Source organism: Xenopus laevis, chromosome 8L (genome assembly GCF_017654675.1).
Source record: "Xenopus laevis strain J_2021 chromosome 8L, Xenopus_laevis_v10.1, whole genome shotgun sequence".
Lineage (NCBI taxonomy): Eukaryota > Metazoa > Chordata > Amphibia > Anura > Pipidae > Xenopus > Xenopus laevis.
Window position 1 is genome coordinate 3,261,360 of NC_054385.1, and position 288,358 is coordinate 3,549,717.

The 288,358-nt window shown below is 42.2% G+C and overlaps 11 protein-coding genes and 1 non-coding gene across 18 annotated transcripts; 7 read left to right on the plus strand and 5 right to left on the minus strand.

Annotated features, from left to right (window-relative positions):
• Nucleotides 1-278: 278 nt before the first annotated feature.
• Nucleotides 279-26,993, minus strand: slc2a6.L (solute carrier family 2 (facilitated glucose transporter), member 6 L homeolog). 2 transcript variants are annotated; one of them, XM_041572075.1, is made up of 12 exons: nt 26,853-26,993; nt 21,447-21,623; nt 18,738-18,922; nt 17,861-18,020; nt 17,458-17,664; nt 17,273-17,372; nt 16,985-17,196; nt 16,753-16,905; nt 15,032-15,140; nt 8,669-8,842; nt 6,334-6,479; nt 1,811-2,447 (listed from the first exon to the last, which is right to left on the minus strand). In XM_041572075.1, the coding sequence occupies exons 3-12, from the start codon at nt 18,833-18,835 to the stop codon at nt 2,292-2,294; spliced, it is 1,515 nt and encodes a 504-aa protein (XP_041428009.1). In that variant the 5' UTR covers nt 18,836-18,922; nt 21,447-21,623; nt 26,853-26,993; the 3' UTR covers nt 1,811-2,291.
• Nucleotides 24,447-30,422, plus strand: LOC108698173. Of its 2 annotated transcripts, XM_018229464.2 has the most exons (3): nt 24,586-24,770; nt 24,974-25,059; nt 29,000-30,422. In XM_018229464.2, exons 2-3 carry the CDS (start codon nt 25,032-25,034, stop codon nt 29,800-29,802), a joined length of 831 nt encoding a protein of 276 aa, XP_018084953.1. In that variant the 5' UTR covers nt 24,586-24,770; nt 24,974-25,031; the 3' UTR covers nt 29,803-30,422. The 2 variants fall into 2 exon arrangements, 1 of the variants encoding a protein (XP_018084953.1); XR_001932574.2 differs by lacking the exon at nt 24,974-25,059 and having other exon boundaries at nt 24,447-24,770.
• A 30,447-nt stretch (nt 30,423-60,869) lies between these two features.
• mymk.L (myomaker, myoblast fusion factor L homeolog) lies at nt 60,870-74,229 on the minus strand. The gene is made up of 6 exons (XM_041572321.1): nt 73,897-74,229; nt 68,491-68,912; nt 66,910-67,024; nt 66,505-66,653; nt 65,507-65,623; nt 60,870-62,509 (listed from the first exon to the last, which is right to left on the minus strand). Exons 2-6 carry the CDS (start codon nt 68,623-68,625, stop codon nt 62,363-62,365), a joined length of 663 nt encoding a protein of 220 aa, XP_041428255.1. The 5' UTR covers nt 68,626-68,912; nt 73,897-74,229; the 3' UTR covers nt 60,870-62,362.
• Nucleotides 74,230-88,367: 14,138 nt separating this feature from the next.
• adamtsl2.L (ADAMTS like 2 L homeolog) lies at nt 88,368-124,334 on the plus strand. Its single transcript, XM_041572315.1, has 19 exons — nt 88,368-89,058; nt 94,907-95,029; nt 95,428-95,570; nt 95,687-95,762; nt 96,021-96,123; nt 96,379-96,524; nt 96,637-96,760; nt 97,098-97,178; nt 103,845-104,020; nt 104,525-104,852; nt 105,604-105,985; nt 111,158-111,264; nt 115,254-115,380; nt 115,772-115,985; nt 118,484-118,639; nt 120,932-121,102; nt 121,683-121,859; nt 122,367-122,511; nt 122,818-124,334. Exons 2-19 carry the CDS (start codon nt 94,919-94,921, stop codon nt 122,934-122,936), a joined length of 2,886 nt encoding a protein of 961 aa, XP_041428249.1. The 5' UTR covers nt 88,368-89,058; nt 94,907-94,918; the 3' UTR covers nt 122,937-124,334.
• Nucleotides 124,335-127,856: 3,522 nt separating this feature from the next.
• Nucleotides 127,857-153,475, minus strand: fam163b.L (family with sequence similarity 163 member B L homeolog). The gene is made up of 3 exons (XM_018229467.2): nt 153,265-153,475; nt 130,885-131,000; nt 127,857-130,486 (listed from the first exon to the last, which is right to left on the minus strand). Exons 2-3 carry the CDS (start codon nt 130,975-130,977, stop codon nt 130,103-130,105), a joined length of 477 nt encoding a protein of 158 aa, XP_018084956.1. The 5' UTR covers nt 130,978-131,000; nt 153,265-153,475; the 3' UTR covers nt 127,857-130,102.
• Nucleotides 153,476-164,488: 11,013 nt separating this feature from the next.
• Nucleotides 164,489-177,622, plus strand: dbh.L (dopamine beta-hydroxylase (dopamine beta-monooxygenase) L homeolog). Its single transcript, XM_018229468.2, has 12 exons — nt 164,489-164,824; nt 165,422-165,568; nt 165,777-166,037; nt 168,926-169,102; nt 169,447-169,549; nt 172,193-172,359; nt 174,030-174,173; nt 174,647-174,685; nt 175,049-175,108; nt 175,315-175,442; nt 176,206-176,365; nt 177,482-177,622. The coding sequence occupies exons 1-12, from the start codon at nt 164,489-164,491 to the stop codon at nt 177,620-177,622; spliced, it is 1,863 nt and encodes a 620-aa protein (XP_018084957.2).
• A 2,640-nt stretch (nt 177,623-180,262) lies between these two features.
• Nucleotides 180,263-215,805, minus strand: sardh.L (sarcosine dehydrogenase L homeolog). 2 transcript variants are annotated; one of them, XM_018229460.2, is made up of 21 exons: nt 215,634-215,805; nt 214,019-214,340; nt 210,175-210,353; nt 208,949-209,128; nt 208,726-208,849; nt 208,539-208,639; nt 207,719-207,823; nt 207,243-207,372; nt 205,462-205,548; nt 205,187-205,277; nt 203,328-203,469; nt 201,348-201,431; nt 201,153-201,266; nt 199,314-199,452; nt 198,391-198,504; nt 193,736-193,883; nt 191,579-191,672; nt 185,297-185,459; nt 184,404-184,572; nt 184,005-184,140; nt 180,263-180,769 (listed from the first exon to the last, which is right to left on the minus strand). In XM_018229460.2, exons 1-21 carry the CDS (start codon nt 215,661-215,663, stop codon nt 180,644-180,646), a joined length of 2,778 nt encoding a protein of 925 aa, XP_018084949.1. In that variant the 5' UTR covers nt 215,664-215,805; the 3' UTR covers nt 180,263-180,643. The 2 variants fall into 2 exon arrangements, with proteins under 2 accessions (XP_018084949.1, XP_018084950.1); XM_018229461.2 differs by having other exon boundaries at nt 215,575-215,797.
• An 8,332-nt stretch (nt 215,806-224,137) lies between these two features.
• Nucleotides 224,138-228,733, plus strand: rexo4.L (uncharacterized protein MGC131088). The gene is given in 9 exon segments (NM_001096465.1): nt 224,138-224,249; nt 225,216-225,478; nt 225,906-226,219; nt 226,478-226,630; nt 226,712-226,905; nt 227,003-227,091; nt 227,404-227,478; nt 227,558-227,632; nt 227,729-228,733. Coding segments are annotated over 8 exon segments (1,254 nt in total). The 5' UTR covers nt 224,138-224,249; nt 225,216-225,259; the 3' UTR covers nt 227,864-228,733.
• Nucleotides 228,734-230,879: 2,146 nt separating this feature from the next.
• On the minus strand, nt 230,880-244,190 carry stkld1.L (serine/threonine kinase-like domain containing 1 L homeolog). 2 transcript variants are annotated; one of them, XM_018229130.2, is made up of 19 exons: nt 243,999-244,190; nt 243,279-243,365; nt 241,675-241,719; nt 241,514-241,588; nt 241,312-241,416; nt 240,653-240,723; nt 237,997-238,112; nt 237,599-237,711; nt 236,254-236,414; nt 235,896-236,026; nt 234,777-234,860; nt 234,049-234,165; nt 233,808-233,948; nt 233,339-233,467; nt 232,623-232,751; nt 232,113-232,241; nt 231,496-231,636; nt 231,155-231,237; nt 230,880-231,066 (listed from the first exon to the last, which is right to left on the minus strand). In XM_018229130.2, exons 1-19 carry the CDS (start codon nt 244,011-244,013, stop codon nt 231,019-231,021), a joined length of 1,920 nt encoding a protein of 639 aa, XP_018084619.1. In that variant the 5' UTR covers nt 244,014-244,190; the 3' UTR covers nt 230,880-231,018.
• A 79-nt stretch (nt 244,191-244,269) lies between these two features.
• Nucleotides 244,270-255,209, plus strand: surf4.2.L (surfeit 4, gene 1, gene 2 L homeolog). Its single transcript, NM_001091188.1, is given in 6 exon segments — nt 244,270-244,399; nt 250,433-250,619; nt 251,140-251,216; nt 251,315-251,358; nt 252,669-252,855; nt 253,967-255,209. Coding segments are annotated over 6 exon segments (810 nt in total). The 5' UTR covers nt 244,270-244,351; the 3' UTR covers nt 254,234-255,209.
• On the plus strand, nt 252,397-252,529 carry LOC121397465. Its single transcript, XR_005963690.1, has one exon. It is a non-coding gene; the product is annotated as a small nucleolar RNA SNORA17 (small nucleolar RNA).
• A 7,223-nt stretch (nt 255,210-262,432) lies between the features above and the next one.
• On the plus strand, nt 262,433-283,863 carry LOC108698172 (beta-1,4-galactosyltransferase galt-1). Of its 3 annotated transcripts, XM_041572319.1 has the most exons (3): nt 262,433-262,934; nt 272,283-273,617; nt 282,775-283,863. In XM_041572319.1, the coding sequence occupies exons 2-3, from the start codon at nt 272,347-272,349 to the stop codon at nt 282,794-282,796; spliced, it is 1,293 nt and encodes a 430-aa protein (XP_041428253.1). In that variant the 5' UTR covers nt 262,433-262,934; nt 272,283-272,346; the 3' UTR covers nt 282,797-283,863. The 3 variants fall into 3 exon arrangements, with proteins under 3 accessions (XP_041428253.1, XP_018084952.1, XP_041428252.1); XM_018229463.2 differs by lacking the exon at nt 282,775-283,863 and having other exon boundaries at nt 262,434-262,934; nt 272,283-274,147; XM_041572318.1 differs by lacking the exons at nt 262,433-262,934; nt 282,775-283,863 and adding an exon at nt 265,956-267,255 and having other exon boundaries at nt 272,283-274,147.
• Nucleotides 283,864-288,358: the final 4,495 nt, after the last annotated feature.

Below are 288,358 nucleotides of genomic sequence, written 5' to 3' on the forward strand. Positions count from 1 at the left end.
GGTTCCAAATTCCCCTAGCAACCATGCACTGATTTGAATAAGAGACTGGAATATGAATAGGAGAGACCTGAATAGAAAGATGATTATATTAACATGTAAACAATGTGTAGCCTTACAGAGAATTTGTATTTTAGATAGGGTCAGCGACCCCCCCATTTGAAAGCTGGAAAGAGTCAGAAGAAAAAGGAATTAAAGAATTAAAAAAAACAAAAAACAATAAAAAATAAATAATGAAGACCAATTGAAAATATGCTTAGAATTAGTAATTCTGCAACATATTAAAAGTTAACTTGAAGGTGAAGCTCCCCTTTAATGACCGTCCTTAATCCAGTTGTGATGAACAAGCCGCTCCATTAGGGATGATACAAAGTTTACAAGTTTTAACGTATTCGGGGAAGGAACAAACATGGATTCAGATCACTAAACAAATCAGAATTGTCTGTACGGAGCCCATTTAGCATTCACCATAAACACAGTTCTGCACAGGACTACAACCTTTCCATATCCGTTATCCACAAAGCTTCGAATTATGGAAAGTCCATCTCACATTGACTCTATTTTATCCAAGTAATTCAGATTTTGACAAATGATTTCCTTTTTCTGTGTAATAATAAAATAGTCGCTTGTACTTGATCCCAACTAAGATATAATTAATCCTTATTGGAAGCAAAACCAGCCTATTGGCTTTATTTAATGTTTATATGATTTTCTAGTAGACTTAAGGTATGAAGATCCAAATTACGGAAAGATCCCTTATCCGGAAACCCCAGGTCCTGAGCATTCTGGATAACAGGTCCCACACCTATATATATATATATGTATATATAATATATATATATATATATATATATATATATATAGAGTGAATAAAGTACCCGCTCTTGTAAAATATAAGGATATTATAAGTTATCGAGGAGTTTCATGACCATATAAAAACACGACAAAAATAAATATAGGGACTGCACACTCAAATTTAAAAAGGCAAAATTTTATTACATTTACAAAAATACACTTACATTTTCAGCTATGGCCCAATATTGGCCCATGGCCCAGCATTGGCCCTACGCGTTTCGACCACTAACGTGGTCTTCATCAGGGGCAAAATTCATAGATTATTGCAAAAAGAGATAAAAGGCAGGAAAAATCTAATTTGTCATATAAAAACACGAGGCCGAAGGTCGTGGAACTCCGAGGTAACTTCTAATATCCTCATATTTTGCCACTGGGGATATTTTATTTATTATAATACACAAGTCTCAGTGAGTCATGTGACAGAAATGACATCAGAACTCACCGTTTATAACTGATGACATCAGAACTTTATAAGGATATAATTTACAGGATATTCATGGCTTTTGTGTATTATATATACACACACACAGGTATGGGATCCATTATCCGGAAACCCGTTATCCAGAAAGCTCTGAATTACAGACAGGCCGTCTCACGTAGACTCCATTTTATCTAAATAATAAAAATCTTTAAAAATAATTTCCTTTTTCTCTGTAATAATAAAACAGTAGCTTGTACTTGATCCCAACTAAGATATAATTAATCCTTATTGGAAGCAAAACCAGTCTATTGGCTTTATTTCATGTTTATATGATTTTCTAGTAAGGTATGAAGATCCAAATTACGGAAAGATCCCTTATCCAGAAACCCCCCAGGTCCTGAGCATTCTGGATAACCGGTCCCATACCTGTAATAATAAAACAGTCGCTTGTACTTGATCCCAACTAAGATATTAATAATCGTTATTGGAGGCAAAACCAGCCTATTGGGTTTATTTCGTTTATATGATTTTCTAGTAAGGTATGAAGATCCAAATTACGGAAAGATCCCTTATCCAGAAACCCCCAGGCCCTGAGCATTCTGGATAACAGGTCCCATACCTGTAGACTGTTCACACTGTGGAAGAAGGCGGAGCCCCTCTCTTTGGGATAGTGATACACATATTATATTCAGGTGAGACTTGGCACTGGGAATCTGTAGCCTTTTCCCCCTTTGGACACTAGTGGAAGTGAAATTCGGGTGCCAAGCAATAAAATATAAGCCCCTTTTTGTGTATTAGATCCATGCCCCCAGGGTTCACCGGCTGAGTCCTCATGAGTAGGGGGGACAATAGAAACCAGTTGTGCCGTAAAGCATGGACAGACTGTTGTACTGAAACAAAAGAGTGTGGGGATGTAAAGCAAAGAAGTGTGTAGTCAGTACAGTGTGTGGATTGGGGCATTAGTAGTGTCGCTCCAAGCCGTCAGTCAGGATGTAAAGTTGTCACAAACCCCCCAAAATTACTTTATGAATGAGCGCCGGCCTGTCCGGAAGTAGGACTCGATTTGCTCCAAGGTGCGTCCTTTGGTCTCGGGGACAAAGAAGTAGGTGAACATTAATGAGGCTGCACAGACGGCGGTGAAGAAGTAGAAGGGCGTCTGTAGGGACAGGGTGTTCTGGGGCGAGAGAATAAGAGAAAACAGGGAGAGTTTATTCTCTAGTTCTGGATTGTAATCAAGTCATCGCTGGCTCATCAATGGGATCATAAAGGAAACCTGCACAGTAGTGTCGTGCCACTCAAAACTTCTTCCCCTGTCCCAACCCTTTGGCTGAAATTATTATTAATTGTCAGCCCTCGGGTGATGTCATAAATGGGCAGCTTGGGTTTGGGTAATGTTTCCCCCGGGCACCTCTACTCTGCAGCCCCATGTGCAAAGGACCACACTAATGGCGTCTTTATCCAACACCAGTTTCTAACCTGCCCCATAGATATCAGGACAGTTCTGAATCAGGTATCAATTGGGCAGGACTTCAGGAAAAGACAAGAGGGAAGAGAGCAGCCCAGAATTAGAGCTGTCTACTCACATATATACTATACTATATATACTATACTGGGGGAGACAGCAGATTGCTTCATGCATGGAGCACACAAAGCAATACACATGTATGGAGCACACAAAGCAATACACATGTATGGAGCACACAAAGCAATACACATGTATGGAGCACACAAAGCAATACACATGTATGGAGCACACAAAGCAATACACATGTATGGAGCACACAAAGCAATACACATGTATGGAGCACACAAAGCAATACACATGTATGGAGCACACAAAGCAATACACATGTATGGAGCACACAAAGCAATACACATGTATGGAGCACATGAAGCAATACACATGTATGGAGCACACAAAGCAATACACATGTATGGAGCACACAAAGCATTACACCTATATGGAACACATGAATCAATACACATGAAGCAATACACATGTATGGAGCACACAAAGCAATACACATGTATGGAGCACACAAAGCAATTCACATGTATGGAGCACACAAAGCAATACACATGTATGGAGCACACAAAGCAATACACATGTATGGAGCACATGAAGCAATACACATGTATGGAGCACACAAAGCAATACACATGTATGGAGCACACAAAGCAATACACATGTATGGAGCACACAAAGCAATACACATGTATGGAGCACACAAAGCAATACACATGTATGGAGCACATGAAGCAATACACATGTATGGAGCACACAAAGCAATACACATGTATGGAGCACACAAAGCAATACACATATATGGAGCACACAAAGCAATACACATGTATGGAGCACACAAAGCAATACACATGTATGGAGCACATGAAGCAATACACATGTATGGAGCACACAAATCAATACACATGTATGGAGCACACAAATCAATACACATGTATGGAGCACACAAAGCAATACACATGTATGGAGCACATGAAGCAATACACATGTATGGAGCACACAAAGCAATTCACATGTATGGAATACACAAAGCAATACACATGTATGGAGCACACAAAGCAATACACATGTATGGAGCACACAAAGCAATACACATGTATGGAGCACACAAAGCATTACACCTATATGGAACACATGAATCAATACACATGAAGCAATACACATGTATGGAGCACACAAAGCAATACACATGTATGGAGCACACAAAGCAATTCACATGTATGGAGCACACAAAGCAATACACATGTATGGAGCACACAAAGCAATACACATGTATGGAGCACATGAAGCAATACACATGTATGGAGCACACAAAGCAATACACATGTATGGAGCACACAAAGCAATACACATGTATGGAGCACACAAAGCAATACACATGTATGGAGCACACAAAGCAATACACATGTATGGAGCACATGAAGCAATACACATGTATGGAGCACACAGAGCAATACACATGTATGGAGCACACAAAGCAATACACATATATGGAGCACACAAAGCAATACACATGTATGGAGCACACAAAGCAATACACATGTATGGAGCACATGAAGCAATACACATGTATGGAGCACACAAATCAATACACATGTATGGAGCACACAAATCAATACACATGTATGGAGCACACAAAGCAATACACATGTATGGAGCACATGAAGCAATACACATGTATGGAGCACACAAAGCAATTCACATGTATGGAATACACAAAGCAATACACATGTATGGAGCACACAAAGCAATACACCTATATGGAACACATGAATCAATACACATGAAGCAATACACATATATTGAGCACACAAAGCAATACACATGTATGGAACACACAAAGCAATACACATGTATGGAATACACAAAGCAATACACATGTATGGAACACACAAAGCAATACACATGTATGGAGCACACAAAGCAGTACACATGTATGGAGCACACAAAAGCAATACACATGTATGGAGCACACAAAGCAATACACACGTATGGAGCACACAAAGCAATACACATGTATGGAGCACACAAAAGCAATACACATGTATGGAGCACACAAAGCAATACACATGTATGGAATACACAAAGCAATACACATGTATGGAGCACACAAAAGCAATACACACGTATGGAGCACACAAAGCAATACACCTATATGGAACACATGAATCAATACACATGAAGCAATACACATGTATTGAGCAAACAAAGCAATACACATGTATGGAGCACACAAAGCAATACACATGTATGGAGCACATGAAGCAATACACATGTATGGAACACACAAAGCAATACACATGTATGGAGCACACAAAGCAATACACATGTATGGAGCACATGAAGCAATACACATGTATGGAGCACACAAAAGCAATACACATGTATGGAGCACACAAAGCAATACACATGTCTGGAGCACACAAAGCAATACACATGTATGGAGCACACAAAGCAATACACCTATATGGAACACATGAATCAATACACATGAAGCAATACACATGTATTGAGCACACAAAGCAATACACATGTATGGAACACACAAAATCAATACACATGTATGGAACACACAAAGCAATACACATGTATGGAGCACACAAAATCAATACACATGTATGGAACACACAAAGCAATACACATGTATGGAACACACAAAATCAATACACATGTATGGAACACACAAAATCAATACACATGTATGGAACACACAAAGCAATACACATGTATGGAGCACACAAAGCAATACACATGTATGGAACACATGAATCAATACACACAAAGCAATACACATGTATGGAGCACATCTCAGGTACCTTTTTAACTTTTATTGGGCATATACAGGCGGGGCCCACCAGGTATTTCCCCAGTCTGACCCTAGGGGCTTAATACTGACAGGCAGTGCCTAAAATCAGTATAAAACAGTTCTGTGCTACAAATACTCCTTCCAGTATCCAGTCTAAAGTACTTTTATTTATTTGCCTAAAGCCTGCAGTCCAAACGAGTACAGGTATGGGACCTGTTATACGGAAACCCCTTATCCAGAAAGCTCAGAAATACGCAAAGGCCGTCTCCCATAGACTCTATTTTATATTAATCCAAATAATCCAAATTTTTAAAACTGATTTCCTTCTTCTGTGTAATAATAAAACAGTCGCTTGTACTTGATCCCAACTAAGATATAATTAATCCTTATTGGAAGCAAAAGCAGCCAATTGGCTTTATTTCATGTTTATATGATTTTCTAGTAGACTTAAGGTATTACAGAAAGATCCATTATCTGAAAAACCCCAGGTCCCGAGCATTGTGGATAACAGGTCCCCATACCTGTACTGCATATACAGTAGGGATGCACTGAATCCACTATTTTGAACTCTGAATACTGTGTGAAAGATTCGGATTTGGTGCATCGCTAATATACAGAGAGTGAGAGGTATTTTCAGCCATGTGGCTAAACTCCAATGCAAAGGAGCCGGTCCCAATAAAGGCCCCCGATGTTGCATGTGAATGAGAAAGAATTGCAAGCTCCACTTACCACTACTGGGATAAAGGCTTCCGTGAGGATAAAGCCAGCGATCCAACTGACCACAACGCACAGGCCGGACGCCACTCCTCGGGATTTGAGGGGTAAAATCTCTGACATGAGCAGCCAGGTGATAGGTCCCCAACCAAAGGCATAACCTACAGAACAGACAGTGTAAGTGCAGTGATTATAATGAGTCACCTGTGCAGTAACCCACGGCAACGCAGCTCTCCTGATTGGTTGCCATGGGTTACTACCCAGGTGCAGATATGCCCGGTGTTAATAAGCAAACCCTACTGTATGTCTCAAACCCTCATGTGTAATAAAAGGCACTAAGATTGCTCAGGAGCCGGAACCCATTGTGACCAATAAGAGTTTTGCTTTTTCTTTTGTTGGTGGCAGTTTATGTTGTACAGGTATGGGATCCGTTATCCAGAAACCCGTTATCTATAAAGTTCAGAATTACAGAAAGGCCGTACTCCCATAGACTCCATTTTATTCAAATAATCCAAATCTTTAAAAATGATTTCCTTTTTCTGTGTAATAATAAAACAGTATCTTGTACTTGATCCCAACTAAGATATAATTAATCCTTATTGGAAGCAGAACCAGCCTATTGGGTTTATTTATTGTTTATTTGATTTTCTAGTAGACTTAAGGTATGAAGATCCTATTTATGGAAAGATCCATTATCTGTAAAACCCCAGGTCCCGAGCATTCTGGATAACAGGTCCCATACCTGTAATAATAAAACAGTCGCTTGTCCTTGATCCCAACTAAGATATAATTAATCCTTATTGGAAGCAAAACCAGCCTATTGCCTTTATATCATGTTTATATGATTTTTTAGTAGAATTAAGGGATGAAGATCCAAGATCCGTTTTTGCGGAAAACTCAGGGGCCGTGCATTCTGGATATCAGGTCCCATACCTTTAATAATAAAACAGTCTCTGGTACTTGATCCCAACTGAGATATAATTAATCCTTATTGGAGGCAAAACCAGCCTATTGGCTTTATTTAATGTTTATATGATTTTCTTGTAGAATTAAGGTATGAAGATCCAAGATCCGTTTTCAGGAAAACCCAGGGGCCGTGCATTCTGGATATCAGGTCCCATACCTTTAATATTAAAACAGTAGCTTGTACTTGATCCCAACTAAAATATAATTAATCCTTATTGGAGGCAAAACCAGCCAATGGATTTATTTACTGTTTATATGATTTTCTTGTAGACTTAAGGTATAAAGATCCAAATTACTGAAAGATCCCTTATCCGGAAAACCCCAGGTCCTGAGCATTCTGGATAAGAGGTCCCATACCTGTAATAATAAAACAGTCGCTTGTACTTGATCCCAACTAAGATAAAGGTTTACAACATAGTATGGGATTGGATAAGAATAGTATGAAAGTAGCTAAGTAAAGGAAACTCCACTATTGAGAGTACTTACATAATATCTCTCAGATAAAGAAGGGAACAAATAGTTTGTGGACAGTATAAATACATATAAATATATATATATAAATATATCTATACATGTACAACTTTTTGAGATCTCTAGGGGGCGACATTTCTGATACTCAATAGTAAGAAAGTGATATTTGCTTTAAATATTGGCATTGCCTCTTTTAATTATCTCCTGTATAGTAGGAATGCTAGGGGTCTTCCAAAGGGTTGCTGTAAGAATCTCATTAGCCTGTGTCTGGCTCCATTTGTCTCTGAGGACAGCATATGATTGATTAGAGTGTCAGCTTCAGGCCAAAGAGGCTGCAATGCTGGGCATTCCCATGTAGTAGAGACCCAATGGGGGGTGATCTGGGAAGAGCTTTATATAACCTCTCTGGGGTATAATACCAGAACATAACAATCTTATAAATACAGGTATAGGATCCATTATCCGGAAACCCGTCACCCAGAAAGCTCCGGCCGTCTCCCATAAACTCCATTATTATAATCAAATAATCAAGTTTTTAAAACGGATTTCCTTTTTCTCGGTTGTAACAAAACTGTACCTTGTTCTTGATCCCAACTAATAAATAATAAATCCTAATTGGGTGCAAAACAATCCTGTATGGAGATCTTAATTACGGGAAGATCCCTTATCAGAAAAACCCCAGGTCCTGAGCATTCTGGATAACAGATCCCACACCTGTGCTTTCTTTTTTGCCCGGCACAGGTCTTGTTTAGCCAAATATTCAAAGGCCGAGTCCAGTTTAGCAACGGCAGCTTAGGGTTTTAGAAAACACCGGAGCGGAAAATTCTACCTGCTGATCAGTTGCTATGGGTTTCTGCTCCTGGGAGACAAACGTTATACCATTTATTATATAACCCACTAAGCGTCTCATTACCTATGATATACAGCATGATGCAGATGAGGGGAATCAGTTGGATATAGTTGACTGGCTCCGAGGGCTCGGCAGAACTGCTTATACTCATCGTCCGATTGGTCGAATTATGATTTATATCAACGGTGAAATGTACGTACAGCCCCATGGATAGGGAGGAGACAAACATCAAGGTACCTGCAAGAGAGAATCATGGTCGCTAGTACAGGTATGGGATCCCTTATCTGGAAACCCATTATCCAGAAAGATCCGAATTACGGAAAGGCTGTCTCCCATATTATCCAAGTAATTCAACATTTTTAAAACTGATTTCCTTGTGTAATAATAAAACAGTTGCTTGTACTTGATCCCAACTAAGATATAATTAATCCTTATTGGAAGCAAAACCAGCCTATTGGCTTTATTTCATGTTTACATGATTTTCTAGTAGACTTAAGGGATGAAGATCCAATTTATGGAAAGATCCTTTATCCAGAAAGCCCCAGGTCCCAAACATCCTGGATAACAGGTCCTATACTGTAATAATAAAACAGTCCCTTGTACTTGATCCCAACTAAGATATAATTAATCCTTATTGGAGGCAAAACCAGCCTTTTGGGGTTTTTTATGTTTAAATGATTTTCTAGTAGACTTAAGGTATGAATATCCAAACTACGGAAATATCCGTTATCCAGAAACCCCATTCTGGATAACAGGTCCCATACTGTAATAATAAAACAGTGGCTTGTACTTGATCCCAACTGAGATATAATTAATCCTTACTGGAGGCAAAACCAGCCTATTGGCTTTATTTCATGTTTATATGATTTTCTAGTAGACTTAAGGTATGAAGATCCAAATTACGGAAAGATCCATTATCTGGAAAACGCCAGGTCCCGAGCATTCTGGATAACAGGTCCCATATCTGTACAACATCCCGAATACACAATATCACATCAAGAGCTGCTATGCTGTGTTGGCTTTTAAATATGCAGAGATCGAGTGTTATAATAAAACCCTCATTCCATTACGTCCTACAGGCAGCACATAGAGGGTTAATCTCCCGTGTCTCCTGGTAGGACAGGTAATAACAATTAATACAGCCTTTAAAACCCCCACATAGCCCCTCCCCATCATGTTTTTTCCTGTCCTACCTGGGATAGGTAGAGAAGAGGATGAAGAACCAGGTCCCTAGGGACTTGTAGGCCGTGCCAAAGCTACCTGAGGGTGAGCGGAGGGGGATATACATCCTATGGCAGAGTGAGTTCCTTTTAAATGGCTGACTGTTCAGCAGCTTAGGGACAAGGATTGCAGGCAAAACGCGCATATTCAAGAGCGCATTGGAAGAGGTACGCGTTGCAGCTGAAGGAGCGGCGTTCTCTTCCGGGTTGTGACGCGCTATGACGTCATTTCCGGTTTCGCGCACCAGGAAGCAGGATGGCGCGGACGCCGAGGGGGGTGTTTTTCTGCGCACACAAGGTGAGCAAAGAGTATATATGACCCCTAAAAGCAGGAAAGAATGGTCTGTGTCCATGTACCAAGTACTTTCCGCATGCTACCAGGCTGGATGAGCTCAGATCATTTTAAAAAGATGTCTAAATCACCATCCAAACGTCTGCAAAAGTTAAAACACAGACTTTGTGCGGCATGTGAACAGCCGTTACCGGATGAACACTTACAGAGGCTTTGTTTGACCTGCATGAAGAATACACTGGAAGAAGATCAAGTGAAACAGTCTGAACAGTTTATTGACTGGTTTAAAGGGATGATGTCGCAGACGTTTGAAGAAATGAAGCGTTCTGTTGGGCCTTCTACATCAGATAATAATGATGACCTTATTATATTGGATCAAATATCTGGAGATTCTGAGTCTGGCGAATTATCATCTTCTTCTTCTGACTCAGCTGTTTTGGCGAAAAAGGAGAAAAAAGAAGGAATTTTTCTTTTTCCAGCCGATAAAACACAAAAATTGATTAGAGCCGTTAATAAAGTTATGGAAGATCAGAATAAAAATAAAGAGCAAGATACTGCTAAAGATTCATTACTTTTTTTCTCAAAACAAAGGGCAGATACGTTTCCTGTGAATCCAGTTGTGAAGGAGTTGATGGAAACAGAATGGAAAGATCCAACTAAGAGACCGGAATTATCTAGAAGGTTTAAACAGATGTTTTTGTTACACAAACAGGATATATTATCCTGGGAAGAACCTCCTAAAGTAGATATTTCCATATCTAGGTTGTCTAAAAGAACAACAATACCAGTAGAAGACACAGCAGGGCTGAAAGAGCCAATGGATAGAAGAGCGGATACAGCGCTCAGAAGATCACATGTGGCAGCAGCAGCAATTGCTAAACCTGCAATAGCATCAGTGTCGGTGTCAAGAACTCTGAAATGCTGGATTAATAACCTAGAAGAAGATATTGATTCTGGTGTATCTAGAGATGATATTTTGGATGCTTTCAAATATATTAAATTGGCGACTGATTTTCTTTGTGATACTGCAGTAGAAACAGTTAAACTGTCAGCAAGACTCATGGCGTTGTCAGCTGTAGGTCGCAGGGCTTTGTGGGTAAAAGCCTGGAAAGCAGACGTGACTTCAAAGAATAGTTTATGTTCTCTTCCTTTTGAAGCAGGGAGGCTATTTGGAACCAAATTGGATTCATTGATTGAAAGTCTGCAAGGTGAAAAAGCGAAGACCTTACCACAGGATAGACCGAGGGGTCTTAAAAGACCATTTTTTCATCGAAGATCCAGAAGTGCTTCACCCAAAGCTAAGCAGGCCAGGTATTCAACGAGGAATAGGGATTTCTTCAGAAGACCAAGACAGTTTCGAGGAAATGAGTATGACCGAAACAACAGAAAGGATCCCAATGCAAAAAGTGGCAAGAACAAGAAACTGGGGTTCTGACGCCAGGCCTTGTTGCGAAGAAGTGGGAGGCAGACTATCTTTCTTTTACGATCAGTGGGAAAGATCAACAACAGACAAATGGGTTCTGAATTCAATACGAAGTGGATATCGAATAAAATTTTGCCATCATCCAGTAGGAAGGTTCGTACAATCTTTTCAAAAAGAAGAGAATTTTCAAAAAGCCATAGAGGAATTTATAAAGTTGAAAGTATTGGAAGATGTCCCAATACAAGATTGGAAACAAGGGATTTATTCAAAAATGTTCCTGGTTCCAAAACAAGGAGGAAAGATGAGACTAGTCATAGATCTCAGATATCTAAACATATATATTCAAAAAGAATCGTTCAGAATGGAATCAATCAAATCGATACACAGCATCCTCAACAAGGGAGATCTGATGGCTACAATAGATTTGAAGGATGCTTATCTGCATGTACCAATTCATCGCAGAAGCAGAGAGTTCCTCAGGGTAGCAGTGAAGATCAGAGGAAAGATAAGACATCTGCAGTTCAGAGCTCTACCGTTTGGTTTAACCTCAGCACCAAGGGTTTTTACCAAAATAATTGTGGTTATAGCAGCAGCTCTTCGGAAGAGAGGGATATTTATTGTACCGTATCTAGACGACTGGCTGCTCAAAGCATCAAATCTAGAGGAAATAAAAGATCATCTAGAACAAACACTGATTTTTCTGAAAGCACATGGATGGGTTATAAACAGAGAAAAATCAAATCTACAACCCTCCACTTGTGTCAAGTTCCTGGGGTTTGTCGTAGACTCGGTCAGACTGAAGATAAGTCTTCCACAAGAGAAGATATACAATATGATACAGGAAATTCAGGAATTACGGCAAACCAGAATGGTGTCAATTCGTCAAGCAATGAGTATTCTCGGACATATGACATCAGCAATAGAGGCGGTTCCGTGGGCGAAAGCACGAATGAGATACTTTCAGTCCAAGATATTGAATGCATGGAATCGGAAGAATTCGGGTCTAGACAGAATGATGAAAGTGTCAATCGGTCTGAAGAAATCTTTGAAATGGTGGACACAAGTTCACAACCTCAACGAAGGCTTGTCCTTTCATCTTCCCCCTCCAGTGGTGGTAACCACGGATGCCTCTCTTCGAGGATGGGGGGCTCATGTGAAGAACTTTTCAGCTCAAGGCCTGTGGTCCTCACAGGAGAAAAAAGAATCTTCAAATTACAGGGAACTGAAAGCTGTGTGGAAAGCCTTGAAAGAGTTCAAGAAGGAAATCCACAAGAACAATGTCCTGGTGCAGTCGGACAACATTGCTGTAGTCTCTTACATCAATCACCAAGGTGGTACCAGATCGGTGAGATTGATCAGACTGTGTGCGAAAATGATGCAATGGGCCCAATTAGAATTGATACACATATCGGCATTACACATCAGAGGAGTGAACAACAAATGGGCAGACAGACTCAGCCGTCAAACAATTGTTCCGGGCGAGTGGTCACTGGATCAAGGGGTATTCTGTCAAATAATTCAGAGATGGGGTTATCCTCAAATAGATTTGATGGCAACCAGACAGAATACCAAATGCAAGAAATTTTGCTCGATTTACCGCCAAGACAGACCAACGCATTTCGATGCATTCTCCATAAATTGGAGTCATCACTTGGCTTACATATTTCCTCCAGTCCCTATGATACAGAGGGTAATAAAGAAAGTGAAGGAGGATCGAGCGAAGGTAATAGCCATATTACCAGGGTGGCCCAGGAGAGCGTGGTTTCCGCAGCTGTTGTATCTATCGCAAGGGAATTATTGGATACTACCCTTGAAGACAGATCTGATTTCACAGAAGGGAATATACTTCCCGGAGATAAAGAAGCTCAGACTAACGGCTTGGCTTTTGAACGCACAACATTGCTAGAGCAAGGGCTGTCAAAAGAGGTGGTGGAGACTATGTTGTCAGCAAGGAAAAAATCTACAACAAACTCCTATGAAAGAATATGGAAAAAGTACAATATCTGGTGTGCTGACAAAGAATTAGTTTCATCACAGACAACAATACCTCACATTCTTCAGTTTTTACAAGATGGTTTTGACAAAGGTTTGCAGCCTAGTACATTGAAGGTACAAGTATCCGCATTGTCAGCGTTCTTAAGTAACAGACTTTCAGCTAATCCTTTAGTGATGAGATTTTTGAAAGCCGTTTCCAGAATAAGACCGCGCTCTAAGTCGCACGTGCCTTCCTGGGATCTAAATCTTGTACTTAATAAAATTTGTACAATGCCCTTCGAACCATTAGATGGAGTCGAAATTAAGATGTTAACTCTTAAGACGGTTTTCTTAACAGCAATTACGTCGGCAAGAAGAGTTGGCGAGATACAGGCACTAGGAGCATCAGAGCCATATATTCAATTCTGTCAAGACAAAGTATGTTTGAGGACATTACCGTATTTTGTACCTAAAGTGCCTACATCTTGGTGTACTAATGCAGGAATAAATCTTCCTACGTTTTGTGCAGAACCAACAAACGAGATGGAAGAAAATTTACACAAGTTAGACTTGAAAAGATGTTTGTTAGTCTACTTGGACAGAACGAAACTCTTCAGGGAGTCAGATCACTTGTTTATCCTGTTTTCCGAAAGAACAAGGGAAAAAAAGCATCTAAGTCAACAATTGCAAGATGGATAAAAGAAGCAATCCTGTTATGCTATGAATTAGATGGAAAAAGTCCACCTGAAGTTTTAAAGGCCCATTCAACAAGAGGAATGGCAACATCGTGGGCAGAACGAGCTTATGCTTCACCGCAGGAAATCTGTAAAGCAGCCACATGGTCTAATCTTCATACTTTTGCAAAGCACTACAAATTAGACATCTTGTCACAACAGGATACAGCCTTTGGTAGCAAAGTACTCCAGGCGGTGCAGTCAAAAACGTTATAGAATCCCCCCCCAAAATTCAGGGAAGCTAGAAAATTCCCTCTATGTGCTGCCTGTAGGACGTAATGGAATGAGAAAATTGGTATACTTACCACTGAAATTTTCCTTTCCATTAGTCCGTAAGGCAGCACAAATATACCCTACCCAAATAAATATATACAGAAGCATCAAATGTGTGTGTGTTTATTGGAAATAAGGAGCTAGATAAATAACATGATGGGGAGGGGCTATGTGGGGGTTTTAAAGGCTGTATTAATTGTTATTACCTGTCCTACCAGGAGACACGGGAGATTAACCCTCTATGTGCTGCCTTACGGACTAATGGAAAGGAAAATTTCAGTGGTAAGTATACCAATTTTCTCATTATCTGTAAACCTGAAAAACAGGAGGAAGGCGGAGCTAACGTGCAAGACTTAAAAAAAAATAATAATAATAATGACCCATTAAAAGAAAAGACAGCTAATGTTTTTGGAATCCCTATGAATGTAGCCGATGCTGAATATAGGGGTATCTAGACGAATGTTACTTCCAGTTGTTAAAGGTACAGCACATGTCAGAACGGACACTTACTTGATGTATAGAGCAGGATTTTCCTTCCAGCTTTGTCCATAACTGAGGCTGAAATGATGACGGATAACAATCGCACGACACCCACTAGGGCTGCGTCATAGCCACCTCTCTAATGGGAAGGGGGAAAAATTGGTTTTCGGGGCAAAAAAAGAGTCCACATTGTAACAATTCAAGTACAGAGTAAACATAACATCATTTTAAAATTCAATTATTTGTCTGAAATTGAGTTTATGGGAGATGGCCATCCCTGGATAATGGGTTTCCGGATAACAGAACCTGTAACGGTATGGGACCTGTTATCCAGAATGCTCGGGACCTTGGGTTTCCCGGATAAAGGATCTTTCTGTAATTTGGATCTTCATACCTTAAGTCTACTAGAAAATCATATAAACATTAAATAAAGCCAATAGGCTGGTTTTGCCTCCAATAAGAATTAATTATATCTTAGTTGGGATCAAGTACAAGCGACTGTTATTATTACACAGAAAAAGGAAATCAGTTTTAAAAATTTGGATTATAAGATTATAATGGAGTCTATGGGGAGACGGCCTTTCCATAATTTGGAACTTTCTGGATAATGGATCCTGTACTATAAAGAAAGCGCGTTCATAAAAGAATCCCATAGGCCGAGAACCAGGGTCATATTAGAATTTGGGCAAAAGAGATGTATATAATCGAACAAACTGTGTTTAGCAGCTCTGCTTTTTTATTCATAAATGATTGTGGTTTTTGAGTTATTTCGTTTTTTTTTGCTCCAGTTTTTCAATTTCAGTAATCTGGTTGCTAGGGTCCAAATTCCCTTAGCAACCCTGCACTGATTTGAAAAAGAGACTGGAATATGAGTAGGAGAGGCCTGAATAGAAAGAGTAATATAATTAATAATACATTTGTAGCCTTACAGAGCATCTGTTTTTCGATGGGGTCAGTGACCCCCATTTGAAATCTGGAAAGAGTCAGAAGAAGAAGGCAAATCATTCAAAAAAGAAAAAATGAAGACCCATTAAAAAGTTGCTCAGAACTGGACGTTCTATAACACTTATGATGAGCCACCCCTTTAAGGATTCAGACTCAGCTCAAAAATCAGAGCAAAAGATTTTGTGCTCTCAAATTGGGAAAACCAGAATTGCACCATCATTGTCAAAGGGGAAGCAACAAGAGTTTCTGTGAATCAGAAGGGAGGTCACCAGATGACGGTATCTGCAGCACTGGCATGGTTACTAGGGGAACTTAGACCCTAGCAACCAGACTGCTGAAATTGCACACTGGAGAGCTGCTGAATGAAAAGCTAAATAAGTCAAAAACCACAAACCATAAAAAATGAAGACCAATTGCAAATTGTCTCAGAATATCCCTCTCTACATCATACGAACAGTTCGTTAAAAGGCGAACAACCCCCCTTTAGCGGTCACCAATTCACATATTTGGAAACAATGTGCAGTGAAAAGAAACACTCACTGGAGTATGTTGTTTATCCTGGTGCATCGCCCTGAACCCAAATCTTGGGGTGAGAGATAACCTCCATCCAAAAATACAGGTGAGCACATGATCAAACCTCCTCTGCTGAGGCCTATGTTTTTGGATAGAGTTTATCTGTGGCACTATGTCTTTACATATCCTGGTAGCTAGGTGGAACCCCACTAGAGATACTCAAGGTAGACCTTTTAGGGATGGTGCTTAAAGCTTGGGTCAGAGACATGAACGTAGAACATCGTTCCACTTACTAGTATGACTTTAGTCCTGTTAAAGATGGTCTCTAGGTAAATCAAGATGGGGCTGACCCCGGACAGCTGCTGGAGAAATCTCATGAACACAGCAATAAGGATAGGCTTGTAGTAATACGGCTGGGAGAGTTCCGTCCATGAGAGAGTGGAGCTCTAGGCAAGAGAAACAACTTAGTCACTTAGTCCCACTCTATATTTGTCATAACCATAGATCACACAGAGCTCACTCTACCTTCTTTAAAATGTTGCTTTTAATCCTTTCGTATTCTCCCTGATAGTCCGTGTTGGCCCCCCGAAGCCAAGCCAGAGCCTTGAGAGCCTTTTCATCCTTGCCCTTGGCTATGAGGAAGCGCGGGGAGTCGGGCATGAAGCACAGGAGGAGAAGCATGGTGACCACGGGGACCTCTCCAATAGCCGCAAGCCAGCGCCATGGCAGGAGAAGCCCTACAGCAAAAGGGAATGAATAACAGGGAGATCCAGGGCAGCACAATTGTATTCGATTGTTAAGTATTATAATTACCTAAAGCATAAAGCACAAGCGAGCCACAAACTGCCATGATCTGAGGACAAGCCCCCAAACCTCCTCTAACTCCAGAATGGGAAATTTCTGAAATGTATACCTGGAGATCATAGAGCTCATGGTTAGGAAACAAAAATATACATATTAGTGCAGAGTGTTCAGAAAGAGATGACCCCATGACTCACCGGTATAGAAGAGGATGTCATACCCCCTGCAAAACCTGTAAGGATCCGTCCTAGCAGTAGCATGGAGATGTGCTGAGCACTGCCCATGAGGAGGAAACCCAACGATGAGGGAACAGCTGAGAACATTATGCTCAGTTTACGTCCAAGACGGTCATTGAGAAACATGGAGCTTATGCCCCCCGCGCAGGCACCCAGGGCAAACACTGCCTGAAAGGGAACGTGTAGAGAGTGAATTTGGGGGGCATGGACTGGAAAAAGCAGTTGGCAGAATAGTTGTCCCATGTCAGAAACCATCGCTATTAAGCCATTTCACATCAGCAAGGTTGCAATTAGAATATCATATCCTATAAATCGAACATCATATTCCAACATCTAGACAAATGTAGACATGTTAATGATTTACCCCAAACCATGATATCTCTTCCGCATTAATGTGCAATCCCTGGTCATCTTTCTCCAGTGCCGGAATCACGGGAGAAGTGTAAACCAAGGCGTAACCAAACGTGAAGTTGCCCAGGACAGCGGAAAAGGCAGCCAGGAACATCTTCTTGTTCTTTAGTGTTCTGCAGGAGAGGAGGACATGGGGGTTATTAAGAACCAGCCACATATTCTTATCTCTGTGGTCTTCCTGACTTCAGCAGTTTTCTCTTAGTGACAGAACTTAGGGACTGATCAGAGGACAAGGACTAAGCCAAGTCCTTTCTTCTAAAGCCAAGTCCTTTCTTCTAAAGCCAAGTCCTTTCTTCTAAAGTCAAGTCCTTTCTTCTAAAGTCAAGTCCTTTCTTCTATAGTCAAGTCCTTTCTTCTAAAGTCAAGTCCTTTCTTCTAAAGCCAAGTCCTTTCGTCTAAAGTCAAGTCCTTTCTTCTAAAGTCAAGTCCTTTCTTCTAAAGTCAAGTCCTTTCTACGTTTATGAAGATTCTCATTCATCCATGTCATGGTATATCTGTAGTAATAAGTCAAATCAACTGGACTTGCTGTGTTTTCCTTGAAGGCGTTTCACCAGTCATCCAACTTTGTCAATTCAGAATCGAGCCATTCGGATGACTGGTGAAACGTCTTCAAGGAAAACACAGCTGATTTGACTTATTACTATAGATAAGTCCTTTCTACCAAAGCCACCATAAAAGACATGTTTTGTAGATGTAAATTTACTCTACAGCCCAAATAAATGATGTTTCTTCAAGCATTAAAGCATTCCTCAGTATAAACGTTGGTCCCAGTGATATCTCGGCACTGACCTTTAACTGCAGCACACATTCGGTGGTTCCCCAAAACTCACCTGACATACTTCTTCTCTTCCTCCCGCAGGGCTTTCCCCACTGTCTGATAGTGAGTTTTAGGGGCGTCACTGAGAAGTGGTTTCTGTGAGTTGTCCATTAGGTGCAGAGGAGACTTACTATTTGACCCTTGCCTGATGCTATCCAAGTCTCAGCGTCCCTAAACAAGACTCCCTTAAGCCGGCATCTATAGAGAGAGAGAGAGAGAGGCTGCTGTCAGTGTTGTACTGTCTAAGTGGGAGGTTTATGACTTCCCCAACCATCGACCTTGTTCTGCTTCCAGCTGTAATTTCCCACAATGAGGGAAGTGTGACTATTGTCATTTATACTCACAAGTATTAGGCAACAGGAAGCACCTCCAGGGGATTGCACCATACTGACAACCCTCTGTGGCTGAAGAGAAAAATCCCTGAATATCTATATCTTTATATATACATACAGTACATAAGGAAGGTGCACAACTTACAGCAGCTCATGGCCTGTCCAGTATGCAAACTCCCACGCACTGTTCTCCAAACGGGAGCATGTTCATTGAAACCCATCTGCCTCCAGTGAGCATGCTACCCCCTAGGAGGGTGGCCATACACGGACAGATTAAAGCTGCCATCGGTCCTTTAGATCCCATGTAGGGGGCGTTGCGATGGGTTTCCCTGATCAATATCACACCAAGATATCGATATATAATTTTTCTTTGCATTTCTAGGCCGCATTGGCTAGTTGATGTGGTCCTCGTCCTGACGGCACCTAGTCTCATTGTAATCCGATTGGATCAACCCGATATTGCCCTGCCTTTGGTGGGCATATCAGGTTAAGATCCACTTGTTTGGTGACCTCAACGAATGAGCAGATCTTACAGTTATGGCCACCTTAAGAGGCAAGGGGGCAGCAGATATGGGGAGTGTTAGATGCAGTTCGGACAGGGGTCCTTTGTGGGTGGTTCTGTACTCCCTGAGACCTTTCTCTTGAGCCAAACATCATGATTCATGATAAAAAGTGGGGTGTTCATTGGTTGAAGGTTAAAAATGTCATTAAGCAGGCACAGCACAGAAGATGATTGTGGGTTGTGTCAGGGTAGGATTAATTGCTGCCCAGCTCCCTGTACCAACTTGTAGAACCAGGGCAGAATTCTGGGAGCCACCCCCCCCGTCTCCTCAGTTCCAGCCTCCATGTATATAGGTATAGGATCTGCTTGGGACCAGGGGTTTCCTGGGGGTCTTTCTATATTTTGTATCACCTTAACGCAGTGGTCCCCAACCAGTAGCTCATGAGTAACATGTTGCTCTCCAACTGCTTGGATGTTGCTCTCAGTGTCCTCAAAGCAGGAGCTTATTTTTGAATTCCAAGCTTGGAGGCAAGTTTTGGTTGTATAAAAACCAGGGGTACTGCCAAACAGAACCTCCTGCAAGCTGCCAGACCACATAGGGGCTACCAAATAGCCAATCACAGCCCTTATTTGGCACCCCAAGGAACATTTTGGATGCTTTTGTTGCTCTCCAATCTTAGTTGAACGTGGCTCATGGGTAAAAAAGGTTGGGGACCCCTGCCCTAACATAACAACACTACTAAGACTCATTGAACATATGATGCATTCTACCCTGGGTTTCTCATTGGCTTTCATTGTCAGAGAATATGTCCCATTGACCATAAGCCTAAAAAATAAACTGTTTTGACATAAAAATGATAATTTAAAATGTATAAAATTTGTAAAAAAAACTGAAGTTAGTGCTTCCGTGAGCTCTGTATGTAAGTTGGTAAAGATATTGTAAAGTGATAGTGTAAAGTGTAGAATAATGCAAATGTGAAGTGTCTGTTACGTATGCATGTGGGGTCTTGAAGCAGGTTTAAAATGATCGTTTTTTGGGAAACTGTACTGTAGGGGGTTGGCCACAAGAGAGCAGCAGCGTACTGTGAAAGCGTTTGGCCACTGCATATACACAGATAATACATGTCTTGGGACTGGAAAAACATAGCTGTGCTTCAGTCGCTGTGGAACTACGATATATGATCATGGGAAGATTAGAAAAGAGAGTGATATGATTAAACTTAATTTCAAACCAATATACGAGCAAAGGTTGGACATCTCCATAGACAGGAAAAAGATGATTCAGCCAGAAACCTCCTTCGATATTGTTCTTGAATCATTACAATCCAATCAGTGTGGCTGAGAAGGGAGCAGAGTTCCCTCTTTACTGACCCTGCTGAATGTGAATGTGAAATTAGGGACCTTAGATTGTAAGCTCCACTGGGGCAGGGACTGATGGGCATGATCTTTTTAAAGCACTGCGGAATAGGTTGCTTCTATATAAATAAAGGATAATATTAAGTACTAACTGTTTGCCTTAGGGCTGGTGTATAAACCTGTTAATGCTTCTCCTTTACTGCTTTAAAATGAACTGTCAGTATGATGTAGAGAGGGATATTCTGAGACAATTTGCAATTGGTTTTCATTTTTTTATTACTTGTGTGTTATTTTTAGATATTTAGCTTTTTATTCAGCAGCTCTCCAGTTTGCAGTTTCAGCAATCGGGTTGCTAGGGTCCAAATTCCCCTAGCAACCATGCATGGATTAGAATAAGAAAAAAACTATAAAAAAAGAAAAAAGCCAATGGAAAAGTTGCTTAGAACTGGCCATTCTATAATGAGGAGGTGCTGATTGATATCGGTTACTAGTCTAAAGCAATAAAACACCAAATACTTAAAGCTGTATATACCTTGGCACGTATCAATAAACGTTATCGTCTCTTTTATTTCATCCATGTTTCTCAAGTTTTCCTTTAGAGTTCAAAGTCCTCGCGTTGTCCTTGACAGCTTGACGAATGGCCCACCACGAGGGAGATGTAGAAAGAAGAAGTCGGGCTGTTCAACTGTGTGGCCAATTCATAATATTCCTGGAAAGAAAGCCGAGGTCATGAACTGGATCCTTAGCACAATAACAAGTTAGGGGTATTAGTGGGCAAAAAGACCAGCAGTTTTATGGCCTCCGAGGTTTATTTTCCCTTTATTAATGATAGTACAGGTATGGGACCTGTTATCCAGAATGCTCGGGATCTGGGGTTTTCCAGATAACAGATCTTTTTGTAATTTGAATTTTCATACTTTAAGTCTACTAGAAAATCATATAAACATTAAATAAACCCAATAGGCTGGTTCTGCTTCCAATAAGGATTAATTATATCTTAGTTGGGATCAAGTACAAGCTACTGTTTTATTATTACTGGTATGGGACCTGTTATCCAGAATGGGGTTTTTTGGATAATGGATCTTTCTGTAATTTGGATCTTCACACCTTAAGTCTACTAGAAAATCATATAAACATGAAATAAAAAGCCAATAGGCTGGTTTTGCTTCCAATAAGGATTAATTATATCTTAGTTGGGATAAAGTACAAGCGACTGTTTTATTATTACAGGTATGGGACCTGTTATCCAGAATGCTCAGGACCTGAGATTTTCCAGATAACAGATCTTTCTGTAATTTGTATCTTCATACCTTAAATCTACTAGAAAATCATGTAAACATTAAATAAAGCCAATAGACTGGTTTTGCTTCCAATAAGGATTAATTATATCTTAGTTGGGATCAAGTACGAGCGACTGTTTTATTATTACACAGAAGAAAAAAAAACACTTTCCAAAATTTGGATTAACTGGACAATGGGAGATGGCCATTCCGTAATTCGGAGCTTTCTGGATAATGGGTTTCCGGATAACAGATCCCATACCTGTAATAGTTAGATAGAATCGTAGGCATGGGTGATATCCATACAGTGCAATTGCAATTGTTTGATGAAGCTGTTGGATATAGGGGGCTAATCTCCGCTGCTACTGAGTAACTTCATTGTATATGAGGCCAAGTAGAACATATATTTCTAAAGTTGGCCATAGAGTTCACCAAACGAGCAGATCCGGGACTTATTTATCCTCCCACATGCTGGGCCAAATCATGGTTGATCCAGTTGTTTCACTTTCAATTGTCTTGTGCTGGATCCATATATATATATATATGTGTCCAATTGCCTAATACACCTCCCATCATCCCTGCTGATGTCACTGGGATTCTGGGAGTTGTAGTTTATGAGTATATGCACACAGAAATCCACTGTTTTTTTTCACTAAAATCCAGGTGTTGCTGGTCTTTTTGGATGCTGTATGATACCTTAACGTGCACCTGGATAGTAAACCACCCTACTGACTATATATATATATATATGTCCAATTGTCTATATACATCTCCCATCATCATCTCCCGGCTGATGTTGGTGGGATTCTGGGAGATGAAGTTTACGGAAGGGACCACATATAGAACGTATCATTTACAACGACGAAGATCCCGTGAAATAAGAGCCGTAACAAAGGGGAAGTACAATTGTTGTTACACAATGGAATTATTGAGCAAGAATAATTGGAATCTGTAGTCTCAAAAAAGCTGCGACCTCCTTCCCTTTCTTCACTTCCCCTTATGGGTGGTACAGCCCGGTCTAATGGCACAAAGTCATTAAGTTTGCTGTGATATAAAATGACAGTGAATAAGCTGACAGTGGCATACTCATGCTATCAAGTGTTAAAGCTTGCTGGGACCAACATGTAGTAGTAGCTCAGTAGTAGTTTTATGGCAGTGGAGTAAAACTTCCGTGTAGGAGGCCAAACTCAAGGTATTGGCTCATTCTCATGGAATTACAGTCGTTGTTTTGCTCTGTTATGTCTGACCAAGGCACAATGACAACAACCAAATGGTCACCAGGTAGGTCATTCCAATGGTCGCCTGAATTAGATCAGAAAAAAATAACAGCTAATTGGGGGTCGTTGACTTGTTTTGCCAATATTTATTAAAGGTGTATATGAATCAGGGGCCCCTATACCTCCTGGGCCCCCCTCCTGCTTCCTCTATAGTTACACCCCTATACCTCCTGGGCCCCCCTCCTGCTTCCTCTATAGTTACACCCCTATACCTCCTGGGCCCCCCTCCTGCTTCCTCTATAGTTACACCCCTGATCCAGCAGTAAATCCATGAAATGACTGAGGATTAAGGGAAGACAGAAGTGATTATTTGGTTGGAAAGCACAAGGAAAAAGGGCGGATTGTGCCGATTATAATGCCACAGAGGGTGGAGGAGGCCAGGCCTAGTATTTTATAATTGGGATTTAAAACAGAACGCCCCATAGAAGAATTCTGGGAGTTGCAGTTCAACATTAACTGGAGGTGTACAGGCTGGGAGCCCCATACTGAGCTTGTAGAAGCCATAATTAGACCAAATTCCAATTACAGCAGATATCAGCATGGATCAGAAACTACACAACATTAACGGGGTTCACTTTTAGTATGTTATAGAATAGCCCATTCTAAGCAACTTTTCAGTTAGTCTTCATTATATATCGTTTTTTTCATTATTTGCCTTCTTCTTCTGACTCTTTCCAGCTTTCAAATTGGGGTCACTGACCCCACCTAAAAAACAAGTGCTCTGTAAGGCTACACGTGTGTTGTTATTGCTACTTTTTATTACTCCACTTTGTATTCAGACCCTTTCCTATTTGTAGTCCAGCCTCTTATTCTAATCAGTGTTTGGTTTCTAGGGTAATGTGTGACCTAGCAACCATATTGCTGAAATTACAATCTGGAGAGCTGCTGAATAAAAAGCTAAATAAGTAAAAAACCATAAATAATAAAAAATGAAGACTAATTGCAACATGTCTCATAATATCACTCTCTACATCATACTAACAGTTGCCTCTAGGAGAAGGGGTAACTTATTTATTAATGTCAGCAGCACCCTGTAAACACAGACACCCCCACCTCCCTGACTATTAAAGTGACAGTAGGTGTGTTACCTGTATGAGCTCACCTGTGGGCGTGTCACTAGCAACAGACTTGTGTTAGAGTTAGAGTTGCCGATACAGCAGCAGCAACTTCACTTTGCCCCCCTCTCTCCAAAACATTTACTGCTTTGTAAAGTGTTTAATCAATCCCTGCTTTTTGGCACCAGATCTCAGCGAGGACTCCTGGATGCGGAGGTTACCATCTAAAGTGCAACTGTCACCAGTAAGTGTCATCTGCAGACAAAAGGGGTCACAGACCCTTGAAGTTTTCAACTGTGAGTGGGTCTGTGTAATATATATATATATATATGTATATGTGTGTGTTTTATTCCATCATTAGGTGTTTTGGTAAAGCAATGTGATTGGCTACTGTTATTTAAGTACAATACGTGAGCAGTCTCTTGACTATGATATCTCTCTCTCTAGACATTTATACTGTAATTATAAGAGATGTCGGGGGGATAGCAGAACTGGTTTGGCAGATATGCGTGATTGCTATTCCCTGAGAGCAGGTAAGTTGGAGCCAGGTGTTCTGTACGTACATGAAGGAACTTGTGCAGAGCCAGGAGGAAGAAAACTGGGCTGGATTAGGCTAAGTAGTCGCTGTTGGCTCAGTGCAATGAATAGGCAGACATAGCATGACTATAGGGGGCTATACATGGGCTATACATGGGCTATACATGGGCACATCACTTATGTGGAGTGGTCACCAAACCAGCAGATCTTGGCCCACCTTGAGCGGGTGATTTTGGGCTGATCCGATCGTGTGCAACTTTAATCGGCCTGTGAATGACCACCTTAAGAGAGCGATAGCCTGTAACGTTATATTCATGGGTGCTGAAGGGTGTCGATACCTGTCCTTAGGACCCTCCTGCACAGATAGACCATGTGGGAATATCCAGGTTCTCCCATTGTAACTGAGCCCGTTTATATCCTACGTAGCCAGGAGTATCACAGTTTGCTATGTCACATCTAGTTGTAGCAATAGTATCTATATATATATATGTATATATATATATATATATATATATATATATATATATATATATATATATATATATATATATATATATATATATATATATATATATATATATATATATATATATATATAGCCTATGGGAAGCTGCTAGCCCTATTGCGGTTACTTGGTGACTAATAGACAACAGTGTGGCAATAAGGGCCTCTAGGCACTGAAATATACAAATATACAGGCTGCAAGGCTTGGCCCAACCTTCCTCTACTGCTGTGGAATGGTAGAGATTTCAGCAGAGTGAATCATTCTGGGTATCTCTCTGCATAACTTGTTATTATGAAGCAGAGCTGAGACAGTTTGCAGTTGGTCTTAGTATTGTGTTATTTTATTATTAGTATACAGCTATCTAGCAATTTCAGCAGCTATGTAGTATCTAGGATCAAATATACCCTAGCAACCAGGCAGCGGATGACCTGAATAGATAGCTAAGCAATAAAACTGTTACTTTTTTTGCTTTTGCCGGGGTCATTGACCCCCCTAAGACCAAAACAGTCTGTCTCACTGGAAGATCAGCCAGATATTATTTGGCACCACCACCAGGGGAAGGACAAATTGCTCTACTTTGACCACAAATCAATTGGAACTTGACATTTGAGCTTGCGCTTTAATTTGGGAAAACAACGTCGGTGTGGGTGGACTGAATCAATCAATTGAAGGGGCCACAGACATTGAGAGGAAGATCAGTCATAGGAAGAGTTTGTGGCAGGGCAGTTAATGGAATCCAGTGTTGAAAGATAAATGCCCCACCCTGTGGGTCTGTCTCAACCATTGTTCTTCGGGGGGGCCGTGAAAGGTGAACTTGTAGGAGACAGGTTATTATCGGGCAGGACAAACCTGTTCTGTTTCTTTTACAGCCAGTGACTCTAAGTTACACTTGAATTTTAAGTTGCAAACTGCAGCAGAGACTGCTCACCCCAGCCTGTGAATGTGAATTAGATTGTAAGCTCCACTGGGACAGGGACTGATTTCTGTAAAGCACTGTGGAATATATGATACTATGATGATTCTGATGCCCCGCCATGCCCTGTGCATGCATTGCTAAAGGTGGGTTGGGGCAGTCAGTGAACCCATAGGTGCAGGCAGGAGAGTGGGAATGGGGTACTAAGTAGTCTGGGCCCTCCTGTTGTTCTAGTGTCAGCACCAGTTATAAAAGTAACCACAACTGGACAGAATGGGGAGTCTGGGGGTCCACCAGGCTTCTGCATTAGACCCTCTCCAGGCCCCCCGACCCAACAACAGCTCCTCTCCCCAACCCCACACATTATGTACCTTCTCTCCTTGTGGCCGCAATCTGCTTATGGTCCATCTGTGTTAAAGTAACAGCCATCTCCCATTGAGTTCCTCCACCGGTTTTAGTTTTTCTTGGCCCAGAATGATTCCATAGGATGCTTGTTGTTTTTCCTGAGTTCTGAGTGGAATGTAGAAGCCTTCTGGAGTCCTTGATTTTGTCCCGCAGGCCCGGCCAACCCTGGAATTATGTTAGAGAATCAGTACCAATGCAAGAACTCTCTGATGCTTCCATACAAATACATGAAGAGATGTTATGATCTTACGCAAATCTGAGTTGCATCTCTCCTACAACTGTAATGAGTATCAGACTTGGGTATCTGGGGCACCTCAAGGAGCCATCACCTCAAGGGTTTACTGCCCCAGATGAGGATGCCCTCCAGCCCATCCAACAACCCAGTGTCGGACTGGCCCACCGGACCAGGAAAAGTCCCGGTTGGACAAGGTGTCAGTGGGCCCATATGCTGCTAGATATTTGGCCTATTTCATGCCCATTCCCAAATTCTATGAGAACAAAGAGGCTAAATAGATGGAATAATAGATAATAGTATGTAAAAGAAAGAGACTAGGAGAATAGAGGTTGAGTGAGGAGAGGAAGAATAATAGTACTAAGAGTGGGCCCCTGGTCTAAGATTAATTGGTGGGCCCCTAGTCAAAAGTTTTTGGGTGGGCCCCTGGTGTCCCAGTCCGACACTGCAACAACCTACCTCCTCTTGGTGCTACTGGTCCTCAACTTGGCATGTGCCCTAAACAGCCGGGGCCCACAGAGATTTTTCCCAGTGTACCGATGGCCCAGTTTGACCCTATGTAATTAGTACCCTTTGTTTATATAGTGTCTATACGTTTCCTTATTCCAATCATTTACTGCCCCAGTAAATGCCCCATTTACTGAATCTAAGGTCACTATCACGTTCACACTCACTTGGGTCTGACTCACTTGGGGAGCTAATTAACATAAACTTATATTTTTTGGCACATCATAGGAAACCAAGGTACCTGAAGGGAAACCCATATCCATTCAAATAACTTGACTTAAACATTTTCAGTGACTTTAAAGTATAATAGAAATAGAATTAATTTTTTTCATTATGCAAGGTTAGATTTCTTTCACATTCTTGGGGTTCCAAGTTTAGATAGAGTCGGGGTGTATTTGCCATGTAACACTCTAGTCTAAATAAAGTACATTTCAGATAATATCTATTTAGAAACTGGAACCTGAAGAGCAGGTTGTTCATCATTCTCCAGTGAGCAGGTAATCACCGACCAATGGTTTAACTCAGATCTTGCAGGACTAAAAAAACAGAGCTTTTCCTTCCCACTCAAATTTAGGGTGACTGGCAGTCTGGGGCTGCTCAACAAACTAAATATACTGGACTCTTTGCCTATAAGAGATAGGGTCAATGCACTGCTTGTAAGGTTCTGGGTGCAGAGCCCCCAGGGAGTGTCACAGTGAAATTTCATGGGGTCACAGATTTCTTGGCTGCCAGTCAGGATTATTTGAATACTCACAGTGTCAATGATTGACTTGTACCAATTACATTCTTCTTTTTGTTACACTTAAAAAGCATTGCTAAATCATGGCCACTTCCAGTCCATATCTAAGGAAATGTAAAGAATTGTTGTTTCCATTTCTTGGCTACACGGAAGGAAGCTCATTGGCTACAGGAGCATGTATATGATTGTGGGGTAACAGTCACCCTGCTATAGTTCCACAACAAGGTTATAGTTATACAGAAAAAAATGTTTCTACAATACTGTGTTTATAAACAGAAAAATCTTATCTATGACTGGAATCCCTAAATATTTTCCAATCAACAGAAAAGTAACTCGCAGCTGTCAGTCATGTGAATTTGGTCAGTAAGATTCTGCATTGTTGAGGGGAGATACATAACTGGTTCCTTATTTAAGAGAATTGGTTATGAGAGGATACGTTTTCACACCTTCTTAGTCTTGAGCTACATAAACAACTCGCGGCTTGAGAACTCGATCTTGTTTGCGGATGTTACTTTCTCTTCAATTTTAGACTGGCGTAGTATACAGTTGTTATCCATTGTTGCAACTGCTGTGCAGAAATTAACATATGGCTGTGAACGACCAGGTTTAATCCTTATATGATTTCTGTTCTTCAGGGTTGGAGGAGCTAATGGCACACAGTAGGCAAAGTATCTGTATCCCAGCACCAGATCCTTATAAAGTTCCAGCAGATGAAGACCAACCAGGAAACCCTCAGATGATGTTGGCAGAGCAATCTGATTTCCTTCCTTCCGTTAGCTTGGCTGGGGTTCTTCTAATTGTCTTCCTGCTTCTTATCCCAGTTCTCTTCCCATCTGTCCATCCCTTAGGAAGCCATTCAATACCCCTTAATGGGACCTTTGTGCAGCTTCACCCTCTGCTTACTAGCCAACCACTCTCAACCCGTTGGACGTTACAGAAGATTTTTAGAGGATTTAGGGTAGAGGGTGTAACAGTGATTGCAATAGCACAGGAGGATGCTGTTCAGACACTTGTTTGTTTCTCCAGCTATTTAATATCCCTCCTATCACATAAAAACACTACTGAACATGTTACCAAAAGGGTCCGACACACCAACTCTGAATTACAGGCTATGAACGGTACAAGGACTCCAGACGGCTTCTACGTTTCAGTCATAAGTCAGAAAAAACAACAAACACCCCATGGAATCATTCTGGGCCCAAGAAGTCCTAAAACTGGTGGAGGACCTCAATGGAAGATAACTCTTACCTTAACACAGATGGACAATAAGCAGATAATGCATGAGGAAACCTCACTGTTAGCAAGGGAGCTTCTACAAATTCTACAAACAAAAGGGCAGGTTCCACAGGCTTTTGAGAGATCGGAATTATGGGGAAAGCCGCTCCCTGTCCTATGGATTACAGCAAACCCTTATCTAGAGAGTGGCTATGTGTGCTGAAGGATTGAATATTATATTTTACATCTACAACTTTGAAATGCAACTTGCTGTCATGGAAGTGAAACTCAAAATCTTAACTTCACTATATGGGTCTACTTCTGTTTGAAGGACACCCCAAGTACTCATCCATGGGAACAGAGGTAACACCAGCAAGCACTCACTGAAGCCTTTAGGTAAAAATGGAAACCAGTGGATAATATGAAATGCCGTCCATGGCCTCATTTTCTGACACTCAGAAGAACAAAGAAAACAATATCCTTATATGTGAACTAATTGTATATGATGATGAAATATAGCACTGTTACAGAAAATATTGGCATCCCCAGTCATAAATATTGGCCCCAGTTGTATTATATTACAATATTTTCTTTCTTATAAGCACTAGAGTATTTTTACATTTTGTTTGTTGACTCAACTGTCCCTCTACTATATGATTTAAAATGACATTTATTTCTGTTTATGTATTACTCGTTGTTAAAGGCAAGAAAACCCCAAAGCACTGAATTCCTGGTTGAAAGATTTTAGGCAAAGCTTTGTTCAACCTCCTTGGTGCTGAGAAGAAATGCCTTATCCAGTTTGATGTGTCTTTTGTATGTTTATAAATAAAATACCAGCTATTATTTTCTGGCACAAAATGCCTCATTCCTCTCAAGCTGGAAGTGTACTTCTCATGACATCCAGGCTGGGACCACAAGGAGATTAAGCTGCTTGCAGTTGCCCAGCCTGATTCTGAGGATGAGATGGGTAAAAACACAAGCTAGGGTCCATGCAAAAGGCTGCCACAACCTGGTTCTTCTAGTGGGTGTCAGGAGTGGGTGTCCCATCCAAGTGTAGACCAGATTTGTAGAAGGGTACATATACATATTGACCATGGTTGACAGATGGTGGATAGATGGAAGCTGGATGAGAGGCCATATTTGTCCTCTTTTGGAGGCGCCAGACAACGAGGAGAGAATCTTCTCAAGTGAGGAGGCTCAGGATAAATTCTTTTAAGCAAACTTGTTGGGCTTGCTAAATTCGGGACAAGGTCCTTGACTGGTTCTACCACTGACCGTACTCTTCTCCTGCATGTGTCAACTCAAAGATTGAAAAGAAAGATAATAGTTAAGTTAATAAGAAAGATAATAGTTAAGTTAATAATAAGAACCACAGGAGTCCAGTGTACCAATGTGAGACGCCTTCTTCCTTATCTGCCACCCAGGGCCCCCCTGAGGGAAGAAGTCCGGCTCTACACTTCAGATCAGTTCAGTTTGATGGCATGATAGTTCCTACCAGCGACACCTACTTCAGCAGGTTGATGGAGCTGTAGAGTGTTGAAAGAAACATCCCCATATCATGACCAGTTGGGTTAACAATCTCAGCTCATGGATCTCTTTTGGTTATCCTAAGAGACTTCCATGAGTCATTCTAATAGTTATATTAGTTATTTAGAATTTTCAGCCACTAGAGGGTGTTAGCGCTACATTTAAATGCAGGGGGAGGCTAAAAAATGCTCTGGCCCATCATGTTGTGTCTCAACTGATAAATGTGCAAGAGGCACAAGGTCAAATGTTCTTACAAAACCACTGCCTTATTATTTATACCTTAAGGGGCTAACGAGAGCATAAAAACTTTATTTACATTCCCAAGACTGATACCTGACTTTATTTACCAACTGTCTACACTATTCTTAATCACCCTGGTCCAATCTGGCACATGCTTATTCCAACAGCGAGGAGGAACCCAACCTTATGTTTCTCTCACCCTTGGTACATCTTTATAATGGGGCTTTATGTGGCATGAGGCTATAACCCGGTTACCATTCAACCCAGGGGTCCCCAAGCACCGGGCCATGGACCAATTCCGGGCAGCGGGCCCCCTCTGGTTGCAGCTTCAAAGACACCAGCCCCAATTACCTGCGAGAGCAGCTCCCCAGTGAGCACCATCTCATGTATGAAGCACCAACACTATGGCAACCGAGTGTGCAAATCCCAGGAAGCTTTATACAAATTGCCAAAATGACCAAAATACGTTTTTTCAGCTACAAGTTCACAAGCTAAGCAAAAATTAGCAAAAAACAAATGTTTTTGTATGTATACACGTGGAAAATTGTCTTGCTGGAAACCGGTCCCTGGGGCAAAAAAGGTTGGGAAGCTCTGATACAACCCCAGTTCTCCATGCAGGAACTGATGAGGTTTATCTTGGAATAAGATGGAGAAACTTGCACTGTATCTACTATCCAAAAAGTTGGGTCACTCAATATCTCAAGTGTAAAATAAAACGTAAAGATCTTCAAGAGAATGGGCTTGTGCTGAGCTAAAGAAATATTTATCTTCTGGTGGTATTTTATCATAATTTTCATCACTGACCCGAAGCATCAACCTGTGGATGTTTTTAGAATTTTGTGTAGGTTTGGTTTGTTAATACAATTGATCCCAAAAAGCTCAGTGGAAATACAAAGTATGTAAGGAGGGTAACTGTTCGTTGGACACACACTTTCCCCACATAGGAACATGAACTTCAAACGAGCAGATAACCAGATGCTTTATTACATCAACCGTCTTCACCATAAGCACATGCATCCAACATTACACAGGAACATACATTCACACGTGCATAATATTCACACAGGTTTGTTCAAGTTTAACCCTTTGTCCAGAGGATTGATACTTGGGATGGCTGGGTCAGGTACTCACACTTGTCTCCAGTCACCGGGAATCCCTGTTCCCCACCTGTCTCAGTAATCTCAGTGCCCCTTTACTATTCTGACCAGGGTTTTCTACTGGCAGACCATTGACCAGAAGCCCATCAAACCCTACTACTGGCCTAAATCCTTTCCTCTAGGGTCCCTATCCTGTGGAAAATCCACCAGGGCACTATCCCCACTACCCTCCTTGTTGAGGCATTAGACGGCCCATGCTCACTATCCTAGCTCAGACATCTAGTGCTTGCTATACTCCCTCTTACCTACTATTAGCCTATTACGCACAGATCCTATCATACGAATCGAGGATTCGTACAATTTTCGGATCGTGTGTGGAGAGTGCCGACATCTTTCATCCGGTGGAGATCGCTAGTTTGATTGATCGGACAGGTTTGATTTTGACCCGACCAATCCCGCCGGAGCCCAATGCACATCGTAATCGGAACGTTTGGCCATACGGCCAACGTTCAGATTAACCCCGATATAGCCATGCTCGTTAATGGCATATCGGGGAAAGATCCGCTCGTTTGGCGATGTCGCCAAACGAGTGGATCTTTGCGTCTATGGCCACCTTAAGGCCATAAAACCAGGGTGTGGTCTGCTTTTTATCCCTCCAGAACAGTCATCCCCAACCAGCGGCTCGCAAGCAACATATTGCTCACCAACCCCTTGGATGTTGCTCCCAGTGGCCTCAAAGCAGGTGCTTATTTCTGAAATCCTGGTTTGGAGGCAAGTTTTGGTTGAATAACCATGGCCAAAGAGAGCTGTAGGCAGCCAGTCCACATATGCAACTGAATAGCCAACCATATCCTTTATTGACACCACTAGGGACTTCTTTCATGCTTGTGTTGCTCCCCAACTCTTTTTACATCTGTTGCTCAAAGGAAAAAAAAAATAGTTATGGACTCCTGCTCTAGAATCACCATCTCGCGCTAGTGACGGGGAAGTAAATTGCATCCACACTTCTACTATCTTCTTGCACCACCTAGCGGCCGATTAATCAAGTTACACTGAACACCCCATATTGCAAACATAAATGAACCCACTTTTACATGCCACACAGTTTCAAACAGAAATGTGCACACAGTCATTTTCACTCACCATAACATACATCACCCACTCTACCCCCTTACAGGTAAAGCCCTGCATGACAGGCAACAACGCTTATGAAATTGTCCTTCTTTGGCTTGTTACTGGCTGGATATAATATTACCAGTCTAAACACGGAATGAAGATTAGTTTAGATGGGTCCCTCCTGTGGCTTTAGAAAGAGGAGGCAGTGAAAAGAAGAGGTGGTGGCAGGAGGGGGTACTGCAGTGCCCCAGGGGCCATTCTGAATCTGCGTCATTACTTCATGATGGGTTGTTTATTTAAAATTAAAAAAGAAAAAAAAAACACTCATCTGTTCTTTCTCTCTCATCCCCCTGCCTTTTCTCTGGCTCCATCTCTAGCTCTTGTTTTCTTTCAGAGCGGCTCTCCTCCGAATTTCACCTGCTCCCTTTCCTGTTGCCATCGGGGTGTCTCGCACACACACACACACATATCCACTGTCTAATTCGCTTTCACCTCCTTTGCTCTGTTTTCTTTTCTCAATCTCTTTTCCTTCCACGTAGAGAGAGAGCAGGTGAGCCGGAATATTTTCTTTGCATAGATGAGCAACAGAATTACAAATATCCATTCATAATGCTAGAAAAAATCATGAAAATTCAGCCTTCTGGTTAATACTTTTAAGAGTCAACTCAGTTAACTCATTGCTCACAAAAGAGTTATGAATTGGCGTTCTGTTCTAATCTCTGTCTTGGTGTTATACAGTATCCGTAATGCTTTCCTAAATATATGAATTGATAGACTGCAAGCTTCAAGAACCAGTGACAAATCTGCCTTTGACCTTAATTATAATAAAGCATTGCCAAATTTTCCAATGTCTGATCAGAATTTCAACTGAGAATAACCTGTGTGTGGATTTGGGATACACAGAATCCAGGATTCAGCAGAATTAGGATCTTGCTAAACCAAAATTGAACTGAAAAAGCCTGTGCGAACCGAATCCAAACCCTACAAAATGCAAAAGATTTTCTATTTTCGCATCAATTTTGACCCACATTTGGCCAGATCCATTAAGGAGGATTTGGGACTTGGCCGAATCCAGATGAATAATTGACATCTAATTGGCTGCAGCAAGTCAAGGTCCCCATACTAAGTCAACTGTTGTATCAGACTGTGCTATAGAACCATGAGACCCGAGTCCCAGTGGGTGCTTGGTGGGTGCGGAAGTAAAACACCTAAACTGATATGATTTTGTGGGGGACGCTTACTACACACAGGGCAGGGTATAAAGTGCCATAAAGAGGAGCAATCTCCCATGTTTTTTGCACTATGAAGTATTCTCCCTATGAATAAAGCACTACCTGCATTTGGCAGCACTGTATTCATGATGGGAGGATAAGGAGCATCACTAGGTGCAGACTGTAGACACAAGAACTTTTTAAATAAGCACTAAGTGGGCACCCTTTGCATCCAGGGTCTAGGTAAGTAACCACTTATATCTTGAAAACATGCTTGGCGCTCAACTCAAAAGAGGTTCCAGTCAAAGCATGTACATAGTAATAAATAAATCAATAATAATGGCATTAGAACAGTCAGGAATCGACCAATGAGCAATGAAAGCATACATTGGGTACCCAAACCAAGAATTTAATTCCACATGGTTAGACTTCTCTTTAGCAATAAAACATCCATGCGGTTAGGCCAGCTTGTAGCTAATTACAGAAATAGAATTCTTACACCTCAAAATGTTAACAGAGCCACTTTACAATTCAAATATATCGAGCAAGACTGTAGAACTGGAGGCCCGTGGGCTAAATGTGGATCTCCAAGATGTCTTTATGGCCCCCAGCCTGCTCAAGATCTTCACAGACCTCTTAGTATGACTCCAGCTCTAAAACATGTGCATGAATGGCCCGTGGCCCACCCAAACAACATACTTGGAAGAAATTTCCAAGAGAGGGTCATTGAACTAGAGCATGGGGGTTCCCGTCTTTGTGGGAATTATTCTCAAAATATCTGTCATTAATATGGCTAGAAACATTGAGCTATTGGACAACTCTGCAACAAAGGTCCTTGTCCTAGACTTTAAAACAAGAAGAAGTAGAAGAAGAGTCTCAACACGGTCAGATGGATTATAACCTTGTTACCCATAATAACTTGGAGATGATGACGATGTTGTGCATTTATTTATCAAGGTCTCCAACAAAGTGAATGGCAAAGGACACTACTGGTTAAATATTTGATATAAAAATCTATATCTAGTCTGCTAGCTGTGCCTGCTCTCTGCTTGAGGAAAAGAACTGGCCATGGCCTGGAATTTGAGACTTCTGGACGCAGGACTGGCACGGTGGACTGAGGCATTTCCTATTAGCCAGATCTGGAGTGATCTCGGGTTTGGAGGTGACTGAGAAAGAATGAGCTACACCCAGACCAGTCACCTGCTGCCTCATAGCTCACAGCCCAGCTGTTTAAATGATTTGGAAGTCAAAAAGCTCTCAGGGATGGCAGAAAGACTTAACTTGTTTTTTCTTTTTTCGCAGGAAAGGTACTGGAAAGCCAGGTCCGCTGATATTCCAGAGAAATCCTCTGTCTCCCCCGGCACCTTCATTGCGGCTTTATGAAAACATATCGCTTCCTTGATTTAATATGGGCCAATTATGGCCTTGTGCTGTTAACATCATCATCATCGGTACTTCCAAGAAAGGCCTTAGTAAAATAAACGAACATACCCAGCATACTGGAGCGAAAGCCAGACAGCTGAACGGATAGCAACATAACTCTTCTGTGACATTAAAAATGTGACCATTGAGTGCTGTGTGTGTGCATGGGAGGGGGGTAACAGAAGCAGAAGAAGAGGGGGGCTACTCAACTCACCGTGTCTACCTTTCGTCTTGGGATGGAAAATGTTTAAGGCCACAGTAATAAATGTCCTTTCTGCATATTTCAGAGCTGGTTACACAACTGGAAAGGAGATTACAGCCCCTCAGACTGTGCCTTTTCCAGGGCTGTCTGCCCCTCCTAATAAGAAACAGATTAGAGAGAGCATGGCACCTACACAGAACAAATACCAAACCCAAACTCAAAACAAGAGGTGCAGCTGACACTCTGGCCTGGACTTACGCGTAACTTTTCTGAATGTTGAGGTCACAGAAAACGGGCAACACAACGACGCCGAGCCATGTAAGCTGTTAATAGCAGCACAAATCCTAAAGCCATCGTAATGAGCGCCAGTTCTTACGGCATGAACATTTCTATTCAACACAACGCGAGCGGATAAACTGCCACACGGCTGAACTATTCATGCATTGTTTTGCACTAAAAGTGTCCGTTTACATAAGTTAGCAGGGGGTGCCTGTACATGTATGAAAAATCCTTGGAAGACATGAATTTTTATTTTTTAGTTGTTTTAAAAAAGGATAACTATTCAGTACTGTATGTACTGCTCACCTTCCCCTCTGTCTGGGCAGGGTCCATCTGTGGTTCCTCATTCTGTATGTGCCCCTCACCGTCCCCTCTGTCTGGGCAGGGTCCATCTGTGGTTCCTCATTCTGTATGTACCTCATTCTGTATGTGCCCCTCACCTTCCCCTCTGTCTGGACAGGCTCCATCTGTGGTTCCTCATTCTGTATGTGCCCCTCACCTTCCCCTCTGTCTGGGCAGGCTCCATCTGTGGTTCCTCATTCTGTATGTGCCCCTCACCTTCCCCTCTGTCTGGACAGGCTCCATCTGTGGTTCCTCATTCTGTATGTGCCCCTCACCTTCCCCTCTGTCTGGACAGGCTCCATCTGTGGTTCCTCATTCTGTATGTGCCCCTCACCTTCCCCTCTGTCTGGGCAGGCTCCATCTGTGGTTCCTCATTCTGTATGTGCCCCTCACCTTCCCCTCTGTCTGGACAGGCTCCATCTGTGGTTCCTCATTCTGTATGTGCCCCTCACCTTCCCCTCTGTCTGGGCAGGCTCCATCTGTGGTTCCTCATTCTGTATGTTTCCCTCACCTTCCCCTCTGTCTGGGCAGGCTCCATCTGTGGTTCCTCATTCTGTATGTGCCCCTCACCTTCCCCTCTGTCTGGGCAGGGTCCATCTGTGGTTCCTCATTCTGTATGTGCCCCTCACCTTCCCCTCTGTCTGGGTAGGCTCCATCTCTGGTTCCTCATTCTGTATGTGCCCCTCACCTTCCCCTCTGTCTGGGCAGGCTCCATCTCTGGTTCCACATTCTGTATGTGCCCCTCACCTTCCCCTCTGTCTGGGCAGGCTCCATCTCTGGTTCCACATTCTGTATGTGCCCCTCACCTTCCCCTCTGTCTGGGCAGGCTCCATCTCTGGTTCCTCATTCTGTATGTGCTCCTCATCTTCCTCTCTGTCTGGGCAGGCTCCATCTGTGGTTCCTCATTCTGTATGTTCCCCTCACCTTCCCCTCTGTCTGGGCAGGCTCCATCTGTGGTTCCTCATTCTGTATGTGCCCCTCACCTTCCCCTCTGTCTGGGCAGGGTCCATCTGTGGTTCCTCGTTCTGTATGTGCCCCTCACCTTCCCCTCTGTCTGGGTAGGCTCCATCTCTGGTTCCTCATTCTGTATGTGCCCCTCACCTTCCCCTCTGTCTGGGCATGCTCCATCTCTGGTTCCACATTCTGTATGTGCCCCTCATCTTCCCCTCTGTCTGGGCAGGCTCCATCTGTGGTTCCTCATTCTGTATGTGCCCCTCACCTTCCCCTCTGTCTGGGCAGGCTCCATCTGTGGTTCCGCATTCGCTATGTGCTTTGTGGTATCTCATTCTTGGCTTCTGTCTGGGTAGGGTATATATTCAAGAAAATTTTACCTGCTGAGTCGGGGAATTTCAAAACGAATGGTTACCTGCTGTTTTGCTTATACCATTGGAATCAATGCAAGAATACAAAGTAATAACAGGAAAGCTTTCATTGTCTGTTTCATTCTCCTCCGCCACATCAGAGTTATTGCAGCTGTGGCTGTTTTCCATTTTGGATTCACACATTTATCTTTTCTGCATTTGTTGTTCTAGATTAATGTGTGAAACTCTCCATGTTCGTGGACAAATGAAATCCTTATCTCTGGAAAAGTGTCTCAGCATAAGTGTCGGGATGTATATATGATAGCAACACAAATACTCTGGGACTCAATATAATTTTAAACTATTAAATAAAAGGCCCGCGATAAATTTGGGTGCATTCTAGTTTAGATAATATGGGTACATAATGTAGGACTGTTAGGGCAGAGACACACGTGGAGATTTGGGGAGATTTAGCTGCCCAGCACAAATCGCCTCTTGTTCGGGCAATTAATCTTCCCGCCAGTTAGAATCGAAATTGCTGGTGGGATGGCACTCGGAGTGCTTCGTTTTCCTAAGTTGCCTGAAGTTTCCTTTGAGGCGACTTCGGAAAACGAACCACTCTGCGTGCCATCACGCTGGTGATTTAGATTGTAGCTGGCGGGAAGGCAGTTCGGGGAGATTAGTCACCGGAAGAGGCGATTTGTCACCGGGGCATCTAATCTCCTTGAATCTCCGCGGGTGTCTTTGCCTTTAAAGGAGAAGGAAAGCTTAAATACCCCAGGCTGATGTGTTAGCAAAAAGCTAGAATCAAAATCGCCGGTGGGTTGGTACTCGGAGCTCTTCGTTTTCCGAAATTGCCCGAAGTTTCCTTGTGAGGCGACTTTTGAAAACGAAGCACTCTGAGTGCCATCCCGTTGGCAATTTATATTGTAGCCGGTGGGAAGGCAGTTTGGGAAGATTAGTCGCCCGAAGAAGAGGCGATTTGTTGTCGGGATGACAACATCTCCATGTGTGTCTTTGCCCTTAAAGGAGAAGGAAAGCTTTAATACCCCAGGCTGATGTGTTAGTAAAACTCTACCCCAGCCCAGAGAATCAGATTACAGAGTAATCCTCAACACACTATTTCACACTATATCTTACATTGTGACTTATTACGTCTGACACTATGGGCTCCTTATGAATCTGAATAACCTCCAGACGAGGAAATTGTGGTTTTTCCCCTACTGTTCAGTATTCAGTACAGTTAATTTCACAACAAAAATCCAAAGTCTCTTGGGGCCAGGGGGGGGGGGTCTCTTTTCCAGACCCCTGGAACAGCGAAGTTGTTAAAGGATTAGCGTATCGATCTGGAGCCTCGCGCTCTTGCAACAAAACAGCTGAGTGAGCCAGAAAGAGCCATAGAGTATAATTAATTTTTACGTAGAGGAAAAAAAAAAGAAAACAGCTCAGGGGATTAACGCAGTGATACAGTCTGTCTGGCACTGAGAGTGGGGAAAGCTGGAGGCAGGGGTTGGTTTTACTCATCGAATGAACTCGGAAAATCTCAACATTATCAGTATTTGGCTAGGTCAGCAGGTTGAAGATGCTGTTTAACCCCTTCCACACTGCAGCCGCAGGGGATTTCTGAGATGCTTAACTCATACTACCCCATTACCAACACAAATGTGCTGGGCTTTGCCTAACCTAACCCCTGTATTGTTAACAAATCCCCTAATCTCTTCTCATCCACCATCTGACGGCAATGGGGGCCAAGGACCCTACAAGGAGGAATCAAGCTTCCATTCCTCCTCCTTCTCCCCCTTTATGTCTGCATTGCTCCTTCTCCCCCTTTTGTCTCCATGTCTCTCCACGTCAGGCTGGATTAGGTCTGACTCCAAAAAAAGGAAAACAGAAGAATCGTGGTGGGCAACGTTCTAGAAAGAGAACCCACAAGAATGGAAATGAATCATGGGGCTAAATGACAGTTCTCCATTTGGTTAAAGGGAACGTAAACCTAAAAGAAAACATTTTGCCTAACAAAAAGAATTCTTCTTCCATGGGGCGAAAATGAATTATTGGTTTGGTATCCCCTTTAACAAAGAGGGCATGGTCAGCTATATGTTGCTTTAAAACTGGAAACTACGGCTTCTGACAATTAGTGGTAATGTAAAGGCATGAAAGGGCAGAGGCTTCATATGAAGTAGGCGGAGTCTGGATCACATCTGGGTGTGGCTATAATGAGGAAACTTGTATAATGGCACTGACCATATACATATTTACAGTCCCTTGAAAGCAATGGTGCACTGAATTTTTATGAACCGGATTTGTTCGGGATTTGGCATTGTTTAGCAGCATTTGGTGAAATCCAATTCCCTGGCTGAATCCGTGCCATTAAAATCACCTGGCTTTCCTGATGGTTTCTTTTTTCTTTTTTTTAAAAAAAAAATGTGATTTAGGTCATCTGAATATGTAAATTAGAGTCTGAAAACAGTTTGGGTTACGGCTGAATCTTTTGTTGGGGACTCATTATTAGGCCTAATAAAATATGAACGTTAAAAACTAAAAAACGAATCGGAACTTTTGCGGTTGTGTGAATTTACAGATCTGGATAACTGAATTTACAGATCTTTTCCAACAGATGATGGTTTTTATGTGAACTAGGGTTTCAGTTGTCTTCTGGCATTACTATTTTACACCTTACTTTACACCCTATATAGCTTTGTAAGACCTGCCAGTAAAGATGGGGGAATAAATGCCAGCTAGCAAAAATGTGTAGAATAGAATGTGTATCATGTACTGGTGTCCACTGTCCAATAAGGACCTAATGGTCATTTCCATCCATAAAGCAAAAGGATGTTTTGAGTTAAACTGCTACTCTTGCGAGTCTCATGTATGCGATGCACCGAAAGTCAAGGTTTGAACATTTTTGAGACAAGTAGTTGATACTACAAATAGTAAATGAGATCTACCCCTTGTTGTACACCGCCAAAATTATATTGGTCATGTCAAGGCCTCTTTCATTTTGCAGAGTCGTCGTAGGAGGTGGAAGAGGTTAGTTATCCATTGGGATTTGAAAATGATCCAAAAAGGAGCAAACTGTTGGCCTCCATGGGTCCAGCTGGAGTTTAAAAGGCAGAAGCACCAAATAAAATGCTTATATGAATTATATGAATGTTTGTTTTGTAATATTGCGCTAAAGATCAGTGGATTCTCACACTGGCAGTGCAGGGGTTATTTCTATACATTCAACCTCCCAACCCCCTTTAAAAAGCAAGTTTTGGGAGGTCGCTGCGTGTCTGGGGCTGTGAAGAAACTTCTTGCTAACTGTGCCTCCCCATATAAGGGAATCCTAAGTCTTGTCTGTCTTTTTATGGAACTTCTGTATTCTTGTCTCCCCTAGCAGCCCAAGAGACAAGAACCCAGATTAACTGTCTCTACGCTGCCCCTCCGTCTCCTTTGGTGAGGGGGGGGGGACATCTGCAGACACCAAAAACATAGACCACTTGCCCTTGCCAATATCTTCTGTTTATTATGACAGCAGGTGCCAGGCTCTATAGAAAGGCAAATGCCAGCGCACAAAAAAAAGGCTTTATTCTTTCTTCTGCAAAATTTGCGTTGCCAAGGTTCTGAAACAAAACATTAACGTGAAAGTGTTATATATGATCAGGGCAGCATTTTAATGACGTGTTTGTCTTCATACGCTCAACGCAAGATTTCTCGAGGTAGGAAATGAAAGAGCAGACCTGTGCCGCTATACGTGTTTATGTTTCGAACAGCGACGGTTGCCCCGTTTAAAAATCCATTGAAAGAGTAGGTGTCTGAAAGTTAACGTTTGGTAGGACGTAGCCATTGTAGTCATGTGTTCTGCGACTCTTGGGACTGGACCAGTGGTGTAACTAGAAGTTACTGGCCCTCACAGCAAATTTAATTTAGGTCATCAAAATATTGATAAGTTGGCCTATTCTACCAAGGTATATTGATATTGCTCATTAAGTAGGTCCTCACTGGCCCCCTGCGACCACAGGGTCTGCTTCCTTGTAGTTATGCCCCCTGCAGGGGTGCTGCGCCAATGAGGCGAGTTGAGAACTAGTCTGCAGGCGGAAACGCCCCTCTAGTTACCAGGGGCAGCAAAACTGCCGCTCCTGTAACTTGAAGAGACAAATTTCCAGTTTTCAAACTGGAGATTTGTCTCTTCAAGCACAGAAAGCACAGTTATACTCTCTCCCTCCTCCGTCTTTGTGGACCCCAACCTCCTCCCGCACAAAAAGGTGATGGCACGGGGAGGGGAGGCAGCAGCAACAGCAACTGCCCTGGCCCCCTGGACTGGACTTTAAACTGAAGAAGAGTTGCCAAGCTTGGTCAAGGAGGCTTGGTGCCACAATCAACAGAAGCACAATGGTATATGTGCCATAACTGACCCCAGTAGTTTTAGCACAGACCACTCTGTGTGGTGTCTTATAGACCATAAAACAAAAGCTGGCCATACACGGAAAGATTTAAACTGCCCCTTCAGATTGAGGTGCCGAATCGTTGGGCCAACAAGCGAATCAGGCCTAGCACATAAGAGACCAAATCAAGCAAAGATTTGATCATTAGTGAACTCACCAAAAAAGCAGATCTTTATTTGTATGATTGGGTATTAAGGTATTCCATTTCACTAACCCCAACGTTGCAAGGAAATTTAAGGTTTATCCCATTATTCAGACGTTTAAAACAATGATTGTGCAATGAAGGTGGCAGTTTTAACTGGAGGTGGTAGATCCTGTAGTCTGGGCATCCCCAGCATATAGCAATGAAAATAAACCATGGCAATATAAACCAATGAACTGCTTTGTTTGATTAAAATGCACTTAAAATGCAGATGCGCTTTATGAAGCCATCTGTCTTCACGCACGAGCAAGAGTTTATGGGTTGAACTTGACACGGTAAGACTTTTTTTTTTCAACCTAATTTACTATAAGTGATATAACAGCACGTTCCTCCTGCAATTCAACTGTTTATGAATTCTGCAGCATGGTCTTTACAGGAATAACAAGATCCTCCAGTCCATCATATAGCTTCCACCATAGGCTGCCATATGTTTCATCAATGCCTTCTTAGGCTTGCTCTCTTTGACGAGGAATGGTCTTAAGTTGACTGCTTAATAATCATGACTGGTATGACGAGACTTATCAGACTGCTTGGGCCCCTCTTATTGAGGCCCAACCACTAGACAACTGGTTTTAACTTCTTGTAGTCCCAATGTTCATAGTTTTTGCTGTTCGTGATGAATGCAACAGGTTGCTGCTGGGTGGGGGAAAATAATGACAGGACTGTTGGTAGTTTATGGACCGGATCATTATTTACATCAATGTGATTGGCCCTATGCACAATCTGAGGAGGGCCAATTCAGTCTTGTCCAAACAAAGGATCATCAAATCAATCACTTGATTGGAATGAGGTCCAAGGAGAATGTGCCCAATGTGGTCCTTAAGCAAAAGAAATCATCACACAACTATGAAATGTGTTGTTTCATTTCAACACTTCAGTTGTGTTTTCTGTGACAGTGAAATTTACTGACCTTGATGTCAACTGTTCAGGCACCTTCTGTAGACAGGGATGGAAAAGCCATTAGCTCCATTGACCAGAAACACATTGTGGAAGCTCAGCTACTACAGCGCCTCTTGGTAAGTAGGGAGATCAATGATCGTGTCTTCAAAGGTTCGAGCCGCAGCTGCATGAAGAGGGACAGTGCCCACTGAGCTCATTATTATAATATTTACAGTCAACAAGAGGTGCATTCGTTAAAGCAATTAACATAGGTCATTGACACTGACCTGAGCAGCAGGGAGGTCCCAAGGATCTTCTTAAAGAAGTTATTTCCTTTACACTTGTTGCCCTTTCTCTGTATAGTTTTCCGACGATGAGCAATGGGTTTCAAAATCTTCACCATTGGCCACGTCAAGAGCATCTATTATTGAGGCACTGTTTACTGTTATTTCAGAGGAGTATGGCCGATGGATACCCTTTAACAAGCATGTGGATATATTTTTTGATTATAGAGATTGGCGTGGCAGTTTCTTTGCAATCCACCACTGTCTTTTTTCACTGGCATGGAGGTTAAAGCCATTTGCAAGCCGAGGCATGAGTCCCCCTGTAGACCTTAAAAAAAAGGTTTAATAGCGCTTCTTGTTCTTTTATAGTTAACATGTGAGTCTATGTCTGGCAGTCACCTCCTTCCCCCTGTTACAGTAACTACTGAACGGGGTACTCAGGCCTCTCGCTGTATGAGGTGTTAAGACACGCGGCATGCCGGTTGCAATAATTACTTCCAAATTAATCTTTTTTTCTTTGTTCTTCTTGTGCTTTGCTTCACAACTTGTTAACCCCCAGAAAGGCAGCTTCCCGTCTCTGGGAACAAGTTTTTTTTATTTGGCTTATTTTATAAACGAGTCCTTTAGAGCTTGATAAAGAGTCAGCTACAAAGCAACGGGGCAATAACTACAACGAGATATGGCTTTCGTCTTAAAGTTGTCCATAAACAAACCAATACAATGGTTCAAAAATACATTTTCACTACCTAGAAGCTGTTGGGTGATCCCAACAAATCATTATGGACCATGGGTATCGGTCGGTTAGTCGATCGGCCTGGTTTGTACCATTTCAGGCAGTGCAATGTAGTCATGGCCAGAAATCCATTAGTTTCTCCCTTATGTATGTTCCAGAATGCATATGTCTACGGTTTTTACTTTGGGGGATGATCCCCAAGAAGTTTTGTTGCATTGGGTCCTATTATGTCCAAGCGCATGCAACGAAATCGACACTTCTACTTATATCAGTGATCCCCAACCAGTAGCTCGTGAGCAACATGTTGCTCTCCAAACACTTGTTGCTCACAGTGACCTCAAAGCAGATACTTATTTTTGAATTCCAGGCTTGGAGACAAGTTTTGGTTGTATAAAAACCAGGTGCACTGCCAAACAGAGCCTCAATGTAGGTTGAAAATCCACATAGGGGCTACCAAATGGCCAATCACAGCACTTATTTGGCACCCAAAGAACATTTTTCATGCTAGTGTTGCTCCCCAACTCCTTTTACTTCTGAATGTTGCTCATGGGTTCAAAAGGTTGGGGATCCCTGACTTATATGATATACGGTCAAACAGCATTTTTGGGGAAACAATGTTTTCCCTTTAATGGTGAACATGGCGCCTTGAGGGAAAATAAATGAAAGCCTTGTTGTTTAAGCCTGGGAATTTTATGCCTGGTGTGCATCATGTTTCACTAGACAAGCATATATTTAAACAGGGTCTCCTATGGCAGTAACCTATTCTAATATATCAAGTTGTATAACTGGCTATAATAAAATTGATCTGCCAAGCGAGATATATAAAACTGTGCCAATCTGCTTCGCTGGCTTGCGGTTTCTTCTCCCTGTTGTTTACTATAAAAAAACTGGCACACAGACCTTGAGTCTACCCTGAGGGATACTGTAGAGAAGATTAAGTGCAAACAGAGATGGGGCAAGGACATAAAGCTGTCACCCTGAATTCAAGCCCTTCCCATCCAGGGTATCTGATTGTCCCTATGGTTTATGGCAACAATCGTGCACTCATTCCGAGACAGAGCAGGCCTGGGTTTGGCAATTTAACTATCCAAATCCAATTAGTGTCTGAAAGACACTCAGAGTGTGTTTTATTTCACAGTGGATTAGCTCAGACAGGGCCTGTGTGCAACGCTTGGAAGACTTCATACCAGCTATTGTTTCATGGGAGGAATTGCCAAGTTCTGATAGGGTAATCAATCACTTTGTTATATTAGGTCAGACCTGCCAATTAGGCTCTCCCCCCCCAATTAGACAGACTTAAACCGTTTACAGTTCACAGGGAGAATTGTTGTTTTCTAAACTGCGTTTTTTGTAATTGGAGTCAAAAATGAGAACCCCCCCCATTATGCAGAAAGCCGACACTAAAAAAATTCTCCTCCAAGAGGAAACGCTGGTTCTTAGAATTGTCCAATTGCGTTGCCACTAAATAACAATCAGATATTTTGTTTTAAAACAGAACTTTGTGGGAGGTTGAATGAAGACAAGATCTGTGAGCTAATGGTATGATGAAGATAGATTGCATTACCAAGTGAAATCAATATAGAAGAGTAGGATGAATTCATGGGAAGTAAGAACTTGGGATGACTGGGTCTACCCAACACATTGGAAGTCTTGGACTGGCAAGTGTCATCATTGGCATTTCATTATGATTATTATAAATCTAAAGTTAGGGTAGGAAGTGAGTACAGACCGATATTATCACTAATCGAAGATTATTCTTCCCAGAATTTGCCTCTCTGTCTCTTTTCTATAACATCTGCTTATAGTTCTATACTTGATCTCTTTAGAGAATGTTGGTAACTTTTTTAGCCATCTATGAGGACTTTCCAACAGCCTGTCTGATCGATATTCAACCAGAAATCCTGTGACTGTGAGTCCCCATTATGATCCGAATACTGGAGGCCCAAATCAATTTAAAAATCACTTGTTTGGCGACCTCAATAAAACCAGAGGATTTTGTGTATGCCCGCATTAGAGTCTGCGGAAGTCATTCTGCCAAGGTGCTTTGCGCAGCCTTTTTGGGCTACACCTTCTGGACCTCCATCTCTTTCTGGTCCCCCACTTAAGAATTAGTAGGCAACCAACACAACATATTATATAAAAGTGCTCTCCCGGCCAATGCTTCTTGCAGACCAGCTTAATTTGTTGCAGGACTCACTTTTGTTCTTGTTTCTCCACCTTGAGTATCTAGCGTGTTTTATGGCACAACACTAGTTTGGACATATGTCTTATCTTTGACCAGAGAGCGCTGTAATTCCTACATTCCTATGGCTAGTGGTACTTACAGGCCCTATACACTAACACTTGTAAGTAAGACTTTTATTAAACATGCACAAATGTCCCTTGAAGTTTATGCTCTACAGGTCTGTTTTATGAGGCTACAACATTTAAGGTGGCCATAGATGTTACAATTATGATCTTTCCTGGATAAGATCTCTTTGCTTCAATACACACGTGTAGAGCTGAATGGTCAGATATACTAATAGAAACAATATAATTCTACCTGTATCTGATGATTCAGCACTAAAAATGGCCTATGTTCAGGTGCCTTCAAAGATCAAAATTTTCCAGCCAAATCGAGGAGCCGACAAGTCTTCTGCCGATACCCAAGCCTTCTGCCGATACCCAAGCTTTCTGCCGATACCCAAGCCATCTGCCGATACCCAAGCCTTCTGCTGATACCCAAGCCTTCTGCCGATACCCAAGCTTTCTGCCGATACCCAAGCCACCTGCCGATACCCAAGCCTTCTGCTGATACCCAAGCCTTCTTCCGATATCCAAGCCTTCTGCTGATACCCAAGCCTTCTGCCGATACCCAAGCCTTCTGCCGATACCCAAGCCTTCTGCCGATACCCAAGTCTTCTGCCGATACCCAAGCCTTCTGCTGATACCCAAGTCTTCTGCCTATATCCAAGCCTTCTGCCGATATCCAAGCCTTCTGCCGATATCCAAGCATTCTGATGATACCCAAGTCTTCTGCCGATATCCAAGCCTTCTGCCGATACCCAAGCCTTCTGCCGATACCCAAGCATTCTGCCGATACCCAAGCCTTCTGCCGATGCCCAAGTCTTCTGCCGATGCACCAAGCCTTCTGCCGATGCCCAAGCCTTCTGCCGATACCCAAGTCTTCTGCCGATACCCAAGTCTTCTGCCGGTGCCCAAGCCTTCTGCTGATGCCCAAGCCTTCTGCCGATGCCCAAGTCTTCTGCCGATACCCAAGTCATCCAAGTCTTCTGCCGATATCCAAGTCTTTTGCCGATGTTGGTAGGCTTGTCTCCACCATACACGCACCGAATATTGTACGAAAATTAGTTTCATACGCTATTATCGGTGCATCTATGGCCACCTTAAACCAATAGCTCTTTGTAATTGTGGTCAGCAAGCACAGACCTTGGTTTGTAGAAGATGCCAACAATGAGAAAAGACATCCTTGACACTGCATTTTACCAGCCAGAGCTCTCTCTTGGGAAATGTGTATAACAATGGACAAGGCCTGGGACAAAACAAAATTTAAGGGCCCAAACCAGGGCTGAAACCAATTTAGGATTGACCGAAGGGCCATACGAGGGGCAACGTTGACATAAGGCGGTCTTCTTGTTACGTGGCCATATTGGAGACGCTGAACAGCAGGTTGCACACATTCCTCACGACCCCAATTATTTAAGTTTTTACCTCGAGGCTAGCGAAAGACAGGCTAGATCATTTGCTACTAACAGTAATTACGAATCCCGTAGGGTTGTCACGCATTGAGATAATTTGGCAGGGGAGAGTAAGCTTTGATCTCCGCTAATTAATACGGTACAAACACGCTCCTGCCAGGGTAGATTACTCAAAACTCCTTACTGTTTGCTTGGACCTTCTCACAAACTTCCGCACTACAAAATGACTTATATCTAGGACACCGCACTCTAATTGCTGGGGAATTGCATATGCCAGGGAAACCGTAAAAAATTTAGTGTGCGGCAAAAAGCTTCATTTAACTGGTTGTCTTCTGACTACTAAAAAGACACAGATGACTGGTTTTCCTATAGTACACAGGTAACTAAACAGATAGTGGGCTAACTAATATGATCATATTCTTTCTATATCATTGACCCAATGTAAAGACAACAAAGGCCTGGACCCAAAGTATGTAAACCTTTGCTACAGACCAATCGTAGTAAGATGTAGAGAGGGATATTTTGAGACAATTTACTGTTGGTCTTCATTTTTTATTATTTGTGGTTTTTGAGGTATTTGGCTTTTTATTCAGCAGCTCTCCAGTTTGCAATTCCAGCTGTCTGGTTGCTAGGGTCCAAATTCCCCCAGCAACCATGCATTTATGTGAATAAGAGACTGGAATATGAATAGGAGAGACCTGAATAGAAAGATGAGGATTAAAAAGTAGCAATAACAATACATTTGTAGCCTTACAGAGCATTTGTTTTTTAGATGGGGTCAGTGACCCCCCATTTGAAAGCTGGAAAGAGTCAGAAGTAGAAGGCAAATAATGCAAAAAAAACTATAAGTTGAAAAGTTGCTTAGAATTAGCCATTCTATAACATTCTAAAAGTTAAATGAAAGGTAAACTGCCGCTTTAATGCCCAGATTGAAAATATATACAGCGATTTATATTTGATGTATAATTTGGTAAAATTATAAAACATCTTTAACGCGGAGGCCTACAAATTTAAAACGTCACCTAGTGAATATTTCGGAGCAAGTTTCCAATATACAGGTATGGAATGCGTTATCTGGAACCCATTACCCAGAAAGCTCCGAATTACAGAAAGGCCGTCTCCCATAAATCCTATTGTAATAAAAAAAATACAAATTTTATCCGGACACCTGTTTTCCAGAAAGCTCCGATTATGGAAAGGCTCCATTGTAATCAAAAAAAATCAAATTTTAACAAATTATTTCCTTTTTCTTGGTAATACAGGTATGGGATCTGTTATTCAGAAACCCGTTATCCAGAAAGCTCCGAATTACAGAAAGGCCGTCTCCAATAGACTCCATTTTACCCAAATAAGGCAAATATTTAAAAACAATTTCCTTTTTCTGTGTAATAATAAAACAGTCGCTTGTACTTGATCCCAACTAAGATATAATTAATCCTTATTGGAAGCAAAACCAGCCTATTGGGTTTATTTAATGTTTCCATGATTTTCTAGTAGATTTAAGGTATGAAGATCCAAATTACAGAAAGATCCGTTATCCGGAAAACCTCAGGTCCTGAGCATTCTGGATAACAGGTCCCATACCTGTAATAATAAAACAGTCGCTTGTATTTGATCCCAACTAAGATATAATTAATCCTTATTGGAAGCAAAACCAGCCTATTGGCTTTATTTCATGTTTATATGATTTTCTAGTAGACTTACGGTATGAAGATCCAAGTTAAGGAAAGATCCATTATCGGGAAAACTCCAGGTCCCGAGCATTCTGGATAACAGGACCCATACCTGTAATAATAAAACAGTCGCTTGTACTTGATCCCAACTCAGATATTATTAATCCTTATTGGAAGCAGAACCAGCCTATTGGCTTTATTTCATGGGGCAAAGCGAGTAGCCTTGCGTCTGCAGCAGGACACACGTAAATCCAATCCAATCATAATCACGACCAAGAATAATAAAGATCACTCGGTTTCAGTATCACTGCCATGTGTGATCTAGATATATATTGTAATTCTTGATGAAAGACGGGTGATCAGTGGGGATTTACAAAAAAACGAAAGTTGTGAGTTTTTCTTCAACACATAACCAAGGATATTTAAAAATTCAAATAATTTATTTAGGACATACAGGTGATGGCCGAACGCGTTTCGTGCCTGTTGGGGCACTTACTCATAGGCTGTGAGTAGATTTCTTCTTTTTTTTATTATATTTCTAATATTGGACACTTAACTATAGAGGTGCATTTATGGGCAAACAGCACCAAATTTGTGTTTTACAACGCAATTATTATTGGGCTCAAGTCTCAGTGAAGACTCACCTACAAATGCATTTGGGAATAAAATGACAACACGGCCCTTTCATGCTTCATGTTAGTCCATTTAGTCATTTCCTAATTCTCAGCAGCGGTCAGGGGGTTAAATGTCTGGGCACAACAGACGCACGTATGGCCGGCCTGTGTCACATGCAGTTCTGGTTGCATTCCTGACACCCAGCGGCCCATCTGTAATACACATTTCCACTCTCAATTCAAAAGGAAAGATCTGTTGGAAGAGTCTGGGCTGCAGGATACATACTACGGGCAGATTAACAGTAATGAATCACTGCTACGTCTGATTAAAGATTGCACTTCTCTCTGAATCCAGGCTGAATCCAGGCTCACTTACTTCTCTTAAAGAGTCACCGTCACAAACTGTGTGTTTGCCCCTTATTTCCCAGAAGAACGGTCTAGTTGGCGACTCTCTAAAATTGTTACCACTTGATACTTGTATAACTGTCATCTCTAAAGCTGGCCAGATGTATGGAGATCCGCTCGTTTAGAGATCTCTCCTCGATACGCCCAGGGGCGCGCCGCCAATGAGGCCAGCTGAGCCGCTCGCCTCAGGCAGCAGCGCCTGAAAGGATTCCAGGGGTGGCAAAAAGCCGCTCCTGCACCTTTAAGAGCCGAATTTCCGGTTTTTGAACCGGAAATTCGGCTGTACTATTGCAAGAGAGCACAATTGCGCTCTCCGCAATAGTGTTTCTGCCTCCCCTCCCGACACGTAAATTGGTGAGGGGGGGCGGCATTGCAGGCGGCTCCTAAGTCTGAATCGGCGCTGGATACGCCCGTCTTAAGGTGGCCGATATTGGGCTGATCGATAGGGCCCAACGATCAGATCACAACAAGGAGAATACGGGTGGTCAGTTTGAGGACCACATCAATGAACAGATGCAGTCCTCAATCCGACGGGATTTTTAAACCCGACCTGATTAAAAAGAAAGCATTTCTGGTGTTCTATGGAAACGTCGTTTGTGCCAGTGACCCTTTAAGGGCAGAGACACACGGTCAGATTCGAGAAGATTAGTCGCCTGGCGACAAATCTCCTCCTCTTTGGGCAACTAATCTCCCCGAACTGCCTTCCCGCCGGCTAGAATAAAAAACGCAGACGGGATGGCAATCGGATCGCTTTGTTTTCCGAAGCCGCCAAAGTTTCCTCGTGAGGCAACTTCGGGCGACTTCAGAAAACAAAGCTCTCCAAGTACCACCCCTCTGGCGATTTTCATTCTAGCCGGCGAAAAGACAGAGGAAGGCGGTTCGGGGAGAATATGGGTGGTCAGATCATGGACCTCAATCCGATGGGATTTTTAAACCAGACCCCATCGAAAAAAAGCATTTCCGGTGTTTTATGGAAATGTAGTTTGTGACAGTGACTCTTTAAGGACAGAGACACACTGTCAGATTCGGGGAGATTAGTTGCCCGGCGACAAATCTCCTCTTCTTTGGGGAGATTTATCTCCCTGAACTGCCTTCCCTGCTGGCTAGAATGAAAATCACTGGCGGGCTGGCAATCGGAGTGCTTCGTTTTCCTAAGTTGCCCAAAGTTTCCTCCTGAGGCAGCTTCGGAAAACAAAGCGCTCCGAGTACCATCCCTCAGTCGATTTTCATTCTAGCCGGCGGAAAGACAGGGGAAGGCAGTTCGAGGAAAATACCGGTGGTCAGATTGAGGACCACATCAATTCCTCAATCCGACGGGATTTTTAAACCTGACCCGATCGTAAAAAAAAAGCATTTCCGGTGTTCTATAACGTTCTATAAATGTCGTTTGTAACGGTGACCCTTTGACACGCGGTCAGATTCGGGGGACAATAGTCGCCCAGCGACAAATCTCATCTTCTTCGGGACGACTAATCTCCCCGAAATGCCTTCCAGGCGGCTTCGTTTTCCGAAGTCGCCTGAAGTTTCCTCCTGAGGCAACTTCGGAAAACAAAGTGCTCCGAGTACCATCCCGCCGGCGGGAAGACAGGGGAAGGCAGTTCGAGGAGATTAGTCGCCCTGAAGAAGAGAAGATTTGTCGTTGGGGCGACTAATCTCCCCGAATGAAATCTTTAATCAGACGTAGCATTGATTGATTGGGGGAGCCTGAGGGACCCATTCACTGCCCAATAAGCTGCAGTTGGCAGTTGATATCTGCTCATGTATGGGGGCCCAGCAGATTTGAATTGGCAGCAACTAATGAACTGAATTGTGACAAAATTAGCACGAGTGGAGGGTGATTTTTGTGTTACAGTCTAATTTCCCCACCACAAACACACTGAGACTATTGTACCTGCCACTATGACTTTCCACTGTGGGAGAAAACCCACCCAAAAAAAGGGGGACACTTAACCCAAGAAATGTTCCCGTCTCACCGGCCCTTTCAGAAAACGTGTGCTCCCCATAACGTGCCATGTAGCTTTATAGCATCTGTTCTTGCTTCCTAAAATAAGAAAAATGACACATTTCATATATAAAAAAAAAATTAAAAATGTAATTTCTTGGCCACAGAGGTTCCTAAGAGCGTGTCATAGTCTTGTGGCAAGGGCTTGTGTTGTATTAAAAAGGATTTAACAGCTCATTTGCAGCATGTAAAAAAGAAGGCCTCTCCCTTGACAGAACCAAGGTTATAACATTTTAATAGTACGGTTTGTTTGCAACGAGGGGCAGCTAACCTGCAATTCTGCTTTACTTCATTGTTGGACACGGCGGGCGGGAATTAAAGGAGTTTTCGTATGATGGAGACAATTTGCAATTGGTTTTCATTTGTGGTTTTGGACTTATTTACTGTAGCTTTGCATCCAGTTTGCTATATCAGCCGTCTGGTTGCTAGGGTACAAATTCCCCTAGCAACCAGGCATCGGGTTGACTAAGAGACTGGAATATGAATAGGAGAGGCCTGAATAGAAAGATGAGTAGCAATGGCAATAAATATGAAGCTTTACCGAGCATGTGGCCGCCCACTTTAAAGCTGCAAAGAGCAGGGCAAATAAGTAAAAAAAACTATAAAATATGAATAACGAAGACCAAAAGTTCTAAGGTACTAAAAGTGATCTTAAAGGTGAACTACCCCTTTTAATATAAGACCTTGTCCATAATTGCATTTCATACGCGATATAATACACAAGAGCCATGAATATCCTGTAAATTGTATCCTTATGAACGGTGACTAGTGATGTCATCAGTTATAAACGGTGAGTAGTGATGTCATCAGTTATAAACGGTGACTAGTGATGTCATCAGTTATAAACGGTGACTAGTGATGTCATCAGTTATAAACGGTGACTAGTGATGTCATCAGTTATAAACGGTGACTAGTGATGTCATCAGTTATAAACGGTGACTAGTGATGTCATCAGTTATAAACGGTGACTAGTGATGTCATCAGTTATAACGGTGAATAGCGATGTCATTTTTGTCACATGAGTCACATGTGTATTCCTTGTTGGAAAATATGAGGATATTAGAAGTAACTTCGGAGTTCCATGACCTGTATAAAAACACTTTCATGCCCCATAGGTGCTTTGTCATGGGTCCGACAATAGAAAGCTGCCCGATATCGATGAGCAGGTCGACTAAAATCACACCTGACCCTAACCCGGAAGGCTCCTCCTCTATATATACCTGCGCCCGTCCTGCTGTGATGTCACAGGAGGGGGCAGGGCCTGCGGAGGCAGAAGTGGGGCAGTAGAAGGCTGCGGCCATTGGGGCTCATTTATCAACACAGGGCAAATTTGCCCATGGGCAGTTACCTATAGCAACCAATTGGTGATTAGCTTTTTCAAGCCAGCTGCAAGCAGAACAAATGCAACAATTTGATTGGTTGCCATGGGTTACTGCCCATGGGAAATTAGCCCAGTGTTGATAAATGACCCCCATTGTATGGGACATTGTATTGGCCTGAAGCTGTCCGGTCTCCAAGTCCCACGGGCTTCGGGCTGGCATGCACATCACTAGTGCCCGTACCATGTCTGTTTAATAGCCCTGGGCTAGTTGGTAAGTAAGTGGTGAGTGTGTTTGGGGTTTAACCCCTTGCTGCCGGTGCTTCTGGGACGAAGGGGTTAATAATAATAATAGAAGTGATGGAGCAGGGAGCAGGCTGGGAGCTGTGCAGTGCGTTTAACAGGGGCAATAAAGGTTTCCAGTTTCAGATTGAGTTACAGAAGAAGAGAATAACAGAGAGGCAGGAAATTTCAGTAGCAGACGTGACAAAGGTCAGCCCTCCAGACTTTCACTTAGACAAAAACACCGACTTTATTGAAAACATCCAAATTTCTGGCAACGCTTCAGCCGTCCCTGCGGGCACTCGTCGGCGCTGGAGGAGGGGCAGAGAGTGGGGGGCACTTACAGCAGACTCAATTGTCTGCTCTGCTAAAGAAACGTTTTCTCCTTGACGTCCTATCCCCTCTCCTGACAGGTAATACCCCCGATACTAAATCATTCGCCCCTTTATAGATCAGCACGGCTAGAGGGGATATGGGGAGACAGTTCTGAGCAAGACACAAAGAGTGCTTTCTAACTGTTTAAACTAGGGATGCACCGAATCCACTTTTTGGGATTCGGCCGAATTCCCGAATCCTTCGTGAAATACAGAACCGAATCCTAATTAGGGGCGGGAAAGAAAAAGGTGGAAAATATGTTTTTTACTTCCTTGTTTTGTGACGAAAAGTCACGTGATTTCCCTTCCCACACCTAATTAGCATATGCAAATTAGCATTTGGTTCGAACATGCACATGGATTCGGCCGAATCCTGCTGAAAAAGGCAGAATCCTGGTCGAATCCCAAACCCAATCCTGGATTCATGCATCCCTAATTTGCAATTTCAGCCATCTGGTTGCTAGGGTCCAAATTTCCCTAGCAACCATGCACTGATTTGAATAAGAGACTGGAATATGAAAAGGAGAGGCCTGAATAGAAAAACAATACAGTTATAGCTTTATAGAGCATTTGTTTTTAGATGGGGTCAGCGACCCCTATTTGAAAGCTGAGAAGAATCCAAAGAAAAAGGCAAATAACTAAAAAAAAATATAAAAAAAATAATCATAATGAAGACCAATTGAAAAGTTGCTTATAATTGTCCATTCTATAACAAACTAAAAGTTAATTTAAAGGTGAACCACCCCTAAAGTTATGGCATACTATTGTTTTATAGGTTCCTACAAACATTCAGAGCCACTGGTGTTACAAGGGCCTTTTTTTCGGGAGTCTTTCCCAGCATGCTACAGTGTTTCACCTGAACTGGAGGGAACAGGGGTTTTAAAGGGATGCTTCACCGTTAAGTTAACATTATGGGGGTTATTTCTTAAACTCTGAATGCCAAAAAAACTGAAAAATTCATGTTTTTTTTTAATATAAAATCTGAATTTTTAGTGGGAAAAAAAACCCCACAAATTTTTCAGGATTTATTATATCCGGAAAAATTCCCGAATCCAAAAATCCGCCATCTCAAAAACTGCCTGGGTTGTATACACAGTCTGTCAATGGGAGAAGTCCCGAAGATATCTTCATCTGCCCTGGGTTCAGATTTTTCAGGCAAAAATGTTTTTTTTTTTCATGTTTTTTTTCCTGCACAGGAAATTTTCAGGAAAATGTATTGATGAATAAGTGGAAAAGTCGTTTTCTTGAAAATGAATAAATTTGGACTTTGACAAATGGGCCTCCCTGTATGTTATACAATGTTTAACTGGACTTCATTTTTTATTCTTATAGTTTTTGAATGATTTGCCTTCTTCTTCTGACTCCTTCCATTCCAGCTATACAATGGGAGGGGTCACTGACCCCATCTAAAAAAAACAAAGCTCTTAAGGCTACTCGTTTATTGTTATTGCTACTTTTTATTCTCATCTTTCTATTCATGCCCTGTCCTTTTCATGTTCCAGTTTCCAATTCAAATCGGTGTATGGTTGCTAGGGGAATTAGGACCCTAGCAACCTGATGGCTGAAATTGCAAACTGGAGAGCTGCTGAATAAAAAGTAATAAAAGGAAATAACTCAAAAACACAAATAATAAAAAATGAAAACCAATCGCAAAGTATAGAGGTATTGTCAGGAGGAGCTATGGCTATTGCTACATTCAGTGGCAGAACTAGAGTGCTCTCCGACCCCCATCCTCCCGCCCACTTCCCATCCCGTCTCCGCCCACTCCCCCACTGACTCCGCCCACTAAGTGCCGACTTGAGTTCCCCTTCCCAGAGGGGGTCAAGGCTTAAAATACCCAAACATGCGTCAATTATCACCGATGATTGTGGGTAATAAACTGAATAAATCACTGAAAGAAATCACTCGTCTTTCTAACTGAATTATTACCAATTTTGCTCATTTTCTTTTGTCTCTCTCATTCCCAGAGCAGTGGAAAGTTCTCAGAGCGGGTGTGCTGACGGCAGCCAAAGGAAACAAGATAGAATTACCTTCTACGTTTCACGAAAGCCTTGATAAATCACCTCGTTTTCTCTCTCTTTCACCTGCAAATAAAAAAAAATATAAATTTATATACAAAACTGTTAGAACAATGATAATGTGGAGATTTCTAACTTGGGGCACCCAAGGACATAGAAACTATTCCATTCGTACCAACTGTATTACTCTATTATTATCTTTTATTTATACATCATTCCCCTCAGCCCCTGTCCCAGTGGAGCTTACAATCTAAAGTCACTATTCACACTTTGTTCAATGTCATCTGGAGTCTATTAACCTGCCTGTATGATTCTGGAGCCTGGAAGAAATTGAAGTGCCCAAGGGAAACCTCTGCAGACATGAAAACTCCTTGCAGAAAGGGCCCCGAAGAGACTGGCCCCAGTGGGGTGATACAGAGACATTAGAGGGTAATACTGAGGGACTGTGGGTGTAATCCAGAGACATTAGAGAGTAATACTGAGTGTTACCCAATGGGCGAGAGACACTGGGGAGGGAGGTGACTTCACATTACACGTGGGTGGGAGAGGCATTAAGGATTAACAACTCAGCCTGGAGTCCTGTATTGTTTCTAAAACGTCCTGACTTTCTCTTTTATCTCTGAACAGCCACAAATAGATACCAACTTTCTGACATGTAATGAAATAAAGAGGCCAGAACACTCAGCAGCTGCACTTTGATACATTTGTTACAATTTAACATAAGCAAAGATACAATTGTAACTATATAAAATAAGCAGGTCTCTTGGGAAACGCACAGTTTAAAGGGCAATTCACCTTCATTAGCAAAACTGTAACACATATAAAACACGGCACTAAAACTCCCAGAAATGTGTTCAGACTTTTTATTACCTGCCAAATTTTGTAACATGGATATGGTAATTAGGGGGTGTGGCCATATACCAGTGCCAGGCAGGGGAAGAGATTGGATTATACCAATACGAGGCAGCGGAAGAGATTGGATTATACCAGCGCCAGGCAGGGGAAGAGATTGGATTATACCAATGCGAGGCAGGGGAAGAGATTGGATTATACCAGTGCCAGGCAGGGGAAGAGATTAGATTATACCAGTGCCAGGCAGAGAAAGAGATTGGATTATACCAATGCGAGGCAGGGGAAGAGATTGGATTATACCAGTGCCAGGTAGGGGAAGAGATTGGATTACACCAGTGCCAGGTAGGGGAAGAGATTGGATTACACCAGTGCCAGGCAGGGGAAGAGATTGGATTATACCAGTGCCAGGCAGGGGAAGAGATTGGATTATACCAGCGTCAGGCAGGGAAAGACATTGGATTATACCAGTGCCAGGCAGGGGAAGAGATTGGATTATACCAGTGCCTGGCAGGGGAAGAGATTGGATTATACCATCGCCAGGCAGGGAAAGACATTGGATTATACCAGCGCCAGGCAGGGGAAGAGATTGGGTTATACCAGCACCAGGCAGGGGAAGAGATTGGATTTTCCCAGCGCCAGGCAAGGAAAAAGATTGGATTATATCAGTGCCAGGCAGGGGAAGAGATTGGATTATACCAGTGCCAGGCAGGGGAAGAGATTGGATTATACCAATGCGAGGCAAGGGAAGAGATTGGATTATACCAGTGCCAGGCAGGGGAAAAGATTGGATTATACCAGCGCCAGGCAGGGGAAGAGATTGGGTTATACCAGCGCCAGGCAGGGGAAGAAATTGGATTATACCAGCACCAAGCAGGGGAAGAGATTGGATTATACCAGTGTCAGGCAGGGGAAGAGATTGGATTATACCAGCGCCAGGCAGGGGAAGAGATTGGATTATACCAATGCGAGGCAAGGGAAGAGATTGGATTATACCAGTGCCAGGCAGGGGAAGAGATTGGATTATACCAGTGCCAGGCAGGGGAAGAGATTGGATTATACCAGCGCCAGGCAGGGGAAGAAATTGGATTATACCAGTGCCAGGCGGGGAAGAGATTGGATTATACCAGTGCCAGGCAGGGGAAAAGATTGGATTATACTAGTGCCAGGCAGGGGAAGAGATTGGATTATACCAGTGCCAGGCAGGGGAAGAGATTGGATTATACGAACGCCAGGCAGGGGAAGAGATTGGATTATACCAGCGCCAGGCAGGGGAAACCCACCCAAACCATAGTTAAACCCAGAGGTTCCCACAGTTATCAGGCCAGCCTACACATCATTACAAGTAAAAGACACCAGCTTGCTGAAAGTCTCTGACCCAAAGCTGAAGGTACCCAAATGTGCGTATACGTTGATCAAATATTTGTGGGAACCTGATGACGTCAAATGATAATGACAATGAGGGATTCATCAGTCTCACTTTAGGAAATGTGGGGATTTTGACCCAGTAGCAGGGTCGGACTGGCCCGGCGGGATACCGGGAAAAAACCTGGTGGGTCAGACCCCTCTCACGATCTCCTGGCTCCTTTCGCGCATGTGCGGCATCATAATAGGGGGTCCGGAGAGGGGCCCTGGACAATAGTCCTGGTGTACCCTGGGCCACCACAGTCCGACCCTGCCCAGTAGGCTGAAACATGGACATACTGCCTGAGCACCAAGACTGACGGCAGCAGCCATAGCCAAAAACAGTGTTGATACCTCTTGGACGTTCCTACTGTATATTTTACTCAACACTGTTAAAAGTAACTTGTGTAAAATCTAGGGATGCACCTAATCCACTATTTTAGGATTTGACTGAATCCGAAGCCTAATTTGCATATGTAATGAGCTGCTTTTTGACTTCCTTGTTTGTGTGATGTAAAGTTATGTGATTTTTCGGGTTTGGTTCGGCCAGTCTAATCCTGGATTCAGTGCATCCCTAACCTTGAGGTTCAAGACGAGTTTGTAGAAATCCATTTCAGAAACTGCAAGTGAGTTCCTGGTTTTTTATTTAAATAAAGCTTGCCAAGTTTTTGCGATTGATTTTTTTGTTTTTGTTTTTTTTTTAGCCCAAACCTCAAGGCTTATTGCAAATTCCAAAAAGAGAATATGACACATTTGCTCGTTTATTAAAATCGCGTAGTGCAAAATATGGATATTAAATTATACAAACCGTGTTAATAAACATTCACATCTAGGCAAAGCACTGGGTTTATCAAAATTGAATCTGGGATCAGCGAGTTTACAGTTAAACCATGCATTATACATCTTTCTCTTTGTAGTCCGGTGCCTGAGGGGCAAAGAACAAAATAACAGTAAACAAAATATACAAAATATACAGAAGGGAAGATGGATGGAAACAGGTGCCATGGGATCTGGTATGGGGGAGTTAAAGGGGTGCTTCACCTTTAGTAGTAGGTTATAGAATGGCTAATTCTAAGCAACTTTTCAATTGGTCTTCATAATTCATTTTTTTATTGTTTTTGAATTATTTGCCTTCTTCTTCTGACTCTTTCCAGCTTTCAAATGGGGGTCACTGACCCCATCTAAAATACAAATGCTCTGTAAGGCCACAATTTTACTTTTATTGCTTATTTTTATTACTCATCTTTCTATTCAGTCTCTTATTTAAATAAAACAATGGTTGCTAGGGGAATTTCGACCGTAGCAACCGGATTGCTGAAATTACAAATTGGAGAGCTGCTGAATAAAAAGCTAAATAAGTAAAAAAACACAAATAAAAAAGAACATCTCTCTCTACATCATACTAACAGTTCATTTAAAGGTGAACAACCCCTTTGAGTACAACATTGTAAAATATATGCATTTTGACATTAGTTATAGGAAGTCAAAGGAAAATTTTGTGGAATTTTGTTGGATTTGACTGAATGATCTCAGAACTGATTGGAATTCTGTAAACTTTTAGGGGCCCGTTTATTAAACCTCGATCTGGGGAGTTGGAAGAAACTGCAACTGCCTGGTTTGTTGTACGGCAGTTACTCAACTGTTTCGCCATTGTGTTATCCGCGTAAGAGGTGATTTTGTACAACCTCATGTGCCATTAATATTGTCACTCCTGAAAATCTAAAAACTCTCTCACTTTTTTTTGTACCCGGTGCTGATGGAACACATTAAAACCAAGTTGGCGAGAGGGACGATTCTCATCTCTCTGTTCAATTCCCTCGGATTGGTGTGTGTCGTATTTATCAAAGAGTGAAACTACATATAATTTTACTTTCACCATTTGATAAATGTGTCCTTTAAATTCCATATGGTGACCTATGAAGAACTCTATTTTAACAGTTGATAAATATGCCCCTTAGGGGCCCATTTATTAAACCTCAATTATTTCTGGTCGAGCTTTTTAGGGGAAACCACAAAACAAAAAAAACCTTGAATTTTTCTAGATCATATCCCCCAGGGGTAGGCAGAAGAGGTACCTGCCTAGGGCACAACAATAAGGGCTACCTCTTAAATTTTCTTCTGCCTAGTCCGAGCCCGGTTTGCTCCCCTCTTGCCTCCCTCCTCTGTCACTTTCCTGCCCCTTCCTACCTCCCTCCCCTCTGATGCTTTGCGCTACCTCCTCCCCTGACCTTCCTCCCTCCCATTTGTTGCCTTCCCCCTCCGTAATGGCAAGCGCCAATTGGGTTGCCAAGGGCGCCCGGTCGGCTTGACCCAGCCCTGATATCCCCAACCATACCCCAAAGTTGTAAAAATTTGAATCCATAAATACTCCATCTCAAACCTGTCAATATCATGTAGAAGTCAAAGGCAGATGTCCCTGAACTTGTTTCATGACATAGCGATCTGTGCTGGATAATCCGAAGAAGTCCGGGTTTTCGGACGATAATATGAAGAACTTGAGTTTTTGATGCCTCAATCGTACAAAACAAATTGATGCTCGATTATGTTCTGATGTTTTGTCGCTCAAACATTTTATGAGTAAAATAATTGATAAAGAGTTAAAAACGTGGAAGCGAGTATTAGTTTTAGAGTGAGGTAAACATGGATATTTTGTCAAGGGTTTTTGCTTCTGGGTTGTCCATCTTATGAAAAAGAACCCTGTGAAATACAGTACCTTTCGGTTTTTACCGAGGTGGGTCTGAAAATCTCATCTGCTTGCGTTATGTTGGATGAGGCCTCAATACATGTTCATTAAGAAGAAATCAATAAGTGACTTAGTTTGCTTTCTTGCTCTTTGACTTAGCATCCCGTTTATTCCCACCCATGTAGATCGAATCCTTTTCATTCAGATACAGCAGCAGAAGGTGGAGCAGTTCATTTTGGCAGGGTCACCCCCATTTCCCGCTTTCTTGTTGACTTTGGGGAGCAGCAGCACAAAGGACATTGACAAGGAGCAGTGATAAAAGCTGTGCACGTATGTGTAATCCCATTCCTAAAGGGAAAAAAAAGAAGAAGAGTAATCACATCGACTGAATTCTTATGCCTGGCCGACCCAAATCCGATTCCGAATTCGCATATGAAAATTAGGGACGGGAAGGGAAATCACGTGACTTTTCATTGCAAAACAAGGAAGTAAAAAAAAAAATGTTTCCACTTTTTCCTTTCCTATTAGGATTCTGAATCGGTACGGTCCGAATCTTTCACTAAGGATTCAGGGATTCACCTAAATTCCAATTAATGAATTTGCTGCATCTCTGTAAGCTTTTAATTTTGGGTTTATATCCTCCTTCGGAAATGTGGATGTGAATTTGTGGGGGGAAAAGTCTTAACCTAGGAGGACAAGATAGATTCTTAAAGGGCTAACTACTAACTTTTAGTATGTTATAGAATGGCAATTGGTCTTCATTTTTTCTTCTTTATAATTTTTTAATTATTTGCCTTTTTCTTCTGACTCTTTTCAGCTTTCAAATGAGGGTCACTGACCCCTTCTATGAAACAAATGTTCTGTAAGGCTACACATTTATTGTTATTGCTACTTTTTATTACTCATTACTCTGACTCTTTCCAGCTTTCAAATGGGGGTCACTGACCCCTTCTAAAAAAAAACAAATGCTCTGTAAGGCTACACATTTATTGTTATTGCTACTTGTTATTTCTCTTCTTTCTATTCAGTCCTCTCCTATTCATATTCCTGTCACTTATTTAAATCAGTGCATGGTTGCTAGGGGAATTTGAACCCTAGCAACCAGATGGCTGAAATAGAAAACTGGAGTAAAAAAAGCTAAATAACTCAAAAACCACAAATAATAAAAAATGAAAACCAAATGTAATCCCTCTTTACATCATACTAACAGTTCATTTAAAGGTGAACAACCCCTTTAAGCTAGATTTTATGGTCAACATGAACGTCATTGTGTGCTGTATTTTCTGTCTTACACCAAACAAATACCCCCATAAAAGTGGCATTTGTGGCTTAATAAATATGCCTGACCGGCAGTTGCAGACGTTCAGGCCAATTTTCCAGCATATAGACATTTTGTGGTTTGCTAAACGTGCCCCGAGGTGTGTGTGGAGAAACCATTTAGTAAGTCACCAGTAGAATATTTCATCTTACAACAATTACCGGGCTTCCCAAAACCTCAGAGCCGTGTAATTAATTCAACTACAACGGCTATAAAAATAACGATAATGATCCTAATGCCAAACTGTCTGTGAGTCTCAATTTATTGTGATACTTACTCGCAGAAGGCTGCAGTATCTCAGCATTTATTGTTCTAGAGTATCCCGTTTGTTTCTCGTAAAAATACCCACTTGCTCAATTTATTCGGGTAAAAAAAAAAGGGGGGGGGGGAGTTGATTCTAGAACACTCCAGCGTTGTCTGCAAAGCCGAAAATATCATTTTTTTCATAGGCGTTTATGATTTAACGTGTCTGCTGCATTATTCTACGTATTTGTATAATGTCCCAGAAAATTGGCCATGGAAACTACAATTACACAAACAAGGGGAAAGAAAATGACCTCATGTCTCATTTCCTGACTTTTCTAATAAAGGAAGCAGCATCCAGTCGGACCAAAAGCATCATTTTTGAACAGGGCGGTTGTTGCCATGGTTCCATTATGCCCAAAAAACTCAACGGGCTTGTCTCGTCCTCCGTAGGATGCCTCACATGGGCTAGACAGCAGTGAGAAGTAATCGCTCCCTCCCCATTCCTCAACGTTAGCCAAAACATAGAGTACAGTCATTATTTGAGTCAATGTTTGACATTCGCAGACCTAATAATTTTGCCCAATTAAGGGACAAACCTCTAATTTCCAGATGTTGTTTGTCACATGGATGTCAAACCTTACCCAACAGGTTGACAGTTGCACATGACTGCCGGGATGAGTATAACACACATAGACTGTGTTGTTTCAGTTGGCCTATGTTTGCAATGATGTCAAAATTGGGCATGATGATTAAGATGTAATGCTGACGGCCTGGGCAGCCCCCTAGTGTGTGATGAGTGCAATGCCAGCGACACGGTTACTGGTTACCTTGAATAAAGACGGCAGATGTACGTAGGATACGTGGGGGGGACGTCTAGTATAGCAGTGCAAGATGGAATCAAAAGGTGGTGTCAAAATGACAATATGGTTACTGTCAAAAACTATCAGTTTTGCTGGGGTTTGATCCTGCGACCTTTTGGCTGTTGGTTGTTCTCCCTAACCACCAGGCCAGGAGAAAAGCCGGAAAAGCCTTATTTCTTTTTCATCTGGGTCTCCAGCTTAGCTATTTCACCCAGCATCCTTATTGGTGGTTTGGGGCAACCAATCAGGGCTGACCCTGCCCTATAAGCCCAGCCCTTCACATGTCTGAGCATTGGCCTTAAGGTGGCCATAGACACAACGATAATCACCGGCAGAAGACTTGGATATTAGTCGGCTCATCAATTTTGATCAGTTGCCTTTGAAGGCACCCGAACATGGGCCATTGTTAGTGCTGAATCATCAGATACAGGTAGCATTCTATATGCCTGACCATTAAGCTTTACACGTGTATATTGAAATAAACGAGCTTTCCTGGAAACATATTTATGCTCTGGCTTCTGTGCCTCTAGTTCTGTCTATCCTGCTCCTGGTTCTAGCCCTGCCTACTCCAGTCCTCCTCGTCACCCCCCCCCATCCTGACCTGGTTCTGCACCTGCACCGTCTCATTCTGTCCCAGAGTCCTCGTCCTTGTCCTCCTACTCCAGTCTTTTTCGTTACACCTTGTCCTGACCTCATTCTACTCCTGCACTGTCTTTAATCATATCTACATCTAATCACAGATCCACACATTATCAGTCCCTGCTTGAAGGACCTCTTCCTCCTTAGTGCCCCCTACCTATCTCTCCTGACAATAACACTGTCGGCCAACCTGCAGCACATTGGTTGTTGCAGTACTATTCCTAGCTTAGGTCCAATAGAGGAGAACTTCCTACTGGGTTAAAATACCAAAAAAAAGAATACCTCGAAAAAGAATCGTAGCATCAAAGCCAGTGCTCCAAAGCAGAATCCTGGTCCGATCTGCTGAGTATAAACGCTTTTATCTGGATATAGTTTCTTTGTCTCTTTCATTTTGGTGAGCTGAAAAGAAAAAGAAAGCACCATCGTTGGATATCTTTAAATTCCTGTCTTTTATAGTACTGATAATCCTACTTATATGATGATGATTTAATTATGTTAGGGTTAGGGGTTTCTCTCAGTAGGACAGGGTTTTTAATATGTGCCACACAGTTGTGCCTCCTGCTAGACGTAAACCTTTGCCCTACATGGGTTCCAGGTTAAGTGAACGTGCATAGTTTTCTGCCGAGTCCTGTCTGGGGCCATAACGTGTTTTCTTCCTACACTTGCCATTCAGCTAACCCCAAGAATTCTGTATAAACCAGCTGGCATTTTGGATATAAAGACCAGATCGTAGCCTTGGTGACCACAATATTCTAAAATGTATTTTTCCAGGTCACAAGAAAAAAGTATAACATTAAGCGTTTAGAAAGACGCATTTAGTTACTTACCTGCAACATGAAGCGAAAGTTTCATCAGCCAGCTGGTCAGGAATTCGTGCAATCTGGTAGAGCCTCATGGATGGCAACTCTACGGGGCTCTACCAGATTCATCAAATTCATTTTGTGCTGGAAGAATGTCACATATCATCGTAATATTGGTCATGAATTGGCTTCTTTGTGAAGGAAAATGTGTTTAAGGCCAGAATTAAAGGGTACTGTTACATCTGGAACTCAGTATTATTTGAATTCTTAGTGCTCCCTAAACAAGAAGAATTCAAATCTCTCCTCAGGGCATATTTGTTTGGATACCATCACAGCAGCGCTGTATGTCAATGGGTAACACTGAAGGATTCCCCGCTGCTGTGGGAATATCCAGAAGACATTCTCTGTTCACAACAACCTGTGTCATAAAATCTATTATTTCTTCGTTACTAAATGTCATTTTCTGGTTTGGCAACCTACCCATTTGATGGTGATCATAAGCACGGCAGTCCCAATGGGGCCGGAGTAGACGCCGTAGCCCAAACGATCCTGGTAGATTCTAACTGCAATGGTGAGAACTCCGAACATCACGAGGGTGGACCTCTTGGGTTCATCAAAATCAGCCAGTGCTGCAGGGGGAAAGTCAATCCTTGTTACTGCCAAACAGAGCACAGTAGTACCTACCTTCTGAACTAATTGCCCATTAACTACTTTCACATGCCTGTACTATGTACTTCTGTGTTTTCTAGAACTCAATGCAGTCTGCACATTTCAAGTTGTAGACGTCCCTTAGGGAGACTTCTGTATCATAGTATTGTGCACCCAATAAAACCAGGGCCTTCGATCCAGACGTCGGGCTTCTTATAACCCCTGATTACCACTTACCTATTAAAGACACCCACATGGAGAGGGCTGTGCCATAAATACTGAAGTACTCCAGGATATCATATCTCATAAAGCACAGGAAAGACAAGCCAGGCCCTTCACAGGCATGGAAGATCTGTAATGAAAGAAAGGGCTGTTAGTGGAAAACCTGTCCAGTAATGAGAGAGTGCTGGGACATTTGTGTGCTTTAGGAATTCCCTTAAGAGTTGGGGGGTGTATAGTAACCCCACAGCTGACAAGCCACAGAGGCACGCTTACATAACATATATCAGATTAAAGAAACAGACCCCGCACAGCTGTTTTCCCCTCATTTGGCATTAACTCTTCTCAGTGGTGCAAGACTGATTGCAGATAAGATGACTAACATTGCCATGTATTGCTGTATAACTCTTGATAGATTTTTTTTTTTAAAAAAACCCTTTTTAAACAGTTTTTGTATAAATATAACCACAACACTGGAGACTATATTTTTCTAAACAACACTAAACCAAACAAGTGGCGCTTGAGATGGCTACAAACAGGCAGATGACAATGGGCAAATTCTCATCAAACTCACCCAATCAACATTTGGGTTTTGGCCGAATTGAGTTCTTCTCAAATTCTAAACTGATTCAATTGTGTTAAGGTACAGGTATGGGACCTGTTATTCAGAAGGGTTTTCCTTATCATTTGGATCTTCATACCTTAAGTCTACTAGAAAATCATGAAAACATTAAATAAAGCCAATACGCTGGTTTTGCCTCCAATAAGGATTAATTATATCTTAGTTGGGATCAAGTACAAGTGACTATTTTATTATTACAGAGAAAAAGGAAATCAGTTTTTGGATTATTTGGATAAAATGGAGTCTATGGAAGCTCCATTTAACCATTCCGATCTTTCCTGAATATGTCTTGTCAGATATACAGGCAGAAACAATATAATTCTACCTCTATCTGAAGATTCGGCAGTAAACGCTGCGCCTTCAAATAATTTTCTGTTGACGAGCTGACCAATATATTTTGCCTATATCGGTTGGCTGGTCTTGATTTTGTTCAATAATATCTGTGGGTGTATGGCCACGTTTAGTTGCTGCCGAAGCAGGGTGCTAGTCCAGAAGGCTTGATCTGGAACATTAATGGCAAGTTGGCTAAACCAGCCAATGATAATATGACTATGAAGATGTTCATTCATCCATGGTAGGATGTTATCATTGGCTGTATCTAGTATAAGCAATTCTAAAACTACTGGACTTGCTGAGTAATCATTGAAGACGTTTCGCTACTCATCTGAGCAGCTTCTTCAGTTCAACTGACTGGTGTGGGATTACTCAGCAAGCAGAGTTGTTTTAGAATTACTTATACTACTAGATACAACCAACATCCTACCTGGAATTTGGTCTCCATGGCTTCCCTTTCTGTGGTTGGATACAAGTATTATTGCTGTCAAAAGAAATCTCTACAAGGTCTGACCCATGAGGCCTTCTGGTAATAATATAGTGACTGTTTATATAAATAAACCCAACCAATGGATGTTAGACAGCACTGGCTGGGGCCATGAGACTAATAATATATATGTCAGTAATATATAGCTATTACTTACCGCAATGAAGAACATTGTGAAAAAATAGACCATGGCTTCCATGTGAAACTTCCTCTTGGCGGCTATGCTAATGGTTGGCAGAAATGCCATGCTGCTGATTGTTGGTAGCAAGAGCGTGGCCACTATAGAACCCATTTGGAGAGACAAGAAGAGAGGAAGGTTTAGCTGCTGCTGCTGAGTGTCCCGACTGCAGTTTGTTGACTGTGAGGCACAGCTGGGCCAAGTTAAATGGCCAACACAGGGATCTAAGCTATGTGATGAGGCAACAGGTGGTAGAGAAGGGCGCAGCTTGGTATAACAGCTGATTCTGTCCAATTAAATGGTCGGCCTCTGCCTCTGGTCCTCCTGTGTCACTGGAGTCCACGTTCCATTGTACAGCCATATATTAACTGTTGACATGACCGGGTTATACGATTTTTGGACTGGAGAAGAGATCAAAAGAGTGTGTGAGTGAAGAGTGCAAGCAGTAGCGCATACATAAATATAGAGAGAATAAGTGTTTATTGGGCAGTTCTTCTATAACAATAACTTCATGGTTAGGTGCTTGTGGTTTTTTTTTTGTTTTGAGACCCCGTACTGCTCAACACAGCCCAAGCTAAAACAAAATCCTTAACAAAAGAAACGGGTTGTCGTCAGATTTAAAATGGGCATGGAAAGATGATACTATGATATCACTACTGTTATATTTGATGAAAGAATCTTATATCTAACAACTAGGGAAACTATCCAACAATTTTGCATGCCTCTGCTATATACTGCTATGGGAATTGTTATCTAAAATGCGTGGGACCTGGGGTTTCCGGATAAGGGATCTTTCCATAATCTGGATCTCCATAACTTAATTCTACTAAAATCATTTGAATATTAAATAAAGCCAATAGGCTCTTTTTGCTTCCGATAAGGATTAATTATATCTTAGTTGGGATCAAGTGCAAGTTACTGTTTTATTATTACACAGAAAAAGGAAATCTTTTTTTTTATAAATTAGAAGTATATGCTTGTAATGAAGTCTATGGGAGATAGCCTTCCCTTAATTTGGAGCTTTTTAGTTAATGGGTTTCCGGATAACGGATCCCATGCCTGTAATCCTCTGTATGCTTTGTACCACTAGATGGTACTGTTGTGTTGAGGCCATGCTAAAGTCACTCTAAGCCAAGGTAAGTAAGATGGCCCATAGTCTAACTGCCTACTACACCAGTACTGCAGTCAGTCATTTATTATTGAAATAAAATCGATATATTTCAAGTAGCTTTCAGGTGCAATTAAGTACAATACAGGTGGATTTGTTCTCTTATTTCTATAGGGTTGGGGATAGTGTTACCACCCAGCCGATATTTCACCAGCCTAGCCAGCAATTGGCCAACTAGGGCCAGTGCTTTTATTAAAAAATGACCCACAATATATTTACTGGTAAATGTGTAAGGGTGGCAATCCTAACTATAAATCCCTCTCCTGCCTCCACACGGCCCATTTCCCAGCTCTATTCGCCCTTGCTCACCCAACTCTAGGGTTGCCAACAGTCCGGTTTTGACCTGGAGAGCCTGGTTTTCGGGAGGGCTGTCTGGGTCAAAACTGCCTGTCCGGTTTTCCAACTTTGGATTCCTTAAGACTAACGCTCCAATTGGCGAATCATCAAGTCATAGCTCTGCCCACGGAATCACCCGTGCAATGTCACCACCCCACCCACAATGTCACCTCTCCGCCCCCTTGAAGGCATTGTCCTGCCCCCTGTCTGGAGTTCCCAGCAGGGAAACATGGCAACCCAACCCACCCATTTCCATGCCCTGTTTTGCCATCGACCTGAATGACATCATCACCCGACCCCCACAACCTGAAGGCCGGTATTATCGGCACAGAAACGTGGCAACCCTAGTCAGGGAAGGTGGGAACCAGGGCTGGATTTTAGTAGTGGGCATCCCTAGGCCGCCGGCACCGCTCTAGTTAGAGCAGGAGCACTCGGGAGCTGAGTGTCCCCAGTGCTCCTTGGGAAGCAGCTGGCCAGCATGTCGCCCCTACCAACTTGCCGCCCTAGGCCCAGGCCTTTGTGGCCTTGCCACAAATCCAGGCTTGTGGCCGACATAGTTATAATTGAAGACACAGTGAGGGTAAATGGGTAGGGTCTCGGAAATAAGATCATCTACTGATTTATAGGCAAGTGAAGGTGGACAAGTTCCACTTAATAAGTTGAGTCTGATAAAGTAGACCACCCCATTTTAATATATATAGGTACAGAGTTGGACTGGTGCCTTCCCCTGAGCAGGCCCTTTAATGGAACATACTTCATACTTGCTGCATTATATTTGTAACTAGATGTTACTGGGCCCAACAGCAATTTATTTTATGGGGCAAAAAGAGGTTGTCCTATTTTACTACTACATGTTGAAATTGCTCATTAATTAGGTCCTCATGGGCCCCCCCCAGCAGCCACAGGGTATGCTTCTTCTGTAGTTACGCCCCTGTGTGGTTCCTCCCAAATAATTTACCCTTGAAATGCTCAGCTGTACCGTGTGGCATTTTAGGCACTATTACTAAGCACTGGCTGTTGTGACTCAATACGATAAGATGCGACTGCGGAAGTTTTTTCAGCTGCTCTGAGCTGAGGTTTTTTATTTCTGCATCTCTTGTGTGTGTGTGTGTCATTATATGAGGATAGTTGCCTGGGAGTTTATATCATATTAATCTATAAATCTGTTATTAGGCCTACACTCCTGTTGGCTAGAGAAATGGACCTTCTTCCGTTAGATATGGTTGAAAGTAGGGATACACCTAATTTGGGTTCGGCCGAACCTCTGAATCCTTCGCAAAAGAGTCAGCCGAATACCGAACTGAATCCTAATTTGCATATGTAAATTAGGGGAAATGGAAAACATTTCTTGTTTTGTGACCAAAAAGTCCCCACCTCAAATTTCCATATGCAAATTAGGATTCGGATTTGGTTCGCCCGGACAAAAGAATTCAGCTGAATCAGAATCCTGCTGAAAAGGGCTGAATCCCGAACCGAATCCTGGATTCGGGCATCCCTAGTTGAAAGAGAACGTGATTATATTATCCTTGAGCTTGAATGCCTGAGGGCCCAAAGGAAGGTAAATCCTATGTCATAAAACTAGCTGTATATAAATATAATGTGCATCTGTTATAGGTATCTCTATACTCCCCGAGTCCCGGGTCTGCTCTTCTATTTACTCTCAGTACCCCCAGTGGAACCTTTAAGCTTCCCAGACAGTAAGATTCACTGCGGGAACTCTATAGAAATTATTTAGCAAGTGAAAATACTATAAAAAAAAAACTGCTGAGATCTTTGCTTTCAGGACAGAGTGTCTATGTGTTGTTTTCTGTATTTGTGATTCTCTATTATAATATATATGTTTTTGTGTGTATAGATGTTTATACAAAAAAACCCCAGATGGGGCTCCAGTACTTGTGGGCAGTGGCGTAACTTCGGATGCCAGGGCCCCCCTGCAAAAAAATTTTCAGGGCCCCCTCTGCACAAGATAGTGGGAGATTTTCATGTATAATATCCCCAGACCTCATAGTAGGATGTTTTTGCCATATCATCACACACTCACTTTTCCAAATCACTTACTTTTGACCTCAATATTCTTCTGATTAAGACAATTAAGCCTTTCACTTTGTGTCTCCTTTTCTACCCCTTCAACCTTATTTCCCTTTTATCAGGTGCCCGCCTTTTTTTGTCCTTGTGTTAATGTAACCTTCTCCACACAGTCCCACACATTGGTTTTTAGCTTTGCATTTACCCGACTGCACTCATATTCTATCTTCTGCTGCCCTTCTCCTAACAAACTTGTCTTGTCACAATCTGTTTCAAAACGGAGGGGGGCATGTGACGGCTGGTGCATTTCTCTCACCCTGCTTCTGAGCTAATGGTAAAGCTTCACGTGACCCCAGGTCACACACAGGATTAGAGGCCAGGAGTTTGCACTGAGAGGCTGCTATTCAGCAATTGGAACCATTTTAGTGGGGCCCCCTAGACAGAGTTTTTCTGTCTGGCACAGGATTCTAGGGCTGGATGACAACTAGTGACTGCCTTTCCCTATGACCCATTATCATTACTCACCATATGTCACTAATTTATTTTTATTGAGTTTAACTGCATACACAGCACAGGAATTACATTTTACAGTATATGTAACTGGCAACTGAATTGTTTAAAGAACTACCTTTAAACCATCCTATTTGTATGGTAAACAGTACAAGGTTATACCTATGCTGCCATAGTTTATGGTATTTCTCTGTACAGGCTATAAACAACATTCCTGCTGAATTGTACAGGGAATACCTATGCTGCCATAGTTTTATGGGATCTCTCTGTACAGACTATGAGCAAACTTAGGGACTGTTCCTGCTGAATTGTGCTTAGTACAGGGAATACCTATGCTGTCATAGTTTTATGGGATCTCTTTGTACAGACTATGAGCAAACTTGGGGGCTGTTACTGCAGAATTTAGACCATGCCCACTATGGTAGAAATATTAAATATATTAGCAGAATAAACACAGTCAGAGCCTGCTCTCCCTTTGGGGGAAACAATACTATTTTCGAAACAATTTGCCCCCCAACAGTACCATGCTGTCCGCACCAGGAGGGAGCTCCCGATGCTGGCAGCCAGGCTTCATCACATGTTTGTGCTTAATAAGAGAGTCTCCAACTCACGCATGCGCATAATCAGCAATCTGGGACACTAAGCTTAATTTGCATGCTGCCCAAATTGTGCTGGTTGGGAGCATTTTTTTCTAACAATAGTATTATTTCCCCAGCCGTAGTCTGGACTCAATTAATGTGGGAAACAATTTACCCTCATAGGTTTCCTTTAAAAAGTAATATCTGTCCTACTGACATTTCCCTAGCACCAGTGCCAGTCATGTAATAATGAGGTTTATAGGAGGCTGCTTAAATATTGCCTATTGATTGCACTTCCCTTTACTGATTTGTCTATCAGCCTAACTACAGCCTACATGTAAGCCTGGCTGGAGGGCCAAACAAGCAGATCCTTAGACTACTTGACAGCATGTGTGGCAGGCCCGAATCTCTTCTACCCCAATAATCCCTCCCCTCAGAATCTCTGGGACCCAACGCTGCCATCCTCCTTCAGCCACCTATGTACTAAAACATAAACCTAAAGCCTGTCCTGGAAGAAACTCTTTCTCCCAGTAATGCATAAATACAAAACAACACAGCAATTAATTTCCATAGAATGATTTTGATAAATATAAAATAGTATATAGCCTATGGAGAACTGGTCAGTGCAAAGGAAAAGTCCGAGGTGTTAGCTAAACCAGTGCCATTGTGACAGTTATACATGGGATTAAGTAACACTGGCTGCCATTTGTTTCCCTCTGCTAGAAAAGGTTATTTTCATTTCACCCCGTACAGCTGCTTGACACTCACCTCCTAAAGTCAAAGGGCATTGTGCAATAGCAGGGACGCTTGCCTGAAGGTCTGGCGCGCACATTTAAAGCAACTGCTGCCAGATAATTAGCACCATGTGACAGGATTCCTCTTCAAGCCTGCCGCCCACACACAAAGGAACGCGTCAGAACAGAAGGTTTTGCAGCTTGTGATTGGTTGCCGGTTTGGGAGGCGTGAGTACATCCTGCTTTAGCTTAAAGAGGCATGCGCAGTGCTGTGCTACAATACCAAAGGGCGAGAGTGAAAAACGGGACAGTGCTAATGCTATCAGCTTTGGATTTTTTTACTGAGGAAGCAGGCCCCGCCGGGCCCCCTGTACCCCCGGGCCCCCCCGCGACTGCGGGGCCTGCTTCCTCGGTAGTTACGCCACTGCTTGTGGGTCCTGCCGGCCCAGATCCGCTTGTAATTGCTGGTGGTGGAGGGGGGGGGGTTGGGGGCCCAGAGGGGCAGTCCCAGTGGGCCCAAACCAGTGGCATTACTACAGTGTACTGGGCCCCCTTTCAAAATAATATTTGAAAGGCCCAGCGCATTGCGCTTCCCAACTAGGGTTGCCATCTCTCCGGTCTTAAAGCAGACAGCCTGGATTTTTGAAGGGCTGTCCAGGTCAAAACTGCCTGGCTGGTTTTCCAAATTAGGAAAACTATCAGAATTCCCTACGCCACGTCATAGCCCTGGCCCTGATGTCTCAACCTGCCCCATTGCTTCACGACCCCGCCCCTATTACATCACAGCCCCACCTCCCTGCCTGGAGTTAGATGAGCCAAAAGGTGGCAAACCTATTCCCAACCCGCCTGCCCATCTGCACTGCCCCGCCCACTCCCGGCCTCATGCCAGCCTTCAGCCTCATGTTTTATATGGTCATGGAACTCCTCAGTAACTTATAATATCCTTATATTTTACAAGAGGGTGTACTTTTATTCACTGTATAGTTACCACCATAAGCGTCTAGGGATGGGTCTCTTTATAAAAAGACCTGGAAGGCTTCACATTAGACATACTTTAAACAAACGGACTTAAAGGAGTGGTTCAACTTTACGTTAACTTTTAGTATGTTATAGAATGGTCAGTTGTTCAATTGATCTTCATTGTTTATTTTTTTTATAGTTTTTGAATTATTCGCTCTTTTCTTCTGACTATTTCCAGCTTTCAACTGGGGGGTCACTGACCCTATCTAAAAGAATAGCTCTGTAAAGCTACACATTTATTGTTATCGCTACTTTTTATTACTCATTTTTCTATTAAGTCCCTGTCCTATTCATATTCCTGTCTCAGTGAATGGTTGCTAGGGTAATCTGGACCCTAGCAACCAGACTGCTGGAATTGCAAACTGGAGAGCTGCTGAATAAAAAGCTAAATAAGTCCAAAACCACAAATAATAAAAAATGAAAACCTATTGCAAATCATCTTAGAATATCCCTCTCTACATCATACTAAACAGTCATTTAAATGTGACCAACCCCTTTAATATTACATGCCTGTTGCCTTGTGTATTCAGGACATTTCTCTTACATACAATAAGGATCACTGGCCGTCTCAGCCACAATATGGCGTTTTCTGCTTCACGGGCAGCAACGAGGAAAATCTTTCTGCTTCATTCTTTCCCGAGGGACGGTAGTTTTACGTTGTCATTTCTTCTGCCGGGCCGGCTGCCCGATCTGCTTTATGGCATTTCCAGAGGCTTTCGGCGTGGAGTGAGAATTCTCATGTCTATTGAGGGAACTGTGTGTAATTGACTTTTCATGAATATTTATGTTTTCCTATGGGAATGCCATGGTGCAAAAAGAAAATAGACGAGAATTCTATAGCTTGTCAAATTCTCTTGAATGGCCAAATCGAGCATGTTCATGGGATAGAATCATACCTAAATAATTTAATAATAATTTAATAATAATAAATGATGTATAAAATAATAATGTGTAAATAATTTAGTTGATGCCATTTTAAACGGGGTTTTTCACCTTTAACTGTTAGTGTGATGTAGAGAGTGATATTCTGAGACAAGCTGCAATCAAACTTGGGATCAAGTACAAGCAACTGTTTTATTATTACAGGTATGGGACCTGTTATCCAGAATGACCTGGGGTTTTACAGATAATGGATCTTTCCATAATTCATACCTTAAGTCTAAACATGAAATAAAGCCAATAGGCTGGTTTTGCTTCCAATGAGGATTAATTCAGGTAGGCACCATATATATCTCCCTAGGGTATATTGTCCAAGTGACTAATGTTGTGCAAATGATCTGTTTGCCTTTCCCCCCTGTCCCGAGCAGCTGGACGACAGAGCTCCACCTTCACTTCTCTCTCAGACCCACAGAAGACATAGAACAGCTGAACCGGGACACATGGGGACTTAGAATGTTGTGGCTGCAGCAGCTGTCCAGACATTTCCCAGACATAGAATGCAGCCCCAGGGAGACGCAGAGCACGCACACCATATTCCTGCCCTTAAGCGGTTAAATAAGGTCCGTGATGCAACGTTCTGACCCATTGAGAAGTAATGCTTGACTCTGCAGCCCCTGTACCAGCCACAATGTATAACTTTCCCCTCTCACCCTGCCTTTATTTATATAGCGCCAACATGTTATGCGTTGCTCATCACTCACACCAGCCCCTGCCCCAGTGGAGCTTACGATCTAAGGCCGTATGTGCTATGATTAATTTCATCGGGAATTGAACTTGAGACCCACAGTGCTGCAAGGCAGAAGTGCTAACCGCAGAATTCAAGCAGACATACCATTAGCCTGAATCTGAATGAGCTTTTATTCACTTGTGATCATTATGTGGGGGACCATGGAAAGGCTTCTTCCAGTTAACCCTCACACAGGGCCACAGGGGTGGGCAGAAGAGGCACATGTCTAGGGGGCAAGTACATACCTCTCCTATTGCCTACTTCTGGTCCGGATCATGGTTCCTCCACCGACACTCTCTGGGGCGCTCCTCCATGCGGGGGCAGAGTGGTGGCCGGGTTCCCTGTTGATCAAAAAGGCAATGGGACCAATAGGCAAGTGACTCTGAGTTTTACATTCGAAAAATATACATATTTATATTGTACAGATGCAGCCACTTTGGTTTGTCTGTTTGACACAGAATAACTAAACACAGATATCCCATTTATCTCATTTAACACAGAAAACTGTGTCACAACAACCCATCTAATTAAAGCATTCACCATTGTGAACAATGGAGCTTTGGTATGCTAATGAAAAGGTTAAATGCATTAAATGAGTTAAGATGACTTAAGATAACACAGTTTCTTCAATTACCCCTGAGTCATGACGCATTTAACTCACAAATCCAAGTGGCTTCATCTGTATTGTACAAAACTAGTGAAACTTGGTTCTTACCTAGTGATGATGTCAGTCTCTGGAGCTTATTCTTATATACAATGTTAGACTGGGCTCTCCTGCCATCTGAAGGGCCCCCCTTTCAACCTCAGGTCACCCTCCCACCTGTACACACGACTTGTACTGCCTTCGGACTGCTGTATTTGGGAGGCTGGAAACTGGCGGGGGAGTGTTGGCAGCATCTATAGGGATTTTTATTAAAGAAACACACTTACAATAAAGAAACAAAAACATAATACACTTCATGAACTAAGAAATCAAAAAAGCTAACAGCAAGTTAAATTAGCTTTGGAGCAGTTCCTTTGTGATACCCACCACCATCCCTCTGCATTACACCCATACGAGGACGGCCCACTATCAAAGTCCATCCCTTTGTCCATATTGAGCACCTCCCCACACCCTCACCAATCCCACCCAGAGGATAGACAATTTCAAAGGCATGTGTCTCTCCAATTTGGCTTCCATTCTCTTCCACCAAAACCCAAATATCCACAGCCCACATCCTTCCTAAGCCTATCCCCTACCCAAAAAAAGAAGAAGAACCCTGAAACAAAGCCCAGACCAAAAGGAAAGGCATCCGCCATAATGAAGACAGCAGTTTGAAATAAAAAGTAGGCAACCGACGAAAATGCCTGGAAACAAACAAAAAGGCAGTGTCATGTTCTTGAAATAATAATATGATAAACAGATATCCAAAATGAGCCTCACCATAGAAAGGAATTTTCCCATGGCTGCTTTGACCTGAAGGTTCTACCTCCACAATGCAGAGGTATACCAGGAGCAGCCATGGGAAAATTCCTTTCTATGGTGAGACTCTAAAGACCCGATGTACCATAGCTCTCCCATTATAGATTTTGCAATGCCCTCAGGAGTCACATCCAACCCAAAAGTCTAGTGCCATAGCCCGTGAGATAAATGGTACTTATATACTGTGATCACCAGGTAAACACACCATAGGCCAGTTTGGCATAGTCTAATATGTCAAGTAGTGGAGCACATAGAGCTTGGGAGACCTGAGAGCACACATTTTTTGCCATGGGACAATTGGCAGCATCTATAGGGAGCGAATCTGGACCATAAAGCCCAGGGCCCATCGGGTTTCTTCACGATATCCCACCGGTCCAGTCCGACCCTGCTCACATAAGTCAGAAATGGCAACACAAAGTAAGATTTTTCCCCAGTGGTTAAGTCTACACTAGCATGGGTAAAACATCTTCCAAAAATGACTTGCCATTGCATAACCTTAGGAATAGGGATGGGATTCGGCCTTTTTCAGCAGGATTTGCCCAAATCCAAAGTGCCTGGCCGAACCAAATCTGAATCCAAAAAAAGTAGTCAATTTTTTTTACATCGTTTATCACTTTTACATATGCAAATTAGGGTACTGATTAGGTTCAGTCGAGGTCATGTCGAAGTCAATGACAGATGTCCCTGAATTTGTTTCTTGAGATCGTGATCCGCGCTGGATAATACAAAAAGTTGTAAAAGATAAAAACCGAGTGTTTGGATCGTGAATCATTCTATACGATTTGATGCTCGATTTGGATTTATTGAATAAATGGGTTCAATTCGTGGTAAGGAGTACGGTCGACTTTGATTTCAGTAAAAAACTGAGATTAATTTAAGTTTTAATGTTATTGCTGTGGCAGGTTATTTTCTGGCGATTGATCTATGGGAGTTTTGTCTGTGTTGTGAAAATATTCGCCGTTATTGTCAAGGGAAAGTTTCACAACCCTTTGTTGCTAAAGGGTAATTCAATGGAGTCCAGGTTCACAAACCACACATGTGATTTACCCTTTGCAAAGTTCATAAATGTGACTAGGTCTGTAGTGTGGAGAAGCAGCGACGGGGCTTAATCTCTCGTCCTGACCATATAACCATGAAATCAATGTTTGGTATTCAGTTCATCGCAAGCATGTCTGCCTTCTAATCTTATTCTGCACATTTCGCTCCTCAAATTCGCAGGTGTCGACTCTCCCAGGAGGTGTTTGGACTTCTGCTCGGCTTGCGTATTTGTCTGCTGGCTCTCCTCCCGTTTAAAGCAGCAGCAGCTCATACAAGAGAGGTGAATGGAATGTGGATGTTTCCCATATGCAGAGGAATGTGCCGCGTGTGTAGGCCCATGGCCAATCCAGACACGAAAAACCTGTATCAGTTCATAGTTCATGCGGATGACGACAGCAACCGTTCTGCCAGACCCATTCGTTGTTTAGTCTGTTCTCGTTGCACCAAAATTGTCAACAATTCCAACATTTTTTTTCCCGTGTTCGATAACGTGGATCCCATCTCTTCTTGTAAACGGCGAAAATGATCGAAAGGAACGACAGCGAAAAAATCCATCTCTTCTTGAAAATGAACAGCGGGGCTGCTGGAGAGTTCAGGGACAAGATGTCACTTTAAGAAAGACTTTAAGGGTGGTGGGGTGGGAAGAAGAAGTTGTTTCCTTTAAAGGGATATTTTGCCTTGCGGAATTCACATAGGAGCTTGTAAATCATATTTCGCCTGAGCATGTTGATGCGGTGTTCCTTGATAGCCGCTGAGAGCAAAGGGAACATGGTATGGGCTGCTGACATGGAGGATATAACGCAGCCCTATAACATGTTTTAACATTACCCCTTAGTTGAACTCTTAAAAAAACCCAATCTTATTGATGGCTTAGGAGGAGCTCGCCTTGCAAGTATGATATTATTTTTTATGCACTGTAGTTGTTACTGACCGGGAAAAAAAACCTTTGCCCTAAAATATAACTTATACTATATCATATATATATATACAGTATATATATATATCTATATTTATATATATTTATTTATATATCGCTATGGTTCTAAAACTGCTTGCCCTTTCATGCTTTCCATTTTACCATGCACTTGATAGGCCATAAACTCCAGTGGGATTGGACCAGAGTGTATGTCATTCATTTGGGGTCCAGTAGAGTAGATGCAAGTAAAGTCATCCTTAAAGGAGAGCTAAACCCTAAAAATTAATGTTGTTTAAAACTCCATGTTTTATTTAGTGAACTTATTGCAACAGCCTTAAGTTTCAGCTTGTCAATAGCAGCAATGATCCAGGACTTCAAACTTGTCACAGGGGGTCACCATCTTGGAAAGTGTCTGTGACACTCACATGCTCAGTGGGCTCTGATTGGCTGTTGAGAAGCTAAGCTTAGGGCTCGTCACTAATTATCCAGCAGAAAATGAGCTTCCCTGGCTGTAATATAAGCTGATGCTACAGGTTTGCTGATTATTAAATTCTGATGCTAATTGCACTGGTTTCTGTGCTGCCATGTAGTAATTATCTGTATTAATTACTAATCAGCCTTTTATTGTGACATTTCTATTCTATGTGTACTGTATATTGTGAGTGGCTCCCTAAGCTCAGTAAGTGACAGCAGCACAGAGCATGTGCAGTGAATCAGCAGAAAAGAAGATGGGGAGCTACTGGGGCATCTTTGGAGACACAGATCTTTACTGCTAAAGGGCTTTGGTTGCCTGGGGCTGGTGCAGAAGCACAAAACATAATGTACAACATTTCTAGCCTACTTTTTTAGTTTAAGTTTCCTTGTCCTTTAAAGAAGAACTAAACCTGCCCTTGAGCTCTTGTGAAATTCACAATTAGGGACATTAATTATATGGTTAGGGCGGCAAACGAGAGGATCTTTTCCCAATACGGCCAAGTTGAGGCAGGCAATATCAGGTCTAGGGTCCATGATCAGATCTTAACGTTGGTAGGCGGTTGGAATGAGGGCCGCATCAACAAACCAATATGGTCCCCAATCTGGTGGAAATCAACATCTGGCTGATTTTTGGCCAGATATCAATCGTGAAGCCAGTCTGAAGTCCCCATACACTAGGCAATTTTTATAGGGCCGTGTATGACCACCTTTAGTCTTATTTTTGTGCACTTTGTTGATGACGGGCAATATTTTCATCGATGTGCTCTTGCCGTTTGTAGCCTACATAACCCTTCCCATTTTATATATAACCTCATGGGCGCACCTGAGAAACTGTCTTTATTAATTCTCACACCCAAAATAAATCAGCATCCTTATACTCTGTGGACAAAAAACAAGTGGAGCCTAAGATGCCTTCAATAATAACGAAGCTTCTGACATTTCTTCATAAGACAAAGAGTAGCTGGAAGTGGCTGTGCAAAATGGTCATAAAAAGATTCTTATTCTTTACAAAAACATTGTTAAAATCCACAAGGAATACGCAGCTGCATCCTGCTGACAGACTTCCTAAATTGTTATTCATTTGGTCATTTTTAATATGAATATTTTTTTTTTTAGTTGAGAAAATATTCCTACAATAATAATAATAATAATAATAATATGTCAGGCATTTTACATCAAGTTTTGAAGATGTCTCCAGTGTCGTTTGATTCCTTCACAGCAAATGCTAAATCTTTTTAACCTCAATGATTCTCTATAGGGAAGGATTTTTGGAATTTAACCAGGACAGGTAGCAGAAGACTTCCATGTGACGTGTCATTTGTATGTAAACGTCACAGAAAAACGTTGGTTTTACGTCACCTTATTTGGTCATTGTCAAGCAAATTTGAAGTAGGGATGCACCAAATCCAGGATTGGGTTTTGAACGTGGCCGAATCTCAACACTTTTTTGCAGGATTCAGATTTTACCAACTCTAAGAGGCCCATTTATGAATGGTCTGATTTTAGTGTTTTTAGAGGTTTTTGAAACCCCGACTAAACTCACAAACTCTAAAACCGCAATTGTCATTGAATTTATCAAAAGTTCTGATTTAAACGAAAAAAAGAGCTAAACAAGCTGAAAAAAAACCCCATGAATACTTCAAAAACCTCTATTTCGGACAATAGCAAAAATAAATTCTGATTTAAAAATTGGCCAATAGGATCAGCGCACCTCCCATTGACTTCTACAGCACCTCAACTACTATTATTTGGCGAAGTTTGGCATTAAAGGCTTTCGTGATTTTTTCACTTAATAAATCTCAAATTTCTAGAGCTTTTTAGAAATATAGGAAAACCACACATTTTTCGTAATTCGTGGAAGAAATCTCAATTCGATTATTAATAAATGATCCCCTAAAGCAGGGATCCCCAACCTTTTGAACCCGTGAGCAACATTCAGAAGTAAAAGGAGTTGGGGTGCCATATAAGGGCTCTGATTGGCCATTTAGTAGCCCTTATGTGGATTGTCAACCTACATTGAGGCTTTGTTTGACAGTACACCTGTTTTTTATACAACCAAAACTTGCCTCCAAGTCTGGAATTCAAAAATAAGCCCCTGCTTTGAGGCCACTGAGAGCAACATCCAAGGGGTTGGAGAGCAACATGTTGCTCACGAGCTACTGGTTGGGGACCACTGCCCTAAAGGGATGAACCAAACCATAACTGAACCCTCAACATCTTGAAAGCTCCCATCGACCAAATGTGACAACATTTTCTACACAGAATTTTTCTCAAATTTCCAATTGTGCAAATTAGGGGTTGGAATTCAGTCAACCCTTTTGTGGAAGATTTGGTATTGGTAGGAATCCAAAAATGATGGACTTGGTACATCTCTGATTTAAAGACCATTTGGCCATGAGTGGAGCTCCTTTAAGAACACATAGATATACTGTATGTGGGAACGACAGGCGAGATGTTGAATGGACTCATAGAAGGAGTTTCTTGAGGGAAGCAGAAACAGTTACACTGATAAAGATGTCAGATTACGAAACCATATTTTGGGTGGGTTCTGTTTCTTACACCTAGAAAAGACAACATTACAACATTTTGCTTTTTGGCTTTTGACAGGATTTATTTCAAGCGAGAGAAACTAAGTAGTAAAGGGAGCCAGGTGTTCTTAAATCTCAAGGAATGGCTGGTTTCAGTTCCAAAGTGAGATGATATCGATGTGCAGCCAGTTCACTGACATGAGTCCCATTAACGATTAATACTGTTTATTAGCAATTCCAGACACAGGATTAGGAAGGCCTCAGCAGACTTTCAGTTTAACAATGAGGCTATCGCCTTCCAAGTTAGGATTTTAGCTCCAGTCTTGAATTCAGTCTCTCCCTGTACACCTGGTGTACTCTGTATATTATAAAGCTTGCAGGATCCACAGTGCAACCATATAACTACAGACCTAGACAGATCACTTCTGAGTAAACCCTCCTTGTGCATTGCTCCAATTCTAATATTTCACCCCTCACTAGCCTTACAGAACAAATGCCTGACCTTTTAGCATTCATACCAATTTGATACTGACCCATCAGGAGACCTAAAATCTGCCACACAGCTAAGTCTTTATAGAACTAACTACCTTCTATAATTTACCCTTCAAGAACTGAAACCTACCAGTTCCCACCCTCAAATCAATACTGCCTAGCGTCATAGAACTGCTTCTTGGATTCAGTAAAGAAGATAACTTTGCACCATACCTCTTTATACAGTAGCTAAACCCTACCTTTACCCATTCTCATAGGACTGATGTCTCCTCAGAATGCACATGGAATGGAAATGTGCCTCTTTCCACCCTTAGACAACTGCTTCTCAGCAACCACACAGCCCTTGACCTTCTCCACAATACCGTTACAGAACTAATCCCTTCCAACCTGATCCCTTCCAACCTAAACAACTGATATGTCCTCAGTAGTTATGTGCAGGTCAACAAAAAGTCAACCACCACCCAACCCTAACCCGCACCAACCCTAACCTGCAAAACGTTGTCTTTGTAGAACCCACATCCAACCCATACTTACGTCTTCTCGCTCTCTATGTGCCTCTGGTTACAGCACAGGGAATCTTTGGGAGCAGCGGAGGAATGTACTTCCAGTCCAGTTTGACTCGCACCCAACCATAACCCTAGATTTCAACCCAAATCCACCCAACCTGTGGTCAACCCATGGGTCCATTCAGAACTGAAATGTTCTTCTTCTACAATTAGAAGACTTATGCAGCACTGACTCTCCTTCATGTACAATAACAGGACTAAAACCTGCCCCTTGCTAACAGTATAGAATATTAGAACTGCTCTCTCCACTGGATTTATATAAAACCCAAACAAACCCTTACACACCCTCAGAGAACTGCTTTTCAGGATCAGACAAAGACCCCCTTTGGATGGACGGACAAGGAGTCCACTGGATCAAAGGCAGATGGGACCTTAATAACATTTGTTTGCCATTAAATCAATTGAGTACAGTCAGTCTGCATTGCGTGTGGCCAACTTCAGCCTTTAATGGCGGTTATCAGTTATCATGAAATCTAAGGACCTTGATAGAAAGGTTGAACAGTTCAGAACATCTGATACTGATTTAGCGATTTTCCTACTTACACATTCTATCACAGTAAATATCAGGTACAAAAGAGAGAAAATATGTTCTATTTTGGCGTGCCTTGTGTTTTTTCAAGAAGCAATTCCGCTAACATCTGGATAGAATTTGCCCAACAGCCATAAGCTCTGGTAGCTCAAAAGTGACAAATCCTTCTTGATAGAAAATTTGAAATAAATGTAAGAACCGGTCTGCTCTCAGCTTGACAGATGATTCGAAGGATTATGCCTTTTTTTTTCATGGCACAAATGTGCTGGATTCTTACAGGGAGTGCAGTGGACGACTTTGGCACAGGCCGCGTGGGGTGTGGAGGAAGTTTCCGGTGCCCATTTTAAATATTTCCTGGGAATAAATTTCAGAGCAGGCCATGCACAAGCAGTGCTTTAATGACAAAAATAGGCTTTGCTTATTGATAATACTCATTCCATGTATAATAAACCAAGGACAAAACCACAGGCAGTCTTTAGCTGCATAAGACATTACTTGTATGACTCAGAGGTCTCCTCCTGTGTATGAGTTGTGTATAGACTGTGTGCTTTTATTTGCAGGCTAAGACCAGGTCCAGGGACACTGGGATCCTTTATCCAGAGACCCATTATCCTGAAAGCTCCAAATTAAGGAAAGGCTGTCTCTCATTTTATCCAAATTAATCCAAATTCTTAAAAATGATTTCCCTTTTCTCTATAAAAATAAAACAGTAGCTTGTACTTGATCCCAACTAAGATATAATTAATCCTTATTGGAAGCAAAACCAGCCTATTGGATTTATTTAATGTTTACATGATTTTCTATTAGACTTAGGGGCCAATTCACTAACTTCGAGTGAAGGATTCGAAGTAAAAAAACTTCGAATTTCGAAATGTTTTTTGGACTACTTCGACCATCGAATGGGCTACTACGACATTTGGCTACGACTTCGAATCGAAGGACTGTCTCTTTAAGAAAAAACTTCGACCCCCTAGTTCGCCATCTAAAAGCTACCGAACTCAATGTTAGCCTATGGGGAAGGTCCCCATAGGCTTTCCTAAGTTTTTTTGATCGAAGGATAATCCTTCGATCGTTGGATTAAAATCCTTCGAAATCGTTCGATTCGAAGGATTTATTCGTTCGATCGAAGGAATAGTCCTTCGATCATTCGATCGCACTATTTGCGCTAAAATCCTTTGACTTCGATATTCGAAGTCGAAGGATTTTAATTCCCAGTTGAATATCGAGGGTTAATTAACCCTCGATATTCGACCCTTTGTGAATCGGCCCCTTAAGGTATGAAGATCCAAATTACGGAAAGATCCATTATCTGGAAAACCCCAGGTTCTGAGTATTCTGAATAATTATGTCTCAAACCTGTAGTATATGAGCATTCCTTTAAATTGTTGCATTTCTTTCAATTTTTTTTGCAATTTTTTCGTTTTTGTTTTTTTACAAATTAGAGAAATATGTTCGAATGACTTCATTAGGGGGGTTATTTACTAAAACTTGTTTTTATTATTAAAACAAAGTTGACCAAACTCTATAACATCCATAAAATGAACTCATTCATCAACAATTCGTCTTGGAAAAAGTCAGGGAGAAAAAACATTGCAACAAATGGTGATGTATTATCAAGGTTCAAGTCATTTTTAAAAAGTTTTTTTTAACAGTCAAATTTGTGAATGGAACAATGTTCTTTGTGAGATTTTTTCCATCACTTAGTGCAATCAAGTTTTTTTTTTTTTAAATCTTCTTCCGACTCAGGGAAAAAAATTACAATGACTAAATAACGTGTGAATTAAATCACAATTTGAGTTAAAAAAAAAAAACTCCAATTCAAAAAAGGAATATACCTGCTGCCATCCTGCCCTTCAACAGATGCATCCCTTGGAGGCCTATTTATCAACAATTCTCATAATTTCAGAGGTTTTTGAAACCACAACTAAACTCGGTTTCTCTAAAACCACAAATGTCATGAAATTAATAAAAAAAAATCCAAACTGAAATGGGATAAAGTTATGAAAACATTTTTGAGTTGTCGCACAATAACTATGAATTTTTTGTATTGTTGCACAAAAGTCAGCATCAAAAACACCCGAAAACCTCTAAAACCACAAATTAAAGAAAGATCTTCCAGTTGTAAAAGGGATACAGTATCTGTCTTGACTTCTACATGTTTTCGACAGGTTTTAGATGGAGTATTTTCGTATTCGGTATTTGTTGCAGTTTTGTTGCATAATAGACTTTTTTCCAGCAACTTTTTTTTTATTTTTGGTGCCAAAAAGCCATATTTGAAAAAGTCGCAGCTTAATAAACTAGCCCCATAGTGTCTTACCTGTCACATGGCCAAAAAAAGAAGTAGGCTTCATCCTTTCGCCCAGGACTCCATTGAATCAGTTCGTAGAACTAACCAGCGTCGATATCATTCCTAAAAATGAATGGGTAACTTTATAATTTTTATAATATAAATGATATAGTAGATAAACAGTACAATAAAACAAAACAAGAATGAAATATGAGATTAAAGATAAAAAATGTAGCGAATAGAAAAAGATAGGACTGATTATCGGGAGACCACAAACTCGTTGCTAAATAACCGGGAATACAAGTCCTTTGAAAGGTTTCTAAAATTTCTAATGTTGGTAAAGTGGCCCCATGTGATCTAGATAATGCTTGTGCAAAAGTCGCTACTTAATCACAAAGGGGCACATTTACTAAAGCTCAAATTAATAAGATTTTTTTTACTGAAAACGAATCCAGCCAAACTCCCATGCACAATTTTAATGCATTTATCAATCATTTCTTTTTCGAAAAAAAAAGGAGAGACAAAATGTCACGACAAAATTTGTATCGTACAACTGATGCCCTGAAAACTTGATTTTATTGAGTTTCGGCTGCGAAAACTCAACTTTTTTCCGGATTATCCAGAGCAGATCACGATGTCAAGGAACAACTTCAGGGACATTGACTTCTACATGACCTCGACAGATTTGAGATGGAGTATTTTCGGATTCGGGTTTTTAGCAGCTTTGGGGTTTGATAAAGCTCTAAAAATTCTAGTTTTTTTTTCCAACAAAAAATCGAGGTTTAATTAAACGGCCCCTTACAGTCTGCACTTTTGCTTGTTATTCTCTATTAATTGCACTAGGGAGTGATATGATGTACCGAGGTTTTAGAACTGAAAGTGGGTAGACGCACAGATAATATTGTATGAAACAAATTTTCGTATGATATTCGGTGCATGTATGGTGGGAAAAGAGCCGACCGATATCGGCAGAAGACTTGGATATCGGTTGGCTCATCGATCGGGCTGGACGGAAAATTTTGATCGGGTGTATTTGAACGGCCATTGTAAGTGCTGAATTGTCAGATACAGGTAGAATTGTATTGTTTCTATCTGTATATCTGACGATTCAGCTCTAAACGTGTGTATTTAAACGAGATCGTAATTGCTATGTCTGTAGCCACCTTAAATCTCAGCAGCCACGCAACTGTCACATTTTGGATTCCCACCTCAGCCGATGCACCACTCAGACCTTGAGGTTGCAAGTTGCCGCCATGGAATTACCATGTTTAACTGTGTTGTTACTTTGCATCGTTATGTGATACAATAACAAGTTTTTTGCTCTGATATATTGTGAGCTGTGACCCTATGTTTACTTTTTCAGCACTTTTTTTCAGCCTTCTACTATAGGATTGTGTTTGCCGGTCATTTTGCTGAGATGAAGTGCTCCTCACTCCCACAGTCTGCAAGTCAGGGAAGTAGTTAATGCTTTGTTTATTGTGACGTCACTGCAGACAGTAACCTAGATTTAAACAAAAAGATAAAGGCAGAGTGTTGTGGACAGAGAGATATGTACTTTAGGGACAGAGCAGGGAATACAGAATGGAATGGTGGGTACAGGAGGAAATGTAGAAAACATATAGGGGCTGAGGGAGGGTGGGTTTCAAGAGAGGAGGTAAAGGGGTTGTGGGAGGAGGGTTCGAAGCAGAACAGGGAAAAGGGAGGGGGTTCATAATACAAAGTAAATGAGTGCATAAGGGAAGGAGGAGAGAAGACAGGAGAGTGAGCTTGAACTGTGGCTCTAAGTGTGAATTCCTGACAGTCTGTCTGACAGTAGCTATAAAACCTGCTGGAGTGAGCGGAGGAGACCAGTGAATGGGGAAGGCAGCTCCTGTGCTAGGAGAAAAGGAAGGTAGACACACTGCCAGGGACTGACAGACACACAGATATAAGACAGATACAAGGGAGCAAGTCAGTAGTGGAGCTGCCAACCATTTAGACTTTAACCTGTCATTCAGCCTGTCCTGTGTGTGTGTGTGAGTCTGGTCTTGTCAGTCTCAGGTAACTCCAAGCTTGTACCTGTGGCCCTACCGTTCAGCCTGCTAGTAATTCAGAGTATTTCCCTGACACTCGTCACTAAGATAGTCATTAAAGCCTAACTGTCAGCCAAGTGGCGCCTCTTCTGTCCGGTGACCTGCTCTGGCCACTGAACCACTGGGAACATCAAGACCCGCACCAGGTAAGAGGCTCCTTTTTCTAAGCCAGGTGAGCTGGTGACAGTTCACCTGTTTCCCATTGTCCTCAATGACCGTTTGTTGGAGGATGGTGCAGGAAAAATCCCCTTTCTTTGCAAGTTGCGACCATTAGGTGTTAGAAAATGCTATATAAATGGCTCGGCTATCTGTTATAATAAATGATGTTGGGGTCCCACCAGGGAGATGTAAACTCATAAACTGCATTAATACATTAAATTATTCTGGGTGGTATAGCTGTCAGACCTACACTTCTCTCCTAAAATGTGATTTAAGAAATTAAGATTTTTTTTTAGTATTTTTTTTTATCCATACAATAGAAATGACATTTTTCGAACTGGATGCTTTATTTGTGTTTCCTTTACATGTACTGTATCCCCTGGAAAACAACATAGGATCCAAGTTGGTCAATGTGTGCCTATTAGTTAATACATTTTATAATGTTCTGTACAGCAGCAGCCTTGGTGTAATTGGGGAATGTTTGGGTCTCGGAGGATTTGTATTATTATAGTTATTTTACACCTGACACCAGAATAGATACGATTGTTTCCAATGACTGAAAAAACGATAATCACGTTTCACAATACTGGGGTCTTGGAATTGATTCCACCCAGGGCACAATTTCTGTGTTTGTCTCCCTTGTTGCTACGGGTGTTCTATAGGTGCATTTGTTTCTTCCAAAAGTCAAAATCAATACTGGTTAATCGATGAAACTGAAGCTAATGTGCATGTGTGGGTCTGATTGGTAGGTCATTAGATTGTAAGCTCCACTGGGGCAGGGATTTGTGATTGGATGTACACTCACCGTAAAGCCCTCCATAATATGTCTATGATATATAAAGGACATTAATGGGTATCAGTGCCAAATCATTTTGGGGATTACATCATTTATTTTATGCTCCAAAGCTTTCACTATGTGAGAAATAAAAGGAGTACATTATTGGGATATAAATGTGCAGATTTGTTCTGTTCTATTCATTGATGCACTCGCCCTGTCTGACTTTTATAGACTTAAGCCACACAGCTTGGCTTCTGATTTTCATGTGCCAAGTACTGGGCAAGTACTGGGATCAGTTGCCCTGTGCCCATAGAATACCACATGGATGCCGGAAGTCTAGTCGCTGTTTACAATAAAGAAACATGATTATTGGGGATGCACCAAATCCACTATTTTAGGATTCAGCCGAATCCTTTGTGAAAGATTCGGCCAAATACAGAACTGAATCCAAACCCCAATTTGCATATTTAAACTAGGGAAACCAAGGGGGAAAGAGAAAGTCACATGATTTTTTGGATTCGGTTCTGCCAGGCACTTGGATTCGGTTGAATCCTGCTGAAATCTTGGCCGAATCCCAAACCGAATCCTGGATTGGGTGCATCCCTATTCATTATGAGTCATACTTTTTCCTTTTCTTGTCTCCTTTTCCTGGTCTTCACTTCCTTTACTATGTCATTAGCAAGTGGCATCCCAAGCTGTCACATGCAGAAATCTGCCTTGCAGGTCTTGTGCCCCAACAGCCAACCTGTGATTGGAAGAAATACATTTTAAAAAATACTCTTTTTTAAAAGGATGCTGGGGATGGGGGGTTCTCAACTAGTCAGTTGAAAGAAGGTCCCATAACTTGCATGGTCTTCTAAGCCAAGCACTTTGGTGCCTTCATCCCATTAAGAACATCTAAAGCTCAGGTTACCACTACAAGGAACATGTTTCTTTTCATAAAAACGTAGCGTTCAGTCTAACAGCAAATTTCTGTCTATCCCCATTATTGGACTCTTTCAAACAGCTCTGCAATCAAGCACCAGACTTCTTGATAAGCATCTTTCAAACATGGAATGACTTGCTAGCTTCTTAAGACCGCAGGTACTGGTACGAATGAGCTAGAAATGTCAAACTATGATTAATTTCTTGTTCTTTGCTTGTGCAGTTTGAAGAGGAAATTCCATGCATTCAGTTTAATGCTGTATGGCTCATGCCTCAGGTAGGGGGTAAGGAACACATCAGTCAGCTGAGGTCAGGGTATTTCAAAAGTTCTACAGTATAAATAAGATTCTGAAGAAGCTATTTGCCTGGTGCCATTAGAAAACTTAAATACTCACATGTGTAAATCTTCTTTTTAAGCTTTTCACACATTTTGGGGGTGCACATGGCAAAGAGAACACCCCAAATGTGTTATTTATAGAGATAACATTCTGCAGGTTGTGATAACTTCAAGGTACGTGGAGCTGTGTATTGTCTAGGCTACCACCAAGCCCCAATCTGAAAGATAATACTAATAGCTTCTGGTGGTCACTTAGGCTGGTAGAACAGTATTGGGCTTGGGATTTAAGATATTCAGACTCTAGGGAGTCACCCAATTAAGGATTTGGTTTTGGATTCAGCCAAATCCCAGCACTTCTGACAAGGGATCCACTGAATCCACTTTTTCGAGATTCATCTGAATCTCGAAAACGATAGCTTTGCAAATCTCCACCAGGGATTCAGCAATGATGTCGGAAGGTGCGTCTGCAAAAGAAAAGTGGTACCACAATTTAACGGTAGAATGCAGAGGGTAGTTTTTAGTTGGAGAATAGTAAAAGAGAGAATTGTGTGCAATATTTATAGCCAAAAAAACTTCTGTTCTGCTTCTGTAGAAGGAACGGGAGTAAAAAGTGAATTGCCCCGGGCAGGTTGCTATGGTAACAGGATCAATAATAGTTCCACACCAAAACTAGCAGTAGGTGTGTGGCAAGGTGAAGCAGGAAATGAACTGCAACTCGGTCTGGTTCAGACAAGTTAGACTGCAAAGAACATAGGTTCATCCAGGAATACATCACTCTTATAATTCATGGATGAGTGAATCAGCAAATACATCAATATGCACATTTTGGCTAACATAAGTGCTCCGGGCTACATCCTTTTGGCCGATCAGCTGTAGACATTCCATCAAGCTTACCTATACTTCTATCTACCTTGATTTTAAGGTAATCTGTCTAATCTATTATCAGATTTATATAAGCGGCCTTTCCTCTGTCCCTAACGACACATGAGTATACTGATTGCCACTTTACTACCCCTATAATCATCGATACCAGCCCATGGCTTAGCATATACAGTTCTACTGACACCAAAAAGAGGGCATGCCCAGTAGCAGCCCATTTTTGACGATGACCTGACCCCTTAACCTGGATACCAACTCTATTATATTGCCTTCCCTGACTTTTGGCCTAGAAACGAGTTTTTTTATCTATAAAATCTAAATTTATATTGGAAAAAAACTTGAATTTTTCGAGATTTATTTACCCTGAGGATGCAAAAAGTCAGAATCCAAAAATACTCAATCGTCAACGTGTCGAGGTTCTGTAGAAGTCAATGGCAGAGTTTGCAATTTGAAGATATTATGGTCTGCACTGGATTTCATCCAATAATTCAAACATTTCAGGCTTTTCCACAGATTCCTCTGGTTTCATGAAAAATTTGGACTTTTAGGGCGTGAAACGCCACAAATTCTGGTTTTCGAGAGACAATCTGAAAAAGTCAAGATTTTCATGCAACAATCCTAAAAAGACACGTTTTTTAGTGATAAATAAGGGTAAATCCTGGACTCTAGTTTGGTCTGACTTTTTTTATTTAAAATATCGGAAAAATTCAGATTTGGATAAATAACCCTGACTGCCGATCACTGTCTACTGCTTGACGTCCATCAAGGATTCGAATGCTGTTAAATAACAGAGGGCTTTCCCCTAATCACTTAGCAAGCTCATTTGCATCTATAAGCTTCTAATTCTAGCATTAAATACCAATGTATGAATATAGAATTATTTCATTGCTTTTTCTGTGGCTTCTTGCCCTGGCTAATAACTCATATCTATATCATTCTTTCAGCAGGCAGAGGATTTTAGCCAACTCCTTTAAACTGGAACTTTTCTATCATTGCTCTCTATATTCTGCTCTTTTTTTGGAGAAGAAAAATCATGTCAGACATCAGCGCACTAAGCAGTGTTTCTTGGCTTGCCCCCAAATGTGTCTGGAAGACCTAATAAAAACCAAGTGTAGGAAGATACTGAGACACCTGTCCACAGAAAAGCAGGCCAAGAAGCTCTGGGCTGCAGTTTGTCAATGAATTAGTGTATTTTTTATTCTTTTTTAAAAAACAAATTCTACAATTCTTACAATCATAATGACCTGTTTAATTAGAACGACAGGAATAGGAGGAGCAAGGTTATTAAACTTTTTTTTAGGATTTATTTTAAAATAATTTCTTTTATCATTCAAAGGAAAAAAAACTTCTGTTTTATTTAACACGGTGACACTCAAAGATCCAATACCTTGTGTGTGGGTGGGTTCGATCCATGCAGAGATTCTCACAGACTCATGTTTTGTGCATTTGTTTTGAATGGCGGAGTTCGGAAGTGTCAGTCCCAAGGCACCGCCTTCTTGCTGAATGGAGTCTGTGTTAAGTTGGCCTTTACTGTACAACAGGATTGTAAGTTTCATTTCCCATGGCCGTGGGTGGTGATGAATGAATGAACCTCGAGGTTTTCACCTGAACTGAGTTAACTTATTATTCCACTGTAAGCGATTTTTCCATCTCTCGGGTCCTCTTCTATTTTTATGAATATGTCGGTGGCATTTATACACTTTGAGGTCCATTTAAACGCCGCTGCTCTGAAAAAATTAATTAAAAAAATATATAATCCAGGATCCAACCTTTTTCAGTCGGATCCAGCTGAATCCAAGTGCCTGGCCGAAGCGAATCCAATTCCAAAAAAATCACGTGACTTTTTGTCACACAAACAAGGAGGTCAAATTTTTTTTCTCACTACTCTACATTTGCATAATTTACATTTGCAAATTTGGGTTCGAATTTGGCCAAGATTTTGCCCTTTCAGCAATATTGCCGGGCCAAGCCAAGCTGCTGCGACGGCTGGTTGAGCGCTTCTGCGCAAGCACGAAAAGACGCTTCTGCGCGAAAAGACGCTTCTGCGCATGCGCGAAAAGACCATGCATACTCGCACAGATGGGAACAAGTGGGCTGTCGGCCGAGAAGGGACCGGACTAGGGGTAGGAGTAAGTACGTGCCTGGCGCCCCTCCACGTGCCTACTCTGCCTACCCCTAGTTCCGGCCCTGATTAGGCCGAATCCAAGTGCCTGGCCAAACCGAATCTGAATCACTTGACTTTTCGGCACACATACAAAAAAAAATGTTCTTGACTTCCCGCGATCTAGAAATCTGAGCATCTCAAGAGACAGATACCTGTTTATTCTGGCATCAACAGTTCCAAAATGTGTATTAATAACGCCACAATACAGCTGCAATATCATGTCAGCAACAAATGAAAGCAAAATGTCCCTCTTCCAAAGCCCAACCAGCTGCATGCCTTTTAAGCTGGCCTTAGATGCAAAGTTCTGATCGTACGAATCGAGGATTCGTACGATTTTCGGACCGTATGTGGAGTGTCCCGACATTTTTCGTCCGGCGGAGATCGGTCGTTTGGTCGATCGGACAGGTTAAAAGATTTCTGTCGGCTGTGGGTAATATCTCTGCATCTATTGCAGATCATACGATTTTCGATTTTTGGTCGGACATAACTTTCGTACGATTTTGCTGTCAGGGGCAGAACATCGGCTGATCAGTTCTTTTGTACTTTATTTGATCCGAATGGTTAGTTGCACGTCGGGAGATGGGGAAGTTGATTCATACGATCGGATCTTTGCGTCTGTGGCCAGCTTAACTCTGATAAGGAAACTTCTGTTATAAAGGGAAATTTACATATTTAAAAAAATAAATAAGTAAAACCCCTCCCAACAACCACACACAGTTTTAATGATTTTCCTTCTTTTTTTTTCTCCTTTAGACTCTTCCAGTCATGAGAATTACTAAGTGGAACTGGAAATCACTCCTTTTTATCCAAAAAAGCCTGGGTCCTGCATGGATATTTTTTATTTTAATTGGAAACATTGCTTTTACTGTAACACAGGTGAGCCCATTGACTAACTGTATATTGTATAATTAGTTGGGTATGTTCTACATAGATTTGGTCCTCAGAAATAGGTTGCTAATGGTTGGTGACATCTTCTTCAGAAAGAGGGGCAGTATTGATTTGGTCCTCAAAAATAGGTTGTCTCATCTTCTTAAGGTTCAGGGGCAATTTAGATTTGGTCCTCAAAATAGGTTGTATATGTTTGGTGTCATCTTCTTCAAGTACAGAAGAAATTTTGTTATGTTTTTTTTCTCTACTTGACTGGAGACAACATTGTTGACAGAAGACCAGAAATGGTGGCTTCATGTAAGAGCTAGTCATTAAATAGTCTGGGACTCAATGTTGTAGTTAAAAGTATAGTTTTTAATGTTCCCTACTTATGTATTGGTGTTTAGGACAACTCTCAGACTTCCAATAGCCTGGAAGAGGGGGCAGATATAACCACATTCTGGTGGGGCGAATGGACCAAATGGACTGCTTGTACACGGACCTGTGGTGGAGGAGTGAAGTCACAGGAAAGACACTGTCTCAGACAGAGGTACAATATGTCTGTCACCTACTAGGTAGAGGTTAATACCTAATATCTGAAATGGAAGTCAGTGGCTGCTTCCTTAGTAGATCAAAGCTGAAGGAGATAATCTTTACATTTTTTAGGAGGAAATCAGTAAGTAATCTTGCAAACAAAACCTGTACGGGAACATCTAAAAGATACCAACTTTGTAAAGTTCAGGTAAGGAGTAGATGATGCTACACGTGAAAAGCAAGTATCATTTAGAAAATGAGATTTACCCTTAATAATCATGATAGCAATACCATCTTCACTTGAGTCTTAAATTATTCCAATGTAAATCCTGGTTATTAAAAGATCTTTTGTCATCTCCTTGAATCATTCATCATTTGCTTTTAAAAGCATAATCTATTTTGTAACAAACTGGTTTGGCCTCTTCTGACTCCCAGAGTACTTATGGTATAAACATTCCAACTTTAGGAGTGCCCAACCAACGGGAGAAGTTTCCGAGAGGAGCAATGCACGTCGTTCAATTCCCATGTGTACAACGGAAAAACCTATCAGTGGAAACCACTGTATCCTGGTGAGTGTAATTGTTTGTGTATGCGAAGAGAGAAAGAAAGCAGAATGAATGGGGCTTTTGGTTGAAAGGTGCAGTTTTTCATCAAACGGTGGCTATTTTTTTTAATGCTTCTATGGTTTTTGTCTAGTATTCTGATCCTTAAACAGCTCTATAACTCATTCATCCATACTCAAAGGTGGAGCAAACACATTTCACTGGAAACAGCATATTTTGTATTTCATTTGATTGGCCTAATTGGAATAGTTTGACTTTTAGATGATTATGTGCACATCTCCAGCAAACCTTGTGATCTTCAGTGCACCACAACTGATGGACAGAGGCAACTGATGGTTCAAGCTAGGGATGGGACATCTTGCAAATACAGTGAATACCGAGGGGTTTGTGTGTCTGGAAAATGTGAGGTTTGTTGAAATTTTACAGTACAACATTTGCCAGTAGTTGTTGTAAATCTCACAGATGCAATATCTGCTCGTCTATCCATATAGTGCTCTCCATTCCTTTCTCTCTCCCCAGCCAATTGGATGCGATGGAGTCCTGTTCTCCACCCACACCCTGGATAAATGTGGGGTTTGCCAGGGAGACGGGAGCAGCTGCACTCACGTCACTGGGAATTACAGAAAAGGAGCTTCCCATCTTGGTAACTGGCTCAAGGTTATCAATGTGCATGTGTCTGTCCCTTAGCCTAATCCACTTCTCCACTTCACAGACAGAGCTACACAAACACACTAACATCTTTCCCCTTTAAGTCAGGTTCTCCTAATGGTTTGGAGATCTGAGAAGTCAGGGATCAAGCCCTACAAGTACCGCTGATAGATCTAACACATCTGTCCATATTTGTTCAAACAAGTGCACTGATTGATGCGAAATCCAAGAATAATTCATGAAAAATTATTTTCCAAATGTTTTTTTAATTTTTATTCCATTAACATTATGCCTTCTGATACCGTTTTCCTTTTCCATGTGATGTCTCTTAGGTTACTCCTTAGTAACGCACATTCCAGTTGGTGCAAGAGATATTCAAATAGTGGAGCGCAAGAAATCAGCAGATGTCTTGGGTAGGTACTTATGGTAAGAAAGTAGGCTTCATCTGTGATGGACTTTGTCTCACCAATTGCAAAAGAGCCCCAAAAAGCAGAACTCTTGATGAAAATTTGATATTGGAACAGAAAGTCATAATCAATATCATTCTGATCAGAGATTCCGAACTAAGATTCCACCAAGACTGGGTGTAAGGAAATCTGTTTTACCTGGGATTGGGGGTGCTGTAAATCGGCCGCGGGGACGCCCGCCACGCCGGCCGCGGGGACGCCCGCCTCGTGGTTCCACCATCTTGCCTCCTTAGGACGCGCGCGCCCGCGTCTCGTTTCCTTTATTGACGCGGACGCGCGCGCGTCGATCCTGACGCGTGTGTGCGCCGATTTTGGCGCGAAAACCTTGGCGTCCAAACAGGGTATAAATAGGCCACTTCCACTCCCAGCAAACTGCCCGTGATAGAACTTGTTTCTGGTGCTCTGTTCTGAAGCCTTGTGCTATTTTGTCTGTTTGAATCTGATTATCCGTGTTTGACCCAGCCTGTACCTTGACCATCCCGAATTCTGTATCCTGACCAGTGCCTGATATCCGACTACTCTTCTGCTTGTACCCTTCCTGCTTGATACCCGGTTTTGACCCTTGCCTGCCTGACGACCCTTGCTTTCTGCCTGCCACGACCCAGCCTGTCTGACGATCCTTCTGCCTTATCCTTGTCTGTTACCGTGATCCTCGGTCCCAAAGACTCTAGCTACCAGCCGTGCCCCATTGCCTGCCAGAACACTTGCTTGAACCTCTCGTAAGACCAGGTGGCACCCGATTAGGCTGAGGGCTCCTCCCGAAGCTCAAAGGTGGTCACACCACTGGTGAAGCTTAGCTCAGACCCAGGATTCGAGCACTTGTTCTGGTGTTGGGTGCCGGCCGTGACATTATCACGGGCCATGGAGGACGACGATCACACCGAAGCTGCTGCCGCTGCTCCACTTCCATCTTCTTCCGAGCTGTTGCTAACTACTCTGCTGCAACGCATGGAGGAGCAGGAGCAAAAGCAGAACTATTTGCTCCAGGGGTTTTATAACCTAACACGCCAGCTGGAACCCTCGCAGCAGCCAGCCAGTTCTGTTCCTACTCCTTCTGTGGGTTCCCTGTCCGATAGGGGTGCTGTATACAGACCTCAGGAACCCAAGATTGCATTTCCTGCCAAGTTTGGTGGGGACAGAACCCAGTTTTTTGTTTTTCAAGAGGCCTGTAAGCTGTACCTCAGCTTTTTCCCCCACTCATTTCCCTCTGACGAGGAAAAGGTCAGGTTCGTAATGACCCTATTAGTGGGTGACCCCCAAGTCTGGGCACTTAGATTGCCAGCCACTGACCCTGCCCGTTTCTCTTTAGATATTTTCTTCCGCTCTATGGCCATTCTTTACGATGACCCGGATCGCGCCTCTTCGGCCGATTCCGCTATTCGCAAACTACGCCAGGGTAAACGGGAGGTGGAGATTTACTGCACAGAGTTTCGTAGGTGGGCGGTGGAGACTGGCTGGAACGATGCAGCTCTAAGGAGCCAGTTTCGCATCGGTCTAGCCAAATCTGTCAAAGACAGCCTGGTCAATTACCCCCTATCTACCAGTCTGGATGACCTAATGTCTCTGGTTATCCAGGTAGATAGGAGACAGAGGGAAAATCGGGAGGAACAGGGTACTTCTTCTTTGTATAAGCATAATTTTAGTGCTAAGTTGTCAAACCCCTCTGTGTCTCAACCTCAGGAGGAGCCTATGCAGCTGGGCATCTTTCACCTTACTCCTGAGGAAAAGGCACGGAGGCGGTCTCTTGGGTTGTGTTTGTATTGTGGGGAGAAGGGTCACTTCCTCAATCAGTGTTCCAAGAGGCCGGGAAACGCCCTAGCCTAAATGGAGAAGGGGAGCTCCATTTGGGTGCAGGCGTTTCCTCTCCCCAATCTGCCTCCAAGGTCCTATTATCTGTTAAATTAACCTGGCCTACGGGCACTGTTAAATTGTCAGCCTTCATTGATTCTGGGGCGGAGGGTAATTTCTTGGACGCAGCATTCGCTGCTAAAAATAAAATTCCTTTGGTTGCCCTCAATCCTCCTTTGAGAATTCTGGCTGTCGATAAAAGACCCTTGGGATCAGGGGTGGTTTCCCAAAAGACCACAAATCTTTCTATGTGTGCTAATAATCTACACTGTGAGGAGATAGCTCTATACCTCATTGAGGGAGCTTCCTCTCCTCTTATTCTTGGTTTACCATGGCTCCAGAGGCATAACCCTCTGATAGACTGGGTTTCTAAGGGGGTGACTCAATGGGGTACAGGATGTAGTGGGGTTTGTTTTCCCTCCGTAGTAGCCACTACTTCTCTTGAGGGGTTACCCACAGCATATTCTGTTTTTTCTGATGTTTTCTCTAAAAAAGCAGCTGAGACCTTACCTCCGCATCGGCAGTATGACTGCCCTATTGATTTAGTTCCTGGGTCAATTCCTCCACGTGGTAGAACCTACCCTCTTTCATTGCCCGAAGCCCAGGCAATGAAAGAGTATATACAAGAAAATCTTGACAGGGGCTTCATTAGGCCCTCTTGTTCCCCTGCGGGGGCAGGGTTCTTTTTTGTGGGTAAGAAAGACGGAGGTTTACGCCCCTGTATTGATTATAGGGGGCTTAATAAAATCACTGTAAAAAACCGCTACCCCTTACCATTAATCTCCGAACTATTTGACCAGGTCAAGGATGCTAAGATCTACTCCAAGCTTGATTTGAGGGGTGCCTATAACCTCATTCGGATCAGGGAGGGGGATGAGTGGAAAACGGCTTTTAATACTAGGGATGGCCACTACGAGTACCTTGTTATGCCGTTTGGTCTATGTAACGCCCCAGCAGTGTTTCAGGAGTTTGTCAATGACATCTTTCGGGACCTGCTGGGGATATACGTAGTGGTCTACCTAGATGACATCCTCATCTTCTCTGCCAATCTGTCTGATCATCGTCTTCATGTTTGTGAGGTATTGCGTAGGCTTAGAGCTAATAACCTGTATGCCAAATTGGAGAAGTGTACTTTTGAGGTTGCTTCCGTACAGTTCTTGGGATTTAATATTTCTTCCAAGGGTCTCGAAATGGATCCAGACAAGGTAAGAGCTGTCCTGGAGTGGACCCAACCTTATTCTTTACGTGCAACCCAAAGGTTCCTAGGTTTTGCCAACTATTATAGGCAATTCATTAAAGATTTTTCACTTATTGTGGCTCCTATCACAAATCTTACTAAGAAAGGTGCTGACCCCAGTATGTGGCCTCCGGAAGCTATCCAAGCTTTCGAGTTCCTCAAAAGGGAGTTTAGTTCTGCCCCAATCCTCCGCCATCCTGATACAACACTACCTTTTATAGTCGAGGTAGATGCTTCTGAGGTGGGAGCAGGGGCAATTCTCTCTCAAAGGCACCCGATAACTAATAAGTTACACCCCTGTGCATTTTTCTCTAGAAAATTTCTTCCTGCAGAGGCAAATTATGACATAGGGAATAGAGAACTGTTAGCTGTCAAGTGGGCCTTTGAAGAATGGCGGCATCTACTAGAAGGGGCTAAACACCAGGTTACGGTCTACACTGACCATAAAAATCTGTTGTATATTGAGTCAGCAAAGCGTCTAAATCCCAGACAGGCAAGGTGGGCTTTATTCTTTTCTAGATTTAACTTTACCTTGACGTTTAGGCCTGGTACAAAGAACGTCAAGGCAGATGCTCTTTCCAGAAGCTTTGACTCAATATATTCTGAAACTGATGACTGTTGTACAATTATTCCGGGTGAAGTCATTGTGGCTACTTTGGAATCTGACCTCTCTTCTTTGTTATCCCCTGTTCAGACAGACGCTCCCTCTAACACTCCTGTTGGGAGATTTTTTGTTCCTGAAGACCTTAGAGAACAGGTTCTAAGAGAGGTTCATGATTCCAAGATGGCAGGACATCCTGGTGTAAGTAAAACTATTTCATTACTTACTCGAAGTGCTTGGTGGCCGACCTGTAAACAAGATGTTAAATCTTTTGTGGATTCTTGTCCTGTCTGCCAACGCTCCAAGACTTCTAGAAATTTGTCCCAAGGGTTACTGATTCCCCTCCCTATTCCTGAAAGACCATGGACCCATCTTTCTATGGATTTTATTGTGGAGTTGCCTGTGTCCCAGGGGAAGACAGTAATTTGGGTGGTGGTGGATAGATTCAGTAAGATGGGTCATTTTATTGCTCTTCCTCACCTCCCATCTGCCAAAACTTTGTCCGAACTTTTTATTCAACATATATTTAAGTTGCATGGTTTTCCCAGTAATATTGTTTCAGACAGAGGTGTTCAATTTATCTCTAAGTTCTGGCGCGCATTTTGCTCGTTAGTGGGGATCGATCTTTCTTTTTCAACCGCCTATCACCCACAAACCAATGGGCAAACCGAAAGAGTGAACCAGTCTTTAGAGCAATTTTTAAGATGTTTTGTGTCCGAAAATCAATCTTCCTGGGCAGAACTGTTACCCTGGGCAGAATTTGCCTACAATAACGCTACCCACTCCTCCACTGGGGAGTCTCCGTTTTTTATTGTTAATGGGTTACACCCAAAAGCCTTTTCCTTCTCTAATTCTGGTTCTTCTGTCCCTTCCGCTAATTCCTCTGTCGAACAATTTTCCATGATTTGGTCCCAGGTACATGATTCTTTGTCTACTGCTACTTCTGCTCAGAAAAGGGCTGCTGATAAAAGACGTATAGAAGCACCCCAGTATAAAGTGGGAGACTTGGTGTGGCTCTCTACCAAAAACATCAAGTTAAAGGTTCCTTCCCTTAAACTGGGTCCCCGTTTCATTGGTCCTTACCCCATCACTACTGTTATCAACCCTTCGTCTGTTCGCCTTAAGTTGCCTGTTATTTTCAAGATTTCTGATTCTTTTCATGTTTCTTTGCTTAAACCTGCCGCTAATACTCGCCTTACTTCTGTTCCCCCTCCAGTGCAAGTTGACGGTCAGCCTGAATTTGAGATCCAGGAGTTCCTTGATTCCCGAATGGTACGTAACAAACTCCAGTACCTCACTAGGTGGAAGGGATTCGGTCCTGAGGAGAACTCCTGGGTCTCAGTTGATGACATCAAGGCTGATCGTCTTAGGAAGCAGTTCCATTTAAAGTTTCCTGGGAAGCCTGGGGGTCCGGTGTCCCCCCCTAGAGAGGGGGGTAATGTAAGGAAATCTGTTTTACCTGGGATTGGGGGTGCTGTAAATCGGCCGCGGGGACGCCCGCCACGCCGGCCGCGGGGACGCCCGCCTCGTGGTTCCACCATCTTGCCTCCTTAGGACGCGCGCGCCCGCGTCTCGTTTCCTTTATTGACGCGGACGCGCGCGCGTCGATCCTGACGCGTGTGTGCGCCGATTTTGGCGCGAAAACCTTGGCGTCCAAACAGGGTATAAATAGGCCACTTCCACTCCCAGCAAACTGCCCGTGATAGAACTTGTTTCTGGTGCTCTGTTCTGAAGCCTTGTGCTATTTTGTCTGTTTGAATCTGATTATCCGTGTTTGACCCAGCCTGTACCTTGACCATCCCGAATTCTGTATCCTGACCAGTGCCTGATATCCGACTACTCTTCTGCTTGTACCCTTCCTGCTTGATACCCGGTTTTGACCCTTGCCTGCCTGACGACCCTTGCTTTCTGCCTGCCACGACCCAGCCTGTCTGACGATCCTTCTGCCTTATCCTTGTCTGTTACCGTGATCCTCGGTCCCAAAGACTCTAGCTACCAGCCGTGCCCCATTGCCTGCCAGAACACTTGCTTGAACCTCTCGTAAGACCAGGTGGCACCCGATTAGGCTGAGGGCTCCTCCCGAAGCTCAAAGGTGGTCACACCACTGGTGAAGCTTAGCTCAGACCCAGGATTCGAGCACTTGTTCTGGTGTTGGGTGCCGGCCGTGACACTGGGTTTGAGATTTGAGATGGATTGAAGTGGAGCACTGTCATTGAATCCCTCTTGGTCTCCATGAAGAAGGCAGTTAAATTCTACCTTTATCGTCATCTTCTGGGAAAAATGTAGAAGAATGCCAATTCAGCCAGAGATGTCAACAACTGCTTTAGCCTCTTGCTTTATATTAATAATGGAATAATGTAGTTACAGTTTCAAGCGCTTGTGAAAAATGAAACCCATCAGTCTGTGCTGGGCATAATGTGTTGGGAAGCTCAGGCCTCTTGGGAGCGCTGTGATGAAAAACCTGGGTATAATGTAATTATCAAGGAGGCACACCATGCATGTCTTTATTGTCCTCATGTCTTTCATTCCCCGTCCCCCATCTGTTTTGGGTTCCATATTCAAACAAATGGATATAATTCATATAATTCTGTGCTTCAGGCTTATGCTTATACTCACGCCTTTATTCCCCATTCAAAATCAGGTGTTTTGTAAAATCTTCAGATTCTTTCTATTGGCCTCAAACAGTGTCTTTTGCATTAGAACTAGATCTGTTTTTCCTCTAATACGCTTGTATTCTTGTTTTCACAATGACATCATGCAATTAAAAATTTCTGGATAAGCTTAATCACAGAGAATATATAGTAAAACATTTATGATCTATAATCTGCAATATAAAACTTCCCGGTATTTTATCTTTGTAGCAGAAAGAAATGTAATGGGTGGGTAATTGATTTCTATTTCTTTTTGTTCCTTTCTTATTTGAAAGCTGTTGCTGATGAATCGGGAAATTTCTTCTTCAACGGAAACTACAAAGTTGATAGCCCAAAAAACTTCATCATTGCAGGCACTGTGTTTAAGTATCGGCGGCCGATGGATGTGTACGAGACAGGGATTGAATACATAGTTGCTCAAGGGCCGACAAACCAAGGTCTCAACATCATGGTAAATATTAAAAAGACCATGTCCAGCAACCTGTCTTAGACCCAACACTCCTGCTGGGTTAAAGTGATTTATAATAACCATCTTTGGTTTTCAAACATGAAGTCTATCAGCAGATGGCTCAACATGACATGAAACCATAGATTACTGTTAGAGATAAAAATATATCTTCTTCTTATGTATGGTAGTCTGTAGTGGACTGACCTTCAAGCAGTTTGAAGGAGGCTCAAAGCTAAGCAGTTCCGCAACAAATTGGTAATTTTAGTTCCAAGCCAGATGAGAAGACATAAAATTGTTTGCTCAAGCTTGAAGGAGTGCCCTTCTGGTTAAATCTAACATAATCTCTTGGGTTCTAGTAAAAATCCGGACATGTAGAGTTCTTCTGAATGTCTATCACTTGTCTAGAACCACAATAATGAAGCATTTATTTAAAATTTAACTCACTGGAGGCTTAAATGCATAAGCATGGGTATTACATTGATCATCGGTATTGATATTATTTTGCAGGTATGGAATCAGAATGGAAAGAGCCCGTCGATTACTTTCCAGTATACTCTCCAGCAGAAGCCACATGCTAGGATTTCCCAACCAGTCTACTACACATTCTCAGACTCTGTCAGTGAGGAAAGCAAAGAGTTGGAAGATGGTTCTCCTCAGAATAGCAGTGTCTACAGCACCATGCCCAAGGGAAGATTGAGAAGCAGTGTTTTGGGGTTTCCTAGGCATGGATCAGCGGGGCAACAAAGCCCCATAAAGGGGCAAGAGACCAATGAAGTGTATGAGGGAGGTGAAATCATGGACTGCAAAAAAAAGGGCAAAGGCAAAACAACAAAAGGTATGACACAGAATGAAGAAAGAATAATAAGTTCACTCTTTACCTCATAAAATATTTAATTAAGTCATCATAATTCTAGGTGAGAAGATATAATTTATATAACACTGGACAGTTTCCAGCAACCCCCTGCTATCTTTGCAAGGGGTAGATTTTTGTAATGGGTTTTGTTTGTATGTTTTAAAGTTGATCATAATCCCTGAATAGACTTTTACTTTTAGTGCACCCTAAGGCAATGTTGGGGCTGACACCACCTCCAGTCCAGGTCTAAGTGACCTGGAACCTATAGGCTCAAATTCCTCTAAAGGCTGGGACTGGAGGTGGTAAATGTGATACTGAGTGGGTATTAGAGGGCACAAGGCCTAACCAACTTAGAAAGTCTGACATATTTACAGATACAGAAAATAGCACTGTTGAAGGCAAACCTTTGTGATGGTCTTGGAAGCAGGTCTGCAGATCGCTACTGTCAGAGGCTATGACCAAGCACATCACATTTTGCTTCACCCCAACTGTGTCTCAAGTACTATATGCACAAATGGGTTTTTGTAGCCTGGCTGGTCAAGGGTGCATTTACCAATCATTGGTGCACAAAAATAAAAAACACACACACATCTCTCTGCATTCAACACTGTTTCCAGTGTTGAGACACCTTCAGCTACTGTAGAGCTCAGCTGCGCACCAAAATGCCTTTTGCATGGCCAGTTCATATTCATACTGTGTAATTTGGTGTTTAATAACTTTTTTCTCTCATCAGATCTAAATGCAAATAGGACAACTCAACTGGCAGAGTCGGGGGATCAAGATTCCACTTACCATTTCAACTCCAAGGAAATTCTGTCTGGAAATGCCATTATGAACCCTCTGGCCAGCAAAGCATCGGACTCCAGAGAAAACTTTCCTAACATGACAAGGGGCTTCCTCTTCTCACAAGGGGATCCACTAAACTCCGTAGAACCTAATTTAGAAACATTATATATTGACTATGAGGACAATGACGACACGGCACCATTCGATCTTAACATGACCTTCCTGGAGTTGAGCATTAACAGGACAAACAACACTTCTGCTGAGACTCCACTAAGCACTTCCAACATTTCAACTGGCAACACGTCAACCAACAAGACACAGAAAGTGAGGTAAGAGTAGTATTATAACCTACTGCATTTAAACAATGAATAGAATGTGCGATTGTTCTTAAGCCTCAACTATGATATTTCCAAACATCCCTAATACATTCTCTGTTCCACAAGCAGTTTGTGCATAACGTTTTGAGGTGGCCTTGTTTTACAGCAGAAGTTTCATCAGTTGGTAGAAAACATGCTCCCCTTATGTCTCTAGGCCCCTGCTGCATAGGTCTGTGTGTGTAGTGTCCTTTGTATGCATGGTCGAAGTAGGAGCACGCATACATTTCTTAATGGAGAACAAACCAAGCATATAGGTATACACAGACTTAAGGAAGTTTGTCTTGGTTTCCCAGGTATTTAGAAAGTACATTTTCATTTTGGCAAATCTTATGATTTACTAAGTAACGAGACGAAGAGAAAACACCTTAAGGTGGCCAAAGAAGTTACATAGAGGTTTCAAGAAAGATCGTTTGTTTCAATACACACATAAGTAGAGTTGAATGGTCAGATATACAGGTAGAAACAATAGAATTCTACCTGTATCTGACGATTCAGCACTAACAATGGCCGATGTTTCGGTGCCTTCAACGGTGCCCAATCAAAATTTTCAAGCAGACCGATATCCAAGTTTTCTGCCAATATCAGTCGGCTCATCTCCCACCATACACACACCAAATATTTGTTTCGTACAGTATTATCGGAGTGTCTATGACCTTTACTTTGCTTAAACGTTAGCACAACCTGGGCCTAAGCTCCCATGCAGTGCATTTTCCTAACCTGTAGATCTCTTGTTGGCCATAACCTATGACATCTCTAGGAAAGAGAGGACCCAGTGAACTTGCACCTTACTGGCAAGTGAAGAAGAAGAGATTAAAGGACATATTGAAATCTGTAGATCATCTGAATTCGTATTAGCTAGGAATAACCGTTCATGAGAAAATTCACCAACGAGGAGAAAAACTGTAACTTCTAAAAAAAATTGGGGTCGGGACTGAAAGTTACATAATGCATCTTTTATAATACTGCAGATTCCTTCTGAATAATGACACTCTCCTAAAAAACAGCTAACCGGCAGGTCTGTTATTTTGCAAAACGATCCTCATTACAATTCTAACCACAGGGCAAAAATAAGACGGGTGGAGTCGCCTGAAAATTTTTAATCTGTCTCGGCCACGATGTCTTTCTTGGACGACGCAAAGCACCTAATAACACATACTGGAAGCAGGCAGGCAGAAAAGCAAGGGTTGTAATTTGGAAACAATAGGCGCTTACTGAATATTTCAATAGCGTTGAAACTTGTACATAACTACAACATAAACACTGTGTTGCTAGTGGAAGTATGAACGATGGAGAGGTTGAAGCTTCAGTTAAACCCATCCAGACTATAGAGGCAGACTGCACCCTGAAGAGGGAGGTCCACCCATCAAAAGACACTCACAACGTGATGTACAGTGGTACGTTCCTATAAAAGGATATATTAAGCTTAAAGGACCCTGAGCTAATGCATGCTATGAATCCTGCAGACAGCCCACTATGCATTATGGGGCATATATTTCAATATCTTCATTGTAACAGATCCATAGGCTTGCTGAGAACTTCATTCAGTAATCCCTGATATCTTTTTCCTATATAATAAGACCATTGTCAGATGTTTTAGGCCTGTTGAACTAAGGATGGATACATTCCTTAGCAGCTTCCCCGGAGTTTGGCATATGGCTAATTTAGAGAAGCAGTTTGCGTGTTAATATGTTGCTGCACTAAACCCAGGTGCACTAACTGTTAATCCCCACCACCCTCAGGATTACACTTTGCTATAAAGACCCATCTTGAGCACAGGCAGCCAGAACAACAGCCGAATCCAGGCCACACAGGCTTGCCAGAACTGATTTTTTTTTTAAAAAAAAATCTGGCTTTGACAACTCCATTAAAGCTCTGCTCCATTGGGCCAAACTGCTAGAATAGGTTTTGTTTAAAAAAAAAAAAAAAAAGTTGGAGCAGCTTTTTAAAAACAAGGATGGACGCCCACCCAAATCCAGACAGGGGAAAGATTATTATGAGCTGAAATAGATGCTTGATACAAATAGTTCATTTTTTTTATGCCCCATTTCTTTTACTGTGATGGAATGAAAACAAATATTCTGTGATTTCTGCAGCTGAAAATTTTAAACAGTTGGGCTAAATTCCCAGTTTATCAAATAAAATGGGCAAATCCTTGGTATGTTTTTTTTACTTTATAAAGGTAAGTAAATCAGAACTGTACACTGGGGTCTTGCTTTTTTTCTTTCCCCCCGTAAGGGCAATGGCACATTTTGTAGCCCGCCAGCAGTAATACTGTAAATTGCTGGTGGGGAGGCATATGCGACTCAAAGTAGGTTGAAACTGCCTCGCGAGGTATCTTTAGGCTACTTTTGAAACAAGACCATTATTCCAATTCAAACAGGGTAGTTATTTTCAGCAGCCTGTGTAATGGCAGATGAGGAGCACATTGGTGCATGGATGTGGTCCTCTCCTAACAGGTCTCCCTTGGCCTTCATTATGATCTGATCAGGGCCACACAACCGTATAATCATGATGTGGCCCAGTGCGAGCATTTGTAAACAAATTGGGTATTTTACAGCACAGGGGAGGTAGAACAGTGCAACTAATTATGTTGGGTTAGAGCAATGATCCACCAACCGGTGGCTTGTGAGCTACCGGTTGTTCTCCACTCCCATTGATGTTGCTCCCAGTGGCCTTCTAGTAAGTGCCCATTTTGACATTTTTGGCTTAAATTCAAGTTTTGGAATCATGAAGACACAGGTTTCCTCCAACATTGTCTCCTGCAGGCTAGCAGTTCCCATGCAGCTACCAATTAGCCTATTACAGCCCTTATTTGGCATCCCCAAAGAATTCTTTCTTGCTTGCGTGGCTCCCCAAGAGTTTTTACATTTGAGTGCAGCTCATGAGTAAAAAAGATTGGGGACCCCCGGGTTTGAGGGACCTTAAAGGCAGTGACATACAGGGAGATTTGTCGCCTATGGGTGACAAAACTCCCCATGTGCCATTGCCCTAAAGGTCCCTCTAACCCATTGATCCCCAACCAGTAGCTCGCGAGCAACATGTTGCTCTCCAACCCCTTGGATATTGCTCCCAGTGGCCTCAAAGCAGGTGCTTTTTTTTTTTTTTGAATTCCAGACTTGGAGGCAAGTTTTGGTTTCATTAAAAACCAAGTGCACTGCCAAACAGAGTCTCAATGTAGGTTGACAATCCACATAGGGGCTACTAAATGGCCAATCAAATCCCTTATTTGGCACCCCAGGAACATTGTTCATGCTAGTGTTGCTCCCCAACTAATTTTACTTCTGAATGTTGCTCATGGGTTCTAAAGGTTGGGGATCCCTGCTCTAACCCAACATAATTAATTGCACTCCCAAAATGCCATCCCTTTCGCCAACCTTAGAATCACCTTCCTTTGCATTTCACGTGATTAAGCCAAATTGCCACAATGTTGTTTGCTCGCGGCAATTCTTATGTTAGTAAAGGGGCATGGAATTTTTAAGAGATTTTGTAGCACTGTGCTTACCCTTTAACCTAACTCTTGCAATGTACTCCTTTAATTTATTTCCACTTGACAGAGTTATTAGGAGCATCCCATCCACGCCCGCGACTATGTTTAACAACCATAATGGTTTTCTAGGATCGCAGCTCACAGAAATGACTTTGTCCTTATAAAAATAGAGCTGCCTAATGGCAATTGCACTGCTCGGCCCTGTTTAACAGTTTTATATTACTGAAGGGTAACTATATGATGAGCCTTTTTCCTTCTCTGCAAAGCCTATTGGGACAGTTGGATAATGTGGGAACTCACTTTTATTTCTTCTTAATTTTAGTAGCAGCCTGACATGTTGCTAAAGCGAGGGAATGATTTCACCACTGGACCCCTGTCCAACTCCTGATCGTACTGAGCCTTGTTTAAACCGAACATTAAATATATTAATGCATCTAACATTCACACTGAAAAAAGTACTAACTAGCCAGGTTACAAGAGAGCTTCTGCTGCTTAGAAATAAGGGCAGGTCTGTTGCATTCCGCATAGATTTGGGCAGTTTAGTTAGGGGGGGGGGAGGTTGCATTTATCCAATGGTGCAAATGATTGAAGGATAAATCATACTGATGTGTTATCTCTGTCTCTGCTTATGGTTTAATTCAAGTTTAGTCTGGGTAGTGGATACTAACATTCATTTTTGGCCTGAATATCAGCGTATACAGTAATACTCATTTGCTGGGTGAACGTATTGCAGCCTCCATTAGAAGACATACTTAAGGGTAAATTAGCATTTAATAAGGGCCAACCTCTTTGCCATATTATCCTTGTCGGTTGTCCCTATTTAGATGGGATAGTTTTGGGCTAGGGCTTACCAAAAATCTTGCATACAGTTGCCTGTAGGACAGTCGTTCCAAAGCACAAACTACTTGTGAGCCGTTGCTGGCTGAGCACAGGAATGATCTTTCTTTCGTCAGTAAAGGAATATCATACAGTTGCAGGTTGTTGTGGCACCCTTAGCCCCAGCTCAACCAGTCTAACCCTGTATTTGGCCTCTGCATGCTTTTATTGTTGTAAACCTGCTTCTCCCCCCAATCAGAATGTGGGATATGTGTCTCTGAACATTACTCCATGGCCCTTTATATTCATTATAAGGCCTATAGAGCCTCGTGTGGAAAGAGACACTGTCCATTTGAAGAGCATCTCTATACTTCTATTCATCACATTGGAGTCGTGGGGCCCATTAGTGCCACCTCGGTCACGGGCTAACACTCCAGTGTATGTCTGGAGTCTAGAGACGCTCTGAAGCCTGTGTGATTGAGTCCTTGACAAGTAAATAACCCACTCAACAAAAATCTTGTTATATTCTGAACTGTTTCTACATTGGGTATTTTTATCCCATTCTCTCTATTTCTAGACAGTGGAAGCTCTGCTTCTAACCGGGCTGGGGATTCTACTTGGGGATCAGAACAGGTATGTTTTTAAAACCCAAAACAGCCAAAGTAGCCTTTCACATGAATCCATCAAGCACGCCACTCTGTGAATCGTATATATATATATTTGTGTGTATGTACATTTATGAAAACCCAATACCCCTCCAATATTGGCTGTTCAGAACCATCGGCCTCCACTGACATTGACATCTCTTTCTTTTTTAACAGCAGAAATAGACTGAAATTACTGCGCAAGGTGCAGGGGATGAGCGCCGCTGATATGTACCGCTGGAAACTGTCCTCTCATGAGCCGTGCAGCACCACGTGTACCACAGGTCTGTAAATGTTTTGGTATTTGTATGCTGCACCTTGCTTTTCAAGATATGTACCATCAGTAACAAATGGAGTCGCTGGCTGACACTTATTTGTCAAAGAAAGAAATGATGCTGGTGTCAAGCCAAATGGCTCAGGAAGGTTGGAGTAGGGACCAAGGAGGAAGCTGCTAGTAGAAAAGTCAGATTCACAGTGGGTCAAGAAGGGTCAAGAAAGTTTGTAGTCGATTTCCAGATCAGGGCAGGCAGATAGTAACAAGGTCAGATTTGGAGCAGGAGGTCAAGAACCAGTCAATTTAGTAATTTAGAACACCCAGTAACTCTTAGCAAGAAGGAGCTATAGTCAGGCCCTTTTATTTTTACACAGCGCAATGGCATCAGTGCCATCTTGAATACGTAGAGGAGCGCTCCGCAACAGAGCACTCCTGACAGCCGATACCATCTTTGGGGGAGTACCATTACCCTTATATAGAACATAGAGTTCTCCCATAAATAAGGCTACTGATATTGGTTAGAGACACAGTAAGATGTCGACATTGGCTGTTAATGTGTCACCAAGTTGCTGTTTGGGTCCAAAACAATCATTATCTGACTGGGGCCCATTTAGACGTTACTGGGATGAGGTTCTCCCATAACAAGGGCCCCATTTAATGAAGCAGGTATCAGCCAAATTGGGCAGCATCTGGCAAATATGCAGTGACCAAATGAGTTCCAAAAAGTATGGCCGGCCATCTCAAAGTCTTGGGATGGGCCTGAATCCCAGCAAAACCTGAATTTGCTGTATCCCTAGTATATTTAATATACTTGCCAACAGTTTTCAGAGTCAGTCTGTGTTTCTGGAGGAGAGTGAAATATAAAAATGTATTAATGACCAGCGGTGATTCACTTGAAGCAACAATAATTCTATCTCCCCAACCTAAATATAGTTTTTAAAAAAAAACATATATACATTAGGGAATTGGAAAGTGTTCAGCGATGAAGAGCAAAATCAATAAAGGGAATGAAAGGAATGAGTTATAAAGGTAGTCAGACTGCGCACACAGATCCATGTGTTGGGGGGGGTGGCGATCACCATACAGTGAATATTTCAAGGGCAGCAGCACACAGAACCTTTATTTTGGTTCAGTTGAAAGGATTCATTGTCATCATCCTGGGCAGTTAAAGGGAAGAAAACTTTTCCAGACTGGGTGCTGCCAAGGAATGAGTTTACATGGGATACAAAGCAGCGTTTGGATGAGGTGGGAAACTGATCAGGGTAGAGAAAGGCGTTTTCTGATGATAAAGGTTTGCTTTTCTCCTTCCTCAACAAACACTAGTTACATTGGGTCTCAGTAGATCAGAAGATGCAACCATGCAAGGTCCTGTGGTTATGCACTGATGACTCCTCCTTGAAGAGGAGAAACTATGGGAGATACACATAGTCTAGATTGGTTAGACATCCTTTTATTTTTTAGGAAGCACATCCTTAGATAAATGTAAGGTTTTCTTGAGGTTGTCTCTATGAAAACTTGATGATTTAATTTTGGTCAAAACTCACAAATTCGTATTTAAAACCACCAACTTGAATTTGAATTCGAATGTGAGATTTATCACTCCTCGATCCTGGAAACAGTTCTAATTCGACTATTCTCCACCTTAAACCTAACGAGTTCATGTAGAAGTCAATGGCAGAGGTCCCTTGAACTGTTAGTAGTAGTCATTTTTGCCAAGTTTTCGAGACTATTCGATTCAAGTTTAAAAAATTCACAGACGTGGTGTTATTTCTAGGGTTCCGATAGTTGCATTAAGAGGCGATACCGATACTTTACCAAGTAAATCGTGCACTAGGATACCAGGAAAACTCCCGGTGGGCTAAGGTGTCAGTGGGCCCTCTTGCTTCTAAACATTTGGCCTATTTCATGGTCATTTTCTATTTCTTTATGGGAAAAAATGTGTAATAATGGAAGAATATAGTAAGTAGATATAAAAGAGGTTGAGTGAGGAGGAATAATAGTTTGGAAAGTGGGCCGACAGTGGGCCACCACATTTTCTGGTGGGACCCTGGCATCCCAGTCCGACACTGACTAAGACTAGGGCCACAGGGGGTTGAAATCAGCCAATTTCGGCCCCTACTGAGGAAAGTCGTCTTTCATCTTTCCCATCCGGCTTCCGTGCAAACACACTCTTTTTGGTGCAGAAACGGGAGACTTTGCATTTCGCGCTGAAATCCACCATCAGAGAAAAAGACATTTGTTTTGAATTTCCTAGTTCCTCTCTTTTTCAATATAAAAAGGACAGATCTCTGCAGAAATGTAAGGGGCTTCCGGAATGCTGTTTAGGAATAGGGAGTGGAGCACTTACACATTCAAGCTATTTATCAGCTTAACATTGTACATTTTCATGGAAGCCTATGCGACTCCTCTGCAACACACAACCCAGCTGTGTTCACCTGTCCTGCGAGGCGCTCCCTATCCCTCCAGACTCCCCAGGATCCTCCTGCTCATTACGACTGGCAGACGATGTATAAATAAGCTATCTGACCCGCACACACAGCCTCTTGGCAACCGTGACAAGTGGCAAGATGGGCTCAATAATATTTACTCTGGCAAGAAGGGCACAGACTGTGCATTCAGACAAGGACCTTCTGTAAACCTAAAAGGCACCGCTTGTTACTGCAAATTCACTGCTTTCAAACCCCCCCATTAACCCTTTTCCTGCCAAACAGCAGCTCAAGGATGTATAATTGTAACTTGGCAAGGAGCTCTCTCCACTAGAACAAACATGACAATGGGAAAGCATTATGGAAACCAGTCGTAACATTGACCCGGGTACCGCTTGTGTTTTCCGCAAAAGGCACAGCATGTTCTGGTTCTAAAGTTACCACCACCTAACCTTCAAGAATCATTCAGGCTTTTCTAACTTCTAAATAAACTTAAAAAAGTCTCGAGGGAAAGGCACTACATACACACATACTCTTGACCCTCTGGGATTACCAGACTCTTATGTGATGCACAAAAGTCTGTCCTCAGCAGCATATTCACAAAAGCCAAAAAGAAAAATGGGTGCTGATGCCCCTGTGACTTTTTCCGAAAGGCGAAAGCTATCATTTCCATCCATTAGAGTGGAGCTATGCAGTAACTGCATCATTAACACTGCCCGTTCCATTGGGTCTACCCCTTATTTGACAGTTTGTTCTGTTTTTTCAGCCCTGAGTATGAGATATATATTGTAACAGTGTGAGGGGCTTCAGAAACGACATATCATTGCCTTGACCCAAATATGCCCCGTCAGTAATAAATCAGTCCATGTGATACACAATCCAGCTCTTCCCCAGGCAAGACGCAACATTGCCATGCATGGATGCAACGCTTCTACTTTCCAAAATGAATGACTGAAAGGACACGTTCCACCTTGTGGCATTCCTATTTACTAGTGATTATCATCCTTTATCTTCAATTATCTTCCCCATCTGCATGTCCCTACACCAGGAGTGCCCGTAATTTACTATGACGAGGTGATGTTGTCCCATTATGATCTACATCCATAAAATCATTGTTAGCATTCTGTTCCATGGAAAATATTACTTAAATAATGATTATGAGAAAATGTATCTTGCTACATTTAACGAGCAACTATTTCTTATGTGACGTGATAATTATCTGAATGAAAAGCATGAAATAAAAAGCTGTTGTTGACAGTATCTTGAGATTTACTGATCACCAGCTAAAGGTCTACTGGTAGATCCCGGTCTACCTTTTGGAACCCCTGCCCTACACCTTCCTCTCTGTGGCCTCTATTGTTCTGCAGAAACACAATGAGCTAGTATTGTGGCTAAATACACTGTGATTAGTCTACGTATATATCATTTTTATATATAACTTGGCTTACAGGCACTTGGTGTACTTACATGGGCTATACGTTGTTTGTTCTTTGCCTCCTACGACACGATGACCCTAGAAGAACAGTCCAAATGTGCCGGTGTCTTTAACCCTCTTCTTTGCCTCTCCCAACAGGAGTCATGTCAAGCTACGCCATGTGTGTGCGATACGACGGAGTGGAAGTGGACGAATCTCACTGTGACTCTGTGACCCGTCCTGAGCCAGTGCACGAGTTCTGTGCAGGACGGGAATGCCAGCCAAGGTAGGCTGGCCAGTAAACATTCTCACGCGTGCCGCCTTGCTTCAACAGTCGATCGCACAACTTCCAGCCAAAAGTGGCCAAAAATATCATGTTTTGCATTTTTAAGGCTTCTTGTGGGAATACTGTATACTGAGTCATTTCATGCTTGTAAGAGTATCCTGAATAAGAAACGCTGGTTTGTTTGCATGGCCAGTTCAGCTATGTACCTCCCATATAACTGCTTTCCTGTTGCAAGGCAACTAATATAGGGATAATGGGGTCACTGGTCTCTGCCCTGCTCTGATCACTGGCTAGTTACAACAACCCAGACTAGCAATGTAATAATGGATCTAAAAACCTCAGAAATTCTCTTCAACATGTTTCTAACTGGTACTGGCCTGGTTGGTTGTAGGTGGGAGACAAGCAGCTGGAGCGAGTGTTCTAGAACCTGCGGGGAAGGGTACCAGTTCCGTATAGTCAGATGCTGGAAAATGATCTCTCCGGGTTTCGATAGTTCCGTGTACAATGACTTATGCGAGGCTGCTGATATCACTAGGCCAGATGAGAAGAAAATATGCAGGAATCCGGCTTGTGGGCCCCAGTGGGAGATGTCAGAATGGACCGAGGTAAGCGACTCTGTTACAACTGGTGTAGTTACACCTAGTGTAGAGGTCCTCTTGATTATGGACAACTGTATGCACTGGAAACACAGGAGACACCAGAAAAGTGAAAAACCTCCCTTTTATAGGCATTGTAAAAATATATATTTTGTCTTGTGTCTCATACTAGCATTCTACTTATCCTGTTGAAATACATGGTCTTCCTTATCATCTCTTATAATACATGAGTGACACTCAGAATTCCCTGTATAACTCAGCCTGCAGCCTTGTGCCTTGATATGGTCACAGAACAACCCCTCAGTGACTTCTAATATCCTTATCATTTACAGTAGGGGGTACATTATCCCTTATAATACATGAGTGATACTCAGAGTTCCCTGTATAACTCAGCCTGCAGCCTTGTGCCTTTATATGGTCACAGAACAACCCCTCAGTGACTTCTAATATCCTTATCATTTACAGTAGGGGGTACATTATCCCTTATAATACATGAGTGATACTCAGAGTTCCCTGTATATCTCAACCTGTAGACTTGTGCCTTTATATGGTCACAGAACAACCCCTCAGTGACTTCTAATTCCTTATATTCAATTTCTGCACTATGCATTACATGGACCTATAACTCAGCCTGCAGCCTTGTGTCTTTATATGGTCACAGAACAACCACTCAGTGACTTCTAATATCCTTATCATTTACAGTAGGGGGTACATTATCCCTTATAATACATGAGTGATACTCAGAGTTCCCTGTATAACTCAGCCTGCAGCCTTGTGCCTTTATATGGTCACAGAACAACCCCTCAGTGACTTCTAATATCCTTATCATTTACAGTAGGGGGTACATTATCCCTTATAATACATGAGTGATACTCAGAGTTCCCTGTATAACTCAGCCTGCAGCCTTGTGCCTTGATATGGTCACAGAACAACCCCTCAGTGACTTCTAATATCCTTATCATTTACAGTAGGGGGTACATTATCCCTTATAATACATGAGTGATACTCAGAGTTCCCTGTATAACTCTGGCATTTAGGCTACATGTACATTAGGCGTCATTAAAGTAGTGCCTGAAACTGCCAGTGCAGTCTCCTATTAACTGCAATACGAAGCACCTGAAAGCGCCGGTGCTGGTCTAAAAATTCCTGGCAAAGCCCTATGTCCCTACAGTGTTACTGACAACTAAGTCATAGGAAGAGCAGAGCTATTAGTTTACTGCAAATGCTTTTGTCCCCACGTTATGAATTTCACAATTTCATGTGTTCTGTACGGTCTTTTCAGTTTCAGCTTTGGAAAGAGAGTGTACTGTACTGTATACCCTTTATTTGCAGCTATTCATTCCTAATGATGATGATTTGTGTGCACGGGCGATGCCTTTTTGCCCAGGTATACCTCCTGTTTGATGTGCGTAAGGTACAGCTGTTCGCCCCGCCGGCCTTTGATCCATTTTCCCAGCTAAGGGGCGCAACTGCCAACTGAGCTAATCTGATTTGCTTCTCCGTCTGATTCTTGGAGCCAGTTGGCAGAGTATTAAACGTCCCCATTCAGAACGATCTGAAAAGCACTAAAATTTCTGTGAAGTGTTAGAACAAAGCGCCGGTCACATGCCAGTTAGCCAGTGGCACCCTGAGCTGAGTCGGCAATTTATCCCTCATCCCAGGACTCTATATGGCAGGTTAAAAGTCTAACATTTACTTGAGCTCGAAGGGCAGAATCAGATGCTGATGGAAAAAGGAACTGAGTTAAATTGGATTGTAAAGTAAAAGGGCCAAACATGCACTGAGTCTATAGTAAAGGGTCTAGTTGCCTAGGGCAACCAATCATCTGGTGGCATGTACTGTCCAACATGGCTGGACTGTGCTACACTTGCTGTCCTACATGGCTCACTTTAGCACTAACAGTAATGCGGTAATGTTGAACATAATCATTTGTGACTACAAGACCTACGGGGTCAGGATTCCTGGCTCCGTTTTGTCTCCGCAGCCTTATAAATCCCACATATCTTAGAAAGCAACAAAGTGAGATGAGAGGTCTGCCAGGCCCTGGCCCACAAACCCGTATCAGCTCTCCGGGAAAGACATGCTGTTTGTGCCTTTATGCCGGTTTCTTTTCCACATCATTCTTTTTATGAGCACAACTATAAAATGTGTTTGTCTAGCGATTTTTTTTAAGGACATTTCATAGACTCGCAGCAGGAAAATAAATAAATAATATTTACTCACACCTTAAACCAGATGTCTTGGCAGAGGACACTGGGGTGTTGATCGGTGCTTCTTCTGCCCTTTGCTTGTCTGGATACAAGCTGTGCATCGGTGCAATGAGTGCAGGCTGGGGGTACAGCTGGGCCCTAATGCCACATTGCATCTCATTTCCTATAGTGGCCTCCTTAGTGGTGGGAAACTAACTGCCCCCATAGGATTTACAAAAATTGGCCTCCTTATTTCATCTGCATCTGCATACAGGCAGTAGAGTTTGATTCTAATGTATCACCTGTTTCTCCTGCCAGTGCACAGCCAAATGTGGGGAAAGGAGCACAGTTACAAGAGATGTTCGCTGCTCCGAAGACGAGAAGTTGTGCGATATAAACACCAAGCTCCCGTCGGAAAAGAACTGCACCGGCCCCCCGTGTGACCGCCAGTGGACTGTGTCTGACTGGGGACCTGTGAGTACTGATTAGTGGTGTAAAGCACCATCTCTCTCTTTTAAAGGATACTCTGGGCAACCTTAAATCTTTACAAAACAAAAAATATTGAGGGCAGCCAGTTCAGGGGAAATTTTTTAGTTGGTTGAAGATCTTGTATGATGGGGCAAAGAACTTTCCACTGATTAATGGGGGGCAAAGCAATGATTTAGAAGGTGGGTAAAGGAAGGATTAGTTGGCTGAAGCTTTTGTATGATGGGGCAAAGAGCTTCCCACTGATTAATGGGCGGCAATGCAATGATTTAGAAGGTGGGTGAGGGAAGGATTCAGGTGGTTGAAGTTTCTGTATGATGGGGCAAAGAGCTTCCCACTGATTTAGAAGGTGGGTGAGGGAAGGATTCAGGTGGTTGAAGTTTCTGTATGATGGGGCAAAGAACTTCCCATTGATTTAGAAGGTGGGTGAGGGAAGGATTCAATTGGTTGAAATTTCTGTATGATGGGGCAAAGAGCTTCCCACTGATTTAGAAGGTGGGTGAGGGAAGGATTCAGTTGGTTGAAGTTTCTGTATGATGGGGCAAAGAGCTTCCTACTGATTTAGAAGGTGGGTAAGGGAAGGATTCCGTTGGTTGAAGTTTCTGTATGATGGGGCAAAGAGCTTCCTACTGATTTAGAAGGTGGGTAAGGGAAGGATTCCGTTGGTTGAAGTTTCTGTATGATGGGGCAAAGAGGCTTCCCACTGATTTAGAAGGTGGGTGAGGGAAGGATTCAGTTGGTTGAAGTTTCTGTATGATGGGGCAAAGAGGCTTCCCACTGATTTAGAAGGTGGGTGAGGGAAGGATTCAGTTGGTTGAAGTTTCTGTATGATGGGGCAACGAGCTTCCTACTGATTTAGAAGGTGGGTAAGGGAAGGATTCCGTTGGTTGAAGTTTCTGTATGATGGGACAAAGAGGCTTCCCACTGATTTAGAAGGTGGTTAAGAGAAGGATTCAATTGGTTGAAGTTTCTGTATGAGGGGCAAAGAGCGTCCCAATAATTAATGGGTGGCAAAGCAATGATTTAGAAGGGGGGGGGTAAGGGAAGCATTTATAGTTACATAGTTACATAGTTAAATCGGGTTGAAAAAAGACAAAGTCCATCAAGTCCAACCCCTCGAAATGAAAACCCATTAACTGAATCAGCCATCACAACATCACCCGGCAGTGCATTCCACAACCTCACTGTCCTGACTGTGAAGAACCCCCTATGTTGCTTCAAATGAAAGTTCTTTTCTTCTAGTCTGAAGGGGTGGCCTCTGGTACGGTGATCCTCTTTATGGGTAAAAAGGTCCCCTGCAGTTGGTTGAATTTTTTGTATGATGGGGCAAAAAGCTTCCCACTGAGGCAAAGCAATATTTTTGAACACAGTTTTGTATGTGTTTGCTCTATATCCATTTTTAAGTATTTCAGATGGAGGACATCTGTAAGCCTGACAGTCACTCATTTGTTGCCTATATGGCTGATGGGATAGATGCCGGCACCAAAGGTTATTAGAGGCCTTTGGTTCTTTCATCAACCAAGTTGGAGGCTCTTTAGAGTTTGGATGGTGAACCCAGCTTTAACCTCAAGGTCCTTTTGCAGGTTAGGGCCTTGGCAAGGACAATACTTAATTAAATTGGGAATAGGAACTAGATACCGGAATGGCAAAATTCTAGTGTTGGAAATCAAGGAGGCTGACTTTTAGAAAAATTAATAATATCCTGAGAAAAAAACTGCTTTCCTCTGAATACAGCGTAGATTATCCAAATGTAACAATATTATACATTTCTGATCATTAATTTTAAAGAATATTGTCATCTTTTTCCCCTCCTGACTGCGCTGCTTCTCTGCCACTGGGGATATTTTATTTGCCGGCACTGTGTGCTTCCTCCAGAGAATCTATTTCTTCTGGTAAAATGATGTTGGTCCATTAAAAGATTTTAAAATCTACAAATAATCCAATTATGTTCAAGCACAAACTACTAAAGCTGTTCTAGGAGAACTAACAGGGAATTGCCAGGCAACCGTTTCCATGGTGACTGCCTATTTTAAGTGGTAATTGATGAGCACCAATAGAGGTAGAAAATAGATTTGGAAGGGGCACTTGCTTGTGTCATTGTGGTGGTTAGACCACAGAGCTTGGAATGGAGGGATGGAAAGAAACAGCCATGTCATTGTGATTAGTCACAGCCTGTTTCAGATTTGCCTCAGTAGAGATCCTTAGCTCAGTGTTAGGGGGAAAACGTGGTGCAGGCAAAGTTGCTTTAATGTCTACATCCTCTCTTCCATGTCGTTCCAGTGCAGCGGAAGTTGCGGCCAAGGAAAGATGATCAGACACGTGTATTGCAAGACAAGCGATGGAAGAGTTGTACCAGAATCCCAGTGCAAACCGGACACAAAGCCATTAGCCATTCACCCCTGTGGGGATAAAAACTGCCCTTCTCAGTGGGTCAGCCAGGACTGGGAAAGGGTAAGAGACATACATCATGCTATATATAGGAAGTATTAGTTACAGCTGAAAACAAAGGTGTGCCCAATGCAGCCAAATGTTGTGTTGGTCTTCTCCATTGATGTAGAATAACTCAAAACCATCTAGACTGTAGTATAGTCCCAGGGGTTATGTTTCCCTTTCCTGGTGAGATACGGACTGATGGTTCAGTTTTTACTCAATCGACAGTCAACTGGTCCAAGTGTAAATCCCAAACGATCCCTTTCCTGGTCAAATTTCCCCATCCAATCACTAACCTTTCCTGTGCAATAAAGCTTCTTGGCACTAACCAACAACCTTCCTTTTGCTTGAACTTCACTCTCTACATTTTGCTGAAATATTGGCAGATGGTTGTAAGTTTCTCGTTGTGTCGTAGGCTCATAACCATCAACCCTTTCTTCATGAAAATTCATGTCCTTCAGTCTTAACACAATTTTTGCCCTGGTCCCCTTTTCCCCTGTCAGTGTGAGTCCTGTAGAGTTAGTGTCCTACTACTAGCAGCATATCTGTACAGATGGTTACTTATTCACAAGCTATAATGGTCTTTTCCACCACCCACCAGTGCAATACAACGTGCGGCCGGGGAGCAAAACAACGTATTGTCCTCTGCCTAGAAGTGGCTAACGCCAAAGTGAAAACCCGCAGCCCCAGCGACTGTGATCTTACAAAGAAACCTGCAGAAGAAAACACCTGCTTCGAGAGGCCATGTTTCAAGTGGTACACTACCCCCTGGTCAGAGGTAGGGGGCGTCACATGCTTTAAATCACATGATTTTAGTTCAGAGCTTGCCATGAGGGATTAAGCAGACCTGCTGATTCTTGGCTGCCAAAGTTGCTTAGATTTGGGCTATACCTGCCAGAAACACCAGCAGCATCTGCACAGCGGGCACACAGTACCAACTGGAGGCCTTTAGCTGGCAAGAGCTAAACACTGCTTGTGTTGGGATACGGGTAATTAGCCGCTTGCTGCAATCCTATTTGGCTGCTGATGAATAAAAAATTCAAACATTGAAACTACATTGTTTGTCTCTTCCCTAAAAACACATTTTGTGTGTATTTGAAGAACTAAAACCCCCCCCAAAAATATTGCCCAGACTGTGCCTTAATCGTATGGCAGCTGCGCCAAACCAAACGTGCATGTATACGACTTCATTGCATCAGTACGCCCATGTAGAGGGCACCAGTTGCCATTGTAGACTGAGTTCTCATTGCCGACTTTAAAAATAACACTGGTTGCGTTCTCACAGTGTAGCAAGACTTGTGGAGTGGGGGTTCGGATGCGAGATGTCAAGTGCTACCAGGGGACAGACATCGTGCGTGGCTGTGATCCTCTTGTGAAGCCTGTGGGGAAACAAACTTGTGACTTGCAGCCGTGCCCCACGGACCCACCAGGTAAGTGTTATACTGGAGCCATTCACAGTAGTCCAATAATAACTACTGCAGTGATACTCATCCTTATGCCAAAAATATACATAGTTTTTAGCCTAATGATGGACCCTTAGTCTAACACAGGGGTCCCCAACCAGTGGCTCGTGAGCAACATTTTGCTCTCTGACCCTTTGGATGTTGCTCCCAGTAGCCTCATGAAATAGGCAGTAATTTTTCAAAACCGCCACTAGCTTGCAATTTGCCGGCATAATAATTTCTGTATTCTACGCGGGTCCACTTACTGATAAAAGCCTCTTCTCTTGCCCACAGATGACAGCTGTCAGGACCAGGTTGGGACTAACTGCGCTCTGGCAATCAAAGTGAATCTGTGCAGCCACTGGTACTACAGCAAAGCCTGCTGCCGCTCTTGCCGCTCTAGCCCCTCCTAGTGGGGTAGCACAGCCGTTATACAGGGGTAACTTCTATATAACTAGTGGCAGCAAGCCCTAGGGACAAGGGGACACATCAAGCTAAATGTGGGGATTAATGGAGGGGGGAAAAATATGACCATGAAAATTCTGGCATTATTATGTTCCATTCAGAGCGTACTTTTTGTACCTGCTCAAAATATCTGTATCTTGGCTCAATTTCTGCAGTAACGTTTGCAAATGTACGGTCTTACTGCACCTCATGCGATCTATTACTAAAAGGAACCCCACAAACACAGAAACTATCCCTCAAATATTCATTCTGCATTATAGTTAATATATTCTAGAGAATTCAGTCTTAGTATTCAGTATATTGTAGCCTTCCCACAGTTTGGGTCTGTCCCCTGACAATTCTGCTTGGAAATTACTGTATATTACCATTTTAGCTATTGGACCCTAAAAAAAAAATAAATGTTCCTAGCTTGGTTGTTGGACCTGAATCTATCTGCCAGAGCGAGGCTGAACCCCTGAACTGGCCGTCATTGGGCAGGATTCTGGGTACAGCACTTAACTTGATGCTACCTCTTTAAACATGTGCAGTTAGTCGGGACATGAGTTAATATTGGCTTAGCAAGTGGTTCAAGTACCGTGCAGATGTCTTTCCCCACTTGTGCTATCTAACCAAGAGTATTTGGGGATTTTGCTCTTCTCAATCATGGCCTAAGACGATGCTATTACATCAGACACAACGTGTACAGCGAACATGAGCAATATCCTTCTTATTATAGCCTGCTTGGCTAATATGCTACCCCTCAGGCCTTATGCGCCCCTCCTGGGTTAAACCAATTCATTCAGACTCCGAGGAACTAGACCAGCATCCCAGGTTAACATGAGGCCTTACTGGTAGCAGCGTTGGCCAGTCTGTAAACAACAAATTTGAACCAAATGTAATCGGTCGAGATCTTTCAAATAGATTTGTAGCCTCCAGCAAACAGTCCATACTGGAAATCCGCATTTCTCACCCTTGGCCTTTCTTGTGTTGTACAATTGCAGCCAACGGCAGCTCAACAGCAGAAGGCTGGCGACCCGACCAAGGGACTTGGACTTTCTCGGAAGAGTTTATTGTTTCGCTTTCCGCCTTTTAGAAAATCAACAAAATGCTGCTTTTTTTTTTCTTGGTAATCATGTATTTTTGATATTTAAGTTATCCTTTGTAATTTTATTATAGACCCAACGCCTTCCATCTCTGGAAAGAAGTCTATGACAAAAAAAAAAGTTAATTCTAATCTCTATGATCAAGGTGTATACTATGAGAGAGGTATATCCTTTGTACAGGGCAGCGACAAGAACACGTCATTGTACATACAGTACAGTAAGGGGCCGATTCACTAACTTCGAGTGAAGGATTCGAAGTAAAAAAACTTCGAATTTCGAAGTTTTTTTTAGGCTACTTCGACCATCGAATGGGCTACTTCGACCTTCGACTACGACTTCGAATCGAAGGATTCGTAGTACAAATCGTTTGACTATTCGACCATTCGATAGTCGAAGTACTGTCTCTTTAAAAAAAACTTCGACCCCCTAGTTCGCATCTAAAAGCTACCGAAGTCAATGTTAGCCTATGGGGAAGGTCCCCATAGGCTTGGCTGACTTTTTTTGATCGAAGGATATTCCTTCGATCGTTGGATTAAAATCCTTCGAATCGTCCGATTCGAAGGATTTTATCGTTCGATCGAAGGAATTATCCTTCGATCGTTCGATCGAACTATCTGCGCTAAATCCTCGAAACTCAAAGTCGTAGGATTTTAATTCCTAGTCGAATATCGAGGGTTAATTAACCCTCGATATTCGACCCTTAGTGAATCGGCCCCTTAGTCTTTGATAGTGGGAACAGTGAAGGAGCTTAATGTTCCTTACGGAATTAAAGCTATTCCAGCTCTAGCCATTCTAGAGGGGCCACGGTGATGAAAGCACTTAATCCAAGCGACGCCAAAGAAGTTTAATATAACAAAGCTTTTATTTAAAGTATAGCGTTTCCGCACAATGTATCTCAACGGGCACTTTTTCCTCCAATCACTTGAACTCTACATAATAACCAGGTATTTTTCAGTTTCATGTGTACGACCATTGTAATAAAATCTTACTATTTATATATCATCCTTGGTTTAATTGCCTTTATGCTAAATGTGGTGTGATCCTTTCTGTAAATAATGGTGTAGGACAGCTCAGTTGCCCAACCCCACCAAGAATGCAACATTTACCAGATTTCCAAATAGAACTTTATTTTCTATATGTATATATATTCATATTTCCCCCCCCTTGGTGAGTCCAGAAATCTTTAAAACAGATTAACAAATGTGCATTTTATTCATCATAGTGAGAATCAAAGACAAAAAAATAAATATTGAAAGCGAACGCAACCACTTTGTACGAGCAGATGGCGAAAGCCAGAAAGGTCCGTTTCTATGTTGTTGTTTTTTGAACTTTTTTTTTTTTTTTTAAGAAGATTTGCACAAATTCTAAACATCTCAAAAAAAAAGCAGAAACCCCCTCACAGAGCCAAGTCCCTGAGCAAACAATTGCAGTTGGACTGCACCCCCTGACGTGAGCTCAGCTATAGGTACAGTAGTTCCTATAAGAAGAAGATGCAAACGATTCATCAACTACTAGAGATTGCAAAGACGATTGTAGAGTAAAGTGAGACTTGCAACAACAATGCAAAAAATATATAGAATACCCTTAACTTGCTCAATGAGTGAATGTAAGAAATGCCTCTAACCTCATTCCAAAAGCTCAGCAGCAGCAGTTGCCAGGTATCCTGGAGGCCATGCGAGCAATTCCAAAGGAGCATGCGCCTCATAATCAGGTCATACATTTTTTTATTCTAAGCAACATGGTTTGGGGCCTTGTGTTTTCTGATTCTGATTGCCAGTCATGTCGGTCAGATGACACCTAAAAAAATGGGGGTTTGTATTGTTATTTGGTGCATCTGTAGACGGAGGAACCCTTCCCTGCAAAGGTAGGACACAAGCAAAATAAACCAGACCAGAAGAAATATTTACTAGTATCAATGTCTTACCTGCGATGCCTTAAATATATGAAGCCATGATTCAACTGTACAAAATATCCTTGTAAGTGGTGTTTAGTGATATCAGCCTGGGGCAATATAAAAAATAATGTACCCCCAGTTGTAAAATATGAAGATAGTAGAAGTCACCAAGGAGTTGTGTCTTTACATAACCAAGGAACTCATTGCCGGCTTCTAACATCCTTATATATTACTATATACATATATATATTTATATAAAATATTTTGTAGTGTTATGTAAGATATTTGCCTTTTGCACTGGAGCATTAAAAACTGCCTCTAAAATAGTCATTTGATGAATTCCTTCAGCACCCGATGATGTCGCAATGTAAAATGGAAGCCCTAAACAGCACCCCTTTGGCGTGAGATTTCTTTCATAAAACCTTTAATAAATGTGTATTCGTCACAGGTTTGTCATTAACTTTGCATCAGCAGCAAGTTACCGGCCAGCTTATTATTGCCTCTGTCTAATTGCAACATTATCTAGCCCTTACCTCTTATACCTCATATTTTATCTGTACAGTTCAACCACCCAGTCTCTCAAGGATAATGTCACACCTTTTAGGGGCACAATAAAAACGTGCTGGGTACAGGGTGGTACGCACAATGGGTCTGGATTGGTAGATTGCGTATGCACATTAAATATGGATGGCTGGGAAAAAGAGATCGGGCCAAATAAATTAGGTAAACAGGAAGAAAACGGTAACACAAAATTACATTTTTAACACAATATTTTTTCCCCTAAACTTTTGGTCCATTGGCATACATTTATTGTTATATACTGTCGATAACAATTACCCCAGAATAAATTTGGAGTTTACTTAAAATATTTTGCAACTGAATAGAAGGGATACAAAGCAACTGAATAAAAGGGATAAAAACGGCTATACGATTATATATGATAAATGAAAAGTCAAAAGTGGATATTTCCTTAGAAAAATATATATTTCTGGAAAGTTGCTAACTCCTGACCTATTTAGGCTGTCCAATTGCAGGTAGTACCCTTCAATGGAACTATCATTATTTTTAAAACTTCCCATAAATCGTCCATTAAACTGTTGTTTAGATTAGAAAATCTGTTTGTGAGTTGCTCAACCTACCATGCTGTGAGTCACTGACAGATTTCCTCTGCTCTTATTGGCTGATTCCAATATGTTGTCAATGCACTACTGACAAAAAGCATGGTTGGGTTGTTTTAGCAGGAAAAACGTAGCTACTGATTTCTCAAAAACAACTGAAAAAATACTTTTGAAAATGAAAATTTTTAACGTACGCTATATTCTGGTTGCATGTTGGTAGCGATGACAGTTCCCCTTTAATGTGTCTGGGTGGCTGTGCAGAGTTGAAGAGGCTAATTCAAGGCTAAATTTCATTTCTAACCAAAATAGGTTTTGATAAGAAAGTAATGTGACAGCTATCTGACCTATTTTTCTAAAATCTTTGAGCTGTCCACTAATTAAACACATTAATCATCATTTCATTTGTCTGTGACCAACTCCATATGCACCACTGCACTTTGTCATTCTGATCTAGATATATCTTCCAATTACTATGGGTTTCTTCCACAGCTTCCCACCAAGATGAAATGTTTTCCGACATTTGAAAATTAGGTTTTTATATAATAATGTCGAAACTGGAGTAATCTTTTACTTACTGGATAATTGTCTGTGTGTCATCTTCGGAGAATTTCAAGGAAGTTGCCATTGTGTTCCATTGTGTTATGAGGCATCTCAAACTGACTCTGCTTGACATTTCTGGGAATAATTTATAGTCATTACAAAACTCACACAATAAAGTGCACTGGAACGTTAACAATAAATCAGTCTGCATTGTTTGAAGGCCGTTTTTTTTTGAAGTACTTCGCAAGTCTGTAAATTAAATCTGTGCCAAAATGCCATGTCATAAACTACAAATTACACAAAATTTCTTTGTATGCAAGCTGAATTTTTCCACGAAATATCTCATCATTATCTGATTTATTGGCTTCATTGTCCCAAGGCTTTAAATAAACTCAGTCAATGTGGCAAAGTTCAACTCATAAATGTCTAGGGATGCACCGAATCCACTATTTTATGATTTGTCCGAATTACTGATCCGTTGTGAAAGGCCCGAATCTTAACCCTAATTTGCATATGTAAATTAGGGGCAAAAATGGGACATTTGGAAAAAAATTGACTTACTTGTTTGAGTGGAGAAAAGTCACATGATGTTTTAGATAAATGTTGCAAATATATTGTTCAATAACTTACACTTTTTAAGAGACCTAAAGGGCCAGATTCACTGTTATAAGAGAAAAAGAACTTTTCAAATAATTTAATATATGTTGGAGAAAATTTCTACTTGGACCAAATAGATTTTCATTGACTTTTTGAATCAAAACGGCACTTGAAAACCGCTTGAATGCTTTTGTACTTTTCAAGAGAAACTGTTGCAAAAGGAACGAAATCCTGAATTTGACCTTTGGGAAAATACTGTTACACAAATTTTGTAGAAACTATTTCGTTTATTAGTAGTGGATCTGCAGATTCTGCACATAGTTTGGAAACTTAAAATTTAGAATCTAACATCTCTGAATCCAACATTAGAAGAAGCAGTTTTTGGGGAGCTCCTTGGGGTCACTTGCCTCTTCTTTTATGCCCATAAGGATTACTGCAAGATATTGAAGACGTTGGTCATGGTAAATGGCTTGTACTTGTGTATGACTCTAATATGGTCTTCTGTACAAAGTGATAGTATTCATTCCCTCGTCTGATCATGATCCCTGAGAGAGACACCCCTACCTGGCAAACTTCGCCATAGATATTATTATGCAGTAGAGTCCTTGGTGCTCGAGAGTAAGAATATTGGAAGAACAATAGGTACAGCGATTAACTTGACTAGAGCTTTTCAATGTCATTGACAACATGGGCATGGTTGTCCATGCCCAGGTCATTACTCCCTGCTCTCTGCTACGCAATTAGAAAGAATGCAAGAGGAAGCATCAGGGGGGTAGGGCACAGGTTACCACCAACTGGACACGCAACCATCCATATTAAATAATATAAATGGGGATATCCAACAATATAAGCAACTAGTCACACAATCTTTTATTATGTCATTTTCCAGCGTACGAAAAACTGCCTTCATATAGAGCCCAACCCCACTTCTAAAAACCTTTAACTGTATTTAAAATCTAATTATGTCACTTCCTGAGCCAGCTGCCATTTACTTCCTCTGCTGCATAAAATCTCAATCATCTTCTCCCCCCCCAACCCCTTTCACTCGGTGATTCTCGTCTACATTCACGCATAAAATACGTTACTCTTGTATTAAAATACAATGGAAGAACTTCTCCAAAAAAAAAAAAGATTAAATTCAACCTTTAAAGCAATACTGACTCATTATTGCAGCACCCCCCCTGTGATTACAGATACAAAATTGCACAAAAGGGAAACCCCCTAGCATTCTGATATTTATATAGCTTTAAAAAAATCTCTCAAATTGTCACGTTTCAGTTGAAAGGTTCCTCAATATTTTCCTTCCCACCCTCAATGCAATTCTTTCTCTTTTTTTGCCGACTATTTGTGATTATAGATTTGAACAGTTTTCTGTACATATTGTATAAATACATTCATCAGTTTAAAACACATTTCACTTCATGAAAAAGCTCAGAGAACTATGAACGGAGTGGGGGAGTACAAGCACTGGCTGGAAAGCTTTTTGCTATAGGAGTCGTACTGTGCTTTTTTTTTTTGTTTTTCTTTCTTATTTGTTCTTTTTGCTTCATTGCACAAATGGAGGAATTATCCACCTCATTTTAGAAAGGCTTGGGAATTTAATTTTCCATCAATTTTTCCACAAGCCTAAGGGATGGATTTAAAAAGAAGATAATTGGTACCATTGGCTGCCCATAGAACAGTGTAGCTCAGATAATTGGTACCGTTAGGCTGCCCAAAGAACAAAGTAGCTTGGATCATGTCAGTCCAGTTGGCCTCGCACATTAGTGCTTATACTGTGGCTGTGGGAATAGACTTCTCTCTGGTACATTGGTACCGTTACGCTGCCCAAAGCACAGAGTTGCTGCTGGGATCATGTCAGTCCAGTTGGTGGTTCCATGGCCTCACACATCGGTGCTTATACTTCGACTGCGGGAAAAGGCTTCTCTCATGGCAGATAAGCGGTTGGGATTTAGAAGCTGCAAATTGCTCACATTAACCGGAAGTTCAATCTCCTCCTGGCTGATCGTCTTGTAAGCAATACGTTCCCCTCCATTGTGGATCTCCTCAGGGGGGTGCAGGAGGAAGGCTGGAGGTTCATAGTGGGTGCAACCCTGGCAGACGCTCCTGCAGTGTTGGTGCTTCTTGTTGTAAGGTGAGGAGTATACGGAAGGACCATTTGCCAGAGCTATATTCCGGTTGTTGTGCATAGGAGGGAAACGGGAATGGACTGCAAAGTCAGGTTCCTCCTCATCTTCTTCTGAATCTTCCTTCTTGCAGCAGTAATACTGTGGTAGCAAAACACAATGTTCAGTTCAGTCATTTTCTCACACCATAAAAGAAACACTTCCAATGGCTTTACCACCATAGATTTCAAGAGTACGGTTCGCTAATTACCTGGGTTAAGTACTTAAAGTATAAATGTCTAGCTACCACTGAATAAAGATAATGTCTACCCAATGAATGAAGCACAGGCTTACCTAGAAGACATTTGTAGAATAGCTATGTCCAATTTCTGCCATTTCTACTCCTTTCTCTCTGCCATGTTTGCCCTTTGTGATGTCAGAATGACAATAAATAGTATTCTTGGGCAAAAGGAATGACATGCAACAAACACTGAGGGAAGACTGAACAGAAAAAACGGCGTGTCAGCCTACTGTCCACTGATTTACAGGACTGCACGTACCTGGAGTCTACAGTAGCAGAGAACGGCTATAATACAGAGAAGGATTACAGTCGCTAATATTCCACCGGTGATGACCACAGTCCCGGCTGTCATTCGACCTTCTCTCCATTAACCACCTAAAACACAAAGAAAAGATTTATCAAATGGGAATGTCCAGCAGCTGATGTTGTGGGCCTTTTAATGGCTACTTACGCTAAAGCTATTGATCCAATGGGGGGGGGGGATGAGCTAAAATGCAATGGATTTGGAATGCATTAAGGGAAATCTATAGCGGCAACACAACTTTTTCTTGGTTGAAGGCACATTTCGAAGATATATATATGAATAAGGTGTTAGCACCTTGACAGAAGCCATTTACAATTAGTTTTTATGTGTTTTATGTGAAACACCACATACTGGGATTTTTCCTTGCTAATCTGGAAGAGTGTGGCCAAAACCAAAACACGACATGCACATCACTGGCTATAGCTGCTTGACCTTTAATAAGTACATAAATGTTCTTGTCCAGTCCTCCACCCCTAAATTCTCACACTGTATGTCAATCCTTGCCCCAACCAAGCTTGTTAAAAGGAGAACAAAATCCTTCCCACAAACTCAGGGCCCCTCCATTGCTCCCTTCCTATAACTCCACATGCTTCAGCTGGAGAATTTAGATAGATAAGGATCTGAAGCGGCATTAGAGATGACACCTGTTAAGCCCACTGCACAATTTTTATAATAGGTGCAAGATAACGGATGGTGAGTATAGGGAGTGATGAAGGGGTCCTAGAGAAAGGGATTCGTTTTTTTAATTTTTTAGCCCAACCAGTATATCCATCATGAATTCCCCAGACCCTCTTCCACTCAGATGGCAGCTTAAAAGCTGGAAAAGGGAGCCTGGAGTCTCTATTAGTTTAAGTTTTTAGGAGTAGTTTAAGTTCCCACCAGGGGCATAACTACAGAGGAAGCAGACCCTGCAGCTGCAGGGGGGCCCCATGAGGCCCTAATTTATGAGCAATTTCAACATATATTCGTAAAATACCCCTCTGGATATGTTGGGGCCCTAAAATTAATTTGCTGTTGGGCCCAGTATGATTTAGTTACACCACTGGTTCACATTACAGAAATACTAATTTAGCAGTTACTTACAGAATTGGCTTAATCAAATGGAAAGAAATAAGATCAAATGGTTCAACCACTAAGAATTACACTGCATCACATAAGGGCAAAGAACAAATCAAAACATATATATTTAACGCCAAGATAATTTGCTTTTAATATAAGCTATATTGTGCAGATGTGGAAGAGCAGATCGGAATTATGAAACTAAGAGTGATGAATAACGCTGGGCTTAGAGGTAGATGTTCCCCTTGATATTGTTTTCGCCAAAAAAAGCTTCAAATATTCTACCAGTTCAGCTGCCAATAGGACCAAACAAGGGCTGCCCTGCAACGTCTAGATCCTACGCTCGCGTCTTGTTGTATATCAAGAGATTTTGCATGGATAAACACAAATAAGCTGCTAAAATCCATACACTTCTGAACAAGGAATTCTGTAAGGTGAGTACTATTAAAAAATAACTTTTTTTAATTAAAGTCATGCGGGCAACAAGATTACTAATTTTTGGGTGGAGGGGTGTATAATGATAAAATTATACCAGAACCAGTAAAAAAAAGAAAAAATGCTGCTAATCCACCCCCTTGAAACTATTAATTGTTGAACATGGCTTGTAGGAATGCACGTAATCCTTTGTGTTTAGCTGAAACAAGTCCAACCCATGTCATGTGACTTTAGGGCTATGGACAACTGAATATATTTTTTATGAACACATGATGGAATTTCGTCATAACAATTTCAATAAACAACGTAGGTTTCAGATTCCTTTGGATATTCCTTAAAATCTTTGGTGGAGGATTCGGTATTCTTTATGGACTTGGTGCCCCACTTGCTTGTCGTTAAGGATGCAATGAATACAAGATTTGGCTAAGGGGCTTATTTATGGATATTTGGATTTCCTTTTTTTCTATTTTTCAAATTTTTCTCTAATAATTTGTGTTTTTTTTTAATTTGATTAAGATGTATTAAGTGTAAAAAATACTCTAAAGCAAACTGTTGTAGCCAAGGTCCTACAGAAGCCAGTGGGAGCTGTGCTGATCCTATTGGACCTTTTTTTTACCATTCAGGTTTTAGGATTTTTTGGAGGTTTTAGAGGTATTTGTACTTTTTTCCATATTGTTTAGCATTTTTTTCTAACTCTAATCATGGTTTCAGAAAGCTCTGATAACACTAAACTTTGACCTTCAATAAATGGGCCTCTAAATCTTAATTTTTTGCAGGATTTTGATTCAACCAAATCTTTAGCGCTCAGCCAAACTGAAACAAAATTAAAGTCAGTTTCAAGAACTGGAAAAGTCTGGACATGGAAAAGAGGTTAGTTTTGGAGTCCCCCTTGGGGACCTATAGAGTGAGAGAGAAACAATAAACCAGCACAAGAAATACCAGCAAATGTCACATGTCACACAGCCACCTCAACTGGCCCGACCAGTGACTGGGTAATATCCGATAAACCAGTAAGCCTAGGAAACCACCTTCATTGGCTTTTCACACCGCAGGAGTTGGCGGGGAGCTTACAATTCCAAACGACTGGGGGGGAAAGGAGATCAATTGGAAATGTTATGAGTTTTTGTAAATTAGGTCTTATTCACTTGGGTGCCGATAATTAAACCTCAGAGAGGCAAAGAAAGAAATGAAGGTAACAAATTATCTTTGTTGAGCTGATTTATTGATAATTAGTGTACAATGGGCCCAGTAGGTAATTAAAGCATAGCAGGCAGTCAAATCATGTGCATTGCCCTTGGCAGCAGCATAAGTCCTATGTAATGTTTATTGCTCTCCCGTAGGACATGGGGAGCGACAAGAGGGAACATTCTAGGGCCCAGTGCAGAAAAGGACAACGAGTAAGTAAAACTAGAGCATTACGTCTTAATTCAGGTGGCTAAAGCAGTTGAAAAATGGAATGTGTGACAATAACCACGACCCACAGAATGCCATTTTGGTAAATATGAGGCAATTACAGTGTAGCTGTATTTTCCGAAGTTTGCCTCCACTACTGAAATAATTCCATGCCCCTTAGGAATAAAATAAGATGAGTCTCTCTCTCCTGCCTGCCCTTAAATATATGATAAATCATGTCTGCTGGGGAAGGGAAGCGAAGGAGTCATATCAGCCTGTTGGGACCCTCCACTATGACCTGATAATGATACCACCGGATAGACAGATTCAGCCTGACAGCTGCCCTTCAGGGAACCCAGACAGACAATATACGTGCCATAATGGCTGTACTAGTGCACTCCACTGCTTCCTGGTGATACCAGAATTCTCAACCAGAATGTATAATATGTTTTTTGGGGGGCGAAGATGCTTCAGATTATCCACCCTGCTGCCAGATCACACCCATTTACTCAGGGAAATAACAGCTTCACAGGCCAAAACAATAAATATTTCAGCAATTCCACTATTTACTACTTGCAGCTGACTTGCTGATTTCGGTAACGGCGCCAGCAGACAGTGCATGTTAGTTCGCCAAAAACTATCGACTGCTGGGAACCTAAAAGCAACAGCTGAGAGATTCTGGTACATTATCAGTCTCCATTGTCTGCATAGTGTCTGTGCAATGGAGGGAAGGTCCTACCAGTCGTATACAAGGGAACGTGAAGAAAAGCTCGCTCAGTATTTGTGTAGGTAGGTTTTCTAGTCACTTAAGGTGTGTTCTTCCATAAGGCTAGTAAACCTTCAGGATTTCTATCCAACACAAACTATAGTTGCTAATTCTCCAGATGTTCACATTTTGTGATTGTCCAACAACTGCCAATGTATGGTGCTACAGAGAGAGAGAGAGGGAGGGAGCCATAGTTTGTACCCATCTCAATGTGTGGGAAACCACAACACAACCCTTTGGTATTACAGCACCAGCTCTGCACAACTGTCACGTACCAACAGAGTATTCTGTCGCAGTTACTCTTGCCTTCAAGTGACGGTTCATCCCAACACACCATGCAGCCATGGACCATATCCAATAGTGTAAACATGGCACTGCAGTGCGAATTAGATATTTTATAAAGAAAAGTACAATATAAACAGGAATATTAGAGTGAACAAACCCTGTGTCTGTCTACAGGCCACCCAAAGAATGCACTGGTATCCAAAAGCGGTCGCTGGTTCCCTCTTGTGTGAGACAAAGAGAATGCAGATGGGTTTTCTGCTTCAGATACAGAAGGCAATGAAGTCCATTTGTGTAGCTCTGAAAATCACAATCTCAAAATCATATCTCCTGCTTTTCTGCCTGAACTCATCAAGAAACCATAACGCAAGCAGGAGGAGCTGCTGTGCCCAACATGTTCTCCCTGTACAACTGAATGTGGCAAAGGAGCCTTGTGTGGTTCTACCAGCACCAAAGTGGAGACTGGCATGATGCCACTGATGATAAAGGACATACTAACCAAAAAAATCTGAGAGCAGAAGTCCGAGAGATGTACTTTTAGCTGCAAGAAGGCGAAACTAAGGAGGAAAGTCTTGCATTTGGAGCACAGAAAAACTTGTGCATGTCAGATGTGCTGCCATGGATCCTACTAAATTTTTAATCCATCCCAAAGGACCATAAACAGTTTAAAAGCTTTATTACATTCAAAGTGAGTCTTAAGTCTCACACTCTTCCCACACTCGTCTTTCAGTTACATCTTGTGACCTAAAGCAAAGTACATACACCCTCTCTCCATCTTTTAATATGCTTCATTAGGTGCACTACTTTCAGATGCAGCTACAGTAGAGGTATGTGCAATGCCCCTGACTTGATTTCCATTTCAGGAGAACATAACTGTGAAGTTCAGTTTTTCAATCAGAGGCTCTCAAACAGGGGGCCCAGACTGCATATATTTTACCAGTACCCTGGAACTATAGCAGGGTGACTGTTACCCCAATGTTTCTATATATCTGTAACCTTGTTATGAGCTAAGGGGGCCCAGTCTGAAGGCCAGTTAGGGGGAGATTTGGGGTGAGTGCTTATTTGTACCCTGGGTACCCCTGGAACTATAGCAGGGTGACTGTTACCCCAATGTTTCTATATATCTGTAACCTTGTTATGAGCTAAGGGGGCCCAGTCTGAAGGCCAGTTAGGGGGAGATTTGGGGTGAGTGCTTATTTGTACCCTGGGTACCCCTGGAACTATAGCACAGTGACTGTTACCCCAATGTTTCTATATATCTGTAACCTTGTTATGAGCTAAGGGAGCCCAGTCTGAAGGTCAGTTAGGGGGAGATTTGGGGTGAGTGTTTATTTGTACCCTGGGTACCCCTGGAACTATAGCAGGGTGACACCCCAATGTTTCTATATATCTGTAACCTTGTTATGAGCTAAGGGGGCCCAGTCTGAAGGTCAGTTAGGGGGAGATTTGGGGTGAGTGCTTATTTGTGCCCTGGGTACCCCTGGAACTATAGCAGGGTGACTGTACCCCAATGTTTCTATATATCTGTAACCTTGTTATGAGCTAAAGAGAGCCAGCCTGAAGGCCAGTTAGAGGGAGATTTGGGGTGAGTGCTTATTTGTACCCTGGGTACCCCTGGAACTATAGCAGGGTGACACCCCAATGTTTATATATATCTGCAACCTGGTTATCTACTAAGGGGGCCCAGCCTGAACCCCAGGTATACACTGGTGTGTTAAAATATATCATTTAGCTTAGCATAGTGAATTTTCCCTCTATAAACAATGAGATGTAACTGCATTCAGAACGCACATGTTAAGATTTTCCCAATCCACACAGCCGGAATCTCCTTTTCAGAAATCCTCCCTTTTCCCTGGAAGGCAGCTCTGCTGATGAACCAAGTAGCTGTTTTATAAAAAAAAAAAAAAATCACTGACCCACTTATAGACTGTTTCTAATGCAAGTCCATATGGCTGCTCTACAGGCATTATGTAATCATACAGGCCCTCAGGAGTCTCCACACCAAGGAATTGTGTGTGCGTGTTTTGTTTTTTTCTTTTAAAGACGTTCTAAAATCACAAAATAACAGCAATGGTTACTCCATGTCTCACACAGCAAACACTCTTATTTATTAGTCACAGTGCTGAGGATTCTAGTAGGGGAGGCTGGTACACCAACAAGCTAACCAAAACCAGAATGTCTCTACTAATCATACCTTCCAGTCCTGATTTAATAAACCGTTCCCGGCATTTTTCAAAGCGAGTACGTGAAAGAGCAGCTTGTAACTCCATCGTACTGCACTTTATGACCATATTAATTCATCACTCAAGTCACATTACATCGCTTGGTGAAAAAGGCCTGGGCAACTTTATTAAGCACCAATGAATTTGCAATAACCTTTAGGTTTAATATTAAAGGTTACATTTAGCTAAATAGGCAGAGCATGCCCCCAACATGCCGTCAGGAACCACTAATTTATAGTAGCTGGATTGTTATAGCAGTTCCGATTATTAAGAGTCACTTTATCTCTCTTGCTGACCGATCTCTCTGCATGGAAATTAAACTGATCTTATGGAGACAACGGTTTCTACAATGCATGGAACGTGGGAAGAATGTCACCGAGGGGCATCAAGAAGTGACTCATCGTGTGTGGGTTTATTGATACTCCTCGACCCAGCAGGAATGTTGTGGGTCATGGTTCTGATGAAAGCAGCTGCAAGCAGGCAGGGACACAGATCAGATGCTTGTGCACCAAACCTTCATGGAGGTAAACAAAATTACTGATGGTAAATCCATGTTCATTTTACTGTAGCTGCCATCCAAAAAGGCTTTTTGTGACCTCACCTTGCGCCAATGTCTTCAGCAGCATCTCCAGCTTTGGTATCAAGAAGATACAGTACAATCTGACATGTAGATAAAACTTGTTTGAGTTGGCACACAACAAGAAACAAGGAAAGAACAGTGAACCCCCTTAAGTTAGGACTTTCCATACTTAATACTAAATTACTAGGAAACGCATTGGTATACTTTAAGATCCTGTGATTAATGACACGTCTGTGCCCTTGGTTTATCCTGATCTGTTCCTGGCCTGAAACGCAAAGTTTACAGCTAATCAAATTGATTGTTTTTTCATTCTGAGTAATTAGTCTGTTGTGTTCTTCCACGCAAAACACCTGCCATCAGCATCCGCTCCTTTTCTGCTTAATTGCTCCTGTTCCTCAAAAAATGATATTCTCCTGATTCCTTCATACTCTGCTTGAATACTGAGATATTTCTTTTCATTTTTCTTATTTTTCCCCCATCCAATAGGAGAATTTGAAGGATAGGGCAGAAAAAAAGGCAAATATAGTGTATGAGCTCCTTGAGACTCCTTTTTTTAAGTGATCAGTTGCCCTGTTGAATTTCTAAAGCTACAGGTCTCTCGGTTTGCCCTAATCAATGAAGATCACTTCGAAGGACGGTAACAAAGAGACGGAACTTTCAATCTGATCATTTCATCCTAATATAATCAATCTGACAGCAAATGATGCAGTGTACTCTAGTGGAACAACCAAGCTCTTTGACCTGCTCAGACTCGACTTCATATTTCCGCTTCATAATGCCTCTGTGTTGGAAATCTCTTCTGAGTGACTGGAGCTGTGGCTGAGGAATAAAAATGAAAACGCTACACTGCCATATTGTCCACCTGACAGAGGTAGTGGATACTGCAGTTAGAAATCGGATATCCCATTCAATATGCTATATAGCACCAAACCCAGTATGAGAAATTTTAGCTGTGAGATTTTTGGTAAAATTGGATATTCAAAAATGATTAAAAAGCAGAACAGACCACAAGTGCCAAATTCACGGTGCAAGGGTGAATTTGGTGCAAGGGTGCTTACATGGGTGTCTTACTCTCTTAATTGCACTGAATGTCATCCATCACTTGGCTGTATCTAACTTCCCAGGTAGGGAATCCAAAAACCATAGGCTTAGCTATAGGTGGGACATTTTGAGTCAGAAAAACATTCAACACTAGATTATCCTGGGTTTTCTGTTGCCTAGAAGCCAACCATCTTCTGCTGCCCCTTCTTTCAATCCCTTCTCTTCCTCTATTTTCTTCCCCCAAATACCCTTGCCTTCTCACCCCTCCCTTCCTATGGAGATCCCTTTCTCCCTCTCCTCCCATCACCCTTCTCATTTCCCTTTCAATACTCCCTGTCTCCTTCCTAATATGTCCCCTTGACCCATCCATTTTATCCTTCCCTCTTTTTTTCCTCTTTCCTTCTCCTATTTCAATTTTAACTTTAAAAAGAAACAACACTCAATACTCAAGAAGTCGGCAACTGAGCAGAGCTCTCCAAAAAGACAAACTTTTCTCCATTTCTTCTCATTCTTTCTTATTTCTTTTGCTACTTGTTTCTGTCCCAAACCGTTTCATCCATTCTTTCCCTTCTCTCTCATCACCTCATGTTCAATTTACCTTAGTTTCTCACTGCCTTTTACATCTCCCTCCATCCCTTTCCCTTTCTCCTCAACTTTTTCCTCTTCTTGCTTTCTTCATTCTCTACCTCTACAAAAATATTCAGGCTAAAACCAGTCAAGAAATGACTCCAAATAAACCACAGATAAGAAGGGATAGAGGCATATCAAAGGTAATACTGTGTGGCAACAGTCAACTTGTTGCAACACTGCAGTAACTGAGGGGCCACTTCCACATGTGATCAAACTGATCCATGCACTTTCAAACATTTGACATATGGCAGATGTTTGTTATTCTGGCCAGACACTGAATTATAGGCTATAAACCCAAGACTAATTGAATTACTCACATAATACCTTTAATTCTTTGCCTCATGCAGACTAAATCAAATCTATAAGCATGAATGGAGCTAACGGCTGCACTGTTGTCCGTGTACATTGCAGCCTTCACTATGGCATTACAGGCAGGCTATACACTGTAGTAGCTAATGATTGTTAGTAGTCTGGGCAGGCAATGAAATTACTAGTAAGGCCTGAAAACTAATTCAATTGGGTATAGATGGCTCTCCAGTCACCTTCACGGAGCTCCTGATCTGTATCTGTGTCCCCTTCAACATTAGTCAGACAATGTACTCCATTATAAATCCATTGGACAAGAAAGTTGTCATAATGTACAGAATGGGTTTGCTGAGATGGGAAGAACCTGACTGCACAGATCCCTTCCCTGACCTCAACCCAACTTGACCTGTGGAATGAATTGGAACCCAGCTGTGGGCCAGGCCTGATACCCAACATCAAGGGCCAACTGCACTAATGCTCTTATGGCTGCATGGAACAATGTTCCAACATAACATCTAGTGGTAACTGATCTATATAGAACCCTAATATCAACCCAACTAAACTCCTGTGGGATGAACTGGAATGCCCACTGCGAGCTGCACATGATCCAAACGTACTACAACTCTTGTAGCTTAATGGAAGCAAAATCCTATCCAGTTTTCCAACATCTAGAGGGAACCTTCCCAGAAGGGTAGAGGCAGCAACTTTATATTAATCACCATGGCTTTGGAATGAGATGTTGACAGGCAGGTCTCCCCATACTTTTACCACATCTTCAATAAGGCCTGGAGATGACTGGGACTTATGGAACTAGTAGAGCAGAAGAGATATGAAGGCTTTTGTTTGGCAGAGAGAAAAAAAGCAATGGTTGAATGCTGGCTGCAGTGCTAGACTTGTGGAAAGTAGGAAATGCAAAAGCTACGAAGCACGTCAGGCAGCCAAGTCATTGTGGATTCTACATTCTATGGTAGTACAAGGGGAGATAGGTTAAACATGATTGAGCTTCTTAAATACATAACGTGCCCTCTCTGCCTGCTACAATTCACAACATGATGTGTAAGGAGCTCTAGGCTCTGTAAAATGAGATACAGAACATCACTGGGGGAGCAATGGACAACATTAAAATGAGGAGCAAAGGGAATGTAATTACCAAGGGATGGTAGATTTTTTTCACTCTGCACAGAAATAAGTTATTAGGCAACCTGCTGATGAGCCATAATTCCCCTTAAATACTCAGCATCAAAGGGCTCTGTGCTGGAATCTGAAAAGAGCAGACATAGATCAGGTTGTTTGTTGCAGACGAGAGGGATAGGATTTGCCGCTCTCTGTGTCTCTCGGCAGAGCTGGAACATGTTTACAATTTTTTTACGGATTTACTTTTAACATGAAGGGAAAAAAGGGAAAGTGTCTGCACAGCTCAACGGAACCTTTGCACATCAATTGCTCTGCACAAACTCTGAACTCAGGAAGCCAGTGATGGATCGAAAATGGGACTGGGACTGTCCATAATAACATTAATACACAATAATAAAACATTACCCATGGCATGACTCAATCACTCCTCAACTACACCCTGTTATGCCCCAAGCATGCCCATTAACAGGTTTTATGTACCTCAAGGTCACATCTGGCTTTCATGGCCAACCCTGCAGGTTGGTTATATGGCCATGGAACTTTTCAATGACCTGTCATATCCTTCGATTTTACATAGGGGTACATAATTCCCTTATTAATTCCTTCCTGTAGCTGCCGGCAGAGTAACTATCTCTTGCATTAACCTGGAAGCCTTTTCATTAAGAAATATCGTAGAGCTCTTTCGGCTGATTAAATACAGGGATTTGCTCTTTCTGAGAGGTGCTTCACTCAATCACCGGCTGTTTTGTTAGCTGCGCCAATCAGACACACACTGTGGCGTACCTTGCAGTCTATGGCATAAATCGGGTCAACTAGCTGAAAGTGACTCGACAATCAATGACTTGTAAACAAAGGATCTCAATTTGTAGAAGTCAAGAGTGTTCTTTAACATTTCCCTCTTTTTCTAAGCCTCTCCAATGATCACCATTCCTCATATCAACTCCCATTATATGCTATCTACCTGGTACCAATTTCTTCTATTTCTAATTGAAATTCTAGAACAATTAAGCCAGATACTAACAGTCAAACATGGAGACAACCCAAAAAGTGCCTCACACTAGCTGTTGGCTTGGACTTAAAGCTCAGGGGGCAAGAGAAGAGAGGCCAGAGGGCCAAAATAAACAACAATGAACCAAAAGAATGACCAGAAGCATAATCAAACAGGTCTATCTGCTTGCTGGTTCCTCACCCATCATCAAGCAGTAAGAGGGTGGGCAGTAAAGGTATAACTCATTCTGAACAACACCAAACACTAGATATCAGCAACATCATGCATCAAGGCCACCAAAGGTTCTTAACATGATTATCAACATGGCACTCTTGCAATGGCCACCTAGTTTTTGACCATATAGGCAATTGTGGGGCTGGAAATGCCTTCTGTGAGAAAGAGATATTTATCAATTTCAGCATACAGGTATGGGGTCCATGATGTAAACGTCCTGAGACCTGAGGTTCGTCCAGGATAATACAGTAGGTCTTTCCATAATATGACACATCATGACTTTGGCATCAACATGTATTTATGTTAGTTACCATTAAATACAAGGTCAACAAACCACAAGATACTTTAGACTAGGAATATAGGGAATGTGTTTGGTTAGGATGTTACAAGAATACAATCTGTGACAAGCTACATCAGCAAAAGGTGTTCATGTGTATCTGGGGAATAAAACCAGCAATCTTTCACTATCGCATCCAATTTCTATTTCTAATAGGCCCCTTAGCAGCAGGTCAACATATTGATTAAACAGAGCCTAGCGAATTGGCGGATTGCACATAACTCTTGTGTCTCTCCACACTTATTACACATTTCCTTCCTCTGCCGCATGAACAGCCTCTGTATTTTTATTGATCATTTTATCAAAGCTGAACATATACAGCAAAACTATTCTGGAATCCTAAACCTGCAGTATTTTTAGTCTCGGACTAAAAGTTATTCAAGTGCCCAAGCTTTAGGGAGTTATGGGAGCACTTACTCATGAGGTCAAGCAAATAACTAGTAATAAATGTTTAGAAGAAGTGATCTAGCCTAAAGGCTCTTCCAGCTATGCTTTGCTTTTCACAGTTTCTCTTCATGTTCTAGAATTAAACAGCTGCCCTTCTTCTGAAAAAGAAGTGGAACAGTTCCTGTGGAGCAATGGTCATGAAAGAAGATAAAGTTATATTTCTAAATTACAAATCTTCATTACACCAACCAGCTAAAACCAAATCCCACTAAGTGGTCCAACATTTGGTAAGTTCAACTATGCAATAAACACGCAGCTTGCAATTATCCTGTGTGCCTTGGGATTCTTTCTGCCCAACATTTGGTAAGGTCAGGCATGCAGATAAATAAAACTTTAGGTTAACAGTCATCTTGCTATAGTTCCAGGGGTACCCAGGGCACGAATAAACACTCACCCCAAATCTCCCCCTAACTGGCCTTCAGACTGGGCCCCCTTAGCTCATAACAAGGTTACAGATATATAGAAACATTGGGGTGTCACCCTGATATAGTTCCAGGGCTACCCAGGGTACAAATAAACACTCACCCAAAATCTCCCCCTAACTGACCTTCAGACTGGGCCCCCTTAGCTCATAACAAGGTTACAGATATATAGAAACATTGGGGTAACAGTCACCCTGCTATAGTTCCAGGGGTACCCAGGGTACAAATAAGCACTCACCCCAAATCTCCCCCTAACTGACCTTCACACTGGGCCCCCTTAGCTCATAACAAGGTTACAGATATATAGAAACATTGGGGTAACAGTCACCCTGCTATAGTTCCAGGGGTACCCAGGGCACAAATAAGCACTCACCCCAAATCTCCCCCTAACTGACCTTCAGACTGGGCCCCCTTAGCTCATAACAAGGTTACAGATATATAGAAACATTGGGGTGTCACCCTGCTATAGTTCCAGGGGTACCCAGGGTACAAATAAGCACTCACCCCAAATCTCCCCCTAACTGACCTTCAGACTGGGCCCCCTTAGCTCATAACAAGGTTACAGATATATAGAAACATTGGGGTAACAGTCACCCTGCTATAGTTCCAGGGGTACCCAGGGCACAAATAAACACTCACCCCAAATCTCCCCCTAATTGGCCTTCAGGCTGGCTACACATATATAGAAACATACCATAAAGGGCTTTCCACTGAAAAGAATCACTACTAGTTTTTACCTCCACAAATAGAAGTTCTGGGGACTGACGGGTCCAATGATCCAACACAGATCACACATCTGATTAGATTACAGACTGGAAGCCTGATCCGAGTACGGTGGAGCAGATGTGGATGGGATTTTTATGTAGCCCCATGCATATAATATAAGGAGCACTGAAAGGGAAACATTAAAGGTTTCACATTCTTGCTGTACATGGAGCGACCCACTGAGGACCTGACCATGTAGAGTGGCTTCTCTGCACACCGGATACAAGTGTTTGGAAGAGAAGCCTTGTTACCTTACCCCCACAGAAACCGACTTTCCACGTCAGCCTGAACAGGATAAGATGTAAACAGGTCACCCATGCTCCGGCTCTTGTACATCAAGAAGGATATAAGATCTGACATGTAGAAAGGGAAAAAATGTGCATGCATTTTCTATGAGCCGAGCGAGACAAAGGAGGGTGTGGGGGTGGGGGGGTTATACTTGTGAGCACAATAAGCTAACATGGCAAGAGAAGGCAAATATCCATCATGTTGGAATATGTCAGGGAAGTTACTATTATAACAAAGGTCTCTGTTTCTACAAAGAACATGAAAGTCTTTGCTCCTCCAGGTGTTGAGTAACGGCCTCCAGCCTCCGCCCAGCACTTACGGTTCTATATAGTCCTTTAACTACTTGCACAAGCCCACAAGGCACAGGAAACACTGAATCAGCTTATAGTAAATAAAGGATTTCATTTTCTAGTGGGTAACAAGCTGTCCTTGATGAGCTCACAACCATATTAACACATTGACCCTTGTTAAGATTGTAGGTGGGGTAGAGAAGCAGCGGAAGTTGTTTTTAATAGTGATGTTTGGGTTGGCCCATGGATTGGGCAGGGTTCGAGCTTTGCCTCCAATGGCGGTGGGTCACAGTCAGGTAGCCATATTTGCCACTAGTCCAGCCCCTGCCTGGCGTCACTACCCCTGTCCCACCCCACTATTGACAATGCAATGCTTATTTATATACTCCTGTTTGACCCGTACCCACTGGTTAAATCAGAGATGGGGCAAGCGCAGCTATAGAAGTCAGTTTGGTTAGCCGAGCTGTTGTTGGGTCTGGGAAAAATCTTGTACATCACTAGTTTCTAATTTATTCAGCCAAATCGAATTTGAAATCTTGAATTCATGGTGTTTATCCTTTAAGATGGTGAGAACTGAAAATTCAGACAAATTCCTTTTTTTTTTTAATTTCCCCTTACTTTCCAATCAAAACTGTAAGAATCCCCCCCCCCCATTCTCATTTACATTCGACCCGGAAATTAGATTTCTGCCACCGCTCAACAGAAATATTCCGTCTAAGGTCTGGGATTTATTTCCAAGCAGACGGGAAGAGTACATTTTTATTAGCACTTTCTGGAGGCTTCCCTGCACCATACAAATCAACCTGATTAACCAGCATTGGATACACCACTCATTCCAGAACCAGAGAAGGGCTAGTTATCTTGAATGGAACTTTTAGCATGAAGCGGACAACAGAATTCATTGACATCTCTCTGGCTTAAAGGACAAGGAAACCCATTTGTATATTATACTTCATCTACTGAGTCCCACCTGTTCTCACCAATACTGCCCTATACAGTATGCCTGTAACTGTATATGCCTGTAAAATGCAAAGTGGAGTTGGTAGCTCCTATCTCTTGACTTTTTCCAGCTCGATGGAAGTGATCATCAACCAGACCCATGCATGGATGAAGTTAGTCTCAGATCAGCTTCAACTGCGCTTGCTCCTGGCCGTCAGCTAGGAAAAGTGGCCAGAGATGGAGCCTTCAACCCCACTACACTACTCTGCGTATTAATACGTAGGTATGGGCAAACAGAGCAGAATTGGGGAGTGGGAGTAGTTTTCTTGTCCTTGATCATTGGTTGCTGGGGTCAGTGAACGTCCTCAACAACCAGATACGGTTCCAAACTGCAACCTGGAGAAAAGCAGAGTAGGAGGGGGTAATCATCCAAAAACATACAGTAAAACCCAACAGAAAATATGCTTTCAATAGGTCCATCTATACCATAGCAAAGGTCAATATAAAGGGGAACAGTCCCTGTCAATACGACCGGATTGGATCCTGCAATTTTCCATGAACGGAGAAAATGCAGGAAATATTTGCATGTTGTATGGGCTACTATATGATCCTGCGAGGAAGGAGATTTTGATGTGGCTTAAGTAATAACCCCAGTTGCACTGAAGATATAAACCAGGTTTTCGAGCAGCAGAATGTAAGAAAAAAAGTGAGAATCGGAAGACCTATAAAAATCAAAGAACGTACAGTAGACTTTATGGAGATAATATATGGCTCCTGCACCGCATCTTTTGATTACGTTCTGAGATGGAGCTTTAGCACTGGGGAGATCAATACCGTGCCGACCCCATTACTCCTGGACTGCAGCACAGCCTGTTTAAAAACAAGAACTGCACCGTAAACAGAAAGACCGTCCAGCAATGGCTTCTCTCTTCAGCTTATGATACCGGCACAGGAGAGCATTTTTCCAGCTTACTTCGTTAATTAGAGACAACAATCGTATGTGTGCATAAATGTACTGGAGGCTAAATCCTGGGTGTTTAAGTTGAGATACTTTTCTGGTGAGCTCTACCATGATGGCGATTCCATATTCCAAAATCCAGCTGTACCTAGGGGAAAGGAGTGGATGTATGGTTCAATCACTAGACAGTGACAGACCTATCTTAGGTTCCAGTGTCTCAATCTCTCGATCTTTCTGTTCCACTGGCAGATTTACAGGGTTGGAAATGATGGTCACAGTTGAGGGCCACCTGCTGACTTCTGCACCACTTCCATCTTTATTGTGCAAATTACCCCCCCCCCCTTGCCATTACAACTCCTACACTGGCTTCTGATGATACTTGCCCCTTGTTCAGTGATGTACTTGGTAGGGGTTTGTGAGTTGACACTCATATGCCAGCCATCTCCTGCGCCAGCAGCACATACATAGAGAGGGGCCTCCATGGGTCCAAGAACACAAATGACCTGATATACTCTACCTTTTCCATAAATAATGACTTGAACCAAGGTATATTCCCATATCATTGGTATGAATGGGGGCAACTGTATTCCCTAAGACTCCTATGCCATTCTCCCTCTAGACATTACACCCACTCTCCAGCTTCTCCACCATGGATGAGACTCCTTGACACAGGGTTTGTATTGATACAGTAGCTATGTTCTGGAGGAGCGAGCATGAGGAAGGTCAGTACTAAATGGGCCTTTCTTCTATTCAGTCCACTCCGTCTGCATATTAAGATGAATCTGGATAATTATAATGATCCCTCTGGGACGATGGAGCCCTGAGTGCGAGGATTTTCCAGCTGGACACATACAACACGGTGACCCAGTAAACTAGACAGAGAGGCCCTTGTCTTATAAATTATGCTGATGATATTTTTATAAGCGTAAAATTCCTCGAACCCCAGGGAAATAGCTGTCCTGCCCTCGGAATGCATTACAGGATGACTGCGCGTTGAATATCTAAACAGAGAGATTAAACACATTTACATCTTGCCTGCTCCATCCCTGACGACTTGAAAAGGTAATTGCTTGGGGTCCTGTGCCAAAATCTAGCCGCTCTACTCTGAATACGGCTCTGATTCTATGTATATTGCTCCATGATAGTCCCTGCATCAAAGCACCGCCCAGGAGATAACAGGAAGCCTAGTTCAACTGAAGCTTGAAGCTTTTGGACTTGTTTGATAATATCATCTGAAGTCAATGAGCAGATTGTTCAGTGGTTGCTAATCACTGCCAATCATTGTTCTATATGCATCATGGTTTTGGACTGGTGTTAGTACTCGGTGCTGCTGCTGATCGCCTCTGAGTACTAACACTCAACATGACCTATGTGAAATTAGAGGAAAATTGTGAAATAAAAGGCAACACCCATTTAAATGAAAAACGAAGAGACTTTTAAGGGCAAGTCAGATATCAAGCCATGAATGCTCTGCCGTTCCTGCAGACATTTAATTGATTCCAGTAAATGGGAGGGGGTGGGGAACAAAAGAGCCATGGTAAACCGGTGATGGATTGCGCCAATCTGCCACTGTGTCATCTATCACTCTACGGACCCCTACACCAGACCTGCAATTATCCATTACACTGAAGAATCAAAGCGTATATATTACGGCATAATCACAGCAAACGTCCGGACCCTTGCAATAGCAGCACAAAAGCAAATCCCTCTGCTCCGGGATATTCTGGTCTTAATCTATCGGAGCCAGATCAGGCCTTCTGCGGTACCTTTAATAGTATCATATAGCATGAAGAATGGAGAAGAACCTATCCATATAAAGAAGAGCAGTCTCATTCATAGGATAGGACGAGTTTCATGATAAGATTTAAATAACATAAGGGGGCAACAGGTCCAGCCACATTCCTTCCAAGCGGTGAGATGAGCCCCTACATTGAATCCTAGAATACCAATAGATATTGGGCCCATAAATACATGTTCAATGGTCCTGCAGTTAAGCATCCCTATGATAGATTGAGCCCGGGTCTACTGCCATCAAGCCCATGTTGGCTGCAGTGGGATCCAGTGAAGGAACGGGTCTTTGTCAGTCAGTTGGTGTGCTTCCCCTTTATTCCTCAGTTTATCATTTGGTTAATTATGCCTGTTACTCTTACACGAATACCTTACTGAATTCAACCCTTGTTTTTGGTATGAAACAAATTATAAATGCTCCAATACTTGATGGATACACAAGCCAATGCCCCTACACATTTCTGCCACAGAAGAAAATGGCATTGCCCTCCTGTAGCTCCCAGTGTTCTGACCGAACAACAACGTTATTTTCCAAAGTCAGGAATAATTGTGAGGGCGGCAGTAAATCACTGTCACTAATTCTGCTCGTTATTAGGCAATGTAATTATTTTCCTCTGCTCGCTCTGCGGAATCAAAGGGTACATGGGATTTAAGCCTAATTACTCCCATGCAAGGACCTGCTTATTTTCAACTCTCCACATATCAAATGCCCCAGGACGCTGGCGCTGAATCTGCCGGATTCCATTTCCCAGACCCAAAGCCATGCTGCTGCTTGCCAATTATTTTATTATTTTATATTGTTTTAAAATATTTTAAGTGATTTTTCGGATCAGCTCCCCATTCAGCTCGATCTCAATGGGAGGCAATTTATGGCTACCAGGTACAATGACATTACTAATTATTCTGTGCTCACTACTTTGAGGAACCAGTTGGGGAAGAGCACGGTCCATATTTAGTGGGTTTGCTGAGATGGAAAGAACCTGACCTCAACCCAATTAAATCCTGTGAAATTAATTGGAACCCTGATTATGAGCCTGATCCCCAACATCAGTGCCCAAACTCACTAATGCTCTTGTGGCTGAATGGAAGCAACTCCCAGCAACAATGTTCGAACATCTAGTGGTAACCTTCCCAGAAGAATAGGGGCAGTTATAGCAAAGGGAGGGTCAACTGCATCCCCTTAGGTTGGGAGGAGATGTTGGTCATATCATGTAGTTACAGTGGTCCGATACGGCACATGTACAGTTATATTACAAGTATGTATATATTGCTGATAATGGCATGGGAAGAGGTAATGAGAGAACTGCTGATCATTGAGGAGCAGTTGGGTGGACACTTACAGATAAGGTTACGGATATGAGACAGAGCCAAGTTATACACTGAGCTTAAAATGTCAGCGAGACAAGCTGTTACCTTGAATGGTAGCACTAGCAATGCATGGAAGAGGAAATTAGTGAGGGGCATAAGGAGCCAGAGAGAAATAATGGATATTGAAAGGTCAACTTCCACCAGGGCTTCATGATATTCAACTCTGTTGACAGTGCTGGACAACTAGTCGCCCACCCATGACGCCCCCGCAGGGGAATTTATAAATATCTCGGCCAGATACCAGAAGGGGTAACTCCTACATCAGTAATGACCACCTATTCACCAACAGCTACAATACCGCAAGAGCATCCTGAAATTTTGCAGTTCATGAGGAGGGACACTAGCGGCCTCCCTGTCTCAGTTCATATGAGGAGATCCTTCCACCTCAGTTGAATTTATAAAAGTCTTGGTTGGTTATCAGCCGCTCTATGCCGGCCCCCACTTCCCTCTGTAAGAGACAGGCCATGGGATGGATTGATTGATTCATGGAAATGAGATTCCTCCTTGGGCCGTGACACTACAAGGGTACAGAAAGAGCGGCAGTGACAAAGCTGGTTTCAGGATGAAATCATAACGCCCCATTGTTAAAAAGTCAGAAAGCCAGCGAAGCAGCACCATCAACTCAATTCCCAGTGCAGAGCAGGATCATTCTCTGCATCCTTATGTAATAAATGCATAGTTATACTCGGGAGTGTCTGAATAAGGATTCCCCCATTGTACCTACAGAGGCTCCAGGGGTAGGTACTACAAGGAATTATCGCATTATTTCAGAAAAAGGGAAACATTAAATGCAAAACAGAAGTGAAGAGCTGTGCCACACAATGTGGGTGTACATACACCATGGTACACCTGAAAAAAGTACTATACCCCACATGTGCCTGCCCAGGGAAACAAAATGGCAGTCCCCACACATGTGTCTACATACAAATATACAGAGAAGGAATGTTCTGGGCACACAATAAGCTATACCCTCATACTGTACTGTCTAAGGGAATCAATATGGCACCTCCTCCTCCCATATGTATAAATACAAATATACAGAGAAGGAATGTTCTGGGCACACAATAAGCTATACCCTCATACTGTACTGTCTAAGGGAATCAATATGGCACCTCCTCCCATATGTATAAATACAAATATACAGAGAAGGAATGTTCTGGGCACACAATAAGCTATACCCTCATACTGTACTGTCTAAGGGAATCAATATGGCACCTCCCTCCTCCCATATGTATAAATACAAATATACAGAGAAGGAATGTTCTGGGCACACAATAAGTTATACCCACATACTGTACTGTCTAAGGGAATCAATATGGCACCTCCTCCCATATGTATAAATACAAATATACAGAGAAGGAATGTTCTGGGCACACAATAAGCTATACCCTCATACTGTACTGTCTAAGGGAATCAATATGGCACCTCCTCCCATATGTTTAAATACAAATATACAGAGAAGGAATGTTCTGGGCACACAATAAGCTATACCCTCATACTGTACTGTCTAAGGGAATCAATATGGCACCTCCTCCTCCCATATGTATAAATAAAAATATACAGAGAAGGAATGTTCTGGGCACACAATAAGCTATACCCTCATACTGTACTGTCTAAGGGAATCAATATGGCACCTCCTCCTCCCATATGTATAAATACAAATATACAGAGAAGGAATGTTCTGGGCACACAATAAGCTATACCCTCATACTGTACTGTCTAAGGGAATCAATATGGCACCTCCTCCTCCCATATGTATAAATACAAATATACAGAGAAGGAATGTTCTGGGCACACAATAAGCTATACCCTCATACTGTACTGTCTAAGGGAATCAATATGGCACCTCCTCCTCCCATATGTATAAATACAAATATACAGAGAAGGAATGTTCTGGGCACACAATAAGCTATACCCTCTTACTGTACTGTCTAAGGGAAACATTATGGCACCCCTTCAATATGGCTGAACTTTTCCCCCATGTACTATAAAGGCCTCGGTGCAAGGCTGCACTAACAATACCAACACCCACACCTCATCAGATAATAAAAACCTACATGGGTCATTATCATATTAATTAAAATATTGGTATGCAAATTTATGCTCCCATTTCAAATAAACAACCCTAAGGCTCTAAACCTCCCTGCGGTTGTCTATTTACTTGTATGGGAAACGCCTGACTGGAGCTTTTCAGTCTGGGCATGCTGTGGGCAGTTTTAGGGCTGAGTTAATGCCCATGTGCCATCAATTTAAACCACGCATTTTCCATCATTAGTAGTGGGTACTAGACATAGCTTCCCAGTGATATGAATTGCAAAGAACCTGGGTCCAGTAAGTGCACCATCAGAGCATCACCCTACGGCTGGAGGACCCACTGAGAGATGCCCTTGCCATGAGCCGCAGAGCTATATGTTTAACACCCACAGCTTAATAAAAACATCAAGGTTGAAGGTTATTTCCCTCAATAGAGAGAACTGGAATTTTGATGAGGCCAAACAAAAAAAAAAACAGATTGACCTCAATGCCATTTCCCCAACAGGTCACCGAATAAAGTGTAACCCGAGCCCCCCACCCGCTCTCTTATTCCTCCGAGCAGAATAATTCATGGGAGAGAACGTAAATAATCCCAAGCGCCAGCCATGCATTTTACTGCAACATGCATTGACCTTTACATATAGGAATGAATCTCCCTCCTATTCCTCTAGTTGTGATTTAATGGACTCCCAGTTGGGGGGGGTGCTTTTTTTTTTTTTAAAAGAACGGATGCTGAAAGTCCCAACAAGGGTCAGAGCACAAACACTATGGAGGTGGATTTAAAAGTCACATATAAACCAGGTTATGCTGAAGGAGCCTGGTGGAAAGTGTTGCAGATGCAACCCTGCAGTTGGTCCATCCTGCATTTGTGTAACAGCTAAAAAAAATTTAGCAGTCCTGACTCAGAATGCACAAAAACTAACCTTGAAGCCTAATAATGAATGAAACCCAAGAAAATTACATATACAGGTGGGATCAGACTCACCGGCCGCAACAACTGACTTCATTCCTCATAACAAGGAAGCAAAGCATGAACAGGCGTACCACAGCCTGCTATCATACTGAACCCACGACATGCATAAAATAAAGGAAGATTTTGCATGGAAAAATGATCTGGATTAAAGGGGAAGTGTTTAAGTCCTCACTATGGATTTTTATTTCCCATGGGGGAAGACCAAAACAACCCCAGTGCAGCCCAAAATGAATCTACTGGACAACATGGAATAAGCAGCAGCGAGAAACAATCTCCAACCATAAACAGAAGAGGGTTAAAGTCACAGCATAGGAAGGGTGTTTAGGAGCACCCTACCAACACAATGATTGTGGGACGTGGCAATACAAAGTAACACAACATGCAAATGCTATACAGGGGCAAGAGTCAAGATTAATTTTTAACCCTGCACTGGCTGTATATTCCTGAAACATAGTGGGGTCCACGGAGGGTTCTCAGCTACACCCTGCGTTTAGGGAAGAAGCCAGCTGGTCTTTGGGGGACCCCACTAATAAAAGGAGGAATATCCCAGTGGTCTTCCCCAAGCTTAAGACAGAGTCAAGAAATAAAGTTGATGCATAACAGACCCTGATAGTAGCTGCCCCATCTCTGCTCCCCCCCCCCCCCAATGGGTCTCACCTTTAAACATTGGGGGTCCTCCTGCAGTCAGGTGAGGTCCAGCAGCCACACCATTGAGTCTGAAGTGTCCTGCCCAGAGCCTGCAAGGTGCAACAGAGAAGGTGGAAGGCTGGGGGCAGATTGTAGAGGATGGAGGGGAGGCAGGAGGTTGCGCTGCGCTGGATGCTGGAGACACTGAGCCTAAAGCGCTGTCCCCTCTGCTGATGTGATGTTCTGGGCACGCGCAACGGGGACGCGCACACGCCAGTCTTTGCACGCACGCACGCGCGTGGTGAAGGAGTTGGGGGGTCGCGCTCTCCCTGCTGGAGGAACCGGGTCGGAGACACCTGCGCTAGTGACGTCACAGCCTCTCCACTTCCCCGAGTGTCCCAGTGTCTCCCGCAGCCCCGGGCCAACAATTCTGCATTTTAACCCGCATTATACAGTGACTGTACCTTTATATGTCTATCCAGTGACTGTACCTTTAGATTTCTATCCATTCCCCATTCCAAACAACCGGCGCCGGCTCCCAGCTGGTCTCATACACTCATTTGTACATTACACACCTGCCCACATGCCCGTGGGCAACACTATTTGCCCCTCAGTAAAGGAACATTTGCCCTGCACCTATACACTCACTCACACACATACATACATACTTACATACATACATACACAGCAGTGATACATGGGACACAGATACATACATTCATACATCATACATACATGATGCATTCATATATTATACTTACATAAATTCATAAATACATACATGCATGATAGATACATACATACCTACATACATACATACATGATACATACATACATTCATACATTATACATGATACATACATACATGATGCATTCATACATGATACTTACATACATTCATAAATACATACATGATACATACATACCTACATACATACATTCATACATTATACATTCATACATACATTCATACATGATACATACATGATGCATTCATATATTATACTTACATACATTCATAACTACATACATACATGATACATAAATACCTACATACATACATGATACATACATGATGCATTCATACATGATACCTACATACATGATGCATACATACATTCCTCTTACATCAGATACAGAGAGACAAATACCGTACAGGGTAAGATACATAGTGAACTAGAAGATGGCACATATATGGTAGAAAGACAGGTAGACAGACAGATAATGGCTAGGTTTATAGATAGATAATAGATAGAGTGATTGATAGACTGACTGAAAGACGACAGATAGGTAGAGAGAGATAGACTGATAGATGACGATGACTAGGTAGATAGATGTTAGATAGGTAGATAGAGGGAGACTGGTAAATGATGGACAGGTAAATAATTTAGATGATGAGAAAGAGATGTCTGATGAAACATTGGATAAGTGGTGTCTACAGGAGAGACTGTAGGCAGGTGCCCTTGGCAGAGGGTGGGATTGAAAGTCACAATAATGCCGGATTCATAGCAGGTAATAAAAGAGTTGGGTCTTGTGGGGGATTGGGCAAAGAAAATAGATCATTTTTGAACAAAGACCAAGCCAATTGACAGCAGAACATCTCGCAAAAGGTCTTCAGATGTTTTGCGATCAGATCCAAAATCTAGGTTGGCCTCTTTACCTCATAGCATGGTTACAAATATATGAAGACATGTTAATAGCAGTCGCTCCCCAGGGGTGCTAATAGTATCAAAGACCAGTGTCCAGGGGCCCACCAGAAAACATTAGGTTGAGGGCCCACTTTCCAAACTACTATACCTCCTCTCCTCACTCAACCTCTCTATTCTCCTAGTCTCTTTTCGCTACATACTATACTCTATTCTTCCATTATTACGCCTCTTTGTTTCCATAAAGAAATAGGGAATGACCATAAAATAGGCTAAATGGTTAGAAGCAAGAGGCCCACTGACACCTGGGCCCACCGGGAGTTTTCCTGGTATCCCGGTGGGCCAGTCCGACACTGTCTAAGACAATCGGTAACCATCCAACTAATATCTCACGCTAAGTGGCCTTCAGGCTGCCCCCCCATCAACTCCTTAAAGGATAAAGTCTCACAGTGTGGGAACCACCTGGTGAAGCACATGAAGATCCACACACTTATCAAGAACAGAAAAGAGACCCAAATTGGGATGTCCCAGTATTTTTCACATTGGACCAAGAAGGGATCCCACGGGGGTCCTATGCAGTGTGGACCACATACAATGCCCAATGCACCCCTCAGACAAACATTTTCCGCCCCAGCTGATACTAGGATAAATCAACTTGGACTTTGGTCGCCTCCAAATTTCAGTCAGCTGCAAATAGTGTATATAAGATAGGGACTATAGATTGCAAGCCCCACTGGGGCAGGGTTTGATGGGAATGATGTATAATCTCTGAATTGCCCCATTGGATTAGGTCTAAAATCAAACCTATTTAGCAACCTGCGGCTACTGGTATATAATACACCTTTCTGTGCCGGGCATAACAGCAAGTGGTCAGGGAGAGAGGGACATGTATCACAGAGCTATTACAGCTACTCAGTATTTAGCTCCAGCCGCCTCTATATCTCCTGCAACAGAGCAAAAGACCCCACGGGAGCACGTTCTGCCAGTACCAATCTGCACATGACTGCGGATCGGCTCTGCGCCTCCACCAAGCTCCTCACTTGTGTCGGAGGTCGCTGACCTAATGTTGCTGTGCTATAATGTGGCAGCAGCCGTCAGCGTACAACAGGCACCAACGTGAGGCTCAGCAGCCGGTTTCTATCTGCATCAGCGCTTATTTTTATCCTTCTTTCTCTAATGAACTTAATTATCAAAATCCATGAAGCGTTGATGGGTTTCTCATGCATTAATGTTCTCTCCTCGGAGAACCCACCATAAGCAAGGAGGAAAAACACATCTTGCTCCCTTTCGCTCTCTCACATTATTTGTATGTCCAAATCCTTACTCCATAGGGGTTGATTTGTGTTCCATACATTTCCCAGCATGCTAGAACTTTATCTTGTCTGCGCTATATAAATAAATGATGATGATGATGGGTCACATGGAGCATCCTGAACTTGCACTGGGAGATCAGCACATCCCAACACACTAGTCCCTGGTTCCTTGAGCATGCACAACCCCTTTCTGGACTCTGCAGTGTGCTTCTTGATGTTCTCATGTAGGTGCCCAACCTGTGTTGGACTCCTTAAATTGGGCAGTTACTCTGCACACCATGCCCAAGCTGGCTCTGTTTATACAGCTTCACGTCCAAGGCCTGTTATTGTGATTGTCCTTGTGGTTATCAACTCCATGCCTACTCCTTCTTGACCCCCAAAGAAAGTTCATGCTCCCCAAAAGGTTGTTGGTGAAGATCAGTGCTGTCAGGATTCTTCAATGAATCAACAGGAAAGAGGTTTCTAAGCAATTTCCAGGGTTACATTATAACAGATGATGACACTTGTGTGTTGTGTGTGACCTTACAAAAATAGTAGGTTTAGAGTTTATGATTACTAAGCAGTGTAGAGTTGTCCATCATGATGGTCTCTATACAGTGGTACTAATGCATTATGTTCTTGGTGATTCTTATCATTCAGGAGAAGCTTCAAAGTAGGTTCTCACCATGTGCTTTAGCTGATAAGTACAGTCCATCCAGTCTGCCTCAGACTTGTCCTTCAGAGAAAACAAGAACTCTAGAATGAGTCAGAAGACTATTGGCCCATGGGGCCAAAGTACTGACCTCAAAGACCTATATCTTCTCAGTAATCAACCAACTATGAATCCGGCAGGTTGAGCTACACGGTTCACTGGCCGATGTTGAACTTATTATTGGAAAACAATAACTTTGTTCGGATAGTCTACGAGAATATGTTATCTCAGGCGAGTGGCTCTACCATAATTACCATCCTAGTTCTAATTCTATACTTATTCAGTCAATAAACTATATCTCCTGCATGTTCTCCTACCACGAGAATAAATATAACCTTTAAAGGGATCCAAGGCCCTTATCGTAACCATCTACCAACAACAAAAGCATGGTGTTAACACATGACTCCAGCAATGGCAAAGCATACAAAAGGCATTATTCGTATGAGTGGGTTCACGGGGAGCCAAGTACCTCCAAACACTACAGAGATATTTAAGTGCTTTCTATTCAAAGACTTATTTCCCATGAGTGGTAGAGATTGAGGAGTCAAGTGGGGAGGGGGGTCAATTATCTGACGTACTGTATGCCTTTTCCAGCAGTGGCAAGGACTGACTGAAGAGATGGTAGTATAATTGTATTTATTGCTGGGACTAAATGGCTCCAGAAATGTACAAAAATTTCCACACAGGCAAATTTTGGCTTTAATGCAACCACTGGGGCATCTTAGTCGTACAGTGTAATCAGCCAAAAATTAGAAACAAGGAGAGCTCCCACGGGGCTCATGAATTAATTAAGGAGCTGACAGGATTTAGAAAACATAGTTTCGTTACAAATAATGCTTTCTCCAGCGTTTGTTACATTCCAGCACACTTTATTAGGGCTGCTCTACCTTTATTAATATTAATAGATTTGTGAATAACAAGTAGCTTCTATGCCCAGCACCAGGATTGGCCTCCTTTGGCCCACCAGAGAACACATAGAGGGCACACTTTCACGCAGACAGTGGTAAATGTAATAGGTCTTATATAGCCTATGGTGGACATAAGAAAGAGCTGAAGCCAACTGAGAGATCCTCCAGTACTCTAGAAGACAAACCCAATCATGTCTATGCCCTATGAATAATTTTTGTTATCCCCTTCCCTCTGCAGTTCTGTTGACTGCCTTGTTATATATTGAATATTCAATATAATATCTTTGAATTCTGTCTTTTAAACTCTACAAGCCCCAAATTCTTTCCTGACAAGTAGACACTCTTTGTATTTTAGACCATGCACCATATTAGTTGCCCTCTGTTGGAAAGTTTCTGTTTCATGTATATAGGTCTTCAACAAATCTTCCTATACAGCCTACTATTTCAAAGACTTCACTGCGTACCTGCTCACTTTGAGGCTGTGCCCTTAACGTCCTCTGGTATTGTTGGACTGGGCCACCTAGGGCCCTCCGGAGAACCTGACATCCAGGGCTCACAAAAATGATGGAAACAGTGCCAAATGCTGTAGCGGTTATATAGATTTATGGTGAAAATCAGAAGGGGTTGATGGATGAGCATTGTCCCATACTGGTTGCCACCAGAGCCTGGATCCAGCAGGAGATCCTCTGGTCTGACCCTGTCTTCTGGTGCTCATGTCTGTTGCCTTCACTTTCTCATTGAGGCTCTGGGTATTAATAAAAAGCAGGTTTGGCAAACCACTCCCATGGCTCCAGTTGTGGGAAACTTGCAACACTCTTGAAAATTTATAGCTGCTTTGGACAAGTTTATAGTCATCTCATTCCGAAGCCGCCAGCAAAGCCATTCATACAGCGGAGTCCTCGGAAATATTATGATGCATTCCAGTAAATATGTAATAGACCATCGGCTAGTAAGACTGTCTTCTCAATAAAGCTATTGATCTGCAACCATATAGCATATGTCATTTTCATATCTGCACAAGGAAACAGCCAGTTCATTAGCATTTATCATATTATCGGGGGGACATTTAATCTTTCAGAAGTAACTTTGGATTTTTGGGTTATATTTTTAATGTGACTTCATTTTTGGATGTAGTGTTTGTTTTAATAGCACATGTAGTCAGAACCAGCAGAGAAGTGAATCTGACTCAGTGAAGTAAGTGTGATGTCAGCAGGCAGCAATGATGTCATTTAAATTAGATAAACCTTTCGAAGTCATATGCTAAGCGATATTTTCGTTTTCCAATAGCTATAGTTAAGTTAATTGCTGGATCTAAATGAGAGGCTTCTTGAAGCAAACACACCAGCCTTCTGAAAGTCTCCTCCCCTGGCTCACAACTCTGTGTAATGAAGAAGTCGGAGTATCTCTGCGCAAATAACGATCTCATTTAATGGATTGTTATCAAACATAATATCCACGCGTCATCGTACCAGCGGCAAGTGTGAAATACTTGTAATGATCACGCATGAATAGGTGTGACTACACCTAAACACATTAGCTCTGTAAATGATGTCATTAAGTAAGTTTGCTCATTAGCGGCTTGTGGAAAATAACTTGGGTTTATAATGGACATCAATTCTATCTGTTGCAATTTGCCCTGTTTGCAAACCATGCAGCAGTTTGCGGTGTTAGAGAACTTCAGAGAGATCTTAATTGCAGATGCTGTTTTCCAGCAGGCAGAGGGTATTCTCTGTTGGTATAATTATTGTGTATCCATTCAAAAAAGTCGGTGCCCTCCACGATTGGTTGGGTGCGCTGGTTCTATAACTTGAGAACACAAGAATAAATTAATTTCTCATTCTGGGTCTACACAGAAAGATCCACTATTTTGGTGACACAACAAACAAGCAGATTTTTGTCTGATTTAGCAACCAATGCATGCCTATTCAGACTTGTTGGTAGAGGACCAAATAAGTTGAACAAGTCCCTGACCGCCAGGATTCTCTATTCTGCCAGATATCTGGCAGATTTCTGGGCAAATATAATTTGGGCAGGCCATTGTGAGTGCCCCATACATAGGCCAAAAGTATGTCAACTCGTTCTGCAGGGGTCAAGTCAGCTGCGCATATTGGGATTTCTGTGATTACATTTGTGATCATCTACAAGTCAATACGAGACCTCTGGGTAAAGCTGACCACAGACAGAAAGATCTACTCATGTGTCTCGGAGCCAATGAACAATTGTAGTGTAGTAAGTTTTGCTCAATAATTGGGCCAACAATTGGATGCCAATGTGGTTCTAGGCCAACAGGATCTTCCACTCTGCTCCAGATATCCAAACAAGCCCTCATTTGATCTTTATTTGGCATCATACATTGACCTACAGTCTGCGCAATGGCCCAAGGCCCAGCCTCAAGCCCACTCCAGCTGAGAATTATGGGTGACTGCTTGTTTAATGTTTTTTCAAAAGTGTATGCACATTCTTATTTACATCATTCTCATCCATTGTTAACGCCTGTTTCATTATTGACTTCATAGTGCCTTCATTGTAGCTGAAGCTTTCCCGCTAAGATTTAGTATCAGAGTCGTCATTCCATTTCCAGTAAATTATTCTGATGACATCATTAATTCCCCTGGTCGCTTCTAGACGGCATATCCTTTGTTCCCCCCAAATCAATACAGCATTCAGACTTCATTCAATCTTTCTCAGGAGTCTGTGTGATCTATATTCACTAAGGTTTAGGCTTCCATCTTTTTTCTGTCTCTTTTACCTTTCACCGACTGTTTTATATTTTGAGTTTAGAGTTTGATGAATAGCATTTTCCGAATGAATATGGAATGCATGTCAAACGTTGCTCTATGACTCTGTGCAGACTGACCTGCTAATCATAGTAATGTCATCTGAGACCAAGAAACCTTTGTTTTTTGCACTTTGTACATTTTTTGTGTAGTCCCTACAGACCAAACATACAACGAGGTTCCATCTTGGAGATTAATGTATGGTAGCTTATTTTTAAAGCAAAAAGGTTCCTTAAGAACAGGCATTATGTATATTTTGGGCTCTTTCAAGAGTCTGTAGGCCTCCCACGAATTGTTTTAGAATCCTGAAAGTCTCCAGGATTTTAAGATGTCAGATAGCTGGAGGCAACAAAGAGCCTCAAAAGGTTTTCTGCCCAGAATTTTTGCCGGGCCGTAGTTATTTTAAATAATGTTTTCCAAACGCTATGCCATCTCTATTCTAAATCTCAGCCTGCAATATTCCCATAATTGGTTGGAATTTGATAAATCTCTTTGCAAAACAAACACTTGAAGCCTATGCCGGTTGTTAGGCAGAAGACGCCACTGTTGTTGTTCCAGCCATTCTGCTGAAAGAGGGTTTTATTGCTCTGTTATCTCAGCACACAAGTAGTATTATAGCTGGGCAGCTGACTGATATGATCAAAATAAAGGGCATAAATAAAAGTTTTTTGCAAAGGAAAACAAACCTGGCATTGGAGGAATCGCTCGGTGCCAGCTCTGTGCAGCCCACTCTGAATTCTAATTACGATGAAAATCATGCTCTGTATTAGCAGCAGAATGGAAAATGGCAGGAGTCTGATTTATGTCAGAACCCAGTGCAGCAACAGCACTAACTGCGTTCCAGCAAGGATAAGAATGAGAAAATCCCCTGACTAAAAGGCAGAATGCCCCCTCGCTAGCCAAGGTTAATTGTTTTTTTTTAAAGATTGAATTGTTGCTTGACATTCCATCAGTCAGGTGAGGAAATGATCAGGGGAAGCTTTCTTTTTCTAGAACATGACCAAAAACTTAATCATGCATGCAAGAGAACCCACCAATGAGATTGCTGCTAACCACCACTAGGATAATTTGCTGTTATGTTAAATAGGGAGATTATTTTAGGGAGATTAACAGGCCATTTTGGCTTTATATCAGGAGGGAGGACAGTTTTGTTGTTTAAAGCTTCAAGTTCCAGTTGTAGGGTGTTAGCAGGGATAGAAGTGCAAGGTGGTAGCACCCGGACAAGGTTTGGCTGGCTGGGAATGAGTGGGGCATTGGAGGTGTGTGGTCAGTGTGTTGGCACTGGACCGTTATGTCTCCCAAACATTGGCTGAAATATCAGGTCGGCTCAATTTAGCCTCCAGCTTGTATAGCCATTCTATTGGTACCATATCTTTGCATGAAAGGGCAACTAACACACCTATAGAATAGCTCAGCAATTTCACAACCAGAGATTTAGAAGAGATGAATATTCTTTCTCTTTCATTAATGAGAAAGTGAATATTGCTCGGTAACATGTGGGCTGGCACTCGTTTCTACTTCTCATTTCTTCATTTCTGTCAGCTTCCACAGCCTCTTGTAATTAATGCTGCCCTTTAGGATAAAGCTCATTAATAGCTTTCCAGGGCATTCCCCAGACCTTGTGCAAAGCATATAGATATTTAGTATTTGACTGGCATGGCCAATTGCAGCTCATTTTTTATCCTACAATAACACGCTTAGCCAAGATGCCTACAGAAGATTACATTTTAATATGTGGGTCAGGACAAAAATCAGATTTCAAAGAGAAATATCCAGCTGTCGGCGATTCTTAACTATGAAACATTAATTGTGGAATAACTGGCTGGCTTCTGCACTACCTCTTGGGCAGCCCAGCTGTCAATCCTTACTTTATGCCTCCTGTAGGAAACCAATGAAGCCCATAAATGGGTTAAGCTGCTATTTCTATTAGAGCACCTAAGGCTTTATCTTCTCCCCCACCCCTTCTCGTGGTTCTGTTCATATCTACCCTGGATCACACCTGCTTATTTAGTATTTTTATTTACTACCCTCATTGTACCTCAAACACCCTCAGGGGTAATGTGACGTTTGGACTGATTCAATCTAAACCGATTAACAGGCCAAATTCAATCAGCCTCTCCACTCTAACGTAATATCTTTCAGATATGAATAGCTATGCCTCGTGGCTACTGTTGCACTCTACTTACCTGAGCCTGGGCTCCTTTGCCTAATGTCAATAACTCTTTGGTACATTATCTCTGTGTTTTGGTCACCTTTAAAAGGGTCCCCGGTTCAATGTGCCGAAGTCGGAGCAGATGTTTTGGTCTGTGTGGTCCTTGACTAGTCATGTATGTCTCCTAGCCTTAAGCTGGCCATAGATGCACAGATCCGATCGCTCGACTCCTCAAAAGATCGGACTTCCCCATCTCCCAACCTGCCACTAACCAATTCACATCAAATAAAGTAATTTAAGAACAGATCAGCTGATGTTCTGCCCCTGACAGCAATCGTATGAAAGTTATGTCCGACAAAGCTGAAATTCGTACGATCGGCAAAACTTGCAGAGAATGCATGTGTGGTGGGAAGACCATTCCAGTAAATATGTAATAGACCATCGGCTAGTAAGACTGTCTTCTCAATAAAGCTATTGATCTGCAACCATATAGCATATCATGTCATTTTCATATCTGCACAAGGAAACAGCCAGTTCATTAGCATTTATCATATTATCGGGGGGACATTTAATCTTTCAGAAGTAACTTTGGAATTTTGGGTTATATTTTTAATGTGACTTCCTTTTTGGATGTAGTGTTTGTTTTAATAGCAAATGTAGTCAGAACCAGCAGAGAAGTGAATCTGACTCAGTGAAGTAAGTGTGATGTCAGCAGGCAGCAATGATGTCATTTAAATTAGATAAGCCTTTCGAAGTCATATGCTAAGCGATATTTTCGTTTTCCAATAGCTATAGTTAAGTTATTTGCTGGATCTAAATGAGAGGCTTGGGTGGGACATACATATAATATTAGTGCTGTAGAGATAAAGTAAACTGTTCATGAAGATGTCATCTAACACCATTATTAGGATGATAACAATGTAGTCTGGGCATTCTTGAGACCTTATTCCAAGTAGCCATTTAGTGTGAAGAGGGACTAGGTACTCAAAAACTCAAGACTGGGTCATTATTCCTCTAATAAAATGGGGTAGTCAACAACTATACCCTGAAACTTGGGTTATCTTTGGTAAAGTCCTGGAATTGGCTAGATATGGTCACTTCTTCCAACCTCAAACTTCTTCACAAGCCAAGAGTAAATAACGTATAGTGAAGATAAGATCAACAGAATGATGGGCAAGTGAATGAGACAGCTTATATGAAATGTACTGCATTTTTAGACATGCTATTCCATGATAAAGTTGTATCCTGTGGGATATTCAGACTTGTGGAAGGCTATTTTGAAAATTCACTCCATTGGCCAAATATAACAGAAGAGTAGACATGTAGTACAAAGTAATTAGGACAGCAGCTTTCTGTGGACTGGAACTTATCTGGCAACCACAGGGTAACTGCAGATATACAGTATGTAATAATTACTGGTTGTATCTGACCAATGTTAGGTTGTACATGCAGACTTGCAAGATCCCAGCCAGGTGAAATTGTGCTTTGTTTCGTTAGGAGCAGCTGTGGAGGCCAGCACTTTAGATTTAATAGATAACACAAATGCAGTTAAGACATTTCCTCTCGGCCTGACTGACAATGCCCATGTGCAATTACAGCCCATTAGGTCAAGCAGCCAATGAGAAGTAAATAACCTGAGGGGCCAAACCCAAATCAGGTTTTCAGAGAACAAAATTTAATTATTTGAGTTTTGCCTGCACAAACCGCATAGTGAGAGGTATAAATGAGCACGGCCTGCCCTCCTTTCCATATTGCTTTGGTGCGCAGATGGCAAATAGAAGGCTCTACTCTTTCGCCAATCTCAGGATAAGGGAAGTGGTCCCTGTCTATTTCACAATGTTGGCCATATTTATGATTCTCCTGGTGGCATCACTGCAGGGCCCATCCCGGCAGGAGTCATCCTTTCCGTACCATGTACCACTGGATCCCCAAGGTTCTCTCCAACTCTACTGGAATGTTAGTTACACTGAAAAAGTGGTCTACTTCCAGATCCTGATAAAGAATCTGAAATACGGGATGATTTTTGGGATGTCAGATAGAGGAGACTTTGAAGAAGCCGACATGGCTGTGCTCTGGACCAACGGACTGTCCTCTTTCTTTGGAGTAAGCCACTGCCTTTTCTTTATGCCTTTTTATCTTTTACTGTAAATGCTGTAAAATTGTTGGGAGAGTTTCATTTTATAACTAATCAAGGACACCTATCCAAAATCCACTGATGAAGTCAATTAATTCTTGTATAAAATCCTGTGTATTTTGGATTCTTTATAATGACCTCTGTGTGGTTAAAATGATTCAAAAACTGAGGAACATGCTGCACATGTAATTTCTACACTTTCCTGTTGCAAATCCTATGGCTTGTTATTTATGTGTCAGGTGGTATTCTAGTGGTTCTAACACGTTGGGATATAATATTTTTCTGGCTCTTGTTTATTGTCCCATTACTAAAGGGTGAATATATCAAGACTGGTAGACTGGGAGGCTATTGGGTCTAATAAGTTCATTTATGCACAAACATTTTACCTTTATTACTGTTTTTTAATACAGTAAAATAAGTAACAAAATTACCCCCATTGGTCAACTGATTGACATACTTATGGGGCAATGGTCAGGTGATTCAGATAATGTTTGACTATCTTTCTTAATGTGACTATAGATGTGAATCTTCTGTCATTTGTGATTTATTTTCATTGTGTACATAAGGATGCCTGGAGTGACCAACATGGGCAACTCCACATGGATTCCCAACAAGACTATGAACTGCTGAATGCCGAACAGGCTCATGAGGGTCTCTATCTTCTCTTTAAAAGACCATTTGCCACATGTGATCCAAAGGATTACCTGATTGAGGTAGTACTTATAAATCATCAGTTTCTTCTATGGCTATAATTCCATTTAACCTAGTTGGGGTCATTTATTGTGGGAGGTGGTTAAACAGTCAGTGTAGAAAAATAATGGGGCAAAGAGGTAATTACGGTACGTCAATCACCCAATGTGTTCACACGCTACATTAATGTATTGTGTAAGGCATGTAATCATTTCTTCTTTCCCTCTTTAGGATGGGACAGTGCACTTAATATATGCTCTGCTGGAGAGTCCATTCTCCACCCTTTCTGCTATTGATGTTTTTGCCATAAAAAAACGGGGGCTTCAGAGAGTGCAACTCCTGAAGCCAGACCTCTCCATTCCTAGACTCCCATCAGATGTCCTCAGCATGGAAGTCAGGGCCCCCGAGGTTCTCATTCCTGCCAAAGAAACCACTTACTGGTGCCATATTACAGAGCTTCCTAAAGACTTCAAGAAGCACCACATTGTTATGGTAAGAGAAAGGAGTCCATTGTATCACCTCTTCTTTTTTTATCTCTGTGTTTGTAGTATGACTCGGGTAACTCAGTTTTAGAGCATACAATAAAGTGTTTCCATTGGTTGATGATGACTGTGCTCCATTCACAATAGTAGCTTTCTATTAGTAACCCTCTCTGTGACATTCATGATGATGTTCACCTAATGACACTCCTACACCACATTGATTTTTTTGGCCACACCATTGAGCCGTAGTCATTTTATCATCTTGGGAAGTGAGAATGCACTGGACTAACATGGCATTTCTCCTTAAGTGTTCCTTATGATACAACAGTTGGTCATTGTGGTCTCTTCTACACATGGTAGCTAACATATCAAACAACTGAATCTTCTCAAAGTTTTCCCCTAATCATTAATAGAGGGCTAACTCCTTAGAAAGTCTGAAAAGTCTGGTAGAGCTTGACTTTAGTTTCTATTTTCTCTTGGATGTGTGTTTTTTGGTATTCACTTTTAGCTTTAGAATTTGCTCCTCTTCCATAACCATGTTCACATAAAGATTCTTCTCCATCTGGTACCTCCAATACCACCTTTATTTTTCATCTTACACCATCTGTCATGCTCATTCAAAACTCGGGAAGAACCTGGCTTTAGTTCTTATTTTCTCTTGGATGTCTGTTGTTTTGGTATTCACCTATAGTTTTAGCATTTGCTCCTCTTCCATAACCATATTCACATCAAGATTCTTCTCCATCTGGTGCCTCCACCACCACCTTTATATTTCATCTCAAACACCATCTGCCATATTCAAATCCCAACAACTTCCAAATGCTATGTGTATGTTACAAGCTTTCCAGCAACAATTTCAGGGTGGTATCTTAGTTATTCTTACCACTGTCTATATATCATCCATTCACTGCTTCTCATTATAACGGCACTAGCCTACTTACAAAGATAACCTATCAAGCAAGATTCATAGTAAGAGATAATATTCTCTGTTTCTAGTTATCTCAATTACATCACTAATTTTCTTTCCTTCTTCTAAGTGTTTTTCCCCCCTTATTTACAATTTAATAGATCTATAACATCACCTTGATCTTTCAGTGGTGTCAAAAGAGCATCCAATTAATTTGTCACTTATTTTCCCTCAGACTTTTAGCCTTTATAATCTCATCCTAAATTATGGAGATCAAAGGTCTCAAGAGATGGATCTCGCAAAATGAAACCAACAGAAAGTCATACAAAGTGATATATAGAAGTGCAATTTAGCCAGTTTCAGACCTACTGCCCAATGATGACTACATGTAAGGGCACCACAAAAGGCAGCTTTCATGTCCAATAAGATCACAGTCAGTTAGATTTAGGATTCCCATCCCATTGGTGTACCTTTAGTGATATCAGCAAACCCAAAAGTCATGTTGACCTGTTTGTTCAACGAAAGCAACCAATGTTTTGCCCACAAAAGACAACTTCATCCCAAGATCATGTGGGGTCAGGATGCAAATGCCCTAAGCCAGCAATATACCAAAAAACCCTTTCTAGCCAATTACCAGTCCGGAACAAGAGGGGGTGAAGTTACAGAGCTCCTCTCCTATCAGCAGGCACATTTTCTTATTTGAAATCCCGATTTTATCCACTTTGTGAACAAAATTAGTCTTTCCTATTTCATCTGCAAATTCCTTTATAATTCTCCCCTGGAAAGCTTAAAAGCAATCGGCTATGGGTTTCTGTGATTTTAATAGAATTTTCCATTTGCCAGAGGCTATAAAAAAAGACCTCAACAGAGTTTCTGTCGGTGATAATTTGTTTTCCACAGCAACTATGTCTGAATCCTGTGCTAATCTTTCCTAATGCATTCATCCTAAAAATGAATTGTATTTTCTAAGGCTTTTCAAACATTACATGATATAAAATATATATTGATATTATTGATAGGAATATGCTTTACTTGATAAATACAGCTGATAACTTGATAACTACCTGAGCAAAATGTGTATATAAATGCTGTGTATCCAACAATAATAAAGGGTTTGCACAATGGAATACCTTTTGCGCTTGGAATAGCCTGAGCAAATAAAAAATACCCCCCCCATGTAGGGCTCAAAGTACGGCTCTGTCACAGGAAGGAACTGACAAAAAGAGGTGACAGTTATATCGCTGGTTGCCAGCTCTCTGCAGCCCACTCTGAATTCTAATTACGATGATAATCATGCTCTGTATTAGCAGCAAAATGGGAAATGACAGGATCCTTATTTATGCTGGAACACTTTGCAACAGCATAAACTACCTTCCAGTAAAGATAGGACACTTGGAAAATCCCATGACGAAAAGGCAGAATGCCCTCTAGCCTGTCAGGGTTATTATTTTTTTAGATGGAGTTGTTGTAGCCATATACCATTAATCAAAGGAGCAATTAAAAGAGAGTTTCCATTATTCTCTGTTTGGCAAATTAGGGTCGGACTAGCCTGCTGGAGTAGCAGTGGATCTCCTACTAGGCCACAGTCTAGAAAACTTCCATTAGCTCTTTCCACCATAAGAAAACATCTATACCATTTAATTTACCAATGTCTCCATCTAATTATCTCATAGGCTTCGGATGCCAGTGTTTCTGGTTGGCCTTAAAAGGCCCAATCTGACACTGTGCCATAGACAGATAGCTAGTCATCTGCAACTTGAATGTCTGGTTAATCTAGAAGAACTTCTAATACTCCCTGGACTTCTTGCTCCACATGCCATAATGTCAGATGAGGAAGTTTGCAGTATAAATAAAACCAATAGCAGTGGAACTTGCATCTACTGATATGATTTGGAAGTTTGCATGTGTGTAAGACAAAAAGGAAGTAGGACAGAACAAGACATTATGGAAAGAAAGTTTAGATCTGGCCTAATGCAACTGTTGTTTCCTAGTATGAGCCTGTGATTACAAAGGGACATGAAGCCATTGTCCATCACATTGAGGTCTTCCAATGTGCCTCCAACTACTTCACAATTCACCAATATAATGGACCGTGTGACTCCAAAATGAAACCCCAAAGCTTAAACTCTTGTCGCCATGTCTTGGCTGCCTGGGCAATGGGTGCTAAGGTGAGTATAAAGGGGGGCTGTCTTGTAATGGGGAACAAGGGGGCATTTCAGGGCAAGTGTAACCTTACAGGTGTTCTATCAACGTTGTTGCAAGTGACACCGTTATGTTTTAGTCAATGTTTTTAGCCAAAAATCTGCCTCCCTGTAAAACTGGGAAAAGGTGTTACTTCCAAATGACTCATCTATCAGAGATTTTTTTTAGCTATAATGGAACAAACCATCTCCCATACAGGGAAACACTTTCCCTTAAACAGATAAGGACAGGAAAACAGAATGCAAATATATTTCTAATCCTGTTATTAGATTAAATTAAATATGCTTACCTATACTTTCCTTCTGCACAGGCTTTTTACTATCCAGAAGAAACTGGCTTGTCCATTGGCGGGCCTGATTCTTCTAGATACCTTCGGCTTGAGGTCCATTATCACAATCCGCTGGAGTTAACAGGTATGTTTTTCGATGACTTTGGAATGGTGTTTTCAAACAAGTATAAGAATATCATTCGTAATGAACATACATCGGAAAGTTGCACAGTTTTACATGAATCTTTTTATTATTATATTTTTTGGGTTTACTTCCCCTATAAAATTTCACTCTGGGGGACCAGATTAAGTCCACGACTTAAGCTTTATGACCTAAGATATGTTTTTTCTAAGCACTTCATTATATCACAGTTTTTTGCTGTAGAAAAACATTTCAAAGTTTTGGACATGAGAAGGACCTTCCTTCATTGAGGTCCCCTCTGGGTCCATAACAAGATTACAGGGAAAATATTGGTGTACTTTATCTGCCATTTAGCCATAGTTCTAAAAATATCTAGGAGAGCAAATACATGTTTGCCCCAAATATCACTCTACCTGATTTTCAAGCTGGGCTTTCAGGTGTCTATAAAAGAACAAATAGGCTGGCCACTAACATTACTCCAGTCCCCAAAGAGGGTCAGGCCCACAATTTGGGAACCCTTGAGTATGTTGCATCGCTATTGGCTGCTCAGCATGTGCTGTAATGGTACTTTAATGCCCTTGGTTTCCTGATACTTTTAGGGTCGGACTGGGCCGTCCAGGGCCTACTGGGACTGCCTCTGAAGGGGCTTCTTCATAGCACCCAACCTAGCCCTCCCCCCACCACACACACACCTCCCTGTACTGCTTACCTCCTCCTTAATTTGCCACTACCAAGCTGAGAGGAGGAGAGGTCATGTTCCGGGTGGGGGAGTTGGCTGGGTTAGCCCAAGAAAGTGTCCAGACGGTCCAGTCCAACTTTTACCATTGGTTCTGTATATTACCATTGATTCTGTATTTCCTTATAAGTTATATAGAAGTTTAGCTTGTTTCTTTTAGATCTGAACATGTGAATATATTAATATCTACCAAGTATGGGCTTATCATGGGTAAAAATAAATGGAAAGAAATTATTATGTAATGATATGGTATTTTTAATATGGTAATTCTGTAAAGAGCTGTCAGTGTGTAGCGAGCAGCAGTAAAACAACAGTATATGAGGTTTAAAAATAGCCCAGTTAAGATATTATCAAGTGCCTGCTGTAAAAAGCTTCTTCAGTAACATAAGTTGGAGTTATATATTATATACATATCAGCATGCTGCTCAGTTCCCAGCAGGCACCCAAATGCCATCTAATATTCAATAATCAATGGCACTTTTGTTGTGATATTATTACTCATGTTGTAGTTTCTACCCTTGCTATCTTTCTTCCATATTAATAACGTTACTTCAAGTATTCTTTTTTTCTTGCCGAGCCAAGGGGCAACCTCCAAGGTCTCCTGGTTCCAAATTCCACCTCATCAAGCTCATTTAACAACGATGCAGCATTCAGTGGAGCTCTAAAGCAGTTTGGGGGGGGGTCATAAAAATATCTTAGAGGCTAGCATCCAGCCTACAGGCCTCCAATTTAACATCCTACTGGGATCCAGCCTACAGGGCTCCAGTTGGACATCCTTACTGAGATCCAGCCTACAGGCCATCACAAGCCTACACATCCGGCCTCCAGTTGGGCATCCCTACTGGGATCCAGCCTACAATCCTCCACAAGCCTGCAAATCCAGCCTCCAGTTTGATATCCCTACTGACATTCAGCCTCCAGTTGGGCATCCCTACTGGGATCCAGCCTACAATCCTCCACAAGCCTGCAAATCCAGTCTCCAGTTTGATATCCCTTCTGACATTCAGCCTCCAGTTGGACATCCCTTCTGGGATCCAGCCTACAGGCCTCCACACCCAGCCTGCAGATAGGGTTGCCACCTGGCCAGTAAAAATGATGGTTGATCCATCATAAATATATAGGAAGGCCGGTATTTTTTCCCCAGAAAAGGTGGCAACCCTACCTGCAGGTGTCCAGTGGGACATCTTCCTTCAAATTATAGATGTATGTTTGTAGTCTAGGTTTTAGTGAGACCTTTCTGGTCCTACCTGGCAGTTATGAGACCCACCAGATAACCCAACAGCACACATATTAACTAGGAAGGTGCTAGAAACCACCCACTTCTGTGATAGTTACAAATATTTTTTTTAATTGCAGGAATATTTTCTGACACTCCCTCCTTAATAACACAGAGATATTCTATTTTTTTCCTCTGCCAGTTTCCAGTCTCTTGTAATTAATGTTGCCTCTGGGTGGAAGCTCCCTGTTGAGGCTCAGAACTTGCAGAAAGCTTATTTCAATGTGTGTGTGTGATTTGGAATGAGGAAGGGAACTCAGGGGTTCCTTGATATTTTGTGACATAGGCTGGCAGTGCCAAGTTAGGCTGGAATGCATAATTCTAGCTTTACTCTACACTCTGAATACGAAAGCTCAAGGGCCCCTGCTTGAAACACATAAATGGCACCATGTCATATGTTCTAGTAGAACTATGTCATATGATCATATTGGGCCTTTACATCAATTATTAAACAATTAGATGGAATGGGTGACTACAATAAGCCACTCTTGTTATCCATGTGACATTGGAGTAGAGCAAATATCTGATTAGTTACAATAATCATATGTTACTACCTAACTTCCTAGTAACTTAGTAACCTAGTTAAAGCCTAATAATTTATCTCTATATTATCACCTGTTTGTGTATTTGAAAGGTCTCAGGGACTCATCTGGCATCCGACTTTATTACACACCGACTCTAAGAAAATACGATGCTGGCATCATGGAGGTTGGCTTAGTCTATTCACCAGTGATGGCTATCCCACCTGGACAGAAGGACTTCAGTCTGACTGGTTACTGCACAGACAAATGCACACATACAGTGAGTGCCCAGTTAGGTGGACTAGAGAATCAGCCAGTGTTTTTGGGAAGACCACATAGGGATAACTGCTCAAAACTTTGCCCATATTGTGGTTCTGAGAGCAACAGTTTCATGTCAGAATATTGAAGGTATAGTTGAGAAAGATAGCAACATTATACTGTAGTTCCTCATCGCTGTTACTCAGCCCAAAGCCTTTAGTTGTAATTCAGCAGCCATTGAAGGGCTAATGTGTCCTGATAGGCAGGCTAACTCCGGCATCATGGCCAAAAAAGTATAAATTTAGCTTATAAGGCAACCTTCTAAAAGCAACAAAGATTCTCAACTTTCCAAGGAGACAGTCTATCCTAAAGGCTAAACACTCACACATCAGATATTTTCATCAAACAAAATTAGGTCTTATACGAGGAGTGAAACCTTCCACCAACTTGCAACCATATCTCTTCAAAGACTCTCAGATTTGTCTACAAGTCATAGCTGTCAGGGAACACTTTGCAGATGATAACAGATTTTACTAATGCAACAAGAGTTGTGATGAATCTTTAATATGTACTCGCGCTGGGGTGTCAGCAATTTGTTTGTTCTGTGATAGATTTTGGAGTGTTCTTTATTGAGACAGAAGGCTCTCCCAGTAGCAATTAAAAACGGAGACAAGAGGCATGTGTTTTCAAATGCAAAACACTTGAGAACGGAAATGCTTAATCCTGCAGAGGAGGATGATACAATATTTAGAGATGATAGGGTCTCGCGGTAAGGTTTTGTTGAATAGAGGGAATAGAGAAATGTCAATTATGATAGTTTAGATGAAATGTAAGGGTATGACCGGATAAATATTGGAAATGGAGGTTAAGATCTGTGTTGCAGGGAAGGGGAATGTGTACAAGGAATTAATTTTTATATAGGGAGGTCAAACTGGCTCAATTTGGTCAGGCTTGCTTAAATTTGAATCTAAGATTATAGGTGGTCCTGTTGATATCACCATCCCAGGAGACTTGGTCATATTCCTTGTGACGTCTCACTTAATTGAGTCTTGGGTGTCATAGGGAAGAACCTACCTGAAATTTCAGACTGGCAGAAAGTGAGCCTTTCTGGATGGGAAAATAAGGTCTACAGCGTGGATAATATCATTAAAAGGGTTGATGTAAGGTTTAAAGTTTTTATGTATTAACCAAAAAACCCAACCAATACATGTGCTTTATCCCTAGAGGAGCCTTCAGAGTACAAGACATGAAGGAACAACAGGGACAGGTTTGACAGCATGTGTTCCATGTTGCTGATGTGCTGGGCTTCATGGAGACCAGCAGGTTGCCACACAAAAGCAGGAACTAAATAATATAAGAGCTTTCTATTAGCAGGCTGCAGTTTGCTTGGGAATTACCGGCCATAGTAATTAATCCTCCCCCTCCCATGGAATCCCACTATCTCCTCTCAAGCGGAAGAGACATGTAAATGAAGCAGGGATGCATTTCATTATTAGGAAGTCAGGAAGAAAAAAAATTCCTTATTTCCCAGTAAAGATGCAGAATTAGTCAGTTTTTTTTTTTTTAAACTTTATTACAGTTAATTAAAATTATTTTTGCTTGATGTGAGAATACTGGACAGAACGAAAGGTTAATATTATTAGTAAACATTGGTTATTTGTGCTCAAAATGAAAATCAACTTTTATTGCCAGGCCCTGCCGCCCAATGGAATCAAAATCTTTGCCTCTCAGCTCCACACTCATCTGGCTGGAAGAACAGTTTCCACCGTCTTAGTCCGGGAGGGTAAAGAAACTGAGGTTGTGAATGCTGATGCCCATTATAGCCCACACTTTCAGGTAAGCCTTTATGGAGTCTCAAAACTTAGCCTTGGCACTGTGTTACCCATAGCGCACGACCAATCGTATGCTTGCTTCCATTATTCCAACTGCCTTCGATCAGTAAAATATATATGCTAATCGCAGACTGTAGCCAGTTGGACTCTAAGTAGTAGCAATACTTGGTAAAGAATATCATAAATTCTCTTCTTGATTTGGGTTTCAGAGGCCTATGTGCAAGTGTCCATATTGACAAGGGGGAACCCTGGAGATACTGGCACCAACAAGCTGGGGAAAGCTTCATGGTTCCAAAGCGACCAGAGGCAATACTTGTCCCTCAAGATTCAGATGCAGACTTTTTTTTTAGCAATTTTGTCCATTTCATGTCAAGATACCAGCTCAGTTGCATGCATTTTGACACATCTGCTGGAGCTGGTTAAACGAATCTCCTACTACTAACTTCAGTTTACTCCGGAATATCTTATCATCTGCAGGAAATACGAATGCTGAAGAAAGTTGTACATGTTTTACCGGTAAGTCTATTTACCCAGACTCTTTTCAAATATGAAATAGCTGTAGCCATATGCTGTTGATGGTGGAAAGTGCCTCATCCAATACTTTACAGCTTCGGTTTTGTTTCGTTTGAAGACCTGAGATTTGGTTTGGAGTGTTTGGGTACAGGCCTTTCTTAAGTTGAATCCTAGAGTTGGTGAATCCCTTGTTGGGTTCTTGGTAAATATATACAGGAATGGGGTCTGTTTTCTCTGTTTCTCTGCCAGCAACTGGGATGGACCTTTAGAGATGATGGCAAAGTGATGTAGTTCTCAGTTATTTACAATCAACAATTATCATTTACTGAATCAAACCCCCATTATTTATTTTTTACTTTTATGTAGGGGGATGTGATGGTAACCAGATGTTTGTACAACACTGAAGACAGAAGAAATGTTACAGTGGTGGGTACACCCTTTCCATGTGGGTAGAGTTGGAATGACTGCATCCATGAAAACATCCAAGCCCCTCTTAAAGGCATTAATAGAATCTGCTATTACAACATTACCCAGCAGGGCCTTCCCCAACCTCACTGCCCTTATCATGAAGAACTGCTTTAAGTAGCAGCATGTTTAAGCTTTTTGTTTCTTTTTTGTTAAATCTGCTGCAGGGCGGTTTCAGCATCACGGACGAAATGTGTGTAAATTACATGCACTATTACCCACGGACAGACCTGGAGTTGTGCAAAAGCATGGTGGATTCCGGCTACCTGCAGAAATACTTCCACATGGTCAACAGGTTTGTAAGACTGTGGAGGGTAATTGTGTTGAGTTATTTTGCAAAAACTCAGTACACTGAACACATATTTTAATGTGCCCCTTATTAAATGGTATGGGGTAAATTTATCAAAGAGTGAAGTTCCGCAGCTCACAATTCATTTCTATGGTATTTTGAAAGGCATATTTATCAATGGGCGAAAGTGAAAGTTCACCCTTTAAAAATCCCATAGAAATGAATGGAAAGTGGCGGAATTTCACTCTAGTGGCGGAACTTCACTCTTTGATAAATATAACCCTATGTTTGGACTCAACAAAGCTTTACTAATCCCAGGTTTGGCCACTCTTAGTAACACTGTGTTTTTACAGTGGCACAGTTATGCAGTAGGGCAAAGGTTCCCAAAATGAAATTAAGTTTATTAATTAGGAAATTAGGTGAATGTTTATTCATGTTCTAGACATTTGTGGAAGTCAAGGCTGAACACTGGATTGCTGCCCTTGATATTGTTGGAACTATAGCACATTGACTGATATTGCTATGTCTTGATATGTCTGTAACCCTATTACTGCTTAAGGGGGACCTTAAACAAATGTTGACCTACAATGTAGTTTATATTTATAACTAAATATATAGTATGGACAGCTGAACTGAGCAGCACTTGGCCAACACAATGGCCCTCTATGATTTTGATTTCTCTCTCTCTAGCAGTGGTTTGGTCTTGCCGTGTTATGGTATATTGAGCCTGACATGAATACTAACAGCTGCTCCCCTCTTCCCCCTGCAGTTTCAACAGTGACGATGTCTGCACCTGTCCCGACACAATTGTTACCGAGCAGTTCCATGAGGTTCCGTGGAATTCATTCAGCAGCGGGGTCCTGAAGTCCTTGTATGGCTTTGCACCCATCTCCATGCATTGCAATAGGTCCTCTGCCGTACGCTTCCCAGTGAGTATAAACAAGAGAGTAGCCAAAGCTTCACTGTGGAACTTTGCACCAACAAACTTACTCTATACATCCAGCTCTATAAGCAGAAGAAGGAAAGTGCCTTTGGAATGAAGTTTATTTAGCTTTGTGCTTACACATTACACATTGAGCAGGAGGGGAGGACCGTTTAGATTTTGGCCTCCTCTTCCCTTCTGATATGGATTACATGGTAGGTGGAAGGAGAGATATGGTGACGTTCTAATGTGACAATCTATTCTAATTATATCTTCTGTACTCATGTTGCAATTCCATGTAGTTGTTCTCTCTAAGATCTTGCTTTGTTTTCACTCCGCGGTGCATAAAATGTTTCCCCATCGGGAAACAACGAGTAATCTTTTTTGGATAAACACTGCTAATATTCCATCCGCCCCCGCCGCAAGCGAACAAGAATAAACAGATCTCCCACATTCTCTGAAAGAAGCAGGAAGGGAAATATTTGGTGTGATATCAGCCATCCCCTCCCTTTTATATTTTGCTTTTAGCTAGAAAGAGAATTCATCACGAGCATATAGGAAACTGGTTATTCAGGGCCCCTAACACTACATTTACCACCTTGAGCTCAGACAGAGCGCTCCACCAGTGACATTTTGACAGCCTCCCCACAAATGTCAGCAGCCAGGGAATTAGCTATAACTGGGTCCTGAGTAGATGCACCGAATCCTCTATTTTAGAATTCTGGAGAATCCAAGCTCTAATTTATATATATAAATTAGGGAAACAAGGGGGAAAGAGAACCATATGCACAGTGCACGGCTAAAAATGTTTGACTTCTTTGTTTGTGTGATGAAAAGTCATGTGATTTTTTAATTCAATTCGGCCAGGCAGTTGGATTCAGCCAAATCCTGCTGAAAAAGGCAGAATCTTGGCCAAATCCCAAACCGAATCCCGGATTCGGTGCATCCTTAGTCCTGAGGCTCATGTATACCATTTAAGCATGAGCCAAATCCCAGCACTTCATGCCAGATCCTGATCCATCCAAATCCTAGGGCTCAACCGAACCAAAGTCTAACCATTGGAGTGCCTGCTGCAACGGCAAAAACTGGATTATCATTTAAGATTTTTTGTGTTTCTTCATAGGGGGAATGGGAAAAGCAGCCGCTGCCACAGATCAGTGAAAACCTACCTCCACCCAAAATCAACTGCCCGGCCAAGGACAGCAAAAACCCCATAGGCAAAGGGCCGACCCTTGTACGTATTAAGGAGCACAGATCATTATAAGACATCCAATGGCTGCTGCAATGGAAAGAAGGTCCTTACTGCAAATGGTTTAATGGTATCTCTCTGTACAGACTATGAGCAAACTTCGGGACTGTTCCTGCTGAATTGTGCTTAGTACAAGGAATACCTATGCTGGTATAGTTTTATGGGATCTCTCTGTACAGACTATGAGCAAACTTAGGGACTGTTCCTGCTGAATTGTGCTTAGTACAGGGGAATACCTATACTGCCATAGTTTTATGGGATCTCTCTGTACAGACTATGAGCAAACTTAGGGGCTGTTCCTGCTGAATTGTGCTTAGTACAGGTGAATATGTATGTTGGCATAATTATTTTGTGTTACAGTATTCCTGGAATCCAAGACAGCATTGTGAATGTAAATTTCTGTAAAAACCTTAGAAAAGAAAAGCAATGCAAAGATGCCTTACCTTAATAAAGTCTTTATGATACACCCTATTTGCCTGCAGCCTTGGTCCCATTAATCTTTCCCATTTAATTCACATATATCCCTACATCTCCCATGCATCGAGGATCCTTTCAGGGCTGTTGGCGTTGAATTAGCCCAGCATTTATCAAACGGCATTAAATCATTCCTTCCTGCCAAGCTATTGACTGATTTAAAGCCCAGTTCATCAGCATCACCAAAGGAGCCTTTTTGCAGATTTGTTTCCATGTAACTGAGAGACTATTACTGGATCAATCACTCTCTAACTAACTGCTGCTGAAGGAGAGATGGAGCAGGAGTGCTGCAGCATTTATGTGCAGCCCCTACGGTGGGCAAATGTGTCTTTCAATAGCAGGGATTTAATATAAAGATTCAGAGAGATTCATCTCTGGTCACAAAACAACAGCAGGAACCTTCCTGGAAGACTAGGGCTTCATATTAATGCCCTTGGGTTGGGAATGAGGTGTTGGACAGACCGGTGTCCCCATAGTTTTGGCCATACATTGTAAGTTATGTGATTTTATAAGGAACCACCTAGGGGTCAGGGAATGAGGCTGTGAGCTATACAAGACATCTAAGAAAATATACAAGTAATCTATAAGATATATTTCCATAAAAATAGCTTACTTATCAGAGTATATGTGATTATCCCTAGCCTGATATTATATGTCCCAGCTCATGAGTAGACTTGGAGGTGAGTTCCTTCAGTGAGAGAGCAGTGCATATCTGATTGACTTCAGCCAGACAAGGCCTTTTTATCTCTTTGTCTGTCCCTGTAGACAATAAATGGAAATAAAGAAGCTGGCAGCTGGTAAATGAATAGCCTGGGGACGTTACTTGATGGCCAATGAATCTTTAAAAGGTCACATAGTGGGGACACCTGACTCCATCTGGAGAAGAAATGTGCCAATGTATGCTTAGTAATGCCACTACTATACAAAAATAAGGTACAGCTAATAAAAAAAGTGGTGCATTGCAGTACACAAGAACATTTCTGTCTTTATACCTTAACCATAGATTTTATTCCAGGTACCCCAAATTCCCACAGCAGTGTTCTCCAAACTGTGGGTTAGGATGTTATCGGCTGTAAACTTTCTGCCTGCTGGAGAATCTTATCCAATTGGCAGTGGTTTCCACTGATTGTAGTGAGTTGGTTTGTGGGGGTTATAGGTGGAAGCAGGGGTGGGGGATCCTCATGCAATAAAGCCATGCAGAAAGGAAAGAGAGTAAGACAGGACAATGGATAAGATTAATATGGGTATGGGGGAGCTTTAAGAACTCACTCACCTGCACTAGCAGGCCCTTGAATAGAAAGGAGATTTTGTGTACTCACCGTTAAATCTCTTTCTCTTCAGTCGCTTGGGGGACACAGGGACAGCTATACCCCACTGTCCCTGTGTCCCCCAAGCAGACATGGAGAAAAGGAGATTTTGTGTACTCACCGTTAAATCTCTTTCTCTTCAGTCGCTTGGGGGACACAGGGCAGTGTGGTATAGCTGTCCCTGTGTCCCCCAAGCAGACATGGAGAAATACAATATGTATACCTTGAAGCTGCTACAACATAGGAAGGTTCCCCCATGCACATTAATAGGGGGGGCTCTGTATAAAGAACCCAACGTTAAGGGTTAAGACGTGAAAATGGATTTACAACTGGCAGGTAAAGATTTCTTACACTCTTCCCATCCGCAGTGAAGCAGTTTGATGCAGGCAGGTGAACGTTTCACTCGCTCACTTCCATTATTTCACAGCAGTCACACTCCGCAGATAACAGTGGGCCCCCGCAGTGCATGAACAATATGTCAAAACACGGTTTTCTTTGCTATAAAGGTAGGGTGGAGCTTTCTTCCTCCAGAAACCGTGCTTCTCTGCGTAATTATTGTGAGATCGTGTACACATGCTGATAAGTGAGCTTCATACCAAGATCATAGCAAGACCATAGCATTATCATAGCAAAACCATAGCATTATCATAGCATGACCATAGCATTATGATAGCATGACCATAACAAGACCATAGAAGGATCAAAGCAAGATCACAGCATGACCATAGAAGGATCAAAGCAAGATCACAGCATGACCATAGCAAGATCATATCATAATCATAGCAAGTCCATAGAAGGACCATAGTAAGATTATAGCAAGACCATAGCAAGACCATAGCATGGACCTTAGAAAGAAGGCACCTTCTTTTAAGGCTTCAATTTACAAATCATCTGAATTTTTATTTCCTTTCCCCCCGCAATTATATACAGATGATCCTCGCAGGAAGGTGAATTTTGCATTTGAGGAGGCAAAAAATGCCCTTCACACATAGACTCATCTCTTTTTTAATGAATTAGACCTCCCTACCCTAGATTGTACTCGTTGCCCAGGAGCCATACCTTTCAGTGGTTAGTAAATAGTGGTTGGGCCCATACCCATGATAGTATATGGGCTTTACACAGGGTCAGAACAATAACAACAAAAAGACTGGGTCCAATATAAAAGTGGGGTTCATAATCTGAATTAGAAGGGAGGATCACTGAATTTCTTACTTCCACATCCACTTGGAGATTATCTATTCTTCAATTTTAAATTTCAGTAAAATCCTTTTACTCTCATATTGTTTGGGTCAAATGGTGACTTCAAGTGGGCTTGTGCTGAATACGTGATGCCCATTCTCTCCAGCTTGTACTCTCCCCTCCGGACAAAGTCTGGTGTCACCTGCAGCCACAAAACAAGAATGAAGTCCGAATCACAAATTTACAAACATCTAAAGCTTCGTTATGTGGTCTTCGTAAACTGGCCTGTGACTATTTTTCAAATAATCTATCAGCCTTATTTAGCCACACCCCAACTGACTGCAGACAACACCCCCAAGGCTGTTTGGCCTTACCCCTTGCTTGCGATGTTCTGCCAGCCAGAGAGACAGTAACACCTTCATTGGATGCATCTAGAGCTTAATATTTCCAGTTACAAGAATATAGAATGGATATAAATGTAAGTGGCCCTTTAACTGGTGTATTAAAAAGATATTACTAAAAAGCAATTATCTTACTGGTTGCTATGGGTTACTAAGCCAGTGTAAACTTTGTCTTAGTAACTACATAACCCTCTGTTGTCTAACAGCAAGGAGGAGAACAGGTTTATGTGCCTGGAAAGGAAATGGTTAAATCTGATGAGAGAACGGTTCTTCCAGGCAAAGCCTCAGTCCTTGCTCATCCTAATTCAGTATGACAGATACACGTTCTTTTCCCTGTATCTGTTCAAATGTTTTCTCTTCTGGTAGATTTAAGGAGAGAAGCGTTAATAGGGCAGCCAGAAGTTACTTTGCTGGGCAGTGAATAGCAGTGGCAAAAGGGCAGGGGCAAACCAGGCCCATTCCTTATATAAAAGAGCAATGTCCAGCCTATGATGAAATGGAAATGGAATTAGGCAAATGGAAATCAACAACGGAAAGGCTACAGGTTTAGAATCAATTATACAAACTGTAATTGGCATCTCGTCCTGGGGACAGATTTATTATGTGGTGTAAAAAATGGCAGAATAATTCGCCACACGTTGATGTTCAAAAAAACGTGTAAAAAGTGCATTTTTTTGGGACGCTTTTTCTTTGACCAACTTCTGTCGTAACTTACTAACAAAGGACTGAAGCAGAGTAAAATAAAATTTTGTTTTACTCAGCATAATCAATATGCCCCCATATGTCACCATCGTGCTCTACTATCAGCATCTTGCCCTACTGTGAGCTGGGTTTCATTTGGAGGGGTTGAACTTGATTGACTTGGTATTTTGTCAAAGCAACTTAACCATGTTACTATCAGTAGTGCCCTACTGTCTCATCTAGCAACTACTTTCCCAACCTTGCCCTACTGTCCCCACCTTCCCCTACTGTCTCCATCTTGTATTACTGTCTTATCTAGCAACTACAGTCCCAACCTTGCCCTGCTGTCGTCACCTTGCCCTACTGTCTCCATCTTGTCCTATGGTCTCATCTAGCAACTACTGTCCCAACCTTGCCCTACTGTCTCCATCTTGTATTACTGTCTCGTCTAGCAACTACTGTACCAACCTTACCCTACTGTCACCACTTTGCCCTACTGTCACCATCTTGTCCTACGGTCTCAACTAGCAGCTAATGGCCCAAGCTTGCTCTACTATCACATATTGTATTACTGTCTCATATAGCAACTACTGTCCCCACCTAGTCCTACTGTCTTCAACGTGTCCTACTGTCTCCATTTTGTCATACTGTCTCCATCTTACCCTACTGTTTTCACCTTGCCCTACAGCAGTGATCCCCAACCAGTAGCTCGTGAGCAACATGTTGCTCTCCAACCCCTTGGATGTTGCTCCCAGTGGCATCAAAGCAGGAGCTTATTTTTGAATTCCAGGCTTGGAGGCAAATTTTAGTTGCATAAAAACCAGTTGTACTGCAAAACAGAGCCTCAATGTTGGTTGACAATCCACATAGGGGCTACTAAATGGCCAATCACAGCATTTATTTGGCACCCCAAGAACATTTTTCGTGCTAGTGTTGCTCCCCAACTCCTTTTACTTCTGAATGTTGCTCACGGGTTCTAAAGGTTGGGGATCCCTGCCCTACAGTCTCCATCTTGTTCTACTGTCTCCATCTTGTCCTACTGTCTCCATCTTTCCCCGCTGTCTCCACCATGCTCTACTGTCTGTACCTCGCCCTACTGTCTCCATATTGCCCTACTGTCTCCATCTTGCCCTACTGTCTCCATCTTGCCCTACTGTCTATATCTTTCCATACTGTCTCCATCTTGCCCTACTGTCTCTATCATGCCCTACTGTCTCCAACTTGCCCTGCTGTCACCATACTGCTCTACTCTGACCATCATCATCACTGTTAATACCTCTAGGAAAAGCTCTGTATTCCATTTTCTGTGAGCTTGTTAGTTGGTAACCAATTTGTTAAAAGTTAGATTCAACAGTAGCAGACCCATTTAAACAGTTACTACTAAGCAGTAGTTTTACGATGTTCCTCATATCTACGTAGGATTTGCCTTCACTGGTTCAACCATACCATGTGGCACAAAAATTAGAATGATGGGTAAGAGAACTGGGCCTGTAACAAGTAGTTCTTATGAAGTGTCTAATATCTATGTGGGCTTTGCCCCCACTGATTCAGTCATACCATGTGACATACAAATAAAAGTGATAATTAAGTGGATGGGACTTGTATAAAGTAGTTCTTATGAGGTTCCTCAAATCTGAGTAGGCTTTGACTTCACTGATTCAGTCATACCATATGTCACAAAATGATAATTAAGTGGATAGTAGTATACTATAAGAGACATTCAAATAGATGGCAGAATTGGAAAGGGGAGATTTGGAAAAGGGGAGATTTTAATGAGGTTTCACTTCCCTCCAGTCTCAAGTGTTCTTGCAGTCAAGTCAACATTTCATGAAGCCTAGCAAGAGAACATCCTGGCCAGAATAATGTATTTCTTTCCCCCCTTCCTGCACAGGGATCACTTCTGAAGCATTAACTTCTCCAAAACACAGGGGGAATAAAGGAATATTTTGCAGCCTGGTACAATAAATATATATATATATATATATATATATTTTTTATGTTTTAAAATAGAATTCTGCTGGCGTCAGTTGCCTTTAAGTTGAGAGACGCAAGAGCAGAGGCACAGACATTTCAATTGAGGTTGTCAATCTGCAGTTGTCTTTTAATATCAGATCCTTTCTATTCTCTTAACCTGGTTAACCCAAAGTATAAAGAAAAGGAATATGCTATGCTTGCACTGAGCTCTTGTACTATACTACCTAAGGGAAACAATATGCCCGCTCCAACTTGTAAGATTTTTACTGGTGCAGGTAGCGTAGAGCCATGACATAGCTCCTATTTAGCCAATAATACAGCACAGACCCTACCCCCATACAGGAACACCTATATACAGCATTATTATTGCTCTCTACTTACAGCTTCTCCATCAGGATTTCGAATGTAACCATAAGCAATGGTTTTGTTGATTGCAAATCCATAGTCGGCCCTGCGGATGTGGCCCACGGCTATTCCATTCCTCCATATGGCTTCCAGGCCAAACAAAGGGATTTTCCTGAATTAAGAAGGGTTTAAAAAGCAATGTGACCTTGTATTCAACAGATGGGACATTACTCACATTTCTGGTCAGTGGTCAGTGACTGTAGGCTCACTAGGTTGGCTTTATGGGTCTACATCCAACTATCTGATCATGACTGAAGGTTGCTCCCATGTAAGGGAAAAATTAAAGAAGTGGATTGGGGCCCCTGAGGTTTGGCATATCCAACAGTACGGCAGATTCCCAAAAGACCAGGTAGTTGACTTTTATAAAACACTTACTCGTTGATAGTAAAGCACACCAGGCGTTTTTTCAAGCCCTGTGCTTTCTGCTTCTCCAGCGCTTCTCGTCCCAAGAAAGGGATGTTGGATTTGAGCTTACAAGTAAATGCCAGACCAGATTCCAGTGGGGTATCATCAGGGCGCAGATCTGCATGCCAATGTCGATACCCTGTCGGAAACAGATAGCCTGGTAAAGTTCTGGACAAAAAACATGGACGCGAGTAAAAGCCCAATAATGTACAGAGACAGGGGAAAGAGTAGAGATGAGACAAAGTCTTATCTAAAAAGAGAATAAACAGCGTTTAGCAGTGAAGCGTTTCTCAGAAGAACCAGGGGACACAATGGAAAGTTGGATGAAGGAAAGTTTCATTAGGCAGAATTTTAATTTTTGGATTAATATCTCCTTTAAATGGCACAGGCAGAGCAAGAGTTGCACATTCGCTGAGGATTCTGGGACCCACATTTTACGACAGCGAAAGTGATTTATTAGCGGCCAGTCATGTATGCCCCAGCCGGCAGTCCCGGGAGAATTTAATTAAACCTGCCCATCTGTTTAATAGCAGGGGATCTTCCCCACGTGACACAGTGTTAAAACTGCAAAACCGTCACACTAATATTTCCTCTCATGCCAGGAATAAGGGGGCGGGCGGCGAGGAGCCCACAACTCAACTTGTCAAAAGACAATCAGATGGGGAGACAATTGCTTTGAGATGTGGCAATTTATCTCAATTTGCGAACGTCAATATCTTTTCTTTTCTAATGAGACCTCCCCGTTCAATCCACTTACTGGGTTTAAAAATAACGTTTATTCTCCCTCCTCATCCTTTTCATTTTCTGGAAGTCGCTAATCCCCATCATAATGGGAGGTTCTATGGGCAATAGGATGGCGGTACCTTTCTCGATGCTGAGCGAGTCGATCGCCCTGTATCCGGCATTCCCAATGTCATGCTTGGCACCTGCATTCATGACTGCCTTGTACACGGGAACACACGCTTTCCCAGGCATGTGAAGCTCCCATCCCATCTCTCCTACAAATGACAGGCGGATGGCACGCACCTGGGTAAAGGGAGGGCACAGTCAATTACATATAGGAAGGTAAAGACCAATCTACGGGACCCTAAGAATAAGGGGCTGCGAAAGGTGAATAAACCATCTCAAGGTCACAGCAAACTCCACATTAAGGTTCATTTGGATTGAACGGTTATTTCCATAGTAAATTAAATATCATTCTCTAAAAATGGAGGGGGGTAAATGAAACCCAGTGGTTCAAGGATAAACATAATAACCATACAATGAGAAGGCAAAGTTCATTTGGTGAAGATCAGTAGGATTTCAGTAGGATTTCAGTAGTATCAATCCCAATCTCTTCCATTAATATTTTTGCCTCTCTAATTCAACTGCAGGATTTTTGGGTTTACATCCCCTTTAAAATCAGTCACATGCTGAAGGGGCTAATTAACAGTATAGTTAGATGGGCACTGAGCACACTGTTTCCTATCTAGAAGTTCAAACCGAGAGAGAGTTAACTGCAGGAAAACGCAATCATTGCAGAAATAAGGCAACGCGGCGACTGCATTAGAGGCAGCTCCGGAAGTGCTCTGCCCAAAGGGGCAGCCTGGGGCTAATATGTTTTAACTCAACTTGTAGTGTAGTTATGGGTCATGGCTTCCCTTCTGGGCATTTTTTGGCACAAACACTCCATGTGTGCATGTACTGAACGTCACGACCAGTCCCAACTGCTATGCGGCTATGCCCCTGTATAATATCTGCAGAAGAGCAAATATCCTGGGTGGCTGTGCTCTTGCCTTGAATACTAATCAGCAGCAAACGCTTATTTTATAGTGATTAAACCAGAATATGGGTTCCTTCTCCTCTCTTATTGACACCTATGCTCAACACTAGCCAGACATACTGTATTTATGGAGACTATACTGAAAAATAAGGATTAAAGTTCCATTAAGCAGGAGAGAAAATATGATTAATATGCATTAATATGCACCCCACTAAAACTTGATAAGGGAATAAACCTGCAACACTAGGACCTATGTAGTCTGCTTGCCATAGACCCACCGTGTAGTAGAATGCAAGGGCAAATACAAAGTTCCCGGGTGCTCACGGAAATAAACAACAGCACCACTTCACCTGACAGCCAGTTCTATATTCCCCCGTGACTAATCCTCTAAAAAAAATGAGAGACGGGATCCGCAGTGCAGCCGTCCAATGAAATATTTATAGTCACAAACGGAAAAAGGAAGAAAAGAGAAAACAGACAAGATGGGCCAATTATACTTTATGTGCCGTCACTTTCTCTTCTTCTAAATATGACACCTGGAATATTTGAGTTCCAATTCCGCAGTGCTGATTCACCTGCCAGGGTGCTGCAGTCCCCTTGTACAGGGTGGGGAGGGATAGGGAAATTTTGAAGTTAAAATAAAAAAAATTTTTTTTTAGTAGGAAAGGAGCAGATGGAACTTCTGGAACTTTCCAACTAATTATGGTGCTTTATTTTTCACCTGCATTTCTTCATAGTGCAATCTTCTGCCTGATGTTCAAGCTGCCCAACACTCTACAGCATTACCTTTCCCACCAACTAGTCAACCCTCCAGGGTCAGCAGCTGAGACCATATTGGGCAATATTGCTTGTTTCCACTGGTTTTACTGGGTCAGGGCCATGGTTAGCTTCTAGTGCATGGATGCAAATGCCCCTGTGGAACCAGGGAACAGCAGTAGGTTTGGCAATATACAGGACAATAAAAGCTGCTGACTTGGTGCCTCCAGGTTTTTCAGCATCAGCCTGCTGACGTATCCTTTGTCCCATGTGTCTCCATAGGCCCTGCTGTATATGCCAATCATTTGGTTTTTGGGCAAATAGTTGGATGAGACCCTTTGGCCTAATGCATGGTTGGCCAAGTTTGGACGCGATTGTTTGGTTACTTCTCCAAAAATTCTATCTCAGAATGTACAGTTATGTTAACTTGATGACAGTGGGGTGAAGCAGAGCACTGGGTAAGATCAGGAGCATTTTTTTATGTGGTGCACCCCCTAAACCAGGTGCTCGCTCATACCCACCTCCCCACTCACACTTATAGCCACCCCTTCCCCATTTAAACCAAATCCCTATTGACCCAACATAGGTCTCCCTAGAAATGCAGGCTTGAGTAAGAGTTAAAAGGCAGCAGGCTTGATGTGTTTTTATTCCCATGCCATACAAATACGCCTGGATGTTCAGAGCAGAATGTCATTGAGGTAAAAGATACTCTGGTATTGGTCTGTGTAATGCCCTGAGCCCGTTGGCCTGTCGCAAGCAGTAGCCTCCTATGTGCAAGGAAGTAGAATAATTCCATGTGAAGCACCAGGCAGATCACTCTGATTGTACCACTGAAATATTTATGCCACGGAACTGGAGAGGCCGAGACACCGGCGTGACAGGACAGTTAACCTCTTGTAATAAAGTGGTTCATCCTGTGGCGCTTCGTGCAGAGGCTGCAGATGATGAGGTTAAGTGTGAGATTCACATTTATTACCCCGGATGTGGCTCATAAGCTGCTGGTAATAGAGTGAAGTGAGGACCTGCTGAGTTTTATAAGTGCTGGCGGTTAAACCAGTTCAAACTGCTGCAGTTAGGGGTCCACAATCGAAAATGTGACAGCTCTGAGGACAAGACTCATCCCTGGAGAGTAATAACTCTGTGAATGTACCTCAAAAATGTCATTCACCTCTGCTGTTCATATCTGGTGTATAAAATATCAGCTGACTGCATCTGTCTGCTTCTCCTCAATATGATTAAAGCAATGGGAGTCTACTGACAGGTAAAGCAGCGACCTGAAAGGGATTCACTTGAACTAACTCTTGTGGCACAGAGGAACACAGTTAGCAAAGAGCTAAAGAAAGAACTACCTTGGGTACCTGCCATAGTGAGGATAATGCACATGCTAATGTGTGTGTATGTTGGGCAGATGATTGTACCATGGATATTGATCAGTTTGTCAACAAGACATCATGTTGTTCAGTGCATGGTGAATTAGCGCATGAAGAATAGTAGAGATAGTTGTGTCTTTGGATGCTGGGGACCCACTGGTTGGTGCCACTGCTTCATCTGTACCAGAGGTTTTATCTATCTACTAGGTTGACCAAAAACCAGCGGGTTGACCACCGGTTTGGGTTGAAATTTGGCCAACCATTGTGGGTTAGGATTGGGTGCAGGTCATACTGGGCACGTACACTCCTCTGCTGATCTCGAAGATTCCTTGTCTTGGAACCAGAGGTGCGCACAGTAGAAACAGAGCGAGATGACATGGGTATGGGTCCTACAGTGGTTTAAGGTTTTGTGGGTTAGGGTCTGGTTTAGGTTGAGTTTTTCCTGACACACATCACTAGAAACTTTGGTAGAACATATCACTAGTCTGTAGAAGGGAGTTCATTGATATATATCTCATTTGCACTAGATCCAATGACTGCAAAGCTTTGTGAGCAGAGAAGCTCTACCCAGAACTACAGGAGGGGAACTGGCGGCGGTAATTCATTTTCCCAATTTATTTCAGTGTATAAACGGACAGCCAGATGAGGATCATTAAAATCAATCTCTATTCCTCTTCATTATGAAGTCCCACAGCTGTTCCAAGTACCCAAACGAGAGCCAATGGCTGTTTCTGCGCCAAAACATAACTGCATCTTAATTGGATAATTATATCGATGCCAGGGTATAACCAGGTGTTGGGCCAGTAGTGTCCTCATATCCCTGCTAGAAAAGAGGCCCCCACATACAATGAGGGTGGAGAAATTTCCATAAGACTTCCCCTTTAAAACTCAGCTTTGTTTGAACTATCGAGGCTGAACCAGTTACAAATAAGAACCTTTATTAAAAGATCTCTCATGAAGAAAGGATGCGGATCGATGGGATGTTTGTAAATTGGCTGTTTGGGAAAAGCAGCAGCTCACAGACAACCACCTTGGTGGTTTATCAAGACGTTAATCACTGAAATGTTACTGAGACTGCTGAAGGAAATCCTGTCAACCTTTTGTGACTTTGAAGTGTTTCTTAATAAATCCCCTGTGTCAATGGTAAGAGTTCACATGCATAGATTTTACATTTCGTGGGTCCCAAATCCCAGCCTTTATCATGTCGGCCCCATGGGTGAAAGGTGAAAATGAATCAGTAATGAAACATGAGGAGATCAATGCCTTGCAGTAGCATAAATTCCATCAAGAAGCCTAAGTTGTTAGTAACAGGTACAGTATATACTGTATACAGCACTGACGTGTTCCAGTTCTCAGCACATACAAATAATTTCCCTACTGAGTTTTCCAGTTCTCAGCACATACAAGTATCTCCCTACGGAGTTCTCCAGTTCTCAGCACATACAAGTATCTCCCTTCCCTACGGAGTTCTCCATTTTTCTTCCCATACAAGTATTTCCCTACTGAGTTCTCCAGTTTACTTCGCATACAAGTATCTGCCTACTGAGTTCTCCAGTTCTCTTCTCATTCAAGTATCTCCCTAAGGAGTTCTCCAGTTTACCTCTCATACAAGTATCTCCCTACTGAGTTCTCCAGTTCTCTTCTCATTCAAGTATCTCCCTACGGAGTTCTCCAGTTCTCTTCTCATTCAAGTATCTCTCTACTGCGTTCTCCAGTTCTCTTCTCATACAAGTATCTCCCTACTGAGTTCTCCAGTTCTCTTCTCATTCAAGTATCTCTCTACTGCGTTCTCCAGTTCTCCTCTCATTCAAGTATCTCCCTACTGAGTTCTCCAGTTCTCTTCTCATTCAAGTATCTTCCTACGGAGTTCTCCAGTTTACTTCTCATACAAGTATCTCCATACTAAGTTCTCCAGTTCTCAGCACACACAAGTATTTCCCTACTGAGTTCTCAGGAGAACACATATCTTCCCATTGAGTTATCCAGTTTCCAGGACATACACATATCTTCCTGTTCTTCAGTGCTCAGCACATATTCAGTATATACAAGTATCTCCCTATTGAGTTCACCGGTTCCCAACATTTTCCAATGTCTCCCTACTAAGTTTTCTGCTCACACAAGTACCTGCCTGCTGAATTTCACAGTTCCAAGCACATGTGGGTGACTGCATATGGAGTAATCCAGCTCTCAGTAATTAGATGTGCCTCTTATCCTTTACATATATACAACGACTGCATAGAGAGTCATTTGAATATATGATTATCTTGCACATTGGCTACTCTAGTTTTCTGCCTTGCACTATATTTGCCGGATTATTAATCTGAGGCATTATAGTTTACATGCACCCAGGCAGAAAAGCTTTATTTGTGACAGATATATTAGAGCGTTACCTAAACTCTTTTCTAGCAGAGGAGTCAACTAAAGTACACTACAAAGCACATTTTTTTTACAAAGTGCTGAGATGTTGTTGTTCAGATGATTTCCATGTAAAATCCAAACTTGTCTCTCTTAGCCCCTCGGATTATGTCAGGGGTACTTTGGCAGATGTGTCTCTGATGCGCTGCTGCACACAGACTGCTTGCTGGAGGGGCCAGGAGCTCTTTTCTCCATTATGCCATTAGATCAGTCAGGCAAGGAGATGGATGGGAGGATATAGCTTGGGAGTATACGAAAAGAAAAAAAAATTCTATTTGAGTTACAAAAGACAAGCTTTTAGCAAAACAAGTCTGTTCTGGGGCTTGGGGGGGGGTCACCGAGCAATCAGAGATACCTGCAGACCTAGAATGGAGAAATGGTATGAGGGCAAAAGGGTGAGAAGCTTAACATGCTGAAATCACAATTAACCCTTCAGCTACCGCACCATAGTAAAATAATAATGTCAATCAAATTAAACCCATCCGAAGTCTATTTCATTTGCTTCAAGACAATTGAAAAGAAGGTTTTATGCATAAAGTGAAAATATTGTCTACAGCAGTTGATATAATATGTCCTTTGTGCTTTTATCTGCATGCCACCTTTTAGGGGGACCCGCTCTGACCTACCCTAGTAACGAGCCTGGCAAAGGGAGTTCTGGGAGGAAGAACGAAGCTAGCATATATCCATGTTGATGTGCTTCACATTATGTAATGAACCCTTTTCCAGAAACAGAATTAAGGTAGCATTTCAGACAATAGAACCCATATTTGTACATATAGTCAGGTGGAGCGTAAATCCCCCCCCCCTCCCGATATGCATGGAAAGAAATTCAGTCTGCTTACCGTGAACCCAGCCACTGTCACCAGCTTGTGAGAGGAGAAGGGGAAAGCCTCATTGCTTAGGTCCTCATCCATAACTTCTTGCAATATGGCACGGCTGGGAGTGAAAAGCACAAGAGCAGGTGTTTATAACAGAACAAGGATGTCTAATTTGCAGACCTACAACTCCCAGATTTTATAACAAACCAATGATTGTAAAGGTGGCCATACACTGACCTAGAAAAGCTTCTGACAAGCCCCCCTTAGACAGGCTTCCATGAGCGATATTTGTCTGAAAATTGGCCAGATGTCGATCGGGCAGGCTCAAAATTCCCGTCAGATCGAGAACCACATCGGTGCTTGGACACGGCCCTCGGTCTGACTGCCTGCATTACCAGCATTGAGATCCAATAGTTGGGCTCTAGGGCCCATGATCAGATCAGTGTGATATCGCCTGCCATACAATACGTCATGTATGGGCCCCTTAAGTCTGGCTGTGTATAAGTTGATTGGACTTGGAGGTCTTGGCTCATGAATTGGCCAGGAGAAAAATATACTCCATTTGTTGAACTTGTTAAATGTTCCTCAAATACTCTAGACACCCTGATCAGGCATTATTGCACTTTAGTAGATATATTTAACTTCACCCTTGATAATTAACCCATGTTAGTTCCAAGCGGTACACAATTTGGCCAAAGGTCATCCCTAATCACCACCAGTTGATTCATTGAAACCCCGTCACCCTGCTCTATCCTTCAACCTATATTTCTAAGATTGTCTGTTGGCCCCATCTCTTTTCATGCTAAAAATGTCCACTTTTCTGTGCCCATGGGCAATATTGAGCCATTTTCTACTTCAAAATCAGCATTTGAAAAAGAGAGAAAAAAATGATATATCTATATATAAATATATATAAAAGACAGCAACCAGCTTTATCCCTACAAAATAACTTGCCTTCTTTTTGAATGCAAAAGAGCATTTAACATAAACGCTGTCTTCCTGGTGATTACGTGAGTCTTTATTCTGAGAAAGCGGGGGATTTATAACGGGCCCTTGCCTTAGAGAATCTGCGCTCATCTCAATATAAATGGCCCAGACGTGGCACAATAATAAGGGGGATGATGAGTGTGAAAAGCTTGGGTAGGCTTATTTTTCTTGGAAAGACAAGGATGTAGAGGTTTTTTTAAAATATATTCCATAGTTTATGTGTGGTGAAAGGGGAATGAGCTAGAGAGTCACCGAGCTGTAGAGAAAGCTTCAGTAATCAGTCTTACAAATCGTTTTTGAACTAGTATAACCAAATGCTGCTGTCTGTTCCTGGCAGCCATTTTATCGCCCATGGTTCTTTGTTTTGTTTCAGGCATGCAGTGTGCAAGAAACTTCATGTTCAAGGCTCAATACATTGAGGGACACAAATGTTGCCCTTGGGAAGTCTTCAAGTGGCCTGTGGTTGCTGTACCTGTATGTATATTGGACTCTCCCAAAGGAAAAAGTTGGACTACAAGGAATCAATCATACAGTCTTGTTATCCTTTTTTGTATTTTATAGGTATTTTTTGCAGGCTAACTGCCCCAAGGTAACACCAACCCACTAACACAATTTAGATGAGATCTACTCATTATGTTAGCAAGACTTTAGTAGGACGTTGCTTCTATGACATATAGGGAGGGGGAAAAAAGTTTCTGTTCTGGATAATCAAACGACTTTATCTCCTTCCCCTGAAGTCTGTCTTTATAACCTGTCATGTTGGCTTAAAATCAGCAAGCGCTTTAGTTCTGGAGGAGCTCCTGCAGCCCACCAGTCAGAATCTGTTTCATTTGCATCAATCTTTAAACGGGTCCGGGGTGCACACTGCAGGCAGTTACATGGGTATGATAGAAGGTGTAGAGCGGAGGAAGACCTTAAGTCTCTCACATTGTATAGTAAGAACGCACATCACTGTGGCTTTATAAATGTCCTCTGGAGATTCGGATATCAGGCAATCCTTTTCTGAATATCCAGGTACATCCAGCAGCACTGCTAGAGGGACCTCTTACCTCAAATGAATCATTCAGTTAAAGATGTTTGGCTCTCCAACATAGAGCCCCAAACAATCTGAGATGCCTTTTACAGCAGAAGCATATTCTTTTTTTTTAACTTTAAGTTATTAACAGTATAAACAGAGCTAAAATCAGCAAATACCTTGCAGGACCTTGAATGCTGATCATGCCTTGGTCTTCAGAACAGTCTATGAGCTTACAGTTAAATTTCTCATCCTGAAGGACGGTAGAGATGTGACTCCAGTTGTGTTGGGCGACGGCACCTCCGACTGCGAGGTAATAGCCATCCCCTAGGAGAAAAGACCAGATTCAGTAGAACAAGGCATACTTTGATTCTGTTCCACAGATAGAGCCATTCATTGTGTGATGTTTTTCAGGATAATTCTGATACACAAAGACATCAAGGAAAGTCAACAAAAATGGCCAAGGTCTAAACTTACATTTTTAGATTTGACTTTCCTGATGTATGTTTAGATCTTTTCAATTCTCATCTCCAAATTTTCTCTATCATGCTTTAGACTCTGATGTATATATTTCCTTTTTCAGTGCTCAACATTCAAAAGATAGAAGACACCAAGAAAACTTATTCAGCTCAGCTTTTCCAAATCAATAAAGTTTTTAAGAAAGGAAATACAGGGAATGTGATAATGAGTGTAATGTTCACATACAAATACACATTCATCTCCATTATTGTTCCTAAAGGACATTATCCTCGCTTTAGAAAAGAACAATTTAATCGCCATCTATCTGCTTAAAAAATATCCCATCTAAAGCTAAATGGGCTCTATTGAATATCTACTGAAAATGTTTTTTTTTTTTGGAACATCACTAGCTAACCTACTTTGGGGTTTGTTAATATGTTAAATATTGGTTCTTAGAAGAGCCCATAAAGCGGTGCTTTCTAATGAGACCTAGTCATAGTTAATTGTCAATCAACTCCAAGGCTTTATGAGTTATTACTTTCTCCCTTACAAATACTGTATTCATCCCAATATATACACTATATGGCCAAAAATATGTGACACCTCCCTTTCCAACATGTTGTTCCAAAACCAAGGGTACTAATATGAAGTTGGTCTCCTCTTTGCTTATAAATACCATTACTCTCTACTCTTCTGGGAGGTTTTTCCACTAGATGTTGGAACACCGCTGGCTGGATTTGCATCCATCCATACATAAGAGATTTGCCACTGATGCTGGGGATAAGGCCTGGCTCATATCAATATTCCAGTTCATCCAACATTATCATTTGGCTTGAGCCCAAGGTTCTGTTCAAGCCAGTCAAGTTCTTCCTCTCCCATTTCATCAAACAATGTTGGTATGGATCTTACATTTAGCATAGGATTATTATCCTACTGGAATAAAAAAGGTCTTTCCCCAAAATGGTGCAACAAAGTTGGGGTCACGAATATCATCTGCAGTAGTACCTACAGGTGCCTACATTCATTTGTCTGGTAATATCTGGTCAACAACATAAAGGTTGAATGCTTGAAGGTGAAAAAAGAGCCAGTAGAACAAGAGCACATGGTGAAGTACAACCTCGAACCAACAGCTGTGTAGTTCCATCGGTTGCACTCAGAAGGCCACGTCTTGTAGGGTATTCCAGGTCAGAAACTGGTTTGATTTAAGTGCATGAGATATGAAGTTTGCATTATGGGGTTTTAATGGAATAGAATCCTATAAAAATGCTGTTTATCCTAAGCAGAGGACAAGACACTTGTGTCTATAAAACCAGGCATATCTTGTGCTCCTATTGACCTGAATTGATCATCTCTTGTCTACAATTCCCACCACTCATGTTATGTAAATCTTGTACATCCTGCCGAACAGCAGAGATGATAAACCTCAGCATGTCTTGGCAAACTCAGAATATAGGACAAGCAAAGAAAGTTCTTCCCTAGCATAATCCAGCCCAGATCTATGGAACAATACAGTCCAGGGGCTTTCAGGGTTGAACAACATACAGAAGAACTCGCTGTTTTACTCGGGTTTTGATGTGAGAAGCTCTGAGCTTTGGTACAAAACCTTCAAAGGAAGAGCACGGAGAGCACAGAACCGCGTCTTAGGTTGCTCCTGTGAGCTGGAATCAATAGAGACAGCCACTAATGAGGAACATGGAAAAACCGGCTCTGTGCTATATATAGGGACTGCAAGGCATTAATCACTAGACTTTTTACAGTTCTTGTTTCACAGGAAGGTGCTGAGGATTTGGGTTTTCTTAAATCCAAGTCAGAAAATCTCTTTCAAAGAGCAACTACTTTTTATGGTGGAATATATTCTGCACTTCGAAGGAAGAAAAATGTTAAAGAAAGAAATAAATACAGCACTTTCCCAATTTACATTAATTGGATTTTTTTTCTAGTTTTCAAGATAGTACACTGCTAATACAATGAATCTTAAACAACAGCGCCACCTGCTGTTCGGCTGACCACGACAGCCGTCAGAAAATTAACTTAAAGAGAAAATTATTTTGATGTTCTCTGCTTAGAAAATGAAGTGAGTGAGCATCATCTCACATTTCTCGGGTCTGTTTTAAGCAAAGCAACATCATAACAATTTCCACTTCTCACTAACATAATGAACCTGAACAGCAGGTGCCATTGATTTTTCAAGTTCATTAGCAGTTGGGGAAAAAATAAAAGTCTTATGATGTTGCCCTGCATGAAACTGACCAGAGAAATGTCACTTGCCTCTTCTTTGCTCACTAACTTCATTAACAACACTGGATTTTCCTTTTATCAATAACCTAAGTTCCAAGCCGGCTGAAATGAAGAGCAGGTGGTATTGTGGTTTTAAATTCATTATAATAGCAGCGTAAAACTGCTAAAATGCTGAACACTAGAAATTAATGGAAATTGCAAAAGAGCAATATGACATTAATTTGTTTCACGTTCTTTTAAGATGGCAATACGGTACTATTTGTATCAATAAAACAATTATGAGGCCCACTACAGGATGTTGCTTGTACAGTAAATGGTACTAACAAGCAGACTGTTACAATTCTCCAAGAATTGCACCACAAATCACATCCATAGCTTTGACGGCTAAATAATTATTCTTCTGCTACACACACTTATTGATATATCCAATGAAAGGTATCAGGCTACAAACAGAAAACGCTCAGCACAAAAATATCCAGCGCTGTACTAAGGGTTCAACGTAAGTCAATCATGCTAACTTGCGGTAATATTATATTCCTGAATATTTATATGTAAACAGGGGCCGCTCACCATTCCCATTCAATAGCCCTAGTGCAGTTAGCCCCGGACCCGGCACTTGTAAAATGGAGCTGTTACACCTCCCCTTCCATACAGAATTCAATACTGCCTTATCCGTTAAAGGTGTTCTCGCCCTGAGTCCGTACGTACGTATCCACTGCACACCTCAATTCTCATGGCGGGGCACTCAAGGGTCCAAAGAATCGCTAAATTCAACGGTTTTTTTTTTAGGTTAAAAAACATTACTTTATTAAATACATCTTGATACTAAGAACAGAGTCCGAGGTCTGACACGTTTCGTGTCACTGCACTTCCGCAGAGACCTCCTGAGTACGCCGCCACAAGAATTGAGGTGTGCAGTGGATACAAACAGAAAACGGACAACAAGGAGCACTTTGGTTGCTTTTTTGTCTTTGCACTGTTGGGCTTACTGGCAGCAAAAGGGATGAAGTTAATGAGCCTTTAGGGGGCAATGGAATAAGATTCTTTTTCTGTTCCTAACAATGCTGAACCCGTGGCCTCTTTCCCTTGAATAACAGCCTTTTATCAGCCCGGCACCCATTTCCCCAGTGTTGCTGCTCTATCCGACGGAGCTTTGACTTACACAGATTCATTGATTTCGTTGGTGGCGTCACGCAGAGCTCAATTAGAGTGCGGCATCTTCATCACAAGGGCTAAATAGGGTTAGAGCTCACACTGCCGTCTTCCAATTAAGGGAAGCTCATGGGCACACAATGGGAAACTATATCCGAGCAATTGTTCTACAAAGAAATTGATTGTACAAAAATAATAAAAATGCAGCACTCGGAGGGGGGGGGGGGGTTGTGGCTGTTCTTATCAATGTCAGAAGAGGCCTTGGGCAATTTTTGCTGTTTACAGGGAATCAGTAAGATAACAGTCTTTAAAGATTTATGTAAAGGTGTCAGTGGAGAAGAACAAACAAAAGTGGCTCAAACACATTCTGTACACACGGCAGCCATAAAGAAGGAGGTGTGTCTTGTTGAAAATGTTTGTTTTGGGGTTAACCTGATACAAAGTGATTTATGTATAACCCTAATAAAGACATACGACACACCTTTCCCTCCTCTTATGTGCTCTGCCTTTTGACTGCTTTCTGTTTCCTCTTTCCCTTTTCCAATTATACTTTGTATCATTTCCACTTTTGGTTTCCCCCATCTTTTATTTTCACATTTCCACTATTGTTCTTCTTTGCTTGTAGTTCTTCACGTGAGGCTACTGTTGCTCTGCACTTGTTTGTGGATGGTCAGTGGTATAGCTAGTCACTGAGGACCCAGGGTGCTGGATGTGCACCCTGCTCCCATCCCACGAATGCCAAAAATCTCCCCCTGCCCTGCAGACTTACCATGGCTCAGAGGGGATGTGGCCCCAAGTGCACCCCCAGTTGTTACTCCACTATGGTTGGTAAGACATATCTTGTGTTGTGATTGGTGTTGGTGGGCAATCGAATGCCTACTCATTCTCATCTAATGCATCAGTATGTAATCAGTCCCGAGGCCACCCTTGATTTTAAAGGGATACCAATCCCTTTTCATTCCATTTAATTTTTTGTTTCACCCACCTTCAAACTGCGGTGCTAGGACAGATCCGCCTGTTCCGGGCTCAAGACAGCTCACCGTAAGGTCACTCTCTGTTCCACCCTGCTTGTTCAGCATACACGTATACACTGTCGTACCTGAGTGTGGAAAATACACAGCTGAGAAGTTTACGGTGCAAGGTATGGTACCTGAGCTTAAGGACCGACACAATATATGTGTCACAAAATATGTATATATGCAATATAGAACTGCTAACACTAACATGATTGGTAAATAATTCAGATTCAAATAACTTGGCAGAATAGAAACCAGTGCATTCTGCATCAGAATGAAAAATTAATCAGCCCCATAGGCTCAGCTTCTGTGAAAGATGTAACCTATTTTTCGGCAGATATGTTGACAATTTCCCACAGCTTCTCAGCAGCAACCCTGAGCTTACTGAGCATGTGCGGTGCCACTGGCACACAAAAGATGGCCTAACAAGATCCAAGATGGGGAGATGCTGGTCATGGGTGACTTTGAAGACTTGGATCATTACTGCTGAACCTCTGGGTTGGTATACCATCCTTGAGAAAGGTCCTGAGGACCGAAACGTTGAATTTTTGTACAATATGTTGAAAATAAAAAGGTTAAGATTTTAAGGATGTGACTGTTTAAAGATTATATATATATATATATATATATATATATATATATATATATATATATATAGAGAGAGATATATATATATATAGATATATATATATATATATATATATATATATATATATATATATATATATATATATATATATATATATATATATAAATATATAGAAATTATAGCCTTAGACTCTTAGATCCTAAAGAAATGGAAGCTCTTTCCCTCTCTTAAACAAATTGAATGTGACGCTTCTATTTTGAGAAGGAAGGGGGGAGTCATCTCACTGCTGTTTGTTCAGTTTACCAGGGGGCTTGTTGATATCCGCCGTAAACAGCCAATTAGCCGCTTTCTTGGCGTCCGGCCCGAGCAGGTAGAACTTTCCAAAGTAGGACATGTTGAAAACAGCCGCCTGGTTCCTGCACATAAGGCATTCTCTCCGGATCTGAAAGTGACAGCACATCAAACACAACAGATGAATATTGGCGAGAAGTGGAAGGGGGCAGTATATTGAGTTAGGGCGAAAGGGAAAGTATACCTGCTCATCCTTATCTCTGTGCCAGATGGGAAGGAAGGTTAAAAGGATGAGAATGGGGGAAATTAACTGTTACACCTCTCTCTCTCTCTATTGAGTGTTGAGATAAAAATAAGGCCATAAATAGATTTAGGGAACAGATGTTAAGCCGGGATAAACACAGCCTGTTACTGCACACAACGCAGCCAGCGCCAAACTTATTCCCGGGTCCCTTTCCACAATGTGTCGCAAAAAGATTTCCTTTTTTTTTTTTATTCCCCGGATGCCGGCTAATTATCTCAGAGATGTGGCTTTTTCGTGAAGAGGGCTTGTCATCTTGAACTGTGACAGGCTTTACCCTTCTCTGTTGCTTTTCCGACTCTGTAGCTGCAGGAACCGGCTTGGCAGACACACGGCTGTCACATCTATCAGAACGAAACGGCTTGTGCTGAGCTGTCAGTTAATCACAGCGCTCTAAATTTAAGGCAGGAGTCAGGAGGTGCATGTGCAAACCCTTTACACGCTGGAGCAGGGGGATCAACACACAGTTGTCTGTAATGGGGGAAAACGGGAGCGACTACCCCAGGCTGTGCAGATATTGCATCCTACAGTGATGGAACAGCAGAGTAAGATGGCGAAAGCAGGGCAAGATGGTGACAGTTATGCTTACCCCACCTATGGTCCTACATGGATATGCTCTTTAGGCGTCATCTCAAAGTTTGCCCTAGTCCAGTCTCCTAGAGCAACCAATCAGAAGTCAGAATTCATTATGCTAACTGCAATAGATCAATGTAAAATAAAGACTGATTGGTTGCTATGGGTTACAGGAACAGGCCTAGTCTAACTGAGGGCTATGGGAATGTTTGTGCCGCATACCACGGTATAAAGGCTCCAGTTGACAAGCTGAAAGAGTTAATGCAAAAAGTAGCAGACCAAATGTTTTCCAATCTGCTTTGCAAATACTTTACCCAGAGAAGAACTGGGAGCTTTAAAGGGAATAATTAGAAAATTCTATTTATAGAGGGACGGGAGGCAGAAAGGGACAGAACAAAACTGCACCCCAGCTGGTCACTTGGAAAAGGAAAGCACCAAAAATACACTGTGCCTTCTAAAACCATGGAAACAGGAGACTGCGTGTGTGTGTGTGTGTGTATATATATACATACACACACACACATATATATATATATATATATATATATATATATATACAGCAATCGGTGGAACATACAACCAAGAGTTCAAGAAAGCCTGGGTGCCAGTCCATATTAAACAGCAAATATATCATAGAATGACAGCACTCCAAGGAATTTTGTAACAAAACAAAAAAAAAATGAAATATTTTATTTAAATTATTTATTTAATCCAACATTTTAGTTCCATACTGGAACCTTGGTCAGCGAAAAGACAAAGGTTCCCTGACGAAGGTTCCCAGTACGGAACCGAAAGGTTGGATTAAATAAACCTTTTTTTTTTCATTATTTTTTGTTTTGTTGCAAAATTCCTTGGAGTGCTGTAATTCTATGATATCAACTGTGATTGATTAAAGAAAGATCAAGGCTACCGAACCTGCCCCCAACACAGTGTGACTTTTCTATGGATATCCTATAGGCATGCTTGCCCAAACCCACCACGTCGTGATGCGGCGGGAAGCTGAAGGTGTACTCTTTTTCCAGAAGTTGGGTGTATAGGTAATCTTGATGGGGTTCCAGGCCATAGGCACTGTAATAGTCGTAATCCAAAACCTGCAGTAGAATGGATAGGCTTGTTATTCCTGCCAAACACTAGATTGTACAGAAAGGAAAAGCACATTGGGTTGCACTCACCGGAGCAGGACCTTCGGGGTTAAACCATCCCGGCCTCTCCCAACCGTGCCTCTCCTGATATACACAGCCTTGATTCAGCAGCTCCTGCCAAAACACAAATATTGTTCCCAATATTTCATACCAAGGTAAAATGTATAAGTGGTTAACTGCCAGAACCTCGTTAAAGTGGTCTCATTAAGCCTGCTCACAAAGTAAACTATATTTTGGAGGCTTCTTGCGAAGACATGAAACCCCAGCTTCCACGAGCCATTTTATTTATTTTTAAATACGTTGATTTATTTAATGTGAAATACAGACCAACAACTCCCCCACTGGCTTTCGGCTTCTGCACTCATGCTAACGCAACGAGGGAAAATGTACGTTTATTTTTATGTTTTTTAATCTTGGTATAAAGGGAGTGAGTCATTAAAACAAGTACAAACATGTCAGTTATGAAAGCGAGAGTTTGGAGGCGTACTGAAGATGTTTAATTTAAACTGTAATGAAATCTTGCTGTTTAGTATTTATCCTCCTGTAATAAGGAGGAATAAAGCTGGCAGGTTAGTATAATGGAAATCAGCAGAAGGTAGCGGATAATGTCTTCAAGGGCAAGGCACCCTATTAATAAGCAATTGCGAAGGTTCAGCCAGTTTTGTCTATCTTCCTTGCCTTTAAAGGGTAACCAAAGCCCTCAAATATTAATAAGAGACAGCTTCTAAATGCTCCTGTTCTCCTACAATATTCACGGTTATGTCGTTTTGACATGGATGCCGAGAGCTGCACCCAGGAGCTACGGGGAGGGTTGAACATATAAATTATTCCATGTAAGCCTTAAACCCTTTATTGTCCTTGGACTTTTGTTGACTTTAAAAGTTATCTATACACTTCGTTCCTTGAGTAAACTGTGACCATGGAAACATATGAATGTGCCCTAAATCTAGATTCTGGGTACATCACTCAACCATTTATCTAGTCTTCTCAAATCAACTTTACATCTAGGTTTCTTAGTCAACTCCTGACTAAATACATTATCTAGTGTAGGTCAATTAGTAAGACCCTTAGACCACATTGGTCAGGACTGAACATAAGCTTGCAGATATAGAAAACAATTGCTGTATATCGTCTGCCTTGTTCCTGCACTGATCCATTCATCTAGGCCCTTCATTAAATTGTGTATTCTTTATCTAGGTCCTTCAGTAAACTAAGACCTCCTCTGAATTATCTATGTTGTATCTAAGTCCTACACTGAACCATTCATGTAAATTAAAAAAATTCCTTCACACAATCATCTATCTTGTTCCATCTATTGTCTTGTTCCTTCAATTAACTGTTCTAGCTTCAGTAACTAAGTTCTTCTCTGAACCCTCCACGTTGTTCCTTTATTAAACTGTAAATCACGTACTGGACCATTCATCTAGGTCCTTTATTTAACAGTGTATCTAAGTCCTACACTAAACTCTTCATCTAGGTCCTTCGGTAATCTAAGTCCTCCACTGAATCATCTACATTGTATCTAAGTTCTAGACTTAATCATTCATCTAGGTAAATAAAGTCCTCCACTGAAGCATCTATCTTGTTCCTTCAATGAACCATTCAGTTAGCTCCTTCAATAATTAAGATCTTCTCTGAATCTTCCACATTGCTCTTTTATTAAACTGTCTGTAAGGCCTGTACTGTACCTAGTCCTTTATTAAACAGTGTATCTACATTTTACACTGAACTCTTTGTCTAGGTCCTTCATTAAACTATCCAAGTCCTCCTTTGAGGCCTGCAATCCAGCTCATCTGAATCCTTCTAATTTCTTCACTAAATCATCCATCCTGGTCCTTGATTAAACTTTCTGTCTAAGAACTTTACTGAACCAATAATCTAGGTCCTTCAAGAAACAGTGTATTCCTGTCCTACACTGAACTCTTTATAGTTTGCTGTTCCCATAGCACTTGGCATTCGATTCTCTACAATAATGTCCAGTTGCTATCTAGAATACTTTGTATTTAGTACCTCATGCAGTGGGTCCTTTCTCATGTTCCTTCCTGCAAGAGGTTCATCGTAAGCAAAAACGACAGAGTAGTTTTTAGCATAGGATTCATGGCTCCTTTCCCGGATCCAGCGATTATGGTTGGTTAGTGATCGGTGGAATCTCCTGCATTGGGTGGAAATTGTAATAGTTCCATGTCTGCTATACCTTCAACAGCCTCAGAATCATACTTAACTAGAACTGGATATTAGTGATGTGCAGGCCAGGAGAACTCAAACCACACCCGCCCCTAACAAACAAAACCTTAACACGCAAAATGTTGCCACTGTAGAACCCACACCTGATGCATACCCGAGGCATCTCTCTCGTTACTTCTACGTGCTCCTCTGGTTACAAGACTTGGGGAGTAACATAGGAGTGTACTTCCCCAGCCTGACCAGCACCCAATCCTAACTCTCAATAATTGGCCAAATTTCAACCCTATCCTACCCAAGAGATGGTCAACCCACATACTGGGTTTACGTGGAAAGATATGTTGATTTAGCAAGGTCACCAAATGAGCAGATCTTCTCCCAATTTGGCCACCAACATGGCGGACCTAATCCAGAGGATACAATTGTGTGACCTGTGGGTGATATTTTTGCTTGATTTCAATATTTTTTATCTAACAACACAACAGACTGTCTTTGTTTAGGCATCAAAAAAATAGTGGCACACTGCTGAACGCAACAAAGACTCGGAATTCTGTCTCAACTATTTTTCCATGAACAGAAGGGAAATAATTGGTATGTCAAGCCAGATTAATCATTTTCATTTGCAATGTTTATGGTCCCACTGGGCATCCAATTCCTGAATTCTCTGCTCCCATTTTGGGAAGAGATGATATCCCCCAGAGATGGAGATTAGTCCTGGCTTCCCCTCCTCCTCTGCTGGATGCTTTCACCTCCGCTTGGGCATAATTATATAGCAATAGATTTAATCACAATGTTTTCTGTCCTGTGTGACAAGGGTTTTATATTGTCTTATACTGCCCGGCAGCCGCTGAGCAAAGGAACTGTAATTGTAATGATCATCAGGTGCAGGAGAAGAGGGAGGACCAAGTGAGTGGAGCTATCAGGCCAAAGAGTTGGGAGTAAGGGAATGATAATGAGCTGCTACTCTGCTGTAATTACATAAGAGCTGGCTCTTGTACATCAGTCAGAGATGTGCCACCAGGCGTTTACAGCCGAAGAGTTAACTGGGGTCTCAGCAAAATAACAGCTTGGTGTGAAATCCATTACAGCATCAGTAGCCAAGAAGGACGTTTCGGGGCTGCTCCCAAGACGCTTTCAACCAGCTGAGCCCCTGACATCTCCATCCATAATCTTGGCAGCAAGACACACTGCCTGCTTATGCTCTGGGTGGTAAGAAATGAGTAAAGGAGGGGAGGTGGGGAAGGGGATGAGAGAGGGGAGAGCAATACAGAATAACAGAGGGGGACACTGGTCTCTAAAATGTGAGTGTCCCATAGAATTGAGAAATTAAGAAAAACGCTGAGGCTGGACTAACTAAGGATGAAACTTATTATACAAAGAAATATTAATATGAAATAGTAAAGAAGATCGATGGTCCTTGCAATAAAATTAGCAGCTTCAAGCAGGCTGCAGAGCTTACACTTCAGCATCTCATTAATGGCACAGAATTGTAAGATGCCGGGGCCACTTGAATTTGCCAAGTGCGTTAAGGGTAGGTGGCGATACATGGAGCGCAGTGTTGAATTCATTCAATGGCACTTGGTGGGGGGCTCATGGCCAAATGGGTCTGGTGTGCTGTGATTATCTAAAGCGCCCTTGTTTTGCTATTTACACTATTATTACTGATCTACCCTGTTAAAGTCTCTCACCTAATGTCATAGCCGTACATATCTTTTTCGGGGCGCCCGTGTATAATCCAGTGAGCCAGTTCTTTCCCGCATCCACCTCCAAGCATCATACCTGCAGACACAGCAAACACAGACACAGTTACATATACATATCCCTGCCTAAGTTTGGCACTGTTGTAAACCTTTCGGGGGACCTATGGAACACACCCTAGATTGAACAAGGTTTAGGAATCCGGGATGCTGCAACGAGCACTTGTGTGTTATTATATGTGAATGTGGGGTTCATATGAACTTACCTGCACTGTTAAAGCCACAGCCCAGGAAGAAGCCCCGCACCTCGGGAGATTCCCCCAGGAGGGGTTTGTGGTCGGCAGTAAAAGATTCTGAAAAGACACAGCGATAAATAATATTACATGGGAATTCATTCATTCATTTTAAGGTCCAGTTTAGGAATTGCTCAGATTACTAAGAGGTGGGAGGGTTGGGGGGTCAGGAGGCTTAGGATGCAAGCCATCGCACCCTCAACATCTAATTATTCGTATAAATATATTCTAGATAGTTGCTGAATTTTGGGTTTAAATCCTTATTTTAGTGATTTTCCATGACTCACTCATTGCACCTTGCTGCCACCTAGAGATCACGCAGAACATTTTCTAACCTTACCAGCCTTTATGTCAACATTGTCAGAACTTTCAGAGACGTCAGGAAACCCAGTGTCATTAGAGGGATAATAATCTAGTCCTGGATTCTTTTTAGACCTAATTCCAGACTAAGGAACCATAGTCTTAAAGCAGAACTACCGCAAAGATAAAAATTTAATATAAGCTTCATCATACTGAAATAAGAAACTATCTAAATACAATCGATTTCACTATTCACTATTCCTCTCTCAGCATCTGTTTCTCTTCATTCTCTCTTCATGCAGCAGTTGTGTGTCATATATATACTGGATCTAACTGTCAATGAATATATGACAACTCCTGAATGAAGAGAAACAGATGCTGAGAGAGGAATAGTGAAGATAAACTTGATTATTTCAGGAACAGTACAGAATTTTTAATTGATTCTGTTTAGAAAGTTGTGTTTCAGTATGCTGAAGCTTATATTAAATTTTCATTTTTGTAATAGTTCCCCATTAAAATTCCCAGAGTGGGTCATTATGAAATTGATGGCATGGGGTCAGTTGATGCCTCTGAACTTTAGATAGGTGACAGCCATTATCAGTATGAGAACAAGGTTTCTAATGCCCTCCTGTGTTTGAGGAAAGTATTGCAACTGGAGGCCGTAAGGGCATAGGTAAAATATTAGGAATACACAGAATCCGCTATTTTGGATTCAGCCGAACCCCCGAATCCTTTGCGAAAAAGATTCGGGCGAATACTGATCCAAATCCGAATTAAGAGGAAAACATTTTTACTTCCTTGTTTTGTGACAAAAAGTCACACGATTTCCCTCCCTGACCCAAATTTGCATATGCAAATTAGGATTCAGATTCGATTCAGCCAGGCAGAAGGATTCGGCCAAATCCGAATCCTGCTGAAAAAGGCAGAATCCTGGCCGAATCCCGAACCGAATACTGGATTCGGTGCATCCCTATAAAATATTCATGAGCCTAGAGCTCAATGTTGGGGTGAGCGATGCAGTGGTTTAGACAGGGAGGGAAAACAAGCAGAGGGAAGGTTGTAGCACTGGGTCAAGTAGTATTGCCTTGGCTGTCCCTTCCACTTTCTCGTGTGCCTCAGCAGAGCAGGAAGTGTAAAGTCCAAGGCAATATGCCTTCCCCCAGTGAGCGGGAAAACAGCATATACCAGATGTGTGTTTTAAATTGGAAAAAAGATCTAAATAGTCGCACTCTGTATTTTAAATCCCATAGCATTAAATTGTATTAGTTACTAAACTCCCAAATCTTTTGAAAATTGATGAATACCCAAAATGTAATCAAAGCAAAATCTATAGTGATATATGAATTCATATATCACTTATGTATATATCAGATGTGTATATTGCACAGGTTGGTTGCACCCATAAACCAGATGCAGGCAATGGTGTTATCCCGTGTTTTTGGTTCAAAGGTTACCTGGGCCACACACAGTGGATTTGATGCCAGTTTTCTCGAGGGCTGGGACTCTGTTGATGGCCCCTTGGATGTGCTGAATGAAAACATCCCAATCCAGATCAAAGAGCCCAAATGCAAACTTATCCGAGACCTTTAACAAGGGAAGATAGACCTGAGTTAAGACTGTGTATAAATGAATCGGTGAAGGCACAGCATGTATACATATGAGGAACATCCTATAACAACCTGAATTCTTCCTAGAAATGCATTTGAATACAGTCCCATAGTAAGCAACACATGCTCCTAATTAGCCATTCAATGTGTTGATTTAATACGTGTCTATTTTTAAAGGGAAGGGAACACAAACCCGGGGGTATTCAGGTTTAATAACAATTCAGCTGCAGATGAGCAGCCCATCCTCCTGGAAACCGGGAGTCAAAAGTGTTCTGTTGTACAGCTCCCATTCCCATCCCTCTGACAGCAAATCACTGCCTCACCTTCTCCCAGAATATCGGATTTGACTCATATCCTCCCACTGATAACGCATCACCTTGGAGACGCAGATACACAGAGGCATCGTGGTCCCGAACATTTGGCATGTTCTAAAAATAAACAGCACAAAAAAAAAAAAGAAAGAAATAAATAAAGAAAAATGAAATTGAAATCAGCAGCAGAATTCAGAGCAAGCTTGTACATAACAATAACATGGGTGCATGCATATGGTGGTTCTTTCTCAGGTTAAGGAGAGGTAAAGTTTCTCATTTATCTTATGTAGAACTACTGCAGCCTGTTAACTGTCTAAGTATGATGGGAGATGTCGTTTTTCAAAAGCAAAGCACAAAGTACCATGTGCATAGTACCCATAATGTAGTGTACAGGCCTACATGTTCCTCATCAATACAACACAACCTGTGTTTGGCAGCACTGTATTCATGAGGGGTGGGCGGCTGTGGGTGGCATTTAGGTGTTCCATTGAACACAGAGATCGAATGCGCAAGCTGGGGGTAATAAAGGAGTCAATAGATCCTAACCGGTGCAGATTTGCCCTTCTCTGTGCTTTTGCACCAATGAGACTGCCAAATGAGCCCTGCAAAGATTGCTGAAGGTCTAGTTACTCATAGCATCCAATCATCAGGTGGCATTTACTGCAGTATAAAAGCAACTCCACAGCAACCAATCAGCAGTTGGATATGATATTTCAATGGCAGTAATGACTGATGAAAGCAAAACTTTAATTGGTCGGTTTTTGGTTGCTGTTCCAGAGATCCCCCTCCCAACAACAACCTGATAGGTTTGTAAAATATGCATGAATCAGACCTGAATGCCCTCGATCCTCTCAGTGACCACGTAAGCATGGTGCATGGCTATCAGGGGGACGTTGACACCAGCCATTCGGCCAAGTTTCTGAGCCCAGGCACCTAAAGACATTGACATGGTTGTAAGAAAGGTTTGATCCATTACCAACAGATTAATACCTATAAGCACTGTTACTTTGCCTACTCACCTGCACAGTTTACTACGCAAGGGGTCTCCACAGTGCCATGTTCAGTTTCTACTCCCACCACCCGCCTGACTCCCAGGTCATCAGTTCTCACTTGAATGCCAGTCACTGGGCAGTTCTCAATAACCTGCAGGGGGCAGAATGGAGCATACACTGTCATGAACACCATGCATTAGAAAATATACACCCCATAATAAAGTATCTTTAACTGTAGGCCCTCACTTGCCTGTGCCCCCCGAGCAGTAGCGGCTCTTGCCAAGGTGGTGCATGTTCCAGCGGGATCCATGGTTCCATCTTTCGGGACGTACAACGTGCCATAGAGATCGTCCACGTTCATGAGTGGATACAAGTCCTTGGTTTGTGCAGGAGACAAGACGTACGACTCCACGCCATAAACCTTTCCCAGCTGGGAGACAAGGAGAGGATTACTCAGACTGTTTAAGGGATCCCCAAAGCAAGACGATACATCTAAAAGTTATCTGTGTCGGGAAAGAGCGAAACTAAATAGCTCAGCTTTAGGAGAGGTATAAATATGATTAATACAGTGTATAGCAGTGGAGAGACTTGCTGCCGCATTACAGGTGCAGAGGAAGCCGTGCAGCGACAGGAAACATTGGTGGGAAGATATAAAATAACCAAATTGTCTTCAATTCTTGGCTATGAGGTTGTTCTTACACCTGCACACATACCCTTCTTAAAGGAGAACTAAAGCCTAACTAAAGAAGTAGCTAGAATGTTGTACATGAGGTTTTGTGCTTCTTTACCAGCCCAAGGCAACCACAGCCCATTAGCAGTAAAGATCTGTGTCTCCAAAGATGCCCCAGTAGCTCCCCATCTTCTTTTCTGCTGATTCACTGCACATGCTCTGTGCTGCTGTCACTTACTGAGCTTAGGGAGCCACTCACAATATACAGTACACATAGAATAGAAATGTCACAATATAAGACTGATTAGTAATTAATACAGATGATTACTACATGGCAGCACAGAAACCAGTGCAATTAGCATCAGAATTGAATAATCAGCAAACCTGTAGCATCAGCTTATATTACAGGGAAGCTCATTTTCTGCTGGATAATTAGTGACGAGCCCTAAGCTTAGCTTCTCAACAGCCAATCAGAGCCCACTGAGCATGTGAGTGTCACAGACACTTTCCAAGATGGTGACCCCCTGTGACAAGTTTGAAGTCCTGGATCATTGCTGCTACTGACAAGCTAAAACTTGAGGCTGGTGCAATAAGTTCACTATATAAAATATGCAATTTTTAGCCATATTCATGTTTAGAGTTTAATTCTCCTTTAAAGGCCTAGTGCCCAGGTGTGAGTGGTGGAAAGGTGTCCCTTTGCCTGGGTGGTTCTACATGAAGGCAAAACTATGAAGCAGAAGCCAGCAAGTAAGTGTAAGTGGTACATAAAGACAATAAAAAACTGTAGAAAGCAGCTTTATCCTTACAGACATCAGCCTCTTGTACTCATCCAAACGCTGCTTGTTGGAGGCAATGAAGAGCCCCCCATTCTCTATCCATCCTGTATGGAGGCCGGTCTCCTGCTCCAGGTCACTGCTAACCACGTTCCGAGTGTGAGCCAGGAGTTCCACCTCCACGTCACTGGGCCGCAGCTGCCACAGGAGACCTGACGGAAGGCACAAGCTGAAATGAAGACTTTGGGCAGGCCAGAAGGATCTTACAGCCTTGGGTTGGAGCAGAGTTTGGAGGAGATGAGACCCAGGAGTTGCCTGTTCATTCTGCCCCTCTAGCAGGCAATGTGCACCAATTGGTGACTAAAGCCTGGAGCCCCCACATTCTCCGACTGCTGTCTCTTCCTGTTATGCATGCACTAAGAACAGAATTTGTGTACATATATATATATATATATATATATATATATATATATATATATATATATATATATATATAGTGAATAAAGTACCCCCTCTTGTAAAATATAAGGATATTATAAGTTACCGAGGAGTTTCATGACCATATAAAAACACGAGGCCGAAGGCCGAGTGTTTTTATACAGGTCATGGAACTCCGAGGTAACTTATAATATCCTCATATTTTACAAATGGGGGTACTTTATTAATTATAATACACAAATTTTAGTGAGTCATGTGACAGAAATTACATCACTACTCACCGTTTATAACTGATGACATCAGAACTCACCGTTTATAAGGATATAATTTACAGGATATTCATGGCTTTTGTGTATTATATATATATATATATATATATAATGCCATTTTTTGTACTTTGAGAAAGGCCTTTGGGTAGGCCGAAACGTGGCTTAAGTTGTAAGCTGAAACTTGAAATAAACAGATTTTTTTCTTTCACTATAGAAGACCTATTTTGCTGTATTTGATATATATATATATATATATATATATATATATATATATATATATATATATATATATATATATCTCAAATGGAGGATCAGCACACACTGTAGTTGAAGTAAAAAAGTGATTTATTTTCATATAATGTTACATGTTAATACGACGTTTCAACCCTCCTTGGGACTTTTCTCAAGGATATGATATCCTTCCCAAGGAGGGACCGAAACCTTGAGGTACCGAAACGCGTCGATGTTTATATCATTCAGTAAAAGACTTCTAACAACCTTTATGCCGTGAGTGCTTCCTTTTATTTTTGGACTTTATATTGAATTGGGTTAGCACCCGGCGAAATGATCAAATGGCGGAGATGAGTGCCGGCAACCAATGGCTTTATATATATATATATATATATATATATATATATATATATATATATATATATATATATATATATATATATATATATATATATATATATATATATATATATATATATATATATATATAATCAAATGTTTGGACTCTGAGCCAGTCTTCTGTTGATAAGGGTGCAGGGTCAAAGCATTATGTACAGCTCAAAAGGACCCGCACTCCAAAATTAGTGAACCATCAATATTTATTTTTCAAACTTGTGCATCCAACGTGTTGGACATAGGGTGCCCAGGAAAAAAGACAGTGTTATTGCCTGTAAATGAACACACCCCTGTTGCTATGTCCCTGATTTGCCCAGTTATACCCTCACCATCACAGGGGGGCAGGAAGGACTCCCCCCTGGGGCCCAGACAAAGCAGGTGGCCTAGATTTTCACAAAGGGGATGGGGATTCCAGTCAAAGAGTCAAGGTTTGGGAAGATTAGGGGGGGTTGGTGGCTTTTTGTGGTCCCACTATTTCCTACAGCAACCCTGCTCCCAAATGTCCCCCTAACTGACCTTCTCTGTTCCCAACACAGATCTATAAAGGTTATCGGAGCCAGTTAATATTCAGGCAATCGGTCTAAGAATCGTATGAAAATGTAACAACTTCCCCTTTAAAAACTTTCTTGCCTCTGGAAACACGTTCCCGCTATACTAAGCCCATTATTATTTGATGTTACAGCTGCACTCTGTCACTGTGGGAGAAGGACTAAATAGCAGGCAAGCACCGGAGAGCAATAATACTGTTATTAACGCTGTGGATCAGGAGGAACTGGGGGTCCATTGGGGAGGGGGGTTCATTTAGACACATTTCCACCTGATTATTACACTGTTCCTGCTCTTTTCAATTCCCTGAACCGTAAGCCATTTCTCTCCGCTTTCCATTTGAATAGAGGTAATGATGCTACAATAGCACCGAGTGCGTAATTCGGGTTATTGTGTGGGCGTCATGGCAACTGCACAAATTTAATAACCCAGTGTTCAATAAACAATATCGCAAGTTCTTGTCGTATATAGATGTAAGAGCTGAGCCCCCGTCTCCTGCACGAGGGTCATTTGTTCTGCCCTGGGAAATTATATGTTCTGATTGCAGAAGCGAATAATATATATTGCCGACCCGTTCCTTTATATGCATGCCAAAAGCCAGAGAGGGGTGTCAGCCACTGCAGAAACTCTTCCAATAGAACTGTCACTCAATTGTATGTTTCACTTTTTGGTGCCACCCAGTGGTGTAACAACAAATTACTGGGCCCCACAACTTAATCATTATAGGGCCATGTAATGCATAGTGCAGAAATTGAATATAAGGAATAAGAAGTCACTGAGGGGTTGTTCTGTGACCATATAAAGGCACAAGTCTACAGGCTGAGATATACAGGGAACTCTGAGTATCACTCATGTATTATAAGGGATAATGTACCCCCTACTGTAAATGATAAGGATATTAGAAGTCACTGAGGGGTTGTTCTGTGACCATATAAAGGCACAAGGCTGCAGGCTGAGATATACAGGGAACTCTGAGTATCACTCATGTATTATAAGGGATAATGTACCCCCTACTGTAAATGATAAGGATATTAGAAGTCACTGAGGGGTTGTTCTGTGACCATATAAAGGCACAAGTCTACAGGCTGAAATATACAGGGAACTCTGAGTATCACTCATGTATTATAAGGGATAATGTACCCCCTACTGTAAATGATAAGGATATTAGAAGTCACTGAGGGGTTGTTCTGCGACCATATAAAGACACAAGGCTGCAGGCTGAGTTATACAGGGAACTCTGAGTATCACTCATGTATTATAAGGGCTAATGTACCCCCTACTGTAAATGATAAGGATATTAGAAGTCACTGAGGGGTTGTTCTGCGACCATATAAAGACACAAGGCTGCAGGCTGAGTTATACAGGGAACTCTGAGTATCACTCATGTATTATAAGGGATAATGTACCCCCTACTGTAAATGATAAGGATATTAGAAGTCACTGAGGGGTTGTTCTGTGACCATATAAAGACACAAGGCTGCAGGCTGAGTTATACAGGGAACTCTGAGTATCACTCATGTATTATAAGGGATAATGTACCCCCTACTGTAAATGATAAGGATATTAGAAGTCACTGAGGGGTTGTTCTGTGACCATATAAAGGCACAAGGCTGCAGGCTGAGTTATACAGGAAACTCTGAGTATCACTCATGTATTATAAGGGATAATGTACCCCCTACTGTAAATGATAAGGATATTAGAAGTCACCGAGGGGTTGTTCTGTGACCATATAAAGTACATAATTCATTATATTCTGTCTGACTGTGGCCAGTGATAGTACATGTATATCATGTTATACAGGGAACTCTGAGTATCACTCATGTATTATAAGGGATAATGAACCCCCTACTGTAAATGATAAGGATATTAGGGGGTTCTGTGTCCATAAGGCACAAGGCTGTGACACAAATGATATCACTAAGAACAGATTATAAATAATGACATTGTTAAACATCATTTATAGGGATATGTGTGCATTATATAGAATGGCATCTTACCTGCTGTGTGCCACGTGGTCCCAGAAGTAAGCCGATCTCTTTCTAATAACACCACATTGGTCAGCCCCATCTTAGCTAAATGATATGTGGTCTGGCACCCCAAGCTGCCCCCACCAATCACAACCACATCTGCTGAACGAGGGAGGGGCTTGGTTGGCCCCTTGGCAGCAGGACACTCCTTCTTTAGTGTTGTGGTATAGGGGACGCTCTTTTCAGAGGTTTGCCCGGCAACACTGCTGAAACTACGGATGCTGCTTTTAGCCACTGCAGTCCTGAGACTGGTAGCCCGCCATATCGCTTGACGGAGGTACTTCATGGCCACCTGAAACGACAACAACATCACATTCAGCAAAGTGGTTTATTTTGATCAGTGTCCAGAAGTAAAATAATTATATGGCTTGTTAACCAATCACATTTGCCTTGTGGGAACAGAGCATCTGGCACCTGACATATTAGCCTGTTCTGCATAGATGCCTTTATATTATTCAAGGATTTTGGACTCACAGAACCATCTGCACCCAGATATTCAGCTTGAGCTCAGCTGCACCCCAGTGCCCCTCATTATTCATATGAGGGGCAACCCCAGCCTCCATGCACCCTATTTTTATTACAGGGGTTGTTCACACTTAAATTAACTGTATGATGTAGAGAGGGATATTCTGAGACAATTTGCAATTGGTTTTCATTTCATAGCTTTTTATTCAGCAGCTCTCCAGTTTGCAATTTCAGCCAATTGGTTGCTGGGGTCCAACTTACCCTAGCAACCATCCCTTGATTTGAATTAGAGACTGGAATATGAATAGGAGATGCCTGAAGAGAAAGATGATTAATAAAAAGTAACAATAACAATACAATTGTTTAGTAGATTTCAGTGACCCCCATTTGAAAGCCGGAAAGATTCAGAACAAAAAGGCAATTAATTTAATGGAGGCCAATTGAACAGTCGCTTAGAATTAGCAATGTTCCTGTTGCCGTTATCCAGTCCTTGTTTTCTATTTGCTATTGGAGCCTCGTGAAAAGGAGGAACCAGTCTCTGCATAACAATGAGACTTGGGTCTGGGGCTGTGCCAGATTTAATTTCCAAGGAGGTGAGTCCAACCACTCCCCCCACACACCTCCAAACGCTCATACACACGTCATTATAATATAGGGGTGTAAAGTGACCACAGCCTGGCTCAATATGCCTCTCCGCTGTGCAGTGAGGATCTTCAGCTAGACAGTCCTCAGCTGTTGCTGCACTACAGCTCCCAGCATGCAACAAACGATGGTTGCTAAAGCATTTTGGGAGTTGTAGTGTAACTACAGCTGCAGACTCATGTGTATTGTCTTATGCTTGGTCACAAGCATCTAAAACATTGCAAAAAAGAGCTGCAATAGATATCAAGCTTTGGGCACATATGCATTATTATTATTATTATTGCATTGCTATAATACACATTACCAGTGCAGAACTATTGTCCCTTTAAGACCATCCCTGGCCCTGAACAGATACCCCAAAATCTTCTGCCCCCCTAAAGTCCATCCTCTTCTCTCTCCCCAATCCCGTGGAATCTTACTTGTAGCCCAGGCTCTTCTTTGAAGCTGCAACTTTTTTGGAAAGTGACTCAGAACTCACCACGAGGCAAAGTTCTCTGCTTGTCCTCATTAATGATCTGCAGATACTTGCCCTGACCGGGTTCCCATACAGTGGTAGTTGGCAGCAGCTGCCAGCTTGGAACCTGAGGGGCAATGCTGTTACCAAACGCACTGGTGTTTACAGCTAAGCTTACGTGGGCTGGTGCGTGGCTGCTACCCCTATAGGGTTAAATGGTAATGCTCCTCCCCTGAACCCTCCCCTTCAGTGAAAGTCAATAGTGTTGAGTTCATTGGAGTGTAAGTGCTGACTCAGTCACTAGCAAGCACCACGCTGCGTCTCCCAAATATAGATTACTATAGGCACCAACCTACCCATCAGCCTCAGGGGCCATTCCTCAGCCAGGGCTATTTTGTTCAGAAGACTGAAAAGAAAACAGAGATGCACACGGGACTGAGATTATGGGGGTTCCAGTGGGGCCATGAGAGGGTGGGATATGTATAACATAGCAGAACAACTTGCACTTGGACAAGGTGGCATCATAAGGACATTATGCAGGCCTGGACTGGCAATCTGTGGGTTCTGGCAAATGCCAGAGGGGCTCCCATACAATGCCATAGAAAATAACTATTATGTGGGCTGTTTGGAGCTGATTGGGCCTCTCTATACTTGGAATGCCAGGCCTTTTTTTGACTCCCAGTCCAGACCTTGCATTATGGGACAGTTGCACAACTTCTAGCGCTGGCTGACAACCAAAGCCCCCTCCCAACCCTTCAGTCATGGGGAATATGAATTATTTGCAGTATTTACAAATACATTGAGGCTACCAGAACACATGGCAGGGGAAATACAGGGCCAATTCTATGTATAATACCCCAGAACACACAGCAGATAAATACAGGGCCAATTCCATGTATAATACCCCAGAACTCACAGCAGATAAATACAGTGCCAATTCCATGTATAATACCCCAGAACACACAGAAGATAAATACAGGGCCAATTCCATGTATAATACCCCAGAACACACAACAGGATAAATACAGGGCCAATTCCATGTATGATACCCCAGAACACACAGCAGATAAATACAGGGCCAATTCCATGTATGATACCCCAGAACACACAGCAGATAAATACAGGGCCAATTCCATGAATAATACCCCAGAACACACAGCAGATAAATACAGTGCTAATTCCATCTATAATACCCCAGAACACACAGCAGATAAATACAGTGCCAATTCCATGTATAATACCCCAGAACACACAGCAGATAAATACAGTGCCAATTCCATGTATAATACCCCAGAACCCACAGCAGGAAAAAAACAGTGCCAATTCCATGTATAATACCCCAGAACACACAGCAGGATAAATACAGTGCCAATTCCATGTATAATACCCCAGAACACACAGCAGATAAATACAGTGCCAATTCCATGTATAATACCCCAGAACACACAGCAGATAAATACAGTGCCAGTTCCATGTATAATACCCCAGAACACACAGCAGATAAATACAGTGCCAATTCCATGTATAATATCCCAGAACACACAGCAGATAAATACAGGGCCAATTCCATGTATAATACCCCAGAACACACAGCAGGATAAATACAGGGCCAATTCCATGTATAATACCCCAGAACACACAGCAGGATAAATACAGGGCCAATTCCATGTATAATACCCCAGAACACACAGCAGATAAATACAGTGCCAATTCCATGTATAATACCCCAGAACACACAGCAGATAAATACAGTGCCAATTCCATGTATAATACCCAGAACACACAGCAGGATAAATACAGTGTCAATGCCATGTATAATTCACCAGAACACACAGCAGATAAATACAGTGCCAATTCCATGTATAATACCCCAGAACACACAGCAGATAAATACAGTGTCAATTCCATGTATAATACCCCAGAACACACAGCAGGATAAAATACAGGGCCAATTCCATGTATAAATACCCCAGTAACCCACACAGCAGATAAATACAGTGCCAATTCCATGTATAATACCCCAGAACACACAGCAAATAAATACAGTGCCAATTCCATGTATAATACCCCAGAACAACACAGCAGGATAAATACAGTGCCAATTCCATGTATAATACCCAGAACAACACAGCAGATAAATACAGTGCCATTCCATGTATAATACCCCAGAACACACAGCAGGATAAATACAGTGCCAATTCCATGTATAATACCCCAGAACACACAGCAGGATAAATACAGTGCCAATTCATGTATAATACCCCAGAACACACAGCAGATAAATACATGCCAATTCCATGTATAATACCCCAGAACACACAGCAGATAAATACAGTGCCAATTCCATGTATAATACCCCCAGAAACACACAGCAGGATAAATACAGTGCCAATTCCATGTATAATACCCCAGAACACACAGCAGATAAATACAGTGCCAATTCCATGTATAATACCCAGAACACACAGCAGATAAATACAGTGCAATTCCATGTATAATACCCCAGAACACACAGCAGATAAAATACAGTGCCATTCCATGTATAAATACCCAGAACACACAGCAGATAAATACAGTGCAATTCATGTATAATACCCCAGACCACACAGCAGATAAATACAGTGCCAATTCCATGTATAATACCCAGAACACACAGCAGGATAAATACAGTGCCAATTCCATGTATAATACCCCAGAACACAACAGCAGGATAAATACAGGGCCATTCCATGTATATACCCCAGAAACACACAGCAGGATAAATACAGGGCCAATTCCATGTATAATACCCCAGAACACACAGCAGATAAATACAGTGCCAATTCCATGTATATATACCCAAGACAACACCGCAGATAAATACAGTGCCAATTCCTATGTATAAACCAGAACACACAGCAGGATAAATACAGTGGTCCAATGCCCTGTCTATTCACCAGAACACACCAGCAGACTAAATACAGTGACAATTCCATGTATAATACCCCAGAACACACAGAGATAAATACCGTACAATCACACGTAATAATAACCCTCAGAACACCAGCATAATACGTGCCAATTTCCATGTATAACCCCCCAGAACACACAGCAGATAAATACAGTGCCAATTCCATGTATAATACCCCAGAACACAACAGCAAGATAAATACAGTGCCAATTCCATGTATAATACCCCAGAACACACAGCAGATAAATACAGTGTCAAATTCCATGTATAATACCCCAGAACAACACAGCAGGATAAATACAGGCCAATTCCATGTATAATACCCCAGAACACACAGCAGAATAAATACAGTGCCAATTCATGTATAATACCCCAGAACACACAGCAAATAAATACAGTGCCAATTCCATGTTATAATACCCCAGAACACACAGCAGGATAAATACAGTGCCAATTCCATGTATAATACCCCAGAACACACAGCAGATAAATACAGTGCCAATTCCATGTATAATACCCCAAACACACAGCAGGATAAATACAGTGCCAATTCCATGTATAATACCCCAGAAACACACAGCAAGGATAAATAACAGTGCCAATTCCATGTATAATCCCAGAACACACAGCAGATAAATACATGCCAATTCCATGTATAATACCCCAGAACACACAGCAGATAAATACAGTGCAATTCCATGTATAATACCCCAGAACACACAGCAGGATAAATACAGTGCCAATTCCATGTATAATACCCCAGAACACACAGCAGATAAATACAGTGCCAATTCCATGTATAATACCCAGAACACACAGCAGGATAAATACAGGGCCAATTCCATGTATAATACCCCAGAACACACAGCGATAAATACAGTGCCAATTCCATGTATACCCCAGAACACACAGCAGATAAATCAGTGTCAATTCCATGTATAATACCCAGAAACACACAGCAAGGATAAATACAGTGCCATTCCATGTATAATACCCCAGAACACACAGCAGATAAATACAGTGCCAATTCCATGTATAATACCCCAGAACACACAGCAGGATAAATACAGTGCAAATTCCATGTATAATACCCCAGAACACACAGCAGATAAATACAGTGTCAATTCCATGTATAATACCCCAGAACACCAGCAGGATAAATACAGTGCCAATTCCATGTATATACCCCAGAACACACAGCAGATAAATACAGTGCCAATTCCATGTATAATACCCTGAACACACAGATGATAAATACAGAGCCAATTCCATGTATAATACCCCAGAACACACAGCAGAATAAATACAGTGCCAATTTCCATGTTATAATACCCCAGAACACACAGCAGAATAAATACAGTGCCAATTCCATGTATATACCCCAGAACCCAGCAGATAATACAGGGCCAATTCCATGTATAATACCCAGAACACACAGCAGAATAAATACAGTGCAATTCATGTATAATACCCAGAACACACAGCAAATAAATACAGTGCAATTCCATGTATAATACCCCAGAACACACAGAGGATAAATACAGTGCCAATGATGTATAATACCCAGAACACACACAGATAAATACAGTGCCAATTCCATTAATATACCCCAGAACACACAGCAGATAAATACAGTGCCAATTCCATGTATAATACCCCAGAACACACAGCAGATAAATACAGTGTCAATTCCATGTATAATACCCAGAACACACAGCAGATAAATACAGTGCCAATTCCATGTATAATACCCAGAACACACAAGCAGATAAATAACAGTCAATTCCATGTATAATACCCCGAACACAGCAGCAGATAAATAACAGTGCCAATTCCATGTATAATACCCCAGAACACACAGCAAATAATACAGTGCAATTCCATGTATAATACCCCAGAACACACAGCAGGATAAATACAGTGCCAATTCCATGTATAAGAAACACACATAAATACAGTGCCAATTCCATGTATAATACCCCAGAACACACAGCAGAATAAATACAGTGGGTGCCAATTCCATGTATATACCCCAGAACAACAGCAAGATAAATACAGTGCCAATTCATGTATAATACCAGAACACACAGCAGATAAATACAGTGCCATTTCCATGTATAATACCCCAGAACACACAGCAGATAAATACAGTGCCAATTCCATGTATAATACCCCAGAACACCAGCAGATAAATACAGTGCCATTCCATGTATAATACCCCAGAACACACAGCAGATAATACAGTACCAATTCCATGTATAAATACCCAGAACACACAGCAGATAAATACAGTGCCAATTCCATGTATAATACCCCAGAACACACAGCAGAATAAATACAGTGCCAATTCCATGTATAATACCCCAGAACACACAGCAGAATAAATACAGTGCCAATTCCATGTATATACCCCAGAACACACAGCAAGGATAAATACAGTGCCAATTCCATGTATAATACCCCAGAACACACAGCAGATAAATACAGTGCCAATTCCATGTATAATACCCCAGAACACACAGCAGATAAATACAGTGCCAATTCCATGTATAAATACCCCAGAAACACACAGCAGATAAATACAGTGCCAATTCCATGTATAATACCCCAGAACACACAGCAGGATAAATACAGTGCCAATTCCATGTATAATACCCCAGAACACACAGCAGGATAAATACAGTGCCAATTCCATGTATAATACCCCAGAACACACAGCAGATAAATACAGTGCCAATTCCATGTATAATACCCCAGAACACACAGCAGGATAAATACAGTGCCAATTCCATGTATAATACCCCAGAACACACAGCAGATAAATACAGGGCCAATTCCATGTATAATACCCCAGAACACACAGCAGATAAATACAGTGCCAATTCCATGTATAATACCCCAGAACACACAGCAGGATAAATACAGTGCCAATTCCATGTATAATACCCCAGAACACACAGCAGATAAATACAGGGCCCAATTCCATGTATAAGAACACACAGCAGGATAACTACAGTGCCAATTCCATGTATAATACCCAGAACACACAGCAGAAATACAATTCCATGTATAATACTAAATACAGTGCCATTCCATGTCCAGAACACACAGCAGATAAATACAGTGCCAATTCCATGTATAATACCCAGAACACACAGCAGATAAATACAGTGCCAATTCCATGTATAATACCCCAGAACACACAGCAGATAAATACAGGGCCAATTCCATGTATAATACCCAGAACACACAGCAGATACAATACTGTGCCAATTCCATGTATAATACCCAGAACACACAGCAGATAAATACAGTGTCAATTCCATGTATAATTCACCAGAACACACAGCAGATAAATACGGTGCCAATTCCCATGTATAATACCCAGAACACACAGCAGATAAATACAGTGGCCAATTCCATGTATAATACCCCAGAACACACAGCAGATAAATACAGTGCCAATTCCATGTATAATACCCAGAACAACAGCAGATAAATACAGTGCCAATTCCATGTATAATACCCAGAACACACAGCAGATAAATACAGGGCCAATTCCATGTATAATACCCCCAGAACACACACAGATAAATACTGCTGCCAATTCATGTATAATACCCCAGAACACACAGCAGATAAATACACGTGCCAATTCCATGTATAATACCCAGAACACACAGCAGATTAAATTAACAGTGCCAATTCCATATATAATACCCCAGAACACACAGCAGATAAATACAGTGTCAATTCCATGTATAATTCACCAGAACACACAGCAGATAAATACGGTGCCAATTCCATGTATAATACCCAGAACACACAGCAGATAAATACAGTGCCAATTCCATGTATAATACCCCAGAACACACAGCAGATAAATACAGTGCCAATTCCATGTATAATACCCAGAACACACAGCAGATAAATACAGTGCCAATTCCATGTATAATACCCCAGAACACACAGCAGATAAATACAGTACCAATTCCATGTATAATACCCCAGAACACACAGCAGATAAATACAGTGCCAATACCATGTATAATACCCCAGAACACACAGCAGATAAATACAGGGACAATTCCATGTTTAATACTTCGAGGTCCAGATTTGTGGAAAGGCTAGGGTGGCAGAATTTTAGGGGTGGCATGCTGCACCACAAAGGGTTCATAAAACACTGGGGACATGCAGGAGATTTGTTAGTTCTCTAAAGGAGACATATATGAAAAATCTTAAATAGTGTTTGTTTCACATTGTGGTCAAATTAATATTATCTTTAAAAATGTCCCCTTTATTGGATTGGAAAATCATATAATACACAAAAGCCATGCATATCCTGTAAATTATATCCTTATAAACGGTGAGTTCTGATGTCATCAGCTATAAACAGTGAGTTCTGATGTCATTTCTGTCACATGACTCACTGAAATTCGTGTATTATAATAAATAAAGTACCCCCAGTTGCAAAATATGAGGATATTAGAAGTTACCTCAGAGTTCCATGACCTGTATAAAAACACTCGGCCTTCGGCCTCGTGTTTTTATATGGTCATGAAGCTCCTCGGTAACTTATAATATCCTTATATTTTACAAGAGGGGGTACTTTATTCACTATATAAACATGAAATAAAGCCAATAGGCTGGTTTTGTCTCCAATAAGGATTAATTATATCTTAGTTGGGATCAAGTACAAGCGACTGTTTTATTATTACAGGTATGGGACCTGTTATCCAGAATGCTCGGGACCAGGGGTTTTCTGGATAACAGATCTTTCTGTAATTTGGATCTCCATACCTTAAGTCTACTAGAAAGTCATATAAACATGAAATAAAGACAATAGGCTGGTTCTGCCTCCAATACGGATTAATTATATCTTAGTTGGGATCAAGTACAAGCGACTGTTTTATTATTACACAGAAAAAGGAAATCAGTTTTAAAAAATTTGGATTGTTTGATTATAATGGAGTCTATGGGAGACGGCTGTTCCGTAATTTGGAACTTTCTGGATAACGGGTTGGTGGATAACGGATCCCATACCTGTAATATGTTCTAGTTAAGTCAGCGCCGGATTCGCTGAGCGGGCGCCCCTAGAAGCACCAGCATGCGAGTGCTGGAGCACTGGGGAGCACAGGCTCCCCACAGAGCGGCTGGGAGGTGCCGCCCTAGGCCCGGGCCTATGTAACCTAGCCACAAATCAGGGCCTGAGTTAAGTCACTGAGCTGTTGATTAGTCAGGAGACTCCCCAGCTCTTATTCACATAACTGAGGGCTTACTTACAGCTTAAAAAAAACAATCTCCCATTGGTGTTCTATGAAGCAAAGTACACAGGCCACAGCTGTAGCAGAATTAGAAACAATATCATTAAAAGCTGCGTGGGCCTCGGCAATATCCTGCTAATACAAGGCGTCGTGTATGTAAGTCTGAGGTAACTTAATTATGGCGCGAAGTACCACGTGCTCTTGAACGCATGCGCACTGCAGCCCGGAACCAAAGTGCTACGCTGAGTGCTGCCTGCGGACGGGCTTTCCTGCCGGTTTCCGGTTCCCAGCACGCATCAGGTTTGGTTGGAATTGGGAAGGCATGGGCATAGCTGCTGCGTGCGGATCGGAGGATTAAGTTACGCAGCTGCTTCCTGGTGGGACAAGGACTTGGCAGAGCTGCGGGAATCACTGGGCATGTTACACGTGAGTTACTGTACTGATACATATTATATAGTCCATGTGACTGGACACACGTGGTCCTGTAGCACTAGAGCATCAGAGACTATGAGACCCTCCTTCCTGCACTCACTCATACTTTATATTTATTGCATTGCGTGTTACTGAGGATTTAGGCTCTTGATACTAAAGGGGAAGTAAACCCAAACATTGGCCTCATACACTGTCTCCTTAGCCCATCACACACCCCAAATGCCCCTACTATAGCAGAAATGTAAAAGCAGCCCTTATGGTTGTCCTCTTCACCTCCTCAACACACTGCCTGTGTTATGTATGACTGCAACCCCCAGCTATGCCTTCTCTATATGCACAGAGCATGTGCAGTGAATCAGCAGAAAAGAAGATGGGGAGCTACTGGGGCATCTTTGGAGACACAGATCTTTACTGCTAAAGGGCTGCGGTTGCCTTGGGCTGGTACAGAAGCACAAAACATCATGTACAACATTTCTAGCTACTTCTTTAGTTACGCTTTAGTTTTCTTTTAAATTACCTTTTAGTATGATGCAGAGAGTGAAATTCTGAGACAATTTGCAACTGGTTTTCATTTTTTATTGTTTGTGGGTTTTGAGCTCTTTAGCTTTTTATTCATCCGCAGTAAAGTTTGCAGTTTCAGCAGCAATTGGGTTGCTAGGGTCCAAACTACCCTAGCAACCATGTACTCATTTGGATGAGAGACAAATATGAATAGGAGAGGCCTGAATAGAAAGATAAGTAACAAAAAAGTAGGAATATGAATACATTTTAGCCGTACGAAATATGTTTTTTTTAGATGGGGTCAGTGACCCCCGTTTGAAAACTTGAGTCAGAAGAAGGCAAATAACCTAAAAACTGTAAAAAAGAAAACATGAAGGCCAGTAGCCTAGAATTAGCCATTCTATAACCTACTTCAGAGTGAACTACTCCTTTAAGTTCACTTTTTTTTTTTTTAAATAGAAATCGTTATTCTTTGACCCTGATTGGCTAATGAAGGGGCACAAATGGCAAAAGCCAAAGTGACGAAGGACCAATCGCCTGCGAGCGGCTGTTCTGTAAAAAACGCAAACACTCAGAAACAGACGAAGAAGCAGAAAAAGAAGAAATTCTGGCAAAACCACCCTAAAATCACTGCCAAGACAAACGAAGATTTAAAGGTTTCTCCTCTGCTGCCCCCCAAAAAGCCCCAGGAATTCTCATCCAACTGGAAAGCGCTACAGGAGGTAAGTGGGTGGGATCTGTAAGTGACAGATTTGTCATCAATAGGTTGTGCTTAAAGCAGAGGGAACTCTGGGAAGGAAATCCAGTAGCACTTCCAATAGTTTGCACTCGTGGAATACCCTACTGTATTGGCGTAACATACCCCCGTTGATCTATTTTGAAATTGTTAGGTACATTATTTATTATAATCCTAAAGTTTCTGCTGTGTGACAGAAATGACATCACTAAGCACCGATTATAACTGGTGACATCACTAAACAACATTTATAAAGCCATCATACAGGATATCCGTATTGGTGCAACGGAGCCTTTAATGATCCTTGATCCTTATTAACTCTTTTAGAGCTGATACCAAAGTGCAGGGTTAAATTTACAGTAATTTGGTTTACTGATTACCTGAAGTTTACGGTGCCTGTTTCCTCCCGTTAGCTGTTGAAGCAGAAGGTAAAACCAGCAGTACCTGCACCGTCTACTGAATTACTTAATAAAGACCAAAAAGTCTCAGAGAAGAAAAATGAGGAGTCTACCCCCCCTAAAAGTGCCCCCAAAATAAATGGCGGCATAAAAAGTGTATCTGCAACAGCAAAGGAAACCAAGGCACCTTCACAGGCACCTCCTACAAAAGCCAGGGAGAAGACAGAGGAGGTGAAGAAAGGAAAGAAACGGAAGATCAAAGCAGAGGGCACAGATGAAGAGCACCAAGCAAAGAAGCCTCAAGTGGAGTCCCAGCCAGAACCACCAAAGTAAGTTGCCTCCATAGTAGATGTGTTTTCTGGCCTCTAGACCTGTCTTCTGGCCTCCAGAGTAGACGCGTCTTCTGGCCTCCAGAGTAGACGCGTCTTCTGGCCTCCAGAGTAGACGCGTCTTCTGGCCTCCAGAGTAGACGCGTCTTCTGGCCTCCAGAGTAGACGCGTCTTCTGGCCTCCAGAAGCTTTACTGACCATGTACATGCATATTCCACATTGCTCTCATTCTCTGCTGTGGTTTACTTGCTGGCACAGAGTGGATATCTGGTTTGATGATGTAGATCCGGATGACATTGAGGCGGCCCTGGGGCCAGAGGCTGGACGCATCGCTCGCGAGATGCAAGGGGTCACAGAGACAAAATCTGCGACTGTGGATAAGGTTCTTGTGAAAGAGAAGGCATTTGAAGGGTAAGCCATGTATCAATAGCTGCCTGTTATACGGGTACGTGGATTTGACCAGTTACTGAGCACGTTCTGTATCTGTTTCAGGCTTACTCGGGCCGTTGCCATGGATTGCGAGATGGTTGGAGTGGGAATGGATGGAGAGGAGAGTATCTTAGCCCGTGTCTCCATTGTCAATCTGTTTGGCAAGTGCGTGTATGACAAGTTTGTCAAGCCAACGGAACGAGTGACCGACTATAGGACAGCGGTGAGCGGCATCAGACCCAAGGACATAAAAAACGGTAGGCGCGTCCTCCAGTCCGATCCAAAGCTGCACCTAAACTTGGCATCAGTGATCTATCGAGCAGCACTAAAAGAGCTTCATTTATTGTGTTTCAGGGGAATCTTTTAAGGTTGTTCAGAAGGAGGTTTCAGAAATTCTCAGAGGACGCACCTTAGTCGGACACGCTATACATAATGATCTGAAGGTAAAACTGGAATTACCAGCCCGTAGGTGGACTTTATTCATCCAAATGGATTGTTCATTGCAGAACAAATCCACTTTAAAGTCATAGCTTAATAACCCATATGAATAACGGCGCGCTTCGCTTGCTACCTTGAAAGGGGACAGTAACACAATAGGAGGGCGATGGCAGAGCTAGTAGCATCTCCACAGAAGCCAGAGCAAATGGCACATAACTATACTCATACTCATATATGAATATTAAATAATACAAGTGAAGATCAGAGGCTAGAGTTGTATAAGGGAATCATTGTCATTGTTTTTCTCTTTTATGCAGATTCTTTTCTTAGATCACCCCAAAAAGGCCATCAGGGACACCCAGAAATACAAACCCTTTAAGCAGAAAGTAAAGGTAAAGTGTTTACTTTTTTTATACCTTTAAATGACTCCAAGAACATCTCCCGTGTCCTAATGAAGTCTCCTTTGTTTAGAATGGGCGCCCGTCCCTGAAACTTCTGTGTGAGAAGATCCTGAATGTGAAGGTGCAGACCGGGGAGCACTGCTCGGTAGGTATCCGCACCTCTTTTGTGATTGGCATAAGAAATTCCTGCTGCAATGGTTCCTACCTTTATTTTTATGTATTTAACTCTTTCATTTTCTAGGTTCAAGATGCCCAGGCTGCCATGCGCTTATACACCATGGAGAAGAAATGCTGGGAAGCTGCCATTAAAGCCAAATATACCGGCTTTAAGCCTGTTGGCAGGAAAGAGAAAGGGTCCCAAAAACAAAAAACATAAACCGTCTCCTTCTCAGAGTTGTGTCGCCCTCTGTTGGACATTAGTAATAAGACCACTCTGCATGGAGAATGCCCTTTGCTCTGAAGTCAGACCACCCGTGCCTTATTGTTGAACTGTGTGCAAGGCCACGGACCTCCTGTAACGTAACACAGGAGAAAATGGGGTTCCCTACAGGTAAATGTTTCCCAATGGGATGAGGGTGCCCAACTACAGGACATGTGTGATCAGCTGGAAACCTGCAGCCTCTACTGGAACAAAAAAAAAGTCACCTTATGGTACACGGCAACTCCTGTTGGTACATCTGCTTGAATGCCCAATGCTGACGTTGTACGGACAGACAGACCCCATTTACTTCGGCACGACTTTGTTTTTAGTAGGGATGAACCCAATCCAGGGTTTGGTTCGGGATTTGGCCAAGATTTGGCCTTTTTCAGCAGGATTCGGCCAAATCCATGTGCCCGGCTAAACCGAACCCAAAAAGGAAATGTTTTTGTAACCACTCACTATGCACACAGTTCTCTTTCCTTGTTCCCCTAATTTACATATGCAAATTAGGTTTCGGATTTGGTTCTGTAATCAGCCAAAATCCTTCACAAAGGGTTCGGAATTCGTCCGAATCCTAAAATAGTGGATTTGGTGCATCCCTCGTTTTTAGCAAAGCTCTCAAAGAGCCGGTGACTTGTGCCCATTCCAGAGTTTACTTTATTTTTATTAAAAGTGATTGGAGCCTGATCAGTACGACTCAGTATCAAGGTTTGTTTGGTGTAAAACTTCTTCAAACCCGAGCGACGGAATTAGACCAAATGTACTGGGGCATGGTAAAAGTAACACATGGTTTTGGTTATAAAGTGGCATTTTTATTCAAGATGATTGCTTGGCTCTATAGTGGTACTTGTAGCACTCCCAGGTCCAAGCCCAATCCTTGACCCATTCAAAGCCAATATCACCCCAAGAAAATGTTTGGGAGCAAACATACACACCCCTCAATTGAGTCGTATGGTATAATTTTTATCTAGGAGTCCAGAAGAACCAATGGTGATCAAGTATAAATGGTATTTATGTATTTAAGACAATCCTTGACGTATTATTTATCAGCACTCACTGGGATATCCCCCTCCCCAAAGCTTTAAAAGCCACCCACCCCCTCTATAGCGTCTTTTTCAAGTGCTTGTCCCCCATCCATGTGCCCTCCTGGCCTGCCTAAAAAGTGTCCATTGGTGTGTGATCCTGCACCCTTTGTATTTTCGCGGAAGGGGGCGAGGGAGGTGGAAGTAGGGTTGCCACCTCACCCCTTTAAAACCGAACACATATGGAATCCACAGCCTGGATGGCCAATTCATTTAAATGAATTGCTAATTAGCCATGCAGGCTGTAGATTTCATAGTGTTCGGTTTTAAAGGGGTGAGGTGGCAACCCTAGTCGGAAGGTTAGCAGTCCTCGGTAAAGTATTTAGTTAGTGGCCTGAGCCTGATGGTCTCCATTTTGTTTTTTGTTTGGATTCCCTGCTCGGGGAGATTTTTTTAAATGGAGTCGGAATTCTGAGCCAACTGCCTCCCTCACAAAGTCTTTCCTAAGGTGTGTGCACTACAGAGAGGTAAGTTGCCTGTTTGTTACATACCTGCGTAGCTTTAGGTGAATGTAATTGGTTATTCAGCTAGGGGTCCAATTCTCCCGTCTCTTCCTGAATTACAAGTTATGGCACCAGTTCTGTGTTAGGGCTCTTACACGCGGGCGGTTTTTCTGTGCTCCCCTGCGTTGTGCTTTCATCAGTTCAGCTGCAGGAGTAGACGCACTCAATTATTGTGAAGGGGGCTGTACTCACACAGACACATGCATGCGCCGAACGCAGGTGAAATGCAACATGCGTACCACCTGCGCCTGGCGCATACATGCGTCTGTGTGAGTACAGCCCCCTTCACAATAATTGAGTGCGTCTACTCCTGCGCTCCCCTGCGGCTGTACGGAAGAAAGCGAAGCGGAGGAAAAACCGCCTGAGGGTAAGAGCCTTTAAGGTGAATTACAGACACACTGGGTATTGCATTGAACCTGTCAGTTGCTCTGCATTGTGTTATATCTGCTGGTGCAGAGTCATGTCATAACCTCATAGAACTGGCAAATTAGATGCATACCTGATTAGCCTCACCTGAGTGTAATCATGTGATCAGCGACACTACCTGAACTTCCAGAGAATTTCTGCAGTCCTGGGTAATGCATGGGACTTGTGCCTTTGTGTTATAGTAGTTACTGCACAGTCAGGTAATTATCTCTGGGAACTGGCTAATTAGATGTGTACCTGATTAGCCTTACCCGAGTGTAATCATGTGATCAGAGACCCTACCTGAGCTTCCACAGAATTGTTTTAGTCCTGTGTTACGGCTGCTTGCTGCTACATTGGGTAATGCCCTAAATCTCTTTTTTTCTATTTTCTTGCAATCAAAGATGTTTTTAGCAGCTAGGACAGAGTTTTTAGTAACCTCTGAGAATATAATGCGTACCTGAGTGTATAATCATTTACATATGTGTATACCTTCTACATGGACTTCAGAGCATGGCACCTTTATTGACTCATGGTTATTGAGATTGTATTTGCTGTATTAGTCTTGCAATGGTTCATGTTGGCTGTGTATATTTATTTTTATAAGTAAACTTAGGGTATGAAGATACAAATTACAGAAAGATCCCTTATCTGGAAAACCCCAGGTCCCAAGCATTCTGGATAACAGGTCCCATGCTTGTAATAATAAAACAGTCGCTTGTACTTGATCCCAACTAAGATATAATTAATCCTTATTGGAGGCAAAACCAGTCTATTGGCTTTATTTAATGTTTATATGATTTTCTAGTAGACTTAAGGGATGAAGATCCAAATTACAGAAAGATCCCTTATCTAGAAAACCCCAGGTCCCCCTGAGCATTCTGTATAATGTGTCCCATACCTGTAATGGCCAATGTTACTACTATCTATAGAAATTCCTAATCTGTGGTATTGACATGCCTAAATGTGCAGCACAAATAGTTGTTCACATATCGCACCTTGGCATTTATTGCACTGATCCAGTATTCAAGCATCTCTGATTTGTATAGAAGAATATATACATCCCACTGCTGGGGGGGGGGTCAGCGTCAGATTCAAATTGCACCCAGCAATGGCTCCCTCAGATTTCAAGGCTTGAGAGTGTCGACTGTGCAAGAGAAACAATCTCCTGAAGAAGACAAAAGATAAATGTGACATGTTCCCAAGCAGCTCAGCCCATACCCTGAATACAGATAAATAGAGATAAACGTTTCTACCTCCGTTGATTCATATTTCACGTTGATCTCCCGCAGGAGTGATTCCACATGCTGTGACAGTAATTCAGCTCTTATGTCTCCTGCTGGAATTGTTGGGGAAAAAGAACAGTCAGGCTTGTAAAAAATTAACTTCTCTTTCCTTTTAAAGCAGTGGCAGCTGATTCAGTGGTTTTAGCCTATTAGAGAAACATTTCCGGATAATAATACAGAATAAAGGAAACCATAAAGGAAGTCAGAAATCTTGCGGTCCTCTCCCCCCCCCCCATATTTCCTATAGCCAGAGCCCTATCAAGTACCAGGGACCATAGATTGTTGCCTAAAGTTTGCCAGTGTGTTGTTACCGTATTGGGCCATGTCGTGGAATAGCAAGCAGATATTCTCTACGATCTCTGGATCGTCGGAGTGTAGCTGGTAAATCTCCTTGACCAGTGAGATCACACTCTTTCCAGTTCCTGGCAGAAGGATCCGGTATAGTGCCAGCTCTGTAAGAAAAAGGAAAATGTTTCTTTTGGGGGGAAATTGTTCAGAAGTGGAATTACAACAATCAAGGCTACTAGATTCTACTCTCAGAATGGGAAACAATCTGTCCAATTGTGTTCCTGGCTTGTATCTGGCACTGGATACATTGTGATTGGTGCATCTGCCTCTGGATACATTGTGATTGGTGCATCTGCCTCTGGATACATTGTGATTGGTGCATCTGCCTCTGGATACATTGTGATTGGTGCATCTGACACTGGATCATTGGGATTGGTGTCACTGGATACTTTGTGATTGGTGCATCTGCCTCTGGATAGATTGTTATTGGTGCATCTGGCACTGTATTAATTTGCTAACAATATACCAATATGAGGGTTTCAGAGTCACTGAGAAAATACACTTGGATCAGATGATGCTTGGCTCTCAGGCTGATATGATTTTAACGTCTTCTGAGCCAGAGAAGGAAATGCACATATACCTGATGTACGGATGATGCTTGCCAGTGCCAAGAGTCCATTTTTAACCAGCGCGGGCCTGGTGGGATGTGTTTGGAGGGTTTCCAGCAAGACTTGACTTACTCTCTCCGTTTCTTTCTCTGCCACACACCCTGGAAATGAGGGAAGAAATTCAACACGTGACATATCTGCACACTCTCCAAAGTGATTTTTTTTTTTATTAGGAAATGTAAGTCCAGCCGTCAGCCTAGAGAGCTACACAAACTACAAAAAGGCTAAACACTGTTATTTTGCTTCTGTAGTTATATTTTTGGCCTGCACTAGTTTATATTCTCCCAATTCATTAATCTTAAAAGCAGCAGGGCCCATTGTATTGGTTGGAGCGCTACAGCCCAGCCAGTAAGTTAAGACTGATTTGATGCTTATCGTTAATGTTTGTCGTTTTAATTATCAGGATGAGGGAGTTTTAGGACAATAGAATAATAGGAACAGAGGAGCAGGACATTATGGTGTAGGTTGTGCTCAGCAAATACCTTTCAAACACGTAATCCACAGGGCCCCTAGGGCCACTTCAACAACTGCTGCATCCTCCATGTATCCACTGAGTAGGGTGACCATCCGGGGTACAGCCAGTTCCAACCAAACTCTCTGAGACGACCCCTCTGCAAAATACGTAGAGCGTCCTTTCATAAAGAGCCAGTATGTTGCTATTCCTGCATTAGACTTCCTTTTAACATATGAAATGTGAACATGCCCGACACCCAAATGGGCTGCTCGCTTCAGTCCTGAGGAATCTCCAGTGCTAACTGGCTAAGGATTTCTCTAGGCTCTAAAGCTTTGATTGGTCTAAAACAGCAAGCATTCTCTTTCTCTGATTGGCTATCACTCAAGCTATGGGGACGTTCTTTTGCTTTCTTTGGCTGCACTTGCTCTAGCCTTGTTTTGGCCTCCCATTCTGATTGGCTGCACTTGCTCTAGCCTTGTTTTGGCCTCCTAATCTCATTGGCTGCACTTGCTCTAGCCTTGTTTTGGCCTCCCAGTCTGATTTGCTGCACTTGCTCTAGCCTTCCCAAACTCATTGGCTGCAATTTCTCAAGCCTTGTTTTGGCCTCCCAGTCTGGCTGCAGTTGCTCTAGCCTTTTTAAAGGGTCTAATCCCATTTCCATTGTCTAGCCCAGCTCACTTCTAAATTGTTGTAACGTAGGGTGTATAACATAGCATTTTCTACTCTTGGGGTGCACAGACTTACCAGCGGCACCAATGCTCCAGAGCAGTCGGCAGCAGCAAACGCACATCTCTCTGCTCTGCAAGGAGCCACCCATAACCTTCACAACGTCCTCCAGAAACCCAGTCTGCCCTAAGATTTCTGTTGCCGCCTCTTAAAAAAACCATCACATGGAACTGTTAATTTAACATTAATCCTAACAATTTCCCATTCTGATTATACAATCTGTTGCATGGAAATGTACCCTGTAAGCCCAGGGACTCTATCGACCCAAATATAGTGTTTTTTGGGTCGATAGAGTCTTATAGCAACATGCTGGGATGTTTATTATTACCAGCCTTAGATCCTGTTGTTGAAATAAGAAAGCTGAGCACAGGCAGAGGCAACCGCAGTCATTATGTAAACTGTTCCAGAGTGATGATGGTGCCATATTTTAGGTATTAACAAGCAGCAGTTATGGCCGAAATGAACTTCCCCAATGATGATCACTCACCGTTAGTGGAGAGGAGTATTAGCACCTGACAGATAAGAGGCAGGAGGCTTCTGTTATCAGCAAAGGACCTTGCAGCTGCTACAAGTGTCAGAACCAGATCCCTGCTTGCGAAACAATCACTGGCAGAACCGTGCTCCAGCGCTAAAACCAAAGGGAAACACTGTAATTATCATGTTTTTATTAATTTTTCCCCAAACTGTCCCACGGCTAGGTCATGTGGTCAGAGAGAGAAGTGTCTTACCGTTGGTTACAAGATCCTGCAGGAATTTGCAGCCATCTAGCAGCACATCCGAGGAACTGCAGTGTAGCTGCATCGCTTGCACCACAAGAGGTAGGATCTCCTCTATGTGCTGCCAACCTGCACCAGAGCAAGAATTTTAGGTTCTTTCCTTCATCTGGATCAACTGGCAGTTAGGCAGGTAATATATATAGACTTAGGAGCAGATTTATTAAGGGTGGGATTGAAAATTCGATTTTTTTTTTATCCATCAAAACTGTCATTTGACTGGGGAATCATCCAAACACGATTAGAGTTTTTCTAAAAAAAAATTAATTCGATTTTCGAGATTCATCATACTCTGGCCCTTTAAGAATTGGACTATTCGCCACCTAAAACCTGCCGAATTGCTTTATAAGTCAATGGGAGAGGTCCAGTGAGCAATTTGGAGCTGTTTGCAGCCTTCCTAAGTTTTTTTTTTTTTAAAATGAGTTTGATCGAATTAGATATGAGTTTTTGACTCTGTAAAATTCGTCTGAGTTTGATATTCGATTCTTATAATAATCGAATATTCAAATTCATGTGAATTAAAAAAAAAAAAAAATCACATGAACTCGAAATTCGAATATTGATAAATGTGCCTCCCAAGGTTGAATTTGATGGATGTGTACGTCTTTTATCAACCTAACTTACTATGTTACTATGGATACTGGTGTAATGTAAAACGACCTGTTAAAAAGGATCCGACTTACCATCGGGGTGTCTTGCGTACGCAGACAGTTGCCTTATTGCTGCAATCTGAGCATCTTCAGAATCTGAATGTCTCTGCATGAACTCTGCGAATGAAAAAGAGCCAAAGTAGCTACAGGCATCAGAGCAGTGAAACACTTGGGGTGTCCTGAGGGTATCCAATAAGCACTAGGAATCAATGGGATCCCCCATCACTATCTTGCACCTCGTAGCTGTGACCTCTGCCAAAGGGAGCATTGCAACAGGAATCCAGGGTCGTTTCTGCATTTCTGTGCCAATCTGAGAGACTTTCACAATGATGAGGAATGTTCACACACACACACACACATATATATATATATATATAAATACAGGTATGGGACCTTTTATCCAGAATGCTTGTTTTTTTTCCGGATAACATCTTTCTGTAATTTAGATGTTCCTAACTCGGGGCACACGCTCAGATTCGGGGAGATTAGTCGCCTGGTTACAAATCTCCTCTTCTTCGGGGCGACTAATCTCCCTGAACTGCCTCCTGCTGGCTAGAATGTAAATAGCCGACAGGATGGCACTCGGATCGCTTCGTTTTCCGAAGTCGCCCGAAGTTGCCTCACAAGCAAACTTCGCTTTCTGAGCTTTTTCCTAGTTTTTTTATTCCTATAACCCACATTTTATCATTCTTTTTGCTTTTACAATGTGCAGGTATATGACCTGTTATCTAGAATGCTGGGGTTTTCTGGATAATGGATCTTTCTATAATTTATATCTTCATCCCTTAAGTCTACTAGAAAATCATATAAATATTAAACCCAATAGGCTGGTTTTGCTTCCAATAAGGATTAATTATATCTTAGTTGGGAACAAGTACAAGCGACTGTTTTATTATTACACAGAAAAATGTGGATTATTGGATAAAATGGAGTCTATGGGAGACAGCCAGACCCGGACTGGCAATCTGTGGGTTCTGGCAAATGCCAGAGAAAGTTACCATATAGGGGCCTTTGTGTACTTGGAATGGCAGGGCCTATTTTGACTCCCAGTCCAGGCCTGGAGACAGCCATTCAGTTTCTGGATAATAGGTTTCCAGATAACGGATCCCATACCTGTATATGTGTTAAAATATGATCACACAGGAGTCTCACCTAAAATCTGGTCTATTGGAGCCTCCGCCAGTTGATGGATTGTGCCAGGCAACAAGGGATTTTTGAGGGCAGACAAAGGTGAAGCAGCCAGAGCCAAGCACTGCTTCACACAGGCCACTTCCACTAACTCACTGACATATGAAAGAAACATAAAGTAGAATCAGCTCTGCTGTGTTTAGCACAACTTCTCACATTCTATTTCAACTTTGCCTCATTCACTTATACACATGTATTGATCGTAGCCAATTGGGCTATTACTAATTAGGAGAGGTGTTGGGAAAAAGGAATAATGAAATAGAATGAATTCTTATTGGCCTTTGTATATACACAGGTGAAATAGATATATACAGATACTTACTTTACAGTACAGCGCTTCTCAGGGTCCATCTGTAGCATTAAAGGCAGAAGTTGGCAGAGATCGGAGGAATAATCAGCCATGGACTGAAGTGCTGGAACCACTTTCTCTAAGCACCGTGGGGTCACTCGTATCTCATTGAGTATGGACACCACCATTTCACCCTAGAAATAATAAAAATCACATCTCCATTTACAGTACAGTTGCTCATAGTTACTCCATGTGCTTTATTCAATAGGCCAGGGCTTTACAGCCTACTGCAGGGGAGGTTAACATTGTACAGGTATGGGACCTGTTATCCAGAATGCTCAGGACCTGGAGCTTTCCCGATAACAGATCTTTCTGTAATTAGGATCGTCATACCTTAAGTCTACTATAAAATCATATAAACATTAAATAAACCCAATAGGCTGGTTTTGCTTCCAATAAGGATTAATTATATCTTAGTTGGGTTCAAGTACAAGCGACTGTTTTATTATTACAGGTATCGGACTTGTTATCCAGAATGGTCAGGGCCTGGGGTTTTCTAGATAACAGATCTTTCTGTAATTTGGATCTTCACACCTTAAGTCTACTAGAAAATCATATCAACATTAAATAAACCCAATAGGCTGGTTTTGCTTCCAATAAGGATTAATTATATCTTAGTTGGGATCAAGTACAAGCGACTGTTTTATTATTACACAGAAAAAGGAAATCATTTTTTTTAAATTTGGATAAAATGGAGTCTATGGGAGATGGCCATTCCGTAATTCAAAGCATTCTAGATAAAGGGTTTCTGGATAATGGATCCCAAACATGTATCTGGTTATATGGAGTGCCTATTGTTTCTCTGTTTGTCAATGTTACCTTATTTCATTCATGATGTAGAGGGTGCCTTAAAGGTCTTGCTCACCTTTCAATTAACTGTTAGTATGATGTAGAAAGTGCTACTTTAAGACAATTTGCAATTGGTCTTTATTTCTTTACCAGCAGCTATCTGGTTGCTTTGTTCCACTTTAACCTAGCAACCAGGCAGTGGTTTGAAAGAAAGGCTGTAGAAAGAAAGAAAGTAACAATAAAAGTTTACCGTTACAGAGAGAAAGAGTTTTTTTTTTTTTTTTTTTTTAGAATGCTGGGGTCAGTGACCCCCTGTGAAAGCACAAAGAGTCAGAAGAGAAACGCAAATAACTCAAGAAACTATAAGAAATAAAAAAAATAAGGACCAGTTGAAGAGTTGCTAAAAATAGGCCATTCTCTATAACATACTAAAACGTAACCTGAAGGTGAACCACCCCTTTAAAAAAATGATTTTCTTGGATCTTGTGAATCGATTAACAAATAAATGCAAAAACAGATGACTATTTACCGTGTATACGGAACAGGTCATCAGCTCCAGCAAGATACAGCCCAGGGACCAGACGTCCGACTTCTCGCTGTATGTTAGCCGCAGGGCCTCAGGGGCCGTCCATAACCACCATCCTGGCAGCCATTGAGAACAAATATCAAGGGTTATTACCGAAAATATATTGGCTTTGTACAGGGAAACACTGGTGGGGTGGGGACAATAATAAGAGCTGCTAGGAACCCTGAATTTTTAAATTCTTGGCATTTATGATTCTTATTAGTAGGTGCGTATTTAAATACTGTCCCTTTAACTGTATCAAATGCCAGTTTGGAAGTGTATTCTGTTCATGTATGCCAACTGTCAGACAGGCCGTGAGGAAGAGCAGACAGCTGTAAAGTAACCCACAATGACCTCCTCACCATCGTCCAGTCTCTTCTTCATTCTCATCTCATCAGCCGCCAGCGTCTCCAGCAGTAAATCGCCGATTAGAAACAAAGTTTCATCTTTCAGGAAGATATTACTGGGTTTCAGGTTTCTGACCAGACAAAATAAAAGCAAATGATCACATTGTTTACTTCCAAAGCACCATAAACCGAGGCTTTACTTGTCCTTTAAAAAGGAAAGCCCTAAAATATATTGGGTATATTTAACATAGGAAAAGTATACAGTAAAGCAAAGGAGTAAAACAACATTGGTCTGCGGAACTGGCCTGCAGCTCATCAAGAGATTGATTAGTCACTGATATTAACAACGAGAAACCAAGAACTGTAACAATAGGATTAAATTAGAAAATGACAGGTTTATGTATGTACTATCTATAGTAATCTCTTAACACTTTTCCACCCTTAATCCTTGGTGTGCAAAAGTGTTTATCACTTCTGTCATGTTTATAAAGAAAGATATAAAGAAATATTGGGGTAACAGTCACCCTGCTATAGTTCCAGGGGTACCCAGGACACAAATAAACACTCACCCCAAATCTCCCCCTAACTGACCTTCAGACTGGGCCCCTTAGCTCATAACAAGGTTACAGATATATAGAAACATTGGAGTGTCACCCTGCTATAGTTCCAGGGGTACCCAGTGTACAAATAAACACTCACCCCAAATCTCCCCCTAACTGTCCTTCAGACTGGGCCCCTTAGCTCATAACAAGGTTACAGATATATAGAAACATTGGAGTGTCACCCTGCTACAGTTCCAGGGGTACCCAGGGTACAAATACCCCAAATCTCCCCCTAACTTACCTTCAGACTGGGCCCCATTAGCTCATAACAAGGTTACGGATATATAGAAACATTGGGTGTCACCCTGCTATAGTTCCAGGGGTACCCAGGGTACAAATAAGCACTCACCCCAAATCTCCCCCTAACTGGCCTTCAGACTGGCCCCCTTAGCTCATAACAAGGTTACAGATATATAGAAACATTGGGGTGTCACCCTGCTATAGTTCCAGGGGTACCCAGGGCACAAATAAACACTCACCCCAAAGCTCCCCCTAACTGACCTTCAGACTGGGCCCCATTAGCTCATAACAAGGTTACAGATATATAGAAACATTGGGGTAACAGTCACCCTGCTATAGTTCCAGGGGTACCCAGGGCACAAATAAGCACTCACCCCAAATCTCCCCCTAACTGACCTTCAGACTGGGCCCCCTTAGCTCATAACAAGATTACAGATATATAGAAACATTGGGGTGTCACCCTGCTATAGTTCCAGGGGTACCCAGGGCACAAATAACACTCACCCCAAATCCCCCCCTAACTGACCTTCAGACTGGGCCCCCTTAGCTCATAACAAGGTTACAGATATATAGAAACATTGGGGTAACAGACACCCTGCTATAGTTCCAGGGGTACCCAGGGTACAAATAAGCACTCACCCCAAATCCCCCCCTAACTGACCTTCAGACTGGGCCCCCTTAGCTCATAACAAGGTTACAGATATATAGAAACATTGGGGGTGTCACCCTGCTATAGTTCCAGGGGTACCCAGGGTACAAATAAGCACTCACCCCAAATCTCCCCCTAACTGACCTTCAGACTGGGCCCCCTTAGTTCATAACAAGGTTACAGATATATAGAAACATTGGGGTGTCATCCTGCTATAGTTCCAGGGGTACCCAGGGCACAAATAATCACTCACCCCAAATCTCCCCCTAACTGACCTTCAGACTGGGCCCCCTTAGCTCATAACAAAGTTACAGATATATAGAAACATTGGGGTAACAGTCACCCTGCTATAGTTCCAGGGGTACCCAGGGCACAAATAAGCACTCACCCCAAATCTCCCCCTAACTGACCTTCAGACTGGGCCCCCTTAGCTCATAACAAGATTACAGATATATAGAAACATTGGGGTGTCACCCTGCTATAGTTCCAGGGGTACCCAGGGCACAAATAACACTCACCCCAAATCCCCCCCTAACTGACCTTCAGACTGGGCCCCCTTAGCTCATAACAAGGTTACAGATATATAGAAACATTGGGGTAACAGACACCCTGCTATAGTTCCAGGGGTACCCAGGGTACAAATAAGCACTCACCCCAAATCCCCCCCTAACTGACCTTCAGACTGGGCCCCCTTAGCTCATAACAAGGTTACAGATATATAGAAACATTGGGGGTGTCACCCTGCTATAGTTCCAGGGGTACCCAGGGTACAAATAAGCACTCACCCCAAATCTCCCCCTAACTGACCTTCAGACTGGGCCCCCTTAGTTCATAACAAGGTTACAGATATATAGAAACATTGGGGTGTCATCCTGCTATAGTTCCAGGGGTACCCAGGGCACAAATAATCACTCACCCCAAATCTCCCCCTAACTGACCTTCAGACTGGGCCCCCTTAGTTCATAACAAGGTTACAGATATATAGAAACATTGGGGTGTCATCCTGCTATAGTTCCAGGGGTACCCAGGGCACAAATAATCACTCACCCCAAATCTCCCCCTAACTGACCTTCAGACTGGGCCCCCTTAGCTCATAACAAGGTTACAGATATATAGAAACATTGGGGTAACCCAGTTTGGAAAGTGTTGCAGCAGGTGACACACAAGGTGTAAGATGTACCTGTGGGTGAGGTTATGTTTGTGGATATACACCAGTGCATCAATGGTCTGTCCCAGTAATATTTGAATGAGCTGTAAGGAAACACAGAATGAAGAAAGTGATAAAGGGTAATAAAAAGACATGGAGGGGAATGAATGGGAACTAGTAAAAATAAAATATAGAGATATGGGTTATTCTGAGACAATTTGTGGTTTTTGAGTTATTTAGCTTCAGCCACCCAGTTGCTAGGCTTGCAATTCCCCTAGCAACCATGCATTACTTTAAATAAGAGACTGGAAAATGAACAGGGCCGAATAGAAAGATGAGCAATAACAATAAATGTGTAGCCCTACACAGTATTTGTTTTTAGATGGGGTCAGTGACCCCTATTTGAAAGCTGGAAAGAGTCAGAAGAAGAAGAAGGCGGCAAATAATTAAAAACTATTAATAATCAGTTGAAAAGTTGCTTAGAATTCGCCATTCTATAATATACTAAAAGTAAAGGGGAAGGAGGGGGGCACGGACGAAAGAACAGTTTTAGTACATATTTTTGTTATTGCCAATGATTTAGTTGTGTCAGACAGTTGTCCTGCCGGCATCTTTACTAAACAAATATTTACTAAGACAACGTGATATACACACAGTCTCCGTCATAAAAGGAGGGAGTATCCGAGCGTCACCTTTTCCTCTGTATTTTGCACCCGCTGTCTGTTCCGACTCACGAGAGCAGCGACATCTCCGTATGGATAGAAATCAGTTACCAGGCAGAAAAACAGCGAAGAGATCTGCAAACGGCACGACAATAACAGCAATAATATATATATATATATATATATGAATATATTCCTCATCATCGGTTGTTGTAACTACATTGCTTCTTACCTTATTATCCCAGGTGATGAAGAATTCCTTATAGGCACAGATATTGGGGTGCTGGAGACGTAACAGAGCCGTAGCCTAATAGGAAACAATTCAATACAATTAATAACATATTCATTAATAGATATATAATATATAACCCCTAAGCAAGGAAATAGGATTACCTCTTTGGCTGCAAGGTTTGCTTCTCGTTCATCCAGGCACTCCACCTATGAAGCCACATATTATATTAAGTAACTAATCACTGTAACTAATTGTACCCTCAGGCATAGGAGGGATATTTGCACCCAAACCGGTTATTAATTAATTCACAGGGATAAACTGCAGTAAGACTATTTAAAGACAATATCTGATTGGGGTGGTTCACCTTTACCATAACTTTCAGTATGTTATAGAATGGCCAATTTTAAGCAACTTTTCCATTGGTCTTCATTTTTTCTTTTTTAGATTTTTTTAATTATTTGCCTTCTTCTTCTGACTCTTCCCAGCTTTCAAATGAGGGTCATTGACCCCATTTAAAAACAAATGCTCTGTAAGGCTACAAATGTATTGTTGTTGCTACTTTTTATTACTCCTCTTTCTATCCAGGCCTCTCCTATTGATATTCCAGTCGCTTATTCACATCAATGCTGGTTGCTAGGGGAATTTGTACCTTAGCAACCAGACTGTTGAAATTGCAAACTGGAGAGCTGCTGAATAAAAAGCTAAATAAGTCAAAAACCACAAATAATAAAAAATGAAAACTTCAATTGGCCTTAGTTTTTTGTATACCTTTTGAATGATTTGGAAGTCGAAGGATTTACCGCTATTCGTTCGATCGAACGATTAAATCCTTCAAATCGAATGAATCGAAGGATTTTAATCCATCGATCGAACGAAATTCCTTCGATCAGAAAATTGCTAGAAAGCCTATGGGGACCTTCCCCATAGGCTAACATTGTACCTCGGTAGGTTTTAGGTGGTGAAGTAGGGGGTCGAAGTTTTTTAAAACAGGTGAACAATGCTTATCCAATCAGACTAGAAGGATATTTAAAGGGGTGGGTCATATTTAGATTACCTTTTACTATGTTATAGAATGGCCCATTTTTAAGCAACTTTACAATTGGTCTTCATTTTTCTTTTTTTCAAGTCTTTAAATTATTTGCCTTCTCTGACTCTTTCCAACTTTCAAATGGGGGTCACTGACCCCTTGTAAGGCTACACATTTATTGTTATTGCTCCTATTTATTACTCCACTGTCTATTAAGGCCTCTCCTATTCATATTCCAGTCTCTTATTCAAATCAGTGCATGGTTGCTAGGGGAATTTTGACGCTAGCAACCAGATGGCTGAACTGGAGAGCTGCTAAACCAATTAAATTGTCTCAGAATATCCCTTTCTACATTAGTGATCCCCGACCAGTAGCTTGTGAGTAACATGTTGCTCTGCGACCCCTTGGATGTTGCTCCCAGTGGCCTCAAAGCAGGAGCTTATTTTTGAATAACGGAGTTGGAGGCAAGTTTTAATTGCATAAAAACTAAGTATAGTGCCAAGTAGAGTCTCCTGTAGCTGCCAGTCCACATAGGGGCAACCAAATAGCCAATCACAGCCCTTATTTGGCACCCCTGGGACTATTTCATGTTTGTGTTGCTCCCCAACTCTTTTTACATTTGAATGTGGCTCACGGGTAAAAAAAAAAAAGGTTGGGGACACGTGCTGTATATCATGCTAACAGTTAATTTAAAGGTGAAAAAAAAACATTTAAATGGAAGTGCGGGAACATCCTCACCTTTTTTATCACATATTTTGTATTTTCCTTCAGGTCCTCCACAAGGCAGAAGTCTCCAAATGAGCCCGGCCCCCATTCTTCTAATGTCTGGTGTAAACAACAAAAAAAAGAGGTTAAGGGAGAAATCTGGCTCAGAAAGGGGCACTGTATGTACAAATGCACTATATACTGTATATATTGATACATTCAGGCACTGTGGCCCTAACTCAGTCCTCTTTATTCGCTTACCAGCTCCCCAGGGGTGGGGCTGAACATAAACATAGAGGGATCCCAGCACATGAATATTTTGGGTCCATAATTTACTAAATGTTTTTTTAAAGGGTTTGTTCCCCTTTAAATGAACTGTTAGTATGATGTAGAGAGGGATATTCTGGGACAATTTGCAATTGGTTTTCATTTTTTATTATTTGTGGTTTTTCAGTTATTAAGCTTCTTATTCAGCAGCTCTCCAGTTTACAATTTCAGTCATCAGGTTGCTAGGGTCCAAATTCCCCTAGCAACCATGCACTGATGTAAATAAGAGACTGGAATATGAATAGGAGAGGCCTGAATAGAAAGATGAGGAATAAAAAGTAGCAATAACAATACATTTGTAGCCTTACAGAGCATTTGTTTTTTAGTTGGGGTCAGTGACCCCCATTTGAAAGCTGGAAAGAGTCAGGAGAAGAAGAAGGGACATTATTTTAAAAAGATAATGAAATTGAAAAGTCGTTAGAATACCCTGTAACTGTCCATCCCCACGGGCACAGTGAGTTGAGAGTCGCCCGATCGTGTTCAGAGCCAGATATAAGCGTCAGTGGCCTCACCATGGAGACAGTCGGGCGCATGCGCACTTTGCTTGCTCTGCGCAGGCGTACACAATGGAACGCAAGCGAGGGTACGTCATTCATTATACGCATGCGCTTTCCTGTTCCTTTCATTTTTCCCCGCCCATGTCTCCTCCCCCGGGCTGAGTAAGTGTGGGGCCCTTTACGTCTTGGCCTACGTGGCAGGCCGGGCAGGGAGCTGGGAGTTGTGGGCGGGGCTGAGAGAGAGCGCGACACACTGGAGAGAGAAGCCCGAGGAGTCGCACTATGGGCAGCAACGACATGATGGGAACCGCCGAGGACTTCGCGGATCAGGTGAGAGTCGGACACTCGGCTCTGTATTTAATTACTGGAGACTTCTCCCAACTTGTCTCCTGACTCCTCCTGCCGCTGAGACCAACTGCAACCGGGGCCTCTCCCTCACATGGACCTGCAACTCCCAGACATTATTTTCTACTAACAACTCCCACCAGCTCTCAGCCCCCAATACTCCCCAATACTGCACCCACTTCCCTCACCAGCCTGAACCCCAAATACTGCCCAGGCCTGAACCCCAAATACTGCCCTTACCCAGGCCTGAACCCCCTTAATACTGCCCAGGCCTGAACCCCCTTAATACTTCCCAGGCTTGAACCCCAAATACTGCCCTTACCCAGGCCTGAACCCCAAATACTGCCCAGGCCTGAAGTTCAGGCCTGGGCAGTATTTGGGGTTCAGTCCTGGGTAAGGGCAGTATTAAGAGGGTTCAGGCCCTGAACCCCCTTAATACTGCCCTTAGCCAGACCTGAACCCCAAATACTGCCCAGGCCGGAACCCCAAATACTGCCCAGGCCGGAACCCCAAATACTGCCCAGGCCGGAACCCCAAATACTGCCCAGGCCGGAACCCCAAATACTGCCCAGGCCGGAACCCCAAATACTGCCCAGGCCGGAACCCCAAATACTGCCCAGGCCGGAACCCTCAATACTGCCCTTACTCAGACATGAACCCCAAATTGTGCACTCAACCTCTTACCCAGATCTGAACCCCAAATTGTGCACTCACCCCCTTACTCAGACATGAACCCCAAATTGTGCACTCACCCCCTTACTCAGACATGAACCCCAAATTGTGCACTCAACCCCTTACCCAGATCTGAACCCCAAATTGTGCACTCACCCCCTTACCCCGACCTGAACCCCAAATAGAGCACTCAACCCCTTACCCGACCTGAACCCCAAATAGAGCACTCAACCCCTTACCCCGACCTGAACCCCAAATAGAGCACTCACCCCCTTACTCAGACATGAACCCCAAACTGTGCACTCAACCCCTTACCCATACCTAAACCCCAAATAGAGCACTCACCCCCTTACCCCGACCTGAACCCCAAATAGAGCACTCAACCCCTTACCCATACCTGAGCCCCAAATTGTGCACTCACCCCATTACCCATATCTGAGCCCCATAATAAGCCCTTACCCAGACCTGAACCCCAAATAGTGCACTCACCCCCTTACCTAGGTTTGAGCCCCAAATAAAACCCTTACACAGGCCTGAACCCCCAAATGCTGCACTCACATCCTTGCCTAGATCAGAACCCCTAAATATGCTACTGACATCCTCTCCCAGGCCAGAACCCCAAGATCTTTACCTAGACTGGACCCCCCTAATGCTGATTTGATCCCCCTCAAATCATTCACTTACATCCATAACCAAGCGTGACCCCCCAACATGCTGCAATTAACTCCCTCCCCAGGCCTGAACCCCAAGTAGTGCACTCGCAGGAATCTCCCGGCCTGAATCCTTAAATTCTGATGATGGAAAGCAAGTGGGGGGGCTCTCCTAATATTCTCGCCCTGCACTCACAACCCACCCCAGACTTGCACCCATTCTGCACTCCCTGTTCTACACAGTAGCACCCCAAAATACATACCTACCTCTTGTCACAGCACAGAGTGTGCCTCACCATGTGTACCCCTCACTGCTTGCTCCCCAAATACAATTCTTCAAATGATGTGTCGCATCATTCAGCCCCTGTATCTGTGCACCCCATATACCTCCCCCCACACCCCTCTTTACATATACTGAGCTACACCCCCAAATGCTGAGTGCCCGATTGCTTTAGGGTAAATCCAGTGACTCCCATAATAACCAGAGGGGCAGGATTTATCCAATGATCCGCCAGATATTTCTCTACAGCGGCACTAGCGATCTCTAACTGTCAGCTGGGTTTGTTTGTAGCGTCTGTTCCCTGTGCCTGAGGGGCCCCTGGTAAATTCCACCCCAGTCTGTGGCCCCCGGTGCTGCGGGGATCCCATACAGACCTATAGGGGTTATTCTGGGTCAATGCTCTCCGTTACTGGATCCTCAGGCTAAATGTAAATGTTGAACAAACAAAGGGAAAGTCTTCCTGTTCTTCAGCCTCATGTAACTGAGAGCAAAGAGCATCTCACAGTGTCTGTCCGACTGTATGACAAGCCATATGGCAACTCCCGCTCATAACTGCATTTGAGAAGCTTTAATGTCCAAAGAGGAAACCTCTGTGTCTCCTTTCCTTAAAAGTCGTGGCTCTTTCAGTGTAACCTGCCCCTACTTGTCATCCCCAAGTCTCATTAACCCTAGAACTGCCAGTCTGGCTAATTGTATGTATAATAGATCCTGTAATTGTACGTCTGCCGTGTCTCCTCAGCACCCAGCCATTCATTGTGAGGGTGGGTGTCGCTGGAGGAATCACTGGCCTGAGGTGCTGCTGTGTTCTGGATCATCACACCCAGCAGCATGATGGGAATTGTAGTCCAACGACGTCTCACTGTATATCAATGGGGCACCTATAGGGTGCTGTGGCTGTGCAAGTCATAGGAGGCACCTGCCACTGATTTACTGAGAGAGTTAACGGAAATGTCGGTGTACTTATCCTTTATCTGTGCTGACGCCAGGCAGATGTTCCCTATCTGAGGTTTCCTAGAAACGCGCTGAGTCTCCGTATTTAACGCCGCGTCGCCCTTGCCCAGTGCACCCATTAAGCACCGCGTTGTTTATTGTAGAAATAAAACGCACGGACCATTAACTTTAGCCACGTCGGATCCACGTAGAGGTGTCGCTAATTGCTCTGCGTTGGCAGTTGGTACAATCTGGCAGTTGTGAGATGCCACAATGTATTGGGGGGTCTATTTTGGGCCTATTCTCAATTCTATGTCCCCCCAACAGGAAGAACATTCAGGTTTCTATTTATGTAGGAAGTGCCCTTTTCCTTATATGGCCCGGGGCAGTAATAGAATTACAGAGTGCATTTGAGGCTTTGCTTGCCCTTTAGGAAAGCTGATACCCCTCTGCTTGTGAGGGTCCCAGAGATATTTCATGTATGTGACTTGCCTTCCTTTCTTTCTAGGTCACAGCGGTTAGATTCCCTCTGTCTCTCTCTGCATATCTGTAACGTTCTGTGCAACCCACAGCAACCAATGGCTGAGTACCTTGCACTGCTGCATGCGACTGTCGCTTCCTCTCTCTGATACATTGTTTCCTCTCCCAGTGTAAAGGAAATACAGTTGTAAAGGAAATACAGTTGCTTTTTTACCCCCACTAACCCTCCCCGAGGGACCTTTTGAGTTTGACTTTTAGTATGTGATAGAATGTCTTGATTCCTAGCAACTTTGCAATTGGTCTTCATTATTTATAGTTTTTGACTTATTCAAATGGGGGTCACTGACATCTAAAAAAAAGTAATTTTTTTTTTATTGTTACTTTTTATTCCTCATCTTTCTATTCAGGCCTCTCCTATTCATATTCCAGTCTCTTATTCAAATCAATGCATGGTTGCTAGGGGGATTTGAACATGGTTGCTAGGGGGATTTGAACCCTAGCAACCAGATGGCTGAAACTGCAAACTGGCAGAGCTGCTGAATAAAAAGCTAAATAACAGAAAAACCACAAATAATAAAAAATGAAAACCAACTACAAATTGGCTCAGAATATCCCTCTCAACATCATTCTGACAATTAGTTTAAAGTTGAACAACCCCGTACTACTATGTGATGCATGTGACTGTTGTCTAATGTGTGCACTCATACACAGGGCGACTGGGTGCAGAGAGATCCCATAAAACTATGGCAGCATAGGTATTCCCTGTACTAAGCACAATTCAGCAGGAACAGTCCCCTAACTTTGCTCATAGTCTGTACAGAGAGATCCCATAAAACTATGGCAGCATAGGTATTCCCCTGTACTAAGCACAATTCAGCAGGAACAGTCCCTAAGTTTGCTCATAGTCTGTACAGAGAGATCCCATAAAACTATGACAGCATAGATATTCCTCTGTACTAAGCACAATTCAGCAGGAACAGCCCCTAAGTTTGCTCATAGTCTGTACAGAGAGATCCCATAAAACTATGGCAGCATAGGTATTCCCTGTACTAAGCACAATTCAGCAGGAACAGCCCCTAAGTTTGCTCATAGTCTGTACAGAGAGATCCCATAAAACTATGGCAGTATAGGTATTCCTCTGTACTAAGCACAATTCAGCAGGAATGGCCCCTAAGTTTGCTCATAGTCTGTACAGAGAGATCCCATAAAACTATGGCAGCATAGGTATTCCCTGTACTAAGCACAATTCAGCAGGAACAGTCCCTAAGTTTGCTCATAGTCTGTACAGAGAGATCCCATAAAACTATGGCAGCATAGGTATTCCCTGTACTAAGCACAATTCAGTAGGAACAGTCCCTATGTTTGCTCATAGTCTGTACAGAGAGATCCCATAAAACTATGGCAGCATAGGTATTCCCTGTACTAAGCACAATTCAGCAGGAACAGTCCCTAAGTTTGCTCATAGTCTGTACAGAGAGATCCCATAAAACTATGGCAGCATAGGTATTCCCTGTACTAAGCACAATTCAGCAGGAACAGTCCCTAAGTTTGCTCATAGTCTGTACAGAGAGATCCCATAAAACTATGGCAGCATAGGTATTCCTCTGTACTAAGCACAATTCAGCAGGAACAGTCCCTAAGTTTGCTCATAGTCTGTACAGAGAGATCCCATAAAACTATGGCAGCATAGGTATTCCCCTGTACTAAGCACAATTCCGCAGGAACAGTCCCTAAGTTTGTTCATAGTCTGTACAGAGAGATCCCATAAAACTATAGCAGCATAGGTATTCCCCTGTACTAAGCACAATTCAGCAGGCACAGTCCCCTAAGTTTGCTCATAGTCTGTACAGAGAGATCCCATAAAACTATGGCAGCATAGGTATTCCCTGTACTAAGCACAATTCAGCAGGAACAGTCCCTAAGTTTGCTCATAGTCTGTACAGAGAGATCCCATAAAACTATGGCAGCATAGGTATTCCTCTGTACTAAGCACAATTCAGCAGGAACAGTCCCCTAAGTTTGCTCATAGTCTGTACAGAGAGATCCCATAAAACTATGGCAGCATAGGTATTCCCTGTACTAAGCACAATTCAGCAGGAACAGTCCCTAAGTTTGCTCATAGTCTGTACAGAGAGATCCCATGTTGCAATTTTCTGCAGGAGCCTAGGAAAGGAATATAGCTTCATAGAAGAATATTAATTTTGTTTACTGCCCCTTTAAAGGATAAAAAAAATGTTAGCTGTGTGTTGCAATCATGTACAAGCCCCCGTGTGCAACATGAGGATTTCTGCCAATTCCAGTCCAGCTATTTGGCATCAAGGTCAGCCATGCCGGATAGACTGGATGAAGGACACACTCCCAGGCCCAATCTGAAGAAAGAGGAACGTCTTGTGCCTTCAGGAGAGTGAACTCGTACTTAAAGGGGCAGTTCACCCTCTTTTGTTATATTTTAATATTTCTCTCTCTCAATTGCCTCAGAATATTCCTTTAAAAGTAAATTTTTAGGGATGAACTGAATCCAGGATTTGGTTCGGGATTCTGCCTTTTTCAGCAGGATTCGGCCTGATCCTTGTGCCTGGCCGAATCGAATCCAAATTTGCATATGTAAATTAGGGCTGGGTAGGGAAATCATGTGACTTTTTCCTTCCCTGCCCCTAATATGCATATGCAAATTAGGATTAGGTTCGGAATTCGGCCGAATCTTTCACCGGGGATTCGACCGAATCACAAATATTGGATTCAGGCATCCCTAGTTAATTTAACGGTAGATTAACCCTTTAAGCCCATATTGTTAAAGAATGTTTGCTGTGTGTTGAGGGGGGGTTGACCTATAACACAATATTTGTGGTTTGTGCAACTGCAAGAAAGTGCCAGGATTCAGCTGGAATGGTTGCTTTTCAGTCTGGCTGTTTTTAATGGGAACTAAGTGGACTCACGCATGATTTTGGGGGTGCAGCCCCTGTTGTTTTGGAAGCTTTTAACCCTTTCCTTTTTTTTGTTCCTTAGTTCTTACGGGTCACCAAGCAGTACCTCCCACACGTGGCCAGACTGTGTCTCATCAGCACCTTCCTGGAAGATGGAATCCGAATGTGGTTCCAGTGGAGCGAACAGAGAGATTATATCGAGGCCACATGGAGCTGCGGCTACTTTCTAGCAACACTCTTTGTCCTCACCAACTTGCTGGGACAGTTAGGTAAGATAAATATATTAGGGATTGAATATTTGTATTTATACATATGGGAGGAGGTGTCATATTGATTCCCTTAGACAGTACAGTATGAGGGTATAGCTTATTGTGTGCCCAGAACATTCCTTCTCTGTATATTTGTATTTATACATATGGGAGGAGGAGGTGCCATATTGATTCCCTTAGACAGTACAGTATGAGGGTATAGCTTATTGTGTGCCCAGAACATTCCTTCTCTGTATATTTGTATTTATACATATGGGAGGAGGTGCCATATTGATTCCCTTAGACAGTACAGTATGAGGGTATAGCTTATTGTGTGCCCAGAACATTCCTTCTCTGTATATGTGTATTTATACATATGGGAGGAGGAGGTGCCATATTGATTCCCTTAGACAGTACAGTATGAGGGTATAGCTTATTGTGTGCCCAGAACATTCCTTCTCTGTATATTTGTATTTATACATGTAGGTGGGGGCTGCTGGAAATGCAATAAATTAATGGATTTTCCCTATTCTATTGGCAGGTGGCTGCATCTTGGTTCTTAGTAGAAACTTTGTACAATATGCCTGTTTTGGTCTGTTTGGAATTATAGCAATGCAGGTCAGTATCCAAGGGAGTTTGGGTTTGGTAACTTGTAACTATACAGGTTACTAATTGGGGGTGTCATTGTCTAAAACCTTTGTATTTTGTTTTGCCAGACAATTGCATACAGCATCCTGTGGGATCTGAAATTCTTATTGAGGTAAGTTGGTGGTTATTCCGTTAGCTGGGACACTTGAAAATTATTATAAGTGACAGTGTACCCCCTACTGTAAATGATAAGGATATTAGAAGTCACTGAGGGGTTGTTCTGTGACCATATAAAGGCACAAGGCTGCAGGCTGAGTTATACAGGGAACTCTGAGTATCACTCATGTATTATAAGGGATAATGTACCCCCTACTGTAAATGATAAGGATATTAGAAGTCACTGAGGGGTTATTCTGTGACCATATAAAGGCACAAGGCTGCAGGCTGAGTTATACAGGGAACTCTGAGTATCACTCATGTATTATAAGGGATAATGTACCCCCTACTGTAAATGATAAGGATATTAGAAGGCACTGAGGGGTTGTGCTGTGACCATATAAAGGCACAAGGCTGCAGGCTGAGTTATACAGGGAACTCTGAGTATCACTCATGTATTATAAGGGATAATGTCTCCCCTACTGTAAATGATAAGGATATTAGAAGTCACTGAGGGGTTGTTCTGTGACCATATAAAGACACAAGGCTGCAGGCTGAGTTATACAGGGAACTCTGAGTATCACTCATGTATTATAAGGGATAATGTACCCCCTACTGTAAATGATAAGGATATTAGAAGTCACTGAGGGGTTGTTCTGTGACCATATAAAGACACAAGGCTGCAGGCTGAGTTATACAGGGAACTCTGAGTATCACTCATGTATTATAAGGGATAATGTACCCCCTACTGTAAATGATAAGGATATTAGAAGTCACTGAGGGGTTGTTCTGTGACCATATAAAGGCACAAGGCTGCAGGCTGAGTTATACAGGGAACTCTGAGTATCACTCATGTATTATAAGGGATAATGTACCCCCTACTGTAAATGATAAGGATATTAGAAGTCACTGAGGGGTTGTTCTGTGACCATATAAAGGCACAAGGCTGCAGGCTGAGTTATACAGGGAACTCTGAGTATTACTCATGTATTATAAGTGATCATTTATCTTTTAGGATATCTTGGGGTTCTGTGCATGGGTTTTGTGGATGATTCTTGCCCCTAGAGGCGTTACAGACGTGTGTCCCATTACATGTTTGTGTCATTAGGTGGCATAGAGAAAACTGGCTGTGTCTACACTCGGTGCTCTGACTTGTGGGTACTAAGAATGATTAGCAGCCAGACACTTACCTTATCAGCAATGTTGGCGGTTGAGCTGCCCATTTTAGGAGAAATGTACCCCCTACTGTCAATATAAGGATATTAGAAGCCACTGAGGCTGTGTAAGGTATTATAAAGGCATAATGTGCTCTTTCTCTGTGTCCAGGAATCTAGCTCTTGGGGGTGGATTGTTGCTGCTTCTCGCCGAGTCCAGGTCGGAAGGTAAAAGCATGTTTGCCGGAGTGCCCACCATGGGCGAGAGCTCGCCAAAGCAGTACATGCAGTTGGGGGGTCGTGTTCTCCTTGTACTCATGTTCATGACTCTTCTGCATTTTGACGCCAGCTTCGTCTCGGTAGGTTTGGTTCTTTTATATCATTAAAGGGATTTTGTCATGATTTTTATGATGTAGTTTTTATTTCTAAATGACACTGTTTACACTGCAAATAATTCACTGTACAATATAAAATGTCATTCCTGAACCAGCAAGTGTATTTAGTTGTAATATTGGTGTGTAGGTGCATCTCAGCTCATTTTGCCTGGTCATGTGATTTCAGAAAGAGCCAGCACTTTAGGATGGAACTGCTTTCTGGCAGGCTGTTGTTTCTCCTACTCAATGTAACTGAATGTGTCTCAGTGGGACCTGGATTTTACTATTAAGTGTTGTTCTTAGATCTACCAGGCAGCTGTTATCTTGTGTTAGGCAGCTGATATCTGGTTACTAGGGAAGCACCGAATCCAGGATTCGGTTTGGGATTCGGCCTTGTAAGCAGGATTCGGCCACATCCTTCTGCCCGGCCGAACCGAATCAGAGTCCTCATTTGCATGTGCAAATTAGGGGTAGGGAAGGAGATCACGTGACTTTTTGTCACAAAACAAGGAAGTAAAAAAGTTGTATCCCTTCCCATCCCTATTTGCATATGTAAATCAGGATTTGGTTCAAAATTCAGCCAAATCTTTCGCAAAAGAATTCGGGCGTTCAGCCTAATCCAAAATAGTGGATTTGGTGCATCCCTACTGTTACCTTCCCATTGTTCTGTCGTTAGGCTGCTGGGGGGAAAGGGACGGGGGTGATATCACTCCAACTTGCAGTACCGCAGTAAAGAGAGACTGAAGTCGATCAGAGCACAAGTCACATGACTGGGGGCAGCTGGGAAACTGACAAAATGTATAGCCCCATGTCAGATTTCAAAATTGAATATAAAAAAATCTGTTTGCTCTTTTGAGAAATGGATTTCAGTGCAGAATTCTGCTGGATCAGCACTATTAACTGATGAGTTTTGGGGAAAAAAACCCATGTTTTCCCAGGACAGTATCCCTTTAAAAAGAAAAATTGTGGGATTTTTTTGATTCCGGTATAAATACATGTGTGTTTGGTTATAGTAATGTAATTGGTGCTACCGGGTCGTATGTTGGTTCTGACATGTAACCAACCCAGCACTGACCGGCTCTTTCATTCTCTGTAGATCCTGCAGAACATCGTGGGCACGGCTCTGATCATCTTGGTGGCCATCGGCTTCAAGACCAAGCTGGCGGCTCTGACCCTGGTCGTGTGGCTATTCGCCATCAACGTTTACTTCAACGCTTTCTGGACCATCCCGGCCTACAAGCCCATGCACGACTTCCTCAAGTACGACTTCTTCCAGACCATGTCGGTCATCGGAGGACTCCTTTTAGTCGTGGCTTTGGGGCCCGGTGGGGTCTCCATGGACGAGAAGAAAAAGGAGTGGTAACACCAAACCCATTGCTGCCTGCTAAAAAGTTCTGGTCAAACATCTTCTCAGCCTCCTCTTCCTCCTCTATTCCCGCCGAGAGTCTTGCAGAACTGTATCCGATTCACCGCCAAGAACTACACATTATGGGCCAGCCTTGGTTCTGCCCGATTGGTGGCTTTCATTCTGGATGCTACTGGATTTGTTCTCTGATACTGATTGGTAAATGCAGTAAAAGTGAATGGCGCTGGGATGTTCTGACATGAGCCGCCTGATTCTACTTGTCATTTCATTATTGGGTTTTTTTGGTACCGAGACAGATGCTCCTTACCGTTATATATAGCGCAGGTCCATAAATACGGTTCACTGCATCAGGGCTAGTGGGCCGCCCAAAGATTTCCATTGACCTCATTGGCTGACCTAATCATTTTCTTATAACCTGGACACCAACATGTAATATAATAGAAATCATTGGCTGTTAAAGGGCCAGTAACACCAAAAAAAAAACCCAAAGGGGGATTCTCATACATTTAAATGCATCTACACTAGGTATGCACTGAATCCAGGGTTCGGGTCTTTTTCTGCAGGATTCGGCCGAATCCTTGTGTGTGTGGCCGAACCGAATCCTAATTTGCATATGTAAATTAGGTGTGAGAAGGGAAATCACGTGACTTTTCATTTCAAAACAAGAAAGTAAAACATACTTTTTCCTTTCCCACCTCTAATTTGCATCTTCAAATTAGGATTCGGTTCAGTATTCGGCCGAATCTTTCATGAAGGATTTGGCCGAATCCCAAATAGTGTATTCGGTGCATCCCTAATCTACACTGATGTTTACAAAACACTGTGCAGGCCTACTTTAAATAACAGACAAGCTAATTAGAGTAAAACAGAGGAGTTTATTAGAATGAAGGGGGTTCAAATATTATAATTGAAAAGAAAAAACTCTCCTTGTACAAAACTTGCTGCCAATATATAAAGTTTTTATTAGCTGGTGTTTGGTGTGGTTTTTTTTTTTTTTTGGTGTTACTTGGCCTTTTATTTCCTGTCTTTGTTTTTATGGCATTACCCAACATCTGGAAATAATATTACCCCCTTTACAATTTTCTTTAAAGGGCTACTGTACCTCATTTATTTATTTCTTATTATTAGTTTTACCCTACTGTATGGCTGCTCCCAAGTTACACCACACCTCCCACTAGGCTGCCATTTATATTTTGAAAAGAGAAGAGGTGTGGCCTAGCCGTTCAAATGGGCGTGGCAGAAGTGCCTGGAGGTGTGGCCAGCCAAAGATGGCTGTAAATGGCATTTTCCATTGCTTGGGGTTTTTTCCCTCCCCTTTTAAAGTAAAACCTGTAAATGAGGAATATTTTTAACGTATCCACCTGCACTAATTGCAATTCCGGAGGAAACATTTAAAGGTACAGTGACCCTTTAATGAAAGTTTGCTGTTCATTCCAGTGTGTTTTTCTCCAACTACTTTACACAGACCCGAGTGACTGGAGAGCAGAGACAGCCCAAAAATAGTTGCCGACTGGTCCTTTAAAAAAAAAAAAAATTTATTAAATATATATAAAATTAGGGTAGGTTCATTTTTCAGTTGTGTTGCCAAAATGTATATCAGTTGAGGGGTGAATCCTCTAGTACCTTTCAGTTGGGGGGTTGTATTTGCCTGTTTTTACTCTCTCTCATGAAAAAAAAGTCTGTACTGTGAATTTTAGGCTGCGCTTATTTATGTGAAACCCCAGAAGCCGGTGGGAATAGCGTGAGGAAGAGCAGAAGAGACATAATACACTGGTTTATTGACATTTTCTCCTGGTTAGTTGCCCTTTAAAATCATGGCTGCCTGTAGCATTGAGAATAAAGATTATTTTAGTTCCCCTGGGAGATATCGTATGAATGCAGGACCTTGAAGAAGCAGACACGGGTTCCTTGTTGGGGGTTTCAGCCTGCGGTTGCTGCGTCCAATCAATACCTTCCCGTAAAACTATCCCATTTTTCCGGCAGAGCAATAAACATTTCATTGGGGGATAAGTCTAAACTACGGATACAAACCATGTGACGCAGGCCAATTCCCTTAATAACACGGGTGTAGAATATCATTGAGCGAAGGCCTTCGACCCACTGAGCAGCACGGTGTAAAAGTCTTTACGGGCAGCGGCGGGATGTTTTATTGTACAAAGCTGTGGCTTCATACAATAAACTAAATAGAAAATAATGATAAAATAGATTTCTGATGTGGCGGGAAGTGGATTTGCTCCATTGAATACTGGCCGCGTGTAGAAAGGGGGAAAGATCTCGTCCTCCCTGTGATGCATCTGATACTTTTATCTGACAGTCGCAACCCGGGGTGTTTTTTTAATTATATCGCCTTGAATGTGTTACAGTCGCTGCCTTTTGCTCCCTGTAGTTGTGGGACGATTCACAGTCGTTCGTGTATTCCTTGTGTGCCCGTGAGATCTATAAAGATTTTATTCTTCTGAAAAGTTCTATTTTAGGAAATATTTTTTTTTTATTTCCCATAAAACCGCCAAGTTGTCGCGTCTGCTCGCAGCCCGTTTCATTTACCAGTTTCCCATAAAGATGGAATTAAAGGGCTCTCCTGCTCCTGTGCAGCCGTAAGGAAATGTGTTGGCCTAAAAAAACGTATTGATGAATGGTTTTATTTTCTCAGTTTAAAGGGGATATAGCCCCCAAATATAAAGGGATGTAATCATACTTAGAGTGCTCCTCTGAGCACTTATGCAACTTCTATCAAAGGGGTTGTTCGCCTTTAAATGAACTGTCAGTATGATGTAGAGAGGGATATTCTGAGACAATTTGCAATTGGTTTTCATTTTTTATTATTTGTGTTTTTTTTTTTACTTATTTAGCAGCTCTCCAATTTCAGCAATATGGTTGCTAGGGTCTAAATTCCCCTAGCAACCATGCATTAATATGAATAAGAGACTGGAATATGAATAGGAGAGGCCTGAATAGAAACATGAGGAATAAAAAGTAGCAATAAGAATAAGGGGGTTATTTATGCCAAAAACTTTTTTTTTTTGTTTGTTTTTTTTTGTATAAACTCCAAAATGCACATTTTTTGGGATTTATTATACCCCGAGGATGGAAAATGTCCAAATCCGGAAATCTGCTGAGGTTCTATATAAGTCAGTGGTAGAAGTCCCGACGATATCCTGAGCTGCGCTGGGTTTTATGCAATAATCCAAAGATTTTGTGGTTTTCAGGTAAATATCCAAAGATTTAGTTGTATTCCGGCAAATATCCGAACTTTTTGTGGTTATTGGCAAAAATTCCCAACAAAAAAATCGTGAGATTTTCATAATTTCTTTCTAGTTTTTTGCCTGCATTGGATTGCATTTATTGATAAATAGGGGAAATAACCCGTGCAGATGTGGTCGAGTATGTATTTAAAAATGTGATTTTCGGATTTTGATAAATAACTAGAAATGCACCGGATCCACTACTTTGGATTCGGCCGAACCCCCCAAATCCTTTGCGAACGATTTGGCCGAATACAAATCCTAATTTGCATATGCAAATAAGCGGTGGGAAAGGGAAAACCTTTCTAGTTGTTTGTGACAAAAAGTCACGCAATTTCCCTCTCCGGCCCTAATTTGCATATTCAAATTCGGTTCGGCTGAATCCAAATCCTTCTGAAAAAGACTGAATCCCCCCATTTGAAAGCTGAAAAGAGTCAGAAGTAGAAGGCAAATGATTGAAACACTATAAATCATGAAGACCAATTGAAAAGTTGCATAGAATTGGCCTTACTAAAAGTTAACTTAAAGATAAACCACTCCTATCATTTTCTGCGGTTTTGTTTTTGGTGGTTTCTGAGATATTAGATGTTTTAGACTGCTGATACCATCCCGGCTGTGTCAGCGACCCTAACTGTCACCTGCGTGGCCACATAACGCCGGGGCGCTGACAGTTTAACGCTGAAAAAAAGCCTGAGTCTAAAACTGCGAATGTGTCAGAAAGCAGTAGAAATAGGAAATTGATTTAAATAAAATCGCTATAAATAAAAAGTGAGTAAGTTTATTCATTTGTGGGGTTTACGTTCCCCTTTAACTTCTCGCCTGCAGCTGATGCATAAATGAGCCTAATGGAGAGGGCGTTAGGTGGGGTTGCTATGCCGGGAATCCATAGTAACCAGATAGATGTTGCCTTATGTTGATGTGACTGCATTAAACCCCCAATAGTTTATTTCCTAATATACGTCCCCCCCGACCCAAAGAAAGCGGAGGAGACCGGCAGCAACTGATCAGTGTTAAGACTGTGTTTAACGGGTTCAGACTTTTTATTTAAAAGAGATTTTTTTTTTGCAGAACCTGATGTGCGGAGTGATCCGCTGCTTTTGTTAAAAGGTTTGTCTTTTATTGGTGTTTTACAATGTTACAATAAATCCTTTCACCTAAACCTCTGTGTCTTTTCCCATGATGCACGGCAGTGCGACCAATTTTGTAAAATACTGGCTGCTTTGGGTGGGAGTCACTTTGCCTCCACTAGAGGGAGCCCTTGCCCTGTTGCAGCTTTCCCTTTAATAGAGATCAATGCTCTGCCTGGTTACCTACCTTAGTCGGCCCTAGCAACCAGATAATAGGTGCATTGAAATGAACTGTTTGTATGTTGTACAGAGGGATATTCTGAGACAATTTGCAATTGGTTTTCATTTTTTATTATTTGTGGTTTTTGACTTATTTAGCTTTTTATTCAGCAGCTCTCCAGTTTGCAATTTCACCAATCTGGTTACTATCGTTAAAATTCCCCTAGCAACCATGCATTGCTTTGAATAAGAGACTGGAATATGAATAGGAGAGGCCTAAATAGACCATAATAAGAAATAACAATACATGTGTAGCCTTACAGAGCATTTGTTTCATAGATGGGGTCAGTGACCCCTGTTTGAAAGCTGCAATTTCAGCCATCTGGTTGCCAAGGCCCAAATCCCCTAGCAACCATGCAAGAGATTGGAATATGAATAGGAGAGGCCTGACTAGACCATTGTGTAATAATAATAAGAAGAAGAAATAACAATACATTTGTAGACTTACCGAGCATTTGTTTCTTAGATGGGGTCAGTGACCCCTGTTTGAAAACTAAAAAGTGCAGAAAAATAACTATAACAAAGATAAATGAAGGGCGATTGAACAGTTGCTTTGAATTGGCCATTGTATAATATACTAAAAGGTATCTTAAAGGTGAACCACCTCTTTAAAGAAGACATTGTCACTCCCTGGTTCATACAAGCTGCAGACAAGGGAGGGGTTTGTTTATACAGTTCTCCAGCAGACATTCACCCCCTACCCCACTGCCATCATTGTCCTCAATATCAATGGAAAAGATACATTCACATTTGGCCTAATAAAATAAACAGTTCTGCGGACAGCTGAAGACAACCCATCCTGTATGTGCAGCACCTAAAGTAGAGTGTCAGCTCTAGTGGGTGGATTTCTGCTGTTATTGTTTGTGAGCTGTTTATAGAAACTGCCCGGCCATATGTTTCTACTGATCCTTCCGTCCGACACTAATCTCTCCCTCATCTCATCCGGTATAATCCACTCCGCTAGTAATTCTCCCACACCTCTATTTAAAGGTCAACTAACGACTCACTAGGGGGTTATTTATCAACATTCGTATTTTTTCCCCGGTGATTATATTAAAAATAACGGTCTTGAAAAAAAACACACACAGCCTTACAGAGCATTCGTTTTTTTTTAAATGGGGTCGGCGACCCCCCATTTGAAAGCTGGAAAGAGTCAGAAGAAGGCAAATAATGAAGACCAATTGAACCCTTGTTTAGAAAGTCCATTCTCCCAAATCCTTCAGAACAAGTAACGAAACCCAAATATCCACATAATGAACTTCCCTGGGGTAATATTAGTGATTATACCTGTCTGCTCCCCTACATACATCTCATCTACTTCTATATGAGCCAGTTAGGGGGAGATTTGGGGTGAGTGCTTATTTGTACCCTGGGTACCCCTGGAACTATAGCAGGGTGACTGTTACCCCAATGTTTCTATATATCTGTAACCTTGTTATGAGCTAAGGGGGCCCAGTCTGAAGGTCAGTTAGGGGGAGATTTGGGGTGAGTGCTTATTTGTACCCTGGGTACCCCTGGAACTATAGCAGAGTGACTGTTACCCCAATGTTTCTATATATCTGTAACCTTGTTATGAGCTAAGGGGGTCCAGTGTGAAGGTCAGTTAGGGGGAGATTTGGGGTGAGTGCTTATTTGTACCCTGGGTACCCCTGGAACTATAGCAGGGTGACACCCCAATGTTTCTATATATCTGTAACCTTGTTATGAGCTAAGGGGGCCCAGTCTGAAGGCCAGTTAGGGGGAGATTTGGGGTGAGTGCTTATTTGTACCCTGGGTACCCCTGGAAATATAGCAGGGTGTCTGTTACCCCAATGTTTCTATATATCTGTAACATTGTTATGAGCTAAGGGGGTCCAGTGTGAAGGTCAGTTAGAGGGAGATTTGGGGTGAGTGCTTATTTGTACCCTGGGTACCCCTGGAACTATAGCAGGGTGACACCCCAATGTTTCTATATATCTGTAACCTTGTTATGAGCTAAGGGGGCCCAGTCTGAAGGTCAGTTAGGGGGAGATTTGGGGTGAGTGTTTATTTGTACCCTGGGTACCCCTGGAACTATAGCAGGGTGAGTGTTACCCCAATGTTTCTATATATCTGTAACCTTGTTATGAGCTAAGGGGGCCCAGTCTGAAGGTCAGTTAGGGGGAGATTTGGGGTGAGTGTTTATTTGTACCCTGGGTACCCCTGGAACTATAGCAGGGTGACTGTTACCCCAATGTTTCTATATATCTGTAACCTTGTTATGAGCTAAGGGGGCCCAGTCTGAAGGTCAGTTAGGGGGAGATTTGGGGTGAGTGCTTATTTGTACCCTGGGTACCCCTGGAACTATAGCAGGGTGACACCCCAATGTTTCTATATATCTGTAACCTTGTTATGAGCTAAGGGGGCCCAGTCTGAAGGTCAGTTAGGGGGAGATTTGGGGTGAGTGCTTATTTGTACCCTGGGTACCCCTGGAACTATAGCAGGGTGACTGTTACCCCAATGTTTCTATATATCTGTAACCTTGTTATGAGCTAAGGGGGCCAGTCTGAAGGTCAGTTAGGGGGAGATTTGGGGTGAGTGATTATTTGTACCCTGGGTACCCCTGGAACTATAGCAGGTTGACACCCCAATGTTTCTATATATCTGTAACCTTGTTATGAGCTAAGGGGGCCCAGCCTGAAGGTCAGTTAGGGGGAGATTTGGGGTGAGTGTTTATTTGTACCCTGGGTACCCCTGGAACTATAGCAGGGTGACTGTTACCCCAATGTTTCTATATATCTGTAACCTTGTTATGAGCTAAGGGGCCCAGTCTGAAGGTCAGTTAGGGGGAGATTTGGGGTGAGTGCTTATTTGTGCCCTGGGTACCCCTGGAACTATAGCAGGGTGACACCCCAATGTTTCTATATATCTGTAACCTTGTTATGAGCTAAGGGGGCCCAGTCTGAAGGTCAGTTAGGGGGAGATTTGGGGTGAGTGTTTATTTGTACCCTGGGTACCCCTGGAACTATAGCAGGGTGACACCCCAATATTTCTATATATCTGTAACCTTGTTATGAGCTAAGGGGACCCAGTTTGAAGGTCAGTTAGGGGGAGATTTGGGGTGAGTGCTTATTTGTACCCTGGGTACCCCTGGAACTATAGCAGGGTGACTGTTACCCCAATGTTTCTATATATCTGTAACCTTGTTATGAGCTAAGGGGACCCAGTCTGAAGGCCAGTTAGGGGGAGATTTGGGGTGAGTATTTATTTGTGCCCTGGGTACCCCTGGAACTATAGCAGGGTGACACCCCAATATTTCTATATATGTGTAACCTTGTTATGAGCTAAGGGGACCCAGTCTGAAGGTCAGTTAGGGGGAGATTTGGGGTGAGTGCTTATTTGTACCCTGGGTACCCCTGGAACTATAGCAGGGTGACTGTTACCCCAATGTTTCTATATATCTGTAACCTTGTTATGAGCTAAGGGGGTCCAGTGTGAAGGTCAGTTAGGGGGAGATTTGGGGTGAGTGTTTATTTGTACCCTGGGTACCCCTGGAACTATAGCAGGGTGACACCCCAATGTTTCTATATATCTGTAACCTTGTTATGAGCTAAGGGGGCCCAGTCTGAAGGCCAGTTAGGGGGAGATTTGGGGTGAGTGCTTATTGTAACTAATATTTGACATGACTGTATAAAATAGGGATAATTGTGGATAAATCCCAGTAAGGTCAGTAACCTTGACTTTTGATGTCCCTTAAAATGTGAAATGTTGCATAAAGGAAAAGCCTCTGTATAAAGAGCGATTTGTTGGTGTTAGAAGAATAAAAGTGCGACAGTTGTATGCGACAGACTCCCGTGTGGCCGCTGAGTGCTCAGCTGAATATTCAGTCAGTGCAGGAGGAGGGGGAGCTGCTGCCTCAGTCTCAGGCAGAAAATAAAGGGATATAATTAGAGGCGGGAGGAGCCTCAGACCCATTTTGGGAAGCGCCGGCCCCACCAGCAGCAGCAGCAGTAGATGTGAGTGTAGAGAATAGAGAGAATAATAACTCAGGACACACGGGGAAGCGGCAAGTGGAGGTCGGAGAGAAGCTGCGACAGGCGCACTAATACAATCGCTACAAACCGCTCCCTCCGCTGCAGGCTGCAGCTAAAGGTAAAGACTCGACCTGAAGACCCGCAGCAAACGGGAGGGCGTTTCTGGGGGGGGGGGGTGGATATTCCTTTGTCACCGGCTCCTTTAAATTGCAGATCGCGCGCGACTGTCTCCCCCAGGTCTGTGTCGGGATTGGCTGGATCGGCCGTTATACTGGAGCCGACTGGGCTGGGGACCCCCTGTGTTACTGACACTGTCTGTCTATCTGTCCCAATATTTATATTTATTTACTGTCTGTCTGTCCATATCCCCATGTATCTGTCTGTCTGTCCATCTCTGACTGTTTTATTCATATCCCTATGTGTCTGTCTGTCTGTCCATCTCTGATTCTGTGTTTTATTCATATCCCTATGTGTCTGTCTGTCTGTCCATCTCTGACTCTGTGTTTTATTCATATACCCATGTGTCTGTCTGTCTGTCCATCTTTAACTCTCTGTGTTTTATTCATATCCCCATGTGTCTGTCTGTCTGTCCATCTCTGACTCTGTTTTATTCATATCCCTATGTGTCTGTCTGTCCATCTCTGACTCTGTTTTATTCATATCCCTATGTGTCTGTCTGTCTGTCCATCTCTGACTCTGTTTTATTCATATCCCTATGTGTCTGTCTGTCTGTCCATCTCTGACTCTGTTTTATTCATATCCCTATGTGTCTGTCTGTCTGTCTATCTCTAACGCTGTGTTTTATCCATATCCCTATCTGTCTGTCTGTCTGTAAGATCGGGTCAAATCCGGAACCAAATCTGATCCTTATCTGCCATAAAGAAATCTGAAAAATGTTGTGAAATATGGCAGCATCTGTGATTGATAAACTTGTCACATGGAGTTGCCCCGAGCTGACGTGGATTTCAGGGGGTTCAGCTTTGGTTCCCGTGGAACTTCATGGACTTGGGCGCAACCAAATCCCCTTTTTATTCCTGTCTATAGTACCCCAAAATGAATGTTTCCCTGGGATTTACACTATTTTATGTTGCTGTTCCCCTACAGACTAGCGGCATCTTCTTCCCCCCCTGATTTTGTGTTTTCCAGGATTTATGGAATTTTGATGTCCCTTGGGAAATGTAAAATTGGGGTTGTATATCTGTCTGTCTGTCTGTCTATATGTATCTATTAGATCTAAGGAGCATTGGTCACTCTGTGCTGCACAGAATCGTTATTTGTGGAGTTAAAGTGACCAATGGAATTGATGTGGCTGCAGTGAGATTTGCCTTGTTGCAGGGACAGCTTTTCTGTTCTTCGTTTCCTATATCTCCCATCAGTAACTGAGCCACATCCAGTGTTTCTCTGTTTATATGTAGAATTGGAAATACAAAACACTGTTTCATTGAAAATGAAAGAGGCAAATGTAGTGAGAGGAGGGAGTGTGAGAGGCGCCAGCTGGAGGGCTGCAGAGAGTTGCAGTTGTGGTGCCAGGGAATAGCTGGGATGTTCCAGAGCTCCAGTTGGAAGACTTTCCTATAATAGCAATATCAGACCAACATTAAAACCGCAGCAACTGTCAATAGATTCCTTAATGTTTTATAAACTGTGGATGGAAGATGAGCCGGGGGACTGGGGTCAGTAAGGGAAAGTATTCCTAGTGGGAGCGCGACTCTTTTGCATGGATTTTGTGTGGGTATCGGACTCCGTTTAGCTGTGCGCCCGTTTTGGTTACCGGGGGTGACAGCTGAATTTCCAGTTTTCAAGTTTCTAGAACAATTGTGCTTCTCTGAGCCATCATCGTGGAGCCCCTCTGGCGCCAAAAAGGTGAGCTGTGGGGGGTGGAGGCAGCAATGGGTCCAGGGTGAGTTTAGCCTTAACCTCTGAAGCCATTGTCTCTGTGTCAGGCTGGCCACCCAGCTCATTTTTGCCTCCTACAGGGACCCGTTGGGCAGACCCGTGCCCAACCCAGACCCGCTGACCTGCAAACTAACTAATAGTTAACTTACCTTGCAACCAGGGACCCATGATACTGGAAGTGACGTCACAGTGAACCAGAAGTGACGTCACAATGGAGCTTAATCACATAGATAGGGGAGGAGACATTTTTGCCATAACCTCAGGAAAGGACCAGTCCTACACCTTAGCTGGGCACCCAGATGGGTCACCCTCGGACTTTTCTCTCAACTTTTGGCCTGAAACCCAACCACTTTTTGGGTATTCCATGGCAACCCACAGGTACCTGACTCTACTCCAGTGATTTCCATATTGTCAGCTTATTCTTTCTAAGGTGGAGTAGAGGCTTGGCTTAGGGGCCCAGTTTAAGGGCTAAATAGGAGACACTGGCCTTTATATAGTCCTGGAAGCCCAGACAGAGGTCCAGTTGAAGGAGTGAACACTTTCCTGCTTTACTAGATATTCCTCGATTGGACTGAATGGCTGATACAGAGATGTATCTAACGTTTTATGATCTAAGCAAGTCCCTGGGCAAATATTAAACCCCAAAAGGGGGTTATGTAATAAAAGACACTTGGGGGCAGATGTATCAAGGGTCAGAGTTTTTTTTTTCAACTCCCATAACTTCGAAATTCGGATAAAAAAAAAAAAAAACAACTGAAATTTATTAAAAAAAAAAATCAAAGTTTTTTTTTTCCGGGTGAATAGGCTGTATTTGATCGTTCGAATCGAAGTAAGATCGAATTTTTTGATTTGACTTTGACTTTTCCATATAGGTTGTAGGAGGTCCCCCATAGGCTAAAAACTTTCAAATTATTTTCAAATTCAAATCGAATTTGCACTGTTCCCTAGTTGAAGTACACAAAAATAGCTCGAAATTCGAATTTTCACTTCGACCCTTGATAAATCTGCCCCCTAGGCTCATTTATCAACACTGGTTCAAATATACCTATGGGCAGTTACCCATAGCAACCAATATGTGATTCGCTTTTTTAAAGCCAGCTGCAAGTAAAACAATGAAAGCAGCAATCTGATTGGTTGCCATGGGTTACTGCCCATGGGCAAATTTGCCCAGTGTTGATAAATGACCCCCGTAAGTTTGCCCAGGAGCAGTAACCCGTAACAAAAGGTAGCATATACTAGTCACCTGCTTAAAAGCAAAGATCCTATTGGTTGCTATTGGTAACTGCCCCTGGGCAAACTTAGTGCTTTATATTGCATATGGGGAAAAGTCCAAAAACCATTGGCGTTCAGTGGAATGTGGTAATTGGCCAGTGGCCAATCAGAGCAGGTATTTGGGTTCCTATGATGATTGGGTCCATGTATAGTACAGGGGGTGCTTGTACACTTCTATACACTTCTACTAGAATTCTATTTATTGTATTATATTGTAATAATATTGAATTATACACTGACTTACTGAGTCCTCTTCAGCCTCCGGATAGAACTGAACGTGGCATCACGGTGCTCCTGAGCTTTGTCTCACCCCCACTTATCCATAAAAACTCACCTTGGCTCCACTTGTGACTTTGCATTTGTTTTTTTGTACCGGGGGCAGTTTCCTCCCTCCGACTCTTTTGCCTGAACTGAGACATATTTTCCCCCCTCTTCATCGGGCCAACGCGTGGTTAGGGGGCGGCTTGTTTTTGTACCGGCGCTGCCAGGAAAAAAGCTCAGGCTCTATGTGGAAAACAAGAAGCAATGTCACAGCTTTATACTTGCCATTTTCTTCAGTTACCTCAGCAAGAAATAAGCGGCACCTATAGCTCCCTATAACACCCTATAGCACCGTATAGCACCCTATAACACCTTATAACACCCTTTAGCACCTTATAACACCCTATAGCACCTTATAACACCCTATAGCACCTTATAACACCCATAACACCGTATAGCATCCTATAGCACCTTATAACACCCTATAGCACCTTATAACACCCTTTAGCACCTTATAACACCCTATAGCACCTTATAACACCCTTTAACACCTTATAACACCCTATAACACCTTTTAGCACCCTATAACACCCTATAACACCTTATAGCACCCTATAACACCCTTTAGCACCTTATAATACCCTATAGCACCGTATAACACCCTATAGCACCGTATAACACCCTATAGCACCTTATAACACCCTTTAGCACCCTATAACACCCTATAATACCTTATAGCACCTTATAACACCCTATAGCACCTTATAACACCCTATAGTACTCCATAACATCCTATAACACCTTATAGCACCCTATAACACACTATAGCACCCCATAACACCCTATAGCACTCTATAACACCTTATAGCACCTTATAACACCCTATAGCACCTTATAACACCCTATAGCAGCCCATAACACCCTATAGCGACCTATGAGACACTAGTCATTCTCGGCCGTGTGTCCGTCCACAGCCCAGGACTGCTGCCCAACATTCCAAGACGAGCAATGTAAGTGGGAATATTCTACTTTATATTCTGTAAGTTAACTTTCGGTGTGGCTTATTCCAAGCAGCTTTTTCATTGGTCTTCATTATTTATTTTTTATAGTTTTTGAATGATTTGCCTGACTCTTTCCAGCTTTCAAATGGGGGTCACTGACCCTCTTCTAAGACTTCTGTAAGGCTCCAAATGTTTTGTTGGCCTCTCGAATTCATATTCCAGTCTCTTATTCACATCAGTGCATGGTTGCTAGGGGAATTTGCACCCTAGCAACCTGATTGCTGAAATTGCAATGAATAAAAACCTAATTAAATAAAAAATGAAAACCAATTGCAAATTGTCTCGCAATATACCTCTCTACATCATACTGACAGTTCATTTAAAGAACCCCTTTCAGGATCTATTTTAGACCAGAACACCCAGGATTACTGTTATAGAATGGGCAGTTCTAAGAAACTTTTTCAATTGGTCTTCATTATTTTTTTTTTCTACAGTTGTTTAATTATTTCCATTTTTCTTCTCTTAAAAGCTTTCAAATGAGGGTCACTGACCCCTTCTAAAGCCTCTGTAAGGCTACAAATGTATTGTTATTGCTACTTTTTATCACTCCTCTTTCTATTCAGACCCTCTCCTATTTATATTTAAAGCATGCATGGTTGCTAGGGGAAGTCAGACCCTAGCAACTATGGTATATTGGATTAATTTGGGTTTTTTTTGCACAAAATCTCAGTATGTGATTGGTTAATAAAAGAGCCAAAGACAAATCGTGTCCCATGTGAAAAGCTTGACTGTTGCCGGATCATCAGAACCGATGGATTTGGATCTCGGCGCCAACTAATCTCTCCACCGGCCGGTGAACTCTTTAGATTTGGATTTGTTTCAAAATGAGATAAAAGCAGAGGGTACAGGAAAGCTGACTGAGGATTGTTTGGGGTTATTTGCCTCCCTGTGCAGTTCTGAGGTTTTCCAGAAAAAGTTGTTTGGGTTGGAGAAGAGTAATAGCTCCACAATCCCTGAGATTAGCTGTTTTATCTATATGCCGTGGGCTCTTTAATACCTTTATCACAAAGGATTTATACTTGAGCAGCGCTGTAACTGCGTCCGTTCAGTTCACATAGCGGATAACCGATAAACTCTGTAGAATACAATGGGATACTACAGGACCATTATGTTATCCTGTGCAGTGAATGGCTGACCCCCATGTTACTGTTCCTTTAAGAAACTCAACAAACTGTAAAGTCATGTGGCACAGAGTAGCCTTGGAGATTTTAAAATCTTAAAATCTCTTTAAATGAACTGTTAGTATGATGTAGAGAGAGATATTCTGAGACAATTTGCAATTGGTTTTCATTTTTTATTATTTGTGGTTTTTGACTTATTTAGCTTTTTATTCAGCAGCTCTCCAGTTTGTAATCTGGTTGCTAGGGTTCAAATTCCCCTAGCAACCATGCGCTGATTTGAATAAGAGACTCGAATAGGAGAGGCCTGAATAGCAAGATGAGGAATAAAAAGTAGCAGTAACAATATATTTGTAGCCTTACAGAAGCCTTAGAAGGGGTCAGTGACCCCCATTTGAAAGCTGGAAAGAGTCAGAAGAAAAACGGCAAATCATTTAAAAACTAAAAGAAAAATGAATAATGAAGACCAATTGAAAAATTGCTTAGCATTGGCCATTCTATATTAAAGCTGAGCCACCCCTGTAAGGTGCATCTTGTGTGGGTCCCCAAATAAAAATCGTGAGAAATGAGAAAAAAACAACAGAGTCCATTGGGCTGGGGCGCAGTAATAAATAAGTGATGTTTCCAGCGAGTGAGTTCAAGTGTTGGCACTGGGGCGAGTATGTCGCATCCAAACAGAGAGACTTTTATACCAGGGGATTATTTAGCTCGGGATAATAAAGTGCAGAGGGAATGGCGTTTTATTTGCACTGACTTGTTTTTCTGGTCACTAAAGAAGCTGTTTAATAATCGCAATATTTGTTGCATCAAATCCTGCATGTTGTGAGAAAGTAATGAATTGAATGCAACTGCGCCACCTGCTGGTCATATCGGCCCGACATACGTCCCTTAAAAGAAGAGGTTTGGAACAGACCGGGCTCTTCTCACCTCACACTTTATTTTCCAAGCAGAACAACATCACGGGCTTTCCTTTTCTCACTCACTTCGTTTTCTGCCGATGGTGTATGGTCGGCCGAAATGAACAGCAGAAGAGTTGCTTTTTTTTGCATTCATTTGTTTCGAGGGTTTGCGTGTCCTTCAAGGTCATTTTTAGTATGTTCTAGAATGTCCGGTTCCCAGCAACGTTGCAGTTGGTCGTCATTATATTATTATATATGCCTTGCTCTTTTGCTTTCAAATGGGGATCGCTGACCTCATCTAAAAAAAAACTCTGTAAGGCTACAAATGTATTGTTATTGCTACTTTTTATTCCTCATCTCTCCATTCAGGCCTCTCCTTTCATATTCCAGTCTCTTATTCATATCAATGCATGGTTGCTAGGGGATTTTGGACCTTAGCAACCAGACGGCTGAAATTGCAAACTGGAGAGCTGCTGATTAGGGATGTAGCGAACGTCGGAAAAAAAGTTCGCGAACATATTCGCGAACTTGCGCAAAAATGCGAGCGGTTCGCGAACGGTTCGCGAACCCCATAGACTTCAATGGGAAGGCGAACTTTAACATCTAGAAAAGACATTTCTGGCCAGAAAAATGATTTTAAAGTTGTTTAAAGGGTGCAACGACCTGGACAGTGGCATGCCAGAGGGGGATCAAGGGCAAAAATGTATCTGAAAAATCTGCCTGTGTGTGCTTGGAAGAGATAGTGTAGGGGGAGAGCTGTTAGTGATTTCAGGGACAGATGATAGTAAGCTTGCTGGCTAGTAATCTGCTTGATACTGCTCTGTATTGTAGGGACAGAACTCTGCAGGGATTTGAGGGACATTTTAGCTTAGGTAGCTTTGCTGGCTAGTAATCTACTGTTCTCTTTAAACAACTGCCATACGTTGACCTTGTAGGCATTGTTTGCCCAGTTTTTTTGAACGCAGCCACTGAAGCACAGTTGCCACAAAAAATATGCCATATAAATGCTGAAAATAGTAATTTTTCGCCATACGTTGACCTTGTAGACATTGTTTGCCCAGTTTTTTTGGACGCAGCCACTGAAGCACAGTTGCCAGAAAAATTATGCCATATAAATGCTGAAAATATAAATTTTTTTGGTTGCAGCCACTGAAGCACAGAGGCCAGAAAAATTATGCCATATAAATGCAGAAAATATGCATTTTTTTGGTCGCAGCCACTGAAGCACAGTTGCCAGAAAAATTATGCCATATAAATGCTGAAAATATAAAATTTTTTGGTTGCAGCCACTGAAGCACAGAGGCCAGAAAAATTATGCCATATAAATGCAGAAAATATGCATTTTTTTGGTCGCAGCCACTGAAGCACAGTTGCCAGAAAAAATATGCCATATAAATGCTGAAAATAGTCATTTTTTGCCATATACGTTGAGTCAACGTATGGCAAAAAATTACTATTTTCAGCATTTATATGGCATATTTTTTCTGGCCTCTGTGCTTCAGTGGCTGCGGCCAAAAAAACTGGGCAAACAATGCCTACAAGGTCAACGTAGACACTACTACAGCGGTGGATACGGATTACGTAAAATATATTATGGCTGCTTGAAAAAAGTCACTCCGGTGTTTTTTCTGGAGACGGTAATATTATGGATATTTAGACAGAATGTGAACAAGGTCACACAGCTAGATGGCGGGTTGAAGAAAACAGTGTGCAAATAATGCCTACAGGGCAAATAATGCCTAAAAGGGTCAACTTATACACTACTACAGCGGTAGTAAAATAAAAAAAAGTAAAATAAAAAAAAATGAATATTAAAAAAAAAAAATTAAAGTTGGTGCTGCTGAACTACTAGGAGCAGCAGATTAGCACACCAGTCCCACTCCCCAACACTGCTAGACTAATAGCACTGGGCTCTTATAGTAGTAGTAGTAGTAGTAGTAAAACAACAAAAAAATAAATAAAAGCAGTCCTTACAAGGACTACTGTTATTGCAGCAGTCAGCAGATGAGATCAGAAGCAGGACAGCTGCCCACTGCAGCTACATACAGAGCACTGCAGTAGAAGGTAGATTACTAGCCAGCAAAGCTACCTAAGCTTAAATGTCCCTCAAACCCCTGCAGACTTCTGTCCCTCCAATAACAGAGCAGTATCAAAACGATTACTAGCCAGCAAACTTTCAACTGTCCCTGAAATCACTAACAGGCAGCAGCTCTCTCCCTACACTATCTCTTCAGCACACACAGGCAGAGTGAAAAAACGCTGCAGGGCTTCGGTTTTTATAGGGAAGGGGAGTGGTCCAGGGGAGAGCTTCCTGATTGGCTGCCATGTACCTGCTGGTCTGGGGTGAGAGGGCAAAAAAAAGCGCCAACAATGGCGAACCCAAAATGGCGAACGTCGCGCGACTTTCGCGAACTTCCGGCGAGCGCGAACACCCGATGTTCGCGCGAACAAGTTCGCCGGCGAACAGTTCGCGACATCTCTACTGCTGATGATAAATGATGGTAGTGGAATTGGAGGGGTGAATGTCTGCTAGAGAGCTGTATAAACAAACCCCTCCCTTGTGTGCAGCTTGTATGAACCAGAGAGTGACAATATCTTCTTTAAAGGGGTTTTAAATTGGTCTTCGTTTTTCTTTGTTATAGTTTTTTTCTGCTTTTTTCAGCTTTCAAACAGGGGTCACTGACCCCATCTAAAAAACAAATGCTCTGTAAGGCTACACATTTATTGTTATTGCTACTTATTATTGCCCGACTGTATATTCATATTCCTGTCTCTTATTCAAATCAATGCATGGTTGCCAAGGTAATTTGTGCCTAGCAACCAGATGGCTGAAATTGCAAACTGCAGAGCTGCTGAATAAAAAGCTAAAACCACAAATAATAAAAAATGAAGACCAATTGCAAGTTGTCTCAGAATATCCCTCTCTACATCATAATAACAATGTCTCTTTTACTTTCAGACCGTGGCCTCGATGGCACCCAGGAAGTAACATTCCCCCGACACCCCGCGTTCCACAAAGAGGAATGAAACCATGCGCGGCCATCGGAAACCTCTGCAAACTCTTCTCTCTCATCTTCTCCACGTTCACGGTTCTCTACTTCATCTACATTGTGCTTCTAGTGAAGATCATCCTGCACGGCGACACCTTCACTTCCCCTCTGATCAAATCGGCCAAATCGGAGGACGGTGCATGTGAGGGAGACCTGGCCAAAGACATCATAGTGAGGCTGCACCGCAGCAGGACATGCGTCATCGCAGGGTATCTGGATCTACGGGGCGGCCGGGTGGTCCGTATTGTTGGAATCGCTCACCGATACGAACAAGAGACGTTGTTCTGCAGCTTTTGTTTCCCCGACGCCAATGACACCGTCGTGGCCGAACTTCAGGTTCACTCGGATCACTTTGAATTTCCCTATGGGACCACGGACATCATCTGCAACGTGAAAGGCAACAGGGTGCCCCGCTACGTGTCGATCAACGCAGACAAAGCTCCTCCCACCGTCTTGAAAGTACAAAATATCCAGCAAGAGACGTTGCCGCCGAAGTTCGAGTACAACTTCCTCGTGTGCATTTCGGCTTTGTTCGGATCCTACGGAAACATCCTCCAGTTTGTTCAGTCCATGGAGATGTACCGAATGCTGGGCGCCGAGAAGGTTGTCCTCTATCACACGGACTCCAGCTCGACCATGAAGAAGGTCCTACGTTACTACATTGAGAAGAATGTGTTGGAGGTGATACCATGGCCAATCACCTCGTTCCTGAACGTTTCCACTGGGTGGCATTACCCCGAGCACCCGGGGGAGCTCCATTACTACGGGCAGACGGCAGCCCTCAACGACTGTATCTACCGCCACATGTACAGGAGTAAGTTCATACTACTCAACGACATCGATGAACTGATCGTGCCTGCCCTTCATCAGGACTGGCCGGAAATGATGGATTTCTTACAACGTTCCAACGTAACCGCCGACATTTTTCTGTTTGAAAACCACGTCTTCCCCACCACTTTGCAAGACAAAAGGAATTCCCGGACTCCGACGGAATGGAGCTCTGTACCAGGCTTAAACATTGTCCATCACGTCTCCCGGGAACCCAATCAACCCGACGAGATTAACCCCACCAAGATGATCGTTAATCCGAGAAGCGTGGTCTCCACGTCGGTCCACGTGGCGCTGGAATTTACCGGCGACCAGTACCAAGTGCCTATTGACGTGGCAAGGCTTTGTCATTACCGGGAACCAAAGCAGAAAGACCTGGCCAAAGAATTCCTCATCGAAGATACAATACTGGCTAAGTACGAGAGCAACTTAGTTTTACGGGTGAATAAGGTATTGGGGGAAATAGGGCTACTCAACTCAGGGCGCAAAAAACGAAGGAAACCTCCTAAGTAAAAGCCTCGGTAGTTCCTTGTGGTTTTTTTTCATAGACATTGGTTGGACATTGGAGAAGGCTTGGGTTCTTCTACGGACTTACAACAAGGACAGGTGCAATGACCCTCTTTATTTGAGTGTACAATCCAGTAGGAGCCATTTTGGCTGGTGTGAAAAGACTTGTTGGACCCTACACTCTGAGATCAACAGACCGTTGATGATTCTTTCACTGTGCTGATTCCTGCGATGCCTCCAGTTTATACCAAAAGTTCTCAGGTTGACTCCGGAGGCACCAAAACACACTGCTGCCTCTGTTAAAGGGACAGTTCACCTTTAAAGTTAACTTTTTAGTATGTTATAGAATGGCCAATTCTAACCCACTTTTTAACTGGCCTTAATTTTTTCTTTTATATCCTTTTTGAATTATTTAACTCTTTCCAGCTTCAAAAACAGGGGTCACTGACCCCATCTTTATAAAAAAAAAAAACAAAAAAAAACAAAAACACATTTAGGGGCATATTTATCAAGGGTTGCATTTGAAAAACTTGGAAATTCTAATTCAAAAAGACCAACCGAAATTAAGTTGAAGTTTTTTTTTTGGCCGAATAGGTCCATTTTTGATCGAGTAGGCCAAATTTGAATCAGACGAATCAAAGTAATAGCGCATTAGATCAAATTCGAATCAAAGTTTTTCCCAAAAAAAATGTTAGATTTTTCAAAGTCCACCAATAGACTCCAAATAGGTTCTAGGAGGTCTCCGATAGGCTAAAACAGCAATTGGTCAGGGTTTAGATGGTGAATGGTTGCATTTTTAAAGATACAGTACATGATAAATTTTGATATTGAATTTTTTTCAAATTCAAATAGAATTTGGATTATTCCCTAGTCGAAGTACACAAAAATAGATCGAAATTCGAATTTTTTAAATTCGAAAATTCACCTCGACCTTTGATAAAATCTGCCCCTTATTGTTATTGCTACTTTTTATTCCTCATCTTTCTATTCAGGCCTCTCCTATTCATATTCTAGTCTCTTATTCAAATCAGTGCATGGTTACTAGGGGAATTTGGAGCCTAGCAACCAGAAGGCTGAAATTACAAACTGGAGAGCTGCTGAATAAAAAGCTAAATAACCCAAAAACCCAAAAATATACAAAATGAAAACCAATAGCAAATTGTCTCAGAATATCCCTCCTGACATGATACTAGAAGTTCATTTAAAGGTGAACCGCCCCTTTTTTGAGTGTACTTTCTGCCTTAAATAAATGGCTGGGCTTCCCAGAGTAAGTGGTTGAATGGACAGACGCATGTACAATAGTGCCTCGCAATGCAGCGCTTTTCAACTTTCTGTCCAACCACTTGACTTCTAAGTACCTCTTAATTCTTTGACCAAAAATTCTGAAAAATAAGTTTTTTATTTCCCTCAACCCTCCTGTTGTGTTACATTCCTGTTCTGTGTCCCTTGAGCTTCTGATAAATACGACACTCCTCAACACTCTTAATCCCCTGGATACATTTCAGTGTTTATATCTTTTCCCCTCCTCTCTTCTCTTATTGGCTTAAAGTAGAACTAAACCCTAACTATTAATTGGGCTAGAAATGTCCTATTGTCTTTACTGAATTTATTGAACCAGCCTAAAGGTCCAGCATTTCTACAGTAATAATGATCCAGCCCTTCAAACTTGTCCCAGGAGTTTCTCCATCTTGGGTTTGGTTGGGCGTGTCTGCACATGCTCAGTGAGAAGCTAAGCTTATGGCTCGTCACTAATTATCCAGCAGAAAATGAGCTTCCCTGGCTGTAATATAAGCTGATGCTACAGGTTTGCTGATTATTCAATTCTGATGCTAATTGCACTGGTTTCTGTGCTGCCATGTAGTAATTATGTGTATTAATTACTAATCAGCCTTATATTGTGACATTTCTATTCTATGTGTACTGTATATTGTGAGTGGGTCCCTAAGCTCAGTAAGTGACAGCAGCACAGAGCATGTGCAGTGAATCAGCAGAAAAGAAGATGGGGAGCTACTGGGGCATCTTTGGAGACACAGATCTTTACTGCTAAAGGGCTAACGGCCCCGATTAACCTCTAATAAAAGACTAAACTGAAGAGCTGCCAATTGTTTATCAGCCACTGGGTGGAGCTGTAACACTGGCAGCAACTGTCCTATATTTCTGTTGCTTTTCAATGATCAGAAATTAGATGAATTAACATCCAGCTGGGCATTTCCCTCGTTATGGGAAGATTATGTTTCTCGTCTGTTGCCTCCAGGTTGGATACAAATAGAACGTTTGTTTATACAGAGCTCATTCGCATAAACAGGAGCCTCTGATCTGGAGCTGGGAGATTATTTGTAACTTTGTACATTTCTGAGTAATGGTAAAAAAAATAAAAGATGTGGGGCGAAAATAGTGAAATATTTATTTTTTGATAAAATCACAATAGTCAAAATATCACTTTTTGGATGAAAATTTGTTGCATTTGGTTGCCCAGCTTACGACTTCCCTAGTCGAGGTGCAAAATGTGTCCAGCAGGAAGTGCACTGTTCCTGGGTAAGGAGAGTGGTTTTCCCCCTGTCCCCAGCTGATTCCCTTTTTCATGGAAGTCCCCCATGGGACAAGGTGCAAAATGTGTCCAGCAGGAAGTGCACTGTTCCTGGGTAAGCAGAGTGGTTTTCCCCCTGTCCCCAGCTGATTCCCTTTTTCATGGAAGTCCCCCAGGGGACAAGGTGCAAAATGTGTCCAGCAGGAAGTGCACTGTTCCTGGGTAAGCAGAGTGGTTTTCCTCCTGTCCACAGCTGATTCCCTTTTTCATGGAAGTCCCTGGGGGACAAGGTGCAAAATGTGTCCAGCAGGAAGTGCACTGTTCCTGGGTAAGGAGAGTGGTTTTCCCCCTGTCCCCAGCTGATTCCCTTTTTCATGGAAGTCCCCCATGGGACAAGGTGCAAAATGTGTCCAGCAGGAAGTGCACTGTTCCTGGGTAAGCAGAGTGGTTTTCCCCCTGTCCCCAGCTGATTCCCTTTTTCATGGAAGTCCCCCAGGGGACAAGGTGCAAAATGTGTCCAGCAGGAAGTGCACTGTTCCTGGGTAAGCAGAGTGGTTTTCCTCCTGTCCACAGCTGATTCCCTTTTTCATGGAAGTCCCTGGGGGACAAGGTGCAAAATGTGTCCAGCAGGAAGTGCACTGTTCCTGGGTAAGCAGAGTGGTTTTCCCCCTGTCCCCAGCTGATTCCCTTTTTCATGGAAGTCCCCCAGGGGACAAGGTGCAAAATGTGTCCAGCAGGAAGTGCACTGTTCCTGGGTAAGCAGAGTGGTTTTCCCCCTGTCCCCAGCTGATTCCCTTTTTCATGGAAGTCCCCCAGGGGACAAGGTGCAAAATGTGTCCAGCAGGAAGTGCACTGTTCCTGGGTAAGCAGAGTGGTTTTCCTCCTGTCCACAGCTGATTCCCTTTTTCATGGAAGTCCCTGGGGGACAAGGTGCAAAATGTGTCCAGCAGGAAGTGCACTGTTCCTGGGTAAGCAGAGTGGTTTTCCCCCTGTCCCCAGCTGATTCCCTTTTTCATGGAAGTCCCCCAGGGGACAAGGTGCAAAATGTGTCCAGCAGGAAGTGCACTGTTCCTGGGTAAGCAGAGTGGTTTTCCCCCTGTCCCCAGCTGATTCCCTTTTTCATGGAAGTCCCCCAGGGGACAAGGTGCAAAATGTGTCCAGCAGGAAGTGCACTGTTCCTGGGTAAGCAGAGTGGTTTTCCCCCTGTCCCCAGCTGATTCCCTTTTTCATGGAAGTCCCCCAGGGGACAAGGTGCAAAATGTGTCCAGCAGGAAGTGCACTGTTCCTGGGTAAGCAGAGTGGTTTTCCTCCTGTCCCCAGCTGATTCCCTTTTTCATGGAAGTCCCTGGGGGACAAGGTGCAAAATGTGTCCAGCAGGAAGTGGAGAGCGGCGGAATTTCACTCTAGTGGCGGAACTTCACTATTAACTTCACTCTTTGAGAAATATACCCCTATATGAGACTGATGTTATTAATGGGGAAGAAGGAGGAGGATTTGTTTTTCATCCTTTTCCTTTATATGAGCAGTAATTATATCATATTATTCTATTATATTGAGTCCTGTGGAGGAGCAGGTTGGCTCTTGTTTGTGTAGATACTCAGCAGAGCTCTATATGTGTCCTGTGCCGCCCTCAGCTCCAAACCTCTGACTTTTCTCCTCCCCACGCCCTTTGTAGATTGGTACATTCCAGAATAAAGGGAAAATCACCCCCTCCCAGCTCCACCATTGGATTTAGTTGTCTGGGACTTTTTATTAAAGCTGTTGCCTAGTTACGGGCCCCCCAGGGTTCCTATATATTAAATGGATGGGGCCCCTAATAATTACTGGTTTGAGTTTAATGCAATGTGTTCAAGTTTATTCTGTGCCCCAGCCTTATTTACTAACAAACAGCGAATAAATAAAATAAATGAAATAATAAATAAAATAATAAATGAAATAATAAATGAAATAATAAATAAAATAAATGAAATAATAAATGAAATGAATAAAATAATAAATAAAATAATGAATGAAATAATAAATGAAATAAATAAAATAATAAATAAAATAATGAATGAAATAATAAATGAAATAAAATAAATTAAATAATAAAATAAATAAATTAAATAAAATCAGAGGTGCGACTGGGTCACGGCATTGGTGCAATTTAGCCCCTGGGTTGGTAAACGGGGCCCCTCCTTCCCTATTGAATTGACACAAAGGAGTGGGAGCTGCCATGTTGTTTGTCTTCCTCGAGGTCAGACAAGTGTATCATTGACTTTATTTCATTCAGTAAACATTTCTATTAATCTCTTGGGCTTTTCCCATTTCAATAGAGATTAGGGGGTGGTTTGGCAGCCAATAGTGAGTGAATTGCAACACTTATTATTATTATTATTAATGTATTTATATAACGCCAACACTTGGGCTGGGTTGTAAAAGCGAGTGGCAGCAAACAGCGGAATGGGGGATTGTTACTGTGTAGAAACCCATTTGTAGCCTCTCTACATGCTACTGCTCCCCCCATGATTACTTCCAGATGGAACTGCTTTCTGGCAGGCTGTTGTTTCTCCTACTCAATGTAACTGAATGTGTCTCAGTGGGACCTAGATTTTACTATTGAGTGCTGTTCTTAGATCTACCAGGCAGCTGTTATCTTGTGTTAGGGAGCTGTTATCTGGTTACCTTCCCATTGTTCTGTTGTTTGGCTGCTGGGGGGAGGGGGGTGATATCACTTCAACTTGCAGTTAGGGTTGCCACCCGGCCAGCATTTTACCAGCCCAGTCAGTAAAACACCTGCCAAGGTCAGGGCTGGTATTACAAATTTAACGGCTATGTAGTTGCCAGTAAATTTGTAATACCCTTAAAAATAGCCCTTGGCCCATCCCCAATTCACTCAGAACTTACCTTTTTTTCCAGCCTTCTGGCCTTCTTGTGATGTGGCTCTGCTCCTTTTTGCATCACAGACTGCCCCTTTTCGTCCCACTCCACCCCCCTCCGGTAAAACCTTTCAGAAAAGGTGGCAACCCTTCTTGCAGTACAGCAGTAAAGAGTGAAGTTTATCACAGCACAAGTCACATGACTGGGGCCAGCCAGGAAACTGACAATATGTCAGATTTCAAAATGAAATATAAAAAATCTGTTTGCTCTTTTGAGAAACAGATTTCTGTGCACAATTCTGCTGGAGCAGCACTATTAACTGATATGTTTTGGGAAAAAAACATTTTTTTTCCTATGACAGTATCCCTATAAGTGAGAGTCTCACCTTTCCCCATGGCAGGAGCAGCCCAGGCCGATAGGTTGATATTTTGAGGATGGGAAGGCGACTACAAACTCATGTCAGTTCATGTTGCCATATAGTGATGTGTGGGCCGGCCTGATACCCACGAGTTTACCCACTGGTCGGGCGGGTTCGGCCGACCCAGACTCTTCTTCGCTGGTGGCGGGCGGGTGCAGGTTGAGCTCTTCTTCTGCTCTCCCCGCCCACCACCATCAAATGCCGACTTCTGGGTTCGTCTTTTATAGACGCTGCACCTGCTCGCCCCGCCCCTTTTGTGACATCATTGGTGGGGCGGGTCAGCACGGGTCTATAAACCAATGCGGAAGTCAGATGCCGGCATCCGACTCCTTATAAGTTCTAGGAGGTCCCCCATAGGCTAAAACAGCATTTCTGCAGGGTTTAAAGAGAGAGTACATGATAAATTTGGATTTTTTTTCAAATTTGGACTATTCCCTAGTCGAAGTACACAAAAAATCGTTAGAAATTCGAATTTTTTTTACTTTGAATTTTCATTTTGACCCTTGATAAATTGGGGAAATCCCGACCCGCACCCGAGCCTAACCCACCCTCCATTGGCCCGTTCCTGCCCGCATCCGACTTCCATGTTGGTTTTATAGACCCGCGCCGACCACCCCGCCGATGATGTCACAAAAGGGGCGGGGCAAGCAGGTGCAACGTCTATAAAAGACGAAATCCCAACCTGCACATCACTAGTGCCATACTCTTTTCCCCAGTGATTTGGGTTCTAAATATCCCAGCAGCTCTGGGGCAGAAGCACAAACTATTTAGCAGAAGTCAGATGATTGACAGGAGGCAAATTTGCACCTAGGCAGTAACCCATAGCAACCGATCAGTGATGAGATTCTTTTTTTCAGCCAGTGACAGAACAATGGAAGCATCAGTTGCCATTAGTTACTGCCCAGGTGCAAATTTGCCCCAAAAAATCAGAACCCGGTAGGGGTAAGAAAGAACAAGATGAGATAAACCAATAGCGCTTTCAGTGGCCGTTATGAAACTATGGGGCAGATTTATCAAGGGTCGCAATTTCGAAGTAATGGGAGTTTTTTTGAAAAATATTTTTAAAAAAAATAGAAGGTTTAACTAGTGATGGGTGAATAAATTTGCCTGGCACGGATTTGCGGTGAATTTGCGGTGAGATAAACCAATAGCGATTTCAGTGGCCGTTATGAAACTATGGGGCAGATTTATCAAGGGTCGCAATTTTCGAAGTAATGGGAGTTTGTTTGAAAAATATTTTAAAAAAAAATAGATGTTTTTTTTTCCTGCGGGTGAATAGGCTGTATTCGATCGAATTCGATTTGAAGTATTTTCAAAAAAAAATTTAAAAAAAAGTATGGGTTCTAGGAGGTCCCCCATAGGCTAAAACAGCAATTCAGCAGGTTTTAGATGGGACTGGTCAAAGTTGAAGTTTTAAACAGACAGTACATGATAAATTTAAATTTTTTTCAAATTTGAATTTGGACTGTCCTCTAAAGTACACTAAAAATAGCTAGAAAAACACATTTTTTTTTACTTCAACCCTTGATGTGTATTGAACAGTGTCTCCGAATTAAATTACGCAGAAACCGTTTTTGGGTGTGTGTTCCCTTTAATTTATAGGAAGCAGCAGACGGGTTCCTGGTGGGCCGACGAGAGACCAGGGAAAAAACTGCCCTCTGCCCCCTTAAAATAAGGTCGGTGTGGGGAGCGGAGGGGCCCTCGGGTTGTGGCTGGGGGGCCCAGACAGTAGAAGGCTTACACAGGTAAAGTCTTTATTTTATTTCTTTATTTATTACTTTAAACAAAATTATTTTAGCTGCAGGTTTTTAACATGAAATTTAAATCACAGTTACTGGTCACTTCTCTCGGGGGATGGGAAGATGAATACGGACTGATAAGCGACAATAAATATGTCTCCTCTGCGTCTGTGAATCCCCCCAGCAGCAGCCACACGAGTGAATTGAGAGAAGACAATTAGCAGTTCAGACAATTATAAATATTATTTGATATATTATTTGATATACGAGTCCTTCAGTCCCTCCTCCATTTATAGCAGGTCCAATATAACACCCTCCTGTGGTGCCAGGGAAATCCATTACCCCAGTTGTGGGGAGCAGTTTTGGAATTTCTCCCCCAAATGGTTAAATCTAGAAGCCTGTCTCCCCCTCGTCCAATCAGAGGACCTCTAGTATTAAAGCATAATAATTTCGTGAATATAGTTCTGATTTTATCACACACGGTTTCAGAACCAATTAACATAATGATACAGGGAAAACCTTACATTGGAACTGCTAATCATCATTGATATGCTGGTATGCTATTAATTATGCAATTAAGTTTAAATGAACTCTCGGTATGATGTAGAGAGGGATATTCTGAGACAATTTGCAATTGGTCTTCATTTTTTATTATTTGTGGTTTTTGACTTCTTTAATTTTATTTAGCAGCTCTCCAGTTTGTAATTTCAGCCGTCTGGTTGCTAGGGTCCAAATTCCCCTAGCAACCATGCACTGATCTGAATAAGCGACTGGAATATAAATAGGAGAGGCCTGAATAGAAAGTAATAAACAATAACAATACATTTGTTGCCTTACAGAGACTTTGCCTTTGTTTGAAAGCTGGAAAGAGTCAGAAGAAGAAGGCAAATAATTCAAAAACTATATAAAAAAAGACCAATTGAAAAGATGCTTTGAATTGGCCGATCTACAACATACTAAAAGTTAACAGTGTGGTTCACATTAAAGATTCGAGGTTATTGTGCCTATTGTACCTATTGTTTCTAGGGATGCATAGAATTCAGGATTCGGCCTTTTTCAGCATTATTCGGATTTGCTTCAGCCACACACATGGATTTGGCCGAATCCTAATTTGCATATGTAAATTAGGTGTGGGAAGGGAAATCACATGACTTTTTGACACTAAACAAAGAAGTAAAAAAACATTTTTTCCCCACCTTTTCCTTTCCTGCCCCTAATTTGCATATGCAAATTAGGATTTGGTTTGGTATTCGGCCATATCTTTCACCGAGGATTCCAGGATTCGGCCAAATCCCAAAAAGGTCGATCCGGTGCATCTCTTATTGCTTCACTGTATATATTGAGCACTCACTCATACTAAATAAAATGTTGCAAAGACTAAAAAAAATCTTCACTATGGCCTTGCTTTTCAGATGTTCTTCCATACTTTGATGGAAGGAGGAGAAGGCCTTTTGCTAAAGTCCTACTAGGCCTTGAATTACTTTGTCAACATTTTTAACCAAGTCTCTCCTGTATTTCCACAGAGTCGGGTCCCGTATGAGCTGAGTCTTATTGAGCGAGGCCTGTTCGGGTTCTCGGCAGTGATATAGAAGAGCGTCACCTGAAGGAACTTCAATGCTCCCAGCGTTGGCCATGAGTACAGAATGAACGGAAGTCTGAATGACCGTCCTTGGGTTGACTATCATTTTTCGGTTGTTAAAGGTATTTTTCAGCACGGGTTCTCTGTAAATGTGTTGCAGTATATTAACGCCAGGTATAGACTCCCAGGTCTTTACTTCTAAGTTAGGGTTGGACACTGTTTTAGGAAAGACGTTGTTCTCAAAGAGGAACACGCCGGCCTGAGGATGATCCGCCTCAAGAGCCTCCATCATGGTCCTCCAGTCTTTGTATTTAACCGGCAAAATGATCTCATCGGGGTCTATAAGGACCACAAACTTGCTGCTGTACATATTTCGGTAAAGGCAGTCGTTGAGTGCGGCGACTTGCCCGTAATAACCAATATCTTTAGGATCCATTGAATAGTGCCATTTGTTGGAGACGTTCAAGTAGGAGTCAATTGGCCACTCAACCACATCGACAATCCCTTCGACATCATAATACTGCAGCACTGTTTCCATCAGGGAGCTGCAACTGTTTTTGTAAATGGTGACCTTCTGCGCCCCCAGGATTTTGTACATCTCCATGGACTGGATGAACTGCAGGACGTTGCTGTAGTTCCCAAACATGGTGGAGATGCAGACGGTGAAGTTGGACGTTATCGGCTGAGGGTTGCGGTTTTTGATCTCAAAAAATGGAATGTTGCCTTCCTTCTCATGGCCGTTCTTCATAAACGAGATACGAGGCGAGTTGCAAGCTTTTGGCTCCTCGCAGAGGATATCGGCCGTGCCATATGGAAACCCGAACCTATCCACGTGAACGTCCACGTGTGCTTGGACTGGAGTTCCACCGTGAGACATATTGCAGTAGAACAAGCAGGAGAATCCAGCCGTGTCCTTGTGGTTGACGATGGCAAGAGTCCGGATATTCTCTCCATTCCGGTTGTCGTAATACGCTTGGATAATAAACGTCCTTTTGTCACCCAGCGGGGTCAAAGTCTTTTCTGTTTTTTTACATTTTTTGTATTCCAAACTGTTTTTGAATAGGAGCTTGCGGTGGTAATATAGAGAAGTAAGAGCGATCATTATTAAAAGACTTCTGGTGAAGAATTGCTTTCTCATGTCTTTGAATTTTCTTTTTGTTTTTTAACCTCTATCTCATGCTGCAGAAATCTGAAAAATACAACATTCTGCATCAGATTTAAATCATAATTAGCCCTTTAGAGTCAGCTTCTATGACAAGTGAACCTCATTTTCTGCTTCAGACAACCCCTAGTCTTAGCTTCTCGCTAGAATATAATCGTTTTATTGAAGCACAACATGTTTCGGGACACAGAGGTCCTTGTCCAAGTTACTTGCACCCGAGGAAGGACTTTTCTGGTCTGAAACATGAAGTGCTTCAATAAAACGATTATAGACTACATTGAAAGGCTCTCCGGTCTTTTTTCGTCTACGATACAAAGTGGAGGTGGCTTCTCCAGCAACTGTTGATAAGCCTTAAAAACCCTAAAGAATCTACAAACTAGTGGAATATCAGCGGATATAATCTAAATTATAGCTTCTCACTAGAACCCTGAGCACACTGAGCATGTGCAGTGCTGCTGACTCTCCTAACAAAATCCAAGATGGTGACCCCCTTGTGCACAATTTTGAAGGCCTGAATCATTCCTGCTGCAACAATGCTGAACCCTTAGGCTGGTGAGTAAGTTGGCATATCTAGCCCAGGGCTCGGCCAAGCTGACCAGGTGTCCTAGGCAACCCGGTCGGCTAACCCCGCCCCGCATGCGTGCGTTGGTGCTAGTGTACCATAACGTAGGTGCAAGAAGTGGAATGGGAGGGACGGACAGGAAAGGGACGGTTGTAGGGTAGGGGGGTCGGGTTTTTTTTATTAAGGGTATTTTTCTGCTTTAAGTAAGAGCAGGCACTCAATGAGCAATCCTTCAAAGAGGCATGTAAAATATCACAAACTTATTTTGTACAGAATGGGTAGACTTACGCGTTTCCCCTTTCTAAATAAATCGGGAAAATCGTACCCCCTATGGTAACTAGTGATGTGCGAATAAATTTGTCGGGCATGAATTTGCGGCTAATTTCCACTTTCGCGGAAAATAAATTCATGAATCTCCCACGAAAATTCGCCGGCGTCAATTTCCGTGTTTTCCGATTTTTTCGTGAAAAAGTCCGCTTTTCACAAATTTCATGATTTTTTTTTAGTGAAAACCTTCAAATTTCACGATTTTTTCATGAAAACGTTCGGATTTCATAATTTTTTCATGAAAACTTTCGGATTTCACAATTTTTTCGTGAACTTTCAGAATTCATGATTTTTTCGTGCATTTTTCTCCAATTCGCAAATTTTGTGGGAAATTGTATATTTTTAAGGTGGCCTTTATTAAAATCACATATATCATATCTAATACATGGTTGTATACCACTTTAAGCTAAAGGTGGCCATAGACACACAGATAATATCGTACGAAATGAATTTTCGTCCGATATTCGTTGCGTGTATGGTGGAAAGAAGACTTGGATATCAGTCGGCTCGTCGATCGGGCTGGACGGAAAATTTTGATCGGGTGCCTTTGAAGGGACCAAAACATCGGCCATTGTTAGTGCTGAATCGTCAGATACAGGTAGAATTCTATTGTTTCTTCCCGTATATCTACCTGTATATCTAACGATTCAGCTCTACACGTGTGTATTGAAACGAACGATCTTTCTTGGAAAGACCTTTTCCAAGAAAGATCGTAATTGTTACGTCTATCGCCTCCTTAAGTCTTTTCTCTATTAGCAGAAACCACATTGTATGTCAGCATGACACTAAGTGCCATCCTTCCTATCAGCTTAAACAAACAACTTATGCCTCTGTTCAATGTTGGTCCCATTACACAGGACTAGGTGAACGGTCATTCAATACTTGTTCTTTCTGAAACTGAATACTCTTTTCTAATTGGTTATGGTGGGAAAGCACCCTAACCCACCTTAAAGCATAATCATTAACTAATTCTGTATGTACTGGACCTATAAATAAATGTCTGTCCACCAATATGGTAGAAAAGAACAAAGAAGACTCCTGGTCTGCGTCTGTTCTCTTGCATGCAATCTTCCTGCAGCTCACATCCCTTCTTGTACTTATGGATGACCCTAACAGATGGCACCACCAGATTTGGGACTGGACGTGATCCAAGAGACCACCACATGTGACTGTGACCCTAGCAATGAAACTTCCAAGCCAGCCGGTCTTTGAGAGCTGTTAACATGTCATACGAGTGGTCTTGAACATCACAAGCTCCAGACCACGGACCTCAGCTGCAGCAATTAAGTATACGTATACCTAAATGTGTTTATTTTGCTTTATGTTTCATGCTATCATCATAGAGTGTTAAGAATGATATTTTACTGTACAGTTTATATAAGTAATTAAGTCGCTGTGTAAGATTTTATGGTGCCAGGCGGTACAAGCTAGAACGTGTTACAACTGAAAATATATTGTGCCTTAAAAGTTACCACTGTATTCTGTATATCTTAGTGATTCTTTGTCTCTCTGTTTTTCTAAATCCCTCATATCTCTCTCTCTGTCTTGCCCGTACCATATTTACATAGTGTTATCTCGTATTGATTAGATGTGTATACTCTGAACTTTGGTTTTAAGCTAGGCTGCTTTGTATGCTCAAAGTTTGTAACCAGGAACTGGTATTTACCGCTTCTGAAATATAATCACAAGTATAAGATAAAGTTTAGCAAACAAATAAACAGTGATCCTTAAGGCTAAGGCCACACTAGGCGATAGCGCCGCGATTTGACTCGCGGCGACTTTTCGCCGCGACTTTTAAGCCGCAATCGCTGGGGAAACTTTTGCGCTGGCGTCTATGGGGAATCGCGAAAAATCGCCAGCGTAAAAACACACGCGGCGATCTTTTCTCTATTGTCGCTCGAAATCGCCTAGCGAGGCAATTTCGAGCGACAGTAGAGAAAAGATCGCCTAGTGTGGCCTTAGCCTAAGAAAACTGTAAGTTTCCACCTAACACTACACTATCTTAACAGAAAGTTACTAGCCCTCTATCTACTTTCTTATCTTTATCAGTGGTAACAATATATGCGTAAAGTAAGATTGTTTGGGGAACGTGAAACAGTGAAAGCTCGTAGTAAAGATTTAGAGAAGGAGTTACTGTTGCCTGAGAAGATACGACCTAGTTGTGTGAACATCGCTCCAAGAGGGAACAAAGTTCAAGTGAGGTCGTGGGGGATCTTTGTTAAATTGGTCGGCCAGCCTAGTTTAGATGGGCAATTGGTTGCCTCATTGTGGACACCCCATTCCGGAGGTGGTGTCTGATCCTCCTGGGCATACAGCAATAGAATGGATGGAGCAAAATCATGGGAATTGGGTTACGGTGCCCTTTAAGGACAGCTATAAGAAAACAGGATTACCCAAAACAGGCAGATTAGATAGGGACCTTTGGGAGACTCTAATCAGCACCCATGATTCAGTGGCTCAAGAAAAAGGGTTTAGAAAGTCAGGCAAAGACATGGTTAACTGAGTAACTTGAGGAATATGAAAAAGTTGGGGTGCTCATAAAAAATTAGGTAACCAGTTAATTGTCAATTGGTCCCTCATTCTATAATAAAGATCTTAAATTGTGTACAGTAAATATCTTTTAGCAGCAAGACTAACAAAGTATGAAGTGGCTTTACTAACATCATCAAATCTAACGATCAAAAGATGTAATGTCTTCAACCCTGTCACCCTGTCACACTAAAGGTGGCCATACACGGAGAGATCCGCTCGTTTGGCAATGTCGCCACCTTGAGGTGGGCAATATCGGGCTGATCCGATCGTGGGCCCTAGGGCCCAACGATTGGATCCTAACAATGGCTACTAACGGGTGGTTGGATCACCGGACCGCATCAACGAACAGATGCGGCCGCGATCCGACGGGATTTTTAGTCCCATCCAATCGACATCTGGCCGACTTTCGGCCAGATATCGATCGGGGAAGCCCGTCGGAGGGCTCCATACACGGGCCAATAAGCTGCCGACTCGGTCTGTCTGCAACTTTTATCGGCCCGTGTATGGCCACCTTTATACCTGAAAAAGGTGGGGATGATATGTTGACATAGATGACTGTTTTGAAATGATGCAAAGTGAGGTAAAGGGTTTGATAATGTAAAAGATGAATCTTTGTTAAATCCTGATTGCGAATTGTTTTTTGATGGATCTCACTACTGTACTGAGGATGGTAAATATCATATGCTGTTGTAACATTTGTCTGATGTTTTAGTTCAGCAGAGTCTACCTCCACACATGTCAACTCAAGAAGCTGAACTACAAGCACTCATCATGCACACTAGCGCAAGGTCAAAGGGCGAACATCTTCTCTGATAGCAGGTACTGTATTGGTATTTGTCTCGACTATCTTCTGATTTGGAGGGTCAGAAATGTTATGACATCATCAGGTAAACCAAAAAAGTAAATAGTAAAACAGCTTTTGTTAGCATTAAAGCTTTTAACTGA

Excerpts from the sequence above, each read along its gene's own strand:
- fam163b.L (XM_018229467.2), bottom strand. The coding sequence starts at position 130,977 with ATGACAGCCGGGACTGTGGTCATCACCGGTGGAATATTAGCGACTGTA. Across the intron at positions 130,487-130,884 it reads TCTGCTACTGTAGACTCCAG|TATTACTGCTGCAAGAAGGA; the intron begins GTACGTGCAGTC and ends TTGCTACCACAG.
- dbh.L (XM_018229468.2), top strand. The coding sequence starts at position 164,489 with ATGGCAAATAGAAGGCTCTACTCTTTCGCCAATCTCAGGATAAGGGAA. Across the intron at positions 164,825-165,421 it reads GACTGTCCTCTTTCTTTGGA|GATGCCTGGAGTGACCAACA; the intron begins GTAAGCCACTGC and ends TGTGTACATAAG. Across the intron at positions 174,174-174,646 it reads ATTATAGCCCACACTTTCAG|GAAATACGAATGCTGAAGAA; the intron begins GTAAGCCTTTAT and ends TATCATCTGCAG.
- sardh.L (XM_018229460.2), bottom strand. The coding sequence starts at position 215,663 with ATGAGGACAAGCAGAGAACTTTGCCTCGTG. Across the intron at positions 208,850-208,948 it reads CTACTGCTCGGGGGGCACAG|GTTATTGAGAACTGCCCAGT; the intron begins GCAAGTGAGGGC and ends TGCCCCCTGCAG. Across the intron at positions 201,267-201,347 it reads ACCCCGAAGGTCCTGCTCCG|GTTTTGGATTACGACTATTA; the intron begins GTGAGTGCAACC and ends ATTCTACTGCAG.
- LOC108698172 (XM_018229463.2), top strand. The coding sequence starts at position 272,347 with ATGAAACCATGCGCGGCCATCGGAAACCTCTGCAAACTCTTCTCTCTC.
- adamtsl2.L (XM_041572315.1), top strand. The coding sequence starts at position 94,919 with ATGAGAATTACTAAGTGGAACTGGAAATCACTCCTTTTTATCCAAAAA. Across the intron at positions 97,179-103,844 it reads GAAATCAGCAGATGTCTTGG|CTGTTGCTGATGAATCGGGA; the intron begins GTAGGTACTTAT and ends CTTATTTGAAAG. Across the intron at positions 121,103-121,682 it reads TCAGCCAGGACTGGGAAAGG|TGCAATACAACGTGCGGCCG; the intron begins GTAAGAGACATA and ends ACCACCCACCAG.
- stkld1.L (XM_018229130.2), bottom strand. Across the intron at positions 241,589-241,674 it reads CAAACCTTGCAGCCAAAGAG|GCTACGGCTCTGTTACGTCT; the intron begins GTAATCCTATTT and ends GTTTCCTATTAG. Across the intron at positions 236,027-236,253 it reads GAGAAGCGCTGTACTGTAAA|TGAGTTAGTGGAAGTGGCCT; the intron begins GTAAGTATCTGT and ends TTCATATGTCAG.
- slc2a6.L (XM_041572075.1), bottom strand. The coding sequence starts at position 18,835 with ATGGACAACTCACAGAAACCACTTCTCAGTGACGCCCCTAAAACTCAC. Across the intron at positions 18,021-18,737 it reads GAAGAGAAGAAGTATGTCAG|AACACTAAAGAACAAGAAGA; the intron begins GTGAGTTTTGGG and ends CCTCTCCTGCAG. Across the intron at positions 2,448-6,333 it reads AAGCCTTTATCCCAGTAGTG|AACACCCTGTCCCTACAGAC; the intron begins GTAAGTGGAGCT and ends CTCTCGCCCCAG.
- mymk.L (XM_041572321.1), bottom strand. The coding sequence starts at position 68,625 with ATGGGTTCTATAGTGGCCACGCTCTTGCTACCAACAATCAGCAGCATG. Across the intron at positions 66,654-66,909 it reads CATGTGGGTGTCTTTAATAG|CACTGGCTGATTTTGATGAA; the intron begins GTAAGTGGTAAT and ends TTCCCCCTGCAG. Across the intron at positions 62,510-65,506 it reads TGCTACGATTCTTTTTCGAG|GAATGGGATTACACATACGT; the intron begins GTATTCTTTTTT and ends TTTTCCCTTTAG.
- LOC108698173 (XM_018229464.2), top strand. The coding sequence starts at position 25,032 with ATGCGTGATTGCTATTCCCTGAGAGCAG. Across the intron at positions 25,060-28,999 it reads TTGCTATTCCCTGAGAGCAG|GGTTGGAGGAGCTAATGGCA; the intron begins GTAAGTTGGAGC and ends TCTGTTCTTCAG.